At 36.9% G+C, this 253,682-nt stretch overlaps 27 protein-coding genes across 53 annotated transcripts; 18 read left to right on the top strand and 9 right to left on the bottom strand.

Annotated features, from left to right (window-relative positions):
* Positions 1-8,303: 8,303 nt before the first annotated feature.
* rtn4rl2a (reticulon 4 receptor-like 2 a) lies at positions 8,304-12,850 on the bottom strand. Its single transcript, XM_058778170.1, has 3 exons — positions 12,612-12,850; positions 11,661-11,887; positions 8,304-11,465 (listed from the first exon to the last, which is right to left on the bottom strand). Exons 1-3 carry the CDS (start codon positions 12,667-12,669, stop codon positions 10,374-10,376), a joined length of 1,377 nt encoding a protein of 458 aa, XP_058634153.1. The 5' UTR covers positions 12,670-12,850; the 3' UTR covers positions 8,304-10,373.
* Positions 12,851-30,458: 17,608 nt separating this feature from the next.
* On the bottom strand, positions 30,459-37,287 carry crybb1l2 (crystallin, beta B1, like 2). 5 transcript variants are annotated; one of them, XM_058789112.1, is made up of 8 exons: positions 37,113-37,151; positions 36,833-36,937; positions 34,518-34,645; positions 33,570-33,673; positions 33,221-33,339; positions 32,993-33,125; positions 32,440-32,582; positions 30,459-31,005 (listed from the first exon to the last, which is right to left on the bottom strand). In XM_058789112.1, exons 4-8 carry the CDS (start codon positions 33,666-33,668, stop codon positions 30,834-30,836), a joined length of 666 nt encoding a protein of 221 aa, XP_058645095.1. In that variant the 5' UTR covers positions 33,669-33,673; positions 34,518-34,645; positions 36,833-36,937; positions 37,113-37,151; the 3' UTR covers positions 30,459-30,833. The 5 variants fall into 5 exon arrangements, with proteins under 5 accessions (XP_058645095.1, XP_058645076.1, XP_058645065.1 ...); XM_058789093.1 differs by lacking the exon at positions 34,518-34,645 and having other exon boundaries at positions 36,833-36,875; positions 37,014-37,287; XM_058789082.1 differs by lacking the exon at positions 34,518-34,645.
* Positions 36,713-41,978, top strand: cryba1l2 (crystallin, beta A1, like 2). Of its 2 annotated transcripts, none has more exons than XM_058789127.1 (6): positions 36,713-36,965; positions 37,917-37,993; positions 38,635-38,753; positions 39,108-39,249; positions 39,751-39,893; positions 40,780-41,978. In XM_058789127.1, the coding sequence occupies exons 2-6, from the start codon at positions 37,925-37,927 to the stop codon at positions 40,925-40,927; spliced, it is 621 nt and encodes a 206-aa protein (XP_058645110.1). In that variant the 5' UTR covers positions 36,713-36,965; positions 37,917-37,924; the 3' UTR covers positions 40,928-41,978. The 2 variants fall into 2 exon arrangements, with proteins under 2 accessions (XP_058645110.1, XP_058645118.1); XM_058789135.1 differs by having other exon boundaries at positions 37,890-37,993.
* Positions 41,979-42,125: 147 nt separating this feature from the next.
* On the bottom strand, positions 42,126-55,226 carry unc93b1 (unc-93 homolog B1, TLR signaling regulator). Its single transcript, XM_058789040.1, has 13 exons — positions 55,041-55,226; positions 54,559-54,720; positions 50,965-51,106; positions 50,399-50,552; positions 49,947-50,108; positions 48,597-48,726; positions 48,284-48,377; positions 46,439-46,563; positions 45,258-45,440; positions 44,751-45,024; positions 44,537-44,655; positions 43,173-43,295; positions 42,126-42,904 (listed from the first exon to the last, which is right to left on the bottom strand). Exons 2-13 carry the CDS (start codon positions 54,673-54,675, stop codon positions 42,641-42,643), a joined length of 1,887 nt encoding a protein of 628 aa, XP_058645023.1. The 5' UTR covers positions 54,676-54,720; positions 55,041-55,226; the 3' UTR covers positions 42,126-42,640.
* Positions 55,227-55,864: 638 nt separating this feature from the next.
* On the bottom strand, positions 55,865-60,964 carry timm10 (translocase of inner mitochondrial membrane 10 homolog (yeast)). 2 transcript variants are annotated; one of them, XM_058789051.1, is made up of 3 exons: positions 59,604-60,964; positions 59,225-59,511; positions 55,865-56,589 (listed from the first exon to the last, which is right to left on the bottom strand). In XM_058789051.1, exons 1-3 carry the CDS (start codon positions 60,958-60,960, stop codon positions 56,473-56,475), a joined length of 1,761 nt encoding a protein of 586 aa, XP_058645034.1. In that variant the 5' UTR covers positions 60,961-60,964; the 3' UTR covers positions 55,865-56,472. The 2 variants fall into 2 exon arrangements, with proteins under 2 accessions (XP_058645034.1, XP_058645043.1); XM_058789060.1 differs by lacking the exons at positions 59,225-59,511; positions 59,604-60,964 and adding an exon at positions 58,131-58,374 and having other exon boundaries at positions 55,875-56,589.
* A 189-nt stretch (positions 60,965-61,153) lies between these two features.
* Positions 61,154-66,670, bottom strand: LOC131548065 (uncharacterized). 2 transcript variants are annotated; one of them, XM_058789019.1, is made up of 5 exons: positions 65,350-66,670; positions 65,134-65,272; positions 63,733-64,559; positions 62,644-63,091; positions 61,154-61,783 (listed from the first exon to the last, which is right to left on the bottom strand). In XM_058789019.1, exons 2-5 carry the CDS (start codon positions 65,234-65,236, stop codon positions 61,164-61,166), a joined length of 1,998 nt encoding a protein of 665 aa, XP_058645002.1. In that variant the 5' UTR covers positions 65,237-65,272; positions 65,350-66,670; the 3' UTR covers positions 61,154-61,163. The 2 variants fall into 2 exon arrangements, with proteins under 2 accessions (XP_058645002.1, XP_058645009.1); XM_058789026.1 differs by having other exon boundaries at positions 65,134-65,254.
* Positions 66,671-66,817: 147 nt separating this feature from the next.
* On the bottom strand, positions 66,818-97,179 carry ctnnd1 (catenin (cadherin-associated protein), delta 1). Of its 6 annotated transcripts, none has more exons than XM_058788987.1 (20): positions 96,909-97,178; positions 85,933-86,084; positions 83,278-83,349; positions 82,595-82,720; positions 82,225-82,505; positions 81,868-82,143; positions 80,850-81,105; positions 79,884-80,106; positions 77,957-78,149; positions 77,161-77,278; positions 75,376-75,529; positions 74,950-74,967; positions 73,681-73,746; positions 73,443-73,570; positions 72,534-72,684; positions 72,193-72,388; positions 71,899-72,089; positions 71,727-71,774; positions 71,036-71,118; positions 66,818-68,809 (listed from the first exon to the last, which is right to left on the bottom strand). In XM_058788987.1, exons 2-20 carry the CDS (start codon positions 86,077-86,079, stop codon positions 68,801-68,803), a joined length of 2,736 nt encoding a protein of 911 aa, XP_058644970.1. In that variant the 5' UTR covers positions 86,080-86,084; positions 96,909-97,178; the 3' UTR covers positions 66,818-68,800. The 6 variants fall into 6 exon arrangements, with proteins under 6 accessions (XP_058644970.1, XP_058644943.1, XP_058644953.1 ...); XM_058788960.1 differs by lacking the exon at positions 66,818-68,809 and adding an exon at positions 70,644-70,744 and having other exon boundaries at positions 96,909-97,179; XM_058788970.1 differs by lacking the exons at positions 66,818-68,809; positions 96,909-97,178 and adding exons at positions 70,644-70,744; positions 96,625-96,902.
* A 4,436-nt stretch (positions 97,180-101,615) lies between these two features.
* On the top strand, positions 101,616-108,632 carry slc43a3a (solute carrier family 43 member 3a). 3 transcript variants are annotated; one of them, XM_058791562.1, is made up of 13 exons: positions 101,616-101,733; positions 102,672-102,865; positions 102,972-103,101; positions 103,499-103,545; positions 103,648-103,724; positions 103,806-103,898; positions 104,000-104,139; positions 104,851-104,975; positions 105,090-105,230; positions 106,162-106,269; positions 106,359-106,545; positions 106,638-106,758; positions 107,680-108,632. In XM_058791562.1, the coding sequence occupies exons 2-13, from the start codon at positions 102,673-102,675 to the stop codon at positions 107,821-107,823; spliced, it is 1,506 nt and encodes a 501-aa protein (XP_058647545.1). In that variant the 5' UTR covers positions 101,616-101,733; position 102,672; the 3' UTR covers positions 107,824-108,632. The 3 variants fall into 3 exon arrangements, with proteins under 3 accessions (XP_058647545.1, XP_058647554.1, XP_058647537.1); XM_058791571.1 differs by having other exon boundaries at positions 101,626-101,733; positions 102,734-102,865; positions 107,680-108,628; XM_058791554.1 differs by lacking the exon at positions 101,616-101,733 and having other exon boundaries at positions 101,748-102,865; positions 107,680-108,631.
* Positions 108,633-108,640: 8 nt separating this feature from the next.
* Positions 108,641-116,373, bottom strand: cabp2a (calcium binding protein 2a). The gene is made up of 7 exons (XM_058791585.1): positions 115,984-116,373; positions 114,316-114,528; positions 111,654-111,684; positions 110,519-110,653; positions 110,263-110,372; positions 110,030-110,177; positions 108,641-108,772 (listed from the first exon to the last, which is right to left on the bottom strand). The coding sequence occupies exons 1-7, from the start codon at positions 116,023-116,025 to the stop codon at positions 108,747-108,749; spliced, it is 705 nt and encodes a 234-aa protein (XP_058647568.1). The 5' UTR covers positions 116,026-116,373; the 3' UTR covers positions 108,641-108,746.
* Positions 116,374-124,251: 7,878 nt separating this feature from the next.
* On the bottom strand, positions 124,252-130,760 carry LOC131545372 (prostaglandin D2 receptor 2). Its single transcript, XM_058784117.1, has 2 exons — positions 130,257-130,760; positions 124,252-127,912 (listed from the first exon to the last, which is right to left on the bottom strand). The coding sequence occupies exons 1-2, from the start codon at positions 130,321-130,323 to the stop codon at positions 126,621-126,623; spliced, it is 1,359 nt and encodes a 452-aa protein (XP_058640100.1). The 5' UTR covers positions 130,324-130,760; the 3' UTR covers positions 124,252-126,620.
* On the top strand, positions 129,780-148,879 carry vwa11 (von Willebrand factor A domain containing 11). Of its 4 annotated transcripts, none has more exons than XM_058784070.1 (19): positions 129,780-129,956; positions 136,189-136,240; positions 138,216-138,284; positions 140,097-140,285; positions 140,409-140,687; positions 141,457-141,550; positions 141,855-141,983; positions 142,615-142,801; positions 143,132-143,301; positions 143,749-143,861; positions 144,009-144,125; positions 144,229-144,405; positions 144,541-144,673; positions 144,863-145,012; positions 145,501-145,593; positions 145,677-145,945; positions 146,250-146,383; positions 146,494-146,653; positions 147,791-148,879. In XM_058784070.1, the coding sequence occupies exons 4-19, from the start codon at positions 140,097-140,099 to the stop codon at positions 148,175-148,177; spliced, it is 2,781 nt and encodes a 926-aa protein (XP_058640053.1). In that variant the 5' UTR covers positions 129,780-129,956; positions 136,189-136,240; positions 138,216-138,284; the 3' UTR covers positions 148,178-148,879. The 4 variants fall into 4 exon arrangements, with proteins under 4 accessions (XP_058640053.1, XP_058640060.1, XP_058640076.1 ...); XM_058784077.1 differs by lacking the exon at positions 136,189-136,240 and adding an exon at positions 130,276-130,410; XM_058784093.1 differs by lacking the exon at positions 136,189-136,240.
* A 1,335-nt stretch (positions 148,880-150,214) lies between these two features.
* Positions 150,215-154,487, bottom strand: LOC131545366 (uncharacterized). The gene is made up of 4 exons (XM_058784104.1): positions 153,993-154,487; positions 153,529-153,680; positions 153,126-153,237; positions 150,215-152,622 (listed from the first exon to the last, which is right to left on the bottom strand). The coding sequence occupies exons 1-4, from the start codon at positions 154,261-154,263 to the stop codon at positions 150,479-150,481; spliced, it is 2,679 nt and encodes an 892-aa protein (XP_058640087.1). The 5' UTR covers positions 154,264-154,487; the 3' UTR covers positions 150,215-150,478.
* A 1,184-nt stretch (positions 154,488-155,671) lies between these two features.
* On the top strand, positions 155,672-160,206 carry si:ch73-109d9.2 (uncharacterized protein LOC565042 homolog). The gene is made up of 4 exons (XM_058779038.1): positions 155,672-156,489; positions 157,591-157,718; positions 158,241-158,349; positions 158,436-160,206. Exons 1-4 carry the CDS (start codon positions 156,213-156,215, stop codon positions 159,512-159,514), a joined length of 1,593 nt encoding a protein of 530 aa, XP_058635021.1. The 5' UTR covers positions 155,672-156,212; the 3' UTR covers positions 159,515-160,206.
* Positions 160,207-160,526: 320 nt separating this feature from the next.
* si:ch73-109d9.3 (zinc finger protein 394) lies at positions 160,527-165,706 on the top strand. 2 transcript variants are annotated; one of them, XM_058779061.1, is made up of 4 exons: positions 160,527-160,725; positions 161,700-161,952; positions 162,733-162,851; positions 163,158-165,706. In XM_058779061.1, the coding sequence occupies exons 1-4, from the start codon at positions 160,717-160,719 to the stop codon at positions 164,265-164,267; spliced, it is 1,491 nt and encodes a 496-aa protein (XP_058635044.1). In that variant the 5' UTR covers positions 160,527-160,716; the 3' UTR covers positions 164,268-165,706. The 2 variants fall into 2 exon arrangements, with proteins under 2 accessions (XP_058635044.1, XP_058635034.1); XM_058779051.1 differs by lacking the exon at positions 160,527-160,725 and having other exon boundaries at positions 161,209-161,952.
* A 922-nt stretch (positions 165,707-166,628) lies between these two features.
* Positions 166,629-175,287, top strand: si:ch73-109d9.1 (uncharacterized). Of its 4 annotated transcripts, none has more exons than XR_009271202.1 (8): positions 166,630-166,805; positions 167,171-167,530; positions 168,572-169,140; positions 171,144-171,221; positions 171,308-171,397; positions 171,511-171,615; positions 174,689-175,072; positions 175,176-175,287. XR_009271202.1 is itself a non-coding variant. In XM_058774655.1 (8 exons), the coding sequence occupies exons 2-8, from the start codon at positions 167,230-167,232 to the stop codon at positions 173,250-173,252; spliced, it is 1,494 nt and encodes a 497-aa protein (XP_058630638.1). In that variant the 5' UTR covers positions 166,632-166,805; positions 167,171-167,229; the 3' UTR covers positions 173,253-173,405. The 4 variants fall into 4 exon arrangements, 1 of the variants encoding a protein (XP_058630638.1); XM_058774655.1 differs by lacking the exons at positions 174,689-175,072; positions 175,176-175,287 and adding exons at positions 172,822-172,993; positions 173,074-173,405 and having other exon boundaries at positions 166,632-166,805; XR_009271203.1 differs by lacking the exons at positions 174,689-175,072; positions 175,176-175,287 and adding an exon at positions 172,822-172,954 and having other exon boundaries at positions 166,632-166,805; positions 171,511-172,508.
* Positions 175,223-182,949, top strand: zgc:66472 (uncharacterized protein LOC327494 homolog). The gene is made up of 7 exons (XM_058774642.1): positions 175,223-175,368; positions 176,686-177,118; positions 177,392-177,452; positions 179,658-180,791; positions 180,881-180,948; positions 181,034-181,077; positions 182,159-182,949. Exons 2-7 carry the CDS (start codon positions 176,810-176,812, stop codon positions 182,244-182,246), a joined length of 1,704 nt encoding a protein of 567 aa, XP_058630625.1. The 5' UTR covers positions 175,223-175,368; positions 176,686-176,809; the 3' UTR covers positions 182,247-182,949.
* Positions 182,950-183,128: 179 nt separating this feature from the next.
* Positions 183,129-186,116, top strand: LOC131540161 (contactin-3-like). Its single transcript, XM_058774678.1, has 4 exons — positions 183,129-184,157; positions 184,311-184,652; positions 185,626-185,676; positions 185,819-186,116. Exons 1-4 carry the CDS (start codon positions 184,106-184,108, stop codon positions 185,953-185,955), a joined length of 582 nt encoding a protein of 193 aa, XP_058630661.1. The 5' UTR covers positions 183,129-184,105; the 3' UTR covers positions 185,956-186,116.
* A 2,549-nt stretch (positions 186,117-188,665) lies between these two features.
* Positions 188,666-190,954, top strand: LOC131543751 (uncharacterized). Its single transcript, XM_058781497.1, has 4 exons — positions 188,666-188,741; positions 189,764-190,219; positions 190,323-190,352; positions 190,527-190,954. Exons 1-4 carry the CDS (start codon positions 188,666-188,668, stop codon positions 190,691-190,693), a joined length of 729 nt encoding a protein of 242 aa, XP_058637480.1. The 3' UTR covers positions 190,694-190,954.
* A 256-nt stretch (positions 190,955-191,210) lies between these two features.
* si:dkey-22i16.9 (uncharacterized) lies at positions 191,211-196,372 on the top strand. Its single transcript, XM_058779452.1, has 6 exons — positions 191,211-191,572; positions 192,122-192,221; positions 192,406-192,723; positions 192,829-193,149; positions 193,230-193,511; positions 194,542-196,372. The coding sequence occupies exons 2-6, from the start codon at positions 192,149-192,151 to the stop codon at positions 194,850-194,852; spliced, it is 1,305 nt and encodes a 434-aa protein (XP_058635435.1). The 5' UTR covers positions 191,211-191,572; positions 192,122-192,148; the 3' UTR covers positions 194,853-196,372.
* A 602-nt stretch (positions 196,373-196,974) lies between these two features.
* On the top strand, positions 196,975-199,702 carry scpp9 (secretory calcium-binding phosphoprotein 9). 3 transcript variants are annotated; one of them, XM_058787679.1, is made up of 10 exons: positions 196,975-197,215; positions 197,343-197,398; positions 197,511-197,525; positions 197,600-197,725; positions 198,471-198,590; positions 198,699-198,767; positions 198,868-198,930; positions 199,213-199,263; positions 199,352-199,395; positions 199,532-199,702. In XM_058787679.1, the coding sequence occupies exons 1-10, from the start codon at positions 197,167-197,169 to the stop codon at positions 199,575-199,577; spliced, it is 639 nt and encodes a 212-aa protein (XP_058643662.1). In that variant the 5' UTR covers positions 196,975-197,166; the 3' UTR covers positions 199,578-199,702. The 3 variants fall into 3 exon arrangements, with proteins under 3 accessions (XP_058643662.1, XP_058643652.1, XP_058643671.1); XM_058787669.1 differs by having other exon boundaries at positions 197,597-197,725; XM_058787688.1 differs by having other exon boundaries at positions 197,597-197,725; positions 199,352-199,431; positions 199,532-199,669.
* A 1,106-nt stretch (positions 199,703-200,808) lies between these two features.
* Positions 200,809-206,125, top strand: odam (odontogenic, ameloblast associated). 3 transcript variants are annotated; one of them, XR_009273097.1, is made up of 9 exons: positions 200,809-200,994; positions 203,946-204,014; positions 204,085-204,129; positions 204,632-204,691; positions 204,917-205,114; positions 205,243-205,386; positions 205,707-205,779; positions 205,903-205,958; positions 206,046-206,125. XR_009273097.1 is itself a non-coding variant. In XM_058789171.1 (9 exons), the coding sequence occupies exons 2-8, from the start codon at positions 203,955-203,957 to the stop codon at positions 205,933-205,935; spliced, it is 618 nt and encodes a 205-aa protein (XP_058645154.1). In that variant the 5' UTR covers positions 200,809-200,994; positions 203,946-203,954; the 3' UTR covers positions 205,936-205,958; positions 206,046-206,125. The 3 variants fall into 3 exon arrangements, 2 of the variants coding, with proteins under 2 accessions (XP_058645154.1, XP_058645164.1); XM_058789171.1 differs by having other exon boundaries at positions 205,702-205,779; XM_058789181.1 differs by lacking the exon at positions 200,809-200,994 and adding an exon at positions 201,848-201,857 and having other exon boundaries at positions 205,702-205,779.
* A 6,088-nt stretch (positions 206,126-212,213) lies between these two features.
* On the top strand, positions 212,214-217,349 carry si:dkey-22i16.7 (uncharacterized). 2 transcript variants are annotated; one of them, XM_058778160.1, is made up of 5 exons: positions 212,214-212,332; positions 213,737-213,884; positions 216,715-216,788; positions 216,966-217,010; positions 217,097-217,349. In XM_058778160.1, the coding sequence occupies exons 3-5, from the start codon at positions 216,738-216,740 to the stop codon at positions 217,313-217,315; spliced, it is 315 nt and encodes a 104-aa protein (XP_058634143.1). In that variant the 5' UTR covers positions 212,214-212,332; positions 213,737-213,884; positions 216,715-216,737; the 3' UTR covers positions 217,316-217,349. The 2 variants fall into 2 exon arrangements, with proteins under 2 accessions (XP_058634143.1, XP_058634233.1); XM_058778250.1 differs by lacking the exons at positions 212,214-212,332; positions 213,737-213,884 and adding an exon at positions 215,664-215,678.
* A 1,438-nt stretch (positions 217,350-218,787) lies between these two features.
* On the top strand, positions 218,788-221,319 carry ambn (ameloblastin). Its single transcript, XM_058744614.1, has 8 exons — positions 218,788-218,841; positions 219,104-219,133; positions 219,185-219,373; positions 219,502-219,546; positions 220,109-220,243; positions 220,322-220,366; positions 220,464-220,502; positions 220,825-221,319. The coding sequence occupies exons 1-8, from the start codon at positions 218,788-218,790 to the stop codon at positions 221,317-221,319; spliced, it is 1,032 nt and encodes a 343-aa protein (XP_058600597.1).
* Positions 221,320-223,581: 2,262 nt separating this feature from the next.
* Positions 223,582-224,691, top strand: scpp7 (secretory calcium-binding phosphoprotein 7). The gene is made up of 7 exons (XM_058760045.1): positions 223,582-223,635; positions 223,746-223,793; positions 223,965-224,009; positions 224,188-224,223; positions 224,311-224,379; positions 224,497-224,565; positions 224,650-224,691. Exons 1-7 carry the CDS (start codon positions 223,582-223,584, stop codon positions 224,689-224,691), a joined length of 363 nt encoding a protein of 120 aa, XP_058616028.1.
* A 1,299-nt stretch (positions 224,692-225,990) lies between these two features.
* On the top strand, positions 225,991-229,517 carry scpp5 (secretory calcium-binding phosphoprotein 5). Its single transcript, XM_058784716.1, has 11 exons — positions 225,991-226,044; positions 226,182-226,229; positions 226,533-226,607; positions 227,679-227,732; positions 227,933-228,001; positions 228,162-228,191; positions 228,412-228,450; positions 228,561-228,611; positions 228,727-228,810; positions 229,032-229,055; positions 229,199-229,517. Exons 1-10 carry the CDS (start codon positions 225,991-225,993, stop codon positions 229,047-229,049), a joined length of 522 nt encoding a protein of 173 aa, XP_058640699.1. The 3' UTR covers positions 229,050-229,055; positions 229,199-229,517.
* Positions 229,518-231,753: 2,236 nt separating this feature from the next.
* Positions 231,754-238,284, top strand: enam (enamelin). Its single transcript, XM_058786912.1, has 8 exons — positions 231,754-231,807; positions 231,896-231,919; positions 232,006-232,083; positions 234,238-234,277; positions 234,396-234,430; positions 234,546-234,581; positions 237,452-237,514; positions 237,605-238,284. Exons 1-8 carry the CDS (start codon positions 231,754-231,756, stop codon positions 237,983-237,985), a joined length of 711 nt encoding a protein of 236 aa, XP_058642895.1. The 3' UTR covers positions 237,986-238,284.
* A 2,226-nt stretch (positions 238,285-240,510) lies between these two features.
* cnga1a (cyclic nucleotide gated channel subunit alpha 1a) lies at positions 240,511-244,869 on the top strand. Its single transcript, XM_058778736.1, has 6 exons — positions 240,511-240,723; positions 242,175-242,214; positions 242,465-242,632; positions 242,734-242,838; positions 243,076-243,182; positions 243,281-244,869. Exons 1-6 carry the CDS (start codon positions 240,552-240,554, stop codon positions 244,786-244,788), a joined length of 2,100 nt encoding a protein of 699 aa, XP_058634719.1. The 5' UTR covers positions 240,511-240,551; the 3' UTR covers positions 244,789-244,869.
* Positions 244,870-253,682: the final 8,813 nt, after the last annotated feature.

Below are 253,682 nucleotides of genomic sequence, written 5' to 3'. Positions count from 1 at the left end.
GTCGCTGTCATTCTGTTGCACTGTGGAGCTTCTGTCACTAAAACAAATTCCTCATGTGTAAACATACCTGCCAATAAAGCTCATTCTGATTCTCATTCATTCTCATTCTCATGTGTAATGTATTACATTTTGGAAGTAACTTGCCCAACACTGTTCTTAGGCACAGTAAATGCAGAATGAAGAATAAAATTAGAATTATGGAGTAGATGGGAATCATTTTCAGTTCAGTCTGTTCTACATGCAAAGCTATTGTTGGATAACAGATTACTTTAAATATATTTTACAAATCATATGGAGCACGTTTTTGTTTTTGTTTTTGTTCCACAAATTTCTCCCTTTGTGTTCCACAGACAAAACAACATCATGTTTGGTTGGAACTGCATGAGAGTGAGTAAGTAATCATAGCATTTTTATATAATTATGTTTTATTTAAGTATTTCTTTGTTTTTAAAATTTATGTTAGTGTATTTATCCAAAGCCAGGAGGTATACAGTAATGTTTCTACTGTATTTATACAAAAATATTCTAAGTAGTCACACCTAAACTTCTGAACTAAAATTTAAGCAGTTACATCTGAATAATACCTTTTATTTTCATGTTTGTGTTTATTATTTGCTTCTAACAAGCCATGTCATGTGGTCACTGATGGTTTGTAACCTACAAAAGCTTATTTCTTTTATGGAATGTGACCTATTAAACAATTTCCAAATTTAATGTATTTGCTATAAACATAAAGCTGAGTGTTTTCACTTCTGTTCCTTGAATTTACACTACAAGATTAGATCTGAACATATCTTATGCTTTGATCGTTTATTTCTTATAAAACTTTAGAAAATTCTTTGATGATATTTGTGCAATGCTGCCCCCTTTTGGCCAGAATGTGTATTATTATTATTCTGTGGCAAGGTGTATCAGACTTGTGGGCAGAAGAAAGCCCAATATTTCTAGTATCTAATAAAACCAAAAAAATAGGTAAATAAATATGCTATTCATCTGTGGGAGGTGGGGGATTAAAATATGCTTTTATTAATATAACCATCACTGAAATTGTTGACCTGTATAAATGTACTGGAGCGTTTACATATCAACCAAAACTTTTATGCTTTCAGACTTTCACTCTTTATTTTTAGTCATTGTTTTTTAAAATCTTTTTAGTGAATATGCTACACAATTCTAGGTTATGATATTAAAAGAGGGATTATATGCAGACAATGCATTCCCATAGACCTAATCAAGAGATTTCCAATGTTACTAAAAACCACACTGAGCAGCAGAGGAAAATCTGGGTCATTGGATAAGTCTGTTGCAAACTTTCACCTCTTGAGGGCATCGGAAGCCCATGAAACACTACAAATGATTATCAGGATCAGACGGTGAAGCAAAAGCCTTTAAAGTAAAGCACAGTACATTCCAGGTGCCTTCATCTCCTGCCTCAAACAATTCTCATCAAGTATTTTCTGTATTGAAAATATGTATTTTCTGGTTGAAAGTATGCTTTACAAAAACCATCAAATGTTGGCCCCACTGACAGATCTATCTATCTATCTATCTATCTATCTATCTATCTATCTATCTATCTATCTATCTATCTATCTGTCTGTCTGTCTGTCTGTCTGTCTGTCTGTCTGTCTGTCTGTCTGTCTGTCTGTCTGTCTCTGTCTGTCTGTCTGTCTGTCTGTCTGTCTGTCTGTCTGTCTGTCTGTCTGTCTGTCTGTCTGTCTGTCTGTCTGTCTGTCTGTCTGTCTGTCTGTCTATCTGTCTGTCTGTCTGTCTGTCTGTCTGTCTGTGTCTGTGTAGGAAGAAGAGAGTTGATTCTTTAATAGTGCACAGGCTGCAAGGCAGATGAATGGAGAGGCAGCGGATGACTCATTATTGTCGGCCATGTTGAGAGGGATGATAGGGGATCCGTGAGTGTCCCAGGGCACAACTCTGCATCTGTCCTGGGCTATTTTTGACTCCCTGAGATCCTTCTACGCACTGCCTAGACAAGCACGAGCTAAAATAGGCTGAGGCGGGAAGTAGAACAAAGAGCCAAAGAGTTTGAAGAGGAGAGATGGGTGGAGAAGGAGAAGAGGCAGGAGTTTAAACAAAAGAGATAGGATGACGAAAACAGCAGCAGGGAGGACGTAGACAAGATGATGCAGAGAAAGACGGTGTGCGTGAAGTGGAAGAAGAGGGATTGAAAATTGAAAAGACTTGATAAGGAACACAGGAAGGAAGCATGAATATGGTCATAGACATATGATTTATTAAATAGCTTTAAGCTTTAATCAAAGCTTTAAAAACATATAATAGCATTCTGAAAAATCTATTTTTTTAAATGGAACAGTTTATTGAACATCTTGCATTTACTTCATAAAAATCAGTAAAGATTTCACAGCAAAAAGACTTGACCTGAAGGTGAACATTTTTAGAATTATACTTGATTAAAACAATATAAACTATCAATCAGACAAGAGAAAAAATGTAGAAGACTGTGTACAGCAAGTTTTTAGCGAAACATATTAATAATTTAGAGGCCTTCGAAATTTGTATGAAATATGATACAGTAGAATTTATAAGTTAGGGACACATAAACGGTTACAACAGTGCTAGGTTTAATAAACAACACAGCACAAATAAAAAGGATAGATTTTTACCCACTTGTAACAACTCATTCATATTTGCAAATCTATTGGTACGTCACATAGGCCTAGAACATAAAAATAATTTTAAACAATACAAAGCGCTTTTAATGTAATGAAACTACCTTAATCAATATTCTAATAATTGTAAAGATGCAAACAGTATTACAGGCTAAAATTCAGATGAAGAGGAGGACAGTGATATATTTATTATGTCAAGTGCAGCAGACAGATGTCTAGCTTCTGTCTGCAACTGTTGACTGTGATGTATGCCAGTGACATAGGTTTTTAATAATGCATTTGATATTGAATATTGTAAAATGTCCCAAACTTTGGACATAGCCAAAAAGTGCAAAATAAGTGGGTCTGTCACTATAGCTTCACCATTCAAGGCACAATAAGAATGAAAAAAAGCTGGACAGATTCATGGTATTCATATGCTGGATGTAGAATCAAAGGATTGCCAGGAGAAGGAAAAAAGGGATGACGCTTAATTTGTGTCGTCACCAACTGTCTGGCAAAAATGTATTAATAGTGTAGTGTAGGTCGACGGGAAACAAAACTGAAATAGTCCTCACAAGACTTCTATCTTTACAAGACTAAACTGATAGTGTGTGACAAAAATATGTCACTATTAAGAAGAAAAACAGCACTAAACTGTTAGAATCACTGTCAATTTTCAGAAACCACTATTTATATTTTTAGAAGTCAGGATCAGACTGGTATATGCAAATTATACAGCCTCAGGGACTTAAAGGGATAATTCACCCAAAAATCATTTACTCACCCTCAAGTAGTTCCAAACCTGTATGAATTTCTTTGTTCTGCCGAACACAAAGGAAGATATTTTGAAGAAAGTTTGTAACCAGGCTGTTTTGGGGCACCATTGACTTCCATAGTAGGAAAAAAAAAAAAATACTATGGAAGTCAATGGTGCCCCAGAACTGCTCTGTTTCCCACATTCTTCAGAATATCTTCCTTGTGTTCAGCAGAACAAAGACATTCATTCAGGTTTGGAACTACTTGAGGGTGAGTAAATGATGACAGAATTTTCATTTTTGGGTGAACTATCCCTTTAAAGGTACATTTCCAGTGGCAGACAGTGAGGAAACAAATAGGTAGTTGACAAATCACATGAGCATTAACTGTTTTTTTCTTGTGCTTTTTTCACATTAAGATTTTATAGGTTACAACTTATATATGTATATATTTGGTGCAGGGACTAGTCAGGTATTTATTTTTTAGCGTCATCTGCCATAAGATGTCATGTCTAGTTAAAAATAGTTCAGCTTTGAAAAAAGAAAAAAACATCTGGAGACGTTTGGAGATCTGTCTCCTGTGTGTTCTGCTCTGTCTAGCTGTTTTGAATGCAATGCATGAAAACCTCCTGCATTAACAGCCCCTTAGAGATGAAAGTGTGCATCTCATCTCTGCTGTTAGATCCAACTTGGATACCGATTTGGTCTTCATGCAAGCAAAAGTGTGTTATCTAGCTTTGCAGAAATAAGTGCAAGCAGATGGTACTCGAACACCTAGTCAGTGACACTCCTGTGTATTCACCTTATGTGGCAGCTGGCTTGTTGCATCACCTTGGTGCGTCCTCTGTAGTCTGCATTTCACATAATAATTCACACATTCACAACAGCTGTCGCTGCTTTACATGTCATGTCAGCTACCCAGAAATTTCACATGCATAAAACCAAATGCATTAATTCAGTGCACTCACAAAAAAGGACATCCACTCACATATATACCCTGTGTCTGAATATGCGGTAACACTTTATTTTGATGGTCCCTTTTGAGCATTCTGTTGACACTAAGTAATGTTGCACCTACATGTCAACAAATTCTCATTAGACTATTAGTAGACTGTCTGTTTAATATCTGCTAACTATTTAATGTGATGGTCTCCCGACAGACATTCTACTGACTAGAAGTAACTTTGCAAGTACATCTCAACTTATTCTGACTCTAACCCTACCAGTCTATTAGTTCTCTACTAATACTCTACTAGTGGTCACTTTTATGACAGTTTTGCTCCTGAAAGTTTTTTTTTATATAGTTAGTGTACTTGGTTGCCAACGAGACGAAAGTGTCAGAGCATGCCTGCAAAAAAAAAAAAAAAAAAACACTGAAAAAAACAACAACAACCAGAAACAGTATCAGACCATTCTTGAAAAAAAAAAAAAAACCTGAAATATCAAGGTAAATAGAGAATATGTTATTTTAGGTCATTTCCAATCAACCTGTAATTGTGTTAAATTATGAAAGAAGTACAAAACCTATTATTTAATTGTAAGTGTTTGAAATACATAAAATGCTAGCTATGAAATGCTAGCACGTCATAATTTTCTTCCAAAAATTTTCAAAATGTAATTTCCGCCACCATCATTTCCTGAAATCAGTTAAAAACAATACATAATTCGGGGTGTGGTTAATATTACAAATTTTTTCACAGCTTTCTGAAAAAATTACAGAATTCTCCTTCAATGCATTCATTTCACTACTTGATATTGCTAATTAAACAAATTAAATAAACTAGTGTGAAAAGTGTTAATTTTATAAGTCCTGTATTACCAAGAAAGTTATTCCTTGTAATTGAATTGTACTTGTTTCAACAGAGCAGGGGTCACCAGACTCAGTTCTAGAGGGCCGGTGTCCTGCAGAGTTTAGCTCCAGCTTGCCTCAATACACCTGCCTGGAAGTTTCAAGTATACCTAGCAAGACCTTGATTACCTAGTTCAGGTGTGTTTGATTAGGGTTGGATCTAAATTCTGCAGGACCAAGTTTGGTGACCCCTGCAATAGAGTGTATTTTTGCAATTATTGTCACGTCGTAGGTGAGAAAACAGTGTCAAAATATCACGTGTAAAATGGGAAACTATTTTCTGAAAAGAACAAACTTCTTGGTCCCTAAAGCCTTACACCTACCCCATGTTTAACCATACTCTGCTGCTGAATGACTTGCTTTTTTCACAACCAGTCAGGTCTTGAACACAAAACAAGATATTTTGAAGAATGTTGGTAACAAAACAGTTGCTGGTAGCCATTGACTTCCACAGTATAGAAAAAAATACTATGTAAGTCAATTCTCCAAAAATATCTTCTTTTGTACTCAACAGAAGAAAGAAACTCATAGAGGTTTGGAGCAAATTTAGAGTGAGTAAATGATTACAGAATTTTCAATTTGGGGAAAACTATCCCCCTACTGACAGCTTTAAGTAGTCTTGTATGGGTGCACTGAATAGGGGTGTTTAGGATTAAGATCTTTGCTTTAAGTTGACACATAAACAGTATCGTCAGACAGTTAAGTTACAGGTATGTGTGTAAGATTGCAACTCGGGCAGTAGAGGCACGTGAACCCTCCACGGTCCACTGATGAGAGCGATGACGCACTCCATTTGAAAACCGTCTGCCTCACTGCGGGAAGAGTGCAGCGCTCTGCGAATGTGTGATTAGGGCTAAATGAGTGTGTATGTGTGCACCCGCGCAAGTGTGCGACTTTGCATACGCAATTCATAAACTCTCCAAATGTCTGTGGCGCCGGAATCTGCCAAGAATGTGACTCAAATATCTCACATCTCCTCTCACTCCTCTCTGCATTTTATTCACCGTTTCACACACTATTTCAGCCCTGCTGATGTCTCTTGCAGTCTGTCTTTCTCTCTCTCCGTCTCCCTTTTGGTTCCTTTCAAGTTGTAACGTCATACACTGTCTCTTTCCTCCATTTACGCAGAGCAATATGACTTTTACAGCTCTCTCCTTACACTTTGAAAACACATCAAAACAAAACCTGTCACTGTGTTCACGGGGTGAATGGGAGTTGACGCATCAAATAAGCACCCCCTCCAATTTTTATTTTCCTCCTGCAACAGATAGCCATGCTGGTAATCATTAAGGAGGACATCATTCAATTCTGGGCCTCCAACACAGATCGATCCTTGGGTTCATTACTCAACAGCACTGGACTCAGAACACCTATAATTAAGCCCAAAAAGGGGAGAAAAGAGGGGAGAGTCGAGGAAGATGAGTGATAGGAAGAAAAAGGCGATATGCTCATGTCAAGAAGAGCTGGAGAAAGTGAATTGGAAAACAAGAGAGAGAAAGGTGAGGGAGGGGTGAGAGAGGAGCTGATGACGACAAACCGAGCGGAAAGACCGAAAGAAGAGAGAATGTGAAAAAAAAACTGAATATGTAACAAAGAACGAGAGCTTTGAGCTGTGCTGAACTGCATGCTAGACAGAGATGTGGGAATATATTAAAAACATTGCTAATTTATACCGAATGAAACCCCAGCAGCAGCTAGAAATGAGAAAGTTTTGTAATCATGTTTCATAGAGAGAAAATGCAATTTCAGCTCACAAAAGTTTGCATGTTAAATGAACTGAACAACACACCAAAGGGGTGTCCATGTGTATGTGTCGATATGTACCAGTAACTGTATTTATTTGACATTTCTTTTCATGGGGGCGATTACCAACACTTCCAAACTCTTGCTGTGATGAGCAACTTCCGGTAAACTCACTCGCACACATGCACACACAAATAAAAACAGAAAGAAAGTCGTTGCCTCCCATTTCTTTCTTCCTCACACATATCCCCCATTCATGTGATTCAGTGACTCATTTTTCATCTAATATTCAGCGATACTGACGTGGTCGCCACCCCTCGATTGCCAGCCAACTCATTGTGTCTCATTGTTGAGCAGCGTGGCCCACAGCCAATGGGCACGCAGATGGTGGGTGGGATGATGAAGGGACTATTTGCGCAACTGTACTCCGTCCAATGGGGGCATCGAGATGCAGATGTCTTCTGTTCAAAGGCCTGATTCAGAAAATAGCCTCATGCATCATAATTGGCCATGCACAGTTTACTCAGTTGGTTGATTAGTTGAGTAATAGAGTAATTGTAGTCTACAAAATGTTGACACAAACGTGATTCACATCAGACTGATATCTTTAATCTGCAGTCAGTACAAGTTGTAACGCAAACAGGCTGAAGATTGAGCATTGGATGGAAAATGAAACAGCCTGTTGGCAGTAGTTTTCATTGTAGATTTACTGTGGAATTGAGAGAAAAGGCACTTGAGCCTCTCACCGGGATTCACACGTATATGTGTGTGTGTGTGTGTGTGTGTGCGTGTATGTATGCGTACATGTTTGTGTTAAGCACAGCCTGCCTTTGCACATGGTGGGAGACTGAAGCAAACTCTGCATCTTGCTGCTCTTTCAGTGAGAGCCATCTGCTAAAGACAGAAAGAAAAAGAAAGGCTTTCTGAATCTGAATGAACAATAACCATTCAATACCACAGCTGGAGTGCTTTGTGAATACCTTTTCCAATAACATCTTCCTTTTGCATCTTTTAGTTAGCTTCAGGGGTGCGTTTCCTCGCGCACACTTCTTGCATACTCTGCAACCCTGAATTGAAGCTCTGAATGGCAGCTAGTGCGTTGCATGGTAACTGCATGTTATAGTGAATGATGTTGCTGTCAAAGAACTTTACAAGTGGTGAGGAGTAGAGTGTGTGTGTGTGTGTGTCTGTCTATTTGTCTGTCTGTCTGTATGTGTCAAGGGAGGTCAGACTGAGAGATGCGAGGGAGAGAAGGCACATGCGAGATTCTGCTGTAGAGTCGTGGCCGTTGGATGGAGATATAAAGAAAGTACACCCACACCAGAGATGTTTCGTATTCACAGATTAGCATTTATTCTTTTGTCATGCTTTCTGTCCATCACTTTGTGTTGTAGTGAAAAGATTGAACAGCTCATTCTTTCACATTCTTACATTCGATTGCACACGATGCATACATTCTGGGTAAAAAGGTATAACCAATGCTTTGGTCATCTGTGAGCAACCTCACAAACATGGTCACTCGAGAGCACCTTAAGGCAGTTTGACCTTACCCGTTCTGCTGAGATATACATTCACACATCGTACAAACATTGTAAGACATAAATGTGTCATGGTAACATCCGAGGGACAAAAAGATCAGTATTATTTGTTTCAGTACTGTCTCAGGGTAAACACAAAACAGGATATTGCTGGAATTAACAGTAGATCTTTACCTATTGTATTAAGGAACTTTAGATTGCATTTCTCTTTATCAGCATGTCCATCCTTTATCATCCATCTCTTCGCCTCTACCGCCCACATCCACCCCTGCTTTCCGTGCATTTCTTTTTCTCTTTCTCTCCTTTCCTTTTCTCTCTCCTCTTGTCCTTGCCCTCTCTCTCTGTTTGTTTTCCCTAAAGCATTTCGATTCTTTATTACAGTTGGAAAGAGGAGGAAAAGGGAATAGGCAAAGACCACCAAAGAAAGCCATTGCCTTCAGCAAGCCCACCAAGAGCAGCCCAGACAGTCGGTATTTGCACATTCCCTCCTCACATGTTCATGACCAATGGTAGACATCAATCTGAATGTCGACCAATCTGTCAGTAAGCACATTTTTCTTCATTTCAAGAAGCAGTCTTTCCACAGTGTCCTTCATATATTGCCTTGTCTTGGATTCAGTCCTAGTTTTTAGCATTTTTCCAATTCTTTTTTTAACTATAGCTGCAAGCTGTTGACTGGTTTGATTTAAAATCAATTCTTTAAATGAGAAAGGATGGAATTTGCTGGAATATTCAGATACAATCAGTTACATTTGAATTTGAAAAGAAGAATAAACAAAGGGAAGTCTTGGAACAATGTAGGTAGTGTATTTTACAGTCATAATTCAACATATTAACAGCATTTTGAAAGACATACAGTAAAAAAGGACATTCACACTCTCTCACGCCATTGATTGATCTTTCCATGCACTGACCATAGAAATAATATCACAGATGTTACTCACAGTGACATTCTTGGCCATTCAGAACAGTGACAAGCATAAGGCCTTTCATAGCGTTATTTACAGCTCCCTCTGCCAAGATGTCATATTTACACAAGTGATAATTGCTGTCATAGCTGGTGGGTGATGTAATGAATTCTTTCGCCTTCTCTTGTGCGTGCTTTCTGTCTCTCCTGCGAGTGCTTTCGCTCTCTCCGTGCATCTTAAAATATAGCAGTATTGCAACACTTTCAAACTCATCACTCCATTGTGCTTTGTCTATCTTGCTTCGCTGCTGCACGCCGTTCCTTTTGTGCTTTTCGAGCCCTGCGTGATTTTGAGACCCTTCTGTTATAATAGATGAAATATAACATTCGATCGCTGCGTTCCCAAAGGGAATCAAAAGATTTTCTCATTATGCTATTGTTATCCACTAACTACTGAAATAATGAAGCTGTGGCGCTGTTGGAAAAAGGGAGTCGTAGTGACATCACAAGCTATAATTACAACTATCATAGAAGCACTTAGAGTGGCTGAAAAGTCTAAAAGTATACAAATATTGTACGTAAACCTAAGATGGAAATTTCTATCCTCTGTCTGCACTGACTGTGACAGAGATGGCTTAGAATACACTTGTCCTCAAAAAAAGAAGGACCGAGTATCTGCTTAACTAACCAAGCCCTCTGAACAGCTTTCATTACTTTCCATTAAGGGCCTGTACTGCCCAACGTTCCCTGCTTACACACTGTATCCTAAATCAGTCTAGTGCCCTCTAGATACCAGGAACTAGAGGCTCGAACTGAACAGAACAGAGATACAGGTGAGGTTGATAGTAAACAGGAATCAAGGCATTGCAGAGTTAAATTGAGAAACCAGGGTTTTCCCTCCTCCAGAGAGGAGAAAAATGAGGGGGAAGAGGGTCCTTTTTGAGATCAACAGATTCAGCCAAAAAGAAGATGGATGCAGACAGTCAAGACCGACATGGAGAGTAGCAAGAGAACAGAAGATGTGGAGCGAGAAGTCGAAGAAGATGGTGGCAGAGAGTCGAATTCCGGAGGGCACTCAAGCTCAAAGCAGCGCAGAGAGGTGATGCCCGCATCTTCATTTCCATAGTTGGCCCAATACTCTTCTGGGTCAAGCTTGGGAAGAAGAGCCTCTTCCTCCCCGAGCTCATACTTTGTGGATGTAGATGTGATTGAGGGATGCTGGGACTTGAAGGGGTACGCCTTGGTCTCGGAGGTCTTCTCAAAGATGCCCTTGGAAGTGCTGACGGGCTTGTGCTTGGAGAACCACCAGCGGGTCTTGGTGCTGAAGGTGGTGGTGGTGGTGCCAGAGAGGGAGCCGGGGTCTGGAAGTGGGCACAGGGCGAAGTCCATCTCCCTCAGAAAGCGCAGGTCCTCTCCACGATGAGAAGCTGGGGAGGCGCACAGAACCTCGGAGCTGGACAGACGGGCGCCTCTGAAGAACTCCCACAGGGGACGAGCCTCGCAGCCGCAGGCCCAGGGGTTGTTGTTCAGCCGCAGGAACTCGATGGAGGAGATGTCACGCATGGCCTGACCGGGCAGCTCTGCCAGGGAGTTGTTGAAGAGGAAGAGCATGGTCAGTCGGCCCAGGTCGCGGAAAGCGCGGCGATTGACCTGACGGACCCTGTTGTCGTGCAGCAGCAGACGGTCGAGGTTGACCAGGCCACGGAACACATTCTCGGACAGAGTGCGTATGCGGTTGCCGTGCAGGAAGAGCTGGCTGAGGTTGATCAGGTCAGCGAAGAGATCGTCCTGGATGAAATGAAGCTGGTTCTCCTGAAGGTAGAGGAACTGCAGGCTGTAGAGCTTGTGGAAGATGTCATGGGGAAGGGCGGCCAGCCGGCAGCGGTGCATGTGGAGGCTCTGGAGCTTCTCCAGGCCGCGGAAAGCTCCACCCTCAAGGCGGTGCAGGTGAGGATTGTCGCCCAGATCGAGCTCCTCCAGATCGCGCAGCTCGCTGAATGCACCGGCCTCGATCCAAGTGATGTTGTTGGAGAAGAGCCACAAAACCTGGTATGAGATGAATTGATGGACAGAAAGGACAGGAAAAGGTAGAGGGAGGGAGAGGTAATGAGGTGAAGGTATTGAGAAGGAATACAAAATTAGTAAATATCTCAATAATAAACTCTCAAATGTATATTTGCAAATCTAAATATGAAATGTTCTATTCTGTCGCACACATAGAGCCAACATACACTTCCTTACCTGTGTGCCAAAAGCAAAAGACCCCACTCTCAGTTCAGTGATGCGGTTGTTCTGCAGGAAAACGCGCTGGGATTCGTAGGGCATGCCGTGGGGCACGATAGTGAAGTTCTGCGCCTGGCAGCTCACTGTCATGGGGGTCGGGTAACACACGCACCGGTGAGGGCAGTTCTGCGCAGGAACGGGTTTTACCACGACCAGCCAGACAACCAGCCAGAGCGAGAGCGCGCCTGATGGAAAGAGAAGAGCGCGTCACAACACAAGTCTTAGTAGCTAAAGCGCAAGTTTCCATTTTGGAGAGCTGTAAGTCTCATCTTGTCCTTTACATTAAATCATGATAATAAAATGATATGATGTTGAAAAATTCACGAATCTCCAAACGAATTTCTACAAATGCACTAACATGTTTTAATCATTATGACAACACATTGGTTTCCATCCATTTACGTTGTGACAATAATTTATCTCATTAAGAGATTTTCGGAATTTCAGTTCATAAGTAGCCTAAATCATTTTAAAGTGGTCGGAAAAAGTGCTCTTCAACTTCATTGTATTGTTGTAACTTAAATTTAAATGACAGGTTTTAAGTACAATTTTTACAGTCTACCGCTCCGAATATTATTCTCTTGATCTCTTTGAATATAAATGTAATTTCAAATGTAACTTTAAACTTCTAAATATATGCGTATATTTGCTAAGACTTGTTTGAATAAAGTCATAATTCAAAGCACTAAAGCATTCTTGCAAAACATTTTACGCATCAAACACAAAATATATATTCTAACCATGCTGCGTAAAACCAAGCATTCTCGAAAGCTAGTTTGATCATATTCTAAATCCTTAAATTATTTTAAATGCATTCGTTTCCATTACTTAGAAATAGAATACTTAGGAAATTCAGCATTTCAAAAGCATATTCACAATAAAGATGAACAGAGAAAAGCAGAAACTCACTCTTAAAGTTGTGCGCAAAGGAGCTGCGTTGGCTCCGCGTAAAAGTTGATGTTTCCATTCCGAACCAAAGCCGAGAGCGAGTTAGCCTGAGGAGTTAAGCGACTGATTCCCTGCTATCTCCGCTGAAGCTCTGGTTCCCGAGTCGGAGCGACTGAGAGAGTGCTGAACGATGGATCCCGGGCCCAATTTATACCCGAGCTCAGCGCGCGCCTACGGCTGTGGGCACCACGGAATCTCTCCTACGTCACCAGTCGGGTCAAGCCCAAGCGAGGGTGGCAAACGGAAAAGGCGGTGCGGAGAGAGGAGGGGAGGGCTCTCGCGCACCAGTTTGGACAGAGGGAAGTCGGACGTCTTAGCTCAGAGTTACGATTGTGGAGACGTAGTTGGAAAGGGCGGGGGAGCGCAGGCACGGCGCCCGGTAATGACTGAGCTGAGTGCATGCGAGGAGGATCGCACGAGGCACATGAAAGAGGCACACAGCTCGTTTCTTGGCTTTGCTTATGCGTCCCTTTGGATTAATTTGTCCTCCGCATTATTAATGAGACGCCTGAATGAAACAAACGCATTGTTATGCTCTGGAGACACAAGTCATGACTTCAAATATAGAAATATAAAGCTATAACACTGAGATAATCGTTAAGGGATTTGATAATGGGTGACTAAAGAATGTAATTACTGTCACTTACTGCTGGAAGGAAAGACAAACCAATACCAAATTTGGTGTCAGCATCTCCTATTTGGGCAGCTTCCTGGAATCGGCTAAACAATAAGCCACTTTCCTTTGAGTATCTCATTCAGGTACTCCAAAGCTTTTTGCATTATAGGTATATGCTGCATTCACAACAGTAGTTCATACATAGAATCATTAAAACAAATAATAATATATTTTGTGACAATTACATTGATTGCTTTAAAAGTGTATGTGTGAAAAGTGCTGCTTATGGACATACAGGGCCATTTCTGTAAGGGATAATGTAAAGTCAGGCGGTTATTAACGCAAAATAAAGCCAGGCAGATAGATCAGAGCTCTGGCACAAAAATAAACTAATAAATGGACATGAAATATTGATTTCCCTTATGAAAATTAACAATGGTTTTATTATAGTACAAGTGTAGTAACCATGTTTTTTTTTAAATCATTTGTAAAACCACAGTTTTACTACAAATACCACGGTTAAACTATGGTTAGAATACCAAAACCATGGTTAATTTGTTCTTGCCATGGTTTAAGTATAGTAACCATGTTTTTTTGTTTGTTTTATTTAACAATGGTTAATTTTCGTAAGGGTTGACTTGAAATTATTTTATTAACTCAACCAGTCATTGATCATTGTCGTCTTAGTTTTCTTGTAGAGACTATGAAGAGACCAAACAGAAGCACAGATATGTGTGAGTGGGCAGTTAAACAGCGCTGCCCTGGTCAGTGGCGCGACTGACCAATCAGAAACTAGCATTCCAGAGATCCTCGTAATAAATAAACAGACAGACAAACTGAAAGACAACAGTAGACCCGAGGATGTCCATGTTGTTATTTAGCACCTCCTCCATTCGCTCATGTTCTGGACACTTCTTTTCTTTTCTTCCCTCCCTCTCCACCTCCACAAAAACACAAGATGACTGGACGAACAGGCTTTCCCCGCTCCACCTACACCTACCAGCTGGACGTGTGAGTGTGTGTGTGAGGGTTTTCATGTCTCATGTATATTACCCTATCAGCCGAGTGAATGCCATGACTGACAGCTTCTGGGTTGTGGTACAGTTGTGTATGAAAACGAATTACCGAGCAACAACAAAAAGACTATGACGGGGGAAGAGGAAGTACAAAGTGTGGTTGGAAAGGAGGGGTTTATGGAATTAAAAACAAGGCAAAGAAGCGACACATGACTCATAGATAGTGGAACGAGAGGGATATGGGACTGCACTTAGAGGGATGTTGCGCATAAGGCTTGATTAGTGTGCGGGCCAGCAGCCTAATGCATTAAAGCTGTATCCCTCTAGTGTTCCAAGAGTGGCTTTGTAGTGCCCTAAGGGAGTGCTCTGCAGTGGCAGCCCACATATAATGACAGATTTGCTTTGCCCTGTTGCATAGAGATAGCGGAATAAAATCAGCTCTGATAACTTTAGAGTCCTGCGTCATGAACCTCATTAGTTTGCTTGTGTGCGTTGGAGAAATAATGGAGGGCGGAGGGGAGGTTTGGAGGAGTCTGACTCCCAAATTTAAGGGAAAGTTTACCCCAAAGTCAAAATTATGACATTATTCACCCCAATGTTGTTTTAAAGCTGCATGATTGTGAAACACAAAAGAAAATATTTTGAAAAATGGCTGAATAGGCTGAGTAAACAATGACTGAAATTTCATTTGTTTACATATTGTAATTTGTAATTTACTTTAAAGGGGTTTAAAGGAGACAATAAAACTACTTTAAAGGAGTCAAATAAAAAGGTTTTGGATACTGAACATTTATAAACTGAAAATAAAACAAAGTTTAAAACAAAGAGTTACATTGACACGAAAAATATTTCCCCTTTTTTGCCTTTTTTTACATGCTTCTCCCTGGTGATATCTCCAATCATTTAGTCTTAAACTCCACCACTTTCTGCTTTCATCCAATGAACAACTGATGGATAAAAGCAAGCCCCGATCGTTCTTTTCTTTTTCAATAATCTCTTTCACCCAGATGTATACGTCACAATATGAAAGAAAAGATCTGTTACTATTTGTGTTTCATCACAGATTTAATTTACCAGCACCTCAGTATTAAAATTAATTTCTGTGTCAATCAAACAGAAAAGACACACACAGGAATAAAAAATAATCGGGGGACAGTTTACTCCCTTCCAAACACTGACTATCCATTCAGGTTACCTCTTACATCCAAACTGTATTTTGGCAGCTCATATTTCTCTAGACACAGTGAGCTGCCAAAATACAATTTGGATGTGAGAGACTAACATAAATGGATCATGCCCTGAAATGGTCTATAAAATTTTTTTTTTTTAAGTCATTTTTCGCACACTTGAAATGGAAATATATATTTTACTTAGTTTTTGTTAATATTTTGAATGAGATTATTATTTTTTTTGTTTGTTTTACTTTAATTTTAGTCAAAGTTTTAGTAATTTTGTTGCACAATTTTGTCATTACAAAAAAAAAAAATATATATATATTTATATAGTTTATATTATTTTTATTCATTTATTGCTTTTAGTTGATTTAGTTTGTTATTTTAGTACCTTAACTTAAACCAAACAAAAATGAGAAATGTTGCCTTGGCATCTAGCCGAAATAAGTTTAAGTTTTTAATTATTTCATTTCATTTCAGTATTTTTTTTTTTCAGGTAGTGCATTTTTATGCTTGTAGTTTAATGTAATATTGAGTCTAGTTAACTTTGTTGTTTATATTACGTGAGCGGAGTGAGGGATGTTACATACGTACAGTGCTACATTACGGATGTGACCTCATATACTGAGGCTGTCACTGTTCTCTTCCTGTGTGCTGTAATTCCCTTAGCTCTGTTAGTCTGGATACAAGAATAGTTACAACAAAAGCCCAGAGCGCTGTAATCAGGTTTTAGGAGAATCTAATGATGCAGAACCACAATCAACCGTTAAAAACCCCCGTGGTACCTTCGCAGCCTCCCTTTACTCTCTGTCTCTCTCTTTCTCTATGTCTCTGTTTCCTCTGCTTGTTCATTAATTCTTCCTTCTTAAGCTCTTTATGTATTGCTGCTTCTTTCCCCAGGGCCTTTTCATACTCCCCTGTGCACAGTTTATATGTTTATTATCATTCATGTAATAGAACATTCATGTATATATTCACATATTTGAAGTAGTGTAAAATTCTGAGGTGGTAGTATCAGGATGTTAATGTAAACTGTCATCACACCTACACCCATCAATTAATCCATGAATATTTACAGTCTATAGGTGTAAATATTTCAATATTTGTGTGTTTGAGAATGTCTACAGCAGCAATGGATTATGTCTCTGTGTCTTGACTCTTCTGTAACTGTCTCTATTATATGTTTCTCTATTATATGTATGACTACTTTGAGCATCTGCTCCAATAGCCCCTCTGAAAGTGTGCTTTGATTGCTCTGATTAGATCAAATCCATCTTAGACACATTCGCTGGGCTTCTCAAAACAAAGTGTCCACTAGAGATTTGGCAGAAAATTGATGCTGCGGTTGACTAGAAGCGTTCGTGTTGGCTCAAGTGGCTCATCTCGAAGACTGTAAAATATAATGATCATGTTGCCTCGACTGCGTAAGAAAGAACAATCCCAGTTAGATCATAGGACTAAAACAGAGTGAGACCCAAATCTTATATTCAAGTGTTCCTTCAATTATGGACACTTTTGGCCCAGTTAAAATGAAATGTCCTGTCATTGTTTTCCTCCCAATTTGTTTTGAACAAATTACATTTCCATCATCAAATATTAAATGTTCATGTTGGGGTCAGAATGACATTTATAGAATAAAATGGCTTGGGCTTGTGAAGGATAATTTTAGAACTAGCATTTTTGAACTTAAACGTTAATGTTGGCTTAAGAAAGCCTAGCCATAGATAGATAGATAGATAGATAGATAGATAGATAGATAGATAGATAGATAGATAGATAGATAGATTTGAAGGTTGAAATGGTTTTATTTTAAACTAGCATTTTAGATCTCACATTCTCAATTAAATAATATTTTTTATTCTTATTTTACAAAATTACAGCTTTGATATTTTCAAAATGAAGTGAAGTGATATTTCCTTTGAGTTTTCCATTCTTCACACATTTCATATGTCTTATACCATTTTCTTCAAGTCTCATATTTAATCATATTCTTGCTCTTCACCAGCACTGGAGGGTCCTTGGAAAACAAGTGCAAATAAAACCTTTATTAGTAGCAAAATTCTAGGTCATATCACACCAGAACTGAAGGACAGTCATATTTAAAAAAAAAAAAAAAAAAACAATTTTTACACAATAAATGCTATGAGTTTATATGCAATAATTCTACATGCAATAATTATATATTTTATATATTTTTTTACGATCATACTGAAACAAGTTTTGTTTTAACGTGATCTAACAAAAATGAAAAAGTGAAAATTTGTTTGTTTTAATAAATTCAACCCCTGCATGTGACGTAAAAGTGCCTTTAGTTATAGAAACAACCATTTGCATCTGGAAAGTTCTTCAGTCTAATACATCACTGCCTGCTACGACAACACAAGATTATAATTAGGTAGAGACTTCCAGTCACGCTTCAGACAAAAAGACAACGACAACCTGTCAGACTTTTCCTTTCCGTCTTGACAGAAGCATTGTGTTTGGTTAATCGTTGTCTTTCTTTCTCCTCTGCCTACTTACAGACCCACTTCCCCTCTGTGTTTCTCATACAGCAGTCATGCACTCTGCACTGGCCATTATTTACTGTTTTGATCTATTTCTGTTACAATCTACAGAAAAGTGTTTTGACACTTGACACTTTAAAATGACTGTCACCTTACAACTACATAAATATCAAATCAGATGTCGTTTATTTTAAGGAAAGATAGCTTAAGCACACTTTTCCAACACAATGTTTTGTTGTTGGCATACGATTCCGCTACACTTTTGGGTTGCCACACACAACTTGTCCATTGTAAATTAGATGAATTTGAGCATAACTGATTTCATACATCCACTAAAAATCATATTATATATGACTCAGTTTGTTGTAGAAGTTACACTTTGATAGTTCACTTTAGAAGTTCTACTAGCTATAAGTAACTAACTCTTATTTGAGTATTAGTGGACTATTAGGTTAGGGTTATTAGAGTAAGTTGAGATGGACTTGCAAAGTTACTTATAGTCAGTATAATGTCTGTTGGGGACCATCAAAATAAAATGTTAGTCAATATTAAGCAAACAGTCGTACTGATACTTTAATGACTTGTAGTTCCAATGTTACTTATAGTGAGTAGAATGATTGAAGTGGACTATCAAAACAAAGTGTTGCCATAGGTGCCACTTATTTCAATATTGAATATCATACCTTTTTAAAGTATTCTTAGGCTTCCAAATTGTTTTTGAGACCAGAGTAAATCAAACTGTAAAGGTACAGAATTAAGTATACGGTGAGTTGACTGTAAACATAATACACTGAATGTGTCACAATATTAAAATACACACAGGTTTCTTTAAGAAAGTTTCTTTCTTTTTCATGTGTGTATGATGACATCAACCAAGCAAAAAACAAAACAAAAAGCAGCCTAGTGGCGCATTCAGAGGCTTTGTGTTCAAATGCCTGATGTGACTTTGATTTCATTTGAAAAGCTTTTTTTTTTTTTTTTTTCACATAGCGTACTGTGGTTTGTGTCACCATTGTACGCCACTCTGAGAATAATACAATCATGAAAAGACCTCCATGTGATTCAGTGTGAATAAAGGAGGCTAGAAAGTGTTCATCTGACTCTCTCAGATCTTTGTACAGGGCGATTCGGATTATTAATTATGCATCGCGAAGTGCAAAGTGTGTCTCTGGTACACTAAGAAGCTGAACGTCACTGATGTTTTTGTAAAGCATTTCTGGTAAAGTCTGCATCACTGTGCTGTGGTTTTCATTCTTATAATTTCATCATAATCTAGCTAAATTATTTATATACTCAAGCTGTTCTATCTGAAATGCAAAACTGCATATGGGTTGTCTTTGTGTTTTTACTGCAATTTAATTTTATTATAATTATAGATATGCGCTATATCTTTTTTTACATTTTTTACATTTATGCATTTAGCAGACGCTTTTATCCAAAGCGACTTACATTGCATTCAAGTTACAGTTTTTTACATTTTATCAGCTCTTGCTTTCCCTGGGAATCGAACCCATGATCTTGGCGTTGCTAGCGCCATGCTCTACTATTTGAGCTACAGGAAAGCTACAGGAAATCTACAGATACATACACCTGTCTATACCTACACCTGCGTCTACATTTATCATTTATATGTATATATAGGCATCTTTCTGTATCAAAATCTGTAAGCTCCTATCTATATCTATATCAACAACTACATCTATATCTCTCTAGGCCACTGGTTCTCAACTGGTTTTGATTTCGAATCAAAATTTTGTGCTGTAAATCATATGGCAACCAAATCCAGGAGCAAAATGGTAGAAAAGTTTAGAAAATTGTTTTTATTATTATTTTATATAAATAAATATTTAAAAATGAAACTTTAATGATCATGATGTTAAATTATTTAAATGGAGTTTGTGAGTATGAGATCCGTATACCATGACCGGTATACCTTTCCCGATCCCATCCCCACTCTCTTTCCCACTTCACTTCCTGTTGTTACTCAACTGTCCTATCAAAATAAAAACAAATACGGCAAAAAATAATAATGCTATAAAATAATAATTGGCATTCTAACCTAAATTTGAGGTCATAATAAAATGGAATCAGAATTGAATTTAATTGAAATTAAATAACTTTGCGCACCGAAAAGACCGAAACCTTCAACCAACGTTGGATACCTTCGTTGGGTCAATTGGGTGGACCTTACATATCTTATCTATCTAGCCAGTTATCTATATTTACATCTATCAGCATCTATCTATATATTTATCTATGCACCTGAAGTGTACTTGTCTACATCCCTAACTAACTATATCTACATCTACACATCTATATCTCGCTATGTATATCTATAGGCACCCATAAGAGCGGCCGTGGCCATTTGTAAATTTAATGTGTCTGGCTTCCGGTCTCATCCGCTTCCAGCTATTTTTAGCTGTACATAACAGCTCGTTTTTCTGTGTGATATTGCAAACCGGTGTGTCTTACCATATTATTTTAATGTATTATGTTAATAGCGAACACACTGGTTTGTAGTACAAACCCTTTTACCGTTTACTACACTTCGTTATTCTTCTCGTTATTTCCCCACAGCGGCTAATGAATCGGAAGTCTCACACATTGACAGAAAACGGATTACTTCCGCATTGAAAAATAAGCTGGATACAGTTAGGTCCATATATATTTGGACACTGACACAATTTTCATAATTTCTGCTCTGTATGCTACCAGAATAAAATTTAAATAAAACAATCAAGATGAAATTGAAGTGAAGACTTTAAGCTTTAATGCTTAGGAATGCTTAGGAATTACAACCATTTTTATGTCACAGTCCCCCCATTATCAGGGGCTCAAATGTAATTGGACAAATAAATATAATCATAAATAAAATGTTCATTTTTAATATTTTGTTGAGAATCCTTTGCAGGTAGTGACTGCCTTAAGTCTGGAACTCATGGACATCACCAGAGACTGGGTTTCGTTCTTTGTGATGCTTTGCCAGGCCTTTACTGCAGCTGGCTTCAGTTGTTGTTGGTTTGAGGGTCTTTGTGCTTTTAGTTTGCCTTCAGCAAGTGAAATGCACGCTGAGTCGGGTTTAAATCAGGAAATTGACATAGACATAAAATATACCTTATCATTTTTTACCTTCAAAAAACCCTGGGTTGCTTTCGCTGTATGTTTTGGGTCATCGTCCATTTGTACTATGAAGCACTGCCCAATCAACTTTGCACCATTTGAGTGAATCTGGGCAGACAGGATATCCCTATATACTTCAGAATTCATCTGGCAGCTTCAATTTCATCTTGAGCTTCTGTCTTCTGTCACGTCATCAATAAACACCAGTAACCCAGTGCCACTGGAAGCCATGCTCATTTCACAGATGATGTTGTATGATTTGGATCATGAGCTGTTCCAAGCCTTCTCCATAATTTTTTCTTCCCGTCATTCTGGTACAGGTTGATCCTAATTTCAGCCGTCCAAAGAATGCTTTTCCAGAAGTGGTCTGGCTTTTTTAGATGTTGTTTGCACTCGTGAAGTCTTCTCTTGATTGTAGACTTTGACAGTGACACGTCAACCTCCTGGAGAGTGTTCATCTCTTAGCAGGATGTTGTGAAAGGGTTTTTCTTTACCATAGAGAGGATCCTCCACTCATCCACCACTGTTGTCCTCCGTAGACATCCAGGCCTTTTTATGTTGCTGAGCTCACCAGTGTGTTCTTTTTTTTCTCAGAATGTACCAAACTGTTGATTTGGCCACTCCTAATGTTCCTGCTATCTCTCTGATGGATTTGGTTTGTTTTTGAAGCCTAACAACTGTATGTTTCACTTGTATGGAGAGCTCCTTTGACCACATGATGTGGGTTCACAGCAAGAGCTTCCAAATGCAAATGCCACACTTAGAATCAACTCCAGACCCTTAACCTGCTTAATTGAGGTAGAAATAACGAAGGAATATCCCACATCTGTCCATGGCTTTTGAGTCAACTGTCCAATTATTTATGGTCCCTTGAAAAAGGGGGGAGGTACATATTGAAGAGCTGTAATTCCTTAACCTTTCCTCCAATTTTGATGAGAATACCATCAAAATAAAGCTCAGAGTGTGCACTTTAAGCCCATATTTATTATATAACTATAACTTGAAGGGGAAGGCCTAGAAACCAATGGGCCGATGCAGTGAGGAGGGATATGAGAAGTGCAGGGCTGTGGCCCAATTTCGAGCGGCAAGCATGCAAGAGGATGGTTGTAGAGGCCAGGGACCACTAGGTCCGTAGCGCCAGATGGTAAGGTAAGGTAAACTGTAACTTGAATATGTTTGGGTCAACAGCTAAAATAAAAAAAATTGTGCCTTTGTCCAAATATATAGAGTATCTCACAGAAGTGAGTACACCCCTCACATTTTTGTTTAATATTTTATTATATCTTTTCATGTGACAACACTGAAGAAATGACACTTTGCTACAATGTAAAGTAGTGAGTGTACGGCTTGTATAACAGTGTAAATTTGCTGTCCCCTCAAAATAACTGAACACACAGTGAGTACACCCCTAAGTGAAAATGTCCAAATTGGGCCCAAAGTGTCAATATTTTGTGTGGCCTCCATTATTTTCCAGCACTGCCTTAACCCTCTTGGGCATGGAGTTCACCAGAGCTTCACAGGTTGCCACTGGAGTCCTCTTCCACTCCTCCATGACGACATCACGGAGCTGGTGGATGTTAGAAACCTTGCTTTTGAGGATGCCCCACAGATGGTCAATAGGGTTTAGGTCCATCACATTTACCCTCAGCTTCTTTAGCAAGGCAGTGGTCGTCTTGCAGGTGTGGGGTCGTTATCATGTTGGAATACTGCCCTGCGGCCCAGTCTCCGAAGGGAGGGGATCATGCTCTGCTTCAGTATGTCACAGTACATGTTGGCACTCATGGTTCCCTCAATGAACTGTAGCTCCCCAGTGCCATGCAGCCCCAGACCATGACACTCCCACCACCATGCTTGACTGTAGGCAAGACACACTTGTCTTTGTACTTCTCACCTGGTTGCAGCCACACACGCTTGACACCATCTGAACCAAATAAGTTTATCTTGGTCTCATCAGAGCACAGGACATGGTTCCAGAAATGTCTTCAGCAAACTGTTTGCGGGCTTTCTTGTGCATCATCTTTAGAAGAGGCTTCCTTCTGGGACGACAGCCATGCAGACCGATTTGATGCCGTGTGCGGCGTATGGTCTGAGCACTGACAGGCTGACCCCCCACCCCTTCAACCTCTGCAGCAATGCTGGCAGCACTCATACGTCTGTTTCCCAAACACAACCTCTGGATATGACGCTGAGCACGTGCACTCAACTTCTTTGGTCGACCATGGCGAGGCCTGTTCTGAGTGGAACAGAGTGCAGCTCAGTTTCAGGGTCTTGGCAATCTTCTTATAGCCTACACCATCTTTATGTAGAGCAACAATTCTTTTTTTTCAGATCCTCAGAGTTCTTTGCCATGAGGTGCCATGTTGAACTTCCAGTGACCAGTATGAGAGAGAGAGAGCGATAACACCAAATTTAACACACCTGAGACCTTGTAACACTAATGAGTCACATGACACCGGGGAGAGAAAATGGCTAATTGGGCCCAATTTGGACATTTTCACTTAGGGGTGTACTCACTTTTGTGGCCAGCGGTTTAGACATTAATAGCTGTGTGTTGAGTTATTTTGAGGGGACAGCAAATTTACACTGTTATACAAGCTGTACACTCACTACTTCACATTGTAGCAAAGTGTCATTTCTGCAGTGTTGTCACATGAAAAGATATAATAAAATATTTACAAAATTGTGAGAGGTGTACTCACTTCTGTGAGATACTGAATGGACCTAACTGTATATCTATGTCTACGTCTGTATCTACATCTATATCTACACCTACATCCATGCGTAGCAAACTCTTCACTCCTTGAGTTCTCTTTGCATTTGTTGCATAACCCTGACCCACATCTTTCAGTCCATTTCTCTGTCATTTTCTCACTCATCTGTTTCCTCTGTCATTGATGATCCACAGTCGCTGCTGAGTGTCGGCCTTCATTTCTCTCTTAATAAATCCCTCAAAGCACAGTCTTGCTCACTGCAATTCCTTCTTTTTGTTTTTCTCACTTCACTTCACAAAGGAGGCACATCAGTTCTCTCTGGCTCTCTCTCACATGTGCTTTTTGAGATTACAGTTCGTCCTGCCTCGTTTTTCTCCTTTTTTGTTTTTTGTCTTTTGGTGACATCCTCACTTTCCTTCTCTACCATTCTGTTTTCCTCTCTCTCACTCTTTTCTTCCTCACCTTCTTTTCTGCACTGACTCTTTGTCAGACTCAAAGAGAGGGATGCAAGTGTTAGTTTGCTCACTGCCTTCTGTGTGTGTGATCGGTGTGTGGGCAAGTGTTCTGAGGGCAAAATGTGTAATGCTTGTGTGTTTGTGTACAGACACAGCCACAGTATAACTGACCCTGCGTGTGCATTGTGGAAATGTGCTAGTGTGATACTCAGCTTGAACCGTTCTCATGTGTCTCTCTGTGAATGTGACAATGTGTCAAATAGAGGTGTCATTTCCTGGTTTTGATACAACAGTTTGTTCCAGTTCTCTGATTTGATTGGCCAAGCCATTTTTTTAGAGTCATATCAGAGACCTCTAAGGAGGAGGAGACGGACCACACATAGAAAAATGATTGGAGGGATAACAAGTTCCTGCTCTAAAATACCCATGCGCAACTACTGGAAAATACTTTTTTCCTACCATGATTTGAGCTAAACTTTAGCTAAATGTACTTGCAGTTATTTGTTAAATATTGCTTCATAAGCTTAGCCTTTGGCTTTGAAGATCTTCTGACTATTAAGTATCGGAGCTGCCTAAAATGGTCGCCAATTGACTTGGCACAAAGGGACTTTTATAACATTTTGTTAAACCACATGGTTTCTAAACTATCCCATATCACATGGCTTTGCCTGGGGAAAATAGTGGGTTTTTTTAAAAGTCAGAATTTCTGTGTTTTTGTTTCTTGCTTTAAGATCACAGTGGGACTTGGAAAACCCATGCAACAACTTGTGAGCTTTGTGCCTCTGCTTTTTTTTTCGAACTATTTGTGTTATTGTGGAAAAAAGCAAATTATTCCACCAAATTTGATCTGAAACGATAGGTACTTGATATTAACTTGTGGTTTATTGGACTCTTGTATAAGGCTGTGTCTGAAAGCTGAAAAATGCTGCGTCCGCAGGCAGAACACGGAGGTAGGAAGCCAGCAAGGCACATCCAAATCCAATGATCATTTCACATCCTGTGCCCTGAGATACTTTCTTCTGATTAATTTTTGAAGGTAGCGTAGATGCATTCTTTGCCGTCTGATATCCACTATCCTGTGTGATTTCATAACAGTTGAACATAACTAAAACGTTGGCATCTGAAAGTTGCAGCTGCCATTCAGTTTGTGTATAAATGTAAGTTTTTGCCAGTTTTCAACTTTATTCTTCATTTCTTGCAAGAAATTAGTATAGTAGTTTTTCAGTATTTGTGTGGTTGTGACCAAAGTTCTCTCTGTTTAGTTATAGATCGTTATACAGTTATGCTGTCTCAGAAGCGCATCTGAAATCAATTTCAGGAGGTAGCTTCAAGCTGAGAAGTCACTGGCTAAAGGCTGTGACACACCAAGATGACGTTCAGCTGCCGGCCAATGCCAGACAGTCGTTGACCGACTGTTGGCTTGGCTTTTGCAGTGAATTGGTTTTGGCCAGATTGTGAGACAGATCACTCTGACTGGCTGTTCAGCTTAGCAGATGAGTGCATGTGAAGAAAAATGTGAAAGAAAAGAAAGCAAGTAAACAGCAAAGTCAAGAGGTCACATACAGTACAGATGGCTAAACTAATTTTACATCTTCATCTTACCTGAGCATTCCAATATGCAATATTCCTAATGACATGGCTGCCTGGGATGAAGAAAGTGAAGACCGACTGATCAACAAGATCATACATAAACAGCTAGTATAGATGTACAGAACATACATGCTATTTGTCCGTTGTCTGTAGTTTTTTTGATGTCGGTTTGGTGTGTCACGGCCTTTAGCCAATGATTCCTCAGCAGCAAGGCAACAAGTCAGCTATACCTAAGCTTTCAGATTCAACCTAAACCTCTGAAAACACCTCTTCCATGAGCACACAATAACTAGCTAGCCCTTCTGTACAACCTTTTTGCTTAGACTTCTACCACTGGTGCTTGCAGAAATTTGGCTTTGTAGTAAAAGTGTTGCTTTTATTTTGTTACCTTCTGGTTTATTTCTTTTGCTTGCATTTCAGATTTGTTGCTTTGGATAAAAGCATTTTCTAAGCGAATAAATGTAAAACCACATTTGCAATCATACTATATGCACTGAATAAAATGATACTACATTTTTTAAGGTAAGTGTTTTCAAACAATTTATTTTAGCTACATTTAAATAAAAAAAAAATGTTGAAAGTTAGTCAACTAAATTAGTTTATTTAAATGTAGCTAAAATAAATCAATTACAACCACTTACCTTATTTTTTTTTAGTAAATTCAATGAATCTTTTTTTTTTCAGTGTGGTTATTATCATTAACTAAAACTAAAATGATTAAAAAACAAACATTTTCATTACTTAAATTATTCTTAAAGTATATACAAATAAACGTTAACAATTAAACGTAAATCAAATTAAAACTTTATTTTGTTTCAGCTAGCCTAACTTAAGTACTAAAATAACTAAAACTAATAAATAAAAGTAATACAAACATATAGAAAAATAAAGATAAAAATAACAAGATTACTAAAACTTTAAATAAAATCAAAGTGAAAAAAATAAAAAAGTACAATAGTATATCAATAATACTAAAATAACACTTCAGTGAAATGACAACCTTGCTCATTATTCTGCCAATTTATACATCTTCCAGTTATCCTCTTGCCATGTTTTCTCATGTTTTCATTTTCCACAGATTAAAGTTTCTTATAGATTTTTTTCCAAATAAAGATTATGAATACTATATATCTTCCTCGTTCCACTTTTACACCTATCTAACACTAGCTCATATTCTTCCTCTAAAAATACCCTGTCTTCACATATGGCTCTTCCCCCAGATTTCTCAGACTTGCCCCAGCATCCCAACGCAGTTTCTGGCCTCTCAGCCTCATGCACTCACTCACACACACACTCTCACCCCTCTCTGCTCTTTATTTTTAACCCAGTCAATCAGACACTGCTCACCGATGACGCAGATCCACATGCAGCACTGACACCATCAGCCAGAATGAGAGAAAGAGAGAGGGAGGCTGGCAAAACAGGGACAAGCTGTGGCAAAGAGAGGAGACGGAGGGAGAACAAAGTGCCAGATAATAATCGAAGATGAAAATCCTTGAAATTTACAACTGAATGACAAGTGCATTGTTAAAATATTTTGTCAGGTAACATCTAAATTAATTGGTTTTATTCAAATTACAATCTAGTATTGCTGAATCAACCACCACAAAAAAAGTCCCTGTTAAGAGTCAGATCAGGTAGAAACGGCTCCTCAAGGTAACACCTGTACATTTTCACCTTTTTTATACAGTGTATGTGAGATAAATATGCAACTTTGTAGGTGTCTTCACCCTTTGCCTATTCTCCACTATCTCTCTGTCACTTTCTCTCTAACTCTCTCTATCTTACTGATAGGTTCACACCCACTCGTTTGTTAAACACTGAGACAAATAGCTTACATCACTCGGCGGAAAGACTTTTTAGGAAGTTCCAGAAAAAGAAGCGCTTCTCCCCCAGCTAACTCACAACACAGCCGTGACGCAAGAAAGAGACCTACTGCACACACACACACACACACACACACACAGCTCTTGTAGTCTCTGTGTACGCTTGCGGTTCAGAAGCAGAGAGATGAAACAGCAAAGGACATCTCTGTAGATTTCTGTGTGTGTGTGTGTGTGGTTGTTTAAATGGAATACAGAAAATCCATTAGTGAATGAGGATATTGCACTGTAAAAGGGTTTCTCAGGCAACCTAATGTGCTTATCTAATTTAACTGATCACTAATATGATTCTAAATAACTAAACTATATTAGGTTACACTAATGAAGTATTTTTAAAAGTCAGATTAGGGAGAAATAGATCTTTAAGGTCACAACTGCACATTTGCACTGTATGTGTGTGTAGATGAGAAGCCATGCTGTTGTTGACGTTGTCATGACGTATTTCTCGAATGTTGTGAATAGGAAGCAACTACAATTATTTCAAAGTGCAGAAAAATGTGTGAAAGGAGCACAAGAATAAGAAAAATAAGTGTACTGACAAAACACAATTGTTAGTACCTTCTTGTGGTGGTTGTGTGGTACTACAAGAGTGAGATTCAATTACCTCAGAATCCCACTGAGTCTATCTTCCCTCTAAATCATTTCAGCCTGTGTCCCAAATCATGCTCTGTCTTCTCTTCATTACCTCTCCGAGTGTGAGGATAAGAAAAGTGTGAGAGATGGGATGATCACACACTTAGGATGTGGAGTTTCTAGATTTCCCAAGGTGCTTGGAGTGTGTGTGTGTGTGTTTACGTGAGCGAGGCCTTGGGGCGACTGACGTCAATGGAAAGGCTGGAGCTGGGATGAATCTTAATTGTGTCTGTGTATGTGTTTTGGCTTTATGTGGGAAGCATGACATCAATTTCAAATAATATATTAATTCATTCAGGAAGGTTTAGAAATATGTTATGTTAGGATCAGATAAACTCATGAATGTGTATGAAGAAATTGGTCAGGTGTTATATGAACCCACAGTCATTCTGTGTATGATGACAGAAGCCTATATCTGTCTTATTTTGCATATATATATTTTTTTTTAAATGCAATGAAATCCAATGGAACTGACAGACAAAACAAACGCTGATTTATATTCAGCGCACAGGCAGCACTTGCTCCAAAACTGTTAATTATCACCTTGTGTAATTATTATGCAATCTTAGTTTAGTATATTTGACAGCTCACTCAGAATCTTCATTTTAAATGAATAATCCTAGACCATTGCTGTATTTAAATGGCTTAAATGGGTCAAATCATAATTTTAGATTTTAGTGCATTTATGCTATAATGTGTTCTGTTATTTAGACTTTTATTAATTTTGTTTTGTTTTTTTTCTTCTTCACCACAACAGGCAGAATGTAGTTTTTATGATCATATTCTCTCTGACTCTTTGGCTTAAAAAGGCTATTTTATTTTCATTTTATATTTTTATGAAATATTTTAGAATTTAGAATAAAACATTTTCTTTGGCTATACCTTTAATACTTACAGTATATGCAACATTTCTCTAAAAATAAAAATGATTTCTTTTCAAATTATTTAGGGGCCTTTCAAAAGGTGCTAGTATGTATTCTTTAGGTACTTTTCAAGTATTCTGTCTTGTGTGTATTATGTGCTCCCCCACCCCCCTATTAGTGATTTAAATAAGTTACCACATTTTGTTTGTTTAGTATTGTTTATTATTAAGGTCAGTTATGGGACTGCATTTATGCCGCCTTTAAAAATACTGTTAAAAAAGGTATTGTTTTCTTAAATTCTTCAAAACTCGGATACAACCCATTTGCTTCCCCACTGACAGGAAATACACAATGTGAAAATTTGTACAAAAATGTATGGCTGAGGTTCATTCATTTATTTAATTTTTTAATTTATTTTTTGTTGGTGTGAGTAGGAATTAGCGAATTTACTAATTGCTGTAAATGTTTCAGTGTTATTTCAGTATCATTGAGATACTATTATAGCTTTTATTATTATTTTGCAGTTAGTTTTTAGTATTATCTTATGTTTTCATTTTCATTTTAGTCACATTTCATTCATTTTGTTGTGTTTTTGTCATTTTTATCATTTTTAAATATATCTATATTTTTATTATTTTATTTCAGTTTTGGTTTTTAGTTATTTTAGTACATCAAGTTGTACTAAATGAAAATGAGAAATGTAGATGAAATTATCTAAAAGTTTTTTTGTTTTTTTTAGTTTTAGTTTAAGTTTTTAGTTTTAGTTTAAGTTTTAGTTTTAGTTTTAGTTACAATTCTCCTGTAGCTTGTTATTTTATCAGTATACCAACTTTTGCCTCTTAGTTTCAATAAAGTTTAAGATTTCATAGCATGAAAGTTTTCATTCCAAATGATCAAGGACTTATTGTACTACCCCTTTAAAGATATAATACATAATTAATGTTAGCAATTGGACCATGTCTTTCTCTTGAAGGTGTTAGATAGTGGATTGAATTTTTGGGAATGTGATGATATGAGAGGCCTGACATATTGACATTAAAAATAAAATGCCATGGGCACAGATCAGCAGTGATAACAAGGAACAATGGTCACAGGTGTCGCTTTTATTACCGTTCCAAAAGGATGTGGAGGTTTTACACGGCCTTTAGGCCAAAACACCCCTCCCTTTGCTACCCATTGTCCCGCCCCCCAACCCACCCTTGTCAATCATCATCCCTGACCCCCACGAGTCAGGCATCAGTTAAGACTCTTTGTGATGGACTGATTTCCTCAGGGGAAAAGTGAATGGAGGATGAGGAAGGGGAGGAAGAGGGAAGAAAGAAGAAGATGGGAGAAGAGGTGAAGTGTAGAGAGAGAATAAAGAGGGGTGGGGAAGAAGAAGCCATGCTTTCATCTGTTATCAACAGCCACATTTTCTATTGTGACGTTTTGTCTGCTAGGCTGCTAGCCATACCTGACTGACCTCCATCCCTCTCTCCTTCTTTCCCTTCCCAGGATGACTCATACGGGTGGTGCGCTCCTCCTCTCCTTCTTGGCCCTCCCCCCTCCCCCTCCTTCATCGTCTCCTCCTCCTCTCTTTCTCTCTCCCCTGTTCCCTCTCTTTCTCGTCCTCCCTAGCCCTCACTTGGTGGCCATAGTGTAGCAGCCGTCTGGGTGCCACTGCATGTCACGGATGCGCCTGACGGACTGAAACTGGGGATGACGAGCGCCGTACTCGTTAAAGTGACGGTATTCACCCTTCTCCAGCAGGTACTGGCTGCCACGGTAACCAGGATACTGGTAGCCCACCCAACTATGACAAGAAATGAGAGGAAAGACACACAAACATAGAGAATGAAGAAAAATCAAGTACAGAACTGAGAATAAAGAAGAGCCTCTTTTTCAATTCTGTATTATCAAAAGTATCACACTGGAAATTATTTTATTGAAATATAAACAGCATTAGTACTGTTAGTTTATCTAGGTTGAGTAACTATAACTGAAATTAAAACTGAAGTGTGTAATGCAAGACAAAAGTGACTGTTTTCAAACAGGTTTCCAGAAAGTCTGCCATTAGTCGGATAAACACAATCTCATGGTAATTCGTAACAGTTTTACATTTTGGCAAATTGGTGGCTAATTCATATAAATGATACAATTACATAATTTTATCAAATTATATAATTTGTATGATCTGCTTATGCAACAATGTCAGTTATGTTTTGGGGACCTTCATGCATTTTTCAGAAAATCATACGTTTTTGTGTGATTAACATTATATGAAATCGCCACCTCTTAGAATAGTTGTTTTTTTCTGTGAGTTTGGGTTGGTCTTGCCAAAAAAGTGCAATGCTTTGACACTGCCAGATTTTATACTACATTGGAAAATATTATATTCATATTTTGTTGATTGAAATATTAGGAGCTTTGATACTGTTATCTTATTTAGGTTGAGTGACTATAATGGAAATTAAAAGTGAAGTGTGTAATGCAAGATAAAAATTAATGACTGTTTTCAAACAGGTTTCCAGAAAGTCTGCCATTAGTCAGAGTCAGACAAAGACAATCTCATGGTAATTCATAACAATTGTATGATTCATTTGACAAATTGGCTAATTCATTAAAAAAAATTGTTCAGTCTGATTTGTGTGTTCTGCTCAGGCCATAATGACAAAAAAAAAATTAAAAAATCTTCATGCTTTTTTGAAAAATCATACATTTTTATATGATTCACATTATATGAAATTGCCACTTCACAAAATTGGTACGTTTTGGAGATTACTAATGAACAAATTCATTCGAATTCATTTTGTCACTTTCGTACAATTCGCTTTTCCCTCAGTAATGGTTATGTTTAAGAGTGGACCTTCATGCTTACTTTATGTATATAAAAAAAGGATGTATTATTTGAATTCACATATGAATTACATATGAATTCACATAAAATTGGCACCTGGTAAAATAGTTACATTTTCCCATGAGAACGGGTTGACCACCCTGCAAAAAAGAGCAATGTCTTGATGGTGCCACATTTTATACACTTTTCGGTAGCTAGAAGAAAGTGTTTTAACATGAAAAACGGCACATTTCTGTTTTAAACTCAGTGGATTTAAGAAGTGAGGGTATGACTTATAGATCACAGACTTCAATTTTTCTCTCGTATCAGATCAATTTTTTATGTTGAGATCTCACTTTTATGTTCAGATATCACAGTCTACTCAGATTTCTTTGATGAGAGACCACTTACGTGCCACAGCTGACCATGATGCTGCCCACGCGGTCGGTAAAGCCGAAGGTGTACATACTGGGAACATCATCATCGATAATCTCCATCTTGCGGCCCTTGAATTCACCAACTTCATACAGACAGATCTTATGCTTTTCTGGGTCCTGTGTGGAGCACAAACAAGAGGAGATCAAGGTAAAATATTCACTAATAAATGCATAAGATTTCAAAAATCATTTTAGCCACTTTTATCAGTGACTGAGATAGGACAGGAAATGATGGGAGGGAACAGATCAGGAAATGTTGGGAGCTAGATTCAAACTTACATTGCCTTCAAAAACACCATGGCCCGATGTGTCAGGAAATATATCCATGAAAATGGATTTAAAAATATATATATTTTTCCTTTTCAGTTTATCTGTAGCTGGGAACAGGAGAACTCACTTTTCTGAATGAGCACCATGGCTTAGTGAATCATTATCTGAACAATGTTGGAATGATTTTTGCTAAAAATGGAACGAAAATATTCTAAACAAAACCAGAAATGTGTATAATCCATAAAATGGATGGATACCATTCTGATAGGTCTGAAGGACAGCAGGTAGTCGTTCCTGTGGCAGTTGCTCCAGCAGTCCCAGCGGGGGTACTCGCCCTTCTCCAGGATGTACATCTCTCCGCAGAAGTTCATCTGCTCCCAACCCACCCAACTAAATAAAAGAGAGGAACACAGAGAAAATGGAGGAGGTGTTAAAATGCACAACAACTGGTAAGTCACTCATATCAGTATCACAGGAACACTCACGGGCCGCACTCCACGCGGAGGGAACGCACTCTATCCATGCCCATTTCACACACGTTCATGCACTCATTGGAAATCTCGATCATGCGGCCCTGAAAGTTCTCCTGATCATACACATACATCTGAGAGAGAAAAAAATCAAGTCAGTTTTGCTTGTTATCCAACTCTCAATTAAAGTTGTCAGTTTTTAGTTTAGCTTGGTGTAAAAATAAAGCGTACATACAACTCCCACATCTATTTCTATGGAAACTGAATTGACGCTCAGTTCGGCACAGCTGTTTGCCATCGTGCACCTTTCATCAGTCATCATGTGCAACTTTTATGCACCTGTAAATATGGTACAGGTACATACCCTGTAGTTTCCCATGCCCGTCTCGGTTTTCTTCTGAGTTTGAGCAGCCTTCCCATCAGGCTGGGAGGCAGGCTTGGACTTCTCTCCACCAGTGGACATGATGACTACAACAAGAGAGTGGAGAAACGTGAATATTTAACAGCCTTCTTGCTGGAAATATCTATTGTTGGACATGTAGTGATGTGAAGTACTGAATATTGCTCAAAGCAAGTGATGAAACCCATTCCAACAAATCATCGAGTACATTTATAGCCCTTGAATGAATTCTTCACCCACTTACTTTGAAACACTTACACAATAGTGTTACAGACGTACAATGCTCATACGTAACAATTTGACCGGGATGACTAATTTATAAATATATCACAAAATGGTACATTATAATGGCTGAATATTAAAAGTGAAACATGGAGCGAGTCCCTTAAGGTATTTGATGGAAATCCAATTATTGGCTGATACAATTCTTGCTACTTCTTCAAAATATTTGCGTAAGATATTAAATGAACCTAGCCCGATTCTCACAAGGCTTCAGACAGCCCTTTTTAATTAAAATAACACCCGTCCCAATAAGTAATTAACAGCAATTTTAAATTAGAGACTGTGTTTAATAAGTAATCAAAAACCTGCATCACTTGGTACTGCAATTTTATATATTATTTAACACACTGCCTATAATTCATCTCTCTCTCTCTCTCTTCATATTCACAGCTTTTCTGTATTAATTTTTTCTGTTATGACAAAAAGGTTACAGACGATGAATATAGTGCTATGCTCACAAAAGGATTACATTTTAATTGCCTTCTACCGGTGACTAATGTGTCAAAGCTGTTAGAGATATTCTTACACAAGCCCATGCTGGGGTTTCCTTGCTGTAGACTATGCAACCAGACTAAACGTGGGATCAACTCTCTCCCAGTTTGTTTTTGCTCACAGACCCCAGTCTCTTACCTGTGTGTTACTCAGTAGCCGCTCTCTGTCTCAATCAGCGCGTCAGCGTGTGTATTGAAAGCAAACATGTGTCCCTTTTATAGGCTGGCGCCCAGCATGGGGGGATTAGGCCCACAGAAACAAACTCGCTGAGCTCACCAACCCACACACAGAAAAGAAATCACCCCATCATCAAACACAGAGAGGGAGAGAGAGAGAAAGAGAGAGAGAGAAGTATACTTATTTCTCAAACCCAAGAAGTCTTTTTCATAATTATGGAAGCTTGCCTTTTGTCTGTGTGTGTCTGGTTCTGATGCTTTACAAGGTGATGAAAAATACAAGCTATTGAGTGCCATTACAGCAGTACTTACAGTTTATTTCACTGTAAAATGAAGTACATGAAACCTGATCAAAGTAAACCAAAGGAAAAAATCCAGCAACAAAGATACCAAAGTGAAGGCTTAGATTGGAATATTTTCCATATGTTGGATCTATGATATTTTACATAAAAGCCTAATTCATTTAGTGGTAGTAGAAGTTCATCATTTTAAAATGACGTTATTAGCCTGCTTCCGCAGCACACTAAAATGGACAAAAACAAAATCTCATTTGTCAGTGTAATGGAACACCATCGGGCCAAAGCCAAACCATCAGGCGGCAAATTGAAGACTTGGCGAATTTCCAGATGTACACTGAATTTATGATATTTTTCATAAAATGCATCTAATTCGGTGCCAATAAAAGTTCATTTTTGTCTCATTTACAAAGTACATTAACCTGCGTATGCAGCCCATATGTTGTGTTAAAACTCTGGCAACTGTGCCGCCAACTGTGAAAGTTAGTTTTTTTAGGATAATATGCCAACAAAACTGCACCAATTACAATTCAAGATTCATGGTTGAGTGATACTGTTACCCTAATAATTGTAGCCTAGAAACATGTTACAAGAACATTTCTCTTATGTGGAATGTGTTCTTTTACACACAGTCACAAGGCACTCGTATTTATGTAGAAAGTGAAGATGCTACTTCACTGGCTATGTTCAGAACAGCAATAAATCCCATAATGCAATGAGTTTCGACTGTGATGGATGAACCGAAAGTAATATCAGCCATAGTTTGAAACCTCTTACCTTAAAATTTGTCAGTCTGATGACACGGTAAGATATTTTTAGGCAAATTTTTAGGAGGGGGTGGGGGTGCAAATAACAGCATTTCCAAGATGATAACTTATGAATTATGCAACATGGTACGATCCTTGATTCCTGCTATTTCATAGGCCTACCATTTTTCATGCATTATAAATTGCATTAGTATTCAGTAAACAGTGAGCTAGTAATCTAGTCTAAACCACATTCCCATCACTTTAACACTTCTGGGTCATGGGTCATATAAGGTGAGGAGGAGCAGCCAGTACACTCTCAGAAATAAAGGTACAAAAGTTGTCACTGGGGCGGTACCTTTTCAAAGGTACACTTTTGTACCTATTAGGTTCAAATATGTACACTTTAAGTACTAATATGTTCCATTAAGGTACCAAAATGAACCCTTTAGGTACAAACATGCACCTTATGAAAAGGTACCGCCCCAGTGACAGCTTTTGTACCTTTATTTCTGAGAGTGTATGTAGCACATGTTCCTAATGCAACACTACATCCTAAAGTGTGGATTATGGATTTATGATGAGTTTAGTATAGTACACTTGATTATAAAGGAAAAAAGGTCTGGTTGTATCACAGAAACATACTCAAATTTTCAAAGTTACATAATCAAAACTCAAAGTTTCCTAAGTGAAATTACCATGGACAGATAGCATTCTAGGTTACAGTGTTTTTGTAAAACAGAAAAGAAAAACTTATAGGACCTACAACAAATACTTTTAAACCTCAAAGTGAAGAAAAACTTCATCAAGACTCCAATATTTAATGTGTGGATTCATTAGGCCTACTAAAAATTACTAAACTGCTGTCTTGCAAACTTTAAGACAGCAGACAAACTACACACATGTTTCTGAGCTTTGAAAGAGAGGACGTTCACTGTATGCAGTGGGTCAAATCCCTGTATTCTCCACATATAGGCCGCTCATTGTGTAGCATACGACGCACAGTGCTGACCGATAGGAATACAGGCGCTCGCGCTCCATTGTGTGAATCAATGTGTCTGCATTCACACGGACCGCGGGAGTGCGCGCTCGCTCGCTCGCTCGCGGATACATCAAATCCAATGCGCTGACGACGCAAAATGTTCCACTACTCTGGACTCACAATAAAGAGAATGATCTCACAAAACACACACCCAAACACACACGCACACACACACACTCCTCACAGATCCTACCATTAATTTCAGCGTCGCGACGCGCACCCAGCTTTGATGGTCGCTATAAAATAGAAGCGTCAAATAATCATAAAACTTCTCTCCAAACGGGACTGACGAGCATCACTGTAAAGTAGGACAGGTGGAAATTCAGGTAAGATAAAGTTAGAGTAATAGATGGATTCATGGAAATTTAGCCTACCTATAAAGACAAAATAAAAAATAAAACTAAATTTAAAACACGCCAATTGATTTCTATTAGCTATCAGGTCAAGTGCCAAATTAAACTGCACTTTGTCACCTTGACTGTTGTGTTTGGGTATTGCCTGGAACAATAGGAACTTCTTTGCAGTGCATAGCATGTATATTAAAGCTTCCGCTGGGAAGCATCAGTGCAAAATTATCAGCCTAGCAACCAACGCTGAAACAATATTACAATATTTTATTTATATTTTTGTTTTGTTTACATATTTTTACATGCAATATGTTAAGCAATTTTAATCTGCAAATCCACTTTCTGTGGACAAGTTATAGCAAAAATGCTACAATGTAATATCTTTTCTCTCATATAACTCAAATTTGTCTCTCACCGGTTATTCTTCTAAATATTGTCTTTTCTTATAGTGAGCGTCTAGCAATGTATTGCCAAATTTGTACTGCAAAGCGCTTCTCAAGTGGCTTTTGAAAAGTTACCATCATAAAAGCGATACTGAAGACCACAAATAACATTTTACAACTGTTGTTTTGAGATGCAATATGTTACCAATCTAACTTTTTTAGCATTTGTATAAAAAAAGAGAACTCGCGGAGTGATACAAGGGACATGAAAGTAGCACCGGTTTGTTATCAGAATCAAGTATTCGACAGAGCTGTATTTATCCATGTAAAATTATGTATTATAAATATTATTTAATATATGCCTACTCTTTTATTTATTTATAATACGGATTGGCCTTTTGATAGCAATTCCATTAGCACTCCTTTTAGGTTTTCCCAAAATGCCCAAATGTACGTCAAACTATATGTTTGTATGAAACGTAACTGTACGTCTCCCAAAGTTTGTAAAATACTTTTGAAGAAGTTTTCAGGCTTGGCTCTTGTGCAGGAAAGAAGATGAACAGAGTTACTAAGACCCAAACAAACCCATCAACGCCTGGGCTAGACATGGCTCCTTGCTTTAAGGTAAAAACCTCACCACTCTTTCTCTCTTGTGAGCAGAACAATGAAATAGTGAGAAACAAGCTATTGAATCTTTGTCTGAGAGTGAGAAACAAGGCGCCAAACTATCAATATTTGAACAAAGGCTTCCTCTGCTTAGGTATTGATTTTGAGATTTGAAAAATGAATGCTCTGTGGACGATTGCTGCTTCTTGTCCAAGATGTGCAGAAGTATGAGAAGAATTCTGGATTGTTAAAAGGGATAGTTCACCGGACAATGAACATCATCAAGTTGTCCCAAACATATATGTATTTCTTTCTTCTCTGGAACACAAGGGAAGATGTTTTGAAGAATGTGGGTAACCAAACAGTTTCTGGTCCCCATTGACTTCCATAGTATTTTTTTATTTTTTCATTGGAAGTCAGTGGGGACATTCTTCAAAACATCTTCCTTTGTGTTCAGGAGGGGGAAAACCCCCCCAAAACATTCATACAGGGTTGGAACAACTTGAGGGTGAGTAAATGATGACAGAATATTCATTTTTGGGTGAACTATCCCTTTAACAGATGAAAGGACAGGAGGCCAGCGGTCGTGTGTTTGTAGGAGAGAGACATTTCTCCAAATTGGAAAATGGAGCTGTGACATGTGCATATGTGTTTGTCAGGTGACCGTGTTCGAGCAGGAGCATTTCCAAGGCAAATGTCAGGAGCTCACCTCAGAGTGCCGCAACATCCAGGAGCGTGGGTTTGACAACATCCGCTCTATCCGTGTGGAGAGCGGCGCGTGAGTCGCCCACTCTGTTAATGATTGCAAAATCTTGCCAGTTAGTAAGGAAATTACAGTTTTAGATGTTTTTGAAAGCTTTTGGGTGTTTCATCCTGAGATGTTTTAAAATGTGTGTTGGGAAGTGTGCTTTCTAATGACTTATGAATATGATTGAGATGCCTCAAGATTACTTGAGAATTGGTTTTGTGTTGCTTCCTGAAGGCTACCCAGGAAGAAAAACAAATCCAGAAAGATATTTATGAGCACAGTGCTTATTATAATACCTTGATGTGCATTTTTTTTTCTGAAAACAAAACATCATAAATACCCCGAAACATAGTGTAGCCTAAGTACTTTATAAATTCTCTGCAGCTGGGTGGGATACGAGCACCATGACTTCCAGGGACAGCAGTTTGTCCTGGAAAAAGGAGAATATCCTCATTGGGATGCCTACAGCGGCAGTCTGGGCTACCATGTGGAGAGGATGATGTCGCTGCGCCCCATCTGCAGCGCTGTGAGTGTGTGAGCCCATTCTGATGCTTTGAAAGTCTTTTATTCTCAAACTTTGATTTTGCCTGACAATAAAACCAGATGAGAAAATCTCTTGCAATGAAGGACAGAGCTCAGCCATATCTATGGACCAGAATATCATAGACTCTTTTGGCTAAGCAACTACACTTAAAAATAAAGGCTTTATTGGCATTTATGGTTCCATGAAGAACCTTTATTTAAAGTGGAAAAGATTATTAAGATGTTCTTCACACACACACACACACACACACGGTTCTTTTAAAAGCTGTTCGCTGAAAGGTTCTTTAGGGAACCCAAAATCTATGGCTCTCTGTGAAAACCCCCTTTTGAAACCTTTATTTTTTTTACTGTAGCAATAGACAAGGTTGATGGTAATCATGATGTTTTTTGGCGTTCTGCTCAAATTCAGTCAAGCAAACTGTCTCTCTAAAACCATGCATTTTTTTTCTCTCCATCTCCTTCCAAACTCTCTCTCAATTTGTAGGACCACCAGAGCAGTCACATGGTCATCTATGAGAAGGAGAACTTCCTGGGCCGCAATGTAGAGCTGTGTGACGATTACCCATCTCTGCAGGCCATGGGCTGGTGCGACAAGCAAGTGGGCTCCATGCATGTGCAGTGTGGCGCGTGAGTAACGCTTGACAAAACACCATTAGTGCCAAACTACTGTTCTCCAGAACTACACATTTCTCATGCTCAACAGCTGTGCTGACAATACACTTACACACAACACAGATGAGACCAGAGTCATTGGCTCATAGTATCCAGTCCTTGTATTTGTGAAGCGTTAATGATTTTGCCTTCACAATACAGTCAAGTGTAACATACCGTCAGATAAAACGTCTTTCTTTGACTGCACATTCCTCACTTGGTGCATCAGACGCAGTCACATAACAGCAATACTGTACCTGTGACTGCCACATCTGTTATGTAATGACGTTATACCAACATTTCAGTGCATGTCATTGCAGAAACTGATAATTTAACACAGTGATAATTTACCATACCGTACACGGAAGAAGGACTTGCAGTTGTCATGTGTTAGGTGATAAAACAGGAGAAAAGCATCCCATAATCCAATGGGACATTGGCAAGCAAAACTCAAATTATGATTATTTTAAGTATTCCATTCTCGGTCACACTTTAAGGTTCAATTCTCACTATTAACTAAGACTTTTGCATCAATAAACTTCCAATTAGTGCTTATTACTAGTTATTAAGTTTGTTGTTTGGGTATTGAGTAGGATGTAGAATATGGTCATGAAGAATATGTGCTTTATAAGTACTTATAAACAGTCAATATGCATGCTAATAAGCAACAAGTTAATAGTGAGAATTGGTCCCTAAACTAAGGTGTTACCTACATTTCTAATGTACATTAGATTAATCCAGCCACATTTGTTAATTCAACATTCTCACTTTCTATTAAAACACTCTTTTTCATTCCCTGTCATATTGTAATCATGTCGCCACATCTCCTCCTCATTTCCTGTCATGGTCTGTTTCCCTGCAGTTTTGTGTGTTACGAGTACCCTGGCTATCGAGGACAGCAGTACGTTATGGAGTGTGACAGGCACAGCGGAGACTACCAGCACTGGAGGGACTGGGGCTCCCACTGCCAGACCCCTCAGATCCAGTCCATCCGCAGAATCCAGCAGTAATGCCTCAGGGCGCATGGAAGGAAACGGAAAGCGTGCAGAGTTTGGAAGCAGACGAGTCACACCAGTCATTCTAGCAGCAGTCACTTTATGAGGTGCAGTGTGGCAAATTGTAAGACCTTCACTGGCTGCATGTAGTTTCCACTTGCGGTGCTCTAGTACTATACCAAAAAAATAAAATAAAATAAATAAAGTCCAAGCATACATAGAAACACATCAATGCCCGTTCAAGAAAAAGCACCAGCTCACATTCATCCCCACATGTGATTCAAGGTAAAGTAGCAGCATATAAAAACAATATTCATATGAGACTAATATTCTATACAGAAGCACAGTGGGAGACACCGGAGAGTAAAAATGTGTCAATAACGGCAAGATGTGTATCTGTATATGCAACCATGTCACGTCTCTGTGACGTTTGAGTGCCATATGGGGACAGATGGGAGTGTGTGTTGGACCATTCGGAGGAGAGGAGGACAACGATTGACTAATAAAAACATACTCACCTCAAACTAGCATCTTTGTCTTTTTGCCAGTTTGCAAAAAGATTGTAATATACCTAGTAAATGTTTTATGACAGCAGTAAGGCACTAATACACAAAATGGTTATAATGCTGGGGAAAGTATTTTAAGAAATATTATTCATTTCATTTTGGGGGGAAAAATCCTAATTGACCACCATCCAGAGCAAATCGTACTCTAGCGTCAATGCATGCTCAATTATTTCTTTTTGTCTGAAATCCAAGCTTAAATGGGGCAGTTCACAGAGAATGCATTATTATATCCCACTGTTTATGTAAACATGATGTGCTACATTTTTTGGCTGCTGCATTGCACACAAGTTTCAAAATCTGCTTAGGAAAATCTTTCACCCTCACAAGAAATTTCCAATCGCTTGGATTCCTACTTGATTTCACCTGCGAGAAAATTTGCCTAAACAGTGATAAACTTAAAAAACTAAAATAAAACACAGCTCAAGTTAAATATTTCCATTCCACTGCCCTTCCTCTCACATTTTCAAATGCATTGTTGAACTTAACTTGAGTACTGCATTTTTAGAACGCTGTGTCATGCACTAAGAATATAACTGCATAAAATACCTTATCATATACAGATGAAAGAAAATCTTGCAGTATTATGGTGTTCATATTAAAGCACATCATACATTGGTTTAAAACATTCAAAAATGGCCAAAATCATGTATCTCCTCTATTTTATGTTTATTACAAATTTAAAGTTTTATAACATTTTTTTTTTTTTTTTAAATGGAGAGAACTTTGGTTCTTCAGTTACAATAAGGAACACAGATATGAGCTGGATAAAGAATTTCAAAGCAACAGAAAGGAATTAGAATGAAATACACAACGAGTACATAACCTTGACCAAGTTCAAACGGGAGAATATCCATTTCTATGGCAACAAACCACCTAACCTTACAAGGTATCTGCAGTTTCCTCTTTTCACTTCCCATTTCAATGAAGTGCTTGGTTCACTTCTACTTTTTAAAATTTTTTTACTGTGAACTACTTTCTGACCTTCATTTTTTCCATCGGTGGCCCACACTTTTCCTTTCCAAAGAAAAAAAGCCTTATTTAATATAAAAGTGAGTAAACGTATCCCATACCATCGCTTCTCTTTCAATCTGGCTATTCAATATTTTACAACATCTTCTCATCTCTTTCCAATCCCCAGTCGTACCTTTTCACCTCTCCTTTTCTAGTCCCTTGTGTGTTGGACATAGTCCTCTCTCTCTCCCGCCTGTTCGTAGGCAGCGTTGTCTTGTTTCTTCCTGCGGTCCCTAACCCCGCTCCTCTCCGGTCCCGGTGAACCCTGGGAATCGTTGTCTGTATTTCTGTCCTCCTCAACCAACCCTCTCTCATCCTCATCTTTCTCATCATCATTAGCATCAGCATCAGCATCACTAAAGTCTGTGTCGGATTCATCAGAATTTTCTTCCTCAAGGTATCGGTAACCTTTGACCTTTGAGGAACAGGATAGTAATGTAAGACATTAGCAATGAGAGTGATATGGAAGTATAATAATCCAAATTGAGGATGAGTCAAAATTATTGTGTGTGGTAATCAACAGGTTCTGTCAATAAAGCTGTTTTGAACCTGGAAACTTAAATTTGATGTTTTACGGAATAAATAAACAGTTAACAGAAGACACTAACGAGGCTGTTTCTTTTATTAAATCACTTTAAAGCCTCCAGGGACTCACTACTGTGACACATTCATAGCTAAATTACCTTGTGTCGTGGACGGGGAATCCTGGGCAACCTGAACGGAATTTTCTTCGCCAGGCGACGCTCCATCTGCACGTAGCAGAAACATGCCACTATGAGAGCCAGGAGGAGGAGTCCAAGCTTCGCCTTAAAAAAAGAGACCAGAGACAATGTTCAGCTCACTATTCTTAAACATCGATTTTTGTGTAAACAAAAAAAAAAAAGTGACTACATCTCAACATATTTAAGGGAATTTCATGAAGAAAATCCAGTCACTTCGACAGGAATCTGTGCTGTCGGGAGTGTGAAAAAGCCCCCAATGCAGAATTCGCAATGTTCATGTTAGTCACGCAAATGAAAGCTGCTTGGTTTGAAGTAACTTCTGTGTGAACTGTGCTTCATATATCAAAAGTTTGCTGAAATATCATTAATGTGGCCACTCCTTTAGACAGAACTCCAGACTACGTCTAAACTCACCACCAAAGTGTGACAAAAAGCATTTGACAACAGTTTAATGTGTTTGATTAGATCTGTGTATTCTGTGCTCAATAACAGTGTGATGTCCAACTCACAAACTAAAAACCCTTATTCATCAGTTTTTTTTTTAAGTTAAAACATTTTGTGGACAAAAATAGTCCATTGTAAATTGTCAATTATAGTGTAGTGATATATAAAAAGCACAACTCACATAAAGGTCAATTTCGAACCAAACAACTGTCTGTTGGCCAATGTCCCGAAAGGATTCATGAAACAGCTTGTTTAATCGCTGGTTTAAATCATTCATTAATTCAAGTTGTAACTAAGCTCACAACTGACTCCCTTAAACTGCTAGTTACTTACAGTATATCCAATCTGAAATTAACTGAGAACCGTAAATTACTGTATTTACTTAATCATTCTCGTGTGACAATGTCTAAAACATAGTTTTGACTATATGATCAATTTATAATAGGACTCTAAAAGAAATACATTGAAATTTGTTATACCCCATGATTTATTTTCTTCATCCTCAAGCCATCCTAAGTATTTACGAATTTTTCCTACTTTTTAATATTAAAATATGTCCTGTCTCTTCCAAGCTTTATAATGGAGCTTACGCTGCGTCATCACCTGGAACGCCACTCTCTCGTAAACACACAGAAAGTTTTAAATATGGATATTATTTTTACACAAATGCATCGATTCACTTCAGAAAGCATTTATTATCCATGTGGAGTACTTTTTATGATGGACTTATGCACTTTATTTTGCTTCGGGTGACACGTTGGAACCATAATTGACATAACTGAACATTTTGTAAATTAAAAAGCTAATTATTTTTTGCCTGGTGTCCTGTTACAGTAAATGAGAATTATCCAGTCAAAACCAACAAAAATTAAAGGCTTTACCCGCATAGGCAATGCAGACCAAAGATAGACGATGAAGATTGCAATGGCCTGCCACCAGTGGTAGATGGTATAAACAAAGTCTAGTCGCTCCTTGTCTTCATACAGCATCCCCAGCAGAGCTACACACAACAACGTTATGTTACAGTATATCATTGATGTTTGTGCAATCTTGAAATGGGTGTAATCTTAACGTGGAAATTGCACTTGTACTCACTGCTCAGTCCAGTCTTGTTGAGCGCAGTGCCCAGACCCCAAAGGGCAGTGAGCACCAACAGATACGGAAGATAGCTAGGCTCTCGTGGTTGGGGTGACCAGCACATAAGGGTTATAATTAGCACAAAGTGCACGAAGGCGCCCACCAGAAGAATAACTGGCCTGGGCAAGCGCAGCAGCGTCAGGGCCAGGCCCGAACAGATGGAGGATGACAAACCATACACCATAACTAACAACCACAGCTTCTCCATCCCTACTGCACACACTCCATATGACTGAGAAAGACAGGCATAAAAAAGAAGAAAATCTGTTTAGGTAATGAGTGATTGCATGCTGTTCCTTTAATAGCTTAATTAACCCAAATAGCAGGCAAATTGGTTTACTTGCAGTGTCTTCGCAGGTGCTTAATATTGCAGAACAGCAACCAAAAACTAAGCTAAAAAAATACTCTGACACTGGTATTCAAATTTTACCTGTGTATTTCAGCTACACAGTCTGTTTTTCTCACCAGTATGAGTCCCTGGATGGCGAAGAGTGCTTCAAAGCCAGAGTAGACGAAGAACGGACAGAGCAGACGGAGTCGGTAGTCTCGTAAGTGCTTGAAGGGCAGCTGGAAGATGTTCCCCCAGCCGATGCTGCGGAGGTCAATCTCCTCAGTGGGCCGATATGCAGCTCCACACAACACCAGGAACTATTAGGAACATTGGCAGCACACTGTTAAAAAGGGGTCGTTCACTCCAAAACGATCATTCTTGTTTAAAGTGGAACATGAAAGGTGAAGTTTGATGAATTATGAGCAGTTCAAAAACATGATAACGCTGTGTGAGGAACAGTCCAAAATATATGCTGCTGATATCAAACCAGAGCGCAAGATCTATTTTTTTATGATGTAAAACATTATTAATTTAAAACATAATTGACTTTTTATGCAGTATGGGGATTAGTAAATATTTGAATAGTCAGCAATTATTGAACCCTGAACCAAATTTTCTTCTCTTCCTTCCACACAACTTGTGTTATGTTAGATTTTTATATTAAAACATTATTGTACATATCTACACAAAAACTTTACAAAAAAATAAACAAAAAAAAGAGTTTTTAAAAAACCTGATGTGATTCAGTTGAACAATGAACAATGATTTGTTTATCCCATAATTACATGCAAGATTCATTGTATGGACCACTTTATGGTAATTTTATGGTACTTTTTGTCATTTTGGAGCTTGATAGTCATTCACTTTCATTCACTTATATGGAAATGAATTTTCTAAATGAAAAATACATTATTTTAATGTCTTTGTTACCATGTAATTACACAAATATGTGCCGAGTAATATCAATTAACAACATGTACTTACAATACTAATTGCTTGTAATTATGCATAATATACTATTATTTCTATAGTAAATACATGTGTAACAAGGACACATTAAAAAACTGTTAAGTGTTCAGAATAGCATGTGGCTATATAAAAGATTTTCATTTGTGGGTGAAAGATTCCTTTTTTAAATTATCACTTGATTTACTAAAAACAAAATAACAATCCTACTTTGGTTCAGTGTGAAATATCTATGTGAAAGGACTATCAAGGTCAAATTGCTATCGACTACAGACTGATATAATCCTATTTTTTTAAGATGATGTGGAGGATAGAGACGTCATAGTGATGATAATGATGACAGTCTTACGATAAGCATGGCGAGGAAGGCTGCTCCCATGAGCACACTCTCCACCTCGATAAGCAGCAGAGAGCGAGGCAAGCTGAGCAAAACTGTCTTGTTTAAATTCTCTATCACCCCTTTCCCGGAGGCTCCTGAGAGAGATAGAGAGAAGATAAGAGGAGACAAGAGAAAATAATGCATCGTACAAGACTGCAAGACGGTTTTATATTACATTTTAGGTCTAGATGCATACATTTTTTAAAGACTTCAGACTTCAAACTTCTTTCTCTTTACAGTGTTTTCTCTACACAATATGGCAAGTGGGTGACTTTCCATGTTAAGCAGTGCTGCTGGTGATTTGGCGTGACTGGCTATTTTGCAATTTCAAATACTGGTTTAAAAAAACACTTATCGTCATCTCTGCTGAGAGCTAGGAAGAGCCAGATACAGCAGAGCCCTGAGGAGCAGATGTGCTGATGCCCCGGTTTGCAGGAAGTCAGAAGTGTGAAGTTTCTAATTGCCAAATGACTGATTTTTTCAACTGTAAATATTCTTGACACATTTAGATTTTATTTTGCAAGCTATCTTCTCATTATTGACACATGAAACTACCATGCCTTCAAGATGATTTTGATTCTATTTTTGAACTATTTTCTTTGGTGTTAAATGGAGTTGATTGAGGTAAATTTCTTTTTGGTCTAATTAAGTAAATGTAGTAGAAGTAATGATTTAAGTATTTGGACACTACTAAGGCCATCCTACATATTCATAATGTATTCATTTAAATTAATTAGAAAGAAAAAATAAATAAATAAATAAACAAACAAACCAAGTAGCATCTAGAAATATATTATTCTAGAGAACTAACTTCACTTTTCGGAGTGAATTTTGCTATAGTGTACTGCAGTGCTTGTGAACATGATTCACTAACATTTGACATCCACAAAATAATAGTCCAAATATGTTTTGTCTTAATTATGAACCATCCATATATTGTTTTATAAACCCTCCCATGTGACACTGAAGACAGGAGTAATGACTGCTGAAAATTCAGCTTTGCCATCACAGGAATAAACTACATCTTAAAATACATTAAATTAGAAAAAAATATTGTTTTTACTGTATTTTGATCAAATAAGCGCAGCCTTCACTGTAAAAAAAAACAAACAAAAGTTGAGCCAACTTTAAATTTTAAGGCAACCAGCTTCAGCAGATTTTTGAGTTTGCTCAACTTATTTTTGTGGGAGATTCTCAAATTTTTGTTGTATAAACTTAAAACAACAAGTTGAGAAAACTCAAAAATCTGCTGAAGCTGGTTGCCTAAAAATTTTAAGTTGGCTCAACTTTTTTTTTACAGTGTTGGTGAGCATAAGAAAAAAAAACAATGTTTTTTTTTTTTCACAAATCTTACTGACAAACATTTGAATGAATCTCATACTGATATTGTTCTAGCAAGTCTGGTTGCTATTCAAGCAACAGCTGTTGAGGTGTTATATTGTTTTTCCGCAGTGTCAGTTTTTGTTTTTAATGTCCTGTTGCTCCCTTATAAAGATGTAACCTTATGTTTAATATGGTGGTTTTTATTTTTACAGGAGTTATAACCTGCAAAAAGTGAATACCTTTTTAAAAGTCTCTCCAGTGAGCGCAGCAAGCACTTCAGTCTTGAAAGTCTAAAGTACTTCATACAAGTCTTTCTTGACTATTTTTAGTTCTACATTATGCTTCAAGCATGTGAAAACTTCACAAAAGGATATGAGAACTAATGTAAATACCATACTGAGCAGCTGCTCAATCTGTGAACGACACATGAGCCTTTAAAAATGTGAGCGTTTATTGCTAAAAAGAGGACAAGATCGAGAGAGAGGATTTTACCACACTGTGTGACTTTGAAGAGAGTGTGTTTGTAATCATTCAGATATTTATTGAGGAACAGCACCATGGGGAACTCGGCAAAGACGAAACTCAGCTGCAGGAGAGAAGAGAGACAGAGTGAACGCTATAAATAGCTGCATATTAATGCACAAACCCACATATGCAGCCGGCATCTGACACACACACACACGCAGCTGTGAATACATAGAAATACTTCAGGGGAAAACACAACTAATCAAAGGTTAACTGTTACTGAATTACTGCAACTTACAGCATTTCACACGTTTTAGTGTAACTGAGCATCTTTACTCACATGGAAAATGATGTAGAAGACGGACTGGAAAATGATGATGTAAGAATGGAAGGCTCCTTTGGGGGGCTTCTTCTGCTCCTGGACATGTTCGTCCTTATAGTTCACATACTCATAATACTGCTGGGCCATTCTGACACAACCGCACAAAACAAAGAGGAGGGAGTGGGTGGGGAGTTAGTTAACCGTTACTGTATTTTCAAGCCTGAAAGACTCAATAACTGAGTGTATAACTGAGCTAACTATGCTAAGACAATGTGAGGCGGTATAACTGAGAATTGCTAAATGCATAATCTGAAAAATAATGACCAAGCAGGTTACCCTGTCTACCAGTTCACAGTGCACAGTGAGTCGATGTTGCAATATTGGAAATTATCTTACAAATGGCTTAGCTATAGTTTCTCCAACAGAACTGGGATCATTTTACATTTAGTTATTTAGCAGATGCTTTTATCCAAAGCGACTTTCAAAAGAAGACAATAGATGCAATTAAACCAAAAAAAGAGTCATAATATGTAAATGCTATGACAAGTCCAGGTTAGTCTAACACAGTACACGTAGCAAGGGTTTTTTAAATAATAAATAAAAAGAAAACAAGTGGATAGAATAGAAAGAGAATAAAAAATGCTAGTGTTAGAAGGTCAGTTTTTTTGTATTAAAAATATCACACAGCAAAGGATTCAGCACTATTACAATTCTGCTCGAAACCAATTAACCAATACCAGTAATTGTTTTCATGTTACTGCAAAATATATATTCAAAAATCTCCGATGTTGGCCAATAATCAATATAGTACTGATAAATTGTGCATCACAGCTGCATCTTCAGTTTTGCTCTATTAAGCTGAATAAATTTGTGGAAAATAGTGAAGTAGAATAAAATACTGTAAACTTCAAATAAAATAGCAATATGCTTAAAATGACTCACACGTACACCATCGTTCAAAAATTCTGTACGTTTTTTAAATGCTTCTGAAAGAATCCTCTCATTAAAAACACAAAATTGTGAAATGTTACTACAATTTAAAATCACTGTTTTCTATTTTAATATACTTTAAAATGTTATTATTTCCTGTGATGTAAAGCTGAATTTTCAGCATAATTACTCCAGTCTTCAGTGTCACATGATCCTTCAGAAATAATTCTAACATGCTTGGTGAAACATTACTTACTATTAACAGTGACAAAAGATGCGCTGCTTAATATACGTTTTTCAGGATTCTTTGTTGAATACACTGCTACTTTTGATCAATTTAAAGCACACTTGCTCAATACAAGCATTCATTTCTTCCTCAAACTTTCGAACAATATTGTACATCACCGATCCGCACCTTCAGCTTCTGAACACCCTCACCTGGTGATGTAGTTTCCCAGTGACGCCCAAAGAGGAACAATGACAACACCGATGGCCACAGCTGACGGTACAAGAGTGTAATATCGCTCCCAGTAATTGGTTGAAACAAAGAGAGCATAGATGCCTGATGCCAGGAACATCATCCACTTAGTGCCAAGAAATCTGAGATAGAAATTGAGAAAAACAATTAAACTGGAAAATAAAGGGTGTGGGATTACTGAACTGTAATTATCACCATTTTTAGTTAACACCTCGGGTGTGAGAAGACCTTTGGTGCCAAAACTGCTCAAGCATTAAGTGGACAGTAGACAAACAGTAGAAGCGCTGCTAATAACTGTGGCGGCGGGTGACAAACATCCAAAGAACCAAACTAAATGAGCAAAACGGAAAAACGTAGGTTGCATGAGCATTACGAAACAAAAGAGAAATGCAAGGAAAGACAAAAACTCAACCTAATGAGCACCGGCGTGTAGAGCAGGCCGACAATAGGTGTAACGTTGATGCCCATCAGCATTTTGTTGTCGATATCCTCCAGCCCCAAGGTGCCATACTTGACCTCTCTATACGTCTCATCGTAGTGCAGAATTAACTGCATCTGTAACAGACCTACAAAGAAACAGCTCATCATGAAACATGCACAACTCTCCAAAAACCTTCTTTTGTTTTTGGCATGTAACAAGATGTCCCAGATTTGTCAGCTGTTCCTCGATTTCACAGTCTCAGACCAAATGAGACATCTTTGTGTGTGTGCATGCCAATGAACTTGCTAAAAATGGCCAAAAGAGTGAAGAGTCAGTGAAGTATGCCATCCACAAAGCATGTCACATTCATTTGCACGGCAGACAGTGCATAATGAAATCACACTGATACAACAGCGTGACATAAGCAGAGTCCTACTCGGTGTCGTATTTAGAGTAAGATCTTTTTATAAAGCAGCGTGCAGACTTTGAGGAGTATGAGTTCATCACTGGACTGAATCACGTTGTGTGCCTGTGGTGTGTGATGCGCAATGGCTGACCCATGTAAACACTGTAGATGATCATTCCTCCGCAACTGGCCCCCACCACGTTCTTCACTACACCCAGCCTCTTTCGTCTGTAGTACTTGCGCTCCTCCTCCTCCTCATCATAGTCAGGATGTGGGCCGAGAAACTCCTCCACCTGTCAGTGGAAGAAAGGTCCAAAAGTCTGAAAATTACAGTTTTTTTTTTCTTTTTTTCTTTTATACATGGACATAAACAAAGTTTCAGGGTTTTGAAAAATTAAACAAAGAAAAGTTATGAGGTAAAAATGGAATATTTGAGATCCAAGAGTTTTGTAGCACTGACCATGTAATCTCCACTTTTTTTCTAATCAACTTTTTATGCTGATAATATACAGTACTTTTTAAAAGTCTAGAGTCAATAACATTTTCTGAGAGAAGGACACATTAAATTGATCAAAGTGTCATTTAGAATGTTACAAAAAAATTATATATCAAATAAATGAATTTTCTATTCATCAAAGAATCCTGAAAGAAACTGTCTCACAGTTTCCACAAAAATATTAAGCAGCACAATTGTTTTCAACATTGAGAATAATAAGAAAGGTAACACTTTATTTCGATAGTCCACTTTAGATATTCTACTTACAGTAAGTAACTTTGTAACTACATGTCAACTAGCAGTCATTAGGGGCTGTTGTACAGATCACGTTGAAATCGCGAACGATTTAGGAGCTCATTTTTAATCAATCCTGCAAGACAGACTTTTCAGGATAGGAGATGAACTAAAATGAGCTCCCAAAACGTACTGCCAGATTCTGGAAGATAAATTCTTCAAACAGTGGTACAAGAGGATGTGATGCTGGTCCTTCAAGAGTCACTCACAACTTATCTGTCCATAAAGCCTATACAAAATCAGTCTTCATGTATTTCACAACACTTCAGCATGTTATTCTTATTAAGTGAGGGCCATTTTAAATAATTTTTTACCCAAGCAAAGTCTCTGAGAACCTGACACCTTGTAATTCTGGAGACTCCAGGAAGGTTGCAGTTCTGGAAAATGATGGTGCTGGAAACTAAATGGTTCCTGATGGTTTCTCAACTAATTCTTCACCTTAATTCATAATTCTTTTGCAGTTAACGTGTCTTTTCCTCTCCACCTGTTTTTTCTGACCTTGCTGACCCAATGAGCATTTCGCTGCCCAGTGGTCATGCCTTAACTTTGCTAATTCTATTATTGCATTAGTATTGCATCCTTCTCATGGGCATTTAATAATTTTTATTAAATGAGTTCAATCTCTTTTTTGGCTCATTTTATCTGTAAAGGAAAACCTGCCTAATAATTCTGAACACCTGAAATAAGAAGTTTCTGACTATCAGCCTTGATGGACAATTATATATCACTTACAAATTATTAAATACAAAATCAATAGTAGTTATTAAGATTGATGTGGTTTGGAATTGGTAAAATGTTCTTGGAAAAAAAATATGACCAGAATATCAACTTGCCTAATAATTCTGCACACACTGTAATATAGGTTTAAAACCAAGTCAGTGGGCAGTAAAGCATAAATTATTTTTTAAGATTTCACAGATTCTTAAACATGAGAATCAGATTAAATGTTGCAATGAATGATCCACGCTACAAACTGGAAATAGAGAAGATATAGTTTGTTTATGTTTATGAATTTAATAAACTCAAGTTTATTACCAACTATCCTGGTAGCCTTCAGTAAAATCAAGTGTCTAAAATGATTAAACATAAATATTATTTTTTATATTTTTAATTCACACTAACAGAAATTAATCTTTTCCAATAATTTTAAACAGATTTTTACATTTTATGGACAGTTTTACCTTTATAAAGCCATTTTTTTCTAAAAGTGCCCATTATCTTTTGAGTCAAATTCTTACATTTCATCAGTGAAGAATAATAAGACATTTGGGCTGTTACCAAGCAAATGAAATCAACACAGAAGCTGCATCTGAAGGGGCATTTTAGATATATTTACACACTGTTTAATGCAAGACATGAATGCATTTAACTGCAATTACAAATGCATAAATAATATTTTGATATATTAAACATAAAACGTTAAATACTATTATTTTAAATGATTTAAAACATGAAAAATCGGGGGATCAAAATGTGAAATTAAAACCTCCAGTAGGTGGCAGCAAATCATTGTTAATAAGTGAGTCACTGCGATTGAACCGAATCATTTAAACAGTTGATTCATTCAGGAACGAAACACCATCATGTTGCTCAGAGACTCAAAGTGCTGTGGCTGTGTTTGAAATTATTTTTGCTGGCGGAATAGAGCAAAAACAGCCAATATGGTGTCTAAAACGTAAGTCTCTTGATATTAGCCTATTATTTATTGAACCGTTGTATAAAATTAATATCACATTTGTATCCATGCTCATTTTATTTAAGAACTAAGCACTAATAGGGATTTCGCCTGGGCGTCAAAATGACTAGAAACAGCCCTGCGAGTCAGGATCATCATCTTCATCTTTGCGACACTGACTCAGAAAACACTAGTTTATTAGTAAATAATTCAAATATCTCCTTACTATTTCCCCCTGACACATTCATGGTAATTACTTTTGCTGGGGCTTTGCAGCAGGCTTCAGCGTATTGCGTGTATTTGAAGCAGAACTCTTCAGCTGCGCTGACGGCACGCTCTCTGCTGCTGCGGGACTCTATACACCGTCGAGCCGCTCTTCACAGTCGCAGCACGGTCTCGTGTTGTTTCCACCAGCGCGGCAATTTTTTTCATCACTAATTGATGGATGTCTAAAATATAAAAATAAGGAGAAGCCTAAAACAGGCCCGAGGCCCGGCCGCGTCTGAACTATGACGTGAAAATTGGCCCGATCGAAGCAGGGAATGCAGGGCTCTAGCGTTCCCCTCGGGGGACCCACCCCATCGGGCCCTTAGAATCGTCCTAATTCATTCTTTGCCACTAGGTGCTGCTTTTGTAGCGGTAAGAATATCGGTTTCCCCGGTAACGCTGTACACAAAGCAGCACTGCGCTCACAAACACTGCTTCATCAAACCATACATCAATGGAAAGCTTATTTATTCAGCTTTCAGATGATGTATAAAAATCAAATTTCAAAAAATTTACCCTTATGGGTCACTTACTGGTTATTTTAAATTGTAATAATATTTCACAATATTACAGTTTTTAATGTTATTTATTTATTTATTTTTTTTATTATTAAATAAATGCAGCCTTGAAGAATACAAAATAGCCTACTTTAAAAAAAAAATGTTAAAAACTTGTTAACGGTAACATAATTTGTAAAGAAAATGTTGTAATAAATATAAAGCAGACTTTAGACTTTTGAACTTCACTGCACATCAGAATATTTAATTCGCAAATATAAATTCTGAGCATTTAAAGAAAAAAGAAAAAACAAGAAGTCTGCAGGAAATTGAAAGATCTCTGATGTATGATATCAATGTCCCCCAAATCACTGTTTTTATAGAACAACAAAGTTCTGGAATCATAAAATTAACAGTGGTTAATTATTTATTCTGTAGATTAATTAGTTAACAAAACGTTTTAAGCAACACTTCTGATATATCCAATGCTACACGCTGTAGGACGACAGATGCTACCTGTCCCTGTATGTTTGGCTCAGCAGCGGGCTGCACTTGATCCGGTCCATCAGCAGGCGGCGCGCCCTTCACCTCAGCCTCGCTGTACACGTTATCCTCGGTGATCACTGCTGCCATCTGCCGGCCGCGCTGCTCTCTCACCACAGTAATGCAGGTAGATCACTGCCGAAGGTGAAAACCACCATTTCAAACATAAAACAAAACACGATAAACACTTTGAGTGACAGCAAAGGCGGAGGAGAACAATAGAAAACTGTGGCGATTGTGAGCCTGTAATGTTGAATGAAATATTACATAAACTTGTTCCTGGAGTAAATATAAAAACATGGTGTGTGGGCGGAAGGTCTAATACAGGTGTACAAAACGACAACGACACGATAACACGACTTTTTAACGCATTTATAGGTAATGCTGTATATGTAATGAAGCTTGACGATCATGCAGGGCGAAGTAAACATTAACTAAGAGCAAATATAACTCACCAAAGTGGAAACGATGAACGTCGCTATAGTGACAAAGGCTGCAAAGTCGTTTAAAAGATTAAATCCTAGGAACTTATATCGAGCCTCTAATGAAACTTTCGCCTCATAAACAGTTGCCTGTAGGTTTTATTAAGAAAACAAAGAAGGAAACGAAAGTGTTCTCCCTAGTTCCCCATTTTCTTAAAGGGATAGTGCCTCGAAATGTGGCTATTCACATACAGGGCAGTTGAAAGACGGCCTGTTTGCCTTCTCTTGCTTAATATTTGTGAAAGGAACTTCATAATGAAGAAAAAGAACATTGCTGTCAACACACCGGTGCTACTAGGCACCGTCTTTTGCATCTGATTGATTACCGTCTCAATTTAACAGACATTGAGAAAACTTTAAATAAAAGTGCCTTTGGAAATAGAACAATTACCATTATTAACAGTTTACCACCAAAATTAAAATTTTGTTATAATTTACCCTCATGTTGTTCCAAAACTGTATGCTGTTGTTTTTTCCCATGACTAATCTTCAAGCAGCTGTTTTCCATAAAAATGTCAGTTTATGGTGACCTACAGTGACCAAAACCGAACAGGAACCGTCTCATTGAAAATTTGTTACACAAGTGGTTCCTTAAGAAGATGAATTTAAGTGATTCTTCTCCCTGAAAAGAATTTTTTAGCATACCGACAGTCCATAGGTTGCTGTTAACATGCTGTCAGCACATTAAAATTGTCTCCGGGAAGCTGAGACTTTATATTAATCCTCTTTAAACATTAAAAAAATAAATAAAAACTACATTCTCAACTGTCAGGTAACCATCCTGACACAATTTTATTAAATAATACAGTTTTATAAAATAACACAGCACACTGTTTTTGCTCATTTTAAAGAAAGAGTCAGAAGAGAAACAGAACGGTAAACATTTTAATTCTATTCATTTTATTCTATTGCGCAATAAAGGTACACTTTGTAAAATGACACAGAGAATGTCGGAAATTACAATGTCAACATAAAAAAAACTCTCAAACAAGTTCACAAGGACATAATTTCACAATGCTTCACTAATCTCTCTACCCAGACAAACGCTTTATTCCTGCGATGTTAATAATGTTCATGCCAACAAACTATCAATGACTCGTAGGGCAAAAAATAACCCACCTCCTTCCAAAAGTCTTGATCTTTTAGTGATTTTAGCATGTCTATCAGTGGATCAATATTTGTCAAAATATTGTTCATATTCATGTTATATTGTTTATATCTGTAGCCATGCTGCCCGATTTGCCCCTTTAGATGTCCAGAGTGCCCGTTCCTCCCATAAACCCCATCCACAGGCCTTCAGCCCCACCCGTAGAGTCTGTAGGGTGTCTATCCAGTGCCCGCAGCGGCCTTCCTCATCACCTCCTCATCCTGAACAGAGAGCTCAGTGAGCTTCCGACCAAGTCTCTCATGCAAGTCCAAGTATTTGGCGACACAGCGGTCCAGACACACAGCTTCCCCCTTTGAAAGTTCTGCCTCCTTGTAATGAGGTGGAACACATTTCCTGTGGCATGCATTGGTCATTCTGCATGAGGAAAAAAGCACAGGACAAATGAGATCATACACATTTGCTTATGTAATGTATAATCTAATTGAAACACGGAAATGTTCATCTTCATGAATGATTCAAGTACTATTATCTTTATTAATTCATGCCATTATTTTGTAGAGACTACATACTAGGCATGCAACAATTAATCAACAACAACAACAAAATTGACAACAAATTTGATTAATTGCATTTGCAGAAACATCCAGAAAACAGCCAGTCTTGCCATTTTACACTAAAGAATAATGCATTTCTATTGACAAAACTCAACTGAAATGGATACAGATTGAGTTGCTGTATGTCAGCAGTAATTCTGAATAAATTATATATTTTGATATGTTAAATTGCTACATGTAGCACAAGTAACTGTATTTTTATGAGAGCAGTAACAGTAAAGGGAATATCGTAATGGGGTTTTCATTCAGCCTCTTACCACTTAACATTTAGCCTGTGCTTTTGTTTTTCTTTTCATTATTTTTAATATAGTGATTTTAACTTTAAATGTAAATTTGCTATGTATAGCACAGGCTTCATAGACACATTCACTAGATTTGTCTTTGTAGCCTTCAATTGTAGGATGCGATTTTATATATATATATATATATATATATATATATATATATATATATATATATATATATATACAAAATAAAATTTGGCTTTTCATCTGAGAAATAATGGACAGATGAATCATTATCAGAATAAATACTGCAGTCCTACTACAAACAGTAGGCTACATACCAGTAATGAATGCAATGCATGAAAACTTTTAATTTTCCTAAAAATACAGTTTAGGTACAGTACTTGCCATTTAACACAAATTAAAAAAAAAAAAAAAAATTAATAAATATATATATAAAGTCACCTGCTATAAAGTGCTTCTGCTAATTGCAAAAACAGTCACTATGCAAATCTAAGACACTTATCTCAAGGGCACAGACTAACAGTTTGAGAGATTTTTTTAAATGCTCAAAATGATTGGTCTCATCTGCTCTGAGGGAGGCCAGAGAAGGTAAACGTGATTCGAGCTGTACGATTATACACAGGATGAACTGATCTATATTTGAGTGCATACAGCTTGAAGTAATACTAATAATGTAACTTTACTGATATGACGGATGATACAAAAAAAACAGTTAACATGAACGGAAGAAGACTGTGAACCTGCTTAATAACTGAACGCATTAACTGACAAGGGCTCTGCCGACTCGAGACTAACGTTACTTCACGCCGCAGAGCAAAACAAAAGGCACGTTGTGTCGCGTTCTATATGATCTGATCTGATCTGATACGGAGCAAAGCCTGGTGTCTAAATAAGATACAATAACAGCATTACAAAACGTGCAGCCTGTCGATGGCCACTGATTGTAGTACTACGCTGCATCTACAGTATACTATTCAATAGCGTAACCTCCTACACAAATCAATATATTTCGTACGTTAGATGTCGAGAACGCAAGTAATCTGAGAGAAAGCATGCTGTTACACATTTACACAGACCACCGTAGGCTTCATACCGGTTATACATGTCAGCCATCATTTCAACCTCCAGCTCCGCGGCGAGCTGCTGCGCTTTCATGGGGTCCATCTCTGCAAACGACCTTTCGGTGTACCCTCGCTAAAAACCCACCGGACAACGCGTGGGTCCGTTCAACAAAGAGCTCTGACAGCTTGCTTAACCTTCAGTGCGCGCGCTTGACCGGAGGAAGTTCCCACGTGGATCCTATCCATCCAGCAAATTGGTACTTCCGCTGACAATAAAGTTTTCTATTCAAAAAAACCACTGCTCTTCATTTCCAGAGCCATATTGCTCTGTTCATTTCTAAAGGAAGTTATGCTCTGATTGAAGTATTCTGTGTAATGACAACATCCCTTTTATTAACTGTATAGTTTTTTATTTCTTAATTTAACTATTATTTTATTTCGCTATTATCGTGATTCTCGCATCTTTTTTTTTTTTTTTTTTTACCAATTCCGACGACTTCCAGTTGGGATTACTGGATAAAGATTTTAAAAAAATAATTTTATAGAAAGCACGTTCTCAAAATTTCTTACTGATAGAATCTTTTATAGCCATCCCAATGGAATAATGTATATTTACTACCACATTCTTTCAAATTATCTAATATTTCAAGGGAATTTAATATTTTCACATTGGGAAAGCCATTTTATGCTGCCTGTATTGTGTGTTGTTATATTTTGTTCTTGCACAATTATTTAATTTGTTTAAGGATAAAGATACACACAAAGTCAGACTAAAGTAATTACACCAAATAGGTACAGTAATATATTTTAAATAAAGCACACATACAAAAGTATAATATGAACTTATATAAATTGATTTTAATTTACATAATTTTAATATGTAATTTTATACATGTATGAGACAATCCAAAATAAGTTTACATGAATTTATAGGCTAATTCACATAAGTAATGTCAAATTGACAAAAAAAAAAAGAAAGAAAAAAACTATTCTTCTCACCATTTGATATATTAAACCTTGGGTTAAGAACTTGGCTCAAACATCTGCTATTGATTTCAAAATGTTAAACGTGTATTCTCAACATGAACATAAAAAATCATTCAGTCTCTTCTCCAGTGACATCTACCTCCTCTTCTTCAGTGGCATCCAACTCCTCCTCTTGCTCCATTAGACACTCAATAGCCAGTGTGACAAACTGTCTAGATGCCAAAAGCCCCAAAGGATCATCTACAGACCCATCGACAACATCTACTTCAACATCTTCTTCATCTCCTGATTCTGAATTGGACGTCACCGCTGAGATATTCTCGCTGCACACTCTGGGGCTTTGATAGTTTGACTGAAGCCATACTTCAGTCTGGACAGAAGGAGCATCTCTGCTTATTATTTCTTCTGTGTTTCTCAGTGTCAGAGCTATAAGGATAAAACAGAAATCAGGAATATGGATTATTAATAACAGAGTATACAAAAATGTTGAGTTAGAATTCTAAGTTTAGCCATTTTACCTCCGTTTGATGCATCATCTGCAATCCCAGCACTCGCAATGTGTCCTTCACTCAATTCATCTTCCTCCAGTAGGGTCTGTTCCTCAATCTTCCCAGCACTGTACTGGTCCCCCTCCTCATTCATTTCATCATTATCCTCCCATCCATTGGTGATTTCCCAACACCTATCATCTGAAGAAGGCACAAGCTCATTTGGCCCCAGGACTTCAGTTTCTTCTCCCTCCATAGTTTCTTCAATCATCCGAACCTCTTTGTTCCTACCTAAATCCTCCTCTTTCTCCAAACAATCAGCCACACAGCTAACATCCTGGGTATTAACACCATGTGCTGCCTGAATGTCTTTGTCCATGTCTGATGTTGCCTGAAATGAACACATTTGTTCATCTCGGAGATGTTCTGCTTGTGTACTATCAGGATTCGTACTGAAATTAATTTGTATTCCCTCCATCACTATCGGTTCATTGGTAGAAACATCACGGTCTTTCTCTGTGGGCGACTTGGCATGACCATCAATATCATCAGCTGGCATCATAATATCCTTCATTACGTCCTCCTCCACTGTTAACGGCACAGAAATCTGGTCCTGAATGTCTTTTCCCATCTCATTGTGGGAATCACTATTCTGTAACACACTGGCTTGTCCACTAGAGTTCTCCTCAGTGGCAGTTTCTCCATCTTTAACCGAACATTTCACATTATCTAGCATGTCTCCACAAGACAACAGTGACCCTACTTGCTTGTCAGATACCTCCATGTCTTCATTCTCATTTATCAGCACAGACGTCTCTGCTTTTTTCTTACCACAAATGCCCTTAGACATCACTTCACTGCTATTCATCATTAATTTACTATTCTTGTCTTCACTTTTCCATCCTTGGCATTTTTGAAGGCTAAAAGACGTGTCTCGCAGGCTCGATGTTAGCGGCTGATCAGTATTCAGAGAACTTCTACAAGTGAGACTTTCAAAACTTGGAAGAGTCTGATGGAAAATTTTATCAATGATACTTGGTCCCTTTGCCTGACCAGCATATTTTAAGTGAGAATCCAGCGTTGTCTGTGCAAAACTGCTGTTAACATCTGCTTCTTCCATTTCTGTTGAGTCTTTCTCCTGCTGTGTATTTGGTTCTTGCTTATTACCCTGCTCAATCTCACGGTCTTTCTTAGTTTTTTCCACTTCACAATCATCTTGTCCTGAAGTGGGCAATTTCTCTGCACTGTTGCACAAATGAGCAACAGCAGTGGTTTTGGATCTAGGGGGTCTACCACGACCACGTTTTACAATACCAGTGTATTTAGTTTTTTTTGGTTTAGGTAAAACATCTTTATGTTTTTCACTGTCAGTGTTCAATGGAGGCATTTTCTTACTGATAGGTGAAGAAATTTCTTTTTTTCTCTTCACACCTGCGGTTGCTTTTCTGTTCGCATTGGTTATTCGGGCACTGACTCTACGTGCGTTAGAAGCTGATGGCTTAACATCTTCACAGTGGGGATCATCACACTTTAATATCCTCGGTAGAACCTGATTCTGATTTTCTAGGTTTTGACACTTTGTATCCCCATTCACTTCTGACTTTCGAGTTGCAAGCCTACGTCTTCTCGTTTTCTCTGCTTTGGGAGCTCACAAGCATCTTTCACATCATGCTGAATGGTGTTTGAACTACTCCCACTCATTAAATCATCTTGTAAAAAGGAAGTCTTCAATTCTTGCTTTTCTGCAAGGTCAGGGCACGATCGATTTTGGCAGGCGATGAGGTCAGGCTGTGAATGTGGGTAGGAGGAATCAATCATTAGGCTTAGAGGGAAGTCCAATTTCAGTGGTGACTCAGAAAGCCACAAGGGAAGGTTTTGCATTTCTAGGTCCTGTCTGTGTGGTGGTTCTTGAGTAGGAACATCACTGTCTCCCTTATCTGATTGAAGGGGGGAAAGGCATCGTAGTAGTTTGAATTCTGGCCTGTTGTCCAGTATGCTGGTCATACCAAGGCTTAGCATTTCACCTGCAGCTGGAGAAGGGTTAGCTAGGACACCTGTGGCGTTTGGGGTTAAAAACAAATCTTCTACCAGGGAGGGAGTGGAGTTTCTTGCCCCACCTGCCAGATTCTTATCTTTGTTCAAGTCGTCCTGTCCAGGAGACGGAGTCACGAACGTATTGGATCTTGACTGATTATGAACGCCTGAGTGGTCTAAAAAACAAGGAGTAAAGTCAGGAATAAAGTGCTCAATAAAATATATCCATATAAAAAAAAAAAAAAAAAAAAGTAAATTATCCCCAACCATATTTCAAATAACTTAGAAATATATTTTTTGGACAAAAATGTCAAGGTGATACAACTGTCCTGATATCACAATGAAGAGAAAATTATATTATAGAAATTATAGAAAAATATTTGAACAAAATTGCTTTACTGTGTAGAAATATTTGAAAAAAAACATGATCGACAAAATTAGCTCAAACATGCAAATCAATCAAAAATCATAAATCAGGAAATAATATCAGAGAATATAAATATTTGTGAATTATGAACCATGACGACAGTTTTTTTTTTTTTTTTACCTTTTAAAGTATTAAGTGTTAAATATTTGATGGTTGCACCACATGACATTTCATTCAATTTCGTTTTTTTTTTTTTTTTGTGTGTGTGTGTGTGTGTGTGTGTAAACTATAGAAAACCAACATAAAATCAGAGTACATTTCTAAGATCTTGACACTTGTGTTTTAAGCCAGATTTTATTTATATTTTTATTAATTTATTTATCATGGACACTCTTATTTTTCATTGACCCAAAGACTAAGGCAAGCATATCACATGCTGTTTGGGTTAAGCAAGCATGTGAAGAGTACTTTCAAATAAACAACGACAGAGAGCATAAGAAGAGATGCAATTTTGTGTCAAAGAGGGAGCGGAGAATATTGGATGTTTGATGAATGTAAGTGCTATACTAAAAACATGAGAAAGAAAGCTGGGAGCACGACAACATGATGAATGTACACATGCATGGTCTAAAGCACACAAACCCAAGACATTTCAAAATGATGCTTTACCTTCATCTCTTTGTCCTGGCGACCCAACTGGTACTGCTGTTTTGCTAACATCAGATCCCTTCATCTCTGGCTCACAGCTTTGCATATAAAGACAAGCACCTTGAGCAGAGGCCTCAGCAGCCCTCTGCTGACCTTTTGGATCCTGAAGAGGACCTAGCTGCTCTTGCTCATCCAGATTTCTGTCTATTGGCATCAATGGCAGGATGTTTAAATCCATCAACATATCATCCAACATCTTTGCAATATGTTCATCAGATTCATCTGCTTGGGGAGGGCTTGAAGGTAAAATTGGTATTTCCAAAGGGGAAGAGACAGAAACATGGTGTGGAGTATGAAGACATTTATCTGAAGAGGCGTGTGTGGAAGAATTGGAGGGTGAAATAGGCAGATCCGTCGGTGGGGTGAGAGTTACAAGACTTTGACCAGGAAGTACACTAGGTGGGCAGCTCTTTAGTCAGAAAAAAATAAAAATAAAATTATGAAATATATATATATACACACACACACACACACACACACACACAGTAACATTTTCTGCCAAATGTAGTTTGCATTATATATGCAATTGCAATCAAAAATATTAAACCCTTCAGAGACTATAATTTACAAATGTAAGTTTTCTTGAATTAAATAAGGCCATCTATGACATTTTAGTGGCATATTAAAAGTGATAATGTCAATATATAACTAAATATTTCTGAGTAATACGCTTTTTTGTTGTAATCCAGGCATGTCATAATTATTCAACCCCTACTCAAAGTTGCTGTTTTAAGTCATTTATTTCTCTGGTAGGGTGCAAAAACAACACAACACTTGACTTGATTAGCTACAAGAAGATTTCCAAGTCACTCAAAGTTGTAGAGACACAGCTGGCAAACTCATTCTTAAGTTTAAAATGTGTGCGTTCTGTATATATATATATATATATATATATATATGTGAAAGTATTTCAGCTTTATATTTTTGTGGAAACAATGATCTGTTTTTTTTTTTTCAGGATGCGTGATATATATTTCAATATATCGATATAAACTATGCTTTATTTGTCTAAATTGTGTTAGAAATTCATAATTAAAGATAAATCCTTACCTGAGTTTGAAGTCCACACTCTTTCATTTCTTCTGGGTTCTTCTCGCTCTCACCTTGGACAGAAACAAGGAGGTTGCTCTCCCAGCAAGCTCCGCTCCTCCTCAGTTTTATCCTAACTTTAAGCTGGTCCAATTTGGCCTCCTTTTGTTCAGCAGTAGCACTTTTTTGTCTGTTATCTGCCTCTAAAAGTTTCTGAAAGTTTTTGCCTGAAACATTAATTTGTTGCCGAGTTAATTTTTTTAATTGGCTTTCTCTCTTTGCCATTTTCCACCTCTTCTTAGCCTTTGTTTTATTATGATTTATTACAGATGATTCTGTCACGTCAGCGAGGGAAGGAACAGCAGCATTACCGGTCCGATTAAAACCTGCAGTTGGACTAGCTTCATCAAGTAATGACAATGAGGACAAATCAGCTTCCGATAAGCCACAAGCTTGCACTGGAAGAGTACTGCTCTGTATCCTTAATGGCTCAGACACGATTTCACTTTCCTGGCTATTCACATCTTCTGTCTGTACACCAATCTCTCTCCAACATCTCACAACATCCTCAACTCCTCTTTTCACGCACACTCTCTTTTGTTCCAAAAGGTTTTTAAGTCCGAGTCTGAAGGCAGCAGCCATTACCTCCTCATGTTCGCTCTGACTCTTGATCTCCATTTCCCCCGTGTACAGGAACTTAACTAGCTTTAGTAAGGCATGAGATCCTACAGCCTCGAGGCTCAGAAGCCTGTTCTGCCCTGCCTGTGGAGCAGGGGAAGTGGAAAGGACTCTTGACAGGACTGGGCTTAGAGCAGCTAACACACAACTGTGAGCAGGAATACAAACACCTGAAGAGTGAAAATGATTTTTTTAAAAGAAAAGAAATGCATAGGAAAAAAAATATTAGTCAAATACAACACCACAGGCAACAGAAGTCTATAGATTCTTTGAAAGAAAAAATATGTAAAATATTATTGTGTAAAATAACTGTTCAGAAACAAAATGATTCATTCTGCCTAACAAATGGATCTTTGTTTTCTCCAATTCTTAAATGTCAAATTTGAAAGGGTTTTTTTTTTCAAAAAAAAAAGGGAGAAAAAATAAAAATAAAAACACAAATCAGATCAAATAAATCTAAATGTTATCGGAACTTTTATTAATGTTGCATCAGGAGCCTTCAAACACTACTAAAAAATGTGTTAAAAAATCAATCAATGGTGTGCTGAATGAACTGCTTTAGTGTGAAAAAGATGGCTTCTATGGTCACCAAACCGCTCTGCAATTTGGAAAACCATAACAATGACATAATCAGGGTCTTTATATGATTTGTTTACAAGGTGCTAGTTATAAAGTTGACAGCTCTTTCCAATGACACAGACCCAGAGCTGGCTATCTCTCCAACACAGATGTCTGATCTCTTACCGTCTGTCTGCAGAAGTGTGTCACAGAAGATGCTTCCCTGCTGCTGCTGCTGAAGTTCACCAAGCAGGAATATTGCAAAATCAGGATGCTGATACTGCCACATGCTGGTAGCAACTTCAGACTAAAACACATTTAGAAACTTCAAAACAAAAGTTAAACCGTCAACCATCCAGAAATAACACCTTTCTTCAATTTTGCAAGATAAGATTTACTTACTCTGTGTTATCAATTTAGATCCAACTGCTGATGATACGAACAATTTTTTTGATAGATTTAGGTAACGTAAATATTTAGATAAGACAGACGGACAGGTGTATGAGCGTCAGGTAATTGTGATCTCAATTCAACGTCTTCATGTTGTTTGGTATTAAATGGCTAGCTCAGCCATAATCTCAGTCTCTAAGGTCAACTGAGCCTGATGTCGCGAGGATTCATCTGGTATTAATACTGCAAAGCCGTCTTGTTTTCAAACGCTAAGTGTTCGTTGTTCATCACACTTGCTAAGACACCACATTATAATCCAATATAGACAATTTTACAAACGCAAACACAGGTGATCTGTAGGACACGTGAGCCGCTGCATCACAAATCATCTCAAGTCAAGCGACTCTCTCTCTAGCTCCACTATTCAATAATCTAGAAGTGAGATTTTCAGAGTCGCGACTCTTTTGAATCAGTTCACCAAAAAGATTCATTCACTGATCTGTTCAGTGGCTCTGCCTGTAGATGGCGCTATAGGTGAGCATTTTGAAAGAGTTTGTTGAATTATTCATTCAAACGATTCGTTAAAAACACCAGCAGTTTCATGATTTTGTTCTTGTTTACTTGTGCAACTGAAATCTGACGAAGATTAATAAGACATTTCCTAATTAAAAAAAAGAGACTATGACATTTCCACAAATGCATTTATTGGTTTAAAAGCTCTCTTGAATGTAGTCTCATTAAAATGAGTGAATTTAGGTTTGTATCAGTGGTTCTGAGCACTGTGGCTTAAAATAGTTCAAATAAGGCAAAAGAAGCATTATTTTCATTACTAAAAACCAACATAATTCAGCTTCATTTTAAGTTCACCTTCAAAGCTGTTCCCCCCTCTTCACTTTCTGTCTTGAAAAAAATCCCTGGACATTTTGAGGTAGCCTAATTTTAAGAAACGTGATGTCTAGATTGAGAAAGGCCATATGTAGCCTAATTAATAAAATCTTAAAACTCTGGGCATTTTTATAACAAAATTTTGTCTAGTTATGCCAAGGACACCAAAATATTAGGCAGAAGTTATAACTTGTAAGAGATAAACAACTTGAAAACTCGTGTAAATGCTTTGGTAAAAAGGGATGGGAACATTGCGGTGGACAATATTGAAGAAAAAGGTTGTAAACCACTGGTTTAGTTACTTTCAAGTAATTTAAGATGACAACTAGCATGTTAAATTCACAGTGTCTTGACTAGTCTGTAAAAATTTTTTATTTTTTATTTTTATTTTTTTTTAAAAGAACAACTCTCGTGAAGTTGAATAAACTTAATGATAACATGTGCACCAAACATTTATCAGTACGCAGCTAGGCTGTATATGGTGAAATATATTACATTTCTCAATTACTTCATTTACATTGATGTTCTGATAAAGAATACTAATCAAATGAATGTATTAAAACACTTTGAACCACACAAAAATTCACTGTCAGAACCTTGGAAAAAAAATCATTCTTTTATTTAAAAAAAAAACAGTATTGCTAAGTTACATGTTCAATCCATGAGAGAAAGGTGCAACGTTTAAGACCAAAGGTAAAGTGTTGAAATATAGGAATTATGAATCAAGATCCACATGTTAGTGTTGCAGAAACATGTCAACTGACAGCACATGACACAAAGAATTTTTCCTTTCGTCTTTAATTAAAAGATATAAACCGTAAATGCATTTATTTAAAAAATAAAACTGATTGCATATGCATTCACCCACAACACCCCAGAAAAACAAAATCAGCCCCAATCATAAAATATAGAAAAGAAAGAGCAACAGAACAAAAACCAAGAAGAAAAAAATAATTAAAATTAACAAATATTCTCTGGTATATATAGTTAAATGTGCTTTTATTTTTATCTATCTTATTTTCTCATCAAGCTAGAATCAAAATCTGGCTAAATCCTGCCTGAAAGAGATGCAATGTTTTTGTAATTAAAAGATTCATTTATCTGCCTCCCTCAACACTGAACAATCGATTGATTCCTCGAACTTGTGAACAGCCTCCTGTTTCAGGACTCGGACTCTTCTGGTGCACATCCATTTAGTCAACAGCCAACCTTTCCTTTACTGACTGTAGCATCTCGAAGGATTGGTCTGCGGATTGGCAGACTGGGAATTAAAAAGGCATTGGGGGGGAAAAAAAACAAACAAAAAAAAAAACATCCATTACCCCTAGTGCTAAAGTTTCCATTCAGTAAATATCTACAACAGACTTACTGTGCATTTAATTATGCAGTCTAAGAAACGAGCACTGTACTTATGGATCTCAGAAAAAAAAATAAAAAAATAATGCATATACATCCTTAAATGTACACTCGTTCACTCTCTACACAGACAGGCACTGATACCAAGAGGCAGAAGGGTGGCCGAACGTCCCTGTTCACCGCTCATCACAAATACACACTCAAACGACGCGCTGAGCAAGCGAGGCACTCCAAGTATGCAGAGTGGATTTGTGAGACGCGGTCATATTTACACATTCATTTATATTCAGACAGATCGAAGACCAGGGCTACAATTTGTCTCAGAGTTAAAGGCTTTTTTGATCTTCTCTTTTGTGGCTATTTAATTGTACTTCTTATAAATGAAGAGTTCCCACACAGAAACTAATCGTTGTCAGTGACAATTTCAAAGACAAAACAAAGGGGGAGAAAATTAAATCCCAAAACAGATTTCCCACTCTGGAATGCTTTGCAAATTTGACAACTGAATGAATAAAACTATCCTCACCTACCACTAGAGAACTTTCTTGAATGCTACCATTTTAAAAAAACAAAAACAAATCTCCCAATCAAATATCCCTCTGCCTCTTTTGTAATGCTTCATCAACGCGTTCACAACAACCACTTCCTAGAGACCATCCACAAAAACCACAGATGGATAACTTAAAGGGAATTGGTGGTCGTCTAGTGCTTACAGAAAATGACAAAAAAATAGGCCTCATGCCCATTGCAATGCGTCGAGACATAAAACTTACCAAAAAATTTTATATACATTATTTTCTGCAGGCCGCATATGACTGATGCAATTTGGCATTACCTTTTTATCAATGTGAACCACAAAGCAGGATGAAGCAAAATAATCAACACACCAACGCCATACTATACTAGTGTTCTAATAGATGCATAAGCAAAAAAACAATAAAAAAAGGAAATGACTTATAAAGCTCAATAAGCTGGGGATGTGACTAAACAGAGCTTGTAGTCCCTAGTTTCTCCATTATTTGACAAAAAGAGTCAGTTTGAAGTAGTAGCTGTTCTCAATCACATTGATCTCAATGAGAGCAGGAGAGTGACAACATGAGAATGTTGAAAACTACAGAAGGGTCGTTGCAATTAGTGGCTATGGTCCCGTAAGTGATGAGATCAGAGGCTCAGCAGGGACAGTAGGCAGGAGGAGGAAACTCACGGCGGGTGATGCACACGATCAGTTTTTCTGTGGACAGAGACAGGATGAGACGTGAAGGTCAGACGTGGCACTCGCTTACATTAGGTTTACTAATAACAAAGGAAAATGATTCAGTAATGTGTCATCAGAGAGCTGCGATGGGAATTTGTGCGCATTACACGAAATTCACATCACCCATTTTATGTGGCAAAGTGATGACAGATACAACCACTGAAACATCAGTCATGTGACCAAAGTGGACACATGAGAGGAAGAGATCAGTGTTGGGGAGTAACTGAAAAGTAGAAACACTGCGAATCAAACGTGGCATTCGCTGAGCTGTTTTTTGTTTTTTATTTCTTCTACATACACTATTTTTGCAGTGAAATATTGACCTTTCAGTCGTTTGTTTCTGACTAGTTGTTCATTGTAAATTTGTTTAAACTTAAAGGGATAGTTCACCCCAAAATGATAATTCTGTCATTACTCACTCGCCGTCATGTTGTTCCAAACCAGTAAGACCTTCTTTCATCTTCGGAACACAAATTAAGATATTTATGATTAAATCGGAGAGCTCTCTGAACCTCCATAGACAGCAACACAACTGATGTTCCCAGACCCAGAAACGTAGTAAATACATCGGTAAAACAGTCCATGTGACATCAGTGGCTCAACTTCAGTTTTGCGACGCTACGAGAATACTTTTTTTTTTTTTTTGCACGAAAAAACAAAACAAAAAAAAAAACAGTTTACTCAACCATTCTTCTCCCCCGAGTTACGTCTTCTGCCAGTTTGGCGAGTACCCAAGAACGTAATTAACGTAATCAGTGTTGTTTACATTCGGGGGGGGAAAGCACGCACATGAACGTAATCTGCGTAATAAGCGTTGTTTATGCTTAGGGGAAAGCGTGTGTATGCGGTGTGATACTTTCTAAAAGGGCGGAAGACGTAACTCAGGGGAGAAGAATGGTCGAGTAAACCTTTTTTTTTTTTTTTTTGCGCACAGAAAACAAAAAAAAGTATTCTCGTAGCATCGCAAAACTGAAGTTGAGCCAATGATGTCACATGGACTGTTTTACCGATGTATTTACTACGTTTCTGGGTCTGGGAACATTTCAGTTGTGTTGCCGTCAATGCAGGGTCAGAGAGCTCTCCCATTTAATCAAAAACATCTTAATTCCGAAGACGAACGAAGGTCTTGGAACGACATGAGGGTGAGTAATTAATGACAGATTTTTAATTTCGGGGTGAACTAATCATTTAAAGCCGTCATCCTATTTGATATCCTTGTTTTTGCATCAGATAAATATGGCTCTAATTGAAAAAATTAAAAGAAGAAATGTTAAAAAAAAATTTTTTATTTGAGTCCATTTTACCTTGACTTTAGTTGTTAAATATTTCACTGCAAAAAGGCAGTGAAGGCAAAAATATATATATATAATTAATATATTTAATTTATATACATACACATATAGCTGTCACTATTTTAACATTTTTTGAAATGTAAATTGACTTCAGTTGGTTGTTTGTGTGCAACTTAAAGCTGTCTTTCCTATTTGAGATTATTATTTTTGTTCTAAAAATACATTTTGATAAATAAATTCATTATTTTAGTAAGCAGCTTGTATACCCAACTACATTTCAGTAGCTGTTGCTTAATTCAACTGCAGCGAAACTATAGCTTCCCAACTACAAGCTACAGCAAACTTCAAGAAGCTTCCCCAACACTGGACGAGATTTACAGAAATTAGTAAAAACCATTTCCACTCAAGTACAGAATAACAAAATACAGTTAATGAGGGTTAGAACCACAAATACACTGAGCGGCACACATACACTTAAATATCCACATGAAGGCCATGCAGAAGGTGGACACACATACCATGCGTGCTCATGCACTGAGTGGGGGGGAGGGGGAGTGGCCTAACCATCATAAGAGTCCAACAGAGGCAAAGAGCCCCGCCTCTCCCCATACATTCCTCCCTGAGAGTCAAAGAAAGAGAAAGAGATTGACAGAGGACAAAAGAAAGGGAAAGGCATTGAAGAAGAGGTGAGTAATATAGAAGGAGAGGGGCGTGTGAGAGTTAGTTGAAGTGAGACCCCTCTTAGTGTTATTAGTGAAATCACAGTAGGTTAATAAGTTTCAGGTTTGTGTAGTGTGTGGTTTGTGGGATGTCTGGTGTGCTGAATTGCTTGTGAGGGAAGTTTAGTGAGAACAAGTTGTTTGTTGTGTGTAACTGCTCAGGAGTGGATGTTCCCTTGCAGGTGTGTTACCTGAGGTGCCTCTCTGTCAGAGCGATCCAGAGTGTCGTCTAAAGTGTTTCTCCGTCCTCTCTGGTCTAGCGTAGAGTAAGCGTCTGGCACCACAGATAAAAAGCATTTTGAGTTGGGAAAATACTTTTTTTTTTTTCCCAAGAAAGTGACACTTGTATTCAGCAAATATGCTAAATTGATCATTTGTAACACGAAGTATATTTCTTTCTTTTTCACAAAATTCTGTTAAAATCATCATATTAGAATGATTTCTGAAAGATCACGTGACACTGAACAATGGAGTAATGATGCTGAAAATTCAGCTTTGCCACCAGGAATAAATTACATTTCTAAATATATTAAAATAGAAAAGTCATTTTAAGTTGTACAATATTTTACAATATTACTGTTTTTAAAGCATTTTTGATCAAATAAATGCATCCTAAATGCATTCATTAAAAGACATTTAATTTTTTTTTTACCAAATCCAATCTTGATGCACATGATATTTACTATAACATTGTTTTATATACTTTATAATGTAACATTTTATAATTATTTAATTTTAAAGTGCAAACTGAAGTAAAAAGACAAGTGTTGAAAATGAGAATTAGGAAAACTTAATCCACTACTGGAAAAATGCGGATAAAAGTTCATTTTAGACATACTTTATTCTCATAGTTTATGCTTATACACAATGTGTGTCTTTTACCTGGTCCCATGTCATTAAGAGGAATCATGTCTCGGTCCTGTTTGCCTCCTAATAAAGAGACCCAAAACACAGAAACACTGAGATGTATCCTGTATGTTCATGTGGCCCATAAACATCTGTTTGTTGTGCAAATACACAACAGAGCATTCAGCAGGAATGTGTTGCGTCTTACCCCTGTCTATTAGCGGCAGGGTGCTGTCCTCGTATCCTCCGTTGCTGCGGGTGTTGTTAGGAGGGTTAAGATTCACCATGAAGTCTGTTTTCTTCCAGCCGTCCTTCTCCAGTGTGCGGCGGAGCTCTTTGAAGCCCCACACGATCTGCAGCACCAGCCCAGCGCCACGCACCTCCCGATCTGAACGGTTGCTATAAGGGAAAATGGAGGATTGGCATTTGCAGTTAAATACTTGTTCCTCTTCCAGGTTTCTCCAATGCGACCAGACAGTTATTAAAAATCAATTATACACACCTGTCTTTGTTGATGAGCACCAGTCTCTCGATGCCCTGGGAGCTGCGCAGGGTTTTGGCCGCATCCACGCTGGAGCCGACCACCTCCACCATAGTGCTGAGAACAGACACCACCGTCTCCTCTGAGAGCGCGCGCGCAGGCTGACTCTGACCACCGCCTGGCAGATTGGCCACCAAGTTAGGCACAGCATGCTTCCCTACACAGAGAGAGGAAGAGGGTCAAATACACTGGGATTCATTCATTGGGACTGTACAAATATGGCTTTTTGTACAGGATTTGATGGGAACAACAATGAATGGACACCTATACGAAGGCCAAACAGGTATTGCTTGCTCACATACCAAGCAGCTCACGGTTGCGAGCGTCAATGGCCAGGTTTCTCAAGGCTCCAGACATGGCTCTGACCACACGGTCGTTCCCATGAGACAACAGCTCGGTCATCATCGGCAGGCCATGCTCCTGTCTAACCACTGCTCTGATGTACCGCCCATACTGAAAAGTAAAATGATACTGTCAGATTTTTCCTCCTGATTAACCTAATCAAACAAACATTAAATAAGGAATACATGATAGACTGCTCAATTATGACAAAAACACACATACATATAATTTTTCAATATTGAGGTCACAATTATTTAAATCCTTGACCTTGGAAACATTAATCTTTTAAACATTATTGTATATTGCATATTGGGTAGAGGGATAAAGCACACGGCTGTATAACAAAGGGGTGCGCTGAATTTATAAGATTAAATTATAATTTCCAAAAGAAATGCAGCACAATAATTGTTTTATCTTGATAGTCTTGTTTCCATTATTATTAATGATGATTATGGTTTATTAAAAGTAATTGGCTTATGGACAATGTTTTTCAAATTTAATACACGCTTACGTGGACATGTGGCACAGCTGTGAATCAGATTAAATCGCCCTTGGGATGTGTCAACCAATCAGCATCAAGAAATAAATGGCATATTTATTGTAAAAGGTCAAATTATACCTTCGTTTTTTTTCGCCCCACTGATGTCCCCACTATTTTTTTTTTCCAGTGGCAAAATGTTCATTAAATAAAAAAAGCTACAGAACGAATAGTTTTTGCCACCCAGTTTCCATAAATGCTTGTATTTCTGGATTAAAAAGTTAGTTGCATTAGGTTTTCATAGTAAATCAAGCTTTTAATTAAACAATACAATGTTGAATCGATCCTTTAATGTTGAATGATTCTAATACGCAGAGTGACTATTACTCACAGTCCAGCGGCCCGCACACAGGTTCTGCACGGCCCCCGCCGCGGCTTCAAGAACCGAGGGGTTCTTGCTCTCTTTCAGGAGAGAGGTGTAGACACGCACCACCTCTGGCTGGAACAGCAACTCATAACCTACAAAACACAATCATTATATTTTATTTAATTATTATTTCAACTACAATACGAGACAAAACTAAACTACTAGTGTAAGCATTCAGAGCAAAACAAGACTGTCATTGTACCTTTGGCTGGTGTGCTTCTCTTTGGAATGTCAATGGTATCTGAAGTTCCATCATCCTCTCTTTTTCCTGAACAAAGCAGACGGCATGAGCAACAAGTGAAATAGCGTGACACATGAAGTAGCACAGAAATCTTATCTGCCGTTTAATGGTAGTGATATAATTTGCAACAAGTCTGAAGAAAACCTCTTAAGATTTAAGAAGGGGATTTTCTTTAGACAAAGACTTTCTTCAAACAGTTATGACAGAGGCTACATTTATCCCCCGAGGAAAACCCCATGCGTTTTAATGATTGATGACTTAAAAAGCCCCAATATACTTCAAGTGAAATCAAATAATAAACCAGTGTGATGTAATTTCAAATAAAATCAGCCCAAAACAAAGTTCATTTGGAGTTTGAAACAGCTTGCTAAAGCAAACTTTCCATTATGAAGTTCACCACGATGATTAGTGAACACCTATGAACTACTATTTGGTGTGTGGCGGTTACAGACAGGTGTGCTCTGGGGCGCTGTCTTCATGTTCATTTTTATCTGTTTAGTCTGTGTAGGTCAATGAAAAAGAACTTTGCCACAAGTATATTGGGGCCTTTTAACCGGGCCTTTCACTGACTTTATAGAGAGGTGACAAAGTGCAAGTTTAAAAGAATCAGACAATTATCTTCTAATAGGTCTATATGATTAAAGATTAACAGTGAAGGTTTATAAAGAATGGATTTATCAGAAATGCCGTGTTCTGGCACCCTCTGGTGGTTACTAGTGATACAGAAAGCATTTTTACAGACCAGAGTCACACATTTCCCAGTTTTCTAAGAAAAGATTTGTAAATTTATGCTAAAATTTCTGTCCATGATCGTCTGGATGCTTACTAGGCTTTAAAACGGAGCCCTAGAGTTTAGTGTCCAGCGACAATCTGATACTTGTTAATGATTCCACATCTACTTCCTTCAGATCAATAAAAACCTTATTTGTGTGACTGGCCCCCTTAAAATGCCTTCTTACTTTACAAAAGAAGTGCAGCTCATAAAACGAATGTGAAATGGGATGAGAAACATTATTTTCACCTAAAACATTACTTGAGTTTCCCATTTCAGATCCATTTTCTGAACTTTGACCTATAACAGTGTTAATAATGGGTTACAATGAGAGAGAAAAAAAAAAAAAAAAGTGATTCCATGAAAGCAAAGCAAAGCCTTTTTACTTTTAAAAAGAAAAAAAAAAAAAAAAAAGAAAGAAAAGAAAAAATAAAATAAAAAAAGACAGAAAAGCTTACCTTTGGAAAACCACTCGTCTGTTACAGGATAAAAAGATGTACGGATTTGAAAGCAGAAGAGACAGATACAGAAGAAAATGAGAGGAAAGGACTGTTTTGGCATTAAAAAAAATTGCAGTATTGCCCCAGCCACCCTACAATTATTCAGCAACAAACCCACAAAGCACACACTCGTGTCAAATTAATGCACATCGTATCTCCTTCTTGTGTAAACAAACTTGATCTGGCACATATCAAATTTACAAGCTTAACACACTTCAAAGTGTGCACTATGATTAAGACAAGGAATAGACACAGCCTCTTGGTTTGGTTTACACAACAGAGAGATTATGCACTGGAATGCAAAGATAGCAAGTTAACTTATTTTAATTGGTTACGGCCCACAGCCAGTGCCTGTGTTTTTCTTTAAATGAATCAGAGACACACCTTTGCCCTTTCGGGAGCTGAAGCAGCCGCCCTTTTGAGAAGGGGCGGGGCCTTGATTGACAGGAGCCGTCTCCTGATAGCGCTCGCAGCCTGGTATCTCCCGATGCACATGATATGACAGATTCCTCAGCAGACACACACTGTTCTCAATCAGCTGCACACAGACATAATAAACATGATTAAATAGATACCATGTAAGAGAATGAGTGTGAAACTGAGAAAAATGACTTATTTTTATTTGTCCAGCTAAATTAGTTCTAGGTAGGACACTGGCAATTAGATATTTTAGTAATGAAAATGATCTACATTGAAAATTGTAAGCTCAAACTTGATTTTTACCCCCATTTTGAAGTTACAGTACTTTGCCTTTGTCTGCAAAAAGCGAGAAGTCACACCAAGGCAAAAGACACTAACTTCCACATTATCAATATTTGGTTGCTGATCACCATTTACCAAATTGTTACAGTAACACCTGTATGAAGTCTAGTGATCATGGGCCATGTATATTTCAAATGGGTTTTTGTATATCATATAGGCTATTGCATACAGTAATGACAATTTTTTTTTTTTTTTTACCGTAACAAGCAGACTATAAACATGTGACCATTTTGCAACCAGTTTATTTGCTATGCTCAGTAACGTAAAAGAATGCTAGACATAGCATAATTGCTTTTATATCGACTTGAATGAAATAACCTAACCTAAAAGAACGACTTTACGTGAACGTATTTATGTGAACGCCAGCAAGCAGAAATAATGCTCAAAATGCTTGTGGATTAAACATCTCCGACGACGTTCATCACCATGGACTGATTTTATCGGGTTACAAGAAAAGGTAGGATGTGGATTTAATTGCAAACTGTTAGTAGGCTACTGATTTTATGATTGATCATGCTACAGCATTTGAGTCTACACACGTCCAACTAGAAGCAACAGCCTGGTGAATAATCTGCATTTTTAAAAAAAAATCTTTAAAAGTTATTCACGATTACGTATTGCAGGCAAGGCATCTAGTCTTTACAGTGCTGAGCAGTTTGGAAGATCACGATCTAATTTGTTTGTCTACACCGTAATTTAAATCGGCAGACTTTAATGGACCGTAAAAAAGGCAGAACACCGTATAACTCCACGCCGGCACGGTAACTTCATTTTGATGTGCAGTTAAACAAAGGAAGAACGCCGTAACTCGAAGCGTTCCAAACAAAGTGAAAGACCGTAACTGGTGTTATACGGTTTTCTGACTCAAGATACTTATGCACATGGTAAAGGATGTCTTGAAATGTCCCAAAAATTAATCAATAACTCAACCAAAATCGAAGTTATGGTCTTTTGCCTTTGCACGGCAGTGTATATAAATAAATGAAATATTCTAATTAAAAATAAATATTTTCTATTTTAATATATTAAATGTATAATAAAAACATCTTTCAAAATCTTTACTACAAACATCTGAATGGTACTATAAATGTAGTACATTTAATTTAGTTATGTACATGGGTTTAAGTATTAAAAAATATATTATAATATTTACACAAAGAAAAAGTCTAACAGCCCAAAAGAACCTACTAGCTCTAAATAACCCTAATTATTCCCCCAAATTATAACAATGCATTGAACTATGATTGAAAATGTTCAATATGCAATAATAAAAATGACCAACAATGCTTTCTTCCCCCTTTTGCTCTTCCCTAAAACGCTCTACTCGTGTGCTTCCCCATCATAAAAAGAGCAGTGCACTTGAAAGTGCAGTTTTCACAGCCCGAAAGGTCAAAGTCCAGTTGTTACCTTGTTGTCCACATCTTTACAGTTGATCTGTGACTGGACGATGTACATGAGCGAGTCGACCAGTCCAGAGCACTCCCTCAGCTTCCTCCTGGCCTCGCTCCGCTCCGAGCTCACATTCCTGAGAACAAAACGTCATGCAACTAATTAGGACACAGCCTGTTTAATGTTTGGCACGCACCGAAAGTTTCAGCTCCAGGTCATCACCTAAAACATATTAACCAAGTGTATACACAGATGGCGTCTGAAAAGCTGAACTGTGAGGGTTAAAAAGGCAAGACACCGTTAGCTCTACTTAAATGTAATCATGGTGTAAAACCATTCCTCCGACTGAACCGACTGCTTTCTAAAAACCTAATAGGCGAGTGGGAGAAGTGAGGGACACTCTCAAAGAGAAGCACTCAAGGGAAATAAGTGGATTCAAAGATCACATTTCTCTCTTTTGTCCAAACTTTGTCCTGATTCTTTCACAGCCTCAGAGGTTCTTGCTCACAAACACAATTCAAGAGCATTTCCTTTGCACTTCCCTCCTTTCTTCCACATAAAACGCAGTTTCCTCACACACACAAACTTTCTTGACAGGAATGCTTTAGCAGCACTGAGGCACACCCCTCCTCCCTTTAACGTCTTTCATTAATCTGAATCATAAAACTGTCCGTTCTCAATACATCCTAATCCTTTCCTCCGCCCCTCTCTCTGGCTTAACTACTCTTGATTCTCAGGCTGAAAATGTATAATTTGAATTCGCCGTCAGCCACTTTGGATAAAAGCGTCTGCCAAATGCATTAATGTAACGTACCTTAAGCAGCCGGTGGTGTTGGTGAGCGCTGTCTCCCACTCCAAGTGTCTGGGTTTGCAGCTCTCCTCTCCCCCTTCGTTCCCCCTCTCCCAGCCCGAGTGAGGAACCATCACCTCGTCGGACAGGGCATGCAGCGCGTGGTCCACGATCTCCATCTTTACAGAGTCGTGAGACGACAGGTTCCACAGCGTGCCTGAGAGAGAACGAGTCATCAGTTACTACAAGATGTAAGCGACAAACTGTCTTGTCTGATCACTTGTGCTTGAATCACCCGAAACGGGATGTTAGCGTCAAAATAGAAACTGACAGGACATTATGTTTTTGACAGAAGTCTCTTATGCTTACCAAAGCGGAATTTATTTGATCAAAAATACAGTGAAAACGCAATATTGTGAAATATTATAGCTTTTAATTAACCCTCATATTTTAAAACAATTTATTCCAGCCATTACTCCAGGCTTTAGTGTCACATGATCCTTCAGAAATCACTCTAATATGCTGATTTGGTGCTCAAGAAACAGTTCTTAGTGTTGTAAACTGTTGTACTGCTTAATATTTGTCAAAACAATTATTTTTTACCAGGATTGTATGATAAAGTTCTGAAACAGAAATATTCTGTAATATTTATGTGTAATGCACCCTTGCTTAAATAAATAAATTAATAAATAATAATAATAATAATAATAATATAGAAATTACATTCAAATAGGATTCAATATTCAAAATTAAATAAAAACCACCAACAAAACTGAAATGGAAATTCACACATTTTCTAAATGCATGTTATTGATCTTACTGTAAATGATCCATCCACGCATTTAGTTTTTTTCTTGAGATTTAAATCAAAATGTCGATGAAAAAACATTTGTATTTGATGACGTTCTTACAATTTACTGCATTCAGATCTGCCTCCAGCCAGTCAACAACCATCGGATAAATCCCCGCCCTACATTTCTCCTTTTTGATAATCTGCTTCACTTGGATGTACATCTCAACATGGATTTGTTGCTAACACCGTGTCTACACCGGACATGCCATGCTGAAACAGCTAAAGTCCGTCTACACTGGATGTGACAAAGCAACCATTGAAAATCATTTGAACTTTGTGTCAGCACATAAGCAGAATGAGGCAGCAGTTTACTGACGGAGATTTGCGCCGCATCCAGTGTGTCCACTGATTAGAATGAGTTCTATAGTATTTAGAATATGCCACTCGCATCCAGTGTAGACACGGTGCAAGTCGGTTTCATTAGCCGGGTTTCCATCCAAAGTTGCGAATTTAACTTATGCGCAAAACTGGAATATTGCATAAAACATTTGCAAACAAGCACAGTTTCCATCCAACGAGTCAAAGAGAACAAAAGTCACTTCCTGATAAACCTGCTCTATAAAACACTAAGAAAAGTAGGAGAATGTGATCATTTTCATATATTATAAATTATTTGCGCCTCAGAACAAGCAGATGAAACACAATGAATGTGGTCATTGCTTTTGGAGGTGGATGCTGCTGTTTGGGAACACAGTCGTGCAAGACATTTCTGGGAGGTAATTAGAGAAATACTTTGACGACAGACTTTGCTCGGGCATTTGAGAATGACCATAACATTTCAGATGTTGTGGAACGACATCGGTCTGCTGGTTAGTCAGGTTTTGCAGTCCCATAGCGCAAAGTCACATGACTTTTTTTGATGTGCTTGGAATTTATTCGCAAAATGCATTTCCATCTCCCATTATTCACATCAACCCTTTTTCACACAAGTCAAAAACCACATCAAGTGAGCGTAAAAACTTTTTTGCGAATTAAGGGATTTTTATTCGATATTTGGCGTTTCCATCACTCGTTTCTCATGCGATACAAAATGCGCATTAAAATAGAGTGATGGAAACCCGGCTATTGTGACTTTAATAGCATAAAAACAGTGTGTACCTGTTATGGTGTCGGTAAGGTCCTGATCTCTCGTCTTCCTCAGTAGCCGCACCAGCGCGGGAATTCCGTCACAGTTCTTGATGGCTATCTTGTTATCTGGATCTCGTCCGTATGAGATGTTCTTGAGTGCTCCGCATGCTGCATAATGCACCTCCTTCTTTGGGTTATCCAGCATGGACACGAGGGCAGGGATCCCCTTCAGTCGTCTTACTTCCGACTTCACCTGCAAAGACAGAGAGGAAAGACTGAGGGCATGGAATTTGCATAGACACCATGTCATTTGGGCGACTTCTCAAAAGCTAGTACTAAAGGCCCGTTCACACCAAGAACGAGAACCATAAAGATCTATAACGATAATGATATTAGCGTCCACATCAGCTGGAAAAAAATAATTCTGAAAGTGATTCCAACAATATCATTTCTCTGTGCCTTTATCGTTATAGTTGTGGTGTGGACTCTTATTCTTTAATATTGAGAACGATTTCTAGAACTATATCTTTATAGTTATCGTGCTTGGTGTGAACGGGGTTTTAGTGACGAAAATCACAGGCAATCAGAACAAAAGTTTGCTTGAATAAGTTTTTTAATTAATATTACTATTCAGAGAAGATGCACAACAAAAGAGATAGTAAAAATATTTTTATTTAAATAACTTTTCTTCATTAAAATATTAAGCAGCACAACCATTTTCAACATTTCTGCTCATGAAACTTTTTACCATCATCAAATCAGCATATTAGAATGATTTCTGAAGGATCATGTGACACTAAAAACTGAAGTAATGACTGCTGAAAATCCAACTTCGGTTTATAGGAATAAACTACATTTTAAAATATTTTAAAGAGATAACAGTTTTGTAATATTCCACAAAAATACAGTTTTTAATTTTTTTTTTTATTCAAAACCAACTGACCCCAAACTTTTGTGGGCGGGAATACAAAGCATAGTGTGCAAGTTCATACTAACCTTATCATTCTTAAAAGTGAGATGTTGCAAGTATGCTGCAGCGTTGCTTTTGACAGGGTCCAGGCGGTAGTTGAGCATAGCGATGACTTCAGGAAGCTCCGGCTGCCTCCATGCTGTGGGGGCAGGGCCTTTGCGAAGAGTGCTGTCCAATGATGCCATGCTGCCTCGCTCTCCCTGAGCCAGCGGAGCTCCTCCTCCCCAATAATACATATCACCAGCTCCACTCATATCACCATCCAGTGTGCCCTCATATGACCTACACAAAACAAACAGAAGTTCAAACTGACTGATTTTTTACTCCCTTCTTCTGTGGAATGCAAATGATGATATTTTTGAATAAAATTGGTAGCCAGACTATTACGGTTCCCATTAACATTCCATAGCATGGACATACTATGGGATCTGAAATTGTTCGGTTACCAATATTTGGTAACACTTTATTTTAAGGTGTCCTTGTTACACATTACATGTACTTACTACTATAATAACTAATTATTAGGGCTCGAACTCGATATTCATGCGCATCTCGTCAGTAAAGCCGGTTCCGTGATTAGCGGTAAATCTCCATCACCTGTTTTCAAATAGAGCGCCATTTAATACACAGAGCCGTAGAACACTGACAAGCTACGCAATATCGAATTCATTATCGAAGGAGATTCATCTGCAATAATGAACGCGAAATTGCATAGCTTGTCAGTGAACTATGGCTCTATGTATTAAATGGCGCTCTATTTGAAAACAGGTGATGGAGATTTACCGCTAATCACGGAACCAGCTATGCATAATTACATGCAAGTAACCTTAAACCAAGCCCCAATCCTAACCATCTAATAAGTACACGTAGTTAATTAATATTACTCAGTGCTTAAATGTGTAATTACACTGTAATAAGGATACCTTAAATTAAAGTGTAACCCAACATTCTTAAATATCGTCTTTGTTTCACAGAAGACACACACATATATAATATATTTCCCAATCAAATTGATTTTTTTAACGTCTAACTGAATACACTTACCCTGTCCGGCGTGGAGGTGGGGCATGGTGTGGATGTGCCAACCGGGGCATTGTGCTATAATGCATGGTTGGTCCCATGCCATAATCGGGTTCGTCGTATCCCAGGCTCCTCTGATCATCCTCCAGGCCGTATGGCTCTGGTACAAAGCGCTGCATGCCAGAGATCTCCATAGCACTGCCCATACGTCCTACCTGGGGCTGGGCTGCGTACGGGTCAAGCTGCGGCCGGCTGTGGGTGCGATAGGCAGAGTCCAGCGTGCGATAGCCATCCACGGGCCTAAAGAGAAAGCAACAGGGGAATTAATTTGTACATCTGGAATGCTCGATCTCATAAAATGTAAATGCAATAGGCACAGACCTGTAGCGGTCATCCATTCGTGTCCCTCGACTGAGACTGGTGTAGGCTTCAGAAGGAGGGTAGCTGCGGAAATCATCATAGCCTGGTGGTCCATAGTGGTAGTTACGGGGGACAGTAGCGGTGGGGTAGTCCATAGGGCCGCCCGGTGGCCTGTACACACGGTCCATTGGGGTATTACAACCGGGCATCCCAGTGACTGAACCAGTGCCATCAAGGGAAAGTGTGTCGGCGACTGAGGGAATGACTGTTCGTGTGGTAGTCGTCTTTGTGACTTTCTTTACCTGATAAGAGGAAGCGCCATCATTATCTTTCCAAGACAAATGGTCATACTTGACAAATTGTAGTCAGTTAAATTAGACTGCAAACTTACTGTGGTCTCAGTGCGACGTGTGGTGCCATCGTCACTGGTTTCAACTGAAATAATTGGCATCAACTCACGGGGGTCCTCCTCGACTGTGACCGACTCAACCATATGACCAGGGTCCAACATCCTGTACTGTAGCACAGACATGTAAACAAAGAACAATAGTGAGCATAAGCCAAGAACAGGAAGTGTGTCCACTCACACAAACACACCATCTGGAGCATTCGCGGGTGGACGTTAATGACGACACAATAACAAGTCAGTGCAGAAACAGAAGATTTAAGTGTGAAAATATGCGCAGGAGTATCTTTCATGTACACCAACACACAGGGTTCAACAATAAGGACAGCCTGAGACCAGAGCTGTGTCAATACGCCATCTTTTTCAAAGCATAAAACAGACGAACAACGAATAAGTAAGCATTTGAATTTATATGTACATTATACCTTTTTCCTGAATAAAATGTTTACAAAAAACTGAAATGTGTTTTTTCCTGACACATAAATATAACTTACTATAATATTATTATTTATATTTTACAACAATCTTAATTCTATTTTTGTGATATTAGATATTATTATTAGTAGTAGTAGTAGTAGTAGTAGTAGTAGTAGTAGTAGTAGTAGTAGTATTAGTATTCTTCATCTCCATCTAAAGAAAATTATCCATTGCAGACACACCATACTAACCTGAGTCCCGTTTATGTATCCCTCTCTTAATTTGAGCCGCTCTAACTCTGCATCACCAGTGACACGGCCGTTCTAAAGAGAGAGAGAGAGAAATTACAACAGCCCAAAACAACAAAAAATAAAATGAAGCAGCCATCAATGTGGCCAGTGATCATGTCGATGAATAATGCTAAACATTCAGAGAGACCACAGATTGTAGCAGGACCTTGAGTAAATGCTGTAACAAACATTATCTTATGAATGTTCATGCAAAGGATGCATAGGGATAAACACTTAAAACAAATGACTTAAGTTAATGAGACCATTGCAAAAGAGAAACATGACAGCGTTGCGGAAATGGGATGATGGATGAATAAATGAATGCCAGGAATGAGAAGGGGGTTGACCACTACTAGATAAAATATTACTCATGCTTTTACATGACAATGGCATGCAGCATCATTCACACTTAAAGCACAAATTCTCTACACGCAAACCAGGTTAAGTGAGCTGCTGTACTATTCCCAGTCCACAGAGGGAGCCGTGAAAGAAGATGGTAATCTTAGCTGACAGGCGGGCTTGTGGGAACCTGTCAGCAGGTAGGAACTGAGCCTGCTCAGCATGTTAACATCTACACAACTATGTCAACAGAGAGCAGATACGTATGATGGCGGCATTCCAAGCACTGCTGACCAGCTTATCTTTACATGCATGTCTGTCTCTGTGTGTTAAAGTGTGCTAGAGAAAGAATGGGAGGGACTAAAAAATAAATACTAAAAAAAAAAACTATTATTTACTCAATTTAAGCCATATGGTACCTTCATGTGATAATCATACCTAGAGTTCAATCTTTCTGTAGTTCTCAGTATCATTCACATTTGTGGTGAATTCAGATGTGGAGCATCAAAACATGTTGCACCAAGTTTGACGTCAATGTCAAACGATGGTTCTCTTGCTCCATATTTAAAAAGGTAAACAAGTGCAAATGACATTTGAGAGCTAAGACAGATGGAAAACTTTTCAATGAAATCAAATTAAAACAACTGAAGTGGTGGCCAGAATGTTTGGACTGCATTTATGGTGCTTTATATTCATTTAAATTACGTCTTTATTACCAAATAAAATCAAGTTCCTATTTATTATTATAAAGAGTTAACAGTGCAACCTAGACATCCTGCAAAGCCATAAGGGTTTGAAACTAGTTTTATTAAAAGGGATAGTTCACCCAAATATGAAAACTGTCATCATTTACTCACCCTCATGTCGTTCCAAACCGGTATGCATTTCTTATGTTGAACACAAAGATATTTTGAAGAATGGTAATTGAACAGTTGATTGTCCCCATTGACTTTCACTACTGTGGAAGTTAATGGGGACCAACAACTGTTTGGTTCTTCAAAATATCTTCATTTGTGTTCAGCAAACTCATTCATGTTTGGAACGACATGAGGGAGAGTAAATGACAATTTTCATTTTTGGGTGAACCATTCCTTTATCTAAAACTTAAAACTATCGTTTTCAGTAAGTGAAATAAAAACACGAGATGAAAATCTTAAACTTAACTCAAAATTTGAAATGCTGGCACTTAACTGAAATAAGTTTAAGTACTAAATTAACTAAAACTGACAATTGACTGAAGCTATATAGAAATACTTAAATTAAATGACAAGCATAAATTGCTAAAACTCAAATTAAAATGAAAAAGCTAATTCAAACCATTAGTAAATACATTAGTATATAAATAATACTAAAATAACAGTTATTTTACACCATAACAGAATATTAATATAGGTGAAGTAGTAATTCCAATTTTGAGATATTATCTTTGTTTGATGCATCCGAGTGCCAAGAGAAACAAAATTTGTGTATGCACCTATCTAGCTATGAATAAAACCTTTAAATCTTTTGAAATCAAACACACACACAGTCGACGCCCTCGAAGGAGCGGCTGTATCCAAGTAGAATCATGCAACCAATCAGAGAAGTCCTCTAGTCTGAAGTAAACTGAGAAAGCTGAGAATAAGACAATACTTAACATGTTAGCATTGAGCAATTTCCACCTTAAGACAGAGCTTTCTGAAATCCTCTACACACAAGGGAGACTCATCTTACTAAACCGGTTTGTTATCTCTCCGCTCACAGACATCAGCGGAAGGGGGTTTTGGTGTTGAGAAAGTTTCAGTGATAACTGAGACATTCACCATGAGGACAGCGAGTAAACGGGGGAAAATTCCCCTTCGTTGAAGTGCGCTCATACCGCCAAGTCAAACAGACAGGTTAATGACACATGTACAGACATGCGTTTGTGTGACATTCACAAAAAACAAACAAACAAAAAAAAAAAAAGTTATGAGTGGTTATGAGGTGGCAAACAAATTGGGGACATGAGGAAACATGCAAGGGAAGTGTGACTTAAAGTATTCTATGACGCCACACGCCATAAACCATAGAATGATGCAGACAACTGCGCATTGTGATGACAAAGGGTGGGTGGTGAATGATGACAAGAGGAAAGGATGCAAAAACTGGGTTGTGGTGACATTGAACAACGGTGAAGGATGGGTTAATCGCCATGCTCCTCGAGATGCCAACTAGGACGCATTGGTGCAGAGTGATGCAGCATGGGTGATGATGCGGGGAACCCTGCTGCTGCGTGATTGGCTGGGAGGGCGTTACCTGCAGGGTGGGGAGGGGGCGGGGTAGGGTACCGGAGGGCCCCACGCTCCTCCTCTCCTCCTCCAGAGCTCGAGTCAGACGCTCGAACTGCATCTCCTGCTCTCGCACGGAGGCCAGGAGAGATGCGGCATTCTCACACTGCTCCATACACACTGAGAGAAAGAGGACAGGGGTTACACACATCATGAGACTCATGACACACGTGCCCTGAAACACACACACACACAAACACGCGCTCCACGCAGACACAAGTTCACCGCTTAAGAAGGTGAGCACCATGTGATCCATGCGGCAAGCTAAATCGAGAAACGGTAACTCGGAGAGACGGAAAAGAAATGTGAGAGATAGAGAAAACATGACAGACGGAAAATAAGAAGCGTGAAGAGACAGGTGCTAACAAAGCGCTTCAGACGCAGGCGTGATCACGCTGCCACCGCTGAGTGACAACACACAGAGGAAACCAGACTGGTTTACAGCTCGCAGATAGGAGAGTGATTCAGTCGCTGTGTGAGAAGAGATCATGTCGAGGCAGGAACAACGAGTGCAGACACAACAAGGAATGAGCCAAGGTCTGCTCAAATCAAGAGCGGCTCCACGAAACCGTACAGCAACTACAGAAACTGTCCGTTCTGCTGTGCTGGCCTCTCTGGAGGCCATTTCACTGTCTGACAACTGGAAACAAACTCAGTGTTTTAATGCTGAAGCTCTTACTAAATAGCACTGCAGCAGTACCAGGGTACAGTCAGCAATGGGATCATACATTTATAAAGGACTACAATGTTTATGACCGTGATGAATAGTACTGTCTTTATCTAAAAGTGCTATGATACTACTGAGTCATAACTTTTAAGATACCATTATACTACAAGTAGCTTCAGAAAATACTATGATACAGGTCCAAAACAAAAAAATTATAAATGATACATTTATATACAATGACACTGAATAATATATTTTTTAAATGACAAAAATCTTCAAATATATAAATATAGATCAGATTAAATGAAGCCAACTAAAAAAAAACAAATCATGGTATTGTCGTCATTAAGACCCATTTGCAAATATAAGGTCATTGCAATTAAATACCATGATTTAAAAATGTTATGTATATTACACACACGAGAAATATTTAAATATGAATATTCATGAATATTTAAAATAAAGAACACCAAGGTAAAACAATGATGCAGATATAATAAAAGAAAGAATTACTACTATCCACATTATCATCAACATCAATGGAAGCAAAACAATATACAGTATTTTATTACTTTGTAGGCAGAATTTTCTCACTGCATCCTCACCCTGGTCTTAAAACAAGACTATTATTAACTAACAACTACAGTGAACTTTATAAAACAGCTGGAGATGCTACTCTGAAGGCTCAGAGGACACCTTTTATTATTCGCAGTTAAACACAGAAGCTCCATTGTTAGATGTGGAACTTATCAAGATATCAGTAGCGTAGTGTATAAATAACTGCTTCTGTGAGTTCACGCTCATTAGCACCACTGATCTGGGTGGGGTGCAAACGCTGCATGTGAACAGCAGGTGGAGAAAGAAAGAAAAAAAAGAAAAAAGAAATAACTCTGGAGCACTGATCTGAGCACTGATATCAGCACAGTGATGTGCTCGGAAACATGACTGATGTCATATATGGGAAGCTGAGTCAATTTGAGTTACAGGTTGAGAGAAGTTTAAAAGGTTCCTTGGAAAAACTACAAAGAGGGTATGGCAGCTTTACACAATCTATATTAGCTTACAATAAAGGGAACCGAAGAACCATTTCTGATCATTTCCAAATGAACTTCCCAATTTTTTATTTTAAAAAGATTATTACGGTTAAGCCAAAGTGAGAGAGAAACAAGCCTTTACCTGCACCTGCCCTTGTTCGGGTATCATTACTACAAATCATTTAAAAATAACTTAAACATAACTCATGCACAAACACCAATGGGCAATACAAGCGATAAATAAAACTGGATAACCAAATCCCCCCAGAAATCACCTGCATGCAAGTGCAACCACATTACTATGTTTACAGGAATAATTCATTCAAAAAATAAATAAATTCACTCACTCATTCTCATGCCATAACTTCTGCACCATGACTAATCTGTAAGTGATATCTGGTAGTAGTCAACTAATAGGGCTGGGCTTTGAAACAAATTTCACGATTAGATTCTCATTCGCAAGCTTGCGATTCGATTCCCAATTTCCGATTTGATTTGATTCAATATCAATTATTTTGGATATCTATCATGTACACATGCAAAATTCATGTATATTTTACAGCATTCGTTTATTTTTATTAAACTTTTTTTTCTTGAGAGTCAGTTGGTACTACATTACTATAATATTTCTACTTCAATTTGTTTTTTTTTTTAAATAAACATTTAAATGGTGGCTGTCATAAAAAAATATAAATTAAACATTGAAGAACAGTAAAAGTTATAATGAATATATTATATGGTGCATATATTTAGCAAAATGCTCCCCTCAGTTTATTTTTTTTTTAAGAGACTAATGAGTTTATGGTCACCAAATTGTTTTTTTTCCTGAGGTAAATGTGACGTTACGTGACATTGTTTACGAGACGTTATATTGACGCCGATTACATGAGACAGGATACGGATTGTCAAGTTGTACTCTTTCTTTTAACTTATCTTCAGATGGTTTAGTCATGTTTATTTTGTGCTGAAACTGGTATTAATATGGAGGAGATCTGATCAGTTCACGACACGACACGTGCTACGCGCTGCTGCTTTTATTGAAATGAGGCGCGCCATGCTACAGCAATCACACTGAACAGCGCATTTATTGTTTGAATACTGCAATACAATGGACATAATTTGAAATCTGAGACTTTGTTTCATATTAAAAATATCAAAGCACAATGCTTATTGCGATTTATTGGATGGGAGGTGCCCTTCAATGTTCTGTCCATTAACTGAAAACAGGCGAGACTAATGGATTCTTGGGATTTAAGAATCGATATCATTTTGTAAAAATGAGAATCGATTGTAATCGAGATAGATATTTTTTTTACCCAGCCCTATCAACTAATATGAGCTTTTTAATTGACAAAGCTGATATCTTAGTGAATAATAGGCTTACATTGTTCACTCTGCTCTCCATTTTATAATTTATTTGTAAATATTTTGTAATGAATGCATAATTTCTGCAATTAAATATTAGAAAAAACTTAAAAGGAACAATATGAAAAAAATTTAACTTGACAAAATAAATCTGTAAAACAATCAGATTTCTACTGGATTTAACCCTATTATATTATTTTTCGCTAATTAAATTGTTAAACTATGAATAAAATTAAAATGTAACAAGCAGTGCACCCAGTAATCTGATAAATTTGGAAATCATTTTCCAAAAAAATACATAAAATAAAAAATAAAACACAGGTAACACTTATTTATAATCTAGTACAAGTGAATATGACATGGATAACTTGAAATCAAGGATTTAAAGTTGCTTATTCAAATCAACTCTTGTCTGTATCCAACTCACACGGTTGGCATCCTTCACGTCTCATAAAAAAAAAAAAAAAAGAATATATGAATGCACAAATGAAAGAAAAGCTTTGACTAATGGGAAGATTATCTATGAATAATGAAATTAAATTTCAGCTTAAAATTTATGGCTTGAAAAGACTTCGGAACAACATGTGGTTAAATAAATATTGACAGTTTTAATGGCTGCATATAAAACTGAACTATAACGCATGACTCATACGGACCATTTTACGGTACTTTCTAGAGTTGTTTTAGGAACTTGATAGCTTTTGATAACTTGATGCTCTGTTGCATGGAAAAGAACAGCATGAACACTCTTCAAAATCTATTATGCTGTGTTGCACAATTTTATATTTTTAGGTGAAATCTCTTTAAACAAAAGACTCCAGCTAGTAAAAGCACTTCCAAACAGTGGTCTTTAACTGCATACAGAATCGAAGACCTAATATAATCAATCTGGGCTTTGAATCTTTATCTACAGCTCTGCAGGGATCAAAACTTCCCAACATCTGCAACAAAGCCACTGCATAAATAAAGCACAAACTCAACAGATTTCTAGACATCCACAAAACTACCGTGCATGTCAGAAACTATTTTAAGGAGACCACAAAAGCACAACGAACCAAGAGCGAAAAAGAATCCCGAAAACAAACAGCGGCTATCATGAGAGCAGGACTGAAATGGAAGAAAGCATTTCAAGGCCAAAATGTACAAAACAGGAGCATAGGAAAAGCTCCGCCCCCCCCCCACTAAATGCTGTAGCCACTGAAGATTCAAGAAGCTAACTCAACCCGCAACCAACAACGGAGTGTGTGTGAGACCGAGAGAGAGAGAGGAAATATTTGCAGCTGTCTGCCTAGTGGTTAACAGAACAATAGGAAATGTGTGTCCACTACAGAGAACCAGTCGAGAGAGGGACAGCGGGGTGTGCATATGCCGTGGTGATTTTAGTTCGCCGGGGGGGGGGTGTGGGTGGGTGTGATGATCGCATTGTCCTTGAAAACACAGACGCAGCAGTCAGTTTCAACTAGGACTGAAACTGTTTTCCACCTCTCTTCGACTTCCCTCCCCACAAAGCAAACAGGCTCTTGTAGAAAGCGAGGAATGAACACACATTCCAGCTTGTATTGTGGCATGTCAGATCCTGTCTCAGCTCCTCTGGCAGCTCGAAAATAACTGGGAAAAAAAACACTTCTCTTCCTTTCTCCTTATATGTCGCTCTTTCTCTGCATTCCCTATGACATATGTCCTCATTCTTTCTCTAAGCATCTGATTGAAGTGTGTGTAACCAATGACTCATTCACATCTCAGACCGTTTCTCGCTGATGCATGCATCCTCTAGACAACAAAGACTTCTGATACACATTTCACAAAGTAAAAGACAGAGGCGAGTGTCTAAATTACAATGGATTATACAGCTCTCTGGGAAAACTCAATTCTGATTGGTCGCTCGCAATATTCTGTGGTTACATTTTTTTGTGTTTGTTGTGCATCTCTCATTTCACTCTGTGGTCTCTTCGCCCATTATAATTTCAGCTTAAACCATTATTTCACGTCCATTAGTTTGTTTATTTAATAAGTAGTTTGTATTATGTGCAGTAATGTACAGTGAATTAGCCGATATTGGAAAATAAACCACATTCAGGATGATAGAAGGACACGGGTTGCGATTTATTTCACTATAACGACCAGCTGAATTGGAATTAGTACCAACGTAACTTTGTTTTTGAGTATGATTATTAAACAAAATGTACACTTAAATGTTAAAAAAGTGATTTTTGAAGTTGTAAATAAAACGCTTATTTCTAAGTTCTCTTAAAAAAACAAAAATGGGTTCTAGGCTATCATAAAACATTTTCAAACAAATCACCAGAGAGAAGTGTCATATAAAAAGATTGTGTTATGACATTTATGAAAAATGTCAAAAATAGAAGTTATATGAAACCTGTATGGATGAATTGTTCACAATAAGCTTGTTAAAATGCATTTAGAAAACCAATATGGTGAATTTCCATTTCATGCTGTAACTTCATAACGGTCATGACACATACAAGTGGCACCTTGCAAACAAGACACTATAAAAGCATTGTGTTGTGGGTGTGACGTCGACTGGATTGTGGTTCACACACAAATATCTTCGACTGTGTCTGAAACAGAAGGCAGCTCCCTTGCTGACTAGTCAATCAATGCCTTCACAGACAGCAGTTTTTGTAAAAACTTTAAGGTACCCGGAATAAGGAAACTGGTCTAAATTATAGACCAAAGAGACGGACTTCTAATGCACTATAATGCGAATGAGCTAAAATCAATTCAAAGCAAACATTTAAATAACAATGAAAGTAGTATTAAATATATTTTAGACAGAAAATAATAATTAATAAATGCTGTTTTATATATGTACATCAACCAGATGAAGGCTTCCTAGCAGACAGGATATTACACAAACACTGGATTTGTAAGCTGCATTTTTCGAGTTTCGAACACAGCCTGTGCGCTTCACAAATAGGCCTCCACAGGACGCTACCAGCTGTGAAAGTTCTCGTCTTCTAAGGAGAAAACTGTCATGGGACGACTCTCTAAATAGGTCTGACCTAGAACACCCTGAAACTTGGGCAAGAATCATATAAAATATGATTTAACACCACAGGTACACTATCTCTGCAGAGTTCAGCGTGCTGAACCTATGCGTCAAAAACACAGCATCATTGGCACAAAACACACATCTGGTCAAATGCCAGCCCATATTAAGAAAGCGTGATTCATAATGCACCAAAAACCCATCGAGACTGCCCTGAGCTCTGGCGGGATTACAGAGAAAGTGCCCCGTGTGACATCATCAACGCATCATCAAAACCATTTGATTGTAGCCTCATGACTGACGAACGGCAGCATTAGACATAAGCCTGAGTCACTTAATTTGTCAGGTGCTTAACCATTTGCATCCTTTAATGGGATAGCAGAGGTATTAGACAGCTAAGCCACTAAGCATCCAGACTCTAAACACCTTTGGGCTGAGGTAACACTTACAGTGAGATGCAATATAACAGGACACACTTTAAACATTAAGGGCAAGTAAATAGATCTCGCTGTATAACAGACTGCAACTGCAGCAGGCGGTCAAATATGATCATCACATGCATGTGGGAGGCAATTCAGACAACAGCTGCTGACTTCTGGTTCAAATATGTGGATTATGGGAAGAAAAACATTATGCAGACTATAATGTGCCTTTATATGGAGATGCTTTGAGAAAAAGTCAATACAGGTGTCTGAGTAGGAAAACACTTTAAATACACATACCAGTGTGAGAATAGACCTTCATCAGGGTAGCGTCATATTTAATTTTTGACAGGCTGCGAGGTTCAATGGATTGCAACTGTTGTTTAACAATAAAAATCAATCTGACAAAAATAAAACAGCTCCATTAAAAAGTTGTTTGAAAGGGAGTCATGAAAATTACGTGACCTACGATTCTTATGCCATTGTAAAGACTGTAAGCCTCGTTTTCATCCGCTTTAAATTCAATATGGCGTCTAACCGGACCAAGGTGTATAGCATTTTATAGCATAGTACTATCTCGCCACACATGCATGCTTCTGGTTTCCTGCTGACTCAGGCAATGCTGAAATGTAAAGAGCAACACCATCGGCACTGGCTTGGCTCCAGTCTAATGCTCAGTGAACTTTGGTACACACACAGCCAACTGATCCACAATAAGTCATGTGCTTTAACCCACTATAACTGCAACTGCTACCTGCATTCGGTGTGTGTTAAAAACTCAAAGCGTTCGGGAAGCATCTACTGACCTTTTCTTCACAGACACATCAATTGGTCATTATATATTATAGCCTAATACCTCTCACTCAGACAGCTCGCAGTCAGAGCGCAGAGACCCGGAAATGGGAGTGCTGGTGACGTAACGCTTTTTAAATCTATCAACCTGAGGCCGTTACTGCAGGTAAAAGGTAACAAGGAGGGGCAGAAAGTTCCTCTCTTCCTGTAATGACGTTGCCTGGAATTTGAAAACCTAAAGTATAGTGTTGTAACCACTGAGGAAAAGAGAAGGATGTGCTTTTTTTAAACCATGCTTGGAAGAACTATTACTAGCACTGTTTCTCTCCACAAAGTTCTTTCCTTTGGAAGAACTGCAATAGAACAAGTGGTATTTTTTTTTTTTTGACCAAATTGCTTTAACAGAGACAAAAGATATATCGGGCCATTTTTGATGGAAATGGAAAAGTATTATCTTATGAACAATTTATGAGTACATAGGATTTCCCTATACATTTGGAAGAATAACCTATTAAAGCAAGCCCCTCAGCTCCTATGCAACGTGTAGAAAGTCAGCAAAACTATAACTCTTTAGCATTTATTACTCCCAAACTGGGATCAAAAAACACATTTTTCAAAAACAAAACTTCTTGGAAACCTCTGTTGCCTGTAATATATTAAAGATCGGCTGGTTGGTTCTCTACAAATATTGTATTAAAATAAGATAAGAGGTCCCAAGCAAGATTTTATCCGTCAGTTCTTTAATCACCATTTAAGCTTCCAATGACAACCCATAATATTGTCATCAATTACTCTTCCTCATGTTGTTTCAAACCTGTTTGACTTGGAATATAAAATATATTTTGAGAAATGTTTCAGTGTTTTGTACAATGGAAGTCAATGGTCACCAACATTCTTCAAAAAAATCTTTTGAGTTCTGCAGGAGAAACAAATCCATACAGGTTTGGAAGGCCATGAGGGTGTGTAGATGACAATTTTCATTTTCGGGTGAACCATTCCTTCAAGCAAAAAGGCTGTAGCATATTGTGAATACAGTCACTGTCCCAGCATGCAGTGTAGTGCCTTTTTGCTTGATTGGTTACTACATATTAAAAATGAGAAAACGCATTCAAAAAGCTATTAATATAATAAAAGTCTTGATCAGTAATTTGTCATTTTAACATCATAAGCAGAAAATGTATATACTTATTGCCCAAAGTCCCAAATGCTCCTTTACAGTTTAAAAAAAAAAAAAAAAAAGTTTTCAGTATATAAAGTAATCTTTGTAAGTTACTACTTCACTGATTTAGTTATGATTTTTTTAATTGAGGCATAATATAATACAATGTTGAATTATTATTTACTGGTATGTCATGTAATTAACTGTATAATTTTCTCATTTAAAAAGCTAGAATTATTAATCTTTTTTTACATTTTCTAATATTAATTAGTAACGGTCTTGAAATTGTTCTGCAAGATCGGTCATTTTTAGCTAAACTTCATAAGCAAAAAAATTGCACACTTAATGCTCAAGGTCCAGATTTGTTCTTTTAGTTTAAAACTTTTTTTTAATACCACCACTACTACTACTACTAATAATAAATCATTCTTATTAGTATTACTACTACTACTACATCTTTGTAAGGTGCTACTCTGATTTATTTTCACAGTGATGCGCACTACAATACGATCCTCTATTATTTTGCACTGGTATGCTATGTGTTAACTGTATTTTCCATGCATGTTCGTAAGAAATAATTAAACTGTTTTTAAAAACAGCGCGGTGTCCTTCCGCGTTTGAAAGACACACCCTGGTGTTAACATTAGAGCCGGTCATTACCGCGGTCAAACTATTTGGTTACCCGTCATTGAGGAGTCGTCTTCAAAGACACACCTCCCCTCACAGTTTTTGACTCATTCAGTTAGTAACGGGAGGATCGAGCCTCTTCTATGGGTGGGGGGCGTCTTAAATCGGGCGAGTGTACACTCGCACTGGTCTTTTCAGGTCAAGGTAAGCAAGGAGGAAAAATCCCAAACATTCCTGCTTTGAGCCTTTTAGTTTCTGCTCAGGGTCGGATAATCATCATGAGCGGAGCACACACACACACACTCAGTGTTACCTGCTGCTTCACAGGGGTTTGTGTGTAAATGAGAGTCACTGTTAACACACACACACACACACACACTGGACCGCGCCTTTCCCTTCCCCCACCCACACACACCCTTGCACTACCAACTCAACAGGTTCCCAAACTTTTTTCCCGTAATGATTATTGCGTATATCCGATGAGTTAAATGACCGAATTTCGCCCTCTTCTGGGAAAAAAAAAACAGGAGTCAAAGTCAGGTAAAGCTGAGAAACACAGCGCACCTGTGAGGCTCAGCTCAGCTGAAGCAGTAGTGGCCAATGCGTTACTACATAAACCTCGACACAATACACTGTGCAAAAATCATTTTAAAAACCAACACATTCATTCTCTTTTGGAAATTGTGTTATTTTGATTTCAATTAAATCCACTAATTCATTAACAGTCACTTGTATTTTTTAATTTAATTACAAAACACGCTGGATACAAGATTTTGCAACTTTTTATATTCTCCATAAACAACGCTTTAAATTACTTCCGCAAACTCAGGTGTGTTCATGGGCCTCGACCTGCTTCACTTCACTGCAGTGAACATTTCACCCTCACTGCCATTTAATCACCCACAGATGCATTATAATACGGTTTAAATTCACACATAAAAAAAATCATTTCGATAACACCTACAATTACATCAAAGCATATTACAGTCCCGAAAGCGAAAAAAAAAAAAAAAAATCCTAGGAAAATTCCCACTGAGGTCTATAAACCATTGAAATCGCCAAATTATTCGATATGAAGCACTGACGCCAATCTAAATGTAAATCAGTTTCTGTATTAATTCTAAGAAATTATGCCTTGAACATGAAGATAATTAACACAAGAGCACTGTCACATTTACTTATGCACATAAAACAAAAGAGTTCCCAAAACCGAGAACTTTATCCGCTCTATTTATCCTGAATATCTGCAACAAGGTTGGGGGGAGAAAAAACACCATAACGCTCCGCTCCCAGTTATTCTCTCACAAAGCCTGCATTACAGAGTAAAGAAAAGACCACGCACTCGATTTACAGATGAACTTCAGAGGAATTTCAAGGAAACAAGCTCCCTGCGTCCCAAAGATCCTCCTCACGCTCGTGCCATTTCGATTAGCACGGCGGCTAACTCCACTAGCCTGCTAGCATGGAGAGCTGGCTAACTTTGTTCTACTCCTCAATTACAAGGCCAAACAGGGGAAACCAGAAGACAACAAAGAGAGCTATCAGAAAGATCAGAACAAACAGAAGAGTTTCCATGGAGTCTACCTTTGTTTTTGGTTTCGTTAAAGTCCCGATGTGAGGTCGTGGCCTATCGAAACGGGCTTCTCTATGGCCAGTTTCAGATTTTCCAAGCGGTAGGAAGTGATTGTAATTCCAAACGTTTGCTGCTCTATATTTGGGCGTTTCAGCCCCACGCTACGCCAGACGCATCTGCCCTATTTCATGAGTTCGCTTTCTAACGAGTGGCCTGTAACGCGTTTCTCCCGACGAAACAAAACAAAGAAGAAACCTGAGATGAACAGATTTAAGCAGTCTTTTTAAAAACCCACCAATCTATCTCGCTCCCCTTGTTCACTCCTCTCTTCGCTCGTCGTCCCACCGTGAAGCGTCTGACCCCTCCCCTGTGGAGCAGGAGTTCAGTTCACCGACACCGCTTTGGGCGGGGACACGGCGGACTTTTCAATAAGCAAGCGAAAGAAAAAAACGCAAGATTACACTGCAGAATTGTTCTTTAAATGTAAACGCGCTTATGAAACGCATTCATTCGTCGTCGTGTGAATCACCAGACACCGCTGCCATGTAGGCTAGTTGATATGCCACGAATCAACGACTTTTCGCTGCACCTGTGAACCTGCGATACTTCATCACGGATTGATTGGAAATCTGAGCTGAGAGAATTCCACCAAAATGGAATCGTTTATTTGGAACAAAAAGAACATTCTAGGCTGTAAAGAATGTAGGCTAAATAAACATCGAAATCTAAAGAAAACCTTGCACTACGCTTTTTTCACATAATTCAGTCATATTTATTAAAACACTCTTTTGTTTATTAATTATATTTTTAATTATTATTTTAATTATATTTTAATTATTATACAAACCCCTGTGAGTTTTTATCTGTGTTAATTCCCTATTTTGCATAGTAATCTCTATATTTTTTTATTTCTTCATTTATTTATGTTTATTTCAGTATGATTATATGAAAATCAAATAAAACTTTTTAGCGTTCTCCATTTAGTGTCCTCAGATTGCCAGGTTATGGGTTCAACCAGTGTAAATAGTGCTTCAGGTGTCTTTTTAATTTGTACCCTGCATGTGCAATGGGAAAAAGATCAGTTATTATCAATAAGAGGGAGTGCTGGCTAACTATTTAGCCTGATTTCAGATTTTGAATTTCATTATTCTTTTAAGTAGCCATCATCACATTCTTTTTTCAAGATCAAGTCTGAGGAATGTGAGATATGAGGTTGGTTCATTTACAGTTTTGAATTTAGTGGAGATTCTAGTTATTCAGTTTGATGAGAATCTTGGTGGACTTCTTATCACTACACAGAACTGACATTGCATTCAGAACATATGAATTATTAATGCCTTGGTCCATTTAAGTCCATCTCAGTTTGCACATCATTTGCTCAGAAGAATTCCTGAGGTCACCAGGTGGATATGTCACTTGAAGGTTTGGAAGTAGACCCAATAGATTTTATAATTACAGTAATTACAAGAACAATAATATTGGGTGTTTGCTTGCTTTCAAACAAGCTATTTAAAGGCTGATGAATTGCCATCTGTAATTTTTTTTGCCCTGTCAGACAGAACAATTAAAGTCAGCAAAATAAATAGATAATTCCGACAACATCGCACAATTAGTAATGAAATAAAGCGATTGTAGATGTAGCTCAGTAATTTATAGACTTACTATTGGTGTCAATATTAGTAATATAAATCTGAATTAAAAAGTTCAAATGTTATCTATTACTTCCACAACAACCAACTCAATTCCTATATTTATCAGTTAGCTTGAATCAGACTGACTCATGATCTGTCACCGGTGGGTCAATGAAGTGTCAGTCATATCGTCATCCGAACCTTTCAGTGCGGGATATTGTAGTAACACTGAGTTCCCCGCCCAGCGAATCAAGTGCAGCTGATGTTGAAAACTAACCTCAACACAACCAGTCAGGATGGGAGGATGGGAATTTGTGGATCCAAGCGTTCAGTATGAGTCAGAGTCGCCCTACTATTAGCAAGTACAGGAGCACACAGTAGCTCCTGATAGGTTCACAGGTCACTCTCTTGACCCTAGGGCACTCAAAAATGTTTAGCAGCTACAGCACAGAGAATTCCACGTTTGTCCATGTGGTGTTGCACACTGGTGTCAGGTCACATGGTGTATTGATAGCCAGCAGGCAGTTCATTGCCAAAACTAGCCCCAGCAAGTTAGGGAGCAGTTCAAATGCGAATCAGCAGAGGCTTATCAGTTCTCCAATTTTGCTTAATTGCTTATCTTTTTGTTTCATTTTATTTTACCTTATTATGCATCAGAAGGCATTTTTAAATAGATTATGCAGGAAATGTATTGGTTTGCAATATTTCTGGATACTGTATTTGTGATCAAATAAATGCAATCTTGGTGAGCATAAAATGTTACAAACTTTTGAATGGTAGTGTATGCCCACTTGGCTCTATTGTTTATTCTGTGCCTACTTAGAACAGTTCCTGATGTTCTCTCTGAAAGCCACAATTAAATCTCAGATAAGGTCAGGTTGGAATTCATGACCATTTCAAGGACTGACAAGACAAATAAGCAAATACTGGCAAAACCACAGAGACATTCAAAGGACCTTATACTGGGTTGGAGATCTCACAGATTCTTTTAAGTGAAGAATCTTGAGCAAAAATTTGGAACCAGTTGTGCTGTATCATTTCAATATGTGCCATATTTCACATATAACGCAGCCTTTCTTGAAAAGGTCCTTGAGATACATCCTCATCAAATAGCAGGCCACCAATGAGGAGCTAGAAACAAATCCACTATTAAGGCATTTTACTTTACATTGTCGCTTCTAATAAAGCTTCCTTCAGTAAAAATGTCCATTTCCTGTTGTCCTCTCACATCAAAATGCACCGACATATTTGTTTAGAACTGGAATGATGGATTTGTTTCTTAAAAACACAAAGCCTTTTACTTCTCAAGACGTTAATTGATGGATTTGCGGATTATTGTGATGTATTTATCAGCTGTTTGGACTCTTATTCTGACGGCACCCATTCACTGCAGAGGATTCACTGGTGAGGATTCTAACTCATCTCTTGCATGGCTTGAGGGTGAGTACGCTTTCTGCATTTTTTTTTTTTTTGTCATTTTGGGTAAACTATTTCTTTAAGACTGAGACATTAACTGGACAGAAATAGGTAGAGGATTCTGGCAGGTGACAGAAGTAAGATTTTTTTTATCACAACATGAATACAAACTCAGCTACAAAGGCTGATACACATGTAGTTGCCAAAAGCCAGACAGATCTGATTAAAAGTGTTCCATTGAGCTGACGAGAAGAGAATGCAGGGAGGTTAGGATCAGCTGCAGAATGTTTATATTTGTCAAATGTGGCAGTGTATGAAATAATTGATTAAACTCTGCATGGGGCACAAGATGACTCACGATGTTGAGCAGAGCAAGTGAGTCATGAGAGAGCTGGTTAGGGTTCTTATGGCTCCATCTAGTGTTTACCAGTGGAAACTACAGCGGGGCCTCTCAGCACTTAAAGGAATAGTTTAGAATAGCCATCCAAGATATAGATTAGTTTGTTTTAGTTTGTCAGTGGAAGATATTTGGAGGAATTTAGCATTTCATCACTTGCTTACCAATGGATCCTCTGCAGTGAATGGGTGCCATCAGAATGAGAGTCCAAACAGTTAAAAATATCACAATAATCAAGTATAAATCTGTTTTGGACTACTTTTGCTTGTAAACAATGCTTAATCTGTGCATGTTTCTCTCCTGATCCAGGCCAGACAACCTTTTTAGTGAATATTATGGATAGAGGAGTTGTATTTTAGCCGGAAGCAACGCATTTAAATTAAAAAACACCTTAATCAAGGATTTGTTTATTACAAACACTCAGCTATTCACTTTATTAGATGTTAATTGAAGATCTGCAGTCATTTGGATTATTGTGATGTTTTTATCAGCTGTTTGAACTCTCATTTTGATGGCACTGACAACACAAGTACTCATTATTCGGATCTTCACCTTTTACACATGTAATAAGTGTATTTTTCATTCCTTTAGCACCTGCATCACACAAGACAGTACAAGTTCTCATGATCAAACACACAAAGCCTTAATGTCAACCCACAAGAGGGAGCCAGATGGCCACAAGACTGAATTATCTGTTCAACCAGGCAGGACAGATGTAGGTCAGGAACTGCAAGTCCTTACCTGTTTCCTTCCTTGCATTTGCAAGAGTACAAAATATGGACAATTTCTTCTTTGTCAACAAATGGACAATGAACTTATATATATATATATATATATATATATATATATATATATATAGTGTGCTTGCCAATTTTTGCAACAGTGGTTACCAAAATGTTCTTGCAATAAGCATTTTATAAATGAAGAGTTTATTTTCAAAAACAGATAACTAAAATGGTCCAATATCATGTTTTTATTGTGTTTTTATTGTGTTTAACCTAATCAAAATAACCCAACTGCAGATTGATTGAGCTTAATTGGAATGCACAATGAAAAAAAAAATGGAGTTATCTGTTTTTGCAAATGAACGCTTCAAATGTAAAATAAATGTAGGCTATATTAAATAAACAAAAAAAATTTTACAGACAAAATGTATGTTAATGGGTTGCAAATTTAGCTTAAAACAAGATGTCACTCATAATTATTATAATTTTTTTTTTCTTAAAATAACTTACATCAGGGTTGCAGGGTTGAACTTAATGAACGCAATCAATACTACAATCTAGGTAAAAAGTGACAAATTGGAAATACTGTAAAACAAAATAACGGAAAAGGATACAATTAGGCTATTTGAATAGCCTATCATTATGTCAAGGTTAGCCTAGCATTTCTTCATCTATATATTGTTTCATCCATAGATATGTGTACGGTTTCATCTATCTAAATATATATATATTTTTATATATATTTAAATAATTATTTTAAAATAACTGGTGTGGGCTCTAGGCAATAAATCTGTAATAGTAGTAACTAAACGTGTTCTCGTTCACTTTGGCTAATGGCCAGGCTCATGAACGCGCATACACGTGCACAGGTTTAATAGCCTACTGTTCACCAAGAAACGGGATTTAACAGCGCTTCAGCAATTCCGCCATTCAGTGTGACAGAAGACTGTTGTGAGTAGATGTCTATATGCAAATAGAGTCATTTTGTATGAAGAAATAATTTAAATTTAGAATACCTGACTCATGCCCATAGATTTACTGTTGCTCAAATTTGGAATGGAAATCTAGTCAAATCCATTTGCTTTTGATGGTTTTAAATTAATTAGATTTGACGCTCTTTTAGCATTATATCGGATATCGCCTGTATCTGTAATGTCTTTTACATTATCCATAAAAACGGTGGACGAGGAAAACTGTTGTTCTTGTTAGAGAGATTAGAGCTCGCAGACATGTTAATCTGGATTAGTCCACTGTCCACAGAGCGCGCGCATGTGTGCCATCAGTGATCAACTTCGGTTTTACCCTCTGTCACGTTTCAAGAAATCTAGACACTGATGCAGCACGTCTTTACTGCTAAATCACAATTATGTAAGGGATACTGAACAGACAGCCGGTCATTATAACAAGAAAAAACCCCCCTCTTCATCCGGGTTATCCAAGAACCCCCTCCTGATAACCCTTTCAGAGTTTATTTTGCGATATCTGGATGCACATTTATCCTGCTTGCCAAATAAACATATACATAAAATATTGTTTTGAGTTGAAATTACGCATTTCTTCCTTTCTTCCAAACTTCTTAAATGTTCTGTCATGTTGTTTTCAACAGCAGATTTATAGCTCCCTCTCTTGAGAGGAACATGCACAACTTAGTCCAAATACGTGGAAAACGTTATCTCTACCCACCATATAACCAACTTGCATAGTGTCTTTCTGGTCAAATATGAGCAAGCCTTAACACAAACAAGAGAAGTGGATCAGCGTTTAGGATGATGCATTCAAGATTAAAATTAATTTAACAACATATAGTGGCAAGCATATACAGTGCACCTTCCTACACAAGTGGATAGTTCTAAAAGCGTTCCTGCCCCTGACGGTTTGGATGCGTAAAGGATGCTGGCATGCAAGGGATCATCTGGGACGGGGGTGAGATACAAACTGACTCTGGCTACAGGACTGCTGGAGTGCTTGTGTTTTGCTGGAGTCGTGTTTGGTTGGGCGTCTCTCGTGTTTGTCCTAAAGACAGATGGTTACTTCAGCGATTTGTGCATCAATGCGACAGACGCTAGTGGAGAACTTGGCACAGGTGGGGTCATTTACAACAGTGGCTTTTAATGCATTTGATGGTTCACTTCATTTTATGCTTTTTCATTTTGGTCTGTGTCTACCTGCTTATCTGGTTTTCTCTTTAGATTGCAGTCTGCAAGATGAGAATTTCTCATTGGTTTTTACCGTGGCCTCCTTCATGAACAACTTTCTCACTCTGCCCAACGGATTCATCTACGACCATTTTGGCACGATGGCAACGCGATTTTTGGCTATGTGAGTTAGTCCCTCGTAGGATGTAAAGCAGAGGTCAGGCAGGAATTAGCAGAACTGCTGTGTCTCTCTGCGGTAGAGTCAAGACGTTTATCTGATTGTGTGTGGGGTGTGCTTTAAGCAGATAGTAGAAATCAACGTGGGTGTTTGACTGGGCTCCAAAAACAGGGCTTTGTGCATTAAGTAAAAACAGCCCCTAAGTAAAATTTGTTGAGACTGCCAGAATTTTTGCAAATGTAAGCTGTTGTGTAATGTTAGGTACCACTTGTTCTACACAAAAATATACATTTATAAAAAGGAAAAGACTGGGCCATCACAATAATATTTGAAGGTTAGGGTTAGGGTAATTAATTTTGAAATAAATTTTATTCATACCAGTTGTATAATCATTGTTTTGTAGAATTCTTTATACCACCGGCACTCTTATTGTGGCATTGTCCAATAAAGGTAAAGACAGACTGATTTTTCTTATTTTTTATTAATAATCACATCACACACATCGTAGGCATATTTTATATGACTTATTTCCTTCTCTTTTCATTGAAACAGCTCTCTCTATCTTGCTTTTTCCTGCTTTGTCCTTCGTTGCTGTGGGAGGTATTTTATTTCTAATGACAAATATGCAGGTATGTTCATGAATGATTATATTTCATACATGCGATGTCAAGGGTATGATCAATTGCTTGCATTACTTGTCCTCATTACAGGTTGGGAATCTTTTTGGCTCTCATAGATCGACAATTATTACAGTCTATAATGGGGCCTTTGACTCTTCGTCAGTTATCTTTCTTATCATCAAGGTAAGAAGTACACACTCACACACATATATTCAAGAAAAAAAGAGTTCATCAGCTGTTTATCATATTACAATCTATGATACCCTGTATAACCATTTCTGAAGGTGCTCTATGAGAGAGGGGTTTCTCTTCGCTCCTCATTTCTCTTCCTCTCGGCCTGTAATCTCATTCATCTCCTCCGGACTCTTTTCCTTATGCCAAAATCACACATTCCCTATCCCATCCCGGACGACTACAAATATGGGTGAGTGAAACGATAAACTGAGTATAAGCTGAATAAACAAGGTGTCAGAAGTTAATTACTTTATTCAGCAAAGATGCATTATATTGATTAGAAGTGACACTAAAGACTTTTACATTGTTACAAAAGATTTCTATTTTACATACATGCTGTTCTTTTAAACTTTTCATTCATCAAGTAATTAAAAAAGTATCATGGTTTCCACAAAAGCATGGACAAGCAAGACAACTGTTTTCAACATTGATAATAATACTAGGAAAGATTTCATGAGCAGTAAATCAGCATATTAGGTATGTGTCATGTGACGCTGAAGACTGGAGTAATGATGCTGAAAATTCAGCTTTGCATCACAGGAATAAATTATATTTTAAAATATAATCAAATAGAAAATTTCTTTAAATATAATTTTTTTACCAAATATTATAGTTTTTACAGTAATCAAAAATCAATCAAATTTACAGACCCAAAACATTTGGACGATATTGTAAAATAAATAAGAAAAATTCTAATTCAAATATTGTTTATATGGTAAGTTTATATTTTTTTTGCAACAAGTAGTCAAATAATTCTATATATTATTGTAGATAAAGTAAGCATAGAGTGTATATATATTCTGTATTTAGTATGTAGTAAATCTGATATAGCCTTAACTACGTATAGTACATAATTAATACTCTTATCCATATTAATTCAAATGCAAATCGTTATTTACAGGATGAGCTGTGCTAAATCACATAGCTACAATGTTGAACAGTATGAGGCAGAGCGAGACCCGAGTTCGGACAGAGGCAGAGGTGTAGCTGATGAGCCACTGGAGACAACAGACAACTCTGAGAAAGGTGCTGCTTGGCCAGCATAGATCTCACTTTGGTAGACACTGCATGGTTATGGAAACATTTCTTTTCAATGAATGGTTCAAATAAACTGACTGAAATAAAGTTTTTTTCCTATAGACAGTTTTAGGAGCTGTGTTCTGTCCTGGTTCTTCCTGTGGCACCTCATATGGCTGTCAGTCATGCAGCTGCGGCATTATTTCTTCATTGGAACTCTGAATCCAATGCTGAACAGACTGGCCAACCAAGACCCAGGCACTGGTAAAGAAATCTTCTCACTTCTATGATGCATTTCAGTGAATTTTGTGAAATCTTTGTTTGTGTGAGGAGTCTCTCAGTTCATAAAATGAACTTGAATTTGAATTACAGGAGGAGGAACTGACTGAATTCAAAGACATTTAACACTATCACACATTAGACTTGATTTAAAGCACTCTGGGTAATGAAGAGATTTTGCACTATGGCCCATAAACATATATATATATATATATATATATATATATATATATATATATATATTAAATATATTGTATAAGTATAGATAGATAGATTTCAATTATATAATTAATATATTTAATGTAGATCAATTAAATTAAACAAATCTGTGATTAACATTTCCACAAATGATTATTAATATAATATTATATTTCTATATACCATGTGTTGTGTGTATGATCATTTTCACGGGTAATTTTACCGAGCAAAAGATATTTGGAATGTCAAGAGGAGGAATTTACTGAAACATCACACATCAGACTTTGCGGTAAATTAAAACATTCTTAATTGATGTAAATTATGATGTTAAATATTTATAAATGATGTATTCAAAAATATATAAATAATTACAATTAAAATACAAAATAAATGAAAATAAAAGTATGTTAGTGGCATTTCAATCTCATATTTCTGGAAATATTCCATATGCGTAGGATGTGTAGGATCATTTTTACGGGGAATTTTTACTGACAGAAATTTATACTTAAAACATGAATTCCATTCCACTTTAATTCTACTCCCTTAAAAAAATAAAATAAAATCTAGCTACAGTTCTGCATCCTCAAAATTCAGGAATGGAATTGGATTTTCAGTTGTCAATGCAATTCTAGTAGGATCATTTTCAAATGCCTTACTGTGACAGCAGCAGAGGTTATAGAGTTTGACTGAGACTTCTTTATCTCTTTTTCATTCTCAGTGAGTGAGTACACCAATGCATTTGCTTTCACCCAGCTCTGTGGAGTTCTCTGTGCTCCCTGGAATGGACTGCTAATGGACAGACACAAAAGAAAACCCCTAGATCCAGGTCAGTTGAAAGAGAAATGTGAAGGTCTGTTTTCTGATAACACCCCTTTACTATTTTTCTTTCTCATTTCCACCCTGTATTTTTTGTAGGTGTGTCTGAACGGGAAGCAGACCTGCGCTCGTCTGTTCTGTCTCTCCTCCTCACCTCTCTGCAGTGCCTATTGTTCTCCATCTGTGCAAGCATTCCCTTCCTCCCTCTCCAGTGCGGCACGTTCATCCTTCAGGTGCTTAACCGCTCTTTTCTGTACGGAGGGAATGCTGCATTCATCAGCATAGCGTAAGTATATCGGGTGATAGAAGTATCTTGATTGTTACTGGACTGGAATCTTTACTTCCAAGTGAGTGCAATATGAATCTGAATTCCTACAGGTTTCCTGCCCGTCATTTTGGAAAGCTGTATGGTCTAGTGATGTCCCTATCAGCTGTGGTGTCATTGCTGCAGTATCCCTGCTTCGCCCTCAACAAAGTTCTTGGAGGAGACCCCTTCTATGTAAATCTATGATTCCCATACCAATATTTCAACTACAAAGAGCTCATATACATACAGTGGCCCCAAAAGTTTGTGTACACTTGAAATTGCATGAAAGTCATTGAATTATATCACAAAAAAAGGAAGGGCGTTTTTACAAAATGAGGTTTTAAGTGATAAAACAATATACTGAGATACAAAAAGTATCGACACTTTCTAGTTCACAAATGTTAGTAGAACATTAGTTAGTAATGTTAGTAGTAGTCGTCTGAGAAAAGGTCTAGCATTATTTCTTTGCAGATTGAACTTCATTTGATATTTTGTTATCTTAATTTAATGAAATTCATACATTTTAAGTGTGTCCATTTGAGGTTTCAATACTTTTGGGGCCACTTTCTGCTAAAAAAAAAATCATGGTTTGGTAAATCATAAAAGCCAAAATGATATAAAGTTAGAATTGTAAGATAAAAAGTCAAAACTGACATAAAAAGCTGAAATGATGTGATATAAAATGTCAATTTCTCGACATGATTATTATCAGAATCCTTGACTTTTTGCTTCAATGACTCTTGTGTCATATTTATGACTTTATGATCTTTTTTCTCATAATTACGAGTCCTTTTGACTAATTATGGCATTTGTTTGTTTTAAATCAAACATGCTGTGGACATAAAAAGTAATAGTTCCAATAAAAAAACAAACTATACCCGCAACACGATTATATGGTTAAATGCTATATACTAAAACTATATAATACTAAAAAAGCCTATAAAAGTGAGTTTTTCACATCAAACATAAAAAACATATCAATTTCCAGTAGCATTTGATTAAATATTCAGTTAGTTTTAATTCCTTGTGTGTAAACTGACCATAATCATTAACTTGTTTTTCACAGCTTTTACTGTAAATAGTAAATTCTACTGTATTTCTGTGTTTCTGTAGGTGAACATCATCTTGACTGTCCTGACTCTACTGGCTTTCATTCATCCTGTCTATGTGTTTCTTCACTGCAGAGAGCTGGCAAAACAGCGAGAGAATTCACAGAGTATTTTAGAAGCCTCCATACAGGAAACATCAATGTATTAATTTAAATCTATAGACATACTTGATTAATGCATGCGATTAAGCAAATCTATCTAGGCCTTAGCTTTTGTGATTGACAAAGGGAACATTAATAAGCATTGTGATTCTTGTGTATTAAATTTTACCCCCATTATATTTTAGAGATTTAAATACTTGAAAATAAGAGTTAACAGTAAGCAATTAAATTAAGTCCATTTAATTTAATCAGTTATTGAATATTTACAATCTTTAGGAGTACAGAAATAACAGTCAAAATATTGACTTTTTTTTTTATAGTTCACTGTTGGCAAGAACAGATATTATTTGTTTCAACAATGATTAAGGAGCAAGGGTAGATCACATGGGTGTCAGAAAAATACGGATCTTTACACAGGATCTCCAGACTCTTCCAGAGTTGTGTGATATCCAGTTTTGCATGTTAACATCCTGTTCCCACAGGGAAAGCATTATCAGTCCTAAAAGCATCATACAGGAACTCTAGACCCATTAACCAGTGGTTTACCTTCCAAAACACACATAATACTGATTTATATCTGGCACTGCAGTGTAAGTCCACAGTAACCATTTACATCATACAGTTTCCAGTAGTTATTAATTAATGTCCATTCAGGGGTTATAGCATGTTTTATAAATAATGTGGGCTACAGCTATGCATCCTTATAATTCTGACAAATTGTGGACACATGGAAAATTCCTTAACAACATATATTTTTAATTTCAGACCAAAATGTTGAAATAAATGATATAAGAAACACACTTTTCCTCTTTGTCATAAAAACAAGCAAATGTGTGAAATAAAGGTCCCTGTATGAAGAAAGAGCATGGTTTAAATAATTACATAAAGTAGTTAAAGCAGACGCATTTCACTCTTCACATTAGGAGTTGACAAGCCGGTTGTTCTCTCCCTTTTTCATGAGTCTTCTAAGTTAGCGAGACATCATTCGGACAAACTCTGTAGAGCATAAGGTGAAAACCAGGTTAGTTAGAGATGAACAGATAGCTTCCTTTCCAATTTATGAGCAGAAATATCCAAGTACTATAGTGCATGTATATTTATTAGGTACCCCCCCTTTGCCTGTCAAAAATGCCCTAATTCCTCATGGCATAGATTCATTAAAGAGCTGGAAACATTCCTCAGAGATTTTGGTCCATATTGATATGACAGCATCACACAGTTGCTGCAGATTCGTACATCCATGATGTGAATCTCCCATTGCACCACATCCCATAGGTGCTCTACTGGATTGATATCTGGTGACTGTGGAAGCCATTGGAGTATAGGGGACTCGTGGTCATGTTCAGTCAGAGTTTTGTGACCTGGCACATTATACTACTTGAAGTAGCCATCACAAGATGGGCGCACCGTGGTCATAAACGGAAGGACATGGTCAGCAATTATACTGAGGTTGGTTGTGGCAAAAATATGCCAAGAAAATGTTACCCATACCATAACACCAGCACTACCGACCTGAACAGTTGATACAAGGCAAGATGGATCCATGTTTTCATGTTGTTTATGCCAAATTCTAACCCTACCATCTGAATGTTTAAGCAGAAATTAAGACTCATCAGACCAGGCAACCTTTTTCCAGTCAACTATTGTTTGATCACAGTGAGCCTGTGTGAACTGTATCCTCTGTTTCCTATTCTTAGCTCACAGGAGTGGCACACAGTGTGGTCTTCTGCTGCTGTAGCCCATTTGCTTCAAGGTTCATCATGTCGTGTGATTAGAGATGCTCTTCTGCATACCTCAGTTGTAACGAGAGGTTATGAGTTGCTGTTGCCAGCTTAAACCAGTCCGGCCATTGTCCTCTGACATCAACAAGGCATTTTCACCAGCAGAACTGCCACTGAATGGATATTTTGTCTTTTTCTGACCATTCTTTGTAAGCCCTAGTGATGGTTGACCATGAAAATCCCAGTAGATCAGAAGTTTCTGAAATACTCAGGCAAACCCGTTTGACACCAACAACCATGCCACGATCAAAGTCACTTAAATTACCTTTCTTCCCCATTCTGATGCTCGGTTTGAACTTTAGCAGATCATCTTGACCATGTCAACATATCTAAATGCACTTAGTTGCTCCTATGTGATTGGCTGATTAGAAAATTGCATTAACAAGCAGTTGAACAGGTGTACCTAATAAACTGGCCGGTGCTTGTATATGAATAAAGGCTACATATGTGGAGCACAAAATATAACTCTAACCTTCAAAGTCAACCTGCCCGTCTCCATTGAGGTCAACATCCCTGAGGATCTCATCAATCTCTCTGTGGTTGAGCTGCTCTCCCATCAGCTTCTTCATGGCTTCCCTTAGTTCAGCCAGACTGATCTGACCATCACCATCGGAATCAAACTGAGACAAAAAGATCAATTAAAAGGCGTGTGACTTCAGAAAACTTAGGAATACAATACACCTGTCAGTAGCATGGAACACCAACCTCTCTAAAAGCATCTCTCAGTTCTTTCACTCCGATCATGTCTGCTGTCTCAGCCAGCATCTTTGGGCCCATCAGGTCTACAAAGTCCTCGAAATCCACTCTACCACCACCTAGTGAACAAACATACAATCATATAAGAAGTATCATGAATATACACCAGATATATATGCTCCACTAAATCTGTTCTTGAATAGAACTCTGCCAAAGTGTGGCTGAGATAATGAAGTATAATGATACCAACAAGGTTGTCACTCACAGATCTGCTGACTGAGTTCAATCAGCTCCATTTCTGTGGGCATGTAGCCCATCGTCCTCATGCACTCGCCCAGATCCTTACAGCTAATGAAGCCGTCCTTGTCTTTGTCAAATTCCCGGAAGGCTTCTTTCAACTCTGAAGGCAGAGAAAGAGTGAGAGAGAGAGAGAGCATCTTCCTCAGTTTGTTGACATTAATGTGTAATCTGTCTGTCCAGTAAGAGGATTTTGAAGGATAAAAGTACGGTGATCACTCATATCATTTGTTGGAGGAGTAGTTCATCCAAAGCTACTCACACTTATGCAATTGCAAAGCAAAAGCTAATGCTTTAAGTATGATATAAGTGGTCCATATTCTGAAGCCTTACTATAACACCGTGTCAGGAACAGACTTGAATTCGGATGAAATCACAGCCGTTAATGATATGTTTTGAATATGGTGACATGTCAAGTCACCTTTATTTATATAGCGCTTTTAACAATACAGATTGTGTAAAAGCACTTAACAGTATCAAATTGAAAGATAGAGTGTCAGTAATTTATAATGATAAGATTAAACACTCAATTTTCAGTTAAAGGCATTTCATTATTGAATTCAGAGATGTCATTGTCTAGCTCAGTTTAGTTTAAATATTATCTGTGCAATCAAATCGGCGATAATCGCTAGAAATTAAGTGTCCCCAACTGAGCAAGCCAGAGGCGACAGCGGCAAGGAACCAAAACTCCCTCTGTGACAGAATGGAGAAAAAAAACCTTGGGAGAAACCAGACTCAGTCGGGGGGGCAGTTCTCCTCTGACCAGACGAAACCCGCAGTTCAAAAGTTTATATGTGAATAAGAGCTATGAAAGATTCTTTGAATTTCTCCTTTTGCGTTCCACAGAAGAAAGGAAAACATACATGAGCGCAAGTAAATTATTTTCATCATTTGGTTGAATTATTATATTAGATGTATCTTATCAAGGGATTTAGAGGAGACTGAAGGTAGATTCATTTCAATTGAGAGAGGTAATGGCAAGAATCCATGTTGATGGAGGGAGAGAAGTCAATCAGGGAAGGAATCATATTACTTTGGATGGTGGGAGAGTTTAACGCTCTTAATGATATAAAGCATATCAGTGATGTTGGATATCTCTGTACCTTCAATTTCCTCTGGCCGTAGATCTCTGTCCTGCAGTGAGAACAGATTTCAAAGAGACATACAGAGACAAACTATTAGGACAAACACACAGATATGTAGGCGCAAACATACAAAACACAGAAAAATGTGCATAATAATTCAAATAAAAATATGACATTAATTAATTAAATAAATAATTAATAAAATAGTATAATTATAACAAAATATAAATAATAATTCAATTCAATAATTTTTCAAATGGTTTAGTCATCCAATCATTACAAATGATACAAAAAAATCAGAAAAATTGGTTAGAAAGTGTGGGAACCCTGTATTATGATCTTTCCTGTAATCTGCTTTGCATTCAGACTGTGCTTGTTGAACTGTCACTCAAAGTACATTGTACCAGCGAGCCTCACACACACCTGTCGGTGTCGCTGGGGCGACCATCTGCACACCGCTGCATGAACACGCGGGTGGATGAATGAAACACATGAGGCTCAGATCACCGGTCAGCACAAGAAAAAATTTGGAAACATTTGGCATCACTTGCTCACCAGTGAATGGGTGCCATCAAAATGAGAGTCCAAACAGTTGATAAAAACATCACAATAATCTACAAGTAACGTCTTGTGAAAAGCTGTGTGTTTGCGTTTTTGACTTCTGGATAAATTATGAGTCCTCTATCCATAATATTCCTTTCCCCAGTGAAAAAGTAATCTCGTCAGCGAAGAAATACAGTATGCACAGACCAAACATGTTTACAAACCCAAAACACTTGATGGATTCATTTATTACAAATACCCAGCTTTTCACGTCACAAGACGCTAATTGATGGATGTGAGATGTGTGAATTACTTGAGGATTACAGTGATGTTTTTATCAGCTGTTTGACTCTCATTCTGACGGCACCCATTCACTGCAGAGAGGATGCATTGGTGAGCAAGTGATGTAATGCTACATTTCTCCAAATCTGTTCAGATGATGAAACAAACTCATCTACATCTTGGACAGGATGAGTACACTTCCAACAAATTTTCATTTTTGGGTGAACTATTCCTTTCATGAACTTAGAATATAATCATGGATTTAATGTTTTCCTTTAATAATATCGAGGTCCTCAAGCAAAACTGACTGAGAACCACAGTGCTATGATATTATGGATTATACTGTAAGTTATCTAAGGATAGAAAAGCACGCATGTGGGATTGTGGGCTGTCAGATATTCATGTTCGTGGAAATGCAGAAACTCAGTCATTAAAACATTATCAACATAACTCCAAGTAAAAAAAAGAACAAGCAGAGCAATGAAATCTCAAATGAATCAACATTTATACATTACATAAGTAAGATGATAACAAATGGTAGAGTGATTTGGATTTTGATCTGATTGACTGAGCCTGTGTTTTGGCAGTGGCCAGTCAGCACATATTCACACAGCTGGGGAGTATTTAGGCTGATTACTACCATGAATTGGCAAGCATGATGCAAGCAGCAGTAGGATAAGGTCACTATGGTGAACAGATTACAAGGGTCCAGGTTGCCAGGCAACAAATGGAGTCGAATGGAGTTCGCATATAATTTTTTTTTTTTGTTTTGTGAAACTCAGGTGTACTCGTCCATACAGTATATAGTTTTTATGTAGTCTGTTCAACATGCACCGTGGAGCCTCAATAAGTGCTGCACTACTAAGCAGATATAAATATAATGATATTATTTGGTGAAAAAAGGATTTAGATAAATAAATATGTCACAAACAATTTCAGGGAAATTTTCCATCTGTTTTGTCTTTGCAGCAATTTCTGCAGCTTACACCCTACTTTTCTATCCACACAAAAATTATTCTGGGATTATCAGACAGAATGTAGACATTGACATGCAACATTAAGCTACTATGGAACTACACGCTTGTACACTTTTTCTCTTTATAGTTTTGACTACATTCACCGGGCTAACATAAGAATCTGATTATACTGCCAATGGTAGGTGAAAAATCTTCACCTCTCTTTGAAAAAACATGCACAATGATTGACTTTTGTTTTTTTTTCTTCCTGCAGAGACATAAGAGGTTTTACCAAGATTCTCCCATGAGTAAAAAAGAACATTATACTAATGGCATATATAAATCACAATTGACAGCAGAAGGATATTACACTGCCTCAGTTGCGTCGATCAGTACTCTAGAATCTACAGGAACTTAATTTACAATTTTAAAAACTACTAATTTCTTCATTCACCCCAAACCACTTCACTAGGTAATATTATATTATACTATATAATTTCCAATCTGGTGCACACTTGAGAGCAATTAGGTTGTAGAAATGCATTCGTGGTAGGTTGTGCATTCATGCCTGTTATGAACACTTTAATGTGAATTGTTACTTTAAAGTGCATTTAAATTTAAGCATCCTTACAAATCTGCATGAAGGACTTGGCAACATAAAAAATGACTTGGTATTGACTCACAAAGAACAATGTGGCACAGCATCCTCCAGTCGCAGGAATGGGAGATGATGGGACATTATGAAAGTAATGGGGGCTCAAGGGAGGATTTGACTGAAGATGGATAAGACAGAAAATGATCATCTGATTCCCTGATGGAAATTCTGACAACCGATGCTCTGTGTGCCCACACCATGCATTATCTAAAAAAGGTGTGTTTGTAAGTGTGTGTGTACATACGAGTTGAGCCTGAGCGAAGCTTTGCCGGAGAAAGATGCAGGCTGGGCCCACGATGTTGTGTAGCATGGTACAGTTCTGAACCAGAGCACATATCGGCTCCTCAAACTGCTGGCCCAGCTCTTCATCATCCTCATCCTCAGCTGCCGCATCACCGCTGCCTCTTAACACGGCGGATGCCAATGGCTGTCCACTGCCTTCCAGGGGCGGGACCCCCTTTACAAGGAACCATTTCATTATGCACCAGACAAAATTGCAGTCTGACAAGGTCTAATGCTGCTGTATGTGGTGCTGATGTCTATACTATAAATTACAAATATTATTTTATTTAAAAAAATTTCATGGGAACCAAATCAGTTCTCAAAAAAAAAAAGAAAAGAAAAGAAGTTCAGTGGAACATGAAAGGAGACGTTTAGCAGAATGTCCGACCCACCCATATATTAAAAGTGGATGGGAACCAGGGACTGACAAGCTTTAAAAAAGCACCATAAAAGCAGCACAAAATTGCACTATATGTGACCCTGGACCAGTCATAAGTAGCACGAGTATATTTGTAGCAATAGCCAAAAATACTTTGTATGGGTCAAATATTGTTATATTAAGTAAAGATATTTTGTAAATTTACTTCCGTAAATATATCAAAACTTAATTTTTGATTAGCAATATGCATTGCTAAGGACTTCATAGACAGCGATTTTTTTGCACCCTCAGATTTCAGATTTTCTGATCCTAACAAACCATGCATCAATGGAAAGCTTATATTTATTCAGCCTTCAGATGATGCATAAATCTCAATTTCCAAAAATTTACCCTTATGACTGGTTTTGTGGTCCAGGGCCACATTTAACAAATCTTCTGAACCCATATTTATTGCTTTGTGTGAGGTAAAGAGTGAAATTTGATTAATAGAAATCTTAAAAATCCTGCTCAAAAGCCATCGTTACCATTCACTTTTATTGTAATAGAGTAGCTTGGACATTCTGCTATAAATATTATGTATAGTCATGTTTGGAATGACATGAATGTGAAAATATTTATAATTTATCATTATATATAGTACCGTTCAAAGGTTTGGGGTCAGTAAGGGTTGTAATTTGTAAATATTTAATAATTAAGTTAATAATTAAATACATTTATAACGTTACAAAAATTATATTTTAAATAAATGTTGTACTTTTGAACTTTTACAGAATCCTGGAAAAAAAGTATCCCTGTCAACACAAAAATATTAAGCAAGTACAACTGTTGTAATAAAAAACATTCAGCATATTCAGCATAATGATTTCTGAAGGATCGTGTGACAGTGAAAACTGTGGTAATGACTGGTGAAAATTCAGCTTTGCATCACAGCAATAAGTTATTTTAAATTGTAATAATATTTCCAAATAATAGTGTTTACTGTATTTTTGATCAAATAAATGCAGTCCTCATCAGCATAAGAGACTTCTTGTTAAAAAAAATTAAATAACAACCCCAAACTTTTTAAGTGGTGAAATATTCCTTAAACTTTGTACATTACAAATATTGCAACTTAATTCACACATTTTATTTCAATAGATTAATTTATCGCACCATAATACTTCTACGTATGAATAGTTTCAAGTAATTTTCTAAATCAGACTCACTGATCTGCAACTTATAAAATAGTCTTTTTAAAAACTGATATCTTACCTTCTTCACGCTGCTTCTTTTAGATGGCTTCGCTCCCATCATTTGTATTTCTCTAATTCTCACTGCTCCAACTCTTTCTTGTCATCTCTGTCCCTCCCCTTCCCTCTTTATCACTCACTCTTGGTTTCTGTCCTCAGATTATTACATAAACTTTGCGACACATGATCGATGTCGTCAGAATATCCCAAGAGGGGGCGGAGTTGCTTAAACAAGAGGTGATGGGTAGTGATGCTAATACCACCAAAAACAGGGGAGCAGTGAGACCTATTCCTTCAGCCAGAAACGCCATTTCCAGGGTTTTCTGAGCACTCTAATCCCGATGCTCTCGGACCTTGCATCTGTTGTCTGTTTTCTCTCTCTCTCTGCATGTTTTTTCTTCCCCCTTCTTTCTTTTTCCATGTTCACTCACATCCTCATTTTGCCTTGTGACGGACTCTAATCGCACTTGTTCTGCTACAAGTGACTGGCACGGTACAAAATAGGAAGGGATGGAGGGATGAGGAGAGAAATGGAGAGAGAGCGAGAGAAAGCAAAGGGGTGGGAAAGGTCTGCATAATCCGCAACATTCCAGATTACATGGTGAGTGCATCGCAGCTGGCAGTGCTGATAAGGGAATGTAGGATTGTAGAAAGATTGTAGAGAGCAGGTAGACAGCCATCAGATGGTTTTTAGAAGGGTGATGAGCTGCGGTGTCAGGGGTCAGAGGTCAAAAGGGTCAGATGGATCAGTAGACGATGCCAAATCAGTACTTATTATAAATGTCAGTGTAGAAAACAGGAAAATAATGTTTTATAGCTTATTAGTTACTAAATGTTATATAGTTACTATAGCAATATATGTTACTATATTGTGCTATATAATTAAATTATCTATTTTTGGTCCAAACAAACAAAGAATAAAGAAATATCTGAATGACAGCTGTCCCCGGACCCATCAACATGGTTATTTGTTTTGCTGTAATAACTCCCAAAATATGATAGTCGGGGCAAAGATCTAATTCTTGGTATTAGAGAGGGAAGAAACATTTTACAGTGGCTCACAGAGTTACTTTACAGTGTTATGATTAACATCAGCAATACTGGTGGACAGTGGAGGACTGGGGCTAAAAAATGGCCCTGGACTTTCTGGCACAGAGTGGCCCACCACACCCGGTCCGCAACACACCACACCATAAACCCACCAGCTCATTATGCACAGAGCAATTTTTAACACTACTTATAAAAATAGAACAAAATACAGAAATAAAATGCTATGTTTTTATAAAGCCATTTTTTTAAAGATAAGACAGCAAAGATATTTATACTTATTACAAATTATTTATAATCCCGAAAAAGTTAAAGTATCACAGTTTCCACAAAAATATTAAACAAATAGATTCTTCAGATTTCTTTCTATCTACCGTCAGCAGCTGTATTATGGATAGCCCATATAACCACTAGGGGGAACCAAACAAGCATTTTTGATATTCTGTAATGTTTACAAAGCAGAAATTCATATTTTTCATAAGATGATTCTAAAATGAAAGAAAAAAAAATCTAATTAATTTTGAGTTAAATTAAATTAAATTAATACATTACCACACAATTTTTTTTTATTTTTTATTATTATCTTAAAGCCCTATTGTTCTATCTTAAAGCTTATGCGTAAATGCTTAAATAGGCTATTTTTTGTGCACGTGCAAAACTAAAACTATAATCATTTTATTAGCATTTTTAAACGTGTGAGTTGGATAGGAGAGTGAGGGACAATGTGGAGACGGATGATGATAGTTTATGCTCTCAGTAACTAACCAATCACAACAAATGTTCAAATATTCAAATGACACAACGTCATTTTCTTCCAAAGATGCTGCCAAAAACGAGAAGAAATTGAATTAGCTTCCTTTCTAACAATCATTATCAGAGGTAATATGTCAAGAAAATTAGCTTCTAGTGTACTTAACTGGGTTATAAAGCATACTTGTGTTGAACGCCAAGAAAGGCTTTCAAGTGAAATACAGATGACTGATGGATCTCGAGTCAAACCAGGTTTAACTGGAAAGTGGCGACTGGAAATATTAAATGTCTGACACTTTTATGTCCCAGGGCAGAATTGATATTTATGAAAAGCTACAGCTCTAAAGGTAGGCTAGTTCACCCAAAAATGATAATTCTGTCATTAATTACTCACCCTAATGTCGTTCCAAACCCGTAAGACCTTCTCTCTGGAAACAACAACTGTAAACATATATGCATTTATGTGCATATCTGCATGCATGCATGCATGTAATCCACACTGAAGTCAAAGAGTCAGTCGCTTGCTGTTAAAGCACTGGTGCATCAAAGAGTGTGTCTTACTCTAAACCTTGGACTTTGATCATCACTAATCTATACATTCACATTAATAAATCAGCAGGGGTTAATCTTCTCAGCACACATTTCTCACTCTTAGACATCCATGATTGTACATTTAACAAGCTAACACCTAACTTTCTGTATATCCTATTTACTCATACATGCGCAGGCATATTAGTGTTTTCCCTAGTTCACCCCAAAATGAAAATCTGTCTTTATTTTACTCACCCTCATATTCTTTCTTCTGCAAAACACAAGTGAAGATCTTTTAAACAACTATTTTTGTCACTTATAATTGTTTTTCATGTAATAAAGAGCCAGCCGGCGACACCGTACAGAGCAGCTCTTAATTGGGTTACCCGTGGAGACCTGGTCTCTGATTGGTGGATTAAATTATTCTATTGTAAGACAGCCAGACAACTGACCTAGAGACGGTGAAATGTAGAGCATCTCGTTTCTGTTGATACTAACAGCTTCTGTACTTGTTTATGTGTATATGTGTGTGGGCTATAGAGGAGATTTGGGTTGTCTGCTGTATACCGGTGGGCTGTCGATGGATTAAGGCCAAAAAACAAGAGAAGAGACAAGCAACAGAAAGACACGGAAGCAGATATGAAAAAGGATGTCAACCGAAAGCAGAATGTATACAGTCACACAAATATTTTCATTTTTCACACTTTATAATTTGACAGAAGCACAGCTTGATTAAATGACACAATAAGGGATGTTTTCCTTGTTTGGCAGCATTTCCATGTGACCAGGAAACCAAAATTTTGGGAATTGGTAAAAAATAAAATGGATGTGGCGGTTAATATTGATTTGATTAAGATATTTTCTTCTTCTGTATTGCAAATATACATGCATTTTTTTTAAGCGGATCTACAGTTATATATAGGATGTAGGATAAAGGTTCTTCATAGACATCAGTGATTCCATGAAGGATCTTTAACATCCATAGATCCTTTTCAGTGTATAAAAAGTTATGTTATACTTATTATTCTTTAGATTCCTTCCTTTAGGTTGTTTAGATTTTTACTTTTAAGAAGGTTCTTCTTCTACATGCATGCCCACCTATATTTTTTATGAAAACTGTTACTGGCAAAATGTTTGGAGTGTTGGAAATGACACCACAAGTGAGAGATAAAAGAAGTCATGTAACACAAAAAATATGAAATATTTCATTTCACATTGTATTTAGAATATCATACTATTTAATGTGATGAATTTATATGTTACATTTTAGGAATTTACAAATTAGTATTTAATTCAGTTTTACTGATTTTTTCTGAGTGAAAATGATTTCTACACCAATTTGTTTTTCAGTGTACCTTTAAAGCTAAACTTGAAACTTGAAATATAGTAAAAACAAATAATGTGATTTTCATTTTCCAAAGAAAAATGTTTTAAACCATTAGTTTTAACATGTCTGAACAAAATTATAAACGCAACACTTTTGTTTTTGCCCCCATTTTTCATGAGCTGAACTCAAAGATCTAAGACTTTTTCTATGTACACAAAAGGCCTATTTCTCTCAAATATTGTTCACAAATCTGTCTAAATCTGTGTTAGTGACCGAAAACCAGTCAGTATCTGACTGAACATTTAACCCAACCGCTGGGTCAAAACAACCCAATAGCTGGGTTTGTCCATATTTCACCCAGCGCTAGATTGTATTTAACCCAGCACTTTTTAGATATGATCACAAAGCTGTCCCCACATCTAGTGATATGTTATTATTACGATGGCCAAAGCTGCAGTGTTCACAAGAGTGTTCTTGTGAGTGAATCAGTTTTTAGATCTGATCTCTTGAGTCGTTAATCTCACCCATATAATCCTCCCCTTCTCAATCAATCTCTCTTATTCTTTTTCTTTTATCCCTCACTCTCTTCTCCCATGCCTTTCACTCCTCCTCCTTTCTTCCCTCTCAGTGTTTTTGTTTTTCTTTGATTGAGTGATATGATATCCAAGATTCAGTCTCTGCATTGTTATCTAAGATTCAATCTCTACCCTTTATCAGACTTATATTTTTTTTGGCATGTTCGGCATGAAACTATACAGTATATTGTTATTAGATTCTGACACATTGCAAAGGATCAAATTGAGTGTATTGTTATTACCTTCTTTTAAATTACAATCACTCATTAACTTTTATGTTATTTTTGAGGTCCGACGAGAGACCTCAAAAGCTTTTTAAAGGCCAAAAAAAAAAAAAAATACTTAAAGTTGTAATGTTTTTTAAGTTTTGAAATAAGTATTGTTAATGATATTAAGTCAGTCCTGTTTAAAGAATTTGAAGGTTGATAGATTTGGACTAGTGAATTAGTGAAAAGTGAAATAAAGAGATATAATGGAAAGCTGTGCTAGTTTCATATCCTATGCATTTGGGAAGGCAAGCTTTAAAGAATGAGGTGTGGTGAATAATAGATAATACATAATACTCTTTCACCTTTTACTCCAGTACAGAGCCATAATCCTCTGAAAGCAGAGAGTTTGTCAGAAAATGATTATTATGATTACTGCTGTGTGAAAGGGTTTAAGAATTAATAAACTACAGACTGGAAAGAGTAAATGTGAGAGGAGTGTAGATGAAGGGAACAATTCTGTGTTTCTATACAGATTTTTCAGCAATGGACAATGGTGACATTGAAAAAAAAAAAAAAGACTTTTAAAGTTATGTAATAACATATTAATTCAGCTTCACAATTTCATGTTTAAACGTGGAAATTCTTCGTACACCATTTTGCAGTGACAGTCTAATATCTGCATAACTCCCCTTCCTCCTGACCAGTTCTCAATGTGTATTATTATTATTATATACAAATGTCTAAGTACAATGCAGGCATCAGATAACTTTTGACCAACATTTGATCATTCAATATTTGAAATGGGCTTTTCTGAATAACTTTGAGGTCCAAACCAGGAGAACTTCAGTGTCATGCCAACTAATAAGTAACACTGTAGTGAGAGTTTCCATTTAACATCACGTATTTAAGAATCAAACATTAAAGAGAACAACTTAAAAACGACATCCAGTCTTTGAGTTAATAGAGCAAAAAAATCCTTCACAAATAGAGACCCTCATTCAAATCACACAAAACCACTTTCGCGGGCATCACAGTATCCATCAGCATAATAATAAGCACTGTTTCATGAGCAATCACAGTGCCTCTTTTTTGAATAGTATATGACAAACCCGATCACCGTTTTTACCATCAAGCACTTAATAAAGAGTTTTCAACAAACAAAAACATTTGTTTAAATCAAGACCATGAATGAAAATACAACAGCTCACAGTTCACCTCAGCACAACACAAGACCCAGCAGCCCATACCTGACCAAAGACGGATGCCACAATGGGTCTGAGTTTCCTGCGCTCCGTCTCCACTCTGAGGGGCTCTGTGTCAGGGTCAGTGGGTGAGTTCAGACTGAGGGTTTTGGTTTTGGGCGGCCGTTTGAAGCTGCCGCCACCTGAAGAGGTGCTCCATCTCCTAAGCTTCTCTATCTTCTTCCTGAAGGACCCCTACATTTACAATATGGAGCAAAAGAGCATTTTATGATCTAATTTAAGCTCCAAGTATGAAATGTGGAGACCAGGACTAGTTGTCACATGGGCTATATATCAATAACGATTAAAAATTCTGTCCTACAATAAATTACTGTATTATAGACTACCATTTAAATGATTATAAATTATTATATTATACAATACTATAGTTTGGGGTCAGTAAGTTTTTGTTGCTAAATTGTTTTGAATAAATCCTGAAAACAAAGCATTATGGTTTCCACAAAAAAATAAATAAATAAAACAAATTTGCAGCGCAAATTTTCAGTTGATATTAATAAGAAATGTTTCTTGAACATCAAATCAGCGTATTCGAATAATTTCTCAAGGCTCATGTGACGCTGAAGACTGGAGTAATGACGCTAAAAATTCAGCTTTGCATCACAGAAATAAATTATATTTTAAAATATATTCAAATAGAAAATATTGTAATAATATTTGTTGTTTTTACTGTATTTTTGATCAAATTAATGCAGCCTTGATAAGCATAAGAGACTTATTGTAAAAACATCGTAGGACCCCAAACCTTTGAATGGTATTGAATATTACTGTATAATTTAATTTTTAATTACAATTTCTGTTTGTCAGATTTGTAGCGTTTCTTGAATTGACTTATGTTTAAAAACAGTTTTACAGTTTATATTTTGCTGAAAAACTTAATGGCAGGTTCCATTGTGACAATTTACCCCATATACTGTAGCATGACAACACACAAAGGTGAATTGTTTCTTTGCAATAATGGCTAAATAGTGTAATTTTTGATTGTCAAAATTAGAAGTTATGTGCCTGCACAGAAAACCTACCCTAAGAAACATTAACTGGACGAAAAAGTGTAACAACCAGCCCTGGTCTTTCTGATTTACTTCAAGCATTTTCATTAAAATCTTATTGTTCATTACACATACAAAGTTTCAATCTGCCAAACTTACTACATTTTCAATCATTTGTGCTCCATCTCATAGGCTAAGGCTCAAAGGTCACATACCTTTTTGACAATCTTGTCTTGAGGAACCTCAATGGTTTCCATGCTGCCTGCTTCCATTGACATCTTTCTCTGTGATGACTGATGAGCATTAATGCTTTTCTATGGCTGTGTATTTCTTTCTCTCACTCTATCTGTTTAGATTCTGTTGCAGAAAATTACATTGAGTGTTTCCATCTCTGGATATCACTCGCCCCTCCTTTCTCTCTCTCTCTCTCTCGCTCACATTCTCATCATTCAGTCTCTCTCAATCTGTTCCTCTTTAATACTGTCCCTCCATCTCTCGCTCTCTCTCACTCATTCATATGTAGGTTCTCTGTCTCCTCCCTCTTTGCTGTATAGATGAGTCAAGTAAATATAACAAATATTTTCCCATTTCCAGACAAGACACGTAAAAGTCTGAATTCTTGAACAATAATACAATAAAACTGATTCTTTTGACTTATTTAGTCAAAAGACAAATGATTCCTCCAAACATATAACTCATATTCAGTGTCATTTTTTTTTTTTTAATCTCAGTCTCACCTTTTTTTTTTTTTGATTGATAAAATTCATTTCTCTTCATTCCCACAACAACAACTATTTATTTTCTCTTATCAGACAGTAGATTGATGCACCGGCAGTGTGTGATTAGACTGTAGATAAGGAGAAACGATTCATCTCTCATTCTTTTTCCTGATTTACATCTGATTTAATCCTTTATCCTGTCTCCTGCTCTTCACAAAATCCTCTTACATGTTCATGTTCTTGTCTATAATTTTTCATCCTGTATTTCCATCCAACACCATTTATTTATATTGTCACATCTATATGGGTCATTTGAAATTAAGTCAATAACCTTCTCTAAATGTTGCTTACCTTTTGTTGATGACTCAACAAGAGATTGTTTTTATTAATAGTATAATAGTAGTGGTTGTAGTAGTAATAATAATTAATAACATTTTTACAAGATTAGCCAGTTCATGATTAGTCATTTGTGAGAAATTTGCTATTATCTTTTTATTTTATTACTATCTTTATTGCTTTTTTTGATGTTCTTTTGCATCTGAGTTCACCGCAACTTCCATAATTTCAACTTTTTGAATATTTAAAAAAAAAAAAATTGTATGTATGCTGGTTAGTCAATTGTTAAAAATCTAATACAATTTTTTTTACAATTTTTCATAGACCAGATGTTCTGACAAGCAGCAGCTTAAATAAGTAGGTGTAAGACTCACATTCCACAGCAGTGCTTTTGTTTATAGGTGAAGATTTCATGATATACTTAGCACGCACAGCCCACACAACAGTAATATTATGTAAGACTGAAAAGGGAGAATAAAGAAAAAATCTGATGATCCCTATGATCTGCATGGAACATTTTGTTCTGATTTCGAGAAAATTATGTCACATTCACAGAGATGCTAAAGATGTATTCAATTGATAATCTAATTGCTAAGACCTATTCAACAAGCTTAATTTAAAAACAAGCATTATATTTAAGAGCTATGAGAAGAATATGTAAATGTGGGTTCTTGCTAAGCATGTATGTGTCAGTGAACATGTACACTCCAGTGTAAAGCGCTTCTTGATTTGCTGGGTTCCTCATTCCCTTTGTCCTAGAGTGCTCAGAGTAGCTGCAAGCTGCTAGTGACGCATACATGGAGTTTTAATACCACTAAGAGCATCTGTTTCATACTGTTACAGCACAGAGCTCACTCTTTTACAGCTTAAAACGTGAACTGTTCCGTCTGTCCAATCCATCCGTTCAACAATTTCTATTTTTTTCCCTCTCACATGATCCCTTGCTAACTACAGCTGCTTATTAAAAACTGGGTCAAGTATACAGATACTGTGGAAGTTTTGTACAATGCAAAACTATCTATTAAATAAGCCATATTAAAATAATTATTATTATAGACATTGTATTTTGACAGTGATGGAAATTGAGGAAGAAATATTTGAGATTCTGCACTATTTCAAGGCCACTAATCAAGTAAGCAAATTTATAACGTTGATCATGTGAGATTATTTTTGTACAGATGGTCAGATGTTCTTGATTCCATTGAAACATAAGTTGCTCTTTGGATCATCAAAATCATCCTGGATAAGGATAACATGATCATTACGTTTTACACAAACTTGTGAAGTTCATGCAACCCGTGTGCTGCAGAGAGTTCACAATAATCAAAATCAAACTATTTTTTACCATATGTATGTCTGCTTCTTGATTCTGTGGAATGCAATACATGTTATTTATAGAAGAAGATCCAAACTTTTTCCTGAAGTGAAAGTGAATGGTAACCACAGCCATCAAGCAAGATTTTAAGTGATTATAAACTTAAAGGGTATAGTTCACACAAAAATGAAAATTCTGACATCAATTACTCACCTGCGTAATGGTGCTCTCGTGTCAAAGACGGACACGGAAGAGAAAAAATTGTTGAAAAAAGTCATTTTCTTTGCACACAAAAAGTATTCTCGTTGCTTCATAACATTTCGGTTGAACCATTGATGTCACATGGATTATTTTAACAATGTTCTTACTATCTTCCATAAAACGTGTCTGTCTATGCAGGGTCAGAAAGCTCTTGGATTCCATTAAAAATATCTTAATTTGTGTTCTGAGGATGAACGAAAGTCTTACGAGTTTGGAACGACATGAGGGCGAGTAATTCATGACAGAATTTTCATTTTTGGGTGAAATATAGTCTGCTCTTCATAATCATATGGCTTCATAAGACATAAGACAAAAAATGGAAGAATTATATTTGTATGCACATATCACATTTTTTTGTTTACTTCTGACAGTTTGTCAGCCTCTGGTCACCATCCACTTTTACAGAATGGAAGAGTGCAGCAGTAACATTCTTCCAAACGTTTTTTTGTTTTGTTTTTTTTTTCTTAAATTGTTGATAATGTAATTTGTAATAACAGTTTGTTTAAAATGAGAAAAGATTGGGCAATAGAAACAGGTAAAAGTGTTGTATCATATAGATTGTGATTTTGTAAATTTCTTAACGTGTAAATATTTCTATGAATATAAAACATAAACTCAACATGTTTTGCAGGCATTTGAAGAACAGAAATGGAAAAATGAGTCCCTGAACAAAAGTCGCAGTGAGTATCTTATGTGGTCACGAGCTGCTGTGAGATGTTACCCCACTCTTCCACCAAGCCGTCTTGCAAGTTCTCAAACACATCTGGGGGGAAACATAGTTGCATTTTAACACTTTGACACTGCAAGGACTATGGCATGTTCACACAGGTGATCAGGGACCATCTTATTTTTGGTGTTTTGAGAGTCAGTAGAAAGGTCTCTTTTTTACTGTCCTAAGTAACTGTGTCCGTAATTGTCTACTCCACAGTTGCATGTATAATTGCTTATGGTTCATTGAACACGCATGAAAAAAAACCTTTCCAATAAAGTCCCTGTTGCTGAGTTATATATGCATGTAGTCAATAATCTGAACAATGCAAGAGAACAGAAACAGGAATATTGGTCATGTTGACTTGTGTGTGTTTGAGAGGCTTTGGTTTTGAGTTCATTTGTGTTTACCAGTAGCAGGGACATACTCTCTTTAATATTCTCAAAATCACAACAACCTCAGAGCTAATCCAGCATGACTATAGCTTAAATCAAACCCAGTGTAGCAAAGAGATGCAGAAAAGATAAAAGCTTATAAGGTCATCCCATGATTGTAACCTCTGGTTGGTAGACCGTAGTTCACGCAGAAACATTAGTCATCAATTCCAGGATATGATATTCCACATCATAAAGTCACATTTTGTCGTCCCTCTCTCCCTCATTTGTGGGGCAGTTTTTAAAGCCAAAGAGGTTGATGGAGCCATGTACGCCATGCTGGACGCGAGTGACGCTGGTGAAGGTGGGAGACCCGGGTGAAGAGGGGAATAATGAATCTTTCCTCCTCATCCTTTCTGTGACCCACACTATGGGTCCTGCTTCGTCCACCAGCCCCTCGAAAAGAGCCCCCAAACTTTGGCGGATTCGAATGCAGAAGTTTGGACAGCTAAAAGCGTAGATAATTGGGTTCAATACAGAGTTCAGGAAGGCAAACGTTGTCGCGACAGGTAAGTACACCTCCACAAGCTCCACAATCTCTGTCTTGTACTGAGCCGTCACCTCCAGCAAGCAGAAGACGTGGTAGGGCACCCAGCAGAGAATAAAGGTTGCGATCACTGAGACGACCATCTTCGTGAAACTTTCTGAGAGTCGAGCGCTGTTTTGTCTGCCTGATGAAGACAGGCAGCGGAAGAATTTCAAGGATCTCTGTTTGCCATTGTTCGCACCCTGCCGTCGACTCTCAAGCCTCTTTCTGCGAGCTCGCAGTTCAAGAACAATGGAAGTGTAACAGACAGCGATGACAACCAGAGGTATGACAAAAGCCAGCAAGACTTTGGACACTGCCGTCGCTGCCTGACGCACCTTACAATCTCTGTGCAGTGTGTTTGAGGAGGAATAGAGTGCAAAATTGTGATAGCAGAGTTTGTGCCCATCCTTCTTTTCCACAATGGAACGGAACATGAAATACGGAAGTGTGTTAACCGCCGCCCAAGCCCATCCTAGACCGCAGATCTTCCATGCTGCTGAAACAGTACGATGGTTCTGAGTCCAAACTGGCTTAGTCACCATCAAACAACGGTCCAATGATATCACAGCCAGCAGGAAGGCAGAAACAAACATGTTGAGGAAAAAAATGGAGGCCTGGGCTGCACACAAAGCACCGCCCAACTCCCAGCTGTGGTTCTTCAATAGGTAATGAGTGAAAAGCGGCAAGGTTAGTGTGGTTAGGAAGTCCGACAGCGCCAGATTGAGGACCCATACTGCAGCAACCGTCTTGCGACGAAGACGGAAACCCAGCACCCACAGCACCAGTCCGTTTTCCAGGATCCCCAGAGCGGATACCACACCATGGACGCTCACCACTGCCAAGTTCACCCCAGTGTCTTTGTTTAAGGTGTGAGATCTCATTGTTTGCAGAAGAGGGCAGTGGAGCTCTGAGGGGGATGATGGGCTGAGGGTAGAATTAGGAGGGAATGAGGAAGTCATTGCTGTCAAAGAAAAAGAGAAAAAAATATTAATGCATTTTATTACAGCCTTCTGCAATGAAGCATAGATCAGTGAAACCTTTATTATGTGTTTTTAAAAATGTGTGTGTGTGTTTTATCTTGAAGTTGAACATCTGTATCTTCAACCAGGTGTTGTAGTTCTTAAAAAAAAGGTGCAAAAGCTGTCCCTGGGATAGGTATGCCTTTGTACCTAAAGGGTCCGTATTATTACCTAAAAGTTACAAAAGTGTACATTTGGAAAAGGTACCGCCCCAGTGTCAGCTTTTGTACCTTTTTCTGAGAATGTAGGATCTGCCAATTATTGTTTGAACTTTTTGGACAATTTGGAAAAATATCCCTTATGCTCACCAAGTCCAAATTTATTCTATAAAAAATACAGTAAAACAGTAATATACTGTGAAACATTAGTACAGTGGGTATAAAAATTATGGACATCATGGTTAAAACTGCAGCCTTTTGAGATGTAAAAAATGTCAAATCTTTTTCTCATTTTAATTTAATATTAAAACCGAACAAAATCCATGTAAGAAATAAATAGAAACTTTAAGGGGAAAAAGAGGAAAAATCAAACTTAAAGTGACCTGTTTGCATAAAAATTCCCTTTATAATAAGACATCTGTGGAATCATTCAGTCACATTCAAACTTTTACTGAAAAGTATGTATTATCCTCTGGTCATCTTTTAGTTGATTCTGATTAACCCTGAATAAAAATGAGCAGGATCTGTAGAATTTTCTTAACATATTCTTGGCTTGCAGAGAGCCTAAAATTATGTGTTGGAATCTCATTGTGATGAGGTACCAATCAGGAGAATGGTACAAAAGTGTTTCCAAAACATTAGATATGCCATGTGTAATGGAGGCCAGCTAGTATGAGCTGTGTGGGTAAACCTCACTCTCCTGATCTCAAGAGGTGCACCAGTGACTGACAATACATATTAGGCTGCCAAGAGACATACCTGAACATTAAAGGAGCTGCATGAATGTGTGGAAAGTAATGGTTACTTGCTGCATGTGACAACAACATCCTGTATTCTCCGTGTCTGTGGTGTAGAGTGAAGAGAAGGAAGCTATTGCTCACCAAATAAAAAACCTTAGCTTGTCCAAATTTAGCTAAGATCATGTGGCAACACATTTTATGATTTGAATAAACTACACTGAACTTTTGAACCCATGATGAATATGGTGGATCATGAAACAGGGCTGCTTCTCTACAGCTGGGACTGGGGCAGTAGTCAAGATAAAAGCAATCACGGGAAGTGCCAAATACCAGAACATTTTGCCACAAAACCTGCAGGCATCCATTAAAAATATATAGATAAAGAGGAATTTCATCTTTCAGCATGATGATAGCCTTGAACACAAATCTAAGTCTATAAAAGAAACCTTTTGTACTGGCCCAGTCAGAGCCCAGACCTAAATCAAGATGTGCTAAACTGATATTCTTTAATGGCTACTGACCAGCTGAAAGCAACAGGCGTTTCAATATTAGTATTAATATTAGTATATTAGTATTAGTTGAGGGGTGTGCACACTTGTGCAATCAAGACTTTTATTTTTCATTTTTACCCATTAAATATTTTGTTTGTTTGTTATTGGTTTCAGTATTACATTAAATGTGGATCTGACATGATTTTACCTGGATTCGTTTTTTGTTCTCAAAAATTTTAACAGGGGTTTGTAGACTTTTTATATCCACTGTGCAATTTAAAATTGCTGTTTAAAATGGAATTTATTGCTGTGTTGCATTCTAATGCTGACAAAACAGAATATTTCCTAGTGCTTTCAAAAAAGAGGAAGAAAGAATGAGAAAGATGAGGAAGCTGTAATGACACAGATGAGCTTTGAAGTTAAGCAAACTCTATCGACTTAACTGCATTTACAGTAATACAGTAATGAACCGCCTTAGTCTCTTAAGTCTATTAGTCTATTATGAGGTTTCTGCTCTCGTTATTTTGGCTTAGTTTTGTCTGGTGTGAAACATCACAGTACTTTCATTCTAGATCTTCACAACAACATCATCCTGAGGTATGTTAAAAGTCTGTCTCTGTTTAGGCATGTGCATGGATGATCGTACAGCCTAAGTATTTTGAGTAACACCATTTGTCTGCATTTTGTTTTATCTTGTTTTCAAAAAAGAGCAGGCAGACCAAGTCTTGCCAAAATGTAGTGAAATCTCAATCATAGTTTATCATCAAGTTCACAAATTCTTTAATCAATCTTAAAGTAGTTTACAGTGTCTAAACAAACATATTGCATTATAAATGTGCTCAGATTTAGATTCATTGGTATCACAGTGTGTTAAACAGGAATGTATCTCACACTTACATAACAATTGGTGTTTTAGAAGAAATGATGACTGCCAGATGTCTACTGTTCGCTTATCCTGCATCATCCATTCATGTCAGAGATGTCAGTTCTAATTCCTTAGGAAAATCTTGGTGTTGATGATATAAACCAACTACAGTTTCATTCAGGAATGGTAATGGATCTCATTTTTCTTTAAAAAAAGTAGCTTACAATGGGGAACATGAGCATGTCAGTACCTGCCTCATAACATCTCTCCAACAACAACAACAGGAAAGACAGTCTTAAAAGAAAAGATAGCAATCGGTTTCATTGGAATTATAATGAAATAACACAGTTGTTTATTCACCTAAGACTTAAGGATGGGTCTTCAGAAGAAACCTCCTGAAATACAGAACAATTCAGTGATTGTATGAATGAATGAATGAATGAATTTTGTGTAAAACCTGGCGTCCATGTTCTCCAGCATGATTTGAGAATGTTACAAATAGCATCTTGTGCTTCAATAAAAACATTTTATTTAATGCGGAATCTGTAATCCTCACGTTATTGCAAACCTGTATGACTTTATTTATTCATCGGAGCACACAAGATGAATTCTTGTCATATGAGGTCAAACAATAGCTTTGTCTGAGGAACAGACCAAAATTTTCACTAATAACCTTAACAATCAATATTGCAGCAATGAGCAATAAGCGACAGCTTTTGTGGTATTTCATGCATCTTTGGGCCTTGATGTTTGTCTGCCTCAATTCTTCTACTATTTTATTATGTTGAAGAGATCGGTGAGGATATTGTTAAGTCTTTCTAACTATTTTAGTTGATCAGTATCTTGTTTCTGTCAAATGGGAATTTCAGACATATAGATCTGTTTTTGAAAAGATTTGAAATATATATTTGAAAACAGTAATACTGTAAAATATGATTTTAAAATAACTGTCTTGTATTTTAATATATTTTCAATAAATTGTATTTTAGTTAGTGCTGTCAAACAATTAATCACATCCAAAATAAATATAAATATTTCTATTGGTATATTATGATATTTATTATGTATATATAAATACACAAACATATAGCATATATTTTGAAAATATTTACATTTATTTACATGTATACATTTATATTCATATAATTTATATCATATATAAATATATTTAATATATAAACGTAATATATTTTTTCTTAAATATATACATGCATGTGTGTGTATTTATATAGGCCTACCTATACATAATAAATATACACAGTACACACACATGTTATGTAAACAATATTTTTTATTTTGGATGCGATTAATCGCGATTAATCATTTAACAGCATACATACAGTATATATATATATATATATATATATACAGTGAGGAAAATAAGTATTTGAACACCCTGCTATTTTGCAAGTTCTCCCACTTAGAAATCATGGAGGGGTCTGAAATTGTCATCGTAGGTGCATGTCCACTGTGAGAGACATAATCTAAAAAAAAAAATCCAGAAATCACAATGTATGATTTTTAACTATTTATTTGTATGATACAGCTGCAAATAAGTATTTGAACACCTGTCTATCAGCTAGAATTCTGACCCTCAAAGACCTGTTAATCTGCCTTTAAAATGTCCACCTCCACTCCATTTATTATCCTAAATTAGATGCACCTGTTTGAGGTCGTTAGCTGCATAAAGACACCTGTCCACCCCATACAATCAGTAAGAATCCAACTACTAACATGGCTAAGACCAAAGAGCTGTCCAAAGACACTAGAGACAAAATTGTACACCTCCACAAGGCTGGAAAGGGCTACGGGAAATTGCCAAGCAGCTTGGTGAAAAAGGTCCACTGTTGGAGCAATCATTAGAAAATGGAAGAAGCTAAACATGACTGTCAATCTCCTCGGACTGGGGCTCCATGCAAGATCTCACCGTGGGGTCTCAATGATCCTAAGAAAGGTGAGAAATCAGCCCAGAACTACACGGGAGGAGCTGGTCAATGACCTGAAAAGAGCTGGGACCACCGCTTCCAAGGTTACTGTTGGTAGTACACTAAGACGTCATGGTTTGAAATCATGCATGCACGGAAGGTTCCCCTGCTTAAACCAGCACATGTCCAGCCCGACTTAAGTTTGCCAATGACCATTTGGATGATCCAGAGGAGTCATGGGAGAAAGTCATGTGGTCAGATGAGACCAAAATAGAACTTTTTGGTCATAATTCCACTAAACGTGTTTGGAGGAAGAAGAATGATGAGTACCATCCCAAGAACACCATCCCTACTGTGAAGCATGGGGGTGGTAGCATCATGCTTTGGGGGTGTTTTTCTGCACATGGGACAGGGCGACTGCACAGAGGATGACCGGGGCCATCTATTGCGAGATTTTGGGGAACAACCTCCTTCCCTCAGTTAGAGCATTGAAGATGGGTCGAGGCTGGGTCTTCCAACATGACAATGACCCGAAGCACACAGCCAGGATAACCAAGGAGTGGCTCTGTAAGAAGCATATCAAGGTTCTGGCGTGGCCTAGCCAGTCTCCAGACCTAAACCCAATAGAGAATCTTTGGAGGAGCTCAAACTCCGTGTTTCTCAGCGACAGGCCAGAAACCTGACTGATCTAGAGAAGATCTGTGTGGAGGTGGGCCAAAATCCCTCCTGCAGTGTGTGCAAACCTGGTGAAAAACTACAGGAAACGTTTGACCTCTGTAATTGCAAACAAAGGCTACTGTACCAAATATTAACATTGATATTCTCAGGTGTTCAAATACTTATTTGCAGCTGTATCATACAAATAAATAGTTAAAAATCATACATTGTGATTTCTGGATTTTTTTTAGATTATGTCTCTCACAGTGGACATGCACCTCGATGACAATTTCAGACCCCTCCATGATTTCTAAGTGGGAGAACTTGCAAAATAGCAGGGTGTTCAAATACTTATTTTCCTCACTGTATATATATGTCAGTCCTCTGTAGTGTCTTGTGTTTCCCGCCCTCATGTTTCTATATTTGGTCATGTTCCTGTCCTTTTAACAATCAAAAGTTTGATTGTTTATGATTTCGTTCAGTTCTTTGTGGTCTGGTCTACTCGTTACTCCCCGGTGTTCCTGTCTGTCTCAGCTTTGCCTGGTCTTGCCTTGTTTGGACTTGATTAAAGCCTGTTATTTTGAGTTTATCCTCGTCTCGTGTTCCTCGTTCCTCCCGTTCCTCCCGTTGTGTGCACCGTGACACTAAATATATATATAATCCCATTACCAATCCACCTTTTTCTTCAACACGGAAGTAAGCCTATGGGCGAGACTCCCGCAGGCCCGGCGCCAGGATGTTATAGCTGGGGGGGCATTTCAATCCCACGGGGGGCGCCACTTCTTATAGACCTTTTTTCCTGAATAACCAATGAGCGGCGCCATGATGGATTCTAACTTCCGTTTGGGTGCTCTCGTGTTCCGGTCTCCATAGAAATCCATTAAATCGGGGTAAAAAAAAGATAGACTGAATTGAAACTTTTTCAATAACTACATATAAAAATGTGCGGAGGGTTGCTGTGCTGTTGTTGGCTGCCACAGTAACGGCAGTAAGCGAAGAAATTCCTTTAAAGTAACGCTTGTTTTGCGTATCAGAAAATCTGTCTTGTCAGGCACTGTATACATGGCTTGCAGCGCTTAAGTTAAAATACTGAGTGTGAAATAATAATATATGTTAAAATAATGTTTGCTCTTATCATTCTGTGTACAAAATCCCATGAACTTCACCCCGATCGGGAGCTGTATGTGCACTCATCTGTTCTCAATGCAGCTTAACCTTGTGTCGCTTCATGTCATCTTCCCACTCATTGAACTATGACTGTCCTTTACTGCAAAAAGACGAATTAATTAAAAATAACTTTTAGAAAATTGCATTTTTAAAAAAAAAAAAAAAAAAGAGTAGGCTAAGGCCAAGTCACATTTTATTATTACATTCATGAATATCCTAATGTAAAATGCTGGTAAATAAAGCTAAATGTTTACTTACATTATAAATACAGATAAACATTTCTAAAAGCTTTTTTAGTTGTTCTCACTTGATGATAAATCCTTTAAATTTAACGGTATTCAGAAAACTAATAAAAAATAGTAGGCTATATAGTAAACTAATCCTTTAAATTTTAAGGTATTCAGGACAGAGCAACATAAATATCAGAAAATATACGCAGCTATACAATTAAAGGACAAAGTTTTACATATGCCATTATAGCCTAATTTGTGTTTTATTTTTTAATTGTATACAATTATAAAATAAAACGCAAATTATAATCGGGCCTGTTTTAGGCTTTTCCATTTTTTTATATTTTAGACGGCGTCACGGTGATGAGAAAAATGGCTTGCCATCTCCTCATTGTAGGTGCCTTTAGAGAGAAATGCATCTTTATGGATTACGTAGGCTAATGAAAGGGGTTTTACTTTCGGGTTTTTACTTTTGTTTTAAAATGGTAATTTAAAGCTTTCTATAGATATATTTATAATATCTGAGTCAGTTTCGCTGAGTTTCGGTTCATCATTGTGAAGCGCTCCAGTTCAAGACCGGCAGAAAGCGCATCCTCTGTTTTCCTATTTAGGCTATTTTATAAAGGTACAATGTTTTGTTGATATTGTGAATGCACACAAATAAAAGTAGACCCTTTAAAGTTCCGAATGATGTATTTCTCTTACCATAATGAGCAAAAATTACGGTGTAGGCCTGTTTTAAGTTGTTTCTGCTGTAAGAAAAAATGCAAGTGACCGCTCTGGCGCCTCCATGTCCTGCAGCGCGCGCTTCAGCTTACACACAAACTGTTGGATATGCGTCTAACAGCGCACATTTATATAGGTTAAACATTTAAACTAACATTGGGATATGCTTGAACTGTTTTATATCTAAAGATTTTATTTTAGGCAAGTCGTGATGATTTGATACGGCTAAATTAATCAAACACAGGCTATGATTAACTCACTGCTGCCAATAGCTGCTTGGTCCTTGCTTAAAAAGGGGGTACTTCTCTTGACTAAGCGACCCAGATTTATTATATTAAAATAATATGATAAGACACACCAATTTTTAATATCAAGCAGCAAAACGAACTGTTTTGTACAGCTAAAAATAGCAGGATGCAGATGAGACCGGAAGCTAGACCCATAGAATTTACAAATGGCCACGCCCATTTTTACAGCAAGAAAAAGGTGGATAGGTTGACGTGGATGCAAGGTCAAAAAACACTTTCATTTTCTTATAATATGCATTTATTTTTTACCTTATTTGCTCAAGGACTCCCAAACGATTCGCTCAATGATTAATTTATCAAAACCCCTCCGCATGACGCTAATCCGCGGTGATTGATCCTATTGGTCGATTTAATTTAAAGCAGAGTGCAGTGCTGTGTTCAGCCGTTACCGGGGAAACAGCTATTTTTAACGCTCCAAAAGCCGGCAATATGCTAATGTTTCATGTTGACGTCAACATGAAACGGCTTAAGATTCGTTTTAAAAACGACTCGTTTCATTGATTCAGAGTCGACTCTTTCTTTTGAGAGAAAATAACTTTATACACGGTGCACTTTCAGATATAAAACTTTGTAGGATGTTTTCGCTTAGAGCTGTGTTACACACTTCACGAAAGGTAATTTTCAAAAATCCATAATAGGAGCACTTTAAGATTCCTTGTTCTTTTTACCATAAAAGGCAGTGACAGTATGTTTTCAGGTTGACTTTTCTGGCTTTTTATTCTGCCGCTACTTTCATTAGTCTCTCTACTCACAAAGCAGCACCTGGATAGACTAAAATGAAACATACCTTTTATGAAGTTTGTTTACTGTGCTGCCACAGAGCATCTTCTCCAGTTGATCTTTAGGTGTCCCTCAGTTTCTTCTGTCTGTGAACACTTCTTTGCCTTATTTCTTCTCTCTCTTCTCACTCTTTTTTTTCCATTCCTGTCTCATACATCATTTTGTATGTAGTTTTGAAGAGGCGGGGCATATCACAGGTGAAGAACAGTAGAAAGCTGTAAGTGTAAGTGGGATCTTTGTTTATTTTTCTGTCACATGACAGTTCAGCTATTCGTAATTATTATGTTTTGTTTCGCCTACAGTTAGCAGCTGTTCAGACTGTTTGTATGTCTTTTAAATTTATGAATAGTGCTGAATAATAAATATGAATTATTTTATTAGATATTTGAGGCCACAGGGCAACCAAATAAATAAATGAGCAGAGACAATGAAAAGTTTGACAAAATACAGACAAAATAATCACCACAGTAGATTTACAGCTTTTTAATGTGTGAAAATCTCATTACTTTGCTGTAATGTGATGGTAGTGTCTTCTTTTTTGGCTCTCATCCTTAGATCTTCTAATTTAAATTCACTGAGAAACATGGTCATATTTGCTGACATATCACTGAATAAGACAATAATGATCAACTTGTTGAAAACTGAGGTAAAAGGAGCTGAGCAGAGCACGATTCAACAACCACGTGATGTAAAAGACAGGTTGAAATCTGCCACCTTTTGTGAGAGAAATTATTCTTTTGCCAACCTGATTAATAATTGGACCTAAATTGCACCTAAAGGTTTGTTTTTATTTTCAGTTATTTAAGGAACTTCACGTATGAAATAATGAAAAAAAAAAACAAGAAAAAAAAGCAACTGGTTCCACTTTAGAATTTAGCTAGTAGTAATTTGTTCCATGGCTAAAACTGTTTTCAATATTTTCCAAAAGTACTCTTCGTTTATTTATTTTAATAAGGAAAATTTGAATTAGTAAAAACACTAGAATAGGGAACACTTATTCACTATTAACTACGACTTTTCCCTCACTAAATTCCTAATTTGCTGTTTATTAATAATAGTTAGTAAGATAGTTATTAAGTTTAGGTATTGGGTAGGATTAGGGATGTAGAATAAGGTCACGAATAAGGCATTAATATGTGCTTAATTAGTACTAATAAATGTCTAATATTCCAGTAATATGCATGCTAATGTCAGGAATATGGACTAGCTGCGTGTGTTTTGCTCCCCATGTGCTCCCATTGACTTAGTTTTCCCTTGTGTGTGACATGCCAATATTTGGGTTTCTTCCTGTTCCTGCTCTTAATGTGTTCATTGATTCCAGGTGGGTCTCGTCAGTTTCCCTCATTTAGTCATGTATTTAAAGTGTTGTCTGCCCCATGTTTCGTTGTCGGGTCTTGAACGTCAAGTTGTGCTTCGTGTGTCTCCAGCCAGCCCTGTGTTACTCTTGGTTTGTTTATTAAAGACTGTTGATTGTGAAGAATTCTCCTGCGTCTCTGCGTTCCTTGCTCCTTCGCTCCAACGCAGCAGCTAATAAGCAACTAGTTAAGAAACCCTAAAATAAAGTGTTACCAAAAATTTAAATTAAGAAATAGAATAATACAATAATAAATACTGATTAGATGATTTAATTAATACTAATAATGTGTTATATAATTAATTTTCCTCATTGCATCCTGGCAAGTCTCAAGATAATATATGCATCTCATTTAACCTCAATATTATTGACTGAACAACTGAACTTTCAAGGGCCTCAGCGCTCGAGAACAGGTGTGGTCTTATTGTGGAATGCGACTTTTGTTTCCAAAGTTTATAATAAGCTGGGAAGCGGCTCATACATTCATAAAGCAAATGAAAGTAAAGCAATATAAAAATTCTACATGTATGGTCAAAGGTGGTTTTGACCCAATGAAAACTTATCTGGCATGCTACAGATCGGAAAACCTCACTCAGTTTTATTATTACAGCCATAGTTTTATCAAAACAGTTTTGGATGTTATTTCACAAGTGATGTAGGCTATTATAGTTATGATTCATAATTTTGTGTGTGTGTGAGATGTAACACAATATTTTAATGGCAGCCATGTCTTAATAATGTAATTCCGCCATTGTGGTTAATCATTTGCTGAGGTCTGATTGCATGACAACTTCTGAACACTGTGAGATAAGAAATTATGTACTGTATATATACTTGTCATCAGAGACTAACAAGGATCCGCAATTAAGGGGAGATACAGGAGGAACAGAAGCAGATTGAAAACCGGTATAAGGTAAGAAGGTCTTATATTATATTATATCCACCTATTGTAATGAAAGTAATAGTTTTTTGAGTGATAGTGTATGTTTATACTAAATACTATATATATATATATATATATATATATATATATATATATATGTGTGTGTGTGTGTGTGTGTGTGTGTGTGTGTGACCCTGGACCACCAAACCAGTCATAAGTTGCACAGGTATATTTGTAGCAGTAACAATATCAAAACTTCATTTTTGATTGGTAATATGCATTGCTAAGACTTAATTTGGACAACTTTAAAGGCGATTTTCTAAATATTTAGATTTTTTTGCACCCTCAGATTCCTGATCTTCAAATAGTTGTATGTCAGCCAAATATTGTTCTATCCTAACAAACCATACATCAATGGAAAGCTTTGTTCAGCTTTCAAAAAAAAAAAAAAATATATATATATATATATATATATATTTTTTTTTTTTTTTTGACATACAAAATTCAGGTGACGTATAAATCTCAATTTTAAAAAAACATTGACCCTTATGACTGGTTTTGTGGTCCATGGTTTTGTATTACGCAGCGCCTGAAAGTAGTCCCCAGCTAGGTAACTAGTTATAATATAGCTGGGGACTACTTTCAGGCGCTGCGTAATATCACTGCGCCTGCTGCGGCCATGGTACGGCAGCAAAGTTCCTTGATTATTACGCCGGAATGAGAGTATAGTTCCTAATCATATCGGCCTAGAAAATCGCAACTTTTCATTTTCCGCCAGTCTTACTACACGATATAACTACAGAAGAGTCAAGTTTTAAATAGGACAAATATCGAAACTCTTTGGTCATTTTTGAACGCGATGCTACTGGTCTAATCGGATTCAATGATCTATGCTAAGCTATGCTAAAAGTGCTATCGCCAGACCCAGAGATCAGCTGAATGGATTCAAAAACGGTAAAACTCAACTTATTAACTCTGGGGGAGTTGGAGAATGAGCCTATTTCCAAAAAAAGTGGAGTGTTCCTTTAAAATGTTTAACTTTTGATTATAAAATATTTGTTAATTTAATTTAAATGTGGGCAGTATACATGTTAAAACAGAATAAAAAATGCTGTATTAAGAAATGTTCTCATCTGAAATAAAGATTGTAAACAAGTTGTGTCGCGTATTTTACAATACGGCAGCTGATTTTTTACAAAACACACTCACAAAACAATTCACTACACAGACAAAACCTCTATAAAATTCATTGCATTTATTAATATTGCATTTTCATACTACTACTACTGATAACATTTATATGAAAGGGTCACAACTCAATGTAATTGTGTATGACTGTTCATTAGTAGTTACTTCATAGTTAAGGTTTCTTAAACCTTAACTAGTAGATAATTAATAGTTCATATATTAATAGTAATACATTAGTTATTGATTAGCTAACTGTTACTTCACACAATCATACCATTTTTACATACTGATTAGTTAACACATCTTCCTTAGTAGTTAACAGTAGTGAGTTAAGCGTTAATGAATAATTAGTTCAATAATTCCTTATTAGTTATGCAGTAAGTAAGAAACAGTATTCTAAAGTGTTACCAATATTTTTACCTAATTCTCCTCAGTTCTCTCCAAAGATTTCAAATTTTTTTTTTTTCACTTAATTTGACTTGTTTAGCTAGTTTAGTTTTTACACATGAAAAACCTCACATTATTTCTACAAGAAATAAAAATATGGCTACAGTAGATTATCATAAAAGCAGCTATATGACTGAAAAATGAAATGAAAATGTCTCTTACACAATGTCACTTTACTAAAAGTAAATATTTGTTCACTTAATTCAGATGATCATGAAGTCATCAGTGCCCGTCGTGGCCCTGATCGCACTAGTGGTGTCCAGGGTGCAGGCATTTATTTCAGTTGCGGGTAGCGGAAACACCCATGTGACCATTACTGGCCATGCTGTAATGGCGAAGATCCATGAGGTGTGTGAAGCAGTGGCTGAATCAGAAGGAAGAGATTTCAAACCCACGGTGAGTTTGTGTTCAAGCAGAGGCATAAAACAGCACTACCATGAAAGCTGTGCACTTTTTTGGAAGACATATAGTCATTTTTCAAAATGATGACACATAATTTAATTTCCCTATTTAACTCAGGGCCCATCAGCAGAAGAGCTGCTGCGTGCGTGTCTGGGCACAGCCACAGGTGAGGTGTCGGGGGCCAAGTTCCGCACGGCACTGAATCAGATCTACAAGCAGAATGGCTTTGTGGACCAGGACTTCATGAGCAGCGCACCACACCACTTCAATAATGAGGCCTTCATTGAGGGACGCAATCTTATCATTCAGGGGACTGCGGCCATTAAAGCGAACATCCGCACCGACAACTTTCAGTCTGCCCGAGAAACACTGGGGCGAGTGTGTCACACACTGCAGGTAATCACTGATAATCAGTGATGATGACTAAGACATTGCACAAGCATATTGCCTCAGAATTGCTCAAGAACATGTTTTTACTCATTAACTAGGCTATTTGTTGACACTTTTACCAATTGAAAATACATTAAGGACTAAAAACATACAAAATCGAAACCCCTAATAAATATAAGAATACATGTTTTTCTAAAAGGTGTGTCTTTAAGCAACAACACAAATCTGTATGTATGTACAATTAATGCCAAAATGAATGTTTGGAAATGTAAACTGATATTTCCTACTGACATACTGCAGAAAAAGATAGAAATAACTGACTTAAAACCATTTTTAGCTGGTGAAAATACTAGTGTTCTAATATATACTGTATATGAAGAGTTCAGATGCAAAAGCCTCTAAGTGTCATTTGAAATTTTCATCTAAAATTAGCATTTTTCTCAGGCTCCTATGTTTATGTTCAGTTATTTTACTTTAATAGCAGTGTAAACAACCTATTCATTGCCATTAAAGTGAAATTACTGAACCTATACATAGGAGCCTGATAAAAATGCTCTCTCTCTCTCTCTCTATATATATATATACGTAAACATACTGTAAGGATGAAAAACATATTAATATATAATACATTAATATATAATAAGAAATATTTTTGCTAGTGGTTGTGACACGTTTCCTTAAAAGGTGTATCTTTAAGCAAAAACAACAACAACAAATAAAACTTTCATCATTAATATTATGTTAAGCATTCATTTTAATTCATGTTTTTCCCCAGGATTTTTACAGCCACAGTAACTGGGTTGAATTAGGTAACAAAAGTCCATATGCCAACATCATCAGACCGGATCTCAGCATTGAGAAGATTGCAGGTACATAAAGCCAGTGGGTGTGATTTATGAGAGAGACTCATACGTGGAAAAAAAAACAGATTACTCCATTTTTTTTAGTGTTGACATGTCCAATGTTCATGTGTAATAGCTCTTAATAATCGATGTTTTTAATGAAAACATGGAGATAAGTCAACAGATGACTTGGTGCTTAACCGATAACAGGTTACACTCTGGAGTACAAATCATATTGTGTGAGATTAATCTATGTTGACTGTTCCTAAACAGCGAATAAGTAAATTGAGTGTATGAGTGATGATTTGAATGTGTATGTGTTAATGTGCAGACATTGCAATGCCAACATGCAGTGACTGTGCTAGTGGTACCTGTCCAAACCAGCTGCTTCCTGCCATTCTGAATGGGAAGTACCTCACTTCAGGATATATGGGCTTGTTCTCCCCTGAAAAACCTCAAGGTGAGGAGACAAGAGACACGGATGAACACACATACTGTAAAAAATTCAACTCAAAATGTATTAGAAACTACTTAGTTACTTAACTTTACAGTCTTGGTTTTGCAAAACCTAGTAACTATGTAAATAGATGACCAATAGATAGTTTTAGTGTTCGGTCCTTTTAAATTGTCGTATAGGTAAGCAACATGGACTTGAGCATGGACTTATTTCAAATAATGTTGTTGTAACTAGGACATTGGTGGATGTTGTAAGGTTGTGCCACCTTATTTCCTAACACTTGCACATTTTTTCTTTCGATTATTACATAATACAGCAAAATTTGTTATATTGTGTTCATGGGGTGAGAAGTGGTTTCAATGAAGCAATGTCCAAGTTTACGAAATAAAACTATTGTAACAGCAATTAAAAGGTAAAAGCACAACTAAAACATCTAGTAGTTCACAACTTTGCAGCGCAAGTGAAAAAAGCTAATTCAAAATGCCTTTGACTAAAAAAATAAGGTATCTGATGTATTCCATTTCTTCACTTAAGCAACACTTCAATAAGGATTAGAAGTGGAAGTAGGAGAGAAAATATTCATAAATTTTAAAACTTCATCAACTCTTATTTGTCTTTTATGTTTGTGCATAAGGAAAATGTAGCCATGGTGGGGAGACTGATCTCAGCAGTAGCAAGAATCCTCGAGGTGGGATCAGTAAAGACGAGAGCCATTCCTATAATGCTAATCTACACAACAATGCCGTGAACCTGGCAGCTGAAGCCACAATGGAGCTGCTAGAGGACATCCGTGGAGCTATAGGAAACAATAACTACCTTCGGTATGGAGATATATCTTTAGATAAACCTTCCTAAACCTTTAAGAGATTTTATAACTTGCAAAGCTGGGAGTTGTTCTTTTAACAACCTGTTCTCTACACTACTGTTCATGAGGTCAGCAAGATTTTTTTTTTTGAAAGCTATTAATGCATTAGATTGATCAAATGTGACAGTAAAACATTTATAACGTTACAAATGTATTTCTATTTCTAAAAATATTTTTCAAATATTTTTTCAAATAAATGCAGCCTTGCTGAGCTAAAGAGACATTAAAAAGTCCCCAATACTTTTGAATGGTAAAGATAAATGATTTTTTTTTACCTCTCCATCAGGCTGATGGGTATCGCGCGATCTGCAGTGCTGGCTTTTGTGATTGACACCACAGGCAGTATGGCAGACGACATTGCAGAGGCCAAGAGAGTCGCCTTCAACATCATTGACAGTAAGAAAGGAACTCAAGATGAACCATCTGAATATATTCTGGTGCCGTTTAATGATCCAGGTGAGTGCAAAAAAGATATATAGCACATACAAATATTTGGTAAAAATAATCCGTTTTAATTACACTGAACTCTTTTTACTGATACTTTTCAATATTTAATGCAATGTATAATAGGTTTATTTATTACCAACATTTGTTCATTATCTTGTTTTTTCCCCCCTCAATTTTCCTGCAAAAAACAAAAAACAAAAACATGCAGTACTGCCTTAGTATTTGACCAAAATTAGGTATCTTAGGAGACATAAGGATAATGAAGCATAATAAAGGCTTTGTGATATGGTGACTTCAAATTTTGCCTTTGTAGGTAGCTCACTAGGATTTGAATTAGGGCATTGATGTGCTTTGTCATTCGTATTATGGCAAAAGTCAGATCAGATATAGTCTAAATTAATATAAATCTAAATTATTTACAGACACAATTTGTATATATTTTGTATGAATTTGTAGAATTTGGACCACTAATAAGAACCACAAACCCAGATGTGATGAAGTCAGAGATCTCCAAGATCAGGGCTGACGGAGGAGGAGATACCCCAGAAATGTGCCTGTCAGGACTTCAGGTACTGTGCTTTGTGGCCTTTCAGCCAATCATCTTGATCGTCATATGTGAACACTACCAATATAGTTCCTAGTTAGAACTAAGAAATATTAGATTATTGAACAAGGAGTCAAGGTTCCTCTCTTTTCTAACCTTGTTTCTCTGACAGTTGGCTCTGACAGGAGCTCCTTCCTCCTCACATATATATGTGTTCACGGATGCTCCAGCTAAGGATAAACACCTGGAGAAAACCATCTCCGCCCTCATTCGCAGCACCAAGTCAACGGTAAAACTATCCGTCCTTGTTTCACATGCAGTCCTTGCCATCAACATTTTCACCAGCCCTCCATCAGTTTCCCACTTTTTCATCTCTCGGCCTTTCTTTTCAGGTATCTTTCTTACTGACAGCATCAAGCAGCAGGAGGAGAAGGGCATTGAGTGCATCGTCACAGTTTCAGGTGTATTATGACATGGCCTTGGCCTCTGGCGGTCAAGCCATTGAGGTCTCCAAGTCCAGCATCTCTCAAGCCACTGACATTATTGTTGACACCTCTACTTCAGCCCTGGTATGATCAGCATTTTATAGTCATTTTAAACTAGCTTACTGACATTGCAAATACAAAAAAACAGCATCTTCAAAGAACTTTCTCCTATGTCTTTCATTTGTGCAAATGTTTGCACACTCTTTCTTCATTTATCAGGTGACAATTCTTCAGTGCTCCAGGGATCCAGGACGTGTAGAGAATTTCCCCTTCCTACTGGATGGGTCTGTGTCCAACACTACCATCTATATCACAGGAACTGGCTTCACGTTCAACCTGCGCAGCCCCACAGGTAAATTCAGAGACGCTTTTAACTAAATTAGCTGAAATTTTGAAAGAAAGAAAGAAAAACTAAATAAAAAATGTAAAACTATAATAACCCCAATGGGAATTGATTGTATTATATTGTGCTCAGCTTCAAAATAAGGTATCAAAGTAAGTTATACACTTGTAAAAAGTAACGGAATACACTTGCTTCCAGGAGTGACTCAATCTAACACTGTTGTCAACGGACCTCTGGGAACAATTCAGAAAGTGGGAAACCTGCAACGAATCCAATTAAACACAACAGAGATGGGCCTGTGGCACATTGACATGACGACAACACGGCCCTACACCATAAAAGTGATGGGTGAGCCATCATGTACTTATTTGATAAACCAATGCAAAGCTGAACACTAATGTTTTTGCCAACCTGTTATGAGAAGAATACAGATAAATGCCAAGTTCTCTCATGAAACTCAGGCTGATGGGTCCTTAATGCAAACTATGATATTCACAGCGTTAAACAAAGCTGATTAGTTCATGTTGCATACACAGTCAATGAGTTTGCTGCTTTACATTTAAATGGCTGGTTAGCATTCGCTTGAGCATTTCAGAGTTGCTCTGAAACCCTTCACCTTCCCCAGCTCCACCTGTATAGATCTGCTAGCGGTTATTAAATGCACTATTAGTGCAGCAGCAGTATGTCTTAAATACTCACAGCACTGCATCAACAGCAATATCAGCAATAATCTAAAACAACAGTAATAACCAACAACAGCAGCACCAAGCCCAAATGCATTACCACTGTCATCTAATGTAGACAGTAAACAAAATGCTTTAAACCATGTTTTACAGGTCAGAGTGCGATTACTTTCATCTACGACTTTGTGGAGGAATTCAAAGGACCCCATCCTGGATTTGCTGCCATTGATGGGCGGCCGTCAACAGGTTTAAACTGTTGTCCTGTTTAACTATTAAACAATTCTTATTAAATTATTTGAAAGTGTACAGAGTTTTTGCTCTTTATTTAGGCTCACCAGCTAAGCTGCTGCTAACGCTGACTGGAGAGAAAGGTCCAGAGGCTCTAGAGCTGCAGGAGGTTGCTCTCATGGAGGTGTCTGGGGTCAAAGTGTCTAAAGGAACCATTGAGAAAATGGGTAATGGAGATTACCTGGTTACTGTGAACGACGTGCCAGAAGGAGAGTTTGTAGTAATGTTGAAGGGAAAAGACAAGACCTTCACCACCCTCTTCCAGAGGCAGACCACCACACAGATGTCTCAGTCTAAAGTCACCATCAAGGTACAAACTGCATTCTTAGTGCAGTCGCCTTCTTAAAACTTGAAATTAAAAATTGATTATAATGCTCAATATTTATGGACTGTATTATTAAGCTGATTTAAGTGTTGTGTTGTTAGCTTAGCAACATGCTAACATAAAAATCTACTGAAATCACTTGTGGGTCGAGTGTCTTGTACGAAAATCAGTCGCTTGTAAGTTCCCATGGCCGTGATAGGCCTACTTCCTTTAGAAGGCAGTAGGCAGCTCGCTAGTTGTTTAAACAAATCTAATTTTAATTCTAATGCTATTTTCTCTCCATCTTCAGGCAATAGCAGACAGCTCCATGCTGCCAGGACAAGTATTTAAACTCAATTTTACTGTTACAACCAATGGAACCGGTGGTACCTACACAATTCGTGCAAGGAATGACAAAAACATCCCTATGACTCATCCATCAACGTAATTCCTCCACTTAGTTCTCAAATCACTCAGTAATGATAGACATACAAGCTTTAATCAGCTTTGCGTATCAAGTACAAAACTACAATTCTGTTTCTTTGTCCTCACAGGCTCAATCTCGTGAGTGGTGGCAGTGCTCAGGGGACAGTGTCTCTCACTCCATCTGGTAATACGGTCTCAGGCACAGATGTTACGCTAACCATCGAGGCAGAAGGGCCTGGAGGAAGTGACTCTAACTATGCTGTCCTTCGCCTTTCTGTTCTCTCCAAGGTAACCCCAGAGTTTTCAGACAGACTGATAAAGCATTCTGCTCTTGTGAAATTTCAGTGGAAAAGAATGTGGGCTTAGATAAGAAATGGAATGAGGCATATTTATATGTGGAATGTTATTTCAGTCATTTCAGATTCTCTGCTGATTTTGCACTAGTGGCATCCCAGCTTAAGAAAATGGACAGTTTCTAAATTATTTCTATGGCAGCAAATTGTTTCTTCACACAAAACAAATTGTGTATGACTTATGCTTAATATATACTACCATTCAAAAGTTTGGAGTCGGTATGATCTTTATTGTAGAAATGAATTATTTCATTTAGCAAGGATGCGTTATATTGATCAGACGTAGTAGCAGTTACTTTGTTACAAAGGGTTTCTATTTTCATAAATACTATTCTTTGCTGAATTTCTATTCATCAAAGAATCCTGAAACAAAATGCATCATGGTTTTCACAAAAAAAATTAAGCAGCTCAACTGTTTTCAACATTGCTAATAATAATTATAAATGTTCCTTGAGCAGCAAATCAGCATATTAGAATGATTTCTGAAGGATCATGTGACACTGAAGACTAATGATGCTGAAAATTCAGCTTTGCCATCACAGGAATAAATTACAATTAAAACATATTTAAATAAAAATAGTTATTTTAAACTATAACAGCAATGTTATTGTTTTTACTGTCATTTTAATGATATATATATATATATATATTAGTGCTGGGCAACGATTAATCGCATCCAAAATAAAAGTTTTTGTGTACATAATATATGTGTGTGTATTGTGTGTATTTATTATGTATATATGAATACACACCCATGTATGTATATATTTAGGAAAAATGTGTTATGATTATATATTAAATATATTTATATATCATATAAATTATATTAATAAATATATACATGTAAATCTTTTCAAAATATATACTGTATGTGTGTGTCTTTATATACACATAATAAATATACACAGTACACACAGATATATTATATAAACAAAAACTTTTATTTTGGATGCGATTAATCGCGATTAATCGTTGCCCAGCACTAATATATATATATATATATATATACACACACACCACATAATTCAACACTAAGCTGTTGTTTCAACTCATCCTTTACTATTTCATCCAGGTTACTGACTTCACACCTCCAAAATGTGAAATTGTGGATGTACAGGGTATTTGCTACTCCTCCTCTTGCAACTCATCAAACTGGGAACTGTCTGTCAACATCACTGATGGTAATGGCACAGGCATCGAGAGCATTTCCATCCAGCAAGGCAGTGGAAACTTCACCCAGAAGAAAGTGGAAGACGGTGTGATCGTGGTCATGGGTCTGTATGAGGCCTCATGTTGTTCAACTTCTGTGACTTTGTCTGCAGTTGACAAGGTAGGGAACGTGGGCAGGTGCAGTTACACCATGAAGTCCAGCGCAGGCTCGCGCCTTATCAGCATGTCCCTCCCTCTATGGGCATCTCTGCTTTTATACAGTTTCCTACATGATGCCTTCCCTCTGTAGTGAAATGGAGTTCATCCAGCCAAATACATAGTCATCCCATCCTTCTCGTTCTCATCCCATTCTTTTATGGCAATATAAATGTAAAGCATAATTGCATTTCATCCCAAACATTCCTTTACTGGTATTTCCAGCTATGGAGGACAACCATTGAAGAGCTATGCTGCTTATACAGACCTTTCAAAAATCAAAGATAGATTGTTAAGTCGTGACAGGCAGACATATAACTCGGGAATCACCTAAGTTATTTTTATTAACATGAATTTAATTCAATTCAAAAGTTATGATTGTCATTTTTGTCACATACTAGTTTAGTGTAATATTTGTATGATCAGTACAAATGAATGTTGCAAAAATAAATCTAATCTACAATATTACATTTTCTGCCCACATATAATAATAATGTTTATTTTAGTATGTTTTGTGTAAATATGCATTCAAACTAATTGTATTAATATACACTTAAGAACAATGACAGTTATACTACATAAAGGATTGTTATGTGCCATAAACATAAGATCATGTGTTAGCTAACTTAGTGTTTTGTGCTGACATTGAATGATGTGGTTCACGTTGAAACATGAACATGTAATCTAGACTATTTCAACCACCTATCCAAATGTTAACAATTTAACATAAACTGGAATTTGTACTCAAATGTCTTTTGAATCTTTTTTTAAGCAGGCTACTCCGTTCAACATGTGCTTGTATGTTTGCCTAAAATGAAAATATACTGTTTACAATTCTTCACAGTGTATTTCTGCCCTTGTTTTGTTTTCATCTCTACTGCAATTCTAAGTTATTTTAATCTTGAGGTTTATAATTGGTGTGTTAGACAATCTGCGGTATCATACAGCGCCACCCAGTGGTTATGATTTCTTTTTTGTCTGCATCATACTAGTACATTCATATGAACACATAGAATATGACTAATAATACTATTTCAAGATAAACTGTGGAGCAAACAAACTCAGTTTACATAGGTATCATTTTACAAAATGACACCTAAGGTGTTTTATTGCTATTTGCACCATAGTAAGATGGACATATATATATATATATATATAATAAACAAGCAGTATACAAGTTTCACACTGACAAAAGAATAGAACAATCATCACATTTTATTACTTCACATTTCAAAAGTGCTTCATTAAAGCACTTTAATAAAAGTATGCAATTTTATTTGCTGTGATGGTACGAGAAAAAGAGCAATGCACAAAATTAATGCAGTAAAACAGTTAACTTTTTTTTTTTAAATTGTCTTTAAGAAATGGCATCTTCATAAATTAATTTACAGTCGGACCTAATACTGTTTTATTTTCTGTAACAGAATATTTATCAGCAGATCAGTAGATTACGGAGCCCTTTACAGGACATTGTGGTGGGAAAAATTCAGGGTGGGAGGACAAAAAAAAAATTCCAATGTTTTGCATTCTCTCGCAAAGATATTTGCGTTCCCTCGCAAAACTTTTGCGTTCGGACAAACGCTTCCTGTTTACTTTACAGCTTGCAGTGGTTACAGCTCGTATGTTCACAACGGAGCGGTTCATAGAGTTTTATTTTGAACTTGGACTCAAATAAAATAATAAGTCAGTACTTAGTTCAAGGCACGGTTTTGGGACATAATAAAATGCTTAATGTTTTAAAACAGTGACTTGGAGGACCAAATTCGATAAAGCTGATACAATTATTAGGCTAATATTAATAACCTTATTAATAATATTACTAAGCAGAATAGCCCAGAATATGAACGCAACGCCCTGCACGTAGCCTAAGCTTTTTCTCCCCCATAAAACACTTAAGGTAGGCTATAATGAAAACGGTGATTTAAAAATACCAAATCCATTGCATTCATATTCTGGGCTATTCTCCTTTATTAATAGTAATATTATTAATAAGGTTATTAATATAAACCTAACAATTTTATTAGTATTTCTTATTATCGAATTTGGTCCTAATGTCACTGTTTTAATACATTAAGCCACATTAAAGCGTTTTAGAATGTCCCAAAACCGTGCCTTGAACTAACCACTGACTGACTGTATTTCTTTATACTTGAGTCAAAGTACAAAATAAAAACTCTATGAACCTGTAACCACTGCAAGCTGCAAAGTAATCAGGAAGCGTTTGTCCGAACTCAAATGGTTTTGCGAGAGAACGCAAAACATTTGAAAAAAATTTTTTCCTCCCACCCTGAATTTTTTTCCATTCACCCCGAATTTTTCCCACCACAATGTCCTGTAAAGGGCTCCGTAGTAGATGAACTGAATGCTTAATATTGAACAATCCAAATGATTTTTTTCATGTAACGTGTTGTGTGTTGACATGTTTCTTGAGATGGGCCGACTGAGTAAAGCGTTTCCCGCATTCCTTGCACTCAAACGGTCTTTCTCCTGTGTGGATGAGCTTGTGTCTTTTAAAATTGCCTAGATCCACAAATCCCTTTTCACAGTGGGGGCAGATGTAGCGTTTCTCTCCTCTATGCCCCTGCATATGCATATTCAGAGCGACTCTATGTTTAAACTTCTTCCCACATAGAGTGCACGCGAACGGCTTCTCTCCGGTGTGCATTCGCATATGGGTAGCCCGGTCTGCCTTGGCCAAAAACCTCTTTCCACAAACTTTACAAGGAAACGGCCTTTCTCCAGAGTGAATAAGCTGATGTTTAGTAAGGGTAAAGTGGTATACAAAACTCTTCCCACACTCCTCACACTGATACCGCTTTTCCTCTGCATGGACCTTCATATGCCGGTTAAGACCTCGGACACTAGGAAATGCTTTTCCACACTGGGAACAGGTATAAGGTCTTTCACCCGTATGAAGTCTCATGTGGTTCTCCAAGGCTGATGCATTGCTGAGGACCCTTCCACACTGGGGACACTCTGTACTTCTCTGCAGTGTTTTGCCCGAAGGTTTTGGTAATAGTTGATTTCCGTTATTTGAGCCAGAATGTGGCGTATCACTAATCAAGTCGTTCTGCACCTGATCCACCCTCTTATCCTTTACCATAAGTGTACCATCCTCACCTGCAGGATGTATTTGTCTAGATTTGGAGGAAATCTTTCTTTGTTTTCGAAGTCTAGACTGGAGTGTAGGTGTGTCATCATCTTCTGAAAGGTCTTTATCATTTCTCTCTGTGCAACATGATGAAAATGATATGTCCGCTTCGAAGTTGTCAACTGGAGATGCAGTGGTATCTAAAGATGGAATGGGTACTCGCCCTAAAACAACGTTAGCGGAAGTGGCAGCTTGTTGCTCCTTCAGTGTTAGCAGAGGTGCAAACTGCCCAGATGGCTGAAAATGGTGCATGGGTACCTGCTCCAAGGCATCTTGTGGTGTTATCACGATAGGTGAATGCAAATGCAAAGTATCAAGAGATTCAAGCAAACCTGGCGTATTATCAGGTGGAGGAAAAAACTGGTCTGGAGAAGAGGAGAATTGATCGGATTGTGGTGGATATTGAGATTGCGTGAGTGGAGGTTGAGGTGGGTTTAAGGAGACGGATCCCTGAATTGCGTTAACTGGAATATGTGGAGAAGTAAATGGAACATGCGTTGGCAGATAAGAAGGTGGCGTCGCCTGAACTGGATTGTGTGGCAGAACCAAAGGGAACTGGAATGATGGACTTGAATTCACAGAATGTGCTGGCATTATCTGTGGTGATGCAAAAACATGGGATTGAGGAGGAACAAGACTGGATGAGGGAATCCGATCCTGGACTGGTGGAAGGGTATTTGGAGCTGCTGCGACAGGAACGTGTCTTGATGGCATGACAGTGTGTACTTGTGGAGTTATCTCTTGGGCTAGTGTTTTGATGGATTGTGATGGAAAGAATGGTGGTTGTGTAAGTTGAGAGGAACATTGGGTTAATGGCTCATTGGCCTGGTTTAGCAAGGCAATGGTTGAAAGAGTTCTCTCAGTATGTGAAACCAATGCCTGAGCTCGCTGTTTGGAGGAATGAGGCTCTGTTACTAAGACTTGGCTTGGAGGAACAAGAGTTAGGTAGGTGTTTTGACAGATATTTGACCCCTCTTTCTGAGGGACTACGGTTTGGTTTGATGTTTGAGGATTTGGGTTTGGTCGACGATGAACTAATGAAGCTGTAGGCTTGGTTTGAGGTATTGATGGAGCACCAGACAGCTCAATCATTGGCACAGACGAGTTAACATTGGAAGCAGGAGTCTGGGTCAAATTGGGAAGTACTGAAGAAGTTGATGTCTGCGCTGGTGCACTGGCATTCTGTCTTTTGTTTTGGAAAGACAAGCCTTCTGTGTTTTCCAATGTTCTTTCAGATGTACCTCGGATGGGTTGTATAGTTTGATTGGGTTTTGGACCACTGGAATCCACTCTACGACTACAAGAGGAAGTACTCACTGGTGGTGGTGACTTTTCTCTATGGTTGTTATTGTGTCTGGTTATTGTTTGCAATGCTGGTGGGATCGCAACTGTGAATAGAGAGGTGAAGATGCAAGAAAGGAACAAAAGGAAGACAAAATGTAAATATAAAAAGTTGCAAATTGAGTCCTCAACAGATGGATTAGTTGAGTATCTGAGTGGTGTACATTACGGGTTGGGGTAATTTCATCTGCACTATTTTTTTTTTTTTTAATCCTAACTGTGAAATACAGCTCATATATACTTATTGTCAATTTCCAAATTTTTATGCATATTTTTTTATTTGAAAAGGATTGGCTCTTATATGATAATTATATGTAAATAGAAGATTTAAAAAAAAAATAATTCAAGTGTAAAAAGTTCAACCTTTAAAAATGGTTATATAATGACCTATATTTTATATAATTCTATCAGTTGCTGCTAAATTAGTAAATGCATATTACACAAAGCAGTTGAGTCTCCATTGTGGACTTGTGAAAGAACTACATATAAGATATGACATATATAAGAATTGTTCTTATTATTCAATTGAATTTGTGAATGACTCTTGTACCCCTTTCCACGGTGTCCTTATCTGGCACTCTGCGCACCAGTATGGGCTCAGCACCCTCTTGCTTTAGTAGAAAGTATCCTGGTGCATAGCTGTTGCATTCAGTCTCTTGAGGCTGAAGACACAGAACATAAAATAATAATGTATAAAGGGGCTATGGCGTTCAAATACTGTCCACTCCATAAAGATCAACTATGAACATAAGATTTAAACTCAATCCTAATTGACCTCACATAGCATTTTGATATTCAGTCGAGCCTTTAAATATAGAAAACCCTTACAGAGAGGAAATACGACCTCAGTCTGTGAACTCTGCTGTTTTTCACCACATAATTGATATGCAAAACAAAAAAGGGTGAGGAAGGGAGGAGGAGAAGTGTACTATCATGTGCCCCTCATTTCTTACCTCTTTTTTGATGAGGAGCAATGCAAGCTGTCTGTTCCCTTCCTCACTGGCACACAGATCTGTGAGTTTATCACTAGTTATGTCTCCCACATTAAGACGTTGTCCTATAAACTCAAGAGGGCTGCATCCCCAGTCAACCAAAGTGGGCTTTTCTGAGACAAAACAAAACTGTAAATACCCTGTTGAAAAAAAAACCTAACCAGAATAAACATCTTATGTTTTTAAGAGGGTAGCCTATACATAACAAATGACAGATTAAGAGATAAAATTGATTTAAATATACATATATTAAATATATTTGTAAAAAAAAAGTTCATAGACAGCTGAAGAGTCAGAGAAAAAGGCCATTGAATGTATTTACCATCTGGCTTTGTCTAAGCCGTTAAAAGTGGTTCTAATGTTCCAGGAAGTGTTTAATGCACGCCTCAACCCAGGAACAGCACTGTTGTAAGAGAAAGACTTACCACACTGCACGCCAATATCACGATGTTTGGAGCTGTTTCCAGTCCTCTGGCTCCCGGCTTCAGAGGATCTATTTGTGCTCTGGCTGGATGTGTCACCTGTCTTCGTGTTGACTTTCTCTTGCCTCATCTGCACCAATTCCGCTTTCAAGCGCTGCAAAGTGCCATCATAAAGTTTGGTCGCTTCCCTGACAGCAGTCTGTAAAATTGTTTCCATTATGTGCGTGAACTGGGTCTGAAACCCGTCACAATCGTCCTCGCTCGCGTCCGGCATGGTTTTAAGTTAATTTTATGGAGAAGACGTTATGATCTCTTTAATCAACGAGAATCACAGTGACGCGTCCAGGGGAGGGCGGTATACTTCCGCACTGAATGTTAAAAAGTTGTATTTATAGACTTAGAGACTGCAGTAAAGATAGTTTGCGGTCTGCTTTTAATATGACACTGAAACGCTCTAAAGCTCTAAAACAATGCATAGCCTACATGAAGAGTTCAGATGCAAAACCCTCTAACTGCCGTTTGAAATTTTCATCTAAAATGAGCATTTTTTATCAGGCTCCTATGTGTAGGTTCAGTAATTTCACTTTAAAATAAAATAACTGAACATAAAACAGGAGCCTGAGAAAAATGCTCATTTTAGATGAAAATTTCAAACGGCAGTTAGAGGGTTTTGCATCTGAACTCTTCATGTAGATGAGACACAAAACATTTATGACTTGCATTACACAGTCCTGCATCTTGACAAAATTCTGCTGATTTAAAAAAAGGTCTAAGATTGCCTAAATTGATAATGCAGTGAGTTAAAAAATATCGATAAAAACTTTACATGCCCCCCCCCCCCCCACACACACACAAAATAGCCTTTTTTTCTTTTAACTATGCTATCAATAACTGAGAAGTCAGCTACTTGATATGTAAGTTTCATAAATAAATTTTGGCAGATTTTACATCATATAACTTATGTTATATGGTTTCATAAATAACAAAACTGATTACGTTACAGTAGTTATATTAGGCCTAGGCCTACATTAGAAAAGGGAAATACATGCAAATTGCGTCCTTTCCAATAGAAGGCCTATAGAGCAGCGGTTCTCAAGTTTTTTTTCTTTTCTTGAGGTCTTATATCTCTGCTACTTCTGTTGCAATAAAAAAGCAAACCACTGATCTATATAATAGCTATATAATGTTCTCTATTATAGATCAGTGAAGTAAACTCAAAAATATGACTTCAGTTTAATGTTGCACATCTTCATTTGTATTGTGCTTTAAATTTATCTATATATTGTTTTTTCTTTTCTTTTCTTTTTTTAATTTCTCCTGTTCAATCGCACCTTGTCTCAGTCTGGGGCTGTCATTCCGCTCAAAGTCTACTTTTCTCTCCCACAGATTAAAAAGAAGAAGAAAAAATAAATAAATCACACAGGTTTGCAACAACATGAAGGTAAAGAAATGATGATGATTATTATTTTTTTTATTGTGGAAATATATATGTAAATAAATTAGGGCTAGGCGATATATCTCATGCGATATGCATGCGCATCTCGTCAGTAAAGCCGGTTCCTTGATTAGCGGTAAATCTCCATCACCTGTTTTCACCTGCGATAATGAACGTGATATTGTGTAGCTTGTCAGTGAACTACGGCTCTGTGTATTAAATGCCGCTCCATTTGAAAACAGGTGATGGAGATTTACCGCTAATCAAGGAAACGGCTTTACTGCCGAGATGCGAATGCGATATATCGCCCAGCCCTAAAATAAATGATTTTGAGTAAACTGCTGTATATACGTAAACGCTATGTAAATTTGTTTGGGTGAACTGTTCCTTTAAATTTGTCCCTACCTTCCATCCGTATGTTTGCTTCAGGAAGTGCTTCCAGTCAGTCCCGCTGTAGGACGAGTGCATGTTTTTGGATCAGCACTGATTCTCCGCGTATCGTTTATGTTACATTATTTAAATGTGACACTAATAAGAGAACAATAACCGGTCAACTAACAATAACAGTCCTCGCTAGCTTTTGCTAGCAAGTGTGTGGACGAGAGCAGATTTGACTAAACTAAAAGATGGGTCGAAAACACGCATCAACAACATGATGTGACAATTTGGTTTGAAACGTCTAACAAGGAGCTGGAGGCCTTTGTAGCTTGTTTATATAACATAGAAAGTAGCTAGACTTTTCACGGTTGGTTTAAGGCTTTTAAAAAAAAATCTGTTTACTCGTCAATATGTCCGAAGTCATACACTCGTTTCAGTCACAGCTGTCTGGGGTCATGGAGACCGTTTTTAAAGCTGCCATATTTGAGATCAGCCGTCTCGTGGAGGACAGTTTCGTGAAGGAAGTGTCCCGCAGTCGAGAGCAGGTAGAGACTCTGAAGAAGAGGCTCCAGTGGAGCGAGACCAGACGGAAAAGCCAAGAGACGAGTGTGAGGAGTCTGAGGTGTGCAGAGTGTGACAAAGCCCGTGTGTGTACCGAGGAAACAGAAGAAATGTCACCACAATCAGGTTTGTACACGATCACAATTCAACTCAGGCTCAGTGTCTTGATTTTCACCATTTGTAATGTTCTACAAAAGGAAATTTAATGATTTTATAATCTATAGGAAGATCATATTTGATATAATTAACTTGGTGATTTCTTTGCTAGTAATTACTGTAGATCAGAACAGGACTTTATTGTGAACCATGCATACTGAAATCTTGCACATTTAACTTGACCCTTGTATTAGGTTAAAAATAAAAAAATGGGTTTGTGGTCATACAATAAATACATCTGGTAAAAATAGCAAACCTTTAACATTAATTTAAATATATAAAACAATGAAATGTATTGTGTTTTTTAATGTGTATTTAACAACTTTAAACATTTGTTCACAAATTGTGAATATTATTGATATTGTGTTTTTATTTACAGTTCAGCAAGGTGCTAGTGACAATCATGAGATTCCCAGTGAGCTGAACATGCAAAAACTGATAAAAATGTCAGATAAGTGCGTAATGACAATGCATAAATGTGACCCTGCCTTTGAAAACCCAGCTAAAGTCATTTTTTGGTGATTTACTATTTTCTGCATAAAATCATCCTTCATAAGGTAAAGAACATTCTGTGAAAATGTGACCTTGGTATCTTTAATATTGACTGAGACCGTTATCTCATAATTAGATTTTGAGACTTTAGCCTGGATTTCACAGACAGGGTCACAAATATTCATGTAAATACCCTCAGGCTGGTTGAGAAACTGGCATAACGAAAGGCATAAAAAAACATTTGTATTTTCAGGTCTGTGCAGCTGGTTTTAATTGACCCACAAACATCATAATTGTAGAAGCAGTTTGCAAGCACATTCCACAATACATCAACACTTTGCAGGCATGTGCATGACCCTAAATGAGAAGTCACACGAAAACCCCCAAAAAGCATCATAGGTTAACCAGTATTTGACAAAGCAAAACTCCAAACCTGCAACATAACATAAAAAAAAAAAGGAATTAAGACCCCCATGTCATTCCAGATATGACTTTTTTTCCCTTCCATCCCTTTAAAGACCATTAAAGGACTGTGTAATCAATGCCCTCACAGTTGCATTCACCCTTGACCACATGTAGAAAATGAGCGCAGCCTCAAACAGGAGAAGGTTCCGGATGGGAACTGGAGAAGCTGTGAGTTGGAGTCTGACACACTTTTGGGAAAAGAGCGACTAGAAGACCAAACCAGCACCAGTAATACAGCAGAGGTGAGTAGCCTACTGGATAAACCACTTTTATGAACCTTGTTTGTACTGCAGTGTTTCTCAAAAGCTGTGTCTTATAATATTATTATTATAATAACAGCGCTCGCCTACACCTTTTCTAAACTGCGCCAGCATCCGGGTCTCTAACGCGGTCTGGGTCATAACTATAGGTCATTAACTAACTGCCAGACTAATAATCACACAACGAATACACCTATTACACAAATAACTGCATGAAGTCAAACTGGCCCTCAATTTAGTACACTTCCAGTGAAACAAAAGACTTCTTTATGATGTATGTATGACTTCTCTAATCATAACTCTGCTTAAACTCTGCCCCTTTCTTAAAATCAACTGGATGCTCCATCCAATCAACAACTGATATAGAACCAAGTCCCCATCCTACATGTTTCTTTTTCTGATAATCTGTTTCATCACAATACAGAAGAAAAGATCTGTTGCTACTTCCGTTTCATCGTGACTTTAACATTCTGTGCACGTTCTGTCACATTGTATTCTCTGTAGTCTGCAAGCACAGAGGTCAGGAAACTGGACTGCGTATTAAAAGAGGAGACCCTTTATGTCACTGCCGCTAATAAAGGGCTTCAGGATGGGTGGACGTTGGATACTGAAGGTGTAATTTTTAAACATATGATTACTACTTTATCCCTCTCAGATTAGACTGTGTTTGAAGATTTTTCTCCATGTTTGGTTTTCTAGGAGCGGAGACATCAGATTTCTCAGCTCACAGTTACAGTGAGCAGGAGCTGCAGCAGATTCAGGAAGAGTGGAGCTCTGGACTTGATCATACTGCTGACAATGAAGCTTACGTAGACATCACAGACATCCAGGGCCTGACGTATCGGACCCGTTATGATGCAGAAGAGCTAGCAAGCTACGGTGTGCATGAACTGGACATGGGAGACCTGGACGGTCTCGGAGAAAGAACTGAAGACATGTTGGGTAATTCAGTATCGGTTGCTGTTGGGCCTGATCAAAACGACCTGGACCAAGAAGGTGGGAGACATCACAGCTCTTCCATTAAGAGTAAGAGAGGAAACAGAGGCTCTTTACCTGTGCAAGTAACCGCAGAGACACAAGACGTGGATGGAGACATGCACTGTTTACTTATTAATGCAGATGGCCACTTGCAAGACATAAATTCCTTCACAGAAGTTCGCAGTGGGGTTGCAGGAGGTGCTGGACATAGAGGACACTCGCTGTATGTTGAGGACACAGCTAGTGGTGCAGTTTATAAGGGACATGCATTTAATCATTCTCTGAAACCTAATGTTGGACAAGCAATAGGAGACAGCAGGGCTTCTGCAAAAGCCTTCCCAGTCGCCCACCGAGTCAGTTCAAGTGCTGCATACACTTGTAACCAGTGCGGTAAGAAGTTCACTCAGGCCTGCAACCTAAAAGTGCACCAGCGTGTCCACCAGCGGGACGGTCTGCACTTGTGCAGCCACTGTGGGAAAGGATACTCATCCTTCAGTGACCTGCGACGGCACCGATGCAGTCAGACTGGAGACAAGCCCTACACCTGCACGCTGTGTGGGAACAAATTCAGCCGACTGTGGAATCTCAAGCTGCATCAGAGGATTCACACGCAGGAGAAACCACACAAGTGCACTCTGTGCAGTAAGAGCTTCACCCGGGCCGACATCTTGAAAGTCCATCAACGTACCCATACAGGAGAAAGACCGTACTGCTGCGGTGTCTGTGGACTGAGCTTCAAACGACTGGATCATCTCAGGTCACATCAGCGCAAACATAGTGCTGACCAGAACAATCCATAAGAAAACAATTCACCACATAACCTTAAAGAGTTGTTTCTGCTAGAAGGTCCTAAATCACAAATTGTTGGAGGGCCATAAATCCAGGTGTTTTCCATAAGTCATAACATCGTTGCTGTAGAAGCTCCCATTATAGTTATGTCTTCTGTATAATTTAAATTAGTTTTTTCTGAAAGGGATAGTTCATCCAAAAATGAATATTCATTATTTCCTTTCCCTTAGGTAGTTTAAGTCCTGCATGACATTCTTCTTGTGGAACATAAAGGAAGTGTTTTTTTTTTTTTTTTTTTTAATAAATGTATCTTCTTTTATTTGTCTTTATAATCTGTTTGGTTTCCAACATTCTTCAGAATGTCTTTTGTGTTTAGCAGAGGAAATGAAGTAAAACCGGTTCAAGAGTAAATGACTATAGAATATTCATTTTCGGGTGAACTATGCTTATAAGTTATGCTATGGATAATGTGGCCAACTTTGCATCACTTAAAAGTTTGAATATTGTTTACTTGTGATGTAGAGTGGTCAGAGATCGGCACTTTCCTGCTCTTTATAGCTTTGTGTGTGTCACTCATTTTGAAAAATAGATTTATTTCGGTTTATTTTAATAAACCTACCAAATATATATGTGCTCAGATATGCAATGTGTGTCACATCATACAATATCAGTCCATTTTCAGCTCTCTGCTTCAGCGATACATAGTCAAATGTCACTTAAAAGATTTATCCGGTTGGTGGTTGATTAAATCCTCCAGCTGTTTATTCCAAATGCTTAGTGTTCGTTTTCATTATTGTCTTATCAGAACTCATGCAAGGAATAATTGACAACTGGCAACTGAGTTATAGAGAAATGTTAAAAAGACTTCACACAGACTTCATAGCTGTGTGTTTCCTGAAAAATAATTATACTCGTAACGTCAGTCAACCAATTACAATCAAGCGTTTAACAGTCCTGTGTTATAAAACTTATAAAACACCCGAGTAATGCTAAAGTAATGAATAAGGGCATCCCATAGTGAATCGATGCGTTTTTGTAAGAAAGATATTCATAATTAAAATGTTATAAACACTTTTCTCTTAACTTCCGCTAACTGTCATACATGCAAGCCGTTCCGGGCGGATGGCATTATAACGCTTGTAAAGAGCCCGGACAATTTTTAATATAACTCCGATTGGATTTGTGTGAAAGAAGAAAGTCATGCACCTCTAGGATGCCTTGGGTGAGTAAAGCATGGGCTAATTTTCATTTTTGGGTGAGCTAACCCATACTACAATTTTAGTACCTTTCACAAATACATCACCACTGACTGTGATTAGAACAGTGTCATTTTAATATCAAAGAGATTCTATTATAGTTTCTAATCTTATTATTATTATTTTTAAATCGTTTTAATTTTAGGTTTTTAACCGTTTTTAGGTTATTTTTAATGTTTAGTTCTTAATATTTATTTCAGTTTTATTTATTTTAATACAAAGTTAAACTAAATAATACACGTTTAATTTTTTAATAGTTCATATTTTTTAGTTAACGTTTAAGTAACAATGTTTTTATGATTTTTTTAGTTTAGCACTTGCTGTTTTTTATTTGCTGTGTTGCTGTCTTCTAAATACGGAAAAGTAGTTATTTAAGTGTGAAAGTAATGTGTTTAGTAAATGATATTAGTTTATAATATAACGAAGCGGATAAAAACCGTTTTGTCCAACAAGGCCACCGTACAACCCGTGACGTCACGCACAACAACATCATTGTCCGTCTGCTCAGCTCTTTCTGACACTGATGAGGATTGATGCATTAGTCAAATTCACACATTCACAAAATAAACTAGGTAGTATGCACTACAGTCATCTGGACATTATGCGACAGCTGCTCGCGCCTAAAGGACGTGTATTTCTGCTCGCGCTCCATGCTGTCAGGCAGCTGTAATGAGCTCGATGCTAAGTTAACTGAGGATTTTATCATCGGGGTTTGATTGACTGGCCGTGAAAGTGTGAAGTGCAACATTTACCGTGAAATTAAGTTCCCAAAATACTCATGCGTGAAATGAGTACTCAATAGAAAATAAAATATTTGAGGTAGAAATCAACATGGGTGGTCATTAATGTCTTGATCATTCAGCGGTCAGTTTATCTGGATAAGAACGAGCTCGAGTAGATCGGACACAGGATGACGGACACCCTGATCCTCTCCTTCCAGACTCGGCTGTCTGCGGTCATGGAAACTGTCCTCAAGACCACCATGTACGAGATCACACGGCTAGTGGAGCAGAGCTTCTTGGAGCAGATGGATCGAGGCAAGCGAGAGGCGGAGGTGTTAAAACGGAGGCTGATAGTGTCGGAGGCCAAACTGAGAGAACGGGAGAGGTTTAAGAGGGTGAGGTGTGTGGACTGTGGTCGGACAGCGGTGTCCAGGAGGAGGATACTACACCGAGGCCCCGAAGCACAGAGCAGTGAGTAGAAACCAGACTTTCCAGCAGGACCGTCGCCTGTCAGTGACAAATAACAACGTGCAGTATGTTGGTTACAGTTCCGTGCATCTATACAAAATGGTTATGCCATTTTCAATAAAAATTTCATTAAAAATACAGAAGTAATTTCCCTGTCATCACTTTCAGCAAAAGTTTCTGTACATTCAATGTGTTATATTTGTCTTTTTTTTAAATATTTATAAGAACTCAATGAACTTCACTCAAAGTAATGAGGATCTAAAGCCGTGGTTCTTAACCTTTTTTTACTTTAAGGCCCCCATTACAGTCATTAAGGGAAAATATGATTTCAGTTTACGTAATGATTTTATAGAGCTATATTTTGTTTTAATGTATTAATGATAATTTATGAATGTAAATATTTTTAAGCAATCTTGCGGCCCCTTTGGAAGTTTGCTGAGCCTGATCTAAAACAGGGTTTTAACAAACCTACAAATGTCAAATGGCTTAAAAATAAGTTATTTCCTTGTCATAATTTTCTAGAAAATTGTCAAGGTGTTATAGGCCTATTTCCTATATTTATGAGGAAAAATACTGAAACGAAATCATAGAACAGGTGTATTCTAGCCATGTTTTTGTGTTAATTGCATTTTCAATATATTTGAATAATTTAAGTTATTCAGACCTCTGTTTGAGTGTCACAGCGTCATTGACTGATGTTTCACATGACATTATCATGAAATTATTATATTCAGTAAAATAAGTTATTTATTGGACACTGAAAGCTATTCTTCTTCTTCAAAGGTTTGGACCATCCACTTGTTGTAAAGCAGGAAAGTGCCCCTGACAATAGCTGGAGGTGCAGTCCCAAGGGAAGCGCAAATCAGGAGAAGCCTTCAGCAGCTCCAGAAACTACACAAAATGTGTGTATGGTGTTGTTTTACTGGTAATATCCAGTGACCCAGAAGACAATTTTTTTGAGTGCCAAAGGGCATCAGTAAACTGATCTCAAACTAAATTACAGTTAATTTTGATAAACCATTTGTTTGCTCATGCTATTTGATTTGATATCATCTAATGCAATAAAATTAAGACATTTTAAGCCTGGCTTCGATGTCTAAATACTTAAGCAATATACTGGGCCATTGTAGTTTGCTGAGATATGTTAGTATCATTTTAACTTTAGTAAGTATGAAGTTTCTAATTCACATCTGTTTTGTGCATGACAGCCTGATCAAGTGTGTGAACCTAAACCTGGAGGAGAAGTGAAAGAGGAAGCAACAGAGGCTAGAGACCCACAAGCTCGTCTAGTAATCCATCCTCATATACACAAACAAAAAGATCTTCCGGGCAGTGTTGAAGAGAACAATGGACTCCGCAATACAGATTCTGACCACAAACCAGGTGGCAGATCTTGCACTGAAAGACCTGTGGATGAGGATGAGGTCAGACACAGAAACCTCCCAAAATGGTTTGACCCTAAAACAGACCCTTTAGCTCGGTCATCTGTTTCACAGCCAGAACCAGTCAGGACCTCAGTATCTTCAGAGCCTCCGGGTTTGAGACCGCAAGTGGGCAGCATAGACTCAGGGCCTGTTAAACAGGAAGTTGTAGTGATGCTTCCACCGGACTGGGAAGATATGGAAAGGATCAGGCCTCCGGTGGTTTCTGCTCATAACAGTGCTAAGAAAACACAGTTAGATCTTCAGCCTGGAGATCCTCTCACCACTAGGCCTCAAATACAGGAGCGAGTTTCCTATCCTGCGCCTCCCGTCAAGGTTCAGAACCTTGCACCACAAACCATGCAGCATCTCAGATCACCCGTGAGGAAAAACACAAAAATTGTTCTACATCCCAATTCGGTTGTGACTGATCATGGCGCAGTTAATGTAGACCGGGTACAGCCTATCTGCAAAGCCCTTCCAGGTCCAAAACCCTCTCACGTCCGTCAGTATCCTGAAGGAGCCGCTACAGGTGAAAGAAGTTTCAGTACCATACACCCAGGAAGAAGTCTGCCGCAGATGGTCAGTATGAGGGTTCAAGGGGACACACGGCACCATTCGGCAAAGACGATGCACAATTGCAGCCAGTGTGGAAAAGGCTTCTCTCATCTGTGTCACCTCAGAGCTCACCAGCAGATTCACACAGGTGAGAGGCAGTTCTGCTGTACCATCTGTGGACGGAGTTTCACCAAACTGAGTAACCTGAAAGCACACCGCAGGGTTCACACTGGTGAGAGACCTTACATCTGCACAGACTGTGGGAAAAGGTTTACCCAGAAATGCAACTTGAAGAGACATCAGAGGATTCACTCGGAGTTCACTCACTCTAATGTATGACGAGACATGGAGGGCTGATAGCGGTAGAATCTGGTACTTTACACATTAACATATTAATTGACGTTTCGTTGACTGGTTAATTTATTTTTAATATCATGCATCGTGTTAAAAGTACTAAACCTTATGCTCTAAAAATTTTCTTCTGTAGTGATGTGACCGGATCACTCAGGGGAAAATACCAATTTTGTCAAGATTAAATTTTTTTTTTTTAAAGCAGAGCACTTTTCCATTCTCTCTAGATATAACAGGCTATTTCTCACAAATAAATGTCCACATTTTACCCTAAAATCAAAAGAGAGAAATATATATATTAAATGCAACAGACACACCTACTGTGCATGCATTACAGTTATGTAAATGCAACGCACAACAACAACAACAACAACAATAATAATGATAAATTATAATGGGCCTGAAAATAGACTTTCTGTGTGCAAAATGTAATTTTCCATACTTTTGATTTTGGGGTGAAATACGACCTGGACAGTTTCTCCCATGCTACGGAAATTTTCTCTATTTGTTATTGGGTTTGGTGGTTCCTCCGGTTATCAAAATTGAGTTTTACAAGCCTTGATGAATGCAACACAGTTACTTGAGTATAAACTGTTAAATTAGATCCCTTCTGATTTGTTTGTATGTTCAGATGCGTAGCATTAGCTCTTTGAAATGGTGCATATATAATGGTGCATTACTGTTTTTTTTCCTTTTCCTTTAAGATATGCAGTAAACGGTTTTAAAAACAAATTTATGTGCATATGCTGATGTGGGCTAAAATAGTTACATGTTCATATTTAGATGTCAGTGGTTAAAGGTTCAAACCTATGCAGGAGGGCCAATGAAAGCACCTGCTAAACTTCAAATGACTATTTTAAAATGTAATGACATTAAATGACATGGTTCCAATGTTTTTTTTTAGAGTGTAAAGAATGAGTAACAGTACAGCTGGTACATTTAAGCTACTTTCTCTTCTGTTTTTAGTTTAATGTCTTTAATTGATTAAATGCCACAGACTTGTGTTTTATTACACACTGAGCAAACTCTTCCAATAATGCATGCAAACAGATTATTGGTTAATCAGGTACACCACAGTAAGCCACGTGTATTACAGGCTCTATGACTGTAATTAAAATTATTTTCTTCTTTTTCTGTGAAAATGAAAAAAATATAAATTATGAAATTGCATTGAAAATGGACCAAATGGCAGCAAGTTAATGTCTCCATTTTTGTCATACATATGTTGTTTTGTAAAGTTCATGTCAGCAAAATTAAATACTTCTCCATCTGTTTGGTATGTACTTGGGTCATGTGATATTCTCATGTGGTCTTTTTAATAACTGACATGTTCTCCTTTCCTGATACTATGTAATACTGATACACTAATACCACAGTAATGCTCTGTGGTAACAGCACAGGATTAAACAAACTTTAGGCCTGTGTAGAGCAAGATGTGGCACTTTTTACTGTGTTTTTTGTGACACTTGCTGTTTGAACACACACAATTATAAATGATTAGAATGCTACATGGTCTTAAAAAATCATACGTGATCTTCACAGTCAAAAATATCTGCCATAGGAAACTAATGGGAATTAATACAGAGCAGGTTTTTTGTTTTAAAATCTAAAAATCAGCACCTAAGTAGTCCTTGATAATGTCTAAATAAATACATATTCAAATCATAAAACAGGTCTTAAAATACACGGTCCCACTTTATAACTTACATTTAAATTAATAATTTGATACAATGTACTTGTTGTGTACATACATGTTTTTACATTGTACTTATTTTTAAAATACCTATATGTAGTTACATCTGTAATTAATTTCTGTAATTACATTTATAATTACACTGTTGCCCCATCCCTTACACCTTAACCCACCCTTAAACCTACCCATACCACCAAACCTGTCCCTAACCTTACCCATATCCCACCTCAATAGCAGCAGATGTGTTTTGCAATACAATATGAACACAATAAGTACACTGAACTTATTTTCTGATGTAAGTACATAGTAGTTAAGGCCACCTAATATAAAGTGTGACCCAATACACTTATTAGCTACTAGGGAATACACAGTCTATTGGGCTACAGCATCTAGTGGTATTACATGCATTTTCTTTATTTCTCCCACCAGGTGGCATCAATGCTTTGGATTTTAACTTAAACACTGTGTTAACTATTAATATATATATATATATATATATATATATTTAATTAATTATTTATTATTTTTTTCTAATATTAGTATTATTTTACATAAATAAATGGTGCAATGGTCTTGTCTAGTCTAGTAATTGCCATTTATGCACAGATCAGAAAACTAAACGTCGCTCCCTCAGCTCACTACTAGCACACTATTGTGTGGCATCTTCCAGTCCACTGGAGGGCAGTAACAGGAAACATCAACATTTTCTGCATCCGCTCAAGATGACACTATCAACATCAACGATCATAATACTACAATAATACCGTCTTTTTTCACGTTATTCCGCGGGGGTTTTCCTGAGGAATTCGCTGTGCGAGGGTCGTTTTCACAAGGTACTTACCGTCTAAACAATGTGGCTTTTGTTATTTGTCAATGTCCTGTTCATTTCATTTACTTTTTACATAAAAGGCCCGAAGAGCGGGTCACTACCGAGCTTATTTACCATAGAAAACCAAGTGAAACTATTCATATGCATATATAGACGTATTTCTAATAACATAGCATTGGTAGCGTTGCAGTAATAATCAGATTGTGTGTTGCATCATGCACGTGGTGCACAAACAACAATAACAAAACGCCCACCTGCTGAGAGTCTTGATGAAAATACAGATTTGGAACATCTTGACACGGGTTTTAGTTGGTCGCCACGATGCCAGTAATATCACAGTTTTCTGACGCTGTCTTTGTGTGTTTTTAGGGTGATTATTTTCACAGGAGTCATTCACTGCATCAAGGTGTCCTCGAGGCGGCAGGACGATGTCAGAAGCCCTTTTCCTCACATTCCAGTCTCAGCTCTCCGTTGTCATGGAGACCGTCCTCAAGTCAGCCATGTTTGAGATAACCAGGCTGGTGGAGGACAGCTTCCTCGAGGAAGTGGGTCATCGTAAACAGGAGGTGGAGGTCTTGAAACGAAGGTTGCAGTTGTCAGAGAGTAAACTGCGGGAGAGGGAGAAGGAGAGGGAATGTGAACGGGGGAGGAAGACACGGTGCCCGGACTGTGGCCGAACAGGAGAGTCCAGCAGCAGAGATGAGAGCCAGCCTGTAGAGACAGTCCGGGGTGAGCTAAACTACTGTTATTATCGATAACTTAACTATTAAAATCCATCCATCCATCCTTTCCCGTTATAACTGATCCTCTGCAGGGAGGGCTGGAGCCTAATCCAGCATCTCGGAGTCAGACTCAAATGCAGGCTATTAACTGAAATAAAATAAAATAAAAGTATTAGATGTAAAAGGTAAACATGTAACTTGGATAAAAATAGAAATGCCTGAAATAAAATAAGTTGAAATACTAAAACTACTCACACTGAAATAAAAATAAATTTAAGTTAAAGTATTTAAAAAACAAATCCCAATAAAAATGTCAAAGCTAATTAAAAGTGTTTTTTATTTTATAATAGTAGGCTATATAAATAACACTGGTTACAGCACATCTAAAACTGGACAATAACAAGACACTAGACTTAAATAAATCTGAAATACATAGAATTAAATAAACATAATACTATACATAATATTTTAAATTTAAATTTGTTATTAATTTATATATAGAATAACCATTTTTATATATACTGTTATTAATCTACATGCATATAAATGTAAATAGTTAACAGTAATAATATTTATTGTTTGCTACAAATTTATTCATATATTCTATCTATCTAAACATGTCCTTTTATAAAATTGTATTATTGTTATTTTTACTAATGCTACTCTTATTATTTTGATTATATTCCTACACTTGGAAGTTCACCAGAACATGTCGTTTAAAATGCCTGAAGAACTTCAAAATGTTAATTGTCAATTTAATAAATATTTGCAAGCTACAGCAGTGTGCAGTGCTTTCTCCATTCTCACCAGCAGAAGATAATAGGTGATTGTTTTTTTTTTTTTAACTTTTATCACTGACCTGCAGAATGACAGTTTCGTCTTGCAAATCAGTACAGTATTCTTTAAATGAGTGAAGTCCTCCATTTATAGATTGCAATGCATCTGTGTTCTTACTGTTAAGAACATAAGATAAATATATACATTCTTCATATGTTCAAATACTTATGCCGTTCCGTTCCTTAATTTTGTTTCCTTTCTTCTGGTGCAGGAGCAGACAGCCTTTGTTTAGGCCTAAGCCTGAGAGATCAGTCTACCAATCAACCTACACTGACTGAAGAAGTCTGGAGTGCCAGACAACGCCTGGAGTCTACCAAACAAACAACGGCACACACGCACTCTAAGGAGAAGAATGATGTACACAGACAGAATGCAAAAGAGATCGTCACACCTAACTCCAATGCACAAATTCATCAGGATTTTCTGCAGAGGATTCTGGGCAATTCAGTCGTTCACAGTGAGTCCACTAGTGACTTCAAACCCAGAGTGAGCAATTTAGACAAATCCGACAAAAACTTTACTCTTGATAAGGAAATGGACTCAAACCACTCAAGACTGTTACAAAGTCCTTCGGCTCAGGATGCACACGAGGAACTTCCATCGTCTTCACCAAACAGTAGAGTAAAAACAGAAACGGAGCTGGATCTTCTACCTGTCAAGGAGGAGGAAGAGATGGTTCCGGTGTGGGACAGCGTCAACAGAGATGACGGATGCCATGCAGAAATGGCTGATCCGAGTCAGGGAGAGCTCAGAGGACCTTGTGATCAGGAGGAGATACAGGTAGAAAGCTTTCCAGGTCTAAACTCTCTCGACATGCCAGACGCCACCTCATATTTCACACCTTATTCAGTCAGCACACTGGTACATCAAGGTATTAGGGCACAACATAGTAATTTATGCACAACAGAGCTGATGCTCTCTAGCATACCAGAGAGGTCACATTCATTTGTCCAACCAGAAAATGGACAAAGTTATCCTGGTTCAAAGAGTTCTGTCCTCTATTCTCACATTGATGTTTGTCCAGGCGAGAAAGCAGTCAGCCATGCACAATACCCAAAGCGTTTCTCCCAGGACAAACATGGGACGCCTGAACAAATCCATGCAGAAAGATCCCACCATTGCACCCAATGTGGGAAAAAGTTTGCGAGAGCATGCGACCTCAAGGCTCATTCGCTGATCCACAAGGGCAAGAAGCCTCTGAGCTGTTTGCAGTGCGATCAGACGTTCGCGTACAACTTCGAGCTCAAGGCTCACCAGCGAAACCACTCAGGGGAGCGACCTCACGTCTGTCCACACTGCGGCAAGGCCTTCGCTCGAATGAGCAACTTCAGGCAGCATCAGAACATCCACACGCGCGAGAAACTCTTCAGCTGCACTCAATGCGGGATGCGATTCAACCGAGCCACCAACCTGCGAGTTCATCTCAGACGACACAGCCACGCGGGGAAGACTTACAATTGCCCTCATTGTGGAAAGAGCTTTCTGAATCCCAGGCAGATGAAGGCTCATTTACTGAAAGCCCATGGAAGAGGAGGGAAATAAACATATCTAATTTATGTTTGGAAATTCAGTTTGAACTGATTCCGAATTTGATCAATTCATGTTTACATATTATAAACGGTCTGCACTGTTAAAACTGTGAATGAAGATACCACTGTCCCATGGTTGCCACCTTAGAGACAACTAAACAAGATCTGGACAAATTGTTATGCATGGAATCTTTGCATTACGGAAAGATGAGGAAATTTACTTAGGTTTAATACATCTGCATATATAAATTGGAATGACTGATTTTCATCAACAGGAATTATTTTGCTGTTGTATGATCAATGTGTAATAGCTGGTATATATTATGTATTTAAAGTTTTATATATTCCTTCCAACAACAGTAAAGACAGAGTATGTATGTAGCACATCCTCTTTCCTGAGAATGTCTTTTTAGAATTACTTTACACTTTATATTTTGACTAAAAAGGTACCCTGGCCTTCACTTAAACTGTGATGTGTCCCTGTTGCTTCAACTTTCATGGCATTTTGTTGGAAAAAGTAAATGAACCATCAGATGTAGCAACTACTAGCACCTCTCTTTCTTGTTCCTGACAATCAGTCCCACCTCATCAAGTCAGTAAATTTAGTCCAAAATGCTCCAGATCCATTTCAGACTTCAAGTCTCCTTTTCAGTGTTTTTATTTTTATTTTTTTGGATTGATGAACACTCTTGTTGGACAATACAAGACCTCCTGCTCAGCCATTTCCACAAGATTTCTGTGATCTCCAGCAGCATTGTGTCTTGATGCCTGCCTCTCCTGGAGTGATTGTAGTCGGACAACTATTATCCCCTACATACAGGTCATTATCTGATGGATTTGTATACTTTTTTCCAACAAAAGCAGTAAATGCTAGCAAGACATTAAATTGGGAATATTTAATTTGATATTTGATACTTTTCATTATTCCTTCTGACTAATGCAAGTCTGCAGATATTTTTGACAAACATTCAGCACTCCATTTGAAATATAATTTTAAATGAATATTGTCTGTGTTTTTGCAGTCTAATCATTGTCTGTTATGATAATAAACAAACACATTATATGCACGCGATTGTATACAGAACCTGAGAATTAACTGTATTTTAATACAAAGCAGTCAGTCTCTCAACCACGAAACATGTTTTTTGAGCAGAATATTACAGAAGCATAGAAATGTTTCTAAATGCATCCAAATTGATATGAAATTAACAATGAAAATTGTGGTTTACTAATTTGTTGTTGTGTTTGTTGTAGATCGGCCAAAGCTTTGCAGAACACGTTTCCATGGAACAAGGAAACTTGCATCCGATAAACAAGCAGAGGACATTCAGTGTAAGCAGTTATATAAAGTGAATTTCATTTATAGGCTCTTGGACGATCATCAAGTAACTATTACTTGTTTCTTGTTTTTTCACCAGGTTGTGGCCAGGGAGATCCTGACTCAGTTTCAGGTGTGGCAGAGGGCCTGCTATAGCAGAAACATTGAGTGGGGTCCGATTACAGCGAAGGTTCAGTCCTCTCTATTTGTTCTGTCTGATGAGATGATCTGTTTTGATTACCTAAAATGAATGAAGATAAAGTCATGTTTTCAGAGAGTGTATTGTGCTTTACTTTTACACAGATCATTTCCGCATTGCCGCAGTTGTATGGACGGGAGGCAGAGGTGATCGTACGATGTACTAAGATGCTACACAACCGCAGGGATTACCTTCGAAGGAGAGCAAAGGTTAGAGTTCACAGGTTCAAAGATTGAATCTCTTAATTGCTTGTATTATGATGAATCATACATATGAATTCCTCTTATTTATGACACAGTTGTGTGAATGAAGGTAATTCCCTATAGGGTTTATATTGCTTGGATGTAATGGAAGAAAGATAATCTGAATTGACATGATATGTATAACATAACAATTAGAATAATAGATAAATAGGCAAATAGATTATTTTAAACAAATGTATTAGCATAGGCGTTTTGAAAATCTGTCCTACTAGCATAGGATGGTCTGCCCATACAATTTTTTAAAGGGATATTTCACCCAAAAATGAAAATTCTGTCATTAAATTCTCACCCTCATGTCGTTCCAAACCCATAAGACCTTTGTTCATCTTTGGAACACAAATTAAGATTTGTTTGATGAAATCCAAGAGCTTTCTGACAGAGAAATGATCAACAGATCATTTGATTTAATGGATTGAACGGATTAAAGAAAATGTTCTTCCATAACCTTCAAAAAAGTGTAAAATATAAAAAAGGCAAATATAATTGAATGGATTTAGGTTATTAAATACATTATGTGCACAAAAAAAAAAAATAAACTTCACATTATAAAAAAACAAATAAAAAAAACAAGCAAAAGGACAGTTCAATCATTTTTGGTCAGCATTATTGCATTGCCTGTCTGTTAGAAGAGGGTTCTGCTGCAGACTGTAGCACGATGACGTAGTTCATCTTATCCACTACATAATAATTTGGCTGGCATAGGGGATGTTTTTAATGCAAATGCATAATAGGGCATTTTGGTGACACACTGGATGTCTTTAATGCACATGCGTAATAATGAGGATTATTTGTCATCATACTCCATGACAAGGATGGACTCAACACCAACAAGTGAAACAGTAAGTGAATGAGCACAATTTGTGTTGTTGTTATATTGTTCATGTGTTTTAATGACACTTGCATTATACATTAGCCCTTTTGGAATTGACTAATTGTTTTCCTAACATCATGCTGGGTCCTCATAACCCCTATATTGCAAATGTAAAAATATTTATAATAGATTTTAAAAGTTGTCAAGGCAAACTTTATACTGAAAAATATCAAGCTCATCAAGCTGAAATCTTGATTATAACATTGTTAGCAAATTTTCTTATTCAAAATGTTGATGTTAAAGATGTTAATCATTGTTTAATTGTAAATATCCTTTTCTAGACGCATATTACTGTCCTTAAAAATGGAGAAAGCCCCTGTATCTCTAAGTGCACTCAGTGTTGTGACAAGTATCACTGCCCATTTTGTGAGACCTGGGTCTACAAGCCAAGAGAGTCAGGGAGTGTTGTTAACCACGTCCAGAATCATCTGAAGTTGGCTGTCCTGCAGGATGGTGTGTATAATGTTTCCAAATTCATTAAAATGTTCTTTTGTCAAGGCATATTAATTCACTCTTGTTTTACTTTTTTTCAGATTACATTATTGTCAAGTGTAACTTAAAATGCAGAGAATATGCCCATTTTCATTGCTGCTACTGTCCTGCCACTGTTCTTCGAAGAGCCCAGTTAAAAACGCATCTCGCAAAATGCAAGCAGAAGTTCAATGCTGAAGAGGAATCTGAAGGAGCCTGTTCATTTGAGGAAAGTCCTTAACATGAGTAGTGCATTTTTATTTATTTTTTTTAGTTTTGATACTGTGATTCACTAGTTCATATATTTAGTTCCCTGTTAGCTACATGTAACACTCAGAAGTATTTGGTGGATTATGAAACTATGTTGTGGAAATAAACATTAAGTAAGAATGTATCTGTGCTTCTTCTTTTGGAACTGTGAAGTGCTGTGAAAGGACTAAATTATCTGTGTACATTATCTAAAATAATCTGTCATTTTACCACTTCTGAGATGCCACATGATATTAATAGTTCATCTTTTGAAATGGTCTTAACCGTGGACTTCTCAACTTCCCAGACCTGCAGTTTTTCCTCTCCGTATGAGTAAAACAGACACATGCAACATATGTAATGTGAGCACAGTCTCCTGGAAAATAACATTACATATAAAAAATAAATTTACTTGTGAAAGTTCTTATCAACAGTTACTACTCAAAATATTTGTTATGTTGAATAAAAAATGAGCTTAACATATATAATTGCAAACAGTACTTGAAAATAGCATCCTCTACAAAAAAATAAAATAAAAAATCATGTCCTAAAGCTACTTCATCATACTACAGTCTGCAGCGAGAAGAGTTGTTCTGTTGTGCTCAGAAGAGGGGTGACACCAAAAAAATTAATAAATCTGGTTTTGGGGTTTGTACATTTTTTATTAATTTAATTTATATAAATGTATCAGTTTCCACAAAAAAGTTAAGCAGGAGAGCAGGAAACCTTTCAACATTTATAATAATAATAAATATTTCTTGTGCACCAAATTGTCATATTAGAATGATTTTTGAAGAATATTGTGACACTGAAGACTGGAGTAATGGCTGCTGAAAATTCAGCTTTGCATTCACAGGAATAAAATACATTCAGTAAAGACAGACTGCTCTGTCTCAGCTTTCTTATTTCATTACTCATTTAAATAGCAAATGGTGCTTGATTACATTACCACCATGCCAAACATTGTTGGAAAGTCAGCAGGGCCATTAACTCAGGAGTCGCTGGGTCTTTTAACACCCACCTACTGTGAAACGCTACCTGACTTGTTGTGATCCTTTATTGCATTATGTAAATGAAGAAGACAACTGAAAATCTGCTATTGTGAAACTAGTTTTGCTTGTTGTCCAGACAGACTCCTCTGTGGGCAGAATAAGCTACAACATTGACCAGCTTTTATACTGATAAATATTTAATTTCATTTTTTACACCAGCCTCACATCTTACTGGAAAATCTATAGACTGCAGACAGAACAGGGTGGTGCTCCTACACTTTAGTGTATTTGTTATTTAATTTACTCAGCTTTTAACAGCTTTTTTTGTGTTTAGGCCATATCTCAGTTTATTGTGAAGCCTCACAATTTCCAGTTTCAAATGCTGAACTTTAAAATGATGTGAAACATCTTTTTAAGATGCCCTTTTCTCCTGCAGGAAACTGCTGTGGAGAGAAATCTGTTACCTATGGGCCAGCGATATCTTGTACAACTTCAAAGAGGTGATGGTCAAAATGTAAAGTTGTGAATAAAATATAGTTGTATGTGACATTGTCCTCTGCTGTTTTTTGTGTGCAGTTTGATATGTTTTCCTTCTTTAAGGAACATAGTCCGGCAGACTTTGTAACATTCATGGGAACTCTGGGTGGGTTAAAAGAACAAGGAATGAGGAGAAAGCGAGGTTAAAATCATAGAACCAAGTAGATGGGGTGCATTTTTAAGTTTAAGATTTGCTGTCTGGTCTGTATCATTCCATGTAAATTACGAGCTTTATTGATAAGTATGTAGAGCATGAAACACGGATGGACAAATACTCGACTATGTAAATAAATGCATGAAAATAATTTTATACACGTTCACCAATTTTCCTGCTCAAAACACATGGGTTTATTTACTGTTTCTATGTTTGTCTACATGAACAAAAGGTTTGTTACGACACATGCCAACAATACTACTACAGCTAAAAATGCAGTTTGCCCTCAATAATGTTGTGGAATACGGTCCCGCTGATATTTGTTTCCTGTCGGCCCGTTATGCGGTAACGCTTCACACTCCACACAGCGGCTGAGGGATTCAGAGCCCGTGTCTCAAACGGGCAGAACTGATATTTCATCGAAGGTAAGCTTCTCTTTTATGAGATATTTGTTTACATTTGAATGTATAGGCTGTGTGTTCTACTAGTGGTTCTCTTTTCCAGAATTTGCACAGGCGCCATCATTAAATGATTCCCGCTTCAGACTATTGATGAGATGAGGAGAAGTTGTGGCTTTTCTACTAACTTAACAGTGCAGGTTATTTATGAAAAGAACGTGACCACTTTATCTTGGTTAGTTTACAGAAAGCGGGGCATATTAGACCCGAACAAATTTTGTATGCACTCTTTTTGGGGAGAAATCAGTTTTCGCCCTTAGCCGTGCTTTAGCAGACATGTCCCTTTAAACGAGAAAAATGCCCCCCATCCACGTTTTTTTTTTTTTCCACGGGTCATGTCCTGTTGAAACCTGCATAGACAGCTGGCCATAAAAAGTTTTTTAGACCTTTCTTTCTTCCTTTCTTACACAAATTTGCCATTTTTAAAATAATTTACATTTTTTAGATAATTTCAAAGTTGGTATTGTTAATAACTGTCCGCCGTTTAAACCAGGTAAGTTAAACAAAATGGTTGCTGCAAAATCTTAATATACATGTATTTTGTAAACATCTTAAGATATTCTGCTTGTACGTGGTGACAAATAGATGATCAGTAACTATCCTGAAATCGTTTATTCACTGACATAAGTGCTGGGTTTGTCCGTATTTTTTAATAAATGTTCATTCATATATTTTGAAAGAATCAGAAGCACCTAAATATAATACACGAAGTGCCGTCTGAAATTTTCTTTTAAGATTTATATTTTTCTCAGGCTTCTTTGTTTATATTCAGTTATTTCACTTGAGAAATATGGCAAAGAAAAGAACCAATTAATTGCCATTAAACTGAAATTAGTAAACCTACAAAGGAGCCTGATACAAATGCTAATTTTTGAAGAAAATTTCAAATGGCTTTCACACAGACTTTTGATAGGTTTTTAAAAACTGTATTTAATGTTATTTATTAAATATAATTTTCACTTAATGTTAGGTTTTTCTAAAAATGTACTACTAAGGATGGATATTTGTAATAATAGCTACCATTTATAGCGGTACTCTATTTAAACAAAATGGCATATTATGCAAAACATTAATGATTTGTTTGATGCTTCCAAGAATGTCATAAATTAGACAGCCAGATGATATAAAATACACTAAACTCAGCAGTTCGCAGAAACAATCTCAAAAATAATCTAAAAACATAATCAACTAACATGAGTTTCTGTGACTAAGAAGCAGGACGTAGTTGTAATGGATCAAGAACATTTTCACTTCTACATCTTAATATGTCTCCTCTTTTGAAAGGTAACCTGAAATTGGACGGCTGTTTTTCAACGTAACTCTGTGTAGTTACACAATAGGAGGGCTGTGGGACACTAGCAGTAAGTCTGCCCTTTCTGTGTAAGAAATCCAACACCAGCGACCCACAATGGAAGTGGAGGATGCCTTATCGGCTAAGTTCAGGGTCCTGATTCACGGGCTCATGGTGACGACAACCTCAGAGATAGTCAAAATATTTAGCAAAGTGCTGCTGGAGACCAGAATGGAGATCACCCGGAGCTGGAGGGAGATCGATTTGTTGAAGCAGCAGATGGAGGAATGTGAGCAGCAAAAGACAGAGGCTATCATTAGGGCCCAGAGGAACGACTTCAAAAGAGAAGATGACGAGGTGGAAGTGTCACGTGTGAATTCTCAGCCTGATGTACAGAGCTCAGACACGGTCACACCAGAGGCGGTGGTGAGTGGGCAATGTGTTCTGTGGTCATTGCTTTCACTTGTTTTCAGTGCAGTGCAAATCTGCATAGAATCAATGTTGTTATTTCTGTGCTGTTTACCACAAAAATACAAAAGTTACATAATTTAAAATGAATAGCAGTGATTGGACTTGTTTCCAGTTGGTCATCATAGCCAATCTGTCATTTTACTGACATTCTGTTGAAAATGTATTATTTTCTGTAGAATCATTTGTGATGTTTTGTTAATATTAATCACCATGTTTTGTGTGTTACAGGGGCCTGAAAAAAGAGCAGAGAATGTTTCAGAACCAGAGACGACACAGTCAGGCACACCAGGTACTACTATTTTTGATTATTTTTCATGATAATAAATAGCAATAGACATAAATCTCAGGGAAATACCACTATAAAATAAAAAAAAATAAAGATTACATAAAAAAACGGGAAATATGATAAACTGTAAAGTTATCTCTGTCACTAGAGTTTGTTCTCACTGACCATATGAATCACTAAAATTATACAGAATTAAAGTGACAACGCTTTATTTTAATGGTATTTTTTTAAGCATTTTGCAGTGACGTTCTCACATAATCTGAGGAAAAACTTTTTCAAATAGTTTTTAATTGAAATAAAGCTGAAATAAAAATGAATATTAGTAGAAAATCTTAAACTAAATGAAAATTAAGTGTTTAAAAGTACTGAAATTACTAAAACAAATAAAATAAATTAAAGCTAAATAGAAATGTATATAAAAAACTAAAATAATAAATGGCAAAAGCACATAAAAATGGTTAACTTTTTAAATGAAAACTGAAAATAAAAACGAATTCAAAATATAAAAATATACTATAATAATATATAAATAATAGGGGTGGGAGCTAGGGCTGTCAAAATGGCTGAAAAACTAAATTCGAATTTTGTACTTAAATGTTATCAAAGTTCGAATTATATTCGAATTTTAAAAGGCATAATTTCAGTTAGGGAGAAAAAAAGCTTTTGGCTTCTCTCCTGAGGCCACAAGAGGGCGCATCGAGCAAAATATTACTAATCCACGGTTCTTCAAAGCATAAAATAACAGGACTATCTTTTGAAAATTGTGCATAATGTTTAACCTTGTATAATTAAGTTGATTAAACAATTATAAACAAAATAGCATCATGTATACAAGTTTAATACAAAGCACGGAAAACCAATCACAAAGAGTAACGTTACTTTTTTTTCATTTAAAAACACGAGATGCAGTGGAATTTATTCAATAATAAAATTATTGAAAAATTCAATAATTTTAAATGGCTTTCTAAATATTCGACTCTCTTTTGCGAGACGCGAGTGCAACGGTGATAGATGTCCCTCTAGAAAATGCGATAAATATGCGTTCTGTGTGAACGGCTTGGTTCCAGTTTTGACATAAACAACATCATCTCCGCATTGATGTTCTCTTTTTCCGCAGTATTTTAAATGAACAACGTATCCAGTGGGTTCAACTGGATAAGCTTAAAAAAGCATTAAAATGAAATGATACCTACCTACATCTTTATCGTATCTCGTGCGCCAGATAAAGGCTGCCTGACACGCCCCCAAAATTCGAATGCAAAACGTGGATTTTTATTTTAAATTCGACGAATATTCGAAATTCGATTTTTTTTTTTTTTGCCAGCCCTAGTGGGAGCTTCCACCCGCTGTGTTTTCTTTAGATATGCTTTCATTTATGCCGTTTGTAATGCAGTACTATTAGATGCACGAAACTCGTGCACTGACAGACTTTTACGTGCGCTTTGTGTTTTTTTTTTTTGTCCTGAAGCTCGATTGCGGCTGCGGTTAAATGCATTTTCGAATACTTTTATACGAAATTGATCTAAGCTACACACAGTCAGTTATGTTTTCAGAGCAGGACAAAACATCTGATATATCAAAATAGATCTGTGCATTAGTGTCAATGCAGCCTGTTAAAGCTGCCACTGTCTGATCTCATCAGTAATAGTCAAATTGCAATAATGCTGAGGAAAAAAAGAAAAACCCATAACTATTGTCTGTAGACTTTAGGATACTTAAAGAACACTTATTTTAAATAAGTAAATTTTGCACAAAATAAATTTGATATAAAATTTATGTGAAAATGTAGCCATGTGCAGTAAAATTGAAGACTGAGAATGTGAAGCATCGTGATATTGAGTTGATAATGATAATCGTAATTGAATTGAATCGTTAAACCAGTGAAGATTCACACACCTATTTTTAAGATGGCAGTACTGACACACAGAGATTCCAACTATAAACTAAAAGCATAGAAACTGCAATTTTGGTTAAAATGTAAAGTTGTAAATATGTATTTGCACAGCAGAAGAATTAATTGAGGAAAAAATGTAGATCAAGAATCGTTTTGGAATTGAAACGTGAAGTGCCTGAAGATTCCCACCCCTAATATATAATACTAATATTTTTCATCATCACCGTTGTGCTGAAGTAAAATACTTTTTTCTGATGTGCTTTCACTGAGTTTTAATAATACTAATTCGCAATTTTTTTGTGTTGATTCATTAGGCCGAAAGGTTCAGAAAATCTGTGCTACTGCTGAAAACAGCCAGAAGACCAAGTGCCAAGAGCCGAAATGCACACAACATGTGGTAAAACAGAAAGTTGTTTGTCCCACCAATGTGCCACGAGTGAGAGGGCGCAAATCATCAAGCAAGACCATGTCACAGACCACATCTAAAATCATTGTGAATGGACCATCTACGAGTGTGGACATATTAACAAAAACCCCAAAATCAGAGGTGATGAAAAAAAGAAAATTAATCAAATCGCCAAAGCACGTTACTGATGTGAGTGTTGCTCGTGGTCTTCGAGACCGACAGCACCTCAGCATGCAGAGGCACTGTCTGTGTTGTTCATCGGACGAGTGTGACCTCCAGTCTAGTCCTTCCAGAGCCCTGCACCAGGTCCCTAGTGTGTATATCTGTCGTAAATGCGAGAGGAGGTTTAAAACAGACCTTCTCTTCAAGAGTCACAATTGCCCAATGCCTCAGAATTGCAACAGGTGTGGGCAGATGTTCACTACACTTCAGGGGCTCACTGCACACAGTCAGGAAGTTCAGCCTCAGGTCAGCTGCAGTCAGTGTGAGCAAATGTTTGCCACTCAGTGTGCTTTAACCGTGCACAAACGGATCCACACCAACCTTATTGTTCCCAAGGATATTAAGGCTAAGAGGTTCGAAGTTCGTCTCCAAAGAATCTCAGACTCCCAGCTGGAGGCTGCTTTGTCATCAAAAAGCTCTCTCTTGCAAAATAACTCTTCAAAACAAGCTCTTTTGAGCGAACCGCAGAATGTGGCTACAGCAGATACAAGTCCTGGATCTGCAAGTAAACACAGTGCAGAATCCACTGCGGTGAATGTACCTGAGACCAGCGAGACACAACTATCACCCCAAAGTGTAGTGGAAAGCCTGGACTCAAGGCCAGGAACGCTGTCGGAGTCCAGTGTTGGACAGTCAAGTGTCAGGAAAGTCTATGCTGTCATGTCCAGCGCCTCATGCCAAATTCAGATGAGTGAGGATGCAAATGGATCAGAGGCACCAGCTGTGCATGAAACTGAAAAAGCAACAGATAACGGAAAACATGGCACTTCAAGTGGTGAGTCAGGACTCCATTCTCCTCCAAGAAAGCGGAAAATGACAGGTAATATTACAAAAATGGAAAAGTGACTGTATTCAGTATTATTTTTATGTAGATCATTTTGTGATTTTATTTTATTTTTTCCCCTCTAGATTGTTCTCATGATGCGTACAATGGCGTGTTTCCTGTTGAAAATATTCTGAGATGGAGAAACAATAAGGTAGGAATGAAGTGCATTTATGCATCATCCCATGAGCCTTTGAATCACTTTGAAAATAAAAAACAACATCATTTCATTTCAAAAGGGAAGAAATGAAGTTCGGGTCAAGTGGATGCCTTGCACATTGTGGTAAGTCTTCCTCATTTGATATCATACTCCCAAAGAGAAACACCAGCATTTAGTTTAACCTAGTTCCTCATTTCATTTCATATATGTGTAACTCAGTGGTTTGTCACATAGTAGTGTTCAACCTATATATCAACCAGGCTGAGTTTTTTCAGTTTGCCATATTCATGTCATATTCATTAGCTATGTTTCCATCCAAAGATGTGAATTTATCATGTGTGCGAAACTGCAATATCGCATAAAACGTTTGCAAATAAAGCACCGTTTCCATCTAATGAGTCAAAGAGAACAAATTCATCAGTTCCTTATAAACTGGCACTAAATATCACTAAGAAAAGTAGGAGAAGCCACTGTATATAATCATTTTCATATATAATAAATGGCTTGCGCCTCAGGGTGAGCAGACGAAACAACAAATGCGGTCATTGCTTTCGGAGGTGGATGCTGCTGTTTGGGAACGCACTCATGTAAGACTTTGACAGACAGACTTTGCTCAAGCATTTCAGGACGACCAAAATAACATTTCAGATGATGTTCAACGAAATCAGTCCGCTGGTTAGTCGAGTTATACCGTCCCATCGTGCAAAGTCACATGGCTTTTTTGATACGCATGGTGGAATTTATTCGGTAAATGTGTTTCCATCGTAGTTTATGCGCAGTTTTTCTTATCGGATAAAAAGTTTATCCTACTCAATTGTGTGCACAATTTTTTTTATGCACATTTTTAGAACTTATGCGCATCTTGGCGTTTCCATCCGGCATGTTTTTAATGCACTATTCCATAAAAATACGTGGATGGAAACATAGCTACTGTGTGCTGTATGTGAAATTAGTGATATCTTGTCTTTTTATTTATTTTTTTATTTTTTAAGATTCCCTGTGCACACCAGATTACAAGATTACGGAGTGCTCAGTTGGTTACAGTGTTTATGTCCTTTTTTATACATGTGTCCTTTTTTTAAACAATTTCTTTATTTGTGAAAAAACAATAAAATATAATTTCAGAGTCAAGTAGTTACCATCTTTCATGAAAAAAATCCCTGAGTTTAATTTCCTTTTTATTTTATTTTTTTACTTTTCTCAGTGGAGCAAAGTTTCAGAACACATGGGAACCAGCAGAAAGCTTTCCAGGCTATTTGGATGACAAGAACGAAGAGTCAAAGAAAAACTAAAAGGATCAAAAATGATATGTTGACTATGCTTTTATGAAGTTTTCTGATTACACTATAAGAATGTATGCTTTGCAATGCAGTTAATTTTTATTATTATTTTTTTGCCATGCCATTTTTTTTCTGTAATATACTTTGCTTGGTTGTTTCTGGTTTCTTACAGCTACCCTATAGATAAATGCATTCAAGTTAAAAATATGGTATCACTTTTTAAAACATAGTTTTAAATACCTGAGATGGGTCTTTTTCTTATTGTAGCTTGTCTTACTGTGATCTTGTCTTTTTGTAAAGTTAGTGTATTGTTTTAGATATTTAGTATTTGAATGTCTGCCTTTGTATTTACCTCACTGCAATCTTTGGTTAAGGGTTGAGTTACATGTTTACATGTTGTTGGTGAAACTTGTGTTGATGGATTTAGTGTTTTTTTTTTATTCAGCAATGATTTATGCTATTAATTGGCTAAACTATTTGTGGGTTAATGACTTTCACTGCAAATACCAGTATATTACTAAAACACCATTAATGTTCATTGCCTCTTCCTGTTTTAACTTGTATGTTATTATACCAAAGAATTCAGTTATGTTCAAGGCATATTTTAGGAAATTTGTGGAAGTGTTAACTAACGGTTGACAAAAAACAAAAGAAAAAAAAAGAAGGTGGTAAATGTACTGGAAAACCCCACAAACTCAAATAAACAGTTTCAAACTGGCAAGTATCATGGCACCTTTTCAACCGCATGAAAATCTTGCCAGTGTTGTGGTTATGATCATTGCATATATTTTCTGAAATGTTTAGGTTTCTTTTAATTGTTCATAACAAATACCATAGTTTGAAGCCATATGGTTTTAAACTAAAGATACACGTAATTTGGTAAATGTGCTAATATAGATTGTGGGAAAAGTAACTAGCTTTGTTCCAAGCCACTCTGAATTTCAGCTGTTAGAATGATTAATGAAGTCTTGTTTTAATTTGGACTTAAAACAATTCGATTTTAACCCTAACCACACTTTACAAACAGGATGACATATCATTTTCTGTATCTTTCTTGTGGTTTATGACATGGCCACAAAACAAATATAGTAAAAAATAAATAAAAAAATAAAAAAACTAAGAATCAATGGGAAAAGGGAACTTTTTACAAAACCTGTCCTGCTAATCACAAGTTTAGTGACTTTTTTTTTTTTTTCCAATGTGGTTTTGAGATGCTATCTCTGAGTCTCCACTGAATGCTGAAATGTTAAAGCGAAAGTCTTGATCTTAAATCTTTCTCTCTGGCCAATGTGAAGGGGAAATGTTATTTAATGCTATTTAAAAATGTTTTCCAATGTTGTCCAAAGTCTTTATAAAGATACTGTACCAATTTTCAAAACAAAGATGCATGTAGTTTGTGGCCTTCACACCTAAAGCTCTTATATGTGTGTATGAGCAAACCTACTTCCTTTGGCCAAACAACTTCCTGCTGCAAAGAGAGCATTGTCACGACTCTGATCTCAGAACAGACTTTGGTGTCTGAATGGTCCGCTTCAATGACAAGAAAATCTGATCCCAGTACAGCAGCCAGCAGTGAACCTTTTGATATAGAGAAGGAAAACATAGAACAGTCTCATTTCACCTGAATCGCAAGTGAGAACAAAGACTGCTTTCTGCTTTGCAAAAATTTCTCAATTCTTCATCTCGTTTAAAAATGGCCTTTATTGGCTAAGCATATTTTAGTGGGGAATTACTTTAACTGTATTTTATAGGCTACCAATAACAGCACAGATGGAAACTTTAAAAACCCACGCAAACTGGGAGTGAGCAGAAAGCGTGGTTTTACTTCCTTTGACTGGAAATCTAGCAATTGTTCAGAAATCAAGCAAACAATGGGCTATGACTACACATCCACAATGGTGTTCTGTTTAATCGCTCTAACAGGTAAAGTCATTTTACTATAAAAAGTAATCTTATTATAAAATAAGTGCAATCATGGCACCAAATATTTGCTTGAATATACTGTTACAAAAATATATATTTTGTGCAATTCTAAACAACAAGCTGCATAAAATCACTTTGTTTGTTTTCTGTCAGCTCTCCTTGTTTCACCCCTGAAGCATTTGGAAGCAGTGGAGTTGAAAGAAGTTAAACTTGGAGACACAGTGGCACTGATGTGCAACCTGTCTTTCTACTCTGAGATCCACTGGCTGAGGATGAGTGAGGGGCAGCCGATGGCTCTGATGGCCACAAGACTGAAACACACTGGAGAACTGTCTGTTGTCTGGAATTATAATGAAACTCATTTTGAGGGCTTTATCGAGAAGCAGACGACTGGACTGAGAATTCTCCACGTCTCCACCAGCGATCTCGCCACATACTATTGTGCAACATCATATCAAAATCACTTGAATTTTGACAAAGGAGTGCAACTATACAGTAAGTGTGAGCATTTCATTTCTAAAGAAATAAACTCAAGAAAAAAAGAAATGTCCTCTTACTTTCAACGGCTTTTATTTCCGGCAAATTTCTTAATGTGTAAATATTTATTTTAACATAAAGAACTCAACAACTGAGACATAACCTCAACTTTCGCAGGCATTTGACACAGAAATGTAATAATGAATTCCTGAAGAAAGGGGGGTCAGTACACTCTAATAAAATGCAGGGTTAAATACAATAGGTTGTTTTGACCTAGAGGTTGGGTTACTACCCAGAAGGTTAGGTTAAACATTTAACCCAACCGTTGGGTCAAACCAAACCCAATTGCTGGGTTGACCATATTTAACCCAGCATTTTTTTAGAGTGTATGAAAAGTAGCAGTGAGTATCTTGGATGCCCCAGCTGCTTTATGCACAGTGCATCTCATCCTCATAAACTGCAGCAGATTTGCCATTTACCACAGCCGCACAGAAACACCCTAGCAACCACCCCAAGTAATCTAGCAACTGCATAGCAACATCCTAGCAGCCATACAGAATATCATTCTGTTTTTCTAATAGACTGCATGACCTTCAAAACCAATCAACTTTGAGCTTTTAAACTGAAAACCTTTGAACCTAAATCTTTTAAGACTACTTCAAAACTGTGTGGTCAGGCTTTCTCAAGCCAACATCAAAGTTTGTCTTGAACATTTTTATCTAGTTAGCCTAACTGTGACCTTAATTTCCTGCCGTTTTAAGGACTATTCCACACTGAAATAGTTAAAAAGTAATATTTTTTAAACCCTTGCCAATATAGATTATTTTTTCCAATATTTTATGGATTACAAAATTATATTGAAATTCAAATTATCTTTGGATTACAAAATTATATTTAAAATACAGTATCCTGAAAGGTGTTTTTTTTTTTTTTGAGTTTATTTCGGCATTATTATTAGAAGTGTGATTCTTCTGCTCATCTTTTTTTGTAGTCTTTTCAGAAAACCAGCAAAGTAAATACAAACCCTTTGATCGAGTACAAGGTAAGCATGAAAAATGTTCTAACACAATAAAAAAACACAATAAACAATATTTTACATATATGTATAAAATATCAGTTTTTTTGTACAATGTAAATAAAAATAGAAAAACAATCTGTCTGACTGAACTTTCCTAAAAAAACAGGTCCCGATGGTCTTTCTCTTCATTACAAAGTATTCATAGCAGTGCTGTGTTTTGGCCTTCTGGGAATGTTAGTATCTGTTTTAGTGGTGCATATGAAGACCAGGAAAAAAAACAACACCTCCAGCAATGAAGAATAAAAGAGAATACAGCATACAAATATTTAAAAAGCATGATTGTTGTTGTTCAAATAAATATATGAAACTCCAAATTTGACAGATAATGGGCTGTTTTTGGCCTTTCTTTGGATATGAGAAAAGGGAACGAGGATGGATATACAGTCATGGCCAAAAATATCGGCACCCTTGGTAAATATGATCAAAGAAGGCTGTGAAAATTAATCTGCATTTTTAATCCTTTTGATCTTTTATTTAAAAAAATCACAAAAATCTAACCTTTCATTGGATAAAAGGAATTTAAAATGGGGGGAAATATCATTATGAAATAAATGTTTTTCTCTAATACACATTGGACACAATTATTGGCATCCCTATAAATTCTTATGAGTAAAATATCTCTGAAGTATATTCCCATTCATATTCACAATTTTGAGCACTCCAGGGTGATTATGAACAAGAAATTATCCAGCCATGGCTTCCTGTTTCACAGAAATATAAATAGGAGGGAAAACAAAGCCCAAATTCCTTAATCATCCATCACAATGAGAAAAACCAAAGAATACTGTATATTTCTGATGTGCAGCAAAAGATAATTGAGCTTCACAAATTAGTGAAGTGGCTTAAAGAAAAGAGCTAGAGCAGTGAAAATTCCCATTTCCACCATCAGGGCAATAATTAAGAATTTCCCATCTACATAAAATGTTACGAAACTGCCTGGAAGAGGACGTGTGTCTATATCGTCCTAATGCGCGGTGAGAAGGAGAGTTTGAGTGGCTAAAGACTCTCCAAGGACTACAGCTGGAGAATTGCAGAAAATAGTTGAGTCTCGGGGTCAGAAAACCTTAAAAACAAATTGTCAAACAGCACCTACATCACCACATGTTGTTTGGGAGGGTTTCAAGAAAAATTCTCGCTCATCCAAAAACAAACTCCGGCATATTCAGTTATTAGACACGACTAGAACTTCAAATGGGACTGGCTTCTATGGTCAGATGAAACTAAACAAATGTGCTTTTTAGCAGCAAACACTCAAGATGAGTTTGGTGAACACAGGGATAAAAAGTACCCCATGTGTACAATTAAATATACTGCTGTATTTTTGATGTTGTGGGCCTATATTTCTGCTGGAGGTCCTGGACATCTTGTTTAAACACATGGCATCATGGATTCTATCAAATACCAACAGATAAAAATCAATAAGTGACTGACTCTGTTAAAAATCTTATAATGGGCCATGTTTGGATCTTCCAACTGTACAATAATCCAAACACAAACCTCAAAAACAACACAAAAATGGGTCACTGAGCACAAAACCAAGCTTCTGCTGGCCATTCCAGTCCTCTGACCTGAACCCTGTAGAAAATGAGTGGTGAACTGAAGAGAAGAAGCACCAACATGGAGCTGTGAATCTAAAGGGTCTGGAGTGATTCTGGATGAAGGAATGGTCTCTGATCTCTTGTCAGGTGTTTTCTAACCTCATCAGGCATTATAGGAGAACATTTAGAGCTGTTAAACTAGCAAATGGAGGTTTCAAAAAGTATTGAATAAAAGGGTGCCGTTAATTGTGGCTAATATGTATTAGAGAAAAATATTTATTTCATAATGATATTTCCCCCCATTATAATTTCTTATTATCCAATGAAAGGTTAGATTTTTGTGAATTTTTAAAATAAAAATCAAAAGGATTAACAATGCAGATTAATTTTCACAGTCTTCTTTGATCATATTTACCAAGGGTGCCGATATTTTTGGCCATGACTGTATATGTATACTTTTAAGAAATACAGGATATTTATAAATCTATACAAATCTATAGGCAAGTCTAGCATTTTAATTGTTAATTAAATGATTAAATGTTTCATGTATGTTTATTTTTTATTCGTTTGTTTCGTTTTGGAAATAAAACAATATTGTTTGTACCTTTATGAAAAATGTGGTCTAGAAATTATTGTTCTTTATTTTTTCCCACTGTTACTCTCATTTATTTATTGTTTCATAGTTCCATAAAAGCAACTGGCATGCAATAATTTTGAAAAAAAAAAAAACTTTTTTATTTGTTTAATATTTTGAAATTAAAAGTATACAGTTCACTTTATGGCTCAACTACTAATCCTAACCGGGATAAAAGAGACAAAGACATTTAACCCTGTCAGAGAGATAGACATATTAGAATAATTAGCTATATAGTGCAACTTCTGCATATCAGTCATGTTACAGTGCTTGGTGTAGACTTATTTCACATAGGCCGGTTTCACAGACAGGGCTTAGACTAAACCAGGATTAGGCCATTGTTCAATTAGGAAATTTAAGTAATTTTTATTAACATGCCTTAGAAAAAAACATTACTGGTGTGCATCTCGAGACAAAACAAAAGCACTGATATATTTAAGATCAGTCAATGTAAATTTCTTTCAGCTCAGATTTACACTTTAGTCTGGGACTAGGCTTAAGCCTTGTCTGTGAAACCGAGGGATAGCCTAATAACAATCCCTGAACAGCATTTATGTGGGCAGTGTGGGAATAAAATACGAAACGCATATTCAGCATTTCAAAATAGCATCAATCTTTTAAATTGCCAGTAGGGAGAAAACCATATTTAAAAAAAGTTGGGCAAACTTAAAAGTTTAAGGCAACCAGCTTCAGCAGATTTTTGAGTTTTCTCAACTTCTTGTTTTAAGCTCATACAACAAAAAGTTGAGAAATAGGCTACTATTAAAATGTGGTTCAAACGATGGCGATGCGACCGTGTTCGGGGAACTGTCGCGACTTGCTGGTTCGTTTCCAGAACAATGCATCGTACTGTTGTGGTTAATCAGCGAGTTACGTCGTTGTTCGGGAAACGCACCCCAGCTCAGCTGTACATATTTATGTTTTCTTGTGTTTTTTCCAATGTTTTTTTTATTTTTTATTTTCTTGTTTGCTGTTTTTAATCATTAATTGAAGACATTGTTTGTACTACTTGCTCACGTTTAGGAAAACAGTGAATGGAAGATGGTAAATGTACTGGAAAACCCCACAAACTCAAATAAACAGTTTCAAACTGGCAAGTATCATGGCACCTTTTCAACCGCATGAAAATCTTGCCAGTGTTGTGGTTATGATCATTGCATATATTTTCTGAAATGTTTAGGTTTCTTTTAATTGTTCATAACAAATACCATAGTTTGAAGCCATATGGTTTTAAACTAAAGATACACGTAATTTGGTAAATGTGCTAATATAGATTGTGGGAAAAGTAACTAGCTTTGTTCCAAGCCACTCTGAATTTCAGCTGTTAGAATGATTAATGAAGTCTTGTTTTAATTTGGACTTAAAACAATTCGATGTTAACCATAACCACACTTTACAAACAGGATGACATATCATTTTCTGTATCTTTCTTGTGGTTTATGACATGGCCACAAAACAAATATAGTAAAAAATAAATAAAAAAATAAAAAAACTAAGAATCAATGGGAAAAGGGAACTTTTTACAAAACCTGTCCTGCTAATCACAAGTTTAGTGACTTTTTTTTTTTTTCCAATGTGGTTTTGAGATGCTATCTCTGAGTCTCCACTGAATGCTGAAATGTTAAAGCGAAAGTCTTGATCTTAAATCTTTCTCTCTGGCCAATGTGAAGGGGAAATGTTATTTAATACTATTTAAAAATGTTTTCCAATGTTGTCCAAAGTCTTTATAAAGATACTGTACCAATTTTCAAAACAAAGATGCATGTAGTTTGTGGCCTTCACACCTAAAGCTCGTATATGTGTATGAGCAAACCCTAATCGCTCTAACAGGTAAAGTCATTCTAAAACAAACTTTAAAAGCTAAAATAAGTGCAATCAGGGCACCAAATAATTACTTCAGTATGTATAATATATATATATATATATATATATATATATTGTGCAATTATAAACAACAAGCTGCATAAAATCACTTTGTTTTGTTTTCTGTCAGCTCTCCTTGTTTCACCCCTGAAGCATTTGGAAGCAGTGGAGTTGAAAGAAGTTAAACTTGGAGACACAGTGGCACTGATGTGCAACCTGTCTTTCTACTCTGAGATCCACTGGCTGAGGATGAGTGAGGGGCAGCCGATGGCTCTGATGGCCACAAGACTGAAACACACTGGAGAACTGTCTGTTGTCTGGAATTATAATGAAACTCATTTTGAGGGCTTTATCGAGAAGCAGACGACTGGACTGAGAATTCTCCACGTCTCCACCAGCGATCTCGCCACATACTATTGTGCAACATCATATCAAAATCACTTGAATTTTGACAAAGGAGTGCAACTATACAGTAAGTGTGAGCATTTCATTTCTTGTGAAATATGGGAAAGTTACTATAGTGATTATTTTGCTTATCTTTTATTTATTTTTTATTTTTTTTGCAAATCAACAAGGTAAACAAAACCCATCTGATCATGTACAAGGTGAGAGTAAAAAGCTTTTTTCTAAGGATTTGCAAACCCTCATTTGAAGGCCTGCTTCTACTGATATATCTCTGTTGCTTGTATGAAATAAATCTAGCATTAAAGCATTTAAAATTTTTTTCCTGGCCCTCAAATTTAATTCTTATTTATTACTTCTTTACGTTATTTCAACAGATTTGTCAGGAGGAGAGAAAAAAACAGATTTATCAGGAGGTTTTAATGGTCCCTCTGTACATTACCAAGTTTTTGCAGCAGTTTTGTGTTTTGGTCTACTGGTAATGTTACTAGCAGTTTCTGTGGTGCACATTAAGATCAGGACAAAAAACATCACTGAAATATAACAGAAATATTGCGATTCACCATAAAAGTATAACATTGCCCTGTCATATTGTGGTAGGAAAGATGGCCATGATGAGGATTTGAGAACTTTTTATTATTATTTATTATTATCATTATTATTATATATATATATATATATATATATATATATTTTTGCATTCATTTACTTAATAAAGAAGGTGAAGTGAAGATCATTTTGTGGGGAGTAGCTACAAATTAGTTTGCTTTGCAGCTTTTGTTTCTTTAAAAAAAGTAATGTAGTATTGTATGGCATACACATAACACCTGAAGGCCAGGGAGGCCTAAATCTTTAATAAAGCTAAAAAATAACAAACATGCAAGATATTTGGTCTTTGTGTCTTTCTTATAAAAGCAATTTAATTAATGTGTGTAAGGCCCATGTTCATTAAGATCGGTGGTTATCAACCTATGCTAAGGTTCCTGTACATCTCAATAATAAAAAAAATCCTGCTACCCAAGGCCCCCTAGCGGCCGTTCACCCCTCACTCAGAATCTATGCTCAGAATAAAGATGGCGGTGTAACTGTGAGCTGCTTCGACCGCTGTGAGCTGCTTCGCGAGCTGCTTCGACCACTGTGAGCTGCTTCGACCACTGTGAGCTGCTTCGTGAGCTGCTTCGACGTCCGAACTCTCTCGGAGTTAAATGCCAACGTCTGATCGATTAATAGGCCTATAAGTAATTATTACCTTCGATGGATGCTGCTCTTTGGAGTTGATAAGTCGATGGACTACAGTTTAACACATTGTTATTCATTTTCGACTTAAACGTCGCGCGTTAACAGGTTGTCAACAGAATTCCAAAGAATAAGTGCTTTCGGAAAATTCCTGTAGCCTGTAAAACTCAAAGCAAGACCAGAAAAGGTGTGTAAAGTCTCTTATTTATAGTGGGTTTTCATTTGAACATTTTCAACATTGTCATCTAAACATATCTGATGTAAATCAGATATTAGATAATGAAATATTTGATTTAATATTTTTCAATATATTTTACTGTTTGTGTATTAAAACCAGTTTTAAACTTGTGCTTTAAAGTTTTAAGTGCAGTCAAAGCAGTGCCAAAGCAACAACTTTGTGTTTACGTACTGGAGAATACAATAATAATAAAAATAAATAAATAATAATAATTCAATAAAGAACAAAAACTCATGAAATAAAACATAATAAAAGAAGAATAGAAGTTGGATGTATTATAACAAATAATTTATTACATAATGAAATTCACTTTTTAACAATTTAAAAACACATTTTAAAACGTTTATAAAATACATTATTTATTTATTAATTATGAAGTTAATTAAAATTTTCATATTTGTTTTGTTGAATGTTGAAATGAACTGTGTAACAGATGAATGATTGACTGGAGGTGCTTCGCTCGATTTGTTTTATTTTTATAAATTTTTTTTTTTTTAGACTGGTCTGGACTGGTCTGAACCAGCTATGATACCATTTGGCCATGCGCCAACCTGGAATCTATCAGGGGTCCACGGTTATTGTATTCTATTCCTCCTTGGTAAGATGTCAATTTCTTTTCTTGGTGAATTAATATATTGTGACTACAGTTCTTGATAACTTCCAATAAGCAGTGTGATCTGTCCTCACAACCACATTTTGCTGCTCATTGAGCTCTGTTCAGCTTCGCTCCTCATATACATATTACTTAAAAATTCCTTTTTTTATCCTCTCTTCCCTGCTAGCTCCCTGTCTGGGTGGAATGTCAGTCCCTGTTGCAGTGAAAGTGAGGGATACTGCAATTATCCCTTGCTACAAGACATGTGATGGGGATATTTTATGGGCATTAAGAACTAAAAATGAAAAGGTGGATGTCCTACGATGTGTCCAAGGGAAATGCACAGAAGAATTCAGTTTTAAGAACAGAGTACACCTCTCCCATGAAAAGATAAAGTCTGGAAAACTGTCTCTAATAATATCTCCTGTTCTGTACAATGATGAAGGCTGGTACGAAGCCATGTGTGGTTTAAACTTACTTTGTAAATTCCACTTGGAAGTTTTTGGTACGTTCTTACTTCAGTTAAGCATAGTATTAGATCAAAACTGTAGTTAGCTTATCAGAGTTAGATGTGATCTTATTCTTTGTTTTCTGTCTTTTCAATGTTTAGTACCCACTACTGTGAATGTCTCAGTCCGAGGTAACGTCACGCTACCCTGCTACGCACGCACAGAGAAACAGATCTCTGATGACGCTGTGAACATCCTATGGAAGAAAGATGACCAAACAGTGTTACAAATTCAAAAAGGAATTACGACATATGGCTCCGGTTTTAAATGCAGGGCATCAGTTTCACTACATCATTATAAGGATGGAGATCTTTCCCTTAACATGCTCGGGGTCATCACATCAGATAAGGGATTGTACCGGTGCTATCACAATACAGATGAGGAACATGGTTATCCTGGTGCTGTCACACTCAATGTTACAGGTTGTTATTTTTTATATAATTTCTTTTTTTCTCCATAAAAGAAAGATTTGTTTAACTAAAAGGTGCAATTCTTTCTTCAGCTCATCAAAAGCTCTGTGTAAAAGAGTTTGGTGATAATCTCACCCTGGACCTGTTCGGCTCTGACTCTGTGACGGTAACTTTCACTGGTTCTGATGCAAAGGAGATCCAGGTTTGCAGTGTGACAGGAAACAACACTACATGTTCCCTCGACTATAATAACAGAGTATCTGTCATGAATTACTCCCTCGTGCTGAGAGGATTAACATCCTCTGATGGAGGGACATTTACTGTGAAAGACAACATGGGTGAAGTCATTAGCATCAACACTGTCACTGTCAAGGGTAAGTTTTAAATCAAATGTCATGGACTGCTCGTGACATTAGCGATAGTAAAAATCATCTGCTTAAATTGAACCCTTCCAATTTTAAAAAGTAACACAATATGCTTTATTTTATTCTTTTGTAATTGTTATTAAAATATCAGGAGAGTTTTACGCTATTGCAGCAGATAGAGATCCATCCGTGTTAGATATAGCGTTGGTCGTTACAACAATAAAAGTTAGCAGGTTATCTCAGACATACTGATCTCTAGAGAGAAAGCAATTTTACCTGTCCTGCTTTCTGTGGAATAAAGTCCTGGTCAGATGTATTACAGTAGGAAGGCTACTTACAGTTCCTGCAATAGTGTGTTTAATTACCCACCATATTCCTACCTAAAATTGACATCTGCACTGGACAAAATATTTAGCACAGCCTTTTATGCTTAACTCGTCCTAAAATATGAAACAAATGTCATAGGAAGCATTAAATTGAATTACATTGTTACAACACAAATTTTATGTTTTAATACAAATTATAAGCAAACTGTTTGTATTTATAGAAAACTGTTGTTTAAATTAATGTTTTGCAAGAACCTTATAATTGCAAGCAGAAAATGACTTTTTAGAATTAGACGTTTCTATCTGCATTTGACCTGTTCCCAAAATCCCCATTTAAAAATTTGAGAGGATTTTGATATTGTACTTTTAGAATACATTTAGTGTCTCTGTCATTTTCTTGTATGAAAGTTACTTGTTTCACATATCATTTTTGCTACATGGAATACAAAGTCTTTGAAGCTCAATAACTCAAAACTGCTCAGATTGCAGATAGAACCTTATAATTCCAGGGCGGCGATATGTACAGCCAGACACATACCCTTTCAAAGTATTCAGAGTCCCAATATAGCACCACCCATTTATGATTTTAATAAGAATAATATTTACACTGAATATTATTATTGCATACTGTTTTTTTTTTTTTTTTATTGAAGTTTTTCAGTTTGCTTAAACTTTTGCTTTGAGAACTGTGCTCCTCTCTGTGTCATCCACAGGTGTGGCCTGGAACCACAGGTGTGGCCTGGCTCTGTTAGCATTGCCTGGCTTAGTCCTTTTCATCGGCCTGTTCGTTTGGTGTAAATATTATAGAAATCGCTCTTATAACACCAGAGAGTCTGCTGTGGTTATAGGGTCACCACAGAGAGAGTCTGCATATATTGGATTGCCACAACAAGAAACCAACCCACATATCTCAGGGGATCTTGAAGATTATCCAGACCTACCTGTAGAGGAGACCATGCCTGTGATATTGACCACTGAGAAGCAGGACAACATTGATGAGGAACAATCTATGTTACCTCATTAATAAGAATGAAAGAAATTATATGGAGCATTGTTTTTTAATTAGTTTAAAAGTCCAGTCTGAATGAAAATGCTCCATGTAAACACCTCAATCAGAATAAAAATGCCCAAACCAATTGAAATTTCAATTGGGTTACTTGCTCAGAATTCTCGTCAGTACACATTTAGTTTTGGGCACGGGAATGGCCATTTTTACTACTTAATTAATATAAGCATAATGCTTATATGTGCTTGTCATCTCCTAACTACCCAAAAAAGAAATATTAAGTCTGCTGTTTAAAACGAAGAAAAGGAGAATGGTTAGTATGCAAAACATTGGGGAACTCTGTATATTAATGCAGTGTGAGCATGTCAAAAGATTAAATCTGATTTGAATCTTGGGACATATAAACTCGCACATCAACCCAATTTATCAATTTATTTAATGTTCATGTAAGCACAATGTTTGGATTCAATGATTTCATTCTGACTGAAACAAGGGAGCTAATGAACTGCTTTAGTTTTCTTCTTCTGCTGTACTATATACTATGCTAATGTTTAAGGGTGCTCTTGGAGTAGCTGTACACTTGTGCCAGTGAAGTTATTTATTTATTTTAAACCACAATGTGGACCAAAGTGCTGTACAATACAAAGGTACACAGACATAATTTACAGAGGGATAGTGAAAATGAACAAAACAAGTGAGTGTTTAGGGAACTGTGAAATGCACTTAATGTAAGGGATATTACAGATATTTAGACACGGATAGCTCATTCCAAAGCCTTGGAGCTGCTACAGAAAATGCACAGTTACCTTTACCTTTCAGGCAAGACTGAGGGACTATAAGACAGCTGATAATTTCATTGAAGTGACCTCCAAATTTGATGCAGGCTAATTACATCAAAAACATACTCTGGTGCTAAGCAATCAGGCTTTGAACATATAACAACTCTTTGTAATGAATTCTGTATTTCTAATAAGAAAAGGAATTACATATTGTTTAGCTCAGGAATGATTATTTTAGTGAAAATACATCTGTACTACTGATACGGCTGTTTCTGTATTGTGCATTTTCCCCCCTGAAAGTGCTGTTTGAATGTACAATCATAAAATGAGGAAAGTTTTTCACACCAGTTTTTATGGTGGCTTTTTGTTACCCACAAAATGCCTGTTGCTGGTACTGTGCTGCTCCTTTTTAAGCATTATTCTGCACTTTTTCTTGCTGCTATTATTTACAACTATTATTACAATTATTTGTTTGAACTGTATCTTTAAATGTCTTGTTTTATTAACTTTTGTATCAAAATTCCTATTATGTGAATGTGCCATAGTGACAAATATACCAAACAAATTCAAAGCATTCAGAGATTAAAAGGTACAGTATATATATATATATATATATACATATCTGCTAAACAAAATGTCTTAACTGTTTTAAGAAGCCATCCATCCATCCATTGCAATGATCTTTTGTGAATCCAGTAACAACAAACATGAAGAAATTATGTGAAATGTGTACTTGTTTATTCAGGAAAAAATAAACAATTCCAGTCAAAAGTTATATGATTCATCATCATTCATTTTATTTCCCACATTTTAGAATGATGTTAATATTACCAAAAGTGTGAAAATATGTCAAATCCAGCATAAGTCATGACCACAAATTATTCAGGAAATCAAACCGTTTTAGATTCATTAAAGTCAATAAAATCTGATATTAACATGTCATAAATGTTTACGACCTGTTTTGCATAATTGTAATTTAACCTATGGATTTACAGCATTGCTTATACATTTTAGCCTTTAAAATCTTCGAAAGCTAAAATCCCCAGATATTTTTTTTTTCTCTGTCCATATTTAGAAATATTTTCAACATTTATTCAATATTTCAACAGTTTTTCTGCTTTTATGGCATCATGGCCTATGGAGCTGACATTTGTTGACTACATGACCATGCAAATGATCTAAGACCTAAGACATTCACACCAGGATCAAACCATGTTTCCCTATAGGTAATGAGCAAAACTATAGCTCAGACCACATCTCTGTTTTTGTATGTCTGCGCAGGCTACGGAGTACACAATGATGTCATGTGACGTATGTTGTGTGTACATCTGTGTATGTTTAGTCACTCTGAGAGCTCCAAAATCCTTAACTCAAATGACCACAAATTCTGCCAAAAGATATCCTTGTGGTAAACTTGAAAATATCTGCATAACAAAAACATAACATAACATAAATGCTTTCAAATACCCTGCTGGTAAACACAGCTGGATTAGTGTTGAACTCCGATTGGCTGAACTAGATCATTCAGCTCAATAAAAAAGCTTTGGAGATCTATGTTGCACTGTACATGTCAGAGCAAATCACGACTGGAGCGAGAAACAGGTGGGTGCCAGCATGTTTGCTACTGAGACATAGGAGTAAAAATCGGTTTATATTTATGCAGCATGATTGTATGTATTAGTATAAAATTCAGACTTTTTAAAGAAATTTAAAATATGCTGTTTTTCAGGTTGCAAGATGAAGAACTTTGTTATAATCTTTATGGTTCTGACCGTAATTGCTGATGTGAGTACACTGATTTCATCTAATCATGTTACTTTATATTCTTTTGGTCACTCATGATTTATCAGTTCATCCACACATGCTTTGATCACTTTGATCCTTCCTTCTCTTCTAGATCACCTCAGCTAAGGTAAGACCATTCATATCATCAGAATTGTTAAGTTTGTTAACATTGGCACTTTAAGCTGTACTTGTTTTTAGAAGCTGGGACTTATCAATGGTGGTCTGGTTACTGGTATAAATGGAGTTAACCCTCTATTGGTGGGTGGTCTGAATCCACCTGTGCTTTCGGGTGGTCCTGCTGTTGTTGGACAGCCTCCATTAGCACAGGTAGGAACTGAAGATTTACCAATTAACAGTTCACCCAAAAATGAAAATTTGCTGAAAGTTAACTCAGACCATCAAAGATGAGTTTGTTTCTTTATAAGACCTGATTTGGAGAAATGTAGCATTACATCACTTGCTCACCAATGGATCCTCAATAGTGAATGGGTGCCGTCAAAATGAGAGTCCAAACAGCTGACGAAAACATCACAATAATCCACACGACTCCAGAACATCAATTAATGCCTTGTAAAGTGAAAAGCTGTGTTTATAAGAAACATATCTGTTAAGGCGTTTTTAAACCGTCACTTCTGGCTAAAATAGATCCATAATAATGCCTCCAGAGAAAATATCCATTCCCTCTTGTGGTCTCACTCACTCAGCTACGTTTTGAAGCTGAGAACATCTTAATGCTGGATTTGTTTATTACAAACACACAGCTTTTCACTTCACAAAACATTAATTGATGGATTGGAGTCGTGGATTATTGTGATGTTTTTATTAGCTGTTTGGACTCTCATTCTGACGGCACCCATTCACTGCAGAGGATCCATTGGTGAGTAAATGATGTAATGATACATTTCTCCAAATCTGTTATGATAAAGTGACAAATTCATCTATAGTAAATCTTGGAATGCCTGAGGATGAGTAAATTTTCATTTTTGGGTGAACTATTCATTTAAGCACTTTGTATATCCCACTAAAAATAATGTCCTACACAGACAAATACTAACTCTTTTGTGTCTGACAGATTCTGCCTGCTGCTGCTCTTCCTCCATATGTGCTTCGGCAGCCACCTGTGGCCTCAGTTCCCTTCAGTCCCTCCAACATCGGACCTCAGTTGGCTTACCCTTTTGCTTCACTTAATGGGGTATTTGTTCACTTTCATTCACAATGTTTGTGTAACAATACACATTTATTTCTGTCTGAATTAATGTAATTTGGGATGTTGTTTTGTTTGGACTGCTCTGATCAACAGGGACTGCTGTATTACATTGGTGGACCCCACAATCAACCAGCAATAATCCCCCTGCAGCAACAAGTTGCGGTACAAAACAACCCTTCTAGTTGTTAATACTATTCTAATGCTATAAATTATATGTATGGGCTATGAATACGTTCATGAAGCTTATTCCTAATGCTTTTAGGCTGGACAAGGCCCCGCTGGAAATAATCAAGCTGTGCCGCCAGGCTCACTGACTAGATTTAAGGTACATTTTATAAAGCAATTACAGGCAAAACCATTGTTTTTTTTAAGGCCAATTTTTGGCCAATGATCCAAAATCTTCTCTGTAAATACCTTTAACTTTATCCTATTTACTTGTAGTGTATTGCCTAAAACTAGTAATACCTAACTATAATTGATATATATGTTCTTAGTAAAACATGTACTGTAACTTCATTATTTAGCAAAATTCAGTGTTTATGCAATATTCAAAAGGCAGAATTCCTGCCATCCACCTTTCTAACAGTGCTAAATAATTTCTTCTCAGCGCTCCTTCCTCAGAAGGACCACTGCAAGACCACCTGTCTCTATCACCCAGGTTTGTAGAAAAAATAATTTTGTATCTTTCTAAAATCTATTGAGTGGTAGCCTGCATTATAATATAATTTATCATTTGCATATTACAGATGCCAGCTCAAGTCAACCCTGCTGTGTCTGGAAACCCTGTTGGGTAAATCTGAGTGATGCATGTGTTGAAATAGCTTAGGTGTGTTTTATACATATGTTGACACAGTTATACACTGATTTTAATGTACAATAATTAATACTCTTGCTGAGAAGCTGATTGAGTTTGTTTCTTTTCACAGATACTTTCAAGAGATCTTCTCTTCTATGCAATACATGTCATTTTAATGTAGAATATACAGAATCACAGCTAAGTAAAATAGAGTAAACTGTCTAATGTTTTGTTTTATACTGACAAATTCTCACTATTTGTAACAAATGTTTATACTGAATACTGAATAAAAGTCACTAGTTTGTTGCAACTGTGAATATTTTCTCCTTTGATTTCACCCTTAAGCATATGATAATATTATGACCACACCTGTTTCTTTGTTCATTGTGTTATATTGCCATCTACTGGCAACAGTGTTCTTGAAGTTAAAAAACAAACAAACAAAAAAAAAAACATTTATGTAATTATTTAACAATGTAAATTTATGAAATTAATAATATAATCATGCAATTAATACTATTATGATAATCGTCATTATCTTCATTATTACTGTACGCATAGTCATATATTTGTGTTGTCATATTTTCACACTGAACTTCCAAATTAATATAGAAATAACATAAAGATGGTATATTTTAAATTTGTTTAATCGCATCTTTTTACTAGCCTATTTTTAATGAAGAAGTATCATTGATACAAATAAATATAAAAAAAAAAAAAAAAAAAACCCTAGCTACATATACTGTGCTGGGCTAACTGAGACTTGTCATGGCACTTGTATACTGCTGCACTCTCGATGGTCTTATTGCTTCTATTGTTCTCATATTGTACGTCGCTTTGGATAAAAGAGTCTGCTAAATGATTAAATGTAAATGTAAATGTTACTGTTGTCTCTATTAAATCCATTTTTTCCCTTTAATTTTAGCCATTAATTATAGCCATTTAATATTACAGTATAATTGATTATTTTTTAACATTTAATAGGCTTTGAAAAATATAACAACTTTTTATAAGTGAACTTAAAACAATCTTCACATAAACTATAAATTGTATGCATAAGCTATATTGATTATTCTTTATTCAAGCTACAAAAGTTAATCAGCGAGCAGAGCAGTCATGTGATTTCTCTTTTTCTTTAGTTCTTTGATTTACATCAATTATTATCATTATTATAGCCTATACAAAAGGAGAGCTAAAGTGAATGAATGAAGCCATTAGAGAAACCAGAGAATGCAGTTATGGAAAGAGTCATTTAACCACCTGAGTAAAACCAATAAAATTCACGTGTATTTGGCCCTTTTGGCCTTCCATACAGCGCTGACTTTACACTGACACATGTTTTCCCCCCGATTTTATCAATGGGAAATTTATCTAGCATTATATTTATATTATTTTGTCGTCATTATTTCGTTAAGGAGTTAAAAATGGTTCTTATCAACCTTGATTTACATTCTATCACATTATTTTGACAGTTAACGTTTTGGGCGGGTTTTTGTGAGCTTTTGGGCTGGAAATCGTCCATCCAATCTGGCAACACTGATCAGAACTTTCATCCGAGACTGCATCCGGACACTCGTCAACAACAAAGGCAATGCAAGTATAGTACATTTCACTAAACAAAACAGAGGTTTAGTATAAGCTCGCGTTTCCATGCGTTTTTAGATGCGAATTGTGAACACTCCATGTTTTTAAATTGTATGTATTCTGCCACATTGATGTCTCTGGGCTAAGACCCGGGTATCCATTCACCCTAGAACCGTCCCTGCCTAGAATCTGTATATCTAACGTCACAGACATTCAAAAAGACGAACTAAGAACTTGACCTCTCAACATAGTTATTATAGTGTTAGGGGCGGGGCCACTCTCGGTGGCTCCTTTGCGTCATCGAGCCACCGTTTTAGCCCCGCCCAAACAAAATCCTGAACACACAATCGGTGAAAAACTGCTTAACGGTTTAACTCCACAATGGACTACATAGTTCGGAGTCTTTGTAATGTGTTTCAGCAATACATTTCTAACATTTGTAATGTGTTGTAATGTGTTATCTTTAAGGGATATCCTACCAATCTGGACCGTTTAAAAGATAAAAGACAGGATCGTATTAGATATAAATAGATTTTGATTAAATAATTTAACTGTGCTCTGATTTCGGAGTTGCAGTGATATAGCCTTCATGTCATCTCCCTCAACAGGTGCAATTCACGTTTTGAGAGTTAAAACACTCTCCACTCTTTACCATGTAACTTATATTTAGGCATTATGATCACTTACAGTTATACATTCAAAATCAGATCCGTTATCGGGCTAATGAATCTGTCGCTCATGAATCATCGTCTGTCTGCTGATCCCTATAGTGATTGGCTAAAAGTGCGTCCGCGACGTCAACATCAGCACCAGATACTATGTGTGTTTAGTAACGTTGTGATGACTGATTGGATGCATGCAGTAGTCTATAAGTGAGGTGATATTAACTAGTGATCTATCATAAGCATGCATAAAACAGTATACAATACACAAAACCATATACAAGGAGGTAGCCTAGTAATCATACACAAAGACATGGGAATATGCATGATAGGAAAGCTATAGAAAATTTTGTCTATGAATTAATGAAAGAAGTCATTTCCTATGTGTCGGTTTTAGAGAGAATCGAGTAGGGAGGAAGATTCTCTCTACATACTTTTAGGTCATAAAGTTGATCTGGTCTGGCTGAAATGTTCTGGTTGTCACGGTAACCCGGGGGCCTGGAGTCATTCACAGACATACTGGCACCCAGTGTGTGTATTGGGTGAGGGGTCTGTGTCTATTTGTTAATCTAATGACTAATTGATTTTGTTAAATCAAATTAAAAATTGTGTGTCTGATTGGTCCAAATGCTACATATATATGTATATATATAAATAATAAACAAATAAAGACATCAAGCTGCTCAGATTTGTTGGTATTTGATCATAATAATATACCATTTAAAAGTTTATGTCAGTAAGACATTTATTCAGCGAGGATGCATTAAATTGATCAAAAGTGTCAGTAAAGACATTTAAAATGAATCATGTACTTTTGAACATTTTGATACATTTTGACTTTTAATACAGTAGTCATCAAAAATCAAGCAGCACAACAGCTTTATTTATTTATTTAACAAACATTTCAAATGCTTTTTAAAGGATCATGTGACACTGGAGTAATGGCTGCTGAATATTTATTACAGAAATATCATTTTAAAATACAAAACAGTTATTTTAAATTGTAATAATATCTCATTACTGTTTTACTGTATTTCTGATCCAATAAATGCAGCCTTGGTGACCATAACAGACTTCGTTCAGAAAATCGCACAGACCCCAAAGGGTATGTGTATGTATGATTCACTATGGGTATTTTCAGGAGTTTGCAAATGGTTTGTGTCACAACTATTGTGCTTATCAAGGACAGAATATAAACATTTTTATCATTGTAATTAAGATAAGCGTTGAACAAATGTTGTTAACCTTCTAATGTAAAGATGTTCTGATGTCTCAAAGAATGAATGAATGAATGAATTAATAAATAAACAAATACTCCCAGGTATAGAATTAAAAAATTCAAATAAATACACAGCTTTGTTCTGCCTATAAAAAGACTAAAATCGGGTTACATAATCACACATGCTGGGTATTTAACCAAGTCTACATAGCTGTTGACTAGTCTGAAGTAGACATTAAACGTTTTTTTTTTTTTTTTTTTTAGATATTGGCTGATTGTATTATAATGCCATCTACTGGACTCTTAAAGTTCCTGAACAGTTTAGAAATGAGAAAGGTCACTACAGCTGAGGAAACACAAACCATTTGAGTCTGGTTCTTCTGTCTGGGATACTCAGCCCTAAACCGTGTAATTACTGAGTGGAGATGACCACACTAATTGCCATAATTACTGTTTTGTAGAGAATGATTCAATCTTGTTTTTTCATTCTCAGTCAGACAATAATTTGTCTCTTTACCTCACAGAGCAAACAGCTCTCCATTCAGCCTGCTTATTAGTCTGTGACAAAGCTCAATCCTGATCTTGGCACTGGTGCATCTGTTCTATTTCTGTTAAGCATTAAATGTTTTTAGTGACTTTGTATAATATGATAATGATGTAGTTCTCATCTCATCAAACACACATACTGTACATATACATACTCAAACCCAGACAATAAATTAATGAAAACAATTAGCAGCTCATTTGACAGTAATGATACGTCTATATACGATGCGGTATAGACAAATTGAGACACATGACACATTGTATGTGTCACAACCACAACCTGATATTATAAGAGGGCATGCACCAGTTTAAAAGCAAAGGGGAAAAGACGCTAATAGTTTGCACTTCTGCTCTGCCTTGAATGTACTTTTATTTTCTCTAATATTCTGCATTTATTGACTGTAGTATTAGTGATATATATAGACATTACCAGTAAGGAGTCTTTTAAAATATATATCTAAATAGTTTATTTATAATGACTGTATCTTTCTGGTTTTAGTATATGTTCATTCTCATTGATTTTTCTTCCACAGATTACCAAGATGAAGTTTCAGGCCATCTTTTCCATGGCTGGTCTTCTCAGCATTTGCACTTGTGCTCCTGTAAGTCTTCATTGATAAATTCATGTTTTCAGTTTGAATCTATAGTAACAAAACTGTTTGTGTTTCACAGATCTACCAGCCACAAATTGGAATAATTGCAAGTAACAGTAATGAGGTATGTTTCTTATGAAGTTTTGTCACAAATTCTATACTAATTATTATATATTAAATTCTACCTTTTAAAAGGTTGGGGTCAATAAGAGGTTTTTTTTTTTTCTCTTTTGCTCACCAAGACTGCATTTATTTGATCAAAAACACAGGAAAAGCAGTAATATTGCAAAATATTATTACAAATTAAAATAATTGTTCTCTATTATAATATCTTCAAAGCTGCATTTTCAACATCATTACTCCAGTCTTCAGTGTCACATGACCCTTCAGAAATCCTTCTAAAATGCTGATCTGCTGTTATTTCGAGATTCATGAATTAATAGAAAGTTCAAAAGAACAGCATTTATTTGAAATAGAAATCTTTTGCATAAATGTCTTCACTGTCAAAAAATATATGGTATGTGTATGTATATGTAGTACAGTTTTGGTATAACATTTTTGTTTTCAGTTATATATTCAGTTGTTTTCTGTCATGCTCACAACTGTTACTTGTTCCTTCTTTGTAGGTTTTGCGTCTCAATGGACTCACGCTGGCGGGTTTGGGTTTGGGTTTGGGTCCAGCACAGGTAAATCAACTTCCAGTCATTGAAAAAACCCAAAAACAAACTAATATGTAGATAGCTTGAACATTTAAAGGTAAAATCAGGAATAACATATGACAGAGATATATAATTTCTTAACCTGAAACAAGGAATTACTTGGTATCTTAATATGGTGTTCTGTTGGTAGCCTATAGTATGGTGCTTATATTGCATGTGGCTCATTTGAATCTCTGCTTTCTTTCTCCTCAGGGAACTGCATTTTTCCCTCCCTTCCTGATCCAGCAGCAGCCCCCACAGGTGCTGAACTTTAACCCTGCGATGCAGGGACCATTCCTGCCTCCTCAAATAAACCAGCTGAACCCAGCACAGTTGCCCCCGTTGCAGCAGGAGCAGCCTATACCTGGCATCATTCCCAACAACGGCTTACCAGCTCAGAACCTTCCCCCGGTATACAGACAGACTTCTAAGGGAACATCATGCCCTTGTGGATTTTTATTTATTTTTTGGTCTTTATCCACAAGTTTTTTTCTCACAGATTTTTTTCTGGAGAGTAAAAAGTCATATTTTGTTTTTAGGGCTTTCCATTCTTCCTGACTAATCTATATCCAATGAGGAACACTCCTGTAAGACTGACACCAAACCAGAACGCTGGCCCAACTGTTCAAGCCCAGGACACCATGCAACGAATGCAACCAATGCAACCAATACAACCAATCCAGGTATCGTAAAGCCTTTTCTCACAGGTAAAAATGTGATTTTTACAAAGAAAAACATTAAATGAAAAGCATATTATCTCCATTAAGGAAACAACAAATGTGCATTTCTATCTGATATATCTCAAAAATATTACATGTATTTAATATTAAAAATATTTAATACATATTTATTTTAATAAATAGTTTAATAAAAATTTAATATTAAATTATTAAATTTAATTATATTAATCACATTAGTCTGATGTGGTTTTAAGGGGCTTGTATTTGAATTTTCTTTTTTTTCCTACAGTTTTAAAGAAAATATTTCACATTTTTCAGAACAGGGGGAAGCCAGACCCGAAGGTAACGTCTGCTCCTGATTACCGTGGCGATCGGCCCGGCCCTGGAACTGGAGAGGTCTTTTCAGAAGTTATCTTTTGTTAACATGCTGTTAATAACCAAACATGACAAAACATGACTGGGTTGAATAATAACCGTAGAATTTGTAGACAGTTTGTTAACCAATCCTGTCTCTGACAGGGGCATCCTGGGTTCCCATTGTTTGAGCCATAGTCTCAGAAGATTTCATTAAAAAGGTATTAAAAGTTTTCTAAATTGTATATTCTGATAGGATATCATACCAATTAATTGATCAGAATGTACATTTGTTGTTGGTTTTCCAGATATCCCACCATGGAGACCCCTCACAGAAGACATTTTTGTTCAACTTGGACATATCCACATGTTACCAAATAAATAAAAGATGCTCTATTTATTTTGTCTAAAGTGATTTTTTACTCCTCCTGAAACTTGATTAGGAGCAGTGCTCATATGTATTAACTATTAAGAATACAAGAATACACTTCAGTGACAAAATGATCAAAGTCACAATGTTGATGCTGGAAATTTTAATTAATTTATTTAACTTTATTTAACAGATTCTCAACAGTAATGATAACAAAAAAAAAAAACAACAACAGCAAATTAAGAGTGAAAATCGATAAATATGCATTGATTAGCAATAAAATAACAACAAAAAAGTCTATATGACACATTTAAATTCTATTGCTGAATTATATAATAGCTGGATGTACACCTGTGGAACAAAAGAAAAAGAGGTTATTCAAAGCCAAAATAAAGTTTTTAATTAAACTAGGTACAGCAATCTGCCTTACCAGTGTGATTTTTGTACATGGTCCTTTTCTAGTTTGTCCCATGATCACTTTCAGACTCCGCCTGGAGAATCAGAGTCAAAAGCAATGTTGAATAAATAAATAAATAAATATAATAAGAAAATCTAAAATGTATACTCAAATACATCAAAACCAGTCACTCTTAACTTGGGAACCAAAATACTGACCTTCATGAATGCAGGAAGCTGCAAAAACAAGCGGGACATTCAAAAAACAAACAAACAAAAAAGAGAATGCAGTTAGATGAAAAATGATTTTAGGTACTGGCAGATGTCTATAATGTAACTAATGTGATATTATATTCCTGATTACTTACAAGCTGTGTAATGCCATATTCAAACGAGATTTTTTGCTGTGGGGAACAAATATACAGTAGACTGTTGTGTTGTTTAAAGAACAATATTTAGCGGCCAGATATGCAAGGTTATTCATACTCCAGTCTCCAGATGAAGATGATATGACTTACCGTTGCAGTTGGGTTGTAAATGAGCTTCACATAAGGCTGTTAGATATGGAAAGAGTATTTACAGATTTGGTAAACTGAATTTAAATGTACTTTTAATGTTATCTTTCTTTAATATATGTTATCTTTTTTTATATGTCATCTTTCTATTTATTTGATATATTTTATTAAGCATGATGAATGTTCATTATAGTGTCTGTTACCTGAGGACCGTAGAGGGAGAAACCCTGACCATACTAAATGTGATAAAAAAATGAATGAATTAATTACACAACTGAGAAATCATATGGAATCTATTTCACAATAATCAAACAAAAAACTACTTTACCCCCAGTTCCTGAGGTCTATTCACTCCACCCTGTAAATAAGTCACATTTTCTCCAATATGAAACATTACTATATCTGTAAGAGAGATTTATAGAAACATTATTTATATACTTCATTACCTTTTTTGGTGGCTGCATCTGCCCTTTGCCCTGGATGGAAAGAAGGCAATTTCTGTGTATATCATAAAACTTTAACATTCACTTTCTTATTACTTTTTGTCTGTTTAAATTATAACTCTCATTGTGTGTTCAATCCTTCAAATTAAACAAAATAAAGACATATTGTAAACTATTGCTATTGCAAATAGAAAATGAATGGCAAAGTATTATCTTTACTAGACTGTTTCATTCACTTACTTTTGGTAAGAGGAACACATTCACTCCCTGAAACAAAAGCAAAAATTAATTCTGATTTTATCTTCTGTTTTATTGTATTATTATATCTTGAAATACAGTATGTTAGATTACATTAATGTCAGTTTCCCTAATATAGTGGCATTACCTCCTTTAGATGGAAAGCGCTAATATTCTGTTAAAGGGAGAACATATTTATTTGTTTATTTATTGTTGCTTTTTGATATATTTACTCATCTCAAAATATTAAATATACTTCTATTTCTGGGTACAAAACAACAGCACCGTAAGTTTCACGCACCTGCAAAGCGACATTGTCAGCCTATGTTGATCCAAGTGAATAAAAATATTAAACAAAGATTACAGACTTCATATGCATTCAGTTCATGACATTTAATGTCTTTAAATCATCAATATCTTACCTTGAAGATTGGAATGAACTGCCTGTTATCCTAGAAAATGTATCAAAGCGAACTCATAAATCTATACACAATCAATAGCAACTCAACATAAAACCCTGATTATTCCATGAATGAATTTGTGAAAAGTGCATGCTAATATTAGCAGTATGAGTTTACCATCATGTTGGGACTCAAAGGTTTTCCAAAGAGTGGATTCATTTGATTCACTTTAGCCCCATCTACTGGAGCTTGGGTCTGGCGCGTCGGCATCCTATCCAGCTGAAGGGATTTAACAATATATATAATTCATTTTCATATTTCAGCAAATATTACATTTTTCCCCATTACACATATGTAATTCTGCTTGTCCCAGGATGATGGCAATGGCACTTTTTTTCTCTCCATGTCTTAAAGACTCTAGGCATTAAATGTGCAGTCTAACTTACTTTGTAAGATGGTCTACCAGCTCTCCCATTCCTCTGTGGATTTCTGGTTCCCCCCCATCTATGCCACTGTTCGCTCCGCTGTGTACAGCAGAAGATAAAACTAATCTTTATTGTACTGCATAATGATTGCAAACTTCGCAAAAAGTATTGAAAATGTTGCTCACCCTGTCTCCTCCATTTTGACCAGGGAACACTGGATCTTGTCCAAATGGAGAGCCGTTAGATGGATCTTGTGCGTGTCGCTCAGGTCCATCTGGGTACAATGGGCCCACTGGATCTGGCTGTAGTGAGAGTCAGTTGACATTTTGAAGTAAAACTACCTTAAATAATTTTACAGTTATGAATAAAGTGGAAAAACGTACAAAAACTGGACGTCCAAAATTCTGCTCCCATCTGGGCCTGACTGGAGTTGACTGGGGTACTTTTACTCCTCCATCTTCTGGATCTGGGAAATATTGCTCTCCATTCACTGGGCTAACTTGATCCCAGTGGTTTCTGTCATTGGGCTAATAAAAAAGCATTAATGCATTAAAAGTTTCTGACACCTGCCGTGACAATAATAAAATGTAAAACAGTGTGAAACTCCATCGTGATACTAAAATACACTGATAAACTGTCTACTCAAAATATCTCTCAGAATGCTGCTACTCACTTGAGCCGCCACCACAACACATGAAAATAGCACTAGAAACCACATTGCTTCTATAGAATAAATATATGCAATTTTCAGCATTATAATTTAAGTTAAATAGTAGCTGATGTGGCACCAGAATCGAAGACTTTGACTCCTCAAAGTTTGTGCCTGTTTCTAGCCGTGTCACATTGGTCGTGCTTCACTCTTTATAAAAGCCAGTTGTTGAGCAATTGTCACTGTTGTTGTGGATCATTTGTTTTGAACAAGGACTAATCAATTGTTACTAAAAATACTAATACAAAGCTGAGGTCATTTAAGATGGGTATGCTGTAGTTCATTCAAGCATTTCATAACATTACAAAATTCTTGCTTCAAAGAGATGTAAGTGTATGGACTTTCTTATAATTCTTTCTCTATTGCAATATCAGTCAGATAGATTAAAGAAAGCCACAGAGGAGTGTCTTGTGTAGGAGGGATTGTACTGATTGCTAAACTAATTTGTTGCCTTAAGTCCACCTAATGTTTTTGGGATTCACCCCGTGCATTTAGCAACAGCAGACAGCAATTTATAGGCATCTACACAACAGAGGGGTGTGATATCTATTGCTGTATTTAAATCCTCTGGCTGTTAAAATTATTATTATATTTCTAGGCATTAGAGCAATAAATATTCTTCCGAAGAATATTATTTCTGCTGCTTTGGAGTATTATACTCTTTGACAGAAACATGAAGACGGTAATCTTACTTGCATGTCTTGTTGGTCTGGCTTTCCAGGTAGGTTTCAAAAGCTATACTTTTGCATTTTACACACTTATAGTTGCATGTAAATTAAATTGCAATTAGGCTGAAGTTCACCAGCGTGTGGCTCACTCATTGTCCAGCTCGGATTCTGATGAGGTTAGTCTAAAAATGTACCTCAAGGTTAAAAATTTAAAATTCAAGATAATGTTTTAATTGCTTGCATATCTGTCATAATGTCTCTTATCAGACTGGAGCTTTTTCCCCCAATCTGCGTCAGCCTTTCCCGAGTCTCAACTACAACCAGCTCCTTCAGCTGTTGATGGCCCTTTACTCTAGAACTGTCCCAAATCCAGCCCCTGCCCCGGTGCCAACTCCCCCCACTGCCCCAAACCCTCGCACCTATCACAGCACGCTAAGGCCTGCTCCTTCGTTGAGAAAAATTACAATTTTCTGTTTTCACGAGAGTGTAATGATTAGAAAAGCTCTAATAGCCAGCGATATTAGTCTACTGTCTATTTGAAATAGAAAAAATAAATAAAAAGATAGTAGAAATACAAAAGCAAATCAACACTTTCTAGACAGCCTGGAACATTAGAATATTCAATTCAATTCAATCATTATAAAGATTTTTTCCACTGCTTTTTTGTAGAAATATTCCAATTACTTTTGATATTCTAGATATTTTTGAAGATATGTAGAACAGCAGATGAGGAAGGTTATTATTTATTATCAAAGTATGTCATTTACATCCAGCCCTAAGGTGTGCCTTAATCTTTTGTTTTGTTTATGTGTTGCATAAACTCAGTTTAAGTATGTGCACAATTAATATACCATAAAAAGGCAACCATGTGACTCATTTCCCTATTTCCCAATTGCTGAGTAAAGTCTAACTTGCTAAATACTATATTTCACATTTTTTTTCAAACGTGTCACTGTGTCACATCTGCTGATTGGCCAGTTGCATGTCAATAATGTATATATAAAGCATATATCACTGCTGTTTTTATGTCACACAGACAAGTCTCAAACATTTGGCATAAAGGTAAGAGGCAAAGGTAGACTAAATTAACAACATTTGCTTTTATATTTGGTCATTTAGACATTTTTTCCCAATGCGACTTACACACTTTTTCTATTAGATCAGAGCTGCTCTTCTTGAGAACCATGAAATCATTCCTTATCATTGCTTGCATCTTTGGACTCTGCTGTGCCGTGCTTGTGAGTATCATTCGTTTTATTTGCATGTACACGTGATGTTATACATATTTTTACCACCACATTGTTCTGTAATGTAATTTATAACAATGGAAATTAAGTAATGTTGATGAAGAAGATGCAAAATGACAAATTCATTTTCCTTTTTAGGCAGAGGATGAAGAACTTCGAGAGAAGCGCTCATCAAGCCGTTCTTCAGAGGTCAGTTTGAAATCTAAAACTCTGCAAGCTCAAATTCTCTTTCATTTTTGCCATTGCATAAAATCCTTGAATCGATTCATTTCAATTAATAATTTTTTTAGGCTACATTCTGAACCTGTTGTACTTGTTTGTCTTTATTTTGAAAAATCTGTTTTATATACACTCTTTTCAGTAGAATCTTACATGTTCTCCTGATATTTCTACAGAGACAGCCTGGAGGCTTCTTCAACCCGTACCAATTTCAGCGTCCCTATCCCTACCCATACTTCCCCCCTTACCAGCCTCAGCCTCTGCCACAGCCTCTGCCACAGCCTCTGCCTCAGCCTCTGCCTCCGAACAACAATGCTTTCCTCAGCCTCTTGCCATTCATCTTAGCACAGCTGGCATCCAACACCCCTGCTCCGGCACCAGCCCCCGCACCTGCACCTGCCCCGGCCCCTGCACCGGCCCCAGCACCAGCCCCAGCTCCAGCTCCTGCTCCTGGTGGGAGATAAGACACCAGTTAAAACTGAGCATGTGTCTGATTGACTTGATACTCTTGCTCTTGGTATATTAAAACAAATAAACTTTGCATCACTGAATCATACATTTGTGTTTGTGTTATTCTTTTAAATGTATAGGGAAAAAGTACAGTGTATCAGATATTTTAGTGTTTTTATTAAGATATAGCAGCCAAAAAATTTAAAATTACACAATATAATAGTCCTTTAATCTGTTTTGAGCAGCGTTGCAAGTAGCAGGACTTCTTTGAGTCTCAGACAAGCCAGTAGATGGCGACAAGTCGTTGACTTTTGTTCAGGATCAAAACAAGTTAGAAGTGAATCATTGAATCATTCACGAATCAGATTTGTTCAAAAGCGCTGAATCATTCAAGAACAAAACAACACTGCTGCATGGTCCTCTGTGGCTTTGTTTAGAGCTATTTTCATTGATGGAGCAAAAACAGACCATGTGACTGCAGACCGCAGTACTGTGTCTAAAATGTATAAGAAAATGTAAGTTCTTAATTCCCTCATTATTGAACTTTTAGCCTGGATAAGGAATGCCTGTCACTCCAGTAACTTCTCAGAAACGGTTGCTTAGAAACGTTTTTGAATTGTATTGGAGGCTACTGAAAATTTCTCGCCAGAGTGAAGTTAACATGGCTCATCTTAGGTTGTTTTTGAGAACAAGGCAGAATGTTTATTTTTTTAATCATTAAAATGTATGTAGTTTTTCTGAATTAAAAAGTACATAGTACTTATGCAGAGGTGCATGCAAATTTTGGGACATTTTGAGATTTGGTATTTATGCTGATGATACATGGGGCAACATTTTGAGCAATTTGGGAAACTTTTTTTTGAGCAATGTTGCTTTGGCACTTTCCCACTGAGAATGGGTAATAAATTTCTATCTGGATAATTTAGCTCGGCTGTGGGCCCTGTGCCTCACCTGGTTGCCCGTTGACGGCATTGACGGCCGTTGACATTGCCCAAAGTTACCCAGCAACATTGCTCAAAAAGTTGCCCCGTGTATCATCAGCCTTAGCCCTACTATCACATCATAAAATTGCTTCTTGAAATCCACAGACTGCTTTTTTCCCTTTTTTTCTTTTGCTTAAACCAGGCTGTCAATCATCTTGTTAACATCATCATATACAAACTCCTCAAAACACTTCATATATTCTACTCAACAATTCCTCCAACCATACTGGACAGAGAAGTGGCATGTCTTCTAGTCTGCTAGTCTTTCATGGAGAATTAACAGTTAATGGCCAAACATATCTGATTTCCAGTTGTGCTGTTTGGATCTTTTCAAAAGTTAATAATGCTGTTCCAGGTGAAATATACCATATAACTTATTTGAACAAATAGATGCATTCATGTTTGTAGTTATGAAATGAAATATCACAAATCCTCCTCCACAGCAAAAGGGACCTAATAAACACTCATAAAGATTTGTTCATGAGTAAATTATCATTTTTTTTATTATTCATATAGGACAGTAGAGAGACGACAGGAATTTACAGTGAGGAGAGAGGGGAGCGGGATCAGCAAAGGACCTCGAGACGGGAACTCAGTTGCGTTATATGTCGACGCACTAACCACGAGGCTATTGGCGCCCAACTAAATTAGCGTTTTTGAGCAAATCGGTTGAATGAATGATTCAGTGACTGTGCTGCTTGTCTTCATCTCCTGATGTATTGATGTAACATAATTTTTGATACTTTTGTTTGCTCTCATGTACGAGTTGTAACAAGTACACTTTATGTGCACTCACCTTTTAATCAGAAAGCATAAGACAAACACAAATGTATGATTCAGTCATGCAAAGTTTATTTGTTTTAATATACCAAGAGCAAGAGTATCAAGTCAATCAGACACATGCTCAGTTTTAACTGGTGTCTTATCTCCCACCAGGAGCTGGAGCTGGGGCCGGTGCAGGGGCTGGTGCAGGAGCCGGGGCAGGTGCGGGGGCCGGTGCTGGAGCAGGGGTGGTGGATGCCAGCTGTGCTAAGATGAATGGCAAGAGGTTGAGGAGGGCGTTGGTGTTTGGAGGCTGAGGCTGGTAAGGGGGAAAGTAGGGGTAGGGGTAGGGATAGGGACGCTGAAATGGGTACGGTCTGTAGCCTCCAGGTCTGTATCTCTGTAGTAATCAGTGGAAGAACAAAGTAAATTCCATTAAAAAAAGAGTCCACTTAAAAGGGATTTTCAAAATGAAAGCAGGCATATATCAACATAATTAGAGTGCATTCCATACATAAATGCTTTTGCATTGCTCAGGATATTTTTTGCATTTAAGATATTAAGAGAAATTGATTAAATTATTTTATGCAATGGCAAAAATGTTGGATTTCAAACTGACCTCAGAGGAATGGCTTGCTGAGCGCTTCTCTCGAAGTTCTTCATCCTCTGCCTGAAAAGAAACCATTTTTTTATAGAATATGTTACAAAACAGTGAACATTTACAATGTGTGATACTCACTAGCACGGCACAGCAGAGTCCAAAGACACAGGCAACAATGAGGAAAGACTTCATGGTTCTCAAGAAGAGCTGATCTGATCTAAAAGAGAAAGATTCCTCATGTGTAAATCACACTGGATAAACAAAATGTCCACTAAATGACCAAATATAAATGTAAATGGAGTTTGTTCATTCTAATTTTAAATCTTACCTTTATGTCAAATGTATAAGAGACTGTTTCAGGTGTGACATCAATACAACAGTGATATATGCTTTATATATACATTAACAACATGCAGCTAGCCAATCAGAAGTAACACAGTGACATATTTGAAAAATGTAACATTCAGTATGTAGCAAGTTGAACTTTACTCAACAATTAGGAAATCGGGAAATGAGTCACCTGGTTGTCTCTCTTATGGTATAGTAATTGTAAAGATACTTAAATTGAATTTATGCAACTCACAAACAAAACAAAAGCATGAAGCACACCTTTGGGCTGGATGTGACTTGGTCTTATAATGATTATAATTCATTTTCGTTATTATATCTGTCAAGGTTTTCATATATATTTATATATGTTCTTACTACCTTTCTGGGCCTGGGAATATTTCAGTTACATTGCTGTCTATAGAGGGTCAGAAAGCTCTTGGATTTCATCAAAAATATCTTAATTTGTGTTCCAAAGATGAACGAAGGTCTTACGGGTTTAGAACGACATGAGGGTGAGTAATTAATGACAGAATTTTTATTTTTGGGTGAACTATCTCTTTAAAGTTGTAGTGTGAGCAAAAAACTGTCCATAAGTAATAAGTATGTATTTTGCCAATGCATTTATCCAAATGAACATTTGACATAATTTTCCATTTAATTATTTAGTGAGTTTAGTTAATTTCTTACAGTATGGCAACCTGGTGTTAAGCGTCCCTGTATTGGAGATCTGTATCAGGGCACCTACTAAAATTAAGTTCACCACCCACTCTTTCACTTCTCTTGTTTTTGAGATATATCAGCTGCCATTTTTTATATAGCTACTGCATATCAGTATTTTTTACTTTGTCTTTAGATATGTAGACATGGCGTGTCTTGCAGTAAATCCACGATTATCAGAGATTAGCTAATCCTCTGTAGCAATGTGTCCAGGAAGTTTTTAAGATGTTCCTGTCATAATTGTGCAAACTGACAGTGAGCTTTTGGGGATTTGGGGGATTTTAAGGATAATTACATGACTAAATATTGTCCTTATAGATTAAGGTTTGTACAATAAATAAAAAAGTAAATGCATGTGCTAGAACTCTTTGATGAGTCCATTCGAGTGCTTTTTGCTGGGCTGGTATAAATCTCAGTGTATTCACATTTCCTTCAGGACATCAGGAAGACTCATTGTGTTGCAGGGCTGTAAGTATGGATAAATAAACGCTTCACTATTTTTGTTACTTCGAGTTAACTTTATCTTCATTGACTTCATTAACTTGACATCTCAAGGGAAGACTGAGGCAAGGTGTCACACTTTTTATTCCAGTGAATGTTTCTTAGTGTTGGTTAAGTTTTGAAAATATGTACAAAAATAATCTAAATTAAACAACAAGAAGCTACTGAACATTTTCAATGACAACAGGATGTCACCTAAAATGAGGCAAGTTGTCACAATGGATTTCACCATTTAAACAGCTTATTATAGGCTTTTTGGCAAAACTGAAACTGGAAAACAATTATAAAACTTTTAAAGGAAACAGTTTTTTATCATTTAAAATAAAATTTTAACTGAAATAAAATAAAATGTAGCCAATTTAAGCTTATTTTATTTCAGCTAAGCTGATGTACTAAAATGATTAAAACATAGTTTAAAAACAAAGAAAACTACATAGACTGAGCTTTATCTAAAATTAAGATGAAAATATAAAATAAAAATAATTCAAAGTATTAAGAAAATCTATAATAGTATCTCAATGGTCCTGAAATAACCCAGCAGATAACCAGCAAATTATACACATTTTTAACATTTAAAACAATGTTTCTTACAACCTTTATAATAAATGTGACATTTTGCCCCAGCCTGACATGACATGTGAAAAATATTCTTGTTTGCATTATTCACTCAATGTACTTTAAACTATTGTGGTTATAAAGTATGATTGACACTACGGATATTAGAAGAATATCATTTTGGAATTTAAGTTTGGAGTCTGTATTTTTAAATGTTGCCCTCAAGCCTTTTTTCTGCTCATGAGGGACTCCATGTGGCTAACTATAGTATTTGCATGTAAAACAAGTTGCAGTCTTTAAATCTTGTGTTTACCTGTCTTATGAGTGTGCATGCACTTAAAATGCTTGGTCTGTTAAATATCAGTATATCAGAATTACTGAATTGCTATTAATAATGAGCTTACTGTGATTTTATATGACTTGTTTTTTTGTTTTCTCCCTAAATAAGGTTAAAAAACGTGTCACTCCAAAATGAACAGTCTCATTTTACTGACCATGCTGTGGCTCATTCCCTCTGGAGCTGTAAGTTAATATTGTTTTTGAAAGATGCTTCTACTCTCATAGTAGTTTCTGTCACGTCTTATAATACTGATGTGATGTAACTGAGCAGCCCAGCTCATTTAAGCCTCAAACAACATTGTATGATACTTTATTAAATGACAATGATTATGATATCATGTCATTTTGTATTCCTCACAGCTCTGTCACCGCTATAAACCCTGGAGCTCCTCTGGCAGTGATGAGGTAAACTCATTGCTCCCAATTAAAACGAAAGTTAATTTAGCAAAAATCCCAATAATGTGTCACTGTTTATAATACCTTTGCTTTAGAGGATCTATGGGCCCAATATTCCTGGAGGTCACTACTACTACGTGAGGCCTGGACCTCTGTACCCCTTTCTATTGTCCCTCCTGCCTCGACCAGTCCCGGCCCCGGCCCCGGCCCCGGCCCCGGCCCCGGCTACTTCTCCCGCTCTGACTCCGGCCCCAGCACCCACAGCCACACCCAGACCCCCAGTCATTAGCACCACTGTCCGAGGAGATGGTTGACCTGATGACCAAATGACCAAAATGTTTTACTTAAAGTACCTTTGAGATTTTAAGTAATGCTTTCAATAAACATATGAATTAAACATATTTAACATGCTATACGGTTGTTATTTAGAAAACCACTTGTCCTTTTTTTAACATTTATTTAGTTGGTAAACCCTTCATTAGAGAAATACGTTTTCTATACACTGCTACAGATTTTTTCTGCTACTGAATCATTGCAGTTAACCGATTATTTATTTTTTGGAAAAATATCCAACAACTATGTGACCAAATGCCAATATAAAACATGCATAGACACACAAAATTATGAAGTGAAAATGATTTCTGAATGAATCTTCAGTCATTTCAAATGATACCTTTGTAGTGTTGTTTAATGTAATGGTCAATGCATGCAACTCTAAGGCTCTATGCGCTAGGTGTGGTGCAAGTGTCAACAGACCAAGAGGTGGGTATGTAATTTTGAGATTTTGAGATTGTTTTGGGTGGGACAGTATGACTCCTGAGTCACTACACACTTATTAAACACAGTCTATCTTCGGAGGAAATGTCTTCAGATGAATCTTAGCAGTGATAGCATCACAGATACGTACAGTCTATACACTGTCTTAATTTTGTCAAACGATGAAGTCTTGTTGTTTGCATATCCAGTCATGTTTGAGGAATTCCTGGTTGTTTCGTTAAAACGGTTGTCTGTGTCTGCATTCCTATTTGGTCTGAACCCAACTTAATGATAACAGTTATCTCACCACAATGTGAAATTAGTATAGTTCTAAGTGTGGGAATGACAGAATTATACTGTCATTAACTGAACCAAAGTGCCTTTTCAGAAGCTAACTGTGGTTTTGCTTTAATCAACATTGGAAAGGCGAAATCAGTGAGATGCAACCTCAGATGAGACAAAGGATTCTGGTGTGGGTGAACACAACATTGTGATTTATTGAAACAAACCAGATTTCTTCATTCTCTGATACTTACACGCTATCATGTTTCTATGGTGAAACGTACACACTGTGAGAATAAATGAGCTTATGACATTCACTTACAGACTACCACAAAACACACATCGTTTTTTCATATTCATCTTTTATTCATTGATTTTAGTAGTATAATACTCAACCAATATTTCAAATTAACTCGTCTGGATACGTTGAATGTTTCAAAATGGGTTAATTTGATGATTCATTCAGACACTAAGTGTTCTCTGGATTGTACAATTAAATTATGGTCTGAGGTTTTATATTGTCTGAGGTCAGAGCCTATTTCCCATGTTTTCTCAAGAGCTGATTGGTTGCTTGAGGAAAGGACACTGTTTAAGTACACCCTTCTCCACTTACAATTTTCTGTTGAAATTCAAAGGATTTTAAAGTGAGTGTTTGGCTTTTTTTCTCTCATGCAATATTAGCTATTAATTTCATATTTTTCCATTTTTGCATGTATTTATTATATGTGTATCATTAGGTATGACACAAATGAGGCTTCTAGCGTTGCTCGCATGTTTTCTAGCTGGAACATCTGCAGTTCCGGTGAGTCACTGATGTTCATCCAGTTAAAACTTGAGTTGTTTAGAAATATTTCAGGGTTACGTTACAGAAATCATACTTCATTCATGCTAATTCATGCTAATGTTTATGACTTCTCTGTGTGAATGCACTACTGCGTTAATAATCGGAGGTGCGGCAAATAGTGATATTTCATAATTTATAACACTAAATGCATAATTTGAAAGTCACCTTTCACTGATTATGTAACTTAGATACTATTCATTTTCAATCAACTTTTACATAGATCTCCCCAAATGCTGATTTGATGGAATCAGTCCCATCAGCGCAGGGAACCCCAGTACAGTCCTCACTGCCTGGATCTGAGGTGTTGGTACAAGCCCAACATGTGCCACAGCAGTTTCAGCCTGAACCTCCCAGAATGCTCTCTGGTCCTCAGCCACGTCTGCACACTCTGACCAATCCATGGGCATCTCAAATCAACCCCAATACTGGTCTCAGTCAGCTTCCAGTTCACTTGCAGTACTTACCCTATCCTCATTCCCAGCAACCGCAGGTAAGAAACTTTCGTGAATTCACTTGGTTTAATCTCACATATACATAGAATATAATAGAATTTCAAATGTTTTTTTTTTTTTTTTGCATAAATAAAACACTGTATTGCATTTTTACTGTATTTTTCAGTTTTTCTATTATCCAATTCTTGGAGCACAATCAAGGAACCCACCAGTAAGAGTGTTTCCATCATTCATTCAGTGCACAATATCAGAAATATGTGTGGTTTTGTTTGTAGTCAGCAGGAATAACGCCACAGGAAGAGCTGACAGACCGTCTGGGTTCAGCAGGTTTATTCTGATTTGAGGTCCAAACCCAAACTTAATTAACTTTAGCTATGTAACCCTCAAGCAAGCCTTTGTGTTTAAAACTGTTTGGTAAATTATCAGAAATATTTCGCTGGAGGAAATCTTCTTGTCTGTCTTCTGTGTCAGATCTGAAGTGTTTTGATTTATTGAGGAAACCCTCTGCACTCGATGTGTCCAAACAAAGAGAGTTTACGTAATACATTGGCTCATGTATCAGTAAAATGTGTGCACACTAATAAAATCTCTGTCAGCAATTTGTCAGCTCAGCATATTTACCATTTATCAACCCCAAGAGGAGTCATTCAGTTCATTCAGGCTTTTCATTGAATATCATCTGGCCCAAGATTCACTTCTTTTAGAGTTTTTGCACACTTGTCAGCCTTCTAAGTCTTGTACATTATTTCTCGCATGCCCCTTTCTATCATCAGTTCTCCTATGGAGTGCCTGCTTTCCAGCATGCACCATCTCAACAATATCTGGCTAATGCAGTTCCAGCTTCACAGCCATTAATGACACAACACAAGCCTCTAAACCAGCCTCAGCAACAGCAGGTATCAACACAAGCTTATCAAGGTATCAAGACTCAAGCAGCTCTAGCTTTTTGAAAAAAATTGTCTAATATATCATGTGTTTTCCCACAGGTTCATCAGTTTCTTTACATGGTTCCACAGATTCAACAACGAATGGTAAATGAATACATTTAAATAGCTTTCAAATGGAATATTTATTCATCATAAGTATGTTTTATTTGGGTGTAATTCCTTATGTTAATGCATTTTAAAGGCTGGAGCATATGGTGGATTGAGCTCTGAGGAACTTCAGGTAAAATTAGACGGCAAGGATGTTTAAAAGTCTTAGAACACTAGTTAAGATGCTTCTTTAACATTATTCTGGTTATATTATATTATATTATATTATTATATTTTATAGTATTTGTTCCCATTTTGTTCTGAATTCATGTCAATGTCACATATTTGCTTATTTAATTAGTGACCTAAAAAATAAGACTTTGATATATTTCTTCTCATAACTTCTGACCCCACTGTATCTTTATTTTTTTTAATGTATTAATTGGAATTAATAAACCTTAGCCTCTCTAATTAATCTATAGTTATACTAATCTCTAATTATGTCGCACACACAGAACATTGGACGTATGCGTCGTGTTGAATTGCACATGCCTGCACTTAGAGGCAATGTTTTTCCTCTAGCTGGACCACAACCTGTTGTACCTGTTAGCCCTTTAAGACCAACCAACACCTTCCACCCCAGCACCTTTCCGGCAGCTTCTGAAGTTCAGCTACCTAGCGTTGTAGCCGTACAACCCAGTGGGGATGCCACATCTGCAACTGGTGCATCCCATCCAAATAATGGAGCACTGCCTAATAGGATTGCTAGCGTGCAGGACCGTGAGCGAGTGCCGTGTGATCACGACCTGCCTGCTGAAGACCCCTTCGCCAACACTGGACCTTTGGATTCAGGTCATGGGCCTTTCATTTCAGCAGTTGTACCCACTGTCCAGCCTGATCCCCATCACAGTGATCCTACACTCCCAACACCATACAAAGAAGCTCTCGTTCCACCGTATCCACCACTGCGTTCTGATACTGTCAACACTAACACTGATATTTACCCCTAAGACAAATCTTTACTGCAAATATGCATCTTATATCAAGCTAATGTTTTATGTATTGGGTTAAGGCAGCGTAATTGAAGCTTTTAAATATTTGTCATTGCAATTCTGGTACATTTTATGTATTTTTTGGTTTGTTTATTTGTTACTGTTTCTTTATTGTTTGTTCTACCCACAAGAGGTATGAACTAAAGTTTTGACTTTGTGTTGATTAGTCTATGTTAAAAGATTTTGTTTCAAATTCTTTCTGTCTTTTGTACTGTGAACTATGTGTGTGGGCCTCAACATATGTATCTGACTTGTAATTAAATACAAAGTTAATTACAGCCTGAGGCTCTTTCTGTGTTGCATACAGTATAACTGTCATCAAGTGCCAGCGGTGTTAATACTACTGGAAAAATGTGCACACAACACTTAACTCAGAGAAAAACAAGCTGAGTGAATAAAAAGTATAGAATTACAGTGTAGAGCATTCCTGATTATTAATGCCATCAGAATAACAGAATCGCCTGTTTGTAGAGGATCAGGGAAGCCATCTATTGTTAACTTACTTTAAAAATGAATAGAAGCATTTTATTAAATTCTGTGACAAATTTTTCAAGGTCCGGTTTAGTGATAAATGTTCCTGATTAGTACAAACAATGTATGGATAATACAATAATATAAATATATCTACTTTCTATCTACTTTGTGGATGACTTTTAAATCTTTACATAAAAGGCAACGAAGTCAAATTATTGACTTTCACTGACGTTTTTCCAAAAATGTAAATCCAGATTATAACTCAAAGAAAGTGGGTATTGTATATATATATATATATATATATATATATGTGACCCTGGACCACAAAACCAGTCTTAAGTTGCTGGGGTATATTTTTAGCAATAGCCAATAATACATTGTATGGGTCAAAATGATCCATTTTTATTTTATGCCAAAAATCATTAGGATATTAAGTAAAGATGTTGTTCCATGAAGATATTTAGTGAATTTTCTACTATAAAAATATCAAAATGTAATTTTTGATCAGTAATATGCATAGCTAAGAATTTAATTTAGACAAGTTTAAAGGTGATTTTCTCAGTGTTTTGATTTTTTTGCATCCTCAAATTCCAGATTTCCGAATAGCTGTATCTCGTATCTAAATATTGTCAGATCCTAACAAACCATCAATGGAAAGCTTATTTATTCAGCCTTCAGATGATGTAGAAATCTCAATTTCGAAAAGTTGACACTTATGACTGGTTTTGTGGTCCAGGGTCTCTCTCACACACACACACACACACACACACACATGTTCGTTTTTGTGAAAAGTGGGGACATTCCATAGGCGTAATGGTTTTTATACTGTACTTACTGTATGTGCTATTGCCCTACACCAACCCTACACCTAAACCTACCCCTTACAGGAGACTGTGCATTTCAACTTTCCCCAAAAAACCTCACTCTGTATGATTATAAGCGTTTTGAAAAGTGGGGACATGGGTCAATGTCCTGAAAAGTCAACTTCACCTTGTAATACCTGTCAAACCTTTGTCATTATACAAATCTATGTCCTGACTTTTTACAAAATGCACACACACACACACACACACACATATACACACACACAATATTGCAAGAACCATTTACATTCAATAGAACAATTTTAATATTGCTTAGGTGTGGTGGTTTTGTTTATTTTGGTATTTATTATATATAATATTATTTATGAATGCTCAGTCAGGAAGAAGGTTTTTACAGCTTAGGCAAGCGAGAACAGTGCTGTCAGAAATTATGATTTCATCACCTGTGCCATAAATGTATTTTTTGATTGCGTTTGATTTATTTGTACTATACTCTTACATACCTTTAATGTATCTTGCCAAATTTCAATATAATTTCAAACACAGCCAAAATTTTGCTTCGAGATAAGAAAATATATATACTTGCTTTGAACACACATTTTTGTTCTCTATAAAGGAACTTGGCTGGTCACCAAAGCCAATGAGATGCTGATGTTATGGGCCTTTTGTTTCCAAAACGAATATAAGGGGTAGATCTAGAGAGCAGTATCAACAATCCTGATCAAGCTCATCAGTCTTAAACAAAGGTAAGATACTATTCATTTAGCCAATGTTCATCAGTAACTTTGCTGTTTGGGGTTGAGGGTCTAGTTCTAATTCTAGATCCTGTTGTAGATGATTGCATATAAGATATTGAACAATGAAACTATATGTTTCACAAAAATGTATATTTCATATTTAATTTCAGACGTTATCATTCAACATGAGAACCCTCTTTTTGCTGGCATTTGTCATTGGAGTGGCCTACTGTGCTCCGGTACATCAGCTACAGTATTTGTCTGTTATATATTTATTCATGAATCAGCTATGACAAGAGAATATGTGATACTAGCTTTGACTGTCCTGTTTTTTTTTTTTTACCCACAGCAATTGATGTATTATGAGCTAGAGTACAAACCTGTCCTGGCGCCACAGGTTAGTTTGGTCCAAACATGAAATAAATACATATTTCTTATTTAAAATGACAGCCTAAATGAAATGATTCATATCATATGGGAATATATAGTTCATGTATAGTAATATATATATCATATATGACAATACTAGAGTTTGTGTTGTATAAGAAGTGTGTTTATTGATCAACAGGCTCTTCCTGCGGCCGCCGCTGCTAGACCTTCTGGAGTCGAACTTGTAAGTGAGGATGAATTTTAGCATCACTCAGTAATATATTACTCATAATATTAGGTGTATATTTTTAAATAAATATAAAAGTTTTTTTTTTTTTTTTTAGACAACAACTAAATATTAATTTTTATTTTTATTTTAATTTAATCTTATTTTATTTATTTATTTTTTGTTTTTTCTCCAGCTCTTGGCAGCTCATCAGGCTGCAGCTGGAGTTCCTGTAAGTTTCAAATAGTTTTAAATTCTTGTCACAGAGTATTCATTATTGCCTGCTAGTTTAGTCATCATTTTGTCTTATTCTCCACAGGCTCAACCTGTCCGTGGCTTCATTAAGCATGAGATTCCCCAGCCCGGAGGCAGAGAAAGCATTGAAGTTGTATGTGTTTCCACCTTTTTTATTTGTCTACTGTTACCCATGATGTGAATCTCCAGTACCTTGCCTCCATTTCTTCCCAATTATATAGAAGTTAATTAATTTTCCTCTGTTTTCCAGCTGTACCCATTTGACATTCATCAAGCTGCTCCAATTGCCCCAGCTGTTCCTGCTGCCCCTGCTGCCCCAGTACAGTCCAAACTGAACATTTGTGATATGTATTATAATTTCACATATATATGTGGCTATTTCTAATTTTGTTGTATTTTTTAGGCCCCTGTTCCAAAGGACGATGATGATGATCATGATGACTAAACCACACTGGTTGGTTAAGTAATAATTAGCTGATATATCCATCATAATGCTGTAATTCCATCACTTTAACAGTTTTCTTCAATTGAAAATGCTACTGGTCACTCACACTGACATTTTACATAGAGAAAGACCCGAAGCTGTAAAACATTATTTTGTAAATAAAAGAAATATTACTGGAGTAGGTTATGCAAGAAAATACTATTTCAGTCATTCTACTTCAAATTTTCATGTTTAATCAAGTTGTTATTTCCGTTTCTTTGTCATTATTAATTTTGAAATTTACTTGCAATTTCTATATATATATATATATATATATATATATATATATATATATATATATATATATATATATATATATATATATATTTGCAGTAAATATGTTACAGCTTTGAGCAACATATTATCCTTATTTAATTTTATTCTAACATAAAAAACAGAATAGAAACCTTTCTAATACAACACATTACTAAAGCTTTCTTTTCTCTCTCTCACACAGATGAACAGATAAGCTGACCACCAGTTCCTGAATGACAAAGAAGCTGCTTGTAGTGTTTAGCAAATTGACTGCATAAATGCTTTCCTGCATTACAAATAATGCTGATCAATCAAATGGTGCTTTCTCAGTGGCTTGATGCATGAGAGCCATACAAATCATTGCTTTTTTGCTACCATGTTTTTAAATCTTGATTTATAATAAACCGTTCAATCAATTCATTGTGTGTTGTTATGATTATTGTTGAACAGTTATCATGCTGTTAATACAAATACATAACAGTTCTTATTTTGGCTGATAATAAATATCATGCCAAAACCTGACATTGTTGTTTTTTAGTTGCAATTAAACACCACTAAGTTCATACACAAAAAAAAGACAAACAAACACAGTTCCTATTTTTGATAGCACTGATATTTTGTACCTTCAAAATATAGCTTCAAAAACACCATCTAGTGATATCAGCACTTCCCTCGACTATCATCATTATAATAATAGCTGACAGACAGGCAGACAATGTCTGACTACAGGTCATTTTCTCAATAACCATCTTTCTGTATCTGTGAGGTCATGATAAAGTCTAGCCTGAGAGGGATTGGCTAAGCGCTAAGCCAGAGACCAAATAAAAGCATGAAACTTCCAGAGCTAGTGACTCTACCTGCAGCCAAGGTGAGAAAGCTGGTTGACCATTTTTGAGCACTGTAAGTGGTTTTGTTTATGTTATCACTCAGCTCTAGCACTCCTTCATTGGTTTTGACAGTCTTAGCTCACGTCTTTGTTTGTGTAAGGTTGGTGAATTCATAAACATGTGGACATCTCTCCTGTGTCTTCTTCTGGCTGGTGCAGTATCTGCAGCACCAGTAAGTACACATTAAACCTTTTCTCAGGAATGTCTTTGTAGATCTCAAGGCTTGTTTTATGTCTCTGGGTCGCCCAGCTGTTGAAACTGATCCTTTTTTCTGTTTTTTTTTCCATGTGTGTTTATATCTTTCTCTAGCTTTCACCATTTTTCAATTATCTCCCTCATTATGGCAACCCGAAGCAGGTGGGGTTAACCACACGTGAACATATTTGACTTTTCCATATCCATAAACAGCATAACAGTCTTCGGAATCTTTTGCTTTAACCATAATCAACATATTGCACACAGTTTCATGATGAAAATAGCTCTGTAATATTACACTGTATGATGACATGCTACTCCATGACATGTGTTTATATGATTTATAGGACTATCCTGAGGTTGTTACAGAACATGTATTGAACATTATAATTACACCCAAACTAAACATGTTCTTTTTGGGCATCCACTAAAATGAAATTTGAACTCCTTTCATTTGTATTTTAGGGGAATAATGGTGGCTTCCAGGGAATACCATCACAGCCACATCCTGGTCTGAACGCTCCAATCAGTATGGAAATTGTATGAGCTATTTTTTTCCCTATTTGTTTTTACCTTAAATATAACAATTCAAAGTGGTACCAGGATACCTTGTAAAACAAAGCTATTTTAGTATAATTGAATTACTATTATAGTTTTTATTAATATTTTGAATTAGTTTTATTTTTAGTTTAGTTAAAGTTTCAGTAAATTTTATTAAATTTTTTTTGTTGCATTTTTCATTTTTATTTATGTATTTTTTTCAAATATGCATATATAATTTCATTAATTTATGTTTCAGTTTTTAATTTAGTTAGGCTATTTTAGTGTATAAGAAATGATGGAGTAAATGTAAATAAGAAATTTTGCCTTGGCAACTAGCTTAAATGAAATAATTTTTAAATATTTCATTTTATTTCAAGCAACAAAAATTAATTTACGATTTTAGTTTTAGTTAACCCTGCTGTAAATATGTCCTTTTGGTACCTGAAGTATTCATTTCTACCTGACCTGACCGTTAAAATTACTTATTAGGTTTCTGTAACCTAACGTATTCAGGTTTATTCAACCATATTAAATAAAAATGTAATTTAATTCAATAATTGTATTTATTTATTTTTATTTAATTTCTTATTTAATTAATTCATTAATTTATTTTTAAAGATGGAAGCATACATTGAGCATATTCAAGTTTACCTGAAAAAGTGCAATGTATTGCTTTTATTAGGTTAGTGTACCTGATAAAACCCATAAAAATACTTTTATTGAGTTAGTGTAACCTAATATGTTCAGGTTTATTGAGTAATGTTAAATAATCATTTAATTTAATTTAATATTTATTAAATTCAATTATTTTATTTATTTACATTTTTTTTTAAAGATGGTTCCACATGAAGCACATTTGTGGCCCTGGTTGTGAAAACTCAACTGAAATCATAGCGAAATTATTAGTGGAAATAATTCGATTTAGCCACTATGGGTTTCACAGACGGTCACATTTTAGATTACCTGAATAAGCAACAAAAACAACAACAAATTACAGTGTATGTTCTGTATAACATCCTAAAAGTATTAGTATCATTTTTTTTTTTTTTTTCTATTTTTATCAAATAGATTTTTCCTCCGCGATTCCCTGCTACTCCAGTAGGAGGAGCTGCTGGCACATCGGTGAGTCAGGGAAGTTTTTCTCTCTGCAAGCTTGTCTTTCCAAACACTTGTCATCTACCCAGCTTCTTTGTTTGGTGCTTTTTTGATAAACTCAGCTCAATCAGTTGAATCGATATATACAACGTGTAGATTCGAAAAGAATACAACATGATTACTGCTATTATTGACGCTGTGGCATGTCTCTCTCTCTCTGTTCTCAGTCATTCCCTACACAAGCGTTCATCAAGTACTCTCTCCCTAAAGTTCCCGGCAGAAAAAGCGTGGAAATCGTGAGTGAACAGACAAATTCCTCAAAGACTAGAGATTTTTGTATAAAGTCACTTAAGCGGAGTGTTCCTTTAGCCTCTGCTAATGTCTCATTATATTATAGAGATAAACATAATTCTGTGATGCAATAAAACAATTGGTGGTTTTGTTTTTCTCCTTAAGTTTTACCCCTATGACTTCAGTCAGCGTCAGGTAACGACTGTTTTTCTGCTAGCAGCTATTACACTGAAAACTATTTGGTGTAGGATTTGCTTTGAAACTGTAAATGTAAATAAAATGCTGATGGTAATATTGTAATCAATTGGATTAACGTTAAAGTTAAAGACTGTATTTTCTTGTAAAACATAGCCTACTCTTGTTTTATTTAGCGTACAATCAAGTTTTTACAGTGTAGATGCTGTTTTGATTTCAGGACCAACCCAATATTCCCCTGATACCTCAAATTCCAAATGTAAATTCTTTAAATTACTTCAACATTTTGACATTAGGACTATTATTTTAAAAAACACGTTTGTGAATGCTTGTTTGAATGCGATCTTTTATATGTTTGTGAATATACAGATCTTCCCCTTCGATTTTATGCCACAGACAGTTCCTCAGCAGCCACCTGTGGTGAGACAATTACGCTTTGAACCTCTTTGGTTTCATAATCACTTGCACTGTTATTGGAATTTGCTGAAAGACTGAATCTTGAAACACGGTGAGCTTTAATTGCAATTTTACACAGAACCCACCATTCCAGGATGGTCCTCCACAAACCCAAGAGCCTCAGCAGCAAACCCAGCTGGAGCAGCAGGCTCAGACAGGACAGGTGTGTGTGTGTTTGTTTGAATCAATATGTGTGAGAAGCTAAAAACACAATCCTCAGCAAAGCTCTGATTTGACAACATAATTACTCCTTCAGTGCTGCATTTAGCCAGGATGTGTTTAACCAAAATGAGAACTTGCGAATATTGAATGTCAGCAGTAGTTTTGCAGAAACAGCAGATTGTGCGTGCCACACACTTGTTAATTATCCTCACTTTTTTTCAGGTGTCTAACAAGCCATGAAGACTGGTGAGATACTGCTTAAGTGTGTCTGAATTTGATTCATTTATCCTAATTTTGAATTGCAACACAATATTGTTTAATGTTGTTTTCGATACTGTTTGAAATCACTCTTTCATACTTGTTTAACATATAATTTCTTATGCCCACAGGCACATCTTTGAAGCTGAGTGAGAAAAAAAGTCAAACAACAAGAGTGTGTTAAACTTTTTTGTCTAATGCTATTTAGAATTAGTACATCCTTTTTTTCCTGGAATAATAATTTAAAATGAGCTGATTTTTTAACATGAAGAAGATGATTTACCCATATGTATAACAACATTTTGAAAGTTCTGTAATTGCATGGTATACAGATAGAAATGTGCTGGTTTGGTCTTATTCTGATGTGAAAAAAATATCTGAATATCAAACAAATTTCAATGAATATTTTCTCATGTAGGCCTTTTGTGAGTAGTGTTTTCAGTAATAAAGTTGATTAAACAAAACTTTTTAAACATTTCATCTGCACTTTTTATCCTAGTGCCAGCTGTTACAAAACAGGAGATGCAATTTGTAATGCAATTAAAATAATACAAAACATTTTTACAAGGTTAAAGTGAAATATTATGCACCTTCACTTTGAACATTCTGCAGTATATAAAACATGACACAGCATGATCAGAATCGTTAAATTCATGATCGTTAAAACTTTATTAGAGAAAGACTTTGTTAGGCCATGTTCAACCTCAAGGAAGCTTGAAAATGAGTGTATATCAAATTAGAGAATGATTTAATATACCCATACAAATCAAATTCAGAGAACATAAAGAGTAAACTATGAAAAGTTTTGCAGTTTCTACATGGAATGCCAGGCCATCAGGAATTCTAATAGTCTCTTTACATGCATGCAGAAATAAAAACAAGCACAGTATGTTAGCAATCAACACATTTCTTATATACATATTCAAATGTGTAGTAAAAGCCAATTTACTTCTTTTATGATATTTGCTCATTCTCAGCTCTACATGTATTTCTGGTAGTCTGAACAACATAGATATCTGTTTATCTACTATCTGAATATGCCAGCAAAATCATATGACTTTAGATGCAATCATTTTGTTACCTCGTATTTAGGTAGGTTCGGTGATGTTGATATTTTTGCCTTAAATTCATTTTTTCCCCCTCTGTGGAGTTAATGGATTTATTTTGTGAAAATAGCTGATTGTTATTAAATAAGCAAATGGACATGAAATATTGAATCATAGAAAATTATTATTTGAGTATTTATTAAGTATTTATTATACAAAAAAATATTTTACCACTGAATACTGTGGCAAGATATTGGCAAGATAAGATATTTCAGATAAAAAAGGTAAAACAATTTAATTAATAATAATAATAATAATAATAAAGAATTAATAAAAAAGACTGAATTTAAAGTATGTGAATCAATAAAAAAAATGGTACACACACACACAGCCTATATATATATATATTTGTTTATTTAAACATTTAACTATATTCTATCGAACAACTATAGAAAGATAGCTACCAGTGAAGCCTGACCCTGAGGAAACATCTTCAAATGTATCTTAAAACTGACTGAAGGGGAGCAGGAGTATATGTCTTCTCTTGCCTGAATCTTTTGAGCTCAGCAAGTGGATATCTATAAACCTTTTATGTTCATACTTTATCAGATGGAAGACATCCTGGATGTGGATTCCCTAAAGCATAAGGCATACCAATCCTTGTAATGCTCCAAACCATAGAGTAAGGCAAAAAATGCAGACGACATCAGCACTAAAGAAGCTGTCAGTGTGGTCACAACAATGAGGAGCCAAAAGATTTATACCTACTGTATCTCCAAATGAATCAGCACTAAATGGTAGATTAAGTCTATAATTAAGAGTTCAGAAGAATGTGTAATTTGAGATTCATTGTGAAGATCTGTTTTAATTAGATCGATCAATTTGGCAGGCACCCACAAGTCCCACTCTCATGCGAAAAGCGGCCCCTTGAAAGTCATATATATCCAAACTTCACCATCAAACGCCACAGACAGACAACCCTCCTGTCTGTAGGATCGGGTAGATAATTTCATTTTTCATCTGTCTTTTTGAAGAACTGTGCACCAAGCAGAATTTCACAGTGTATAATTATACATAATGGGTCATTAACAGTTGTAATTCCAACCTTGTTTTAGGAATAAAGGCAAAAAATAGATTCCCTCTTTGCTGAGAGATGATTGGCTTGTTTCAGGATCTGCTAAGTATATATAGCAGCCTTGTTCAGTAGTTATGCATTCAACTTTAAACTTCAAGAAGCCAACCAGTTGTCTTTGTGATTTTCCAAAAAAAGGTAAGCTCTTACCATTTCTGGAGAGTTTTAACTCATGGATATGTTACACTCTTAAAAATTGAGGTTTGGAAAGTTATGATGATTTTGAAGCAATGCCATAAAAGAACCGTTCTGGGTCCCCCGAAGAACCTTTGACAGGACAGTTCTTAAAAGAACCATTTTTTCTTAATATAAAGAACATTTTTAATAATCTGTTTTTCATTATAAATAACTTTTTGTAGAATGGAAAGGTTCCATTGATGTTAAAGGTTCTCCATGGAACCATGAATACCAATAAAGAACCATTATTTTTAAGAATGTACTGACAGTATTTAATGTTTCTACACCAATAAGTTTTGCTTGTTTTTCTTTTTGGATCATAAGAGCAAATATGAAAGCTCTGGCGTTCTTGATGTGTATGCTGGGCTCCTCACTAGCTGCCCCTGTAAGTCCTTATTTCTCAGTTCAAGACAGCATAACAAAGTCTAAGTAAGTCTATTTTTGACATATTCCTCTTGCTTTGCACATTTTAGGCCCCTGACAGTGAAAGCAATGAGGTAAGACCTCTGTGAGTCAATGACAATGGATGTTAATGTAAGGCTTAAAAATGTGCATAATGCTTGTTGTCTTTTCTCTCCTGCAGCAGGCAATTATTGGTCATGCTAACACAGCTCTGCAGTTGATGGAACTCTACAGAATGTTAGGACATCTGCAGCAACAGGTCAGTTCAATGGCGCTAAAGACATAGGCCTGCAATAGAGGCATTTAACCCTCATGTACTGTTCAAAAACAGGTGACTTCCTGTATGGTCCGGGTCAAATTGACCCGTATTGGATTCAATGTAATTCCACAAAAATGATGACATATAAAAATACATACAATCAAGTACAATCAATACACTTTTAATATCAGTACTTTTCACACATTTCAAAGAATGAATATCTGAATTTATGATTTATAAAAATGTTTTTAACCACTATTTTTGACTGCCATTCCCCCAGACCTGTGAGATGTTTGCGATTGCACATTTTTTAACGATAATATCTTGGTCTAAACTTAAAGTAATCTTGACAAATTATATATAATTTGAAAGGTTTTGGACTCTAGTTTTCATATTTGGTGACTGTTTTTCAAAGAAATGACAGAGCAATAGATAAATAGCGATAGATTCTCCATTTGTGATATAGTTCCAAACACACTTTTATTCTATATGTATGTTTTTATGTGTTTTAGAGATAGAATTCAAATCAAATATTAAAGTTACTGCCCAAACTATTTCTGAATAGGATGTCTACTTCATAAATATTTTAAAAAGTATGGAAATATATAGTTCAGAACACTCAAACAATAAATGGAAATCAAGAGTCCCTGTATATCACCTAGTGGAAAAGTTTGGTACTGCATCCAGAAAATCGTACTTAAAAGTTCATTTTTTGAGATATCAACCTAAAATTTGCCACAAAACTTATTCAGATGATTGGCTTTGATTTTCTTGAAGATTTGGTGGTAAACATATTTTGTAAAATTGCTATTTTAAATAAAATATAAAAACATATATTTTTATATTTTACATTTTCATACATTTAAACTTCTATAACTTTTTATAAATTTACTTTTATAACTGTTTTTTTTTTTTTTTTTTTTACTTCTACAATAACCTGTGATGTTTCACCTTTAAAAATACACCAATCTGAAGTCTGTGCTCTGAAGTATTCAAGTTTTATAACAATTTTAGCCGGAAAAGTCATTTTTATGTCTATGCTCAAAAACTGTGACTTACAGTTAAAAGGCTAAACAGTTTTGTTTTCACAAACTTTGAAATTAAAAAGTTGTTAAACTCATCAAGACACTGACACTAGGAGGCACTTCAGGACTAGAGTTGAGGAGGTCTTAAATACAACAAAGGATTTTTTTGTTATTTTGTGTGTATTTCAGTTGCTTTTGAATGGATGCCTGTGTGGGTCAAATTGACCCACGAACATCGCTAACGTATAATTTGATTTCTGTATGTACATTTCACAACACATCAGTGTGTTGAAACTGTGTATGCATGTTCATGACCCTAAACGAGAAAAAGTAACAAAACTTCAAGAAAAACAACATGAGTTAAATAGTATTTCAGATAGATTGAAAAAAGAAATGATAGCTCATTTTTACCACTTTGGCTGACAAAATATTTTTTCTGTATTGAAATGAGTGGGGAAAAGCTACTTGGATTGTAAAAAAACTAAAATAACAAAATATAACCAAGCAATGTTATTATTTTGGGTCTGTAGAGTTGCCTTAGAGCATTAAAATAGGCGGGTCAAATTGCCCCGGGAACAGTATGAACGTAACAATTTTTTTTTTTGCACATGTCAAAACACATCAGCGTGTTGAAACTTTGCGTGCATGTTCATGACCCTAAATGAGAAAAAGTCACAAAATTTCAAGAAAAACAACATATAGATAGATAACAGATAGATTAAAAAAATAAATGATAGCTCATTTTTACCACTTTGGCAGACAAAATATTTTTTCTGTATTGAAATGAGTGGGGAAAAGCTACTTTTTTTTGCTTCATAGGATTGTAAAAAACTAAAATAACAAAATATAACCAAGAAATGTTATTATTTTGGGTCCGTAGAGTTGCCTAGAACAGTAAGAGCATAACACATTTTTTTTTGGACATGTCAAAACACATCAGCGTGTTGAAACTTCGCATGCATGTTCATGACCCTAAATGAGGAAAAGTCACCAAATTTCAAGAAAAAGAAAACATAAGTTAACTGATATTTCTGACAAAATCTATTATTTCTGATCAAATCTAAATGGTTCAAATTGACCCGGAACAGTACATGAAAATTATAACATAATGTAATCAATGTTTTTGCAGGGTTTTGGTGCTGTTCATACTGGTGCTCAACTGCCTGTATGTTAAAAATTTTACCACTTCATGTCATTTGAAGACTGAAATAATACTCAGAAATAATCAGTTTCATGGAACTGATGACATTTTGTGTTCCTCACAGGCAGCACCTGTAGTGCCTGCAGCACCTGCAGCACCCGCAGCACCCGCACCTGTTAACGTAATCCCCTCTCATTCTATCAAAAGCATATATCAAATAACATTTTTGAAATTTTGAGGAGAAACGATAACCTTTTTAAAACATTTTTGAAAAAAAAAAAAATGTCTTTTTACAGGCTCAGCCTCAAGTTTCACCTCAAGCACCACAGCAGGTAAGCATCATGCTATTGCTATTTTGGGTCAATGTCAGTCATGGCAGGTTATACCATGTAATGATGTACCACAGCAGGTTAGCACCATGCTATTGCTATTTTAGGTCAAGAGTCAGTCATGGCTTGTTCAGAGATGGACAGTAACGAAGTAAATTTACTTGAGTATTGTACTTAAGTACACTTTTTGAGTATCTGTACTTTACTTGAGTATTATTTTTTCTGGAAACTTGCGACTTTAACTTCACTACATTTGAAAGACAAATATCGTACTTTTTCCTCAACTACATTTATATCAAGGTCCCCAAGTAGAAAGTCGTTATATGTCGCAATTTTACAGTGTATGCAGGGCTCTCAAGTTATAGCGAAAGTTTGGAGTGAGATTAGGGGAGGGGCCACACAAAGGGGAGGGGCAAGTCAAAGGGGAGGAGCAACTCAAATATTTGCAGCACCCAAGTTTTTGCTAGCAGTTCAATTTAACCTATTGTTCATAATTGACCAGCACAAATAGAAGTTATAACATTTGGTAAATCTGATGAAAGACAAATTCATTCTAATAAAATAAAAAGATTTATGTATTTAAAAATACAAATGTATCAAAAATAAAAATAAATTTTGCCTCAGACGAGCCAACTGAACAGCAGTACTCAATGTACATACTGTACACATATACATTACAGTACTTACCCTGAGCATGTATGTCAAACTGTGTGTGTGTGTGTGTGAGAGAGAGAGAGAGAGAGAGAACACATTTCAGCTTATGTTTCTTTTTTCTGTTGTAAATGTTTATTGCACATTTTGATGCCTGATGACAGGTTAGAGGACTCCCACATAAAGCACTGTCATGATAATAGCGTTCCATCCAGAGCCAAACTGTTTCTAGTTTTGGTTTTGTTCAAACCCACCATGGAAAACACACTGCATCTGAATTTGAATTTGGGGAAGCCTCAGTGCTTTATATGGGAGCCCCCTACCCCTGCCATCAAGATGTGCAACAAACACAACAGAAAAAATAAAATTATAAGCTGAAATGTGTTCTCTCTCTCTCACACACACACACACACACACACAGAGAGAGAGAGCTTGACATACATGTTCAGGACAAGTTCTGTAATGCTACTGTGTGTGTACAGTATACATTGAGCACTGCTGTTCAGTTGGCATGTTTGGGGCCAAATTTCTTTGTATTTTTAATCCTTTTTTAAATATGTAAAACAATTTATTTTATTTGGATGAATTTGTCTGTCTTTTATCAGATTCACCAACTGTTATAACATCTCTAGTACTTTCCTTTCAGGAAGCCAAAGCTAAGTTAAAGCTTCTGGTTGCAAAGCAGTTGGAGAGTTTTTTTTGTTTGTTTTGTTTTTTTTGACTGCATCAGTAATACTTTAGCGCGAATTTGGCTATACCCAACATCAGCTCTCCTCTCACTATCTTTTCACAGGCAAGTGATTTCGTAGAGGAATCTTAAAAGCGAAAAAATAAACGAAGGGGTTACCGACAGCATTCATCGGATCTTTCTCTTCCAACTTACACTCCATGTGCGCGCGCATCCATGTTGCTTAGTAACGAACCCGCTTGCGGCAGAATCGCGTAATTTAAACGGAAACTACAACATCCTAATTTCTGATTGGCTGGTAGGTGGCATTTAACTCTATAGCTACAGAGTCGAGAGAGCTATCAACTCGGCAGAAAACTTACCTCAGTATTCCCTCATCTATTAATTGTATAGTAATTGTAGCGGGTCAAGTTATCCCTTCTCAGCGTGAGAAATACAAGGTGTGGCGTGAGAGCGTGTGAACTGGTTGAAATGCGTGAGTCTCACTCCGATTGCGTGAGACTTGAGAGCCCTGTGTATGCATTTTCAGATTCACTGAACCCTTTTTCCCCCCTGCGAAAATCCGGCCTGCGATCTGCCAGGACCTTCCTGTGTTGCCAAGTCTTACAGTATTTCTAAACCTGCAGTTTTCCGCCTAGCTTTGAATTGACATTTGTCTGATTTTTTTTTTTACGCAAATCTGGCAGCCTCGGGATCTTCCCCACTAAACTAATGTGAACGTCCGCGCTACTTGCATGGTAAAAGGTGTGCATATTTGCAGTGGTGCATAATGTTTGCTTTGTTTGCCTAAAATGAACCATATCTTAGACTTCAATATCTCTTTGAAAAAGAACTTTGTAACTTTTAAACAAGTATTAAAATGAGTTCAATGTAGTTGTAGGAGTGTTAAATAAAAAAATAAAGATGATTATCTTCATTTAGTTGTTCCATTTCTATAGGTTTGGTAACATAAAAGCTCCAAAGATAATACAAGCTAATCAGTGTATTCAGTAGGTTGCATTAGTGGCATAAGGTATTGTAAGTATACAACAATGCGACAATAAAACAATGCATTTACTTTTTACTTTTGATACTTAAGTACTTTTAAAAACATGTACTTCCGTACTTTTACTTAAGTAAAAATCTGTCTTTACAACTTTCACTTGTAGTGGAGTAGTATTTGACCAGTGGTATCTGTACTTTCACTTAAGTAAGGAAGTTGTGTACTTTGTCCGCCTCTGGGCTTGTTATACCATGTTGTAGGCCTACCACAGCAGATTAGCAGCATGTTATCACTATTTCGAGTCAATTTCTTTTAATGATTTCTGTTTCTGTACAAAAGGTTCTTTATAGTGGAAAAAAGTTCTTCAGACTACAATATTGAATGACACTAAGAAAAAATGGTTCTTTTAAGAAAGGTTCTTTGGAGAACCCAAAATGGTTTTTCTTTGCATTGCTACAAACATTTATTTTTAACAGTGTACTTGAGATTGGAAATACTGTAAGTACAGTATGTCGCCTTGACACTGATCTTTTTTTAATATATTTTTTTCAGGGCTTTTTTTTCAACCCCGCTCTTTTCGCACCCACAGGAGATGGATCAGATGAGGAAGGAACAGTAGGTTATTTCATCTTATCAAAATTGTAGCACACATTTTTAAACATTATGCATTTTACGAATTCCGTCCCATTTTTCTATTTACCATAGCCACAGTTTCGTGGGTTTTACCCTCCCTACGGCTACCAGCCTGCCCAGCCAGCTGCTCCATTGAACTCAGATGAGGCCGAAGGGGCAGAAGAAGCAGAAGGTGCAGAAGCAGCAGAAGCAGCCGAGGCTGGAGCTGAACCTGAACCTGCTGGAACTGCTGCAACTGTTGATGCTACTGCCATAATCGAGATCGCACCGGTGGATGTTGCCGTAGAGGTTCCTGCTGAACCTGTCATTGCTGCTGTTGTTCCGTCTCTCATCCCTGAGGTACCAGCAGTCGCTGTGGAAATCGACACCACTTTGGTGGGGCCTGATGCTGCTGCTGGTGTAGAACAGGTGTTGGTGGCTGATGCTCCTGATGCTGCTCTGCCAGTGCAGTGAGAGAGCTGATCACAAGCCTCGCCCCAAGATCCTATCAGTCACATTGCTGGCATTAAGACCACACGTCTATGGTCTGAACATTATAGTACAGGGACTTGGCTAGACAGAGGGGGTGTCTAACTGGCTTGCTGGAACAAAGTGTGGCACATTCCTGTTGTGTTGTGTGTGAAAATGTTTCCTGGCAGATGAAAATTTTTATTAACCTCATTGTAAGAATTGAGCCGATACTGCTGCAGACAGCTTTACTTGTTAAATTTCTTCTCTTTCAGTTTCTTAAAATAAAATGTCTTTTGTCTTACTGCAGTTAAAGTCCTCTTTAATCAACTGAAATGTAACACTTTGGAGATAATAAAAATGGACAAAACATAGTTTTGTGTGAAGAAACCAGTCACTAAAAGCACACACACACGCACTTGGGTTTCCGTGTTTTATTGGGACATTCCATAGATGTAATGGATTTATACTGCACAAACTGTATTTTCTATCCTGTACCCCTAAACCTAAACCTACCCTTTATAGGAAACTTTGTGCATTTTTTGATTTTCAAAAAACTTAATTCTATATGATTTATAAGCTTGTTACCTCATGGGGACCAAAAAAATTCCCCACAAGGACAATTTTGGATATTGACATCTTTGTGGGGACAACACAAACAAGGCTCTGTGCAATTAAATAGATTTTTAACATCTGAAATACAACATTGGAAAAAATAAAAATGACAAAAAATAATTTTGTGTGAAGAAACCAATCACCACCACACTCTCAGAAATAAAGGTACAAAAGCTGTCACTGGGCGCTACCTTTTCAAAAGGCACATGTTTGTACCTAAAGGGTCCATTTTGGTACCTTAAAGGTACATATTAGTACTTAAAGTGTACATATTTGAACCTAATAGGTACAAAAGTGTACCGTTTGAAAAGGTACCGCCCCAGTGACAACTTTTGTACCTTTATTTCTGAGAGTGCACAAAATAGTAGTATATATATATATATATATATATATATATATATATATATATATATACATACATATACACATATTAAAAACAACAACTATACTACTACTGCCAATTTAATATATAGAGAAATTATATATAGAGAAATAGATATGCAGTTTTTGTTTGATTGTACATTTTACATATAGGCTATTATGTAGTTTATATATGTTTATGCCATGGTCTGTCTGAATACTCGATTCTGATTGGCTGGTAGGTGTTGATTAAATTCGTTGAACCACACAGGTAGTTCCAGGTCAGTTTAATCACGTACTATATTAATGCGCTTCCTATAAACATTGGTAACCATAGTAACATACAGATAGAGTTGAATAGTAATACAGACAAATATTGCAGCGCAAATATTATTAACATCTTTAATATGTGAATGCTGGGAAATGACCATGGCATAAACGGGATAATCAACGGCTAGCTGTGCATTAAACGATTTAAATGCACTTCGCGGAGGCAACCACCCTCCACTGCGGGCGGTTTCTTCGCCTCCACGTTGTGCATTCAAATCGTTTAATGCACAGCTAGCCGTTGATTATCCCTTACATATATATATATATATACACATACACATAGTGGGGCAAAAAAGTATTTAGTCAGCCACCAATTGTGCAAGTTCTCCCACTTAATGATGAGAGAGGCCTGTAATTTTCATCATAAGTATACCTCAACTATGAGAGACAAAATGAGAAAAAAAAAAAAAAATCCAGAAAATCACATTGCAGGATTTTTAAAGAATTAATTGGTAAATTCCTCGGTAAAATAAGTATTTGGTCACCTACAAACAAGCAAGATTTCTGGCTCTCACAGACCTGTAACTTCTTCTTTAAGAGGCTCCTCTGTCCTCCACTCGTTACCTGTATTAATGGCATCTGTTTGAACTCGTTATCAGTATAAAAGACACCTGTCCACAACCTCAAACAGTCCAACTCCAAACTCCACCATGACCAAGACCAAAGAGCTGACAAAGGACACCAGAAACAAAATTGTAGACCTGCATAAGCTGGGAAGACTGAATCTGCAATAGGTAAGCAGCTTGGTGTGAAGAAATCAACTGTGGGAGCAATTATTAGAAAATGGAAGACATACAAGACCACTGATAATCTCCCTCGATCTGGGGCTCCACGCAAGATCTCACCCGTGGGGTCAAAATGATCACAAGAACTGTGAGCAAAAATCCCAGAACCACACGGGGACCTAGTGAATGACCTGCAGAGAGCTGGGACCAAAGTAACAAAGGCTACCATCAGTAACACACTGCGCCAGGGACTCAAATCCTGCAGTGCCAGATGTGTCCCCTGCTTAAGCCAGTACATGTCCGGGCCCGTCTGAAGTTTGCTAGAGAGCATTTGGATGATCCAGAAGAGGATTGGGAGAATCAGATGAAACCAAAATAGAACTTTTTGGTAAAAACTCAACTTGTCGTGTTTGGAGGAGAAAGAATGCTGAGTTGCATCCAAAGATCACCATACCTACTGTGAAGCATGGGGTGGAAACATCATGCTTTGGGGCTGTTTTTCTGCAAAGGGACCAGGACGACTGATCCGTGTAAACGAAAGAATGAATGGGGCCATGTATCGTGAGATTTTGAGTGAAAACCTCCTTCCATCAGCAAGGGCATTGAAGATGAAACGTGGCTGGGTCTTTCAGCATGACAATGATCCCAAACACACCGCCCGGGCAACGAAGGAGTGGCTTCGTAAGAAGCATTTCAAGGTCCTGGAGTGGCCTAGCCAGTCTCCAGATCTCAACCCCATCGAAAATCTTTGGAGGGAGTTGAAAGTCCGTGTTGCCCAGCGACAGCCCCAAAACATTACTGCTCTAGAGGAGATCTGCATGGAGGAATGGGCCAAAATACCAGCAACAGTGTGTGAAGACTTACAGAAAACGTTTGACCTCTGTCATTGCCAACAAAGGGTATATAACAAAGTATTGAGAAGAAATTTTGTTCTTGACCAAATACTTATTTTCCACCATAATTTGCAAATAAATTCTTTAAAAATCCTACAATGTGATTTTCTGGATTTTTTTTTTTTTTTCTCATTTTGTCTCTCATAGTTGAGGTATACCTATGATGAAAATTACAGGCCTCTCTCATCTTTTTAAGTGGGAGAACTTGCACAATTGGTGGCTGACTAAATACTTTTTTGCCCCACTGTGTATATATATAAATATCTCTCTACATATATAAAATGAAAATGTAAAAACAAAACAAAAAAATGTATCCAACAAAACAGGCCAAATATTTCTCTAGAAGGCTTGTAATAAAGCTGTGAGTGGCTGTGAAAGTAAGGCTGGCAGGCTTGTTTTAATAGGATAAAGCAGATCTGTGCAAGAGTGCTGACTGGGCAGATGTTACTACATGAGGTAAATCTCTCACTCTATAGTCTAGCAAGCGCATGCACATAAATTACACCATTATAATGTTGCGACAGCATAAGTACAATTAAATTACAGTTAAATAAATACCACAAACAAATGTGGTCATTCGCATATGCCTTACTTGAGGCACTTTGGTGAAATCATTTAAACATGAACCTAAAATTAGTTCTGAGTATGGAACAATTATAAAATCAACAGGTTGCTAAAATTCTTAATGTAATTGTATAAATGACGGGCCTCACCATTACTTTGAACTTTTGTTGGAGGGAGTATAAATTATGTACCATTCAAGAAGGCAGGGAGGAGGCTTTGTCTTTGTCACTCTAGTCTCTCATTAATCTCCAAATCCTTCTCAGGGTCATGCAAGTCTGGGATATCATTACAGAGCACAACAGAACAAATGAACCGCAAGCGTACTCCTTTGAAAACACTCGCTGTAATTTGACTGTATCTTTCATTTCACCAGAAAGGTCTGTAATTCTAAGGGGCTCTGTGGATCTTCTGATCAAGAGAGAATGGGACAGGATTTAGGTTAAAGCAAAACAGTTGGTGAGTTCATGGCAGTTTTCATCTTCTTAGAGTAACATTTTTTTCCATTTTAGATTTCCCCCCTGTGACTTTTAACAAATGGGAACATATGTAAATTACAAATCACTGCTTCAGCCAGTTGCTTTAGGGGAAAAGGAATCATGACTGTTGTACCTGCATCAGGAGGTATTGCAATCCCACCCCAAATGTCTCCGATAATGGAGGTGGACACAGAGGAGGACAGTGAAGAACCAATTCCAGCTCCAAGTGCAGGACGTGTATTTAACATCAACAACAGCAACAACAATGAAGAGTAATCAAAGATCATTAAATATAATATAATAAATGCTACATATATATATATATATATATATATATATGTGGCAATGTATAATATAGTGACAATGGTGTATTTTGCTCTCTGTAGGGAAGACAAGAAGAAAAAGAAAAAGGAGAAAAAAGAAAAGAAGGAGAAGAAAGAGTGAGTAGCAAACTAAGTGTTTCTTAACTGAGATAGTTTGGATATAAATAATGTTTATATATTTTGCTGTCTTATCCTAAAGGAAAAAAGAAAAGAAAGAGAAGAAAGAAAAAACAGAGAAGAAACAAAAGGATGAAAAAGAAAAAGAAAATGAGAAAGAAAAGGAAAAAGAAAAAGAAAAAGAAAAGGAAAAAGAGAAGGAAAAGGAAAAGGAGAAGGAAAAAGAAAAAGAAAAAGAAAAAAAGGAGGGGTTGGTATCAGACATTTTATCTGTCATTTCTACTCTGTGATTTTCCAAAGTTCAAAGTAATCACCATTGATTATTGCTCATGTCAACTTCATTTTCTCAAGGCCTAAGGAGGTGTTTGTGATTAACCCAGCGGGACTCCTGTACTATCAATGGCTGCTTATAATCACAATTCCTGTCATGTACAATTGGACAGGTATAATTGCAAGGTAATAATTAAATGTTAATGTTTACTAAGATCAGGATACCAGGAGATGAGAGAAGAATACAAATAGAAGACAAGTCAAGTCTCCTTTTTATTAACCTCTGAAGTGTGCTTCCTTACGTCTCCGTTAGTCATTCACATTCTCTAATAAATATGAAGAAGGCCATATATTTGGTTACATGTACATTTTGGAAGCTTGATAAATAGGTGTAATGCTTTTGTAACATGTCTCTTTGCATAGAGCCTGCTTTGAGGAGCTGCAGCACAATTATCTCCTGATATGGTTCCTCCTGGACTACACCTCCGACCTGCTTTATTTGGCTGACATGGCCTTCAGAGCACGAACAGGTTGATCTAACATCAGTCAGATGTCTCTCTTTAATGAAGCGACACAAAGTTTAGTGACCGATTTGTGTCATGTTTTCATGCCACCTTTCTTTAACTAGGTTACCTGGAACAGGGCTTACTAATCAAAGACGAAAAGCTCCTTCTTCAGCGGTATAAAGGCAGTCTCCAGTTCCGCATCGATGTCATCTCAATGCTACCCACGGACATCTTCTACTTCGTTTTAGGATTAGACTACCCAGAGATCCGCATAAACAAGTTGCTCCGCCTGAACCGCATGTTTGAGTTCTTCACAATCTCAGAAACCATGACCAACTACCCCAACATCTTCCGAATCTGCACTTTGATCATGTACATCATCATCATCATCCACTGGAACGCATGCCTCTTCTTCTCCTTCTCCAAGTCCATTGGGTTTGGATCAGATCCATGGGTGTATCCCTCTCTCACCGAAGACGAGTTTGGAGAGCTGATGCGAAAATATTCCTTCAGCCTCTACTGGTCCACTCTTACCCTCACCACCATCGGAGAGACGCCGTCTCCAGAGCTAGACTCTGAATTCCTCTTTCATGTGGTTGACTTCTTGGTGGGTGTCTTGATCTTTGCCACCATTGTGGGTAACATTGCTACAATGATCTCAAATATGAACGCAGCCCAGGCTCAGTTCCAAGCCAGGATCGATAACATCAAGCAGTACATGCATGCGCGGCATGTTAGCAAGGATCTTGAGATACGCGTCATCAAGTGGTTTGACTACCTGTGGACTAACAAGAAAGCACAAGATGAACGAGAGGTTCTGAGGTACCTGCCAGACAAGTTACGGGCGGAGATAGGCATGAAGGTGCACTTAGATACCCTCAAGAAGGTGCGCATATTTGCCGACTGTGAAGCAGGGCTGCTGATCGAGTTGGTGTTGAAGCTTCGCCCTCAAGTCTTCAGTCCCGGTGACTACATCTGTCGCAAGGGCGATATTGGCCGGGAGATGTACATCATAAAGGATGGTAAACTCGCTGTTGTGGCTGATGATGGTGTCACTCAATTTGTTGTCCTTGGCGATGGAAGCTACTTTGGAGAAATCAGCATTCTAAACATCAAGGGCAGCAAGGCTGGCAACCGTAGAACGGCCAATATCCGAAGCATAGGATACTCAGACCTCTTCTGCTTGTCCAAAGATGATCTGATGGAGGCTTTGACGGAATATCCAGACGCTAAGGCCATGCTGGAGGAAAAAGGGAGACAGATCCTGCTGAAGGATGGTTTGTTGGAGCTGGACCCTGCGAAACTGAAGCCGGATGAGAGGGACTTGGAGGACCGTGTAAACCGAGTATACAACACAATGCAAATCATGCAGACCAAGGTGAAGAAGCTGCTGGCCGACCAGGAGGAAACGCAAAAGGATATCAAACGGCGGATTGCTCAGATAGAGCGCTTTGCTGGAGAGGTGGTGGAGGATGAGGATGAAGAGGAGGAGATGGAAAAGAAGGAAGAAACAGAAGAGCAAAAGAAAGAGGAAGAGCCAGAGAAAGAGAAGTTAGAAGAAGACAAGGAAAAGACGGATGAAAAAGAGGAGGAAGCAACCGAAGAGGAAAAGAAAGATGAGGAGCCATAGGATAAGACATTATGAGACTGTTTCATAATAAAAGAGAGAATAAAATATAAATACTAAATGCAATCAAATTAAAAACAAAAACTTGTTTTTAATTCTTGTCCTTAGTAACACTACTCTGAATTGGTTGATTCACTACATGCAAAATGTCTTGTGCAGCCAATAAATTCTTGTCAAGGCAACAACAGATTTCTTGTCCGGCAAATGATCAATTAGCAATACCAATTTAATTTGTCTTTCTTTTGAACATATATTTCTATATGATTGTTACATAAAGCAAACTCTAAAAAACGAGAGACAATACCTGCAAACATGAGCTCTGTACTTTTCATTTTAAAGAAGCTTAAATCCTGATGAGAGAAAAGCAGCATGCCTATAACACTATCTGCATCATTTATTCATGTGGCAGTGCAACTAGTTATAGTTTTTTGTTTTTTAAGAAAATCACATTACCAAGTAATCATTACTTAGTAATGTGCTTGATGGGCACAAGGGTGCAGCAGAGGACCAAAGATTAATGACCCTTTCCTCTTCAAAACCTGAAAATGATAGAATAAATACATGAAATCAAGTCATTCCTTTTCATGGAATCACTACCTTTAAAGATATTTTCTTTTATTGTTAGATAAACCAAAAAAAAAAAAAAAAAAAAAATTTAAATACATTTTCTACCACGGACAAATGACCAAATCACTGAATAAAAGAGTCACCTGCCTAATGAGACCTCTTTAGAAGACCCAAATAAGCATCACACATTATGGACAGTTACTTGCAAATGTGAACTATGTAATCTCTTCACCGCTAGCATCATTAAATGCAATTGCAAAACCAATTATTGTTTTCATACAGTTTTCCCAAGCAATATTGCTCAATCAAGCGTCAATACAAAGGGGATCTGCAAATAAAAATATGATTAAAATAACTTATTTAAAACACTAAGGTAAAGAGAAACTGTTATGACGTGAAGGGGAGGGGAATGAGGGTGTTTTGACAAAAAAGACTTCTGCATAGGATGCAGCTGAGTAGATCCCCTGTTTCACCTTGTTCATGACTTCCACATGATGCTTCCTCCATAATGGCATACCTTGATCGGCTTCCAATTCACAAGAACAAACAATGAAGAATTAACTGAGTATTTAGAAGCAGCTTGTGAAGGATCCTATTTGTTGCTTTAATAGAGAAATGTACATGCATCTAAAAATACATTCAACATTTTTAACCTCAGCTGGATTCTCAGAACATTCTCAGACAGTTTTAGTGAGTGCATTAAAATCTGCATTATTAGTTAAAGGGCAGGTACATTTAAGTAGTTTTGTAAAAATCCAAAGATTTGAAAAGGCTGACTTTTTGACATTTGTACAGAACTGCTTTTATCCATGACATGTTTCTTCCTGTGGCTTCCTTCAATTTTCCTTTGCCTGCATTATTGATAATGCAATTGCAGTTTTACAGGTATGCATCAGCTGTCAGTTTTCAATTTTGTAAAATTTGAGGTACTTTAAATGATTGGAGACATATTTGTACCAATGTTTCATTTCCAAGAAGCCTTCGATTTAGTCAGGGCTGATTAGGGGTCCTGTGGATACCAGCTCATATGTGGAGTGGTCGCAATGTGTATGTCTCAATATTATCTCTTCTTTCATTTTGAACCTTCCCACCTGTTCTCTCCACCGGCATTTGCTGTCACATGTGGACACTTATTGTATTTTCTCAGAGAGGTGATGAGAAAAGGGAAGTAAGCTGAAAAAAAGGAAATGAAAGAACAGTGGAAGTATGTCTCCCATGGGAAAGCAAGATAAAAAAGGAAGCTATTGCCTGTGATGTCAGCCATGAAAAGGGTACTCCACCGTTTCGTCTCTCGAGCAGCAGGAGCGAAACGTTTAATTAATTAGACTGCGTCTGTGACTTTTAGAGGCAAATCAAAAAGGACCATATGACTTTCCTTCAAGGAGAAATTACTTACTGAATTAACTTGTTTACTCAAGTGTTGGGAATATGAACATGCTGGTACAACTTTTGTTATTTAAATCGAAGCTAGATTGGAACATGCATGAATGAATGTGCGATTTACAGAAAGAAGTCGTCATGGTGCAGTCAAAATCATTGAGACAGAACAATCTGATAGATTGGTTTGTACATTCAGCAACATCTACACTATTGTCATTTTACCTCACGTTAAACAAGAACTGGTGGTCAATCAAGCTATTTAATTATCCCATTTGGCCCCTCATCGCAGGGACAATCAGAAGCCCACTGCATCTGTGAGAGCACAGGAGGCTTTTTCTAATTTAACTTAACTTGCTGGGCGAAATTTCTTACACAAAAGAAATGGTGCTGCAACAAGGGTCCATCAGGAGGGAACACTGTGTCTCACAAAGTATTGTCATCAAACGTTCTGATCTGAGCAGTAAATGGAAGTCACACAGGCAGCTCACACCAGGGTGTTTTGGAGTCTGGTGGTAGAACGATACACCACAGCATGTAGGCACCTGCATTTTGGTCTTACAAGCTGGTACTTCCTGTTGTTCCCTATTCATTTCTTAGAATGGTTCAGCATTTACCTGTCCCTTTCTATTAGTGTATGCAACTGACCAGTTAGCCGCTGTGCTATTGTTTCTCCTAAACAATTTACTTCACGATAATAGCATTTGTAGTTGACCGGAGCAGTAGCAGACAAGAAAGGTGACCTATTGGGAAAATGACATCCTGTGACGGTAGCACTCAGGGCCAGTCTGTGGGTCTCTGGAGAACTGGGTGAGGTCATTAAAATAGGCCTGATGAATAAAAATCATCACAAAATAAAATCATACATAGAACCACTGCAACACAATGAGTGGCCTCTTTTCTTTTTGAAAAAAAAAAAAAATTAAAAAAACCTTATAATCTTACATACTGAAAAAAATATGGAATAGGATTTACTTTAAATAAATTTTCACTGAAAAAGTATACTTGTACATTCCACAAATAATTACAATTAACACGTTGAATTAAACATGAAATTCTGTTTCTAAATGTACTCCAATAATCTGTGTTTTAGTTAAACATTTTTTATATTATATTAATGTTTATTTTGATCAACTGGGGCAGAATTATAAAAACTTTTCATGAAAGTATTCTATCATTAAACATTTGTTACAATAATGTGGAAAAGAATCATGCATAAATAAAACCACATCAGTTAAACTGAGCCTACATGTACAAAGACAACACTTAACATATTTAAAACGTTTAAAAAAACAAGAAATATGAGTAACACCTTATTTTAGGTCAACAACTAGTTTATTAGCATGCATATTACTTCAATATTAGCCATTTATTAGTAGCCTACTAATTAAGCACATATTAATGCCTTATTCTATATCCCTAATCCTACCCAATACCTAAACTTAACAACTATCTTACTAACTATTATTAATAAACAGCAAATTAGGAATTTATTGAGGGAAACAGTGACTAAGTGTTCCCTATTCTAAAGTGTAACTGAAATATGAAATAATAGTAAATAATTAAGAAAATACATTTTTGTAATAACTATAAACAAGATTCTTCCAGAAAAGCTTGTTTGGTTAAATTAATTACTCATATTTCCCCTTGACTTTGCATCTCGTTGAGAGAGTCTGAGTTCGTTCCCCATATTGTTCTTGAAAAATCTGAAAATGCAAATGTTTCTGAAAATGCAAAAATGCTTTAAATATTAAACAGCAAACACTGGGAAGACAAAGCATGCTTTAAATAGCTCAGACGAATATTCTCATGTTTTTGTTTTTGTTGAGTATGAGCGTTTTTGAGCAAGGAGTGGAATTTGTGAATAATGATATTTTGCATGGTGATAGAGGGATGAATAAATTATGCAGATTACTGTGTTACTTTTATTGTTTAACGGTTTACAGCTTTTACGTCGTCGTTCTCTTTAATGCCTTTTTCATTCGTAAGCGCTACTGAGGTTTGTGTGCTAGATTTTGAAGTCCATTTGTGCTTGTCCATGAATTCTCCATACTCTGAAGGTGAGTAGCACATCAAATTGTGGCCAGCCTACACTGACTGTTGATTTATTATACAACAGATTAAGTTTTAGCTTCCAGAGTAGATGGAGTGTCCTCACTTCCGAGTTGGGATCTATTTGGTTTGAATGAGCGCTAGGGGCTCCCCTGGGAAGTCTAAGCAATTGCCTGCATCGCCTATAGGCTCTTATAGCACTTGAAAGCCTGTATTATAGGTCAACGTGCTGCCATTGTTTATATATGGAGACTGCATGGCGGTACTTGAATTTATACACCTTTTATTGAAACAGTGACTGCAATAGCTGAATTCACCACTTAAAACTAGTCCAAGTATTGTATGGTGGAAAAGTAATTTTGTGCCATTCTCCATAAATTGACCCCTTTCCTGTCAGAAACGTTTCCTCCACTTGGTCACAAGTGATTACTTGCATTTACGTCTGAATATGTAGATATTGAAACTGGATATCTGGGATATTGAAGCCAGTGATTTAAATCACAACCAACAGACTACCGCAAAATCATCTTTAGCAATGTGAGAAGAAAAGATCACTTATCATCATGCGCAGACATGGGATTTGAAGTAATTTTATTCCATTGTTTTAGATCTTGTTTAATTTCTTCTACATTTAAAAGTCTGCTAATTGAAATTGAAAAGCTGTTTGTCTGATACTTTCGTGCACCACCTAAGCTCTTTGACGCTGATTTCTCTTAATAAACAGCACACTGTGCTGTGTGATCTCATCTTAATTTTCATAATTGCCTGCAATTGTAAATCTCCCTCGATGCTCGAACACGTGCCAGTTCCATAAGCATGATAAGAAAACCCATGATGTAATTTTAATTAGTCTATTCAACAGCAGAGCCACTCTTGCTGTCGAATTCCTGCATGGTTATTATTGTGGTATGCTAAATTAAGCATCAGCCCACTTACTTTCTTATCAGGACTCAGTGACATTTGCATCACTGTCATGCCTTTTTCCAGAGCCTGTGACGTAACCTTCATCGGTCAGAATGCCAAGACCTTGCCAGACCAATAAGCCTCTTCAAGGATTCAGATCTGAACAGAAAGGGAAGCTAAGGAACATTTGACGTTGAAAAGAGAATGAGACATTTTTAGTATGCGATGCAAATGAAGCATTGACCCCCATGGGTTTCTGGGACGTGCAGGTGATGTGGAGCATTTAGTGATTGCTCATCAATGCGTTAGTAGTGGAGAAGCTCAAGGTTTCTGAAATGAATAAACAATTGAATGACTGCATCCTGATTCTGCTACTTTAGTGGCTTCTGCAATTCTTTGTGTAAGTCCTCAGAGGAATCTTCCCTCTTAAGCATTGAGTGACAACCATGAAATCTCAGTGATGCCAATGTCACTTGCATTTAGTTGAGCGTTTCTGAGAAGATGTGTATGAAGTTCTGGCAATGTGTTCTGCTGAGGCCTTTGTGCCTTGAGGTCGACATGGAAATGATGGATGAGGAAGACAATGTGAGATGAGAGAAGCACAGTTACAGTGTAGCACTTCAGTATGTGAAGTACTTCAGGGTAGGTACTTTCTCTATGACTTGGAATATGTATCGCTTTCTTTTGTAATTTGTCAAATGTTTATGAAAGCATTTCAGCTGGAATGGGACTTGGCTTAAAAAGCTTTTTTAAAAGCATAGTGATGGACAAGACTTGGTTTATAACCTACCTGCACTTTTATTTTTGCAGGATATAAATCTGCTGTGAAGGAAAATGTGGCAGCTGGTTTCATATAAAATCGCTCAGCCCTGTCTGAAGCGCGTCATTTCCTTCGCTACAGGACATCGCTGACAATGTACATAAGATAACAAGACTTAACTTCAACTTCTAAAATGTTACCTTAGACAGTATTAAATCTTGCGACCTGACCGAGGGACAGGATTTGAGAAGACATAAGCAATTCTTTCCCATTTCCTTTTAAATTATTCTTTGACTTCCTTTTACCAGTTAAGCTGGCACAACAAGAAATGTGCTTCCTTTAAACCACATGAACCTGTGTGATCTTGCATAAATCATAGACAACAGCATGGAGCCCATTCAGAAAGATTTGTTTGGATGGAAATGAAACAACCTTTTTGAGCTGACTCCATCTGTGCCCCCGTATCTACTGACTTTTGTTCCAGCTGTCTAAGTTATAGTCTTGGACAGAGGAACAGCTTGATTGCTTATGTGAATGTGCTGCTTTTGCTTCTTTAACCACTGTGAAAATGAAAAGATACCTGAGACACCATTCAGCGTTTCTCAAATGCCACTTACACGCTTATATGGCCCGATGCATCCTCAATAGAAGAAAAGAAACTGTGCTCAAACAAGGATTTTAATCTCCGCCAGTTCATTAGCTTTATCAACATGCAGTAAAGATGCACTATATATCAGTAATGCATTCGTTATTAGTGATTAGTCTTGCCTGACCTCTTGTAATTGGATAGCTTTAATCAATGTTAAAGGGATAGTTGTCCCAAAAATGAAAATTCTGTCATCATTTACTCACCCTCAAGTTGTTCCAAACCTGTATGGGTTTCTTTCTGAGAGACATTTTAAAGAATGCTGTTAACCAATCAGTTGACACTAGCCACTGACTTCCATAATATGGCAAAGAATTACTAAAGCTACTGTCAACAGTTTGGTTCTTCAATATATATATATATATATATATATATATATATATATTTGTGTTCAGTGTAAGAAAGAAACTCAAACAGATTTGGAGAGTTTTCATTTTTGGGTGAACTATCCCTTTGATACCATGTAAAAACAGGACACACATTTCTGCACTACTGAAGAACCTATTGGAGAACCTCCAGGCACCCTTTAAAAAATGCCAGTTTTCTGAGGAACAAAGTGGATCCCATATTTTCCTTCAAGAGCTCTAAAGACAGTAAACCCATCATAAGGGAAAAGCCTTGAGGCGTTTAATATGGATACCTAGAGGTTCTCCAAAATATTCAGGCAGTTTCAGGACTATTGCTTTAAAGGGATAGTCCATCCAAAAATGAAAATTCTGTCGTTAATTAGCCTACTTATCCTCACGTCGTTCCAAACCCGTAAGACCTTTGTTACACAAATGAAGATATTTTTGATGAAATCCAAGAGCTTTCTGACCCTCTATAAACAGCAACACAACTGACACTTTCAAGGCCCAGAAAGGTAGTAAGGACATCATTAAAATAGTCCATGTGTCATCAGTGGTTCAACCCTAATCTTAAGAAGCTACGAGAATACTGTTTGTACGCAAAAGACATGAGGGTGAGTAATTAATGACAGAGTAATTAGTGAACTATCCCTTTAAGTAAGGGGTGTCAAACTCAGTTCCTGGAGGGCCGGAGCCCTGCAGAGTTTAGATGCAAACCTAATTAAACACATCTTATCCAGCTAATCAAGTCCTTCAGGCTTATTTGAAAACTACATGGTTTGTGTGTTGGAGCAGGGCTGGAACAAAACTCTGCAGGGCTGAGTTTGACACCCCTGCTTTAAGTCTTGGATATTGGAATTGAGTGTGACCTAACTGTTTTTACTTTTATCTGATATTTTACATTTGATATATCTATTTTAATTGGAACAATGCAATATCAAAATTCTAAAAGCTGAAAACGAAATGTGATTATCCTAGCAGCATACTTACATGTCAGTATGATGGAAAAACACCTGATGTGATTGATGTCAACCTCTTCATGTGAAAAGCAGGGGAAAATCCAGAAATGACAATGTATGATTTTTAACTATTTATTTGTATGATACAGCTGCAAATAAGTATTTGAACACCTGAGAAAATCAATGTTAATATTTGGTACAGTAGCCTTTGTTTGCAATTACAGAGGTCAAACGTTTCCTGTAGTTTTTCACCAGGTTTGCACACACTGCAGGAGGGATTTTGGCCCACCTCCACACAGATCTTCTCTAGATCAGTCAGGTTTCTGGCTTTGAGCTCCCTCAAAGATTCTCTATTGGGTTTAGGTCTGGAGACTGGCTAGGCCACGCCAGAACCTTGATATGCTTCTTACAGAGCCACTCCTTGGTTATCCTGGCTGTGTGCTTCGGGTCATTGTCATGTTGGAAGACCCAGCCTCGACCCATCTTCAATGCTCTAACTGAGGGAAGGAGGTTGTTCCCCAAAATCTCGCAATACATGGCCCCGGTCATCCTCTCCTTAATACAGTGCAGTCGCCCTGTCCCATGTGCAGAAAAACACCCCCAAAGCATGATGCTACCACCCCCATGCTTCACAGTAGGGATGGTGTTCTTGGGATGGTACTCATCATTCTTCTTCCTCCAAACACGTTTAGTGGAATTATGACCAAAAAGTTATATTTTGGTCTCATCTGACCACATGACTTTCTCCCATGACTCCTCTGGATCATCCAAATGGTCATTGGCAAACTTAAGTCAGGCCTGGTTTAAGCAGGGGAACCTTCCGTGCCATGCATGATTTCAAACCATGACGCCTTAGTGTATTACCAACAGTAACCTTGGAAGCGGTGGTCCCAGCTCTTTTCAGGTCATTGACCAGCTCCTCCCGTGTAGTTCTGGGCTGATTTCTCACCTTTCTTAGGATCATTGAGACCCCACGAGGTGAGATCTTGCATGGAGCCCCAGTCCGAGGGAGATTGACAGTCATGTTTAGCTTCTTCCATTTTCTAATGATTGCTCCAACAGTGGACCTTTTTTCACCAAGCTGCTTGGCAATTTCCCGTAGCCCTTTCCAGCCTTGTGGCGGTGTACAATTTTGTCTCTAGTGTCTTTGGACAGCTCTTTGGTCTTAGCCATGTTAGTAGTTGGATTCTTACTGATTGTATGGGGTGGACAGGTGTCTTTATGCAGCTAACGACCTCAAACAGGTGCATCTAATTTAGGATAATAAATGGAGTGGAGGTGGACAT

The sequence above is a fragment of the Onychostoma macrolepis genome, chromosome 01, assembly GCF_012432095.1.
Source record: "Onychostoma macrolepis isolate SWU-2019 chromosome 01, ASM1243209v1, whole genome shotgun sequence".
NCBI lineage: Eukaryota > Metazoa > Chordata > Actinopteri > Cypriniformes > Cyprinidae > Onychostoma > Onychostoma macrolepis.
This window is presented reverse-complemented; position numbering and strand designations above follow the sequence as displayed.

Excerpts from the sequence above, each read along its gene's own strand:
- LOC131543751 (XM_058781497.1), top strand. The coding sequence starts at position 188,666 with ATGGCGATGCGACCGTGTTCGGGGAACTGTCGCGACTTGCTGGTTCGT. Across the intron at positions 188,742-189,763 it reads CAATGCATCGTACTGTTGTG|GGCACCAAATAATTACTTCA; the intron begins GTTAATCAGCGA and ends AAGTGCAATCAG. Across the intron at positions 190,220-190,322 it reads CAAAGGAGTGCAACTATACA|GTAAACAAAACCCATCTGAT; the intron begins GTAAGTGTGAGC and ends CAAATCAACAAG.
- rtn4rl2a (XM_058778170.1), bottom strand. The coding sequence starts at position 12,669 with ATGGAAACATCAACTTTTACGCGGAGCCAACGCAGCTCCTTTGCGCAC. Across the intron at positions 11,888-12,611 it reads CTTTGCGCACAACTTTAAGA|GCGCGCTCTCGCTCTGGCTG; the intron begins GTGAGTTTCTGC and ends TCTTTCCATCAG. Across the intron at positions 11,466-11,660 it reads CTTTTGCTTTTGGCACACAG|GTTTTGTGGCTCTTCTCCAA; the intron begins GTAAGGAAGTGT and ends ATCTCATACCAG.
- scpp5 (XM_058784716.1), top strand. The coding sequence starts at position 225,991 with ATGTGGACATCTCTCCTGTGTCTTCTTCTGGCTGGTGCAGTATCTGCA. Across the intron at positions 226,608-227,678 it reads CTCCAATCAGTATGGAAATT|ATTTTTCCTCCGCGATTCCC; the intron begins GTATGAGCTATT and ends TTTATCAAATAG. Across the intron at positions 228,612-228,726 it reads TTCCTCAGCAGCCACCTGTG|AACCCACCATTCCAGGATGG; the intron begins GTGAGACAATTA and ends AATTTTACACAG.
- LOC131548065 (XM_058789019.1), bottom strand. The coding sequence starts at position 65,236 with ATGTGGCAGTATCAGCATCCTGATTTTGCAATATTCCTGCTTGGTGAA. Across the intron at positions 64,560-65,133 it reads CACACTTCTGCAGACAGACG|GTGTTTGTATTCCTGCTCAC; the intron begins GTAAGAGATCAG and ends TTCACTCTTCAG. Across the intron at positions 61,784-62,643 it reads GCCAGGACAAAGAGATGAAG|ACCACTCAGGCGTTCATAAT; the intron begins GTAAAGCATCAT and ends CTTGTTTTTTAG.
- scpp7 (XM_058760045.1), top strand. The coding sequence starts at position 223,582 with ATGAGAACCCTCTTTTTGCTGGCATTTGTCATTGGAGTGGCCTACTGT. Across the intron at positions 223,794-223,964 it reads AACCTGTCCTGGCGCCACAG|GCTCTTCCTGCGGCCGCCGC; the intron begins GTTAGTTTGGTC and ends ATTGATCAACAG. Across the intron at positions 224,566-224,649 it reads CTGCTGCCCCTGCTGCCCCA|GCCCCTGTTCCAAAGGACGA; the intron begins GTACAGTCCAAA and ends TGTATTTTTTAG.
- LOC131545366 (XM_058784104.1), bottom strand. The coding sequence starts at position 154,263 with ATGCCGGACGCGAGCGAGGACGATTGTGACGGGTTTCAGACCCAGTTC. Across the intron at positions 153,681-153,992 it reads TGATATTGGCGTGCAGTGTG|AAAAGCCCACTTTGGTTGAC; the intron begins GTAAGTCTTTCT and ends GTTTTGTCTCAG. Across the intron at positions 153,238-153,528 it reads TGCTCCTCATCAAAAAAGAG|CCTCAAGAGACTGAATGCAA; the intron begins GTAAGAAATGAG and ends CTGTGTCTTCAG.
- slc43a3a (XM_058791562.1), top strand. The coding sequence starts at position 102,673 with ATGCTGGCATGCAAGGGATCATCTGGGACGGGGGTGAGATACAAACTG. Across the intron at positions 103,102-103,498 it reads GCAACGCGATTTTTGGCTAT|AATTCTTTATACCACCGGCA; the intron begins GTGAGTTAGTCC and ends ATTGTTTTGTAG. Across the intron at positions 106,546-106,637 it reads GCTGCATTCATCAGCATAGC|GTTTCCTGCCCGTCATTTTG; the intron begins GTAAGTATATCG and ends GAATTCCTACAG.
- si:ch73-109d9.2 (XM_058779038.1), top strand. The coding sequence starts at position 156,213 with ATGTCCGAAGTCATACACTCGTTTCAGTCACAGCTGTCTGGGGTCATG. Across the intron at positions 156,490-157,590 it reads AGAAATGTCACCACAATCAG|AAAATGAGCGCAGCCTCAAA; the intron begins GTTTGTACACGA and ends GACCACATGTAG. Across the intron at positions 157,719-158,240 it reads GCACCAGTAATACAGCAGAG|TCTGCAAGCACAGAGGTCAG; the intron begins GTGAGTAGCCTA and ends TATTCTCTGTAG.
- LOC131545372 (XM_058784117.1), bottom strand. The coding sequence starts at position 130,323 with ATGATGCAGGATAAGCGAACAGTAGACATCTGGCAGTCATCATTTCTT. Across the intron at positions 127,913-130,256 it reads TCTAAAACACCAATTGTTAT|CAATGACTTCCTCATTCCCT; the intron begins GTAAGTGTGAGA and ends TTTCTTTGACAG.
- zgc:66472 (XM_058774642.1), top strand. The coding sequence starts at position 176,810 with ATGGAAGTGGAGGATGCCTTATCGGCTAAGTTCAGGGTCCTGATTCAC. Across the intron at positions 180,792-180,880 it reads AAGAAAGCGGAAAATGACAG|ATTGTTCTCATGATGCGTAC; the intron begins GTAATATTACAA and ends TTTCCCCTCTAG. Across the intron at positions 181,078-182,158 it reads TGGATGCCTTGCACATTGTG|TGGAGCAAAGTTTCAGAACA; the intron begins GTAAGTCTTCCT and ends TACTTTTCTCAG.
- cabp2a (XM_058791585.1), bottom strand. The coding sequence starts at position 116,025 with ATGATGGGAGCGAAGCCATCTAAAAGAAGCAGCGTGAAGAAG. Across the intron at positions 110,178-110,262 it reads TGAGAGATGCTTTTAGAGAG|TTTGATTCCGATGGTGATGG; the intron begins GTTGGTGTTCCA and ends TTTTTGTCTCAG. Across the intron at positions 108,773-110,029 it reads CGGGCAGGTTGACTTTGAAG|AGTTTGTCCGAATGATGTCT; the intron begins GTTAGAGTTATA and ends TATGCTCTACAG.
- si:dkey-22i16.7 (XM_058778160.1), top strand. The coding sequence starts at position 216,738 with ATGAACAGTCTCATTTTACTGACCATGCTGTGGCTCATTCCCTCTGGA. Across the intron at positions 216,789-216,965 it reads GGCTCATTCCCTCTGGAGCT|CTCTGTCACCGCTATAAACC; the intron begins GTAAGTTAATAT and ends TATTCCTCACAG. Across the intron at positions 217,011-217,096 it reads GCTCCTCTGGCAGTGATGAG|AGGATCTATGGGCCCAATAT; the intron begins GTAAACTCATTG and ends CCTTTGCTTTAG.
- vwa11 (XM_058784093.1), top strand. The coding sequence starts at position 140,097 with ATGATCATGAAGTCATCAGTGCCCGTCGTGGCCCTGATCGCACTAGTG. Across the intron at positions 140,688-141,456 it reads GAGTGTGTCACACACTGCAG|GATTTTTACAGCCACAGTAA; the intron begins GTAATCACTGAT and ends GTTTTTCCCCAG. Across the intron at positions 144,126-144,228 it reads TTCGCAGCACCAAGTCAACG|GTATCTTTCTTACTGACAGC; the intron begins GTAAAACTATCC and ends CTTTCTTTTCAG.
- crybb1l2 (XM_058789073.1), bottom strand. Across the intron at positions 33,340-33,569 it reads CGGGCATGGGAAACTACAGG|ATGTATGTGTATGATCAGGA; the intron begins GTATGTACCTGT and ends TTTCTCTCTCAG. Across the intron at positions 33,126-33,220 it reads CTCCGCGTGGAGTGCGGCCC|TTGGGTGGGTTGGGAGCAGA; the intron begins GTGAGTGTTCCT and ends TCTTTTATTTAG.
- si:ch73-109d9.3 (XM_058779051.1), top strand. The coding sequence starts at position 161,670 with ATGACGGACACCCTGATCCTCTCCTTCCAGACTCGGCTGTCTGCGGTC. Across the intron at positions 161,953-162,732 it reads AGGCCCCGAAGCACAGAGCA|GTTTGGACCATCCACTTGTT; the intron begins GTGAGTAGAAAC and ends TCTTCTTCAAAG. Across the intron at positions 162,852-163,157 it reads CTCCAGAAACTACACAAAAT|CCTGATCAAGTGTGTGAACC; the intron begins GTGTGTATGGTG and ends TGTGCATGACAG.
- ambn (XM_058744614.1), top strand. The coding sequence starts at position 218,788 with ATGAGGCTTCTAGCGTTGCTCGCATGTTTTCTAGCTGGAACATCTGCA. Across the intron at positions 219,134-219,184 it reads ATGCTGATTTGATGGAATCA|GTGTTGGTACAAGCCCAACA; the intron begins GTCCCATCAGCG and ends CCTGGATCTGAG. Across the intron at positions 219,547-220,108 it reads CACAATCAAGGAACCCACCA|TTCTCCTATGGAGTGCCTGC; the intron begins GTAAGAGTGTTT and ends TTCTATCATCAG.
- unc93b1 (XM_058789040.1), bottom strand. The coding sequence starts at position 54,675 with ATGGCAGCAGTGATCACCGAGGATAACGTGTACAGCGAGGCTGAGGTG. Across the intron at positions 51,107-54,558 it reads AGCCAAACATACAGGGACAG|GTGGAGGAGTTTCTCGGCCC; the intron begins GTAGCATCTGTC and ends TTCCACTGACAG. Across the intron at positions 45,441-46,438 it reads CCTTCCTCGCCATGCTTATC|TTCCTGGTGTTGTGTGGAGC; the intron begins GTAAGACTGTCA and ends TGTTCCTAATAG.
- cnga1a (XM_058778736.1), top strand. The coding sequence starts at position 240,552 with ATGAATGGGGCCATGTATCGTGAGATTTTGAGTGAAAACCTCCTTCCA. Across the intron at positions 242,215-242,464 it reads AACAGCAACAACAATGAAGA|GAAAAAAGAAAAGAAAGAGA; the intron begins GTAATCAAAGAT and ends CTTATCCTAAAG. Across the intron at positions 243,183-243,280 it reads GGCCTTCAGAGCACGAACAG|GTTACCTGGAACAGGGCTTA; the intron begins GTTGATCTAACA and ends TTCTTTAACTAG.
- si:dkey-22i16.9 (XM_058779452.1), top strand. The coding sequence starts at position 192,149 with ATGATACCATTTGGCCATGCGCCAACCTGGAATCTATCAGGGGTCCAC. Across the intron at positions 192,724-192,828 it reads ATTCCACTTGGAAGTTTTTG|TACCCACTACTGTGAATGTC; the intron begins GTACGTTCTTAC and ends TTCAATGTTTAG. Across the intron at positions 193,150-193,229 it reads TGTCACACTCAATGTTACAG|CTCATCAAAAGCTCTGTGTA; the intron begins GTTGTTATTTTT and ends TTCTTTCTTCAG.
- cryba1l2 (XM_058789127.1), top strand. The coding sequence starts at position 37,925 with ATGAACAGAGTTACTAAGACCCAAACAAACCCATCAACGCCTGGGCTA. Across the intron at positions 37,994-38,634 it reads ACATGGCTCCTTGCTTTAAG|GTGACCGTGTTCGAGCAGGA; the intron begins GTAAAAACCTCA and ends TGTGTTTGTCAG. Across the intron at positions 39,250-39,750 it reads TGCGCCCCATCTGCAGCGCT|GACCACCAGAGCAGTCACAT; the intron begins GTGAGTGTGTGA and ends CTCAATTTGTAG.
- ctnnd1 (XM_058788960.1), bottom strand. The coding sequence starts at position 86,079 with ATGGAGCAGTGTGAGAATGCCGCATCTCTCCTGGCCTCCGTGCGAGAG. Across the intron at positions 75,530-77,160 it reads GTAAAGATGTGGACAACAAG|CTGATTGAGAACAGTGTGTG; the intron begins GTAACAACTGGA and ends GTCTGTGTGCAG. Across the intron at positions 73,571-73,680 it reads GAGAAGCACACCAGCCAAAG|GTTATGAGTTGCTGTTCCAG; the intron begins GTACAATGACAG and ends TGTGTTTTGTAG.
- LOC131540161 (XM_058774678.1), top strand. The coding sequence starts at position 184,106 with ATGGGCTATGACTACACATCCACAATGGTGTTCTGTTTAATCGCTCTA. Across the intron at positions 184,158-184,310 it reads CTGTTTAATCGCTCTAACAG|CTCTCCTTGTTTCACCCCTG; the intron begins GTAAAGTCATTT and ends GTTTTCTGTCAG. Across the intron at positions 185,677-185,818 it reads ACCCTTTGATCGAGTACAAG|GTCCCGATGGTCTTTCTCTT; the intron begins GTAAGCATGAAA and ends CTAAAAAAACAG.
- enam (XM_058786912.1), top strand. The coding sequence starts at position 231,754 with ATGAAAGCTCTGGCGTTCTTGATGTGTATGCTGGGCTCCTCACTAGCT. Across the intron at positions 234,431-234,545 it reads CAGCACCCGCACCTGTTAAC|GCTCAGCCTCAAGTTTCACC; the intron begins GTAATCCCCTCT and ends GTCTTTTTACAG. Across the intron at positions 237,515-237,604 it reads GATCAGATGAGGAAGGAACA|CCACAGTTTCGTGGGTTTTA; the intron begins GTAGGTTATTTC and ends TATTTACCATAG.
- si:ch73-109d9.1 (XM_058774655.1), top strand. The coding sequence starts at position 167,230 with ATGTCAGAAGCCCTTTTCCTCACATTCCAGTCTCAGCTCTCCGTTGTC. Across the intron at positions 167,531-168,571 it reads GCCTGTAGAGACAGTCCGGG|GAGCAGACAGCCTTTGTTTA; the intron begins GTGAGCTAAACT and ends CTTCTGGTGCAG. Across the intron at positions 172,994-173,073 it reads GTTGGCTGTCCTGCAGGATG|ATTACATTATTGTCAAGTGT; the intron begins GTGTGTATAATG and ends ACTTTTTTTCAG.
- odam (XM_058789171.1), top strand. The coding sequence starts at position 203,955 with ATGAAGTTTCAGGCCATCTTTTCCATGGCTGGTCTTCTCAGCATTTGC. Across the intron at positions 205,115-205,242 it reads CAGCTCAGAACCTTCCCCCG|GGCTTTCCATTCTTCCTGAC; the intron begins GTATACAGACAG and ends TTTTGTTTTTAG. Across the intron at positions 205,387-205,701 it reads AACCAATACAACCAATCCAG|AACAGGGGGAAGCCAGACCC; the intron begins GTATCGTAAAGC and ends CACATTTTTCAG.
- scpp9 (XM_058787669.1), top strand. The coding sequence starts at position 197,167 with ATGTTGCACTGTACATGTCAGAGCAAATCACGACTGGAGCGAGAAACA. Across the intron at positions 198,768-198,867 it reads CCCTGCAGCAACAAGTTGCG|GCTGGACAAGGCCCCGCTGG; the intron begins GTACAAAACAAC and ends TAATGCTTTTAG. Across the intron at positions 198,931-199,212 it reads GCTCACTGACTAGATTTAAG|CGCTCCTTCCTCAGAAGGAC; the intron begins GTACATTTTATA and ends ATTTCTTCTCAG.
- timm10 (XM_058789051.1), bottom strand. The coding sequence starts at position 60,960 with ATGCCTCCATTGAACACTGACAGTGAAAAACATAAAGATGTTTTACCT. Across the intron at positions 59,512-59,603 it reads AGATGATGCATCAAACGGAG|CTCTGACACTGAGAAACACA; the intron begins GTAAAATGGCTA and ends TTATCCTTATAG. Across the intron at positions 56,590-59,224 it reads ATGCCACTGAAGAAGAGGAG|AATGACCAATGCATGCCACA; the intron begins GTAGATGTCACT and ends TTCCTCATGCAG.